This window comes from Pristiophorus japonicus, chromosome 22 (genome assembly GCF_044704955.1).
Source record: "Pristiophorus japonicus isolate sPriJap1 chromosome 22, sPriJap1.hap1, whole genome shotgun sequence".
Taxonomy (NCBI): Eukaryota; Metazoa; Chordata; class Chondrichthyes; family Pristiophoridae; genus Pristiophorus; species Pristiophorus japonicus.
This window is the reverse complement of record NC_091998.1, coordinates 24253153-24482778: the sequence shown is the minus strand read 5'-3', so window position 1 is coordinate 24482778 and position 229626 is coordinate 24253153. Positions and strand designations below refer to the sequence as shown.

At 43.7% G+C, this 229626-nt stretch overlaps 3 protein-coding genes across 3 annotated transcripts; 1 reads left to right on the top strand and 2 right to left on the bottom strand.

Moving 5' to 3' along the window:
* Window positions 1-64785: 64785 nt before the first annotated feature.
* On the bottom strand, window positions 64786-189664 carry LOC139234901 (anthrax toxin receptor 1-like). Its single transcript, XM_070865762.1, has 18 exons — window positions 189332-189664; window positions 162102-162173; window positions 161942-162013; window positions 161643-161724; window positions 161474-161507; window positions 158803-158882; window positions 158648-158716; window positions 156666-156746; window positions 156407-156467; window positions 150722-150820; window positions 140606-140675; window positions 133409-133487; window positions 126863-126958; window positions 124396-124434; window positions 123429-123524; window positions 120389-120553; window positions 117559-117639; window positions 64786-67120 (listed from the first exon to the last, which is right to left on the bottom strand). The coding sequence occupies exons 1-18, from the start codon at window positions 189487-189489 to the stop codon at window positions 66884-66886; spliced, it is 1671 nt and encodes a 556-aa protein (XP_070721863.1). The 5' UTR covers window positions 189490-189664; the 3' UTR covers window positions 64786-66883.
* A 7407-nt stretch (window positions 189665-197071) lies between these two features.
* znf488 (zinc finger protein 488) lies at window positions 197072-201461 on the top strand. Its single transcript, XM_070866407.1, has 3 exons — window positions 197072-197287; window positions 198073-198304; window positions 200281-201461. Exons 1-3 carry the CDS (start codon window positions 197072-197074, stop codon window positions 201459-201461), a joined length of 1629 nt encoding a protein of 542 aa, XP_070722508.1.
* Window positions 201462-207673: 6212 nt separating this feature from the next.
* Window positions 207674-219022, bottom strand: irbpl (interphotoreceptor retinoid-binding protein like). Its single transcript, XM_070866406.1, has 4 exons — window positions 216086-219022; window positions 215768-215958; window positions 208088-208230; window positions 207674-207999 (listed from the first exon to the last, which is right to left on the bottom strand). The coding sequence occupies exons 1-4, from the start codon at window positions 219020-219022 to the stop codon at window positions 207674-207676; spliced, it is 3597 nt and encodes a 1198-aa protein (XP_070722507.1).
* Between the last annotated feature and the right edge of the window lie 10604 nt (window positions 219023-229626).

The following is a 229626-nucleotide window of genomic DNA, read 5'->3' as shown; positions in this document are numbered from 1 at the left end:
AATACGTGGCGGAAATTGAAACAAGAAGCCGTTACATTTAACGGGTCGTTGATGAAAACCCTGCTCTGGATAGAGGGCTTCACCCAGCTGTAGCTCGGGAATGGGGGTAGGGGAGGGGGGGGGGCATGTGCACCCCACCCCCGGCTGGGAAATTGTGAAGAGCACCTGCCCGAATTCCCCAATTCGTGCTCCCAGCAGTGAGGCTCCGGCCTGGAGAGCAGGTTGATAAAGTTGCCCCTGCTGTACTAGTCTTGCCCGACACTGGAGGAGGCTGAGGTTCCACACAAGCCCAGTTCCTTCAGATCCGTCACGTTTCGTTTTCAACGTGGTTCCCTGCCGTTCATCCCTCGCTTTCCTGTGGCTTTGAAAGTCCTTACTTTTCTGTCGGTTCGAGGTCGCTCCTGCTCCCGGCTCTCTGCACAGTGCAACGTGCGTGCTGCATTGTGCACCCCTTCCTTTTAGCAATTCACAGAGGGTTTATCAAAAAATGTTCTTGTGGTACTGCCACTGCCAAATGCAGCACGCGTCCTCAACTTTTAAGGCCCCCCCATTCCTCCCCCAATTGGGTTTTATATACTTCCATTCATCTCTTGCCCTGTTGCTGCCAAACATGGTCACTGCTTCCTCCCTCTAACTCTGTCACCTCCTTACTGAGATCAGAAAAATTATCATCTGGCCTGAATAATTGTGAATTAGTTTTAATTGATACACAGCAGGGTGACTGTTAAGTCACCTTGTTGCAGCCGGTTAGCAAGCCTCCTTGTTGTTCTGCGTGCTCAGAAATACAATTTGTGGGGTGCAGTGCCTGGGGAATGTCGGGCCGTGTAGCTAATGGTTGCCTCACCCCTCCGTGCCCCCCCCCAAGCTCCTTCCCCATTGCTACCTGTGCTGGGATGGAGTTCCCCACTGATCAGCGGCCCGGTGCTACCATTCTTCAGTGGGACGGCTATGGGCAGGGTATTCCATTGTGACTCCACAGTCGTGTCTTCATTCAGTATCCACGTGTACACTCTCACCCCAGGGTGATCAGGAGCTAGAACCTTCACTGGTGTTTTGTTTATTTCGCCTTCCAATGCCAATTGTAGCATCCCTTACAGTCGGTAATTTAAAAACATTAGTGCTTGTAACCTACCACCCACACAGTGCTGACAGTATAACTGGGACGCAGTGCTCCTTCCATTGACTGATATTTACACACTCCTCGACACTATCCAGGGCAAAGCACCCCATCCACTGGCTTAAACATCCATTCCCACCACCACCGGCACACCGTGGCTGCAGTGTGTACTATCCACAGGATGCACTGCAGCAACTCGCCGAAGCTTCTTCGATAGAACCTCCCAAACCCACGACCTCCGCCACTTGGAAGGACCAGGGCAGCAGGCCCATGGGAGCACCACCACCTCCACGTTCCCCTCCAAGTCACACACCAGCCTGACTTGGAAATATATCGTCGTTCCTTTATCGTCGCTGGGTCAAACTCCTGGAACTCCCTCCCTAACAGCACTGTGGGAGAACCTTCACCACACGGACTGCAGCGGTTCAAGAAGGTGGCTCACCACCACCTTCTCAAGGGCGATTAGGGATGGGCAATAAATGCTGACCTTGCCAGCGACGCCCACGACCCGAGAATGAATTTATCTTTTTTTTTTACAAAAAAAACAATGGGGCAGGTCTTTCAAGTGTTCTCTTCACCATCTTGCGATCTTTCCTTTTTGCTCTTCACTGCCTTCCAACTCCCACACATAGGGACCTCGCTGCCACCCTGTGTGGGAGACTCTCATTGGCTCTTCAAGTAATGCTGTCAAACCAAGGTCAAATCCTCCTGCAGATGTATCTCGGGTTTCCAACAAGTATCTATTCAATGTTACAGCCTCAACCTCGCACCACCAAATCCAATCACATTTTCACAGCACGATACCCTGGATTACACGGTGATTGCAATTTGCATGGGAAGAAAAACACACAAATAAAAACGGTCGACATAGAAACCATTTCAGGGATATATAACCCCGCACTCACACGCACATTGGAACGTTATAGGGCTAATTTGGATATTTAATTACAATAGTTTTTGGTCAATTTGTTGAACTACCTCCAGTGTGCATTAAGTACATGAAGTGTACGTGTAGCACATCTTTACAATAAGCAGGAAATAGTGGGGGGTTTTCCGCTGCCTGTTGTGGCTTGGCCCAGAGAATGGAAGAGTCTGACTTTTCCACAGGCCATCACTCTTCATCCACCTGGCAGCCGAGACGTACATTTCAAAGTTGGGACTCTTGCCTTTTTGAGCTTTGAAACTTACCCGCTTGGGAATAACTGAGACGGGAGATAGTTTGCTGGCCTACAGTACGGGGAGAACAAGTCTGAAATACGTAGCTGTGTCTGATGCCTGCAAACAAAACCAGGGAGTAGCATCAGGCTTTGAGTATCGTGGGAGTGTGGCACGGGGCCTGTGTGGGGGGTAGGCTGTGGGAGTGTGGGGGAGTGGGGGGACCTGTGAGGGAGTGTGTGTGGGGGAAGAGGGGCCTGTGAGGGGAGTGTGTGGGGAGGGGGGGGGCCTGTAAGGGAGTGTGTGGGGCAGAGGGGGGGGGCCTGTGAGGGAGTGTGTGGGGAGGGAGGAGGAGGGGGGCGGAGGGGGGCCTGTGAGGGAGTGTGGGGGGGGGGGAGTGCTGTGGGAGTGTTACGGGGGGGGGGTGCTGTGGGAGTGTGTGGGGGGGCCCTATGAGGGAGTGTGGGGAGGTGGGGGGCAGCTGTGGGGGAGGGGTTCTGTGGGAGTGGGGAGGGTGCTGTGGGAGTGTTGGGGGGGGGGCCCTGTGAGCGAGTGTGGGGAGGGGGGGAGGAGCTGTGAGGGAGTGTTGGGGGGTGGGGGCTGTGAGGGAGTGTGGGGAGGTGGGGGGCAGCTGTGAGGGAGTGTGGGGGAGGGGTTCTGTGGGAGTGTGGGGAGGGTGCTGTGGGAGTGTTGGGGGGGGCCCTGTGAGGGAGGGGGGGGAGGAGCTGTGAGGGAGTGTTGGGGGATGGGGGCTGTGAGGTAGTGTGTGGGGGGGAGGGTGCGTGAGGGAGTGGGGTTGGCTGCGAGGGAGGGGGTGGCTCTGTGTGAGGGAGTGCGGGGGTGCTGTGAGTATGGGGGGAGCGGGGAGGGGGAGGCCTGTGTGGGGAGTGAACCACAAGCCACTGCTTCTCCCAGGAACGTATCCGACACACTGCATTTGTATTTTAAATTGATCTTTAAGAAGGGCTCACGATTCTCCAAAAGACACTCTGGGGTATAAGAAGGGCAGACTCTCCCCTTTATTAAGCCATTGTTTGGCTCCTTTTGGCCGGATTCAATTTTTTCTATTCGGGACGAGGTTAGTCTCATTTCATTTGATTTAAATTTGCCTTGCTCCACACGGTTGAGGGTATGAGGTACACAGGATATCTTGCAACGCAATGTTCCAAGTACAAGTCTCTCCTTGGGGTATGTTGCATATACAGATGTAGACTGAACTGTAAAGGAAGTGGGTATGTAAGACTCAACCATCTGGTTGACTTTGTAAACTCAATGAAAATAAAAGTTCTGAATCAACATACACTGAGTGTTTTAAGTTTTCTTTTGAAATGGTTGTACATCATCTGAAGCTGGAAGGCACACCATAGAAAACCCTGGATGGACATAGCAAAGAAAAATCACATTATTAAAATAGCTCGAATGATTGAATTTATGATGCGTAATAGAAATTTGATTCCATGACCATGTGAGTGATTTAGAGATTCAAACAAATTCACTTTGGAAACACATTTTGTGTACTATCGACAGGATGCACTGCAGCAACTCGCCAAGGCTTCTTCAACACCACCTCCCAAACCTGTGACCTCCACCATTGACAAGGACAAGGGCAGCAAGTGCATGGGAATACCATCACCTCCAAGTCACACACCATCCCGACTTGGACACTTATTGCGGTTCCTTCATCGTCGCTGGGTCAAAATCCTAGAACTCCCTCCCTAGCAGCACTGTGGGAGTTCCTACACCACACGGACTGCAGCGGTTCAAAGAGAAGGCCCACCACCACCTTCTCAAGGGCAATTAGGGATGGCCAATAAATGCCGGTCTTTCCAGTGACGCCCACATCCCGAGAATGAATTTTTAAAAACTTCTCCCCATTAGTTATTTGATGAAACCAAATCAGCTCTTCCCCCTAACTGTGCATGGACGTTCCTGTCGGGGTCACTGGACGGCAGACGGGGTGAGGACCGGGACTGATTTCCCCCACCTACAGTGTCCCGGGTGTTGAGAACAATCGTCAAGCCCTGCCACTGACCCAGAACAGGCTCGCCGCTGGCCCGGGGTCGAAGGGTAACCATTCTTGCTTGTTTCTTGTGTTCCGTGAACATTCTAGTTGGCAATGGAAGTGTTTGAAACCCAGAGTCAATGGTTTCAAAAATACCTAAAGTCTCTTTCAATTTCAGTTAGTCCGTCAGCTGCTGGAAGGAGATGGTTTGACCCTTGGAGTAGCTTGTCGATGTTGGTGCTGGCCTTCTAATACTATGGACTGTAGTCACTTGTGACGAGAGCCATGGGTCAGTCACTGTTGCACCATTTTAGGACAGGGCTGATGGGCCTTGGGTACTTACAGTGCTGTGCATACTCCCCTCGAAGTTGTCAGACTGAAGGATACTATGGTGTGTTTCTTGGTTCTGGCTGGCCTCTGCTGGCTATCCGCCAAGGGAAGGATGTGCGGCCAGTTTGGTTTAGGCAGCGTTTGCCTCAATTCCCAGCCAGAGGATTTGGGAGGAGGCTCTGTTCCCAGCAATGATTCCCTGTGGAGCAGAGGAAGCTCAGCTCTGCCTGCTCTCTCTCTCTCTCTCTCTCTCTCTCTCTCTCTCTCTCTCAAAGAGCGTCAAACATCACAGGAGGTATCCTTGACTGCCTCCCTCCCCATGGGTAGCGGGGGAAATGCTCACCGTGGTCACGGAACTGCTGTGCTAAAATTCAGGTGGGCAACATCTGGAATAAGTAGAGAATGTCGAGGAACTTGGAAAGCTCGAACAGGCTCGGGCTCTTTTCTCCGGTAAAGAGGTGACATGATCGAGGTTTTTAGAATTATCAAAGATTTCAATAAGGTCGTCGTAAAGAAGATGTTTCCACTTGGGCCGAGTCCATTACTAGTCACTAATAAATCCAATAAGAGATTCAGGAGAAATCTCTTTACTCAGAGAGTGGGGAGAATGTGAAACTTGCTATCACATGGTCAATAGCATAGATGAATTTAAGGAGAAGCTAGATAAATACATGAGGGAGAAATGAATAGAGGGATATGTTGATAGAGTGAGGTGAAGAGGGGCTGGAAGGAGGCCAGTGTGGAACACAAACACCGGCACGGACCTGTTGGGCCGAATGGCCTGTTTCTGTGCTGTAAAATCTATGTTTATCTTTGTAGTGTTGGGTCTTCTCGTAGTCGAAAATGTCTCTTCTGTGACAACAACATAGCAGCACATATATCAGGCGTGTGCTAACTTGTATACAGTAATGAGCTGAGTGGGTGTGACATGACGTGATGTGACACCACCGTACTACACGAGGTGAGTGGTATCCTGGATACAGTAATTAGGGGAGAGGCGGTTTGCTGGGAGAGACATTCTGATTAGCGGTTGTGGCCATTCAGAATGGTTTATATATTTTCACATGGAATGGAAATCAAATCAGAACAAAAGTGAGAGCGAGCAGCAAATAAATAAGTAACTTGTATTTATATAACAGCTAGTATTTATATAGATCCTCTAATCTAGAAGATTGCTCCCAGGTCCTTTTCAGAGACATATGGCGGGGCATTTATAATAGCGCCTTTCACAACCACAAGACGTCCCAATGTGCTTTACAGCCAAGAAGTACTTATTGAAGTGTAGACACTGTAGTAATGTAGGAAACGCAGCAGCTAATTTGTGCACAGTAGGCTCCCACAAGCAGCAATAATGACCAGATAATCAGTTTTAGTGATGTGATTGAGGGGTAACTCCCCTGCTCTTCTTTGAAATAGTGCCCTGGGATCACTTAGATCCACCTGAGAGAGCAGAAGGTGCCTTGCTTTAATGTCTTATCCAAAACATGGCAGCTCCCTCAGCACTGCACTGGAATATCAGCCTAGATTTTTGTGCTCGAGTCACTGGAGTGGGACTTGAACCCACAACCTTCTGACTCAGAGGCAAGAGTGCTGCCCACTGAGCCACGGCTGAAATGTGGAAATGGATGCTGAGCCAAGGAAGAAGATATTAGAAGGGCTGACCAAATGCTTGGTCAGAAGTGGGTTTTAAAAAAGGTCTTAAAGAGGAGAGGATGAGGCGGAGAGTATTCTGGAGCGAGAAACCTAGTTGACTGACAGCACAATTGCCATCTGGGGAAAAGGGAGGGAGTTGGGGCACAAGAGGCAGAGTCAGAGGAACAGAGAGTTCTGGGGAGGATGTAGTGTTGGGGGAGGTTACAGAGCAAAGCCATAGAATTATTTAAACATGGGGATAAGAATTTTAACTTTGAGCCGCTGTCGGTCAGCAGGGACAGTGGTGATAGAGAGGCATAATTTAGTGCGCGATAGGATACGGGCAATAGAGTTTCGGATGAGCTAAGTTTTACAGGGGTTGGGGTTGGGAGCTTGGCCGGGAGAGCATTGGAATAATCAAGTCTGGAGGTGGCAGATGGATTGAGGTTGGGGCGATGTTCTGAAGCTGGGAGCAGGGGTTCTTTGTGATGGAGAGGGTATGGGGTTAAAAACTCGGCTTGGGGTCAAATAGGATGCCAAGGTTGCAAACAGTCTGGTGCAGCTGGAGACAGTGGTCAAGCCCCAGGAAATTGCTTTCCCCACAGAAATGATAATGAAAGAAAATACCAGCTCCCCAGTGCTCAGATGTTTACAAATTCCCCAAAGGGATTGGTAGAAGCAATATCTAGGAATAAGATCAGGTAAAGTACATAATTGTGCATGTATTTGCCAAAAATAACCTTCCCAGAAATATTCACAATAATTGCCATAGCAACTTTAATCAGCTCACTGCAAAGTTGTATAGATTTATTTAAAAGGGAATGTCTGCCTTTCTTTTCTCTCCAGCCTACCTCCTCGAGCTCGAGGTCAGGCCTGTGCCTCAGTTTGCACTCTCCACCCTTCTCAACGTGAGCTTCCTTTCCCCTGCCTCACTATCAGTGGCAGAGTCTTCAACGTAGCCCGCCAGGACTCTGTCCCTGAACCTTCCCACATCTCTCCCTGCCTTTCAAAAGCCCCCTTAAAAATCTACCTCCTTACCTCCGCCCTTGTTGGACTCGGCTAGCCCTCTCCTCTCCCACTCCCTGCCCGTTAATCCCTTCTGTGCGAACGCTGTGAGATATACTCATCAAAGGTGGGGTGTAAATTTAAGTTGTACAAACGGAGAGAATCGGAGGCAAACCGGAAAAAAAAATGAGACATGAGAGCAAAAGGAGGACACGGTGGAAACTGTAAACAATAGAGGAAGATGGTAATAATTCGAGAGTGACAGAGCGACCACTACAAGAGGCCTTTTTAACCCGTCTGCGCAAGAAATACCCTGGGAGACCATCTAGTGGTTGCAAAATGACCCTTTTGTTTGCGTTCTCTTCTTCGCACAGCCTCCTTTAGTTATCCCAAGGTGTATTGTTAACGCTGTGATAAGAGTGAAAGTCTGCAGTCAAGGAAGGGAAGTCCTGTCATTTTGCAGAAAATCTCTTCATAGTTTTTGAAAATTTATTTTCCTTTTTTAATCTTCATTATCCCGCTGCCATTGCTGAGCTGCAGTGAGGTCTTTAACAGGCCCAATGCACAAACTCACAAACTAAAATCAAGGACACAACTGCTAGTGTCCCAATGATGACTAACCATGAGCCTGCAGAGTTACAACATCATATTTTATGTCTCTGATGGATTTAAATCCGAGAAATGAGCTGTGGTCCAACTCTCAGTTAAGGCTGAGATGATGCACAACTCTTATAAAGGAACTTGATCAATAGCTGGGAACAGGATAGGTCATCACAGAACAAGTCTGGGGCAAGGTGATCAAATACTCCATGTTGACTGAATGTTCTTGTTCTGCTGGGGGTTGGGGATTGTCCGCAAGGCACGCGTGTAAAGTATTTGCTTCATGGGTTCTTTGCTTAAGGGGGAAGTGATGTCATGGATCAAGAATTCATAGCGACACATTGCTATTAAGAACTAGTTGGTTTATTAGCAAAGATTTAACAATCGCACTACACATTACCAGTTCATCCACCAGGCTCACAACCTCCTGCCTCATTGCGGATCCCCCGAACACAACTGGCTAGGGTTTTAATGAGTCTTGTGAATATCATGTGTTGAGCTAAGCCACTCCCAACGCCCTGGCTAAAAGGGGGGGGACTAAAAACCAGCAAATTAAACAAATTAACCTTGAGACATTGAAATCAAATTAAAATTTGGTTGCCAGGGGTGATGATGCACTCCAGTCTCTCCGGCGCCCACCTCTCGCGGAAGGCTGCGAATGTACCGGTGGACACCGCGTGCTCCATCTCGAGGGACACATTAAATCCGACATTAAATCAAGTGCCCCCTTATTAAAGGGGGGGTGGGGGGAGGGACACTCCAAACAGTTTACAAGTGCCTTTTTTTTGTGTTTTTTTTTGTGTTATTTTTGGCACTAAAATCACAAATTATACAAGTGCCCCCTATAAAAGGGGAGGGGACACTAAAACCCAGCAATAAAACAAATTAAACTTTAAAACATATAAAATCAAATTAAAATTTGGTTGCCGGGGGTGATGATGCACTCCAGTCCCTCCGGCGCCCACCTCTCGCGGAAGGCCGCGAGCGTACCGGTGGACACCGCGTGCTCCATCTCTAGGGACACCCTGGCTCGGATGTAACCGCGGAAGAGAGGCAGGCAGTCGGGCTGAATGACCCCCTCGACCGCCCGCTGCCTGGACCGGCTGATGGCACCCTTGGCAATGCCCAGGAGCAGTCCTATGAGGAGGCCTTCCGACCTGCCCGCTCTCCTCCGCACAGGGTACCCAAAGATCAGGAGTGTGGGACTGAAGTGCAACCAGAATTTGAGGAGCAGCCCCTTCAGATATTGGAACAGGGGCTGCAACCTCGTATATTCAATAAAAACATGGAACATGGACTCTTCCAGACCGCAGAAATTACAGGCAGCCTGGGAGCCCTTGAGCTGACTTAAAAACGTATTGCACGGGACTGCTCCGTGCACCACCCTCCAGGCCAAGTCCCTGATAAATAAAGGGAGGACTCCTGCGTAGAGTGCCCTCCATCGGGGACCCCCGCCTCCTCCGGATGGCAAGATGGTGCGCCATGGCGTGTCCGGACGGCTGACCAGGATGGCAAGGTGGAGAATGTGCAAGAGCAGCCCGTACAGGAATCCCCTTCAACAGCTCTACAACTCTTTTGAGAGAGAACAATAAATAAACATTAAATCAAGTGCCCCCTTATTAAAGGGGGGGTGGGGGGAGGGACACTCCAAACAGTTTACAAGTGCCTTTTTTTTGGTGTTTTTTTTGGCACTAAAACCACAAGTGCTCCCTATAAAAGGGGAGGGGACACTAAAACCCGGCAATAAAACAAATTAAACTTTAAAACATATAAAATCAAATTAAAATTTGGTTGCCGGGGGAGATGATGCACTCCAGTCCCTCCGGCGCCCACCTCTCGCGGAAGGCCGCGAGCGTACCGGTGGACACCGCGTGCTCCATCTCCAGGGACACCCTGGCCCGGATGTAAGCACAGAAGAGAGGCAGGCAGTCGGGCTGAATGACCCCCTCGACCGCCCACTGCCTGGACCGGCTGATGACACCCTTGGCCGTGTCCAGGAGCAGTCCTACAAGGAGGCCTTCCAACCTGCCCGCTCCCCTCTGCACAGGGTGTCCAAAGATCAGGAGTGTGGGACTGAAGTGCAAACAGAATTTGAGGAGCAGCCCCTTTAAATAATGAAACGGGGGCTGCAAACTCGCACATTCTATAAAAACATGGAACACGGACTCTTCCAGACCGCAGAAATTGCAGGCAGTCTGGGAGCCTGTGAACCGACTTAAAAATTTGTTGCATGGGACTGCTCCATTCACCACCTCCAGACGACAAGATGGTGGGAGGACTCCCGCATAGAGTGCACTCCATCGGGGACCTCCGCCTCCTCCAGACGGCAAGATGGTGCGCCATGGCGTGTCCGGACGGCAGACCAGGATGGGAATGTGGAGAGTGTGCAAGAGCAGCTCGTACTGGAAACCCTTTCAACAGCTCTACAAACCTGTGAACATACTCACAGGTGCATACATTACACACTGGAGGGTGAAGATGGATGAATATTCTACAGTTTTGTGTGATGACCCTGCAGAACTTTCCCATCAAGACGTTTAAATGAGTGAGGTGGAGTCCATAGTTGGGTAGATTGTACAAGGACTGTGGCAGGAACTGGATGATGGGCAGAATTGCATTGCTGGTCCATGGGTTTACATCTATGGGTTTTCAGAGGCCCAGGCCAATCTCCTGCAAACACCTCTTTGTTTTTCACCAAAAGATCCAAATATTTATTTTCTTAAGCTGTGATCTTAAACATTTTGAGCTTGCAGCAGGAAGCGATTTGTAAATCATCTCTGGCTGTAATTGTTTTATCACAACCTACGATCTGTCTGATGAACATGATCAAAAATAACTTACTGTACCACAGTTATTCACTTTGTTTCCAAAACAAAGCATTGCATTGTTTAATGCTGCCATAACTGAGGCAGTTCTTTCTCACAATCTACTGTGCCTCAATGCCCAGTTTTGCTAGTGTTTTCCATATTCTGCAACATTCAGGTCCTGTATACTGGCAACTGATAGAAGTGAGCCTGATCTGCATCAACACTGTCAGTGGGTAGGAATGGTGCTTGGGTGTAACCAGACAAAAAATCCAGTATATTATGATTCAGGAAATTGATTGTTGACTAAGTGTATGTGAATTTACCATTAGACAGTAGGACAAAATCAACATCAACTACATAATACCAGAAAGTGAGGGGTGGGACTGGGAGGAAGGGGGGGGGGAGGAAGATGGAGAATAAGTTCCTTAAAATATTTAAGAAGTTACGCCTTGTGCACTGGTATCTCTCTCCCGCGTGCCTAATCTTCACGCGTGAACCTCGGTCGTGTCGACCACGGGGTACATTACAGCTGTCCTGTGCTTGCCCAGGATTTTCACCAAGGTCTTTACTGACCTTGCCCACGACCGACCTATGCACACTTTTAAACTGAGCGACTGAATAGTAATGAGGAGCAAGGGATCCTGGCTGAATTTTCCCATGGGTGTTCAGACAATTGTGCTTTCCCTAACTTCATTCTGGCCGAAATAAAAACAGGAAATGCTGGAAACATTCAGCAGGTCAGGTGAAAAGAGAAACAGAGTTAACGTTTCAACTTGACGAGCTTTTGTCAGAACTGGATTTCTCGAGACGGTAAGAGGCCAGAGGGTGGGATCCAGGGGTAACGAGAATTCAGAAGATGGGAGAAAGGGTGTGCTGTGTGGGGGGTGGCCAAAGGTGTGGGCTCGGAGGTGAAGGCGATGGGAGAAAAGCTCGGCGTAGTGCCGAGCTCGAAATCCATTGCGGTAAGGGGATGAAGCTGAGGCTTTTGCTGAGGACTGATGGTTTGGGGTCAGAGAGGGGAAGGTCAGAGAGCGATAGTGAAAACACCGCAAGAGGTGCGATTGGAAGAAGGGATGGGGGTCAGAGAAAAGTGAAGGGGAAGAAGTTTCCGGAGGGGCGTTGGAATCCCCAAGAGTTGTTGAAGCTTGTGATCCTTGACTCCTGGAAGGAAGAAAGAAAAGATTTTGTTAAAGCGCCGGATGAGGCGAAGGATGAAATGGAACTGCGGACCAGGACAGCTTTGAGACAGAGTGGTCATTTCAGTGCGGCCATTTCAGAGGGCAGTTAAGAGTCAACCACATTGCCTGTGGATCTGGAGTCACATATAGGCCAGACTGAGTAAGGACAGCAGATTCCCTTCCCTAAAGGGCATTAGCGAACCCGATGGGTTTATCCCGACAATCTTCAAATGTTGCTGAAGAGAGAGGACGAGAGTGTGCATGTGGTAGCACGTGGCTGTGATCGGCTGTGATGTTCTTGGTCTCTGTGACTCAGGATCACGTTAGATGGTGCATATTCGTAACTCAGTCATCATGGGAGACATCTGGTAGATTGAAATTGTTATGTCCAGAATAAAGTAATGTGATTGAGTACTGTAAACATGAGTAAGTGTGACCTTAGTCACTTTATTCTAACTTCAGAGTGTTGGTACAGCATGGGAGGCCTGCTTATATACAGTGCTCCCAAGGGATGCTGGGACCCCTTTCGACTCCAACAGATACGCCCTCTGGTGGTGGTAGAATGCTGGTTACATAGGGTTGCATACATAACAGAAATCTCTGCATTTCTGGATTGCTATGGATAATATGCATTACTTTTCAGACTTTTTTTAAACTCTTGTTTTCCTGCTAAAAGCTGCTTTATCCGTCAAGTAACTGACACGACGATAGCTTGGTTTTAGGTGAACAGTTTCTAAATAGCAAAGTTAGGTTGCTTTGTATTGGCTTTTTAGTCTAGGCCAGGTTCACTGATGTTGCAAATGGATGGTTTATGTGAGAACTGAATGAGTGTGTTATAATTAGACTGTTTCAGCAAATAGATTTGTGTCTAGACAGTGTGGTACAACAGAGCAAACTTTAACTAAAGGCTTGAGAGTCATTTCAAATTAAAAGTTACAAAAGGAAATATTTTCAATTAATTGGGCTCCTTATTAATATTTTGAGTCAGCTTACAATTAGAATAAAGACGTTTCTGCCCTGCCCCAGATAAAGATATCGCTTAATTAATATTCTTAACAGGTACACTATCCGGAGGTTAAATAGCTATTTTGTGGTAGAAAGCGAGACGGTATTGGTAGCATAGTGGTTATGTTACTGGATTCCAGAGGCCTGAACTAATGATCCTGGGATGTGAGTTCAAATTCCACCATGGCAGCTGGGGAATTTAAATTAAATTAAGCAAATCTGGTGTCAGTAATGGACATGAAACATCCATAGAAACGCAGAAACCCACAGTGCAGAAGGAGGCCATTTCGGCCCATTGTCCATGCCAGCTGACAAAGAACCGCACAGCCTGAACGTTACATATAAACCAATGAACGATGACGGAAAGGTAAAGAGCACCCAGACCAACCAGTCTGCCTTACACAACTGTGACACCTCTTATACTGAAACATTTTACACTCCATCCCAACCGGAGCCATGTGATCTCCTGGGAGAGGCAAAAATCAGATAAAAACCCAGGCCAATTTGGGGAGTAAAAATCTGGGAGAATTCCTCTCCGGCCCATTCATTTGACAACGATTGTCAGGAAAAGTCCATCTGGTTCACTAATGCCCTTTACGGAAGGAAATTGGCCGTTCTAACCCGGTCTGGCCTATATGTTACTCCAGTCCCACAACAATGTGCTTCACTCTTAACTGCCCCTCTGAAGTAGTGTAGCTGAAACCAAACCACTGCGACAAAGTCAGCACTGTAGGAGCACCTTCACCACACGGACTGCAGCGGTTCAAGAACGTGGCTCACCACCACCTTCTCAAGGGCGATTAGGAATGGCCAATAAATGCCAGCTTTGCCAGTGATGCCAACATCCCATGAATGAATTTTTTAAATCAGCATAGGAGCAGGAGGAGGCCATTCAGCCCTTCTTCGAGCCTGTTCCGCCATTCAATTAGATCATAGCTGATCTGTATCTTAACTCTTTATCCGCCTTAGTTCCATAACCTTTAATACCCTTGCCTATCAATCTCAGTTTTGAAATTTTCAATTGACCATCACAGGCTTTTTGGGGGGGAGAGTTCTAGATTTCCACTACCCTTTGTGCGAAGTTGTGCTTCCTGACATCACCTATTTTAAGGTTATGACCCCATGTTCTGGTCTCCCCCATCAGAGGAAATAGTTTTTCCCGATTTACCCCATCAAATCCTTTAATCATCTTAAACACCTCAATTGCATCATCTCTATACCTTCTATACTCAAGGAAATACAAGCATAGTCTATCCAATCTTTCTTCATAATTTAACCCTTTGAGCCATGATATCATTCTGGCAAATTCAACAGAGAGTTACTTAAGAGGGGGATGAGAATTGTCATGGTCCCAGATAGTGAGCCCGGCAAGATGGATCCCAATAATCAATAATACAGTAGACACCAGGGTTGTGAACATTGAACCTTGTGTTTCTCTGTAAAAATCAGAACTATTGCCACAGGATGTATATTTGATTTAGATACCTTTGTAAACGATTGATCTAAATATTTAATTGTTAATCCACTCTTCAAATGCTTAGAAATATCAGTTAACAGGAGCTATCATGCAACATTAATAAACATTCTCATATATTTTTATTCTTGTTTTCTGTGTGCTACATATAAAACTCAGTGTGGTGCATTTGACGAATTCTGGATGCTTAGGAGCAGCAAGGCTGTATTTTATAGGTGCACTGCATTCATGTAAGTTTTTTTTTACAAATATTCCTTTGCTTGTTCACAAAACTTTTTTGAAAATCCATTATGTGTAATTTGCATGACAGCATTGCAACAAAACTCTCCCCCACTTCTCCTCCCCCCGCCCCCACCCCTCCTCTCCAGGCAACCAAACATGTACCAGACTTTTCCCTTACGATGATCCCTCTGTAAAGGTAGGAGGTCCAGGCATGTAACATAGAAACATAGAAACATAGAAAATAGGTGCAGGAGCAGGCCATTCAGCCCTTCTAGCCTGCACCGCCATTCAATGAGTTCATGGCTGAACATGAAACTTCAGTACCCCCTTCCTGCTTTCACGCCATACCCCTTGATCCCCCGAGTAGTAAGGACTTCATCTAACTCCCTTTTGAATATATTTAGTGAATTGGCCTCAACTACTTTCTGTGGTAGAGAATTCCACAGGTTCACCACTCTCTGGGTGAAGAAGTTTCTCCTCATCTCGGTCCTAAATGGCTTACCCCTTATCCTTAGACTGTGACTCCTGGTTCTGGACTTCCCCAACATTGGGAACATTCTTCCTGCATCCAACCTGTCCAAACCCGTCAGAATTTTAAACGTTTCTATGAGGTCCCCTCTCACTCTTCTGAACTCCAGTGAATACAAGCCCAGTTGATCCAGTCTTTCTTGATAGGTCAGTCCCACCATCCCGGGAATCAGTCTGGTGAATCTTCGCTGCACTCCCTCAATAGCAAGAATGTCCTTCCTCAAGTTAGGAGACCAAAACTGTACACAATACTCCAGGTGTGGCCTCACCAAGGCCCTGTACAACTGTAGCAACACCTCGCTGCCCCTGTACTCAAATCCCCTCGCTATGAAGGCCAACATGCCATTTGCTTTCTTAACTGCCTGCTGTACCTGCATGCCAACCTTCAATGACTGATGTACCATGACACCCAGGTCTCGTTGCACCTTCGCTTTTCCGAATCTGTCACCATTCAGATAATAGTCTGCCTCTCTGTTTTTACCACCAAAGTGGATAACCTCACATTTATCCACATTATACTTCATCTGCCACGCATTTGCCCACTCACCTAACCTATCCAAGTCACTCTGCAACCTCATAGCATCCTCCTCGCAGCTCACACTGCCACCCAACTTAGTGTCATCCGCAAATTTGGAGATACTACATTTAATCCCCTCGTCTAAATCATTAATGTACAATGTAAACAGCTGGGGCCCCAGCACAGAACCCTGCGGTACCCCACTAGTCACTGCCTGCCATTCCGAAAAGTACCCATTTACTCCTACTCTTTGCTTCCTGTCTGACAACCAGTTCTCAATCCACGTCAGCACACTACCCTCAATCCCATGTGCTTTAACTTTGCACATTAATCTCCTGTGTGGGACCTTGTCGAAAGCCTTCTGAAAGTCCAAATATACCACATCAACTGGTACTCCTTTGTCCACTTTATTGGAAACATCCTCAAAAAATTCCAGAAGATTTGTCAAGCATGATCTCCCTTTCACAAATCCATGCTGACTTGGACCTATCATGTCACCATTTTCCAAATGCGCTGCTATGACATCCTTAATAATTGATTCCATCATTTTACCCACCACTGAGGTCAGGCTGACCGGTCTATAATTCCCTGCTTTCTCTCTCCCTCCTTTTTTAAAAAGAGGGGTTACATTGGCTACCCTCCACTCGATAGGAACTGATCCAGAGTCAATGGAATGTTGGAAAATGACTGTCAATGCATCCGCTATTTCCAAGGCCACCTCCTTAAGTACTCTGGGATGCAGTCCATCAGGCCCTGGGGATTTATCGGCCTTCAATCCCATCAATTTCCCCAACACAATTTCCCGACTAATAAAGATTTCCCTCAGTTCCTCCTCCTTAATAGACCCTCTGACCACTTTTATATCCGGAAGGTTGTTTGTGTCCTCCTTAGTGAATACTGAACCAAAGTACTTGTTCAATTGGTCTGCCATTTCTTTGTTCCCCGTTATGACTTCCCCTGATTCTGACTGCAGGGGACCTACGTTTGTCTTTACTAACCTTTTTCTCTTTACATACCTATAGAAACTTTTGCAATCCGCCTTAATGTTCCCTGCAAGCTTCTTCTCGTACTCCATTTTCCCTGCCCTAATCAAACCCTTTGTCCTCCTCTGCTGAGTTTTAAATTTCTCCCAGTCCCCAGGTTCGCTGCTATTTCTGGCCAATTTGTATGCCATTTCCTTGGCTTTAATACTATCCCTGATTTCCCTAGATAGCCACGGTTGAGCCACCTTCCCTTTTTTATTTTTACGCCAGACAGGAATGTACAATTGTTGTAATTCATCCATGCGGTCTCTAAATGTCTGCCATTGCCCATCCACAGTCAACCCCTTAAGTATCATTAGCCAATCTATCTTAGCCAATTCATGCCTCATACCTTCAAAGTTACCCTTCTTTAAGTTCTGGACCATGGTCTCTGAATTAACTGTTTCATTCTCCATCCTAATGCAGAATTCCACCATATTATGGTCACTCTTCCCCAAGGGGCCTCGCACAATGAGATTGCTAATTAATCCTCTCTCATTACACAACACCCAGTCTAAGATGGCCTCCCCCCTAGTTGGTTCCTCGACATATTGGTCTAGAAAACCATCCCTTATGCATTCCAGGAAATCCTCCTCCACCATATTGCTTCCAGTTTGGCTAGCCCAATCTATGTGCATATTAAAGTCACCCATTATAACTGCTGCACCTTTATTGCATGCACTCCTAATTTCCTGTTTGATGCCCTCCCCAACATCACTACTACTGTTTGGAGGTCTGTACACAACTCCCACTAACGATTTTTGCCCTTTAGTGTTCTGCAGCTCTACCCATATAGATTCCACATCATCCAAGCTAATGTCTTTCCTAACTATTGCATTAATCTCCTCTTTAACCAGTAATGCTACCCCACCTCCTTTTCCTTTTATTCTATCCTTCCTGAATGTTGAATACCCCTGGATGTTGAGTTCCCAGCCCTGATCATCCTGGAGCCACGTCTCCGTAATCCCAATCACATCATATTTGTTAACATCTATTTGCACAGTTAATTCATCCACCTTATTGCGGATACTCCTTGCATTAAGACACAAAGCCTTCAGGCTTGCTTTTTTAACACCCTTTGTCCTTTTAGAATTTTGCTGTACAGTGGCCCTTTTTGTTCTTTGCCTTGGGTTTCTCTGCCCTCCACTTTTCCTCATCTCCTTTCTGTCTTTTGCTTTTGCCTCCTTTTTGTTTCCCTCTGTCTCCCTGCATTGGTTCCCATCCCCCTGCCATATTAGTTTAAATCCTCCCCAACAGCACTAGCAAACACTCCCCCTAGGACATTGTTTCCGGTCCTGCCCAGGTGCAGACCGTCCGGTTTGTACTGGTCCCACCTCCCCCAGAACCGGTCCCAATGCCCCAGGAATTTGAATCCCTCCCTGCTGCACCACTGCTCAAGCCACGTATTCATCTGCGCTATCCTGCGATTCCTACTCTGACTATCACGTGGCACTGGTAGCAATCTCGAGATTACTACTTTTGAGGTCCTACTTTTTAATTTAGCTCCTAGCTCCTTAAATTTGTTTCGTAGGACCTCATCCCTTTTTTTACCTGTGTCGTTGGTACCAATGTGCACCACGACAACTGGCTGATCTCCCTCTCTTTTTAGAATGTCCTGCACCCGCTCCGAGACATCCTTGACCCTTGCACCAGGGAGGCAACATACCATCCTGGAGTCTCGGTTGCGTCCGCAGAAACGCCTATCTATTCCCCTCACCATTGAATCCCTATCACTATCGCGCTCCCAATCTTTTTCCTGCCCTCCTTTGCAGCAGAGCCACCTACGGTGCCATGAACTTGGCTGCTGCTGCCCTCCCCTGATGAGTCATCCCCCTCAACAGTACTCAAAGCAGTGTATCTGTTTTGCAGGGGGATGACCACAGGGGACCCCTGCACTAACTTTCTTGCACTGCTCTTCCTGCTGGTCTTCCATTCCCTATCTGGCTGTGGACCCTTCTCCTGCGGTAAGACCAACTCACTACACGTGATACTCACGTCATTCTCAGCATCGTGGATGCTCCAGAGTGAATCCACCCTCAGCTCCAATTCCGCAACGCGGACCGTCAGGAGCTGGAGGCAGATACACTTCCCACACACGTAGCGCCCAGGGACACCGGAAGTGTCCCCGAGTTCCCACATGGTACAGGAGGAGCATATCACGTGACCGAGCTCTCCTGCCATGTCTTAACCTTAGATACCCTTAAATTGGTAATAACAATGTTACAGTTCACTTACTGATATAAAAAATAAAAGAAAAGCTACTCACCAATCACCAGCCAATCACTTACCCCATTGGCTGTGACGTCACTTTTTGATTACTTTCTACTTCTATTTTGCTTTCTCTCCCACTGTAGCTGCACCGGTATGCTTTTGATAGGTCGCTCCCCTCTCACCAACTGCCGCTGGCTCTCGATCTCCCGCTGGGCTTTTGATAGGTCTGGTAAACAATGGTCTGGATTTCGTATTGAGAGTAACGGAGAGGCTGTCAGTGCTCACCATTATTATGGAGTAAATCGGACAGCAACTTCCAGAGTATGCACATGCAGAGTTGAATGCGGAAATCTGGAAGATGTGGTCGGAGTTACCCTGCTCTTCCATGGGCTGCGCTATAATAGCACCTCACCAATAGACTCAGCATTGAAATCAATGTAAGGGCATGAGGCTGCAGTAGTTACCCAATAAACACACCAGAAAAAGTTAGGTTTGGTGCATTCAAGTGTAAGTGAATTTTTAATGGCGTGATCAGTCATAATTTTTGCCAAACAACCTCTCTGGCACTGAACATTTAATTTTACAAGTGTAGAGTCTCATTCCCTTAGAATTTAATTAGTGTTGGAGATTTAAAAAAAGATAAAAATATAAATAATTTTAAAAAACTTTTTCTCTGTCTCTTTTATCTCTCCCTCCTCATCGCATCATTCTTTCCCAAACTTTATTTGATTTCTGTACATGATTTAAATCTAATTTATACTTCCTGGTTTATACTTCGCGTGGCTCAGTGAGGATTCTTCAATCTGATTGGTTGAAGAGCCATGCTGTTGCTTGACCTACTCACACATGCCACAGATCCCCTGTAGAGGGAGCTGCACTGGATCAGACTAAATCTGGTGTCGGAGGGTGAATGATCTAGTGGTGAAGGGTGAGTGAATAATCTGATGCCAGAGGGTGAGTGGGTGATCTGGTGCCAGAAGGTGAGTGATCTGGTGCCAGAGGGTGAGTGGGTGACCTGGTGCCAGAGGGTGAGTGATCTGGTGCCTGATGGTGAGTGAGTGATCCGGTACTGAAGTGTGAGAGAGTGATCTGATACTGGAGGATGAGCGATCTGATACTGGAGGGTGAGTGATCTGGTACCAGAGGATGAGTGATCTGGTAGCGGCGGGTGAGTGAGTGATCTGATTCCAGAGGGTGAGTGAGTGATCTGGTACTGAAGGGTGAGAGAGTAATCTGGTACTGAAGGGTGCGAGAGTGATCTGGTACTGGAGGATGAGTGATCTGGTACTAGAGGATGGGTGATCTGGTAGCGGAGGGTGAGAGAATGATCTGGTAGCGGAGGGTGAAAGAGTGATCTGGTACCGGAGGGTGAGAGAATGATCTGGCACTGAAGGGTGAGAGAGTGATCTGGTACTGGAGGATGAGTGAACTGGTACTGGAGGGTGAGTGATCTGGTACTGGAGAGTGAGTGATCTGGTACTGGAGAGTGAATGATCTGGTACTGGAGGATGAGAGAATGATCTGGCACCGAAGGTTGAGAGAGTGATCTGTACTTGAGCGTGATAGAGTAATCTGGTGCTGAAGGGTGAGAGAGTGATCTGGTACCGGAGGATGAGTGATCTGGTACTGGAGGATGAGTGATCTGGTACCGAAGGGCGAGAGAGTGATCTGGTACTGGAGGATGAGTGATCTGGTAGCGGAGGGTGAGAGAATGATCTGGCACCAGAGGGTGAGAGAGTGATCTGGTACTGGAGGGTGAGAGAGTGATCTGGCACCAGAGGGTGAGAGAGTGATCTGGTAGCGGAGGGTGAGAGAATGATCTGGCACCAGAGGGTGAGAGAGTGATCTGGTAGCGGAGGGTGAGAGAATGATCTGGCACCAGAGGGTGAGAGAGTGATCTGGTACTGGAGGGTGAGAGAGTGATCTGGCACCAGAGGGTGAGAGAGTGATCTGGTGCCATGTCTCCACGAAGAATATAATTTTCCCCTCTCTGCCTGGCTGCTCCCTACAACTACGCCGCCAGTATTGGCCCTCAATTATGCTGTCAACTGCCGTGACCTGGGGTTTCGACAATCCATCCATCTCTCTCACTTTCAATGTTTACACCATAACACCGTGATATATGAAATAGCATCTAATCCAGGGTGTAGATTTATGAGTCTGTAGTTTCCTTTCAGACGATCGTAGTATCGGGTGAAATTCCGGATGGCATGCTCTGCTATATTTCTTGAGTAATGGTAAATTAACCTGACTGTAATCCACTCAAGTAGCAATCATGCTTATGCAACACACTGCAACCAACGTCTAAATACATGGGTGGCTGACTAACAGAAACATATTGTGGTGAAAATTCAATGTTTGTAAAGAGATATTATGATAAATCCAAATACTTTAACAGGAATGTTTTGCACAAATGAAGTTTTAGTGGAAGGATAAGGCTAAAATTGTAATAACCGTGCAAAGGATCAGTACTGTGACTGAAAAATCATTAGTCTGCGTTTAGTTCATACTGCTTTATTGGCTTGAAAATATTTTTCTCATGAGCGCAGCTGCTAAAGCTCTGGCATGACTCAGAAGCAAAGAAAACAAGTGCCCGACTCGCAAACATTACTACACCACAGACAAGGCGGGACACAGACCATGCTGTGTTGCCTCATAGCTCCAAGTCTGCAACCCTGTGTAGCCAACAGTTGCACTAATGTCTTGTGTGTTCTGATCAGCAAAGTATGAGCCGTTCAGTACAGCGCCCCTAATGTCTTGGTGGGTAACTGCGCCCCTTGGTGTAGTATTTCACTATACAGCCCAGGTTCAATCCTCAGAGCTGAGCTTTTAAGCCCCACATCCCAACCATCAACAAAGCACCTTGCTTCTCATCATCGTAGGCAGTCCCTCGAATCGAGGATGACAAAAAGTTCACAGGTGTTTCAATGATGGACCTCAAATTCCAAGTCCCAAACTGAGTCTTGAAGGGTGGACGATGCCTGTCCGCGGATTTTTTTAACGTGTGGTGACCGTTACACATCAGCCACCACACGGGCTTGACAGAGCTAGGTCTTGGTCCAGTAGCAAGGATTAACCAAGACGGCTGGAGACCTGCTCTGCTGCACGGACCTAGTGCGCACACATATCACAGTGTGGGCTGGTCCGTGCTGCCCCTGGGCACTCGCCTCTTCTGGGCCCCGAACTCGTGCCTCTCCTGGGCCCCGATCACATCCCTCTACAATCTCTCGCCGCTCCTGCGCCCGGACCTCACCGCCCCTGCTGTACCTGCCCGCACTCCAATCAGCGAACTGGATCGTGGTGACGTCCATTTTCACTGCCATTGCTCTCCTGCTCTGGAACGTGCTGCTCCCTGGAGTGGTATGTCGCCACACTGCTCCTTCTGCTCCCCAGCCTGCTCCGATGGTGCTCGCAGGCCAGGGGCCGCTCTTCGACCTCCGCAGCATTAACCGCTTCCGTCCCTGCCTCACCCCCACTGCCACTGAAACTCTTTTGTAACCTGCAGATTTGATTTATCTGGTGTTCTTGCTACCCTCCACCCTTTGCAAAGTCCCAACTTAGCTGCCCGAGTCCTATTCTGCTCACCCATCACTCCTTTCTTCATTGACCTACTTTGGCTCAATTTCACCCACTGCATTCAGTGTAAGATCCTTATCCTTGTCTTCAAACCCTTCCAAGGCCTCATCCCTGCTATCTCCTCCAGAGTCTTACTTTCACTCCTGCCCCCTTCAGTCCTCTGGCGACCCTTTTTGTCCTACCATTGGAATCAGGGCCGTGGGCTATCTTGTCCCTTCTCTCTGGAATGAGCTCCTTGAATTCCTCCACCTCTCTACTTCTCTGACCACCTTTAATACCTTTTCAATGCCCCTCTTTCAGACATCACTCCTGTAATGTATGCACCTGTGAGTAAGCTCACAGGTTTGTGGAGCTGTTGCATTGTGAGTGGCTTAGCTAGTCAGGTGATCTTCACAAGACTCAATAAAACCCAGTCAGTTGGGTCTAGGTTATCCACGATGAGGTATGTAGTTGTGAGCCTAGTGGATGAACTAGTAATGTGCAGTGTGATTGTTAAACCTTTGATAATAAACCAACTAGTTCTTAATAGCAATGTGTTGCTATGAATTTTTAAACAAAGAACCCATGAAGCAAATACATTACAGCGACCGATTTCTGTAGGATGGCTTGGCGTCCACTCCTTCAGTCCTTTTTTCGTTCTTTATTTCTCTCCGCCCCCCACCCCCCCTCCCAACCCCCCCTCCCAACCCCCCCATCTCCCATCAGCAAAATGATTTGGGATATGTTCTACATTAAAAGTGTTATATAAATGATTGCTGCTGTTCGCTGCTTCTAGCTCGGTTAGCTGTCGGGGAGGTTCAATTAGATTCAGTGTGTCTGGCTTCTGGAGAGGAAAAGTTAGCAGGGTTCCTGCTTCTGAACACTATCCAATGGTCCCTGTTGGATAGCATAAGTTTGAAGACAGAATCGGATTTTGTAGTGCTGTGTTCTATGCCTACATCTGATGGACATTTGGTGAGGCACCTTTGGGTTGCACTTGTCCATGCAGACCCTGTCATGAGTCAGTGCATTCAGGAGTGGAGACCAAAAGGAAAATAGTCCCCTACTATATGTCCTTTTTTTATAGTCAGTACCTTACTGAACTTTATTGTGATATGTTAAGTGATTCCAGACTAAATATTCTAGGTGACGAGTGTTAAAAGAAAGGCTGACCTCTGATGGGCTTCTCAGACCTCGGGTGCATGACATGGAGCAGCCAACACTATGTGAACGATTAAAGTTTCTACCGTGTTGAGAAAGGGGCAGGAGGGTTGGGAGAGGTGACCTCATCATGAACTGGAAACCGACAGATTCATTCTTCAAATCTGCGTTGGTATCAATCCAGGGCCACCTCACTTTTGACACTTCCTTTTTAAAAATGTTTTGTTAAAGGTGGACTAAAGGGAGAACTTTACTTTATTGCTTTAGATACACTTGAATGCTAGTGTTAGATACAACTTAAATACAAGTGAACAAATCCAATGATAAAGTGCAGTGGCAATTAAGTTAAAGAGACAAGAATGATCTTCGTGCTGTATGAAACATATGTACCATCGCAACATTTGTGTGCATGTTAATTAGCCCAGTTATGATTCCTTAGGGAGCTAGGCTTGCGGGTTACGTCAACATGTAAACCTCTTATTACTATATGGACATATAATTTTACATGCTAAAAATAAGACCTTGCATAATATTTGGAATTAACATTCCGGATGAAATTTCAAAGCATCACAATTATTCATAAGTCACCAATTGGAATGAATGGACTGAAGTTTTACTCTGCTGAATAAAAAGAAGCTTCGTGCAGGAAGCAGTGAGGCGGTGAATGGGCTTTGCAGAGTTAATGTGATGTTCCTTTCAGCTTCCTGCGATTTTATTATAGTGCATGACCTATCATTACATTAGTGTGGACTGTTCAACCATTCTCAAACCAAGCTCAGCTACACACTCCTTAAAGGGAACAGTTTGCCAGAAGATGTTAGGAGTGACTGCAGCTAGAAGCTGTTCAGTGCTGCTGTCAAGGTCATGGAGAGCTTTTCCTCTTTAAGCTGTGTATTTGGAGAAAGGAGATGCTTGCCGAAGGAAGAATTACCGACCTTGTTTGCGCTACTGAGCCACTTGCACCGGAAGTGATAGGTTGCTTGTTTTTTGAGGCATTATTTAGAGATCAACAACAACACTGGGGCAGCTGCTCACATCAGTAACTCTAAAATAACTTTACGATTCTAGATGTACTGTAAGAAATAGGAGCAGGAGTAGGCCATTTGGTCCTTCGAGCCTGCTCCCCCATTCAACAAGATCATGACTGATGATCTTCTTCTTCAACTCCACCTTCCCGCACTATCCCCATATCCTTTCATTCCCTTAGTTCCCAAAAATGTATCGACCTCTGTCTTGAATATACTCAACGACTCAGCATCCATAGCTCTCTGGGATAGAGAATTGCAAAGATTCACAACCCTCTGAGTGAAGAAATTTCTCCTCCTCTCAGTCCTAAATGGCCGACCCCTTATTCTGAGACTGTGACCCCATGTTCTAGATTCCGTAGCCAAGGGAAACATTTTCTCAGTATTAACCCTGTCAAGCCCCTTAAGAATTTTATATGTTTCAATTAGATCACCCCTCTTTCTACTAAGCTCCAGGGAATATAGGCCTAGTCAACACAATCTCTCATGGAATCATAGAAATTTACAGCACGGAAGGAGGCCATTTCAGCCCATCATGCCCGTGCCGGCCAACAAAGAGCTATCCAGCCTAATCCCACTTTCCAGCACTTGGTCCGTGTGACATGATGTTGGCCAGAAGAAGATACAGTGCCTGTTTGTATATCCAGTGGCACTTTGCCTCGACACTTAATATAAATAGGATGTGAATCTAACCAGCTTTTGTTTCGCTTGGTGCAGAAAGGCTCCTACTGTGCTCCAAGGCCAACTGAGTCTTCTTTTGCAATGTCTTCTACTCTGCTGATTTCACCCAGACTATGCAATTGTTGTCTCATCTGCTACTGGCTGTGTTAATGCTGAGCCCAGTCCTTGTCATCATAGGGAGGAGCTGATTGATCTAAGTTAACTTGACACCCTTGAACCCAATAGGAAATTCATTAGCAAATAACAATAATAACAAAGACTCTGTGGTGAAACATCGGATGAAACTAAAGAACGGCTGTCCTTGACCTAGCATTGATAGTCACCTACATGACCACACCATTAAGTAAAGTGTATTAGTTATTTGATACTCTTTACTTAGGTTATTAAAGTACTGACAATGAAGCTTGGGACCATACAGGTCACTTGGAGGGGTAAATAACTAGCGGTGTTTAGAAGTGGCATCAATATTATATGTCAGCTGTGGCTCAGTTGGTAGCACTCTTGGCTCTGCGTCAGAGGGTTGTGGGGTCAAGTCCCACTCCAGGGACTGAAACACAAAAATATAGGCTGACACTCCTATACAGAGGTAGTGCTGCATTGTCGGAGGTGCTGTCTTTTGGATGAGACATTTAAACCGAGGCTCCGCCTGGCTTCTAAGGTGGATGTAAAAGATCCCATGGCACTATTTCAAAGAAAAGTGGGGGAGTTATCCCCGGTGTCCTGGCCAATATTTATCCCTCAATCAAAATCATTGAAACAGATTATCTGGTTATTATCACATTGCTGTTTATGGGAGCTTGCTGTGCACAAATTACATTACAACAGCAACTGCACTCCAAAAGTACTTCATTGGCTGTAAAGCGCTTTGAGATGTCCAGTGGTTGGAAACGGCGGTATATAAGTCCTTCATGTGAAACAATCATGCCCAAGTGTTATTGTTAAGTACACAAAAGGTGTTTGACAAATATAGTCTTTAGTCAACTTTTGATGGAAAGATTCCTTCATTTCCTTCTCTCCCACTTTCTGGTGCTATGCCAAACTCGTCGTTCCTCATGTAAGAATCTAGATGGCGAGTGGCAGTGAACAATTCATTCAGTTATTTGGGGTAACACAGCCGGAATGGGTGAATCCTGGCAAAATTCTTCCCCTCTAAGCTGACACTCCAGTGCAGTGCTGAGGGAGTGCTGCACTGTCGGAGGTACCGTGTTATGGACGAGACATTAAACCCCTGCTTCCTCAGGTGGACGTAAAAGATCCCGTGGCACTATTTCAAAGAAGAGCAGGGGAGTTATCCCCGGTGTCCTGGGGCCAATATTTATCCCTCAATCAACATCACTAAAACAGATTATCTAGTCATTACCACTTTGCTGTTTGTGGGAGCTTACTGTGCGCAAATTGGCTGCCACGTTTCCTACATTACAACAGTGACAACACTCCAAAAGTACTTCATTGGCTGTAAAGCGTTTTGAGACAACCGGTGATCATGAAAGGCGCTATATAAATGCAAGTTCGGGACATTGGTGAGGCCTACAAAGGCCAGCAGCAGTCGAGAGGCCTACTGGTGCAGCTGCAGCAGGGAAAGAAGGCAAAAAAAAGTAGAAAGAAATCGAAAGGTGACGTCACAGCCAAGGGGGTAAGTGATTGGCTGGTGATTGGTAAGTAGCTTTTCTTTTTTCTTTATCAGTAAGTAACATTTAGCATTGTTGTTGCCAAATTAAGTTTATCTAAAGGTTAAGTCATAGCAGGACAGCTCGGACATGTGTTATGCTCCTCCTGTACTATGTGGGAAGTCAGGGACGCTTCCGGTGTCCCTGATGACTACGTGTGCGGGAAGTGCATCCGCGTCCAGCTCCTGACAGACCGCATTGCGGCCCTGGAGCTGTGGGTGGATTCACTCTGGAGCATCCACGATGCTGAGAATGACGTGAATAGCACATTTAGCGAGTCAGTCTTACCGCAGGTAAAGGATACACAGCCAGATAGTAAATGGGTGACCAACAGGAAGAGCAGTGCAAGGAAGGTAGTGCAGGGGTCCCCTGCGGCCATCCCCCTGCAAACCAGATACACCGCTTTAGGTACTGTTGAGGGGGATGATTCATCAGGGGGGAGCAGCAGCAGCCAAGTTCATGGCACCATGGGTGACTCTGCTGCACAGAAAGGCAGGAAAAAGAGTGGGAGAGCTATAGTGATAGGGGATTCGATTATAAGGGGAATAGATAGGTGTTTCTGCGGCCGCAACCGAGACTCCAGGATGGTATGTTGCCTCCCTGGTGCAAGGGTCAAGGATGTCTCAGAGCAGGTGCAGGACATTCTGAAAAGGGAGGGTGAACAGCCAGTTGTCGTGGTGCATATAGGTACCAACGATATAGGTAAAAAACGGGATGAGGACCTACAAGACGAATTTAGGGAGCTAGGAGCTAAATTAAAAAGTAGGACCTCAAAAGTAGTAATCTCAGGATTGCTACCAGTGCCACATGCTAGTCAGAGTAGGAATCGCAGGATAGCTCAGATGAATACGTGGCTTGAGCAGTGGTGCAGCAGGGAGGGATTCAAATTCTTGGGGCATTGGAACCGGTTCTTGGGGGAGGTGGGACCAGTACAAACCGGACGTCTGCACCTGGGCAGGACCGGAACCAATGTCCTAGGGGGAGTGGTTACTAGTGCTGTTGGGGAGGAGTTAAACTAACATGGCAGGGGGATGGGAACCTATGCAGGGAGACAGAGGGAAATAAAATGGAGGCAGAAGCAAAAGATAAAAAGGAGAATAGTAAAAGTGGAGGGCAGAGAAACCCAAGGCAAAAAACAAAAAGGGCCACATTACAGCAAAATTTTAAAGGGGCAAAGTGTGTTAAAAAGACAAGCCTGAAGGCTCTGTGCCTCAATGCGAGGAGTATTCGGAATAAGGTGGACGAATTAACTACGCAGACAGCAGTTAACGGATATGATGTAAGTGGCATCACAGAGACGTGGCTCCAGGGTGACCAAGGCTGGGAACTCAACATTCAGGGGTATTCAACATTTAGGAAGGATAGACAAAGAGGAAAAGGAGGTGGGGTGGCATTGCTGGTTAAAGAGGAAATTAATGCAATACTAAGGAGTGACATTAGCCTGGATGATGTGGAATCGGTATGGGTGGAGCTGCTGAATACCAAAGGACAGAAAATGCTAGTGGGAGTTGTGTACAGACCAGCAAACAGTAGTAGTGAGGTTGGGGACAGCATCAAACAAGAAAGAAGGGATGTGTGCAATAAAGGTACAGCAGTTATCATGGGCGACTTTAATCTACATATTGGTTGGGCGAACCAAACTGGTAGCAATGTGGTGGAGGAGGATTTCCTGGAGTGTATTAGGGATGGTTTCCTAGACCAATATGTTGAGGATCCAACTAGAGAGCTGGCCATCCTAGACTGGGTGATGTGTAATGAGAAGGGACTAATTAGCAATCTTGTTGTGCGAGGTCCCTTGGGGAAGAGGGACCATAATATGGTAGAATTCTTTTTAAGATGGAGATTGACACTGTTAATTCGGAAACTAGGTTCCTGAACTTAAGGAAAGGTAACTTCGATGGTATGAGGCGTGAATTGGCTAGAATAGACTGGCAAAGGATACTTAAAGGGTTGACGGTTGATAAGCAATGGCAAACATTTAAAAATCACATGGATGAACGTCAGCAATTGTACATCCCTGTCTGGAGTAAAAATAAAACGAGGAAGATGGCTCAACCTTGGCTAACAAGGGAAATTAAGGACAGTATTAAAACCAAGGAAGAGGCATATAAATTGGCTAGAAAAAGCAACAAACCTGAGGACTGGGAGAAATTTAGAATTCAACAGAGGAGGACTAAGGGTTTAATTAAGAGGGGGAAAATAGAATACGAGAGGAAGCTTGCAGGGAACAAAAAAACTAACTGCAAAAGTTTCTATAAATGTGTGAAGCAAAAGAGATTAGTGAAGACAAACGTAGGTCCCTTGCATTCGGATTCAGGTGAATTTATGATGGGGAACAAAGAAATGGCAGACCAACAAATAACCTTCTGAATGTACTAGGGGACAGTGGGTCTAGTGAGAAGGAGGAACTGAAGGATATCCTTATTAGGCGGGAAATTGTGTTGGGGGAATTAATGGGATTGAAGGCCGATAAATCCCTGGGGCCTAATAGTCTGCATCCCAGAGTACTTAAGGAAGTGGCCGTAGAAATAGTGGATGCATTGGTGATCATTTTCCAACAGTCTATCAACTCTGGATCAGTTCCTATGGACTGGAGGGTAGCTAATGTAACACCACTTTTTTAAAAAAGGAGGGAGAGAGAAAATGGGTAATTATAGACCGGTTAGCCTGACATCAGTAATGGGGAAAATGATGGAATAAATCATTAAGGATGAAATAGCAGCGCATTTGGAAAGCAGTGACAGGATCGGTCGAAATCAGCATGGATTTATGAAAGGGAAATCATGCTTGATGAATCTTCTGGAATTTTTTGAGGATGTAACTAGCAGAGTGGACAAGGGAGAACTAGTGGATGTGGTGTATTTGGACTTTCAAAAGGCTTTTGACAAGGTTCCGCACAAGAGATTGGTGTGCAAAATCAAAGCGCATGGTAATGGGGTTAATGTACTGACGTGGATAGAGAACTCGTTGGCAGACAGGAAACAGAGAGTCGGGATAAATGGGTCCTTTTCAGAATGGCAGGCAGTGACTAGTGGAGTGCCGGAGGGCTCAGTGCTGGGACCCTAGCTCTTTACAATATACATTCTTGATTTGGATGAAGGAATTGAGTGTAATGTCTCCAAGTTTGCAGATGACACTAAACTGGGTGGCGGTGTGAGCTGTGAGGAGGACGCTAAGAGGCTGCAGGGTGACTTGGACAGGTTAGGTGAGTGGGCAAATGCATGGCAGATGCAGTATAATGTGGATAAATGTGAGGTTATCCATTTTGGGGGCAAAAACACAAAGGCAGAATATTATCTGAATGGCGGCAGATTAGGAAAAGGGGAGGTGCGACTGTCATGTATCTCACACTACTGTACATAACTGTATCTTACCATGCTATACATGACTGTAACTAGAGATGACCTGTATTCACAAGCTTACCTTACCACCAGGGGTGCACTTGCAGGAGACACTGGATACCTGTCCCAGACAGGTATATAAGGACAGGTCTCAGGCAAGTGTGGCATTCGAGAGCTGTTTAATAAAGGTGCAGGTCCTGAGTGACCTTGACTTCAGCATGTGCCTCGTGTGAGTCTGTACTGACAGGACTTTACAGCGACGAGACCTGGGTGTCATGGTTGATCAGTCATTGAAAGTTGGCATGCAGGTACAGCAGGTGGTGAAGAAGGCAAATGGTATGTTGGCCTTCATAGCTAAGGGATTTGAGTATAGGAGCAGGGAGGTCTTACTACAATTGTACAGGGCCTTAGTGAGGCATCACCTGAAATATTGTGTTCAGTTTTGGTCTCCTAATCTGAGCAAGGACGTTCTTGCTATTGAGGGAGTGCAGCGAAGGTTCACCAGACTGATTCCAGGGATGGCTGGACTGTCATATGAGGAGAGACTGGATCAACTGGGCCTTTATACACTGGAGTTTAGAAGGATGAGAGGGGATCTCATAGAAACGTATAAGATTCTGACGGGATTAGACAGGTTAGATGTGGGAAGAATGTTTCCGATGTTGGGGAAGTCCAGAACCAGGGGACATAGTCTTAGGATAAGGGGTAGGCCATTTAGGACTGAGATGAGAAGCAACTTCTTCACTCAGAGAGTTGTTAACCTGTGGAATTCCCTACGCAGAGAGTTGTTGATGCCAGTTCATTGGATATATTCAAGAGGGAGTTAGATATGCCTCTTACGGCTAAGGGGATCAAGGGGTATGGAGAGAAAGCAGGAAAGGGGTACTGAAGGAATGATCAGCCATGATCTTATTGAATGGTGGTGCAGGCTCAAAGGGCCGAATGGCCTACTCCTGCACCTATTTTCTATGTTTCTATGTTTCGCAGTCTATCTTTCTTTCTTTCCTTCCTAGTCTGTGGATGATGCGGCTCAGTGTAACGCCCCTACTCCCAGTTAGTACAGGTTCTGAATTGATGCTGGAAAATGTACAGCAAGTGGCAGAGCAAAACACTTTAAAAATTCTGTCTCTGCAGTTGAAAAATGTTTCCTTGCAGAACTCCTTCACTAAGATTTGATTCAAAACACTGATCATCAAATTCCAGCAAGTGAGCACATATCTTTAGATAGATTTCTAGTTCTATCTTATTGGCTGTACTGTTTGAGTAAAGAAATTGATGTTTTGTTACACAAGAAGTGTAAATTTAACATTTTTATGAAATATCTGCAAATTGAATATTCATCGTCAGTAAGCATACATTTTCAGCAAGAACGGCAATCACAGACAAAGATGTACGGCATGTCTAGACGAGACAGCAGGTGGATACTCTGTGCATAGGTCATGTAGCCTTTACTTCCTGAAGGGATGAGCTGCTCAACTTGATGTTTGCTGTCAAATCATGCCTTGATGATTATGTAGAACCTGCTCAGGCTGAACCAAGGATAGAGATGCAACTCCGAGATATTCAAAGAAAGAACGTGCATTTGGATAGCACCTTTCAGGAATGCGACATGTCTGTTCACAGTCAGTGAATTACTTTTTTTTTGAAGTGTAGTCGCTGTTGTAATGTAGGGAAATGCTGCAGCAAATTTGCACACGGCAAGCTCCCACAAGCAGCAATGAGATAATGACCAGATAACCTGTGCTCGTGATGTTGGTTGAGGACTAACTGTTGGCTAGAACACCGGGAGAATTCCCCTGCTCTTCTTCAACTAGTGCCATGGGATATTTTACATCCACCTGAAAGGGCAGATGAGGCCTCGATTTATAAGAACATAAGAATTAGGAGCAGGAGTTGGCCATTCGGCCCCTCGAGCCTGCTCCACCGTTCAATAAGATCATGGCTGATCTTGTACCTCAACATCACTTCCCTGCACTATCTCCATATCCCTTTATTCCCTTAATATGCAAAAATCTAATGATCTCTGTCTTGAATATACTCAAAGAGTGAGCATCCACAGCCCTCTGGGGTAGAGAATTCCAAAGATTCATCGCCCTCTGAGTGAAGAAGTTCCTCCTCATCTCAGTCCTAAATGGCCGACCCCTTATTCTGAGATTGTGACCCCTGGTTCGACACTCCCCAGCCAGGGGAAACATCCTCCCTGCATCTACCCTGTCTCGTCCTGTAAGAATTTTGTATGTTTCAATGAGATCACCTCTCATTCTTCTAAACTCTAGAGAATATAGGCCTAGTCTGCTCAATCTCTCCTCATAGGACAATGCCCCCATCCCAGGAACCAGTCCGATGAACCTTCGTTGCACTCCCTCTAAGGTTAAACGTCTCATCTGAAAGATGGCACCTCCAACAGTGCAGCGTTCCCACAGTACCGCGCTGAAGTGTGAACCTCGATAAGGTGCTCAAGCCTCTGGTGTGGGAAGTGAACCCACAGTCTTCATTTACAGAACGCAAAATGTTACCACTGAGCCAAGACTTATACTAGGGGCTGGAGACGCACCTCTGGAGTACACCTCCGACCCACGAAACAATCGCGAACCTGTCTGCTGGCAGCAAGGCTGCAAAGACCTATGGTCTCAGGCCTCGGGGCGGGGGTCAGCATAATGGCCCACGGATCCCAGGGATGCAGGTGGTACGGAGGCGTTCCTGAGATCACGTGGGTCTGGACCTCCAAAGACAAAGCAGAATTCCATTTTAATCATTTACGAAGGGAATCCCCTAATGAGGTGCAAGGTAATCCCCAAATGTAATCATTATACTATGTACAGAATTGGAATTTTCTTCAGAATGACCTTCATTCCACCAACTTTGCTAAAAACTCAATTTATTGATCATTTTGTACATCGTTAAAACTGTAATCCGGGCCAATATTTGCATAACCTCACTTTATACAGTGTATGTGCATAATTTAGATTCTGAAAATGATTAATTAACGCCTTAGATATCCCCGTACGCTGATGCAAACAGGCTCTGCGCCTGCTTGCATCAACCATAAGACTCACACGGGCAGTTGCTGGGTAGTCGCTAGGCAATTGCTTTCTGGTGGTCCGCGTGGATAGCCCGTCAATGCGTACGTCGGCAGACCGCAAGTTCCCGTATTTCGTGCATGCGTAAGCGTGTGTGGGAATCCCGAGCTTGCGGTGGATTTCAAGGGGAATACGATGGCATACACACTGCCATTTCGGGGTCATTCAGATCAACAGCAGTAACACTGAGCACCTTTTGGTTACACTTGTGATTAGGGGCAGCTCAGCATCACTGAATTGCAATTAGTGATTGGGCATTGAAAAGCAAGTGGCAGCAGTTTGCCAGTGTTATGCCCTGTTTTGACTGCACTAGCCAACAAGGTCTTTTAAGAGAGTTGATAATAAATGGAATTAATGGTTGGCTTCTTACCTGGCTTCAGGGATGGGAGACAAACTATCTTGGTTCTTTTTGGTGTCATTTGTTGAAGTGGAATTAAAAATGATCATATTCACAGCATCACTACGATCCAAGACGTTATCCCAAGTCAACGTAACAAAGGCACCATTTCCGCACAACGTAACCATGAACTGGTGGCTTTATATCAGCACCAAGAACTTCTATTCGGTGCCAGCGAGTGCCAGCTGCTGATGGCAGCAGAGTTCTGAACGCCCCAGCTGCTTATCTCCCAGAGATGTTCATAAAGAACAAGCTGGCAGAGGGCAAAACCCATCGCTGTCTTGGGAATTGCTTGTTGACCAGAATTGGCCGTGGCAGGTGTCCTTCTTTGCCATTGATCACAGCTAGATGTCCAGTAACAATCCGGTTGATCGGGGGCACGAGCCAACTGCATCAGCCTTTTTGAAATGCAGATGAATCGTGGCATCCCTGTGCATACTCGGTTGAATAATATTGGCACAGTGCCAGTACCTCCAACTGAACTTCCTTTAGCCTGAAGATATTTGGCACGTCATCACATCAAGCAACAATGGCTCATAGATCTCAGCCGAAAGAGAGATGCTCATGAACGGTTCATCACACAAGCTCCCTCCTTATGTAGGTGGCGGCAGTAATGCTCCCTTAGAGCAATTTTATTACTACAAATCATCCGGAAGCTTATCTTCACGCTCATTGTACGATCCTTCAGCGCTTCTTACAAAGCAACATTAGTATTTCATATTTTATCACCTGGATTATAATATCATTTATTTAAATAATAATCTGGCAACATCGCCAGGCTGGAATACCTCAGCTTTTACATATTAATGTAAAAGCGTAGAGTTAATTTGTTTCCATATGCAAGTCTTATTCTAATGCTAGATCTTCCTTTAAACATAGTATCAATCTGGCAGCATTTTAGTTATTTTAATGGAAGGAAGAAGATATTTCCGCAGTAAATTGTGAGCAAGGTCATTTTAAAGCTAAACTAGAAATCTTTCTCGTATTTCTGTATGGTGGCAAAAGAGTGGATTTCTGATCTGATTTCAGCCTTTGATGATTTTATGGCAACTTCATTTTAAGAGCTCCTCTGCTTTAAACTTTAAAAACAAGACTTTGGCAGTTGTTAATCACAAAGCCTTTGCCCAAAGTGGCGTTAAATATCCCAGGGCGTGGAGGGTGCCTGTCGTTGCGAATTGTCTCAAATCTCTCTGGGGTTTTATAGGCACTGGCAGTAGTTTCAAAGAGCTGGCATACCAGTGAAACAAAGAGCAGTTCTGTTACACAGGTGTGCCAGAGTCTTGTCTGACTGCAGCACAATACATTTCAGAATAATCAGCTACAAATACTGCAAGGCGATTTTAATAACATATTACCGTGATTGTTCGAACTTGCTGCTGAACCTTTCAGCTATTCAATGCCTATATGTTTTAATCATATTAATATGTGGTCTCCGACAAGCCTGGGAAACAGTTTGATGTTTTTATTTTGGTATAAACAGCCCCCCCACCTCCGTGTGGGTCTGACAGGACTAACCAAGCTAATTAGCTGAAACGTATGCCTTAACCACATCAAAACATAACCTCGTGTTGAAACATCCAAGGCATTAAACTAAAACAGCGCCGCACTTTAGCTTGCATTAAATGTTTTTGAGAAAAAAATGTTCATGAAACACCTAAACTGCAGGCTGCGCATATTGAGCCCATAACAGGGAAAGGAAAAATAACTCAGGACCTGCTGGGGAAAAGGACAGAACAATATAAAGTATGGGCCTAAAACGCAATGCATGCCTTCGACAGCCTGACCATCTCAGTTCTGAGCACTGATCCCTTGAGCACAGATACCATGGTCCCCCTCCACCTCTGTCCCTCTCTCTCCTCCTGTTTGTACATATACAGTACTGGAATATCACTGCTCCCCACCACCACTATCATCTCCTGTGGCTTACCATAAACCCAATAGATGTGAACAGCTGGTAGATACTTGAGCTGCAATGGAATCCATTCCAGTAGCCAACCTTATAAAAACTGACCCTGAATTAACAAGACAACTGCCAATTTGAGAAAGCAATAAAGAGAATGTCAGGCTTAAAACAGGATTTTCTTTTCCACATTTCTGTAACAATGTATTCTTTGCATGAATAGTCGATCAGCTACATCATTTTGATCGCAGTATAAAATCTGGCCCTCTTTTCTTTAATAAGGAAGTGCAGTAAATATCAGAGGGATATGACAGCAGAAATCCCAAGTACTTTTTTATTTTTACAAAGCAAAATGGCTAGCAGTCTTAGATGCCAAATGCAATATTTTGTTTCTTATCTCCATAGCTGTGACTCATGTAAATGCCCAGAGTTAAATTTATGCTTTGTCCATTCACCCTGTAGGGAGACTGTCCGAGGGATAATGGCTGAGTCCGTAACTGCGGAATGATCAGCATTGCTTTAAGCTAGTGAAAGCTGCCTGCTCAACTGTAAGTAATGCTGGAATATGTTGTGGAACCTGATTTAGTTGCAAGGGCTCCTGCAGTGTTCCTGCTTCATGCAGACACATGATATTTGATGCAGATAAAGCAGGATGCATTAGTATTACCATGACCATATTTGGATAACGAAATGCATATAATTACCCTTGAAACCATTTTCTGTTAGAGTCGATTAAAACACCGATCAGTCCCGCTTTTTAAAATAAAAATAATGCATTGTGACAGTCTTTTTTTTTACTTATTCATTGCGCTTTTCAAAGTGAGGAATTAAATTGCTTAGAAAATTCATCTGATGTTTTTTGCGGAATGTCAACCATTTTTAAAGCTGAGAAAAGACCATTCAACCCACTGAAGTTCAAATAGGCCGCTGTGTTATGGCTACACAACATTGACAACATATCCGAAATAATTCATTGGTTGCGAAGCACCTTCAGACGTCCTGGTCAACGTTCCCTTTAGTTTTTTTTCCTGGATGCGCGGCCCCTTTAAGGGGCTGTGTGGCCTATTCCAAATACCGCGCATGCACGGCTTTTCCTATTGAAAGCCGGTGAGCCGGCTGCGCGGGAGCTGCAGAGAGCAGTGCAGCCGCGCAGCTTAAAGGGAACATTGGTCCTGAGGATGTGAAATGCGCTATATAAATGCAAGTTCTCCCTTTATTATACAAACATGAGTAAAGATTTGTTTTATTATATATATATATCTGTTTTAACTCTTCACTAATAATGTTATGGCCTGATCTAACTTACGTTGAATTAATATTCTGATTTTACCTCAGCTGTACCATTTAATACTTTGCATACCTCAATGAGATTCCTCCTCCAAATCCTCTTGCTATTCTCGTAAATATATTCAATCCTTCCTCATATCTAATCCCCTTTATGATGTTGGTATGATTCTTCTGTTTTTCTCCACACTCTCTGCGTTGCAGGTAAAAAGAAAGAACTTGCATTTATATAGCGCCTTTCATGACCTCATGATGTCCTAAAGCGCTTTACAGCCAATGAAGTACTTTTAGGAGTGTAGTCACTGTTGTTATGTGGGAAATGCGGCAGCCAATTTGCACACAGCAAGCTCCCACAAACAGCAATGTGATAATGACCAGATAATCTGTTTTAGGAATAATAAAAATAGAATATGTTGGAAATCTCAGCGGGTCAGGCAGTATCTGTGGAGAGAAACAGAGTTAATGTTTCAGGTCGATGACCCTTTGCCATCATTGCACTGATCATTCTGCAGTTCTGACTGAGCCATTATCCCTCAGACAGTCTCTCTACGGGGTGAATGGACTGAGATTTTCAGCATTTTCTGTTTTAATTTCAGATTCCAGCAAACGCAGTATTTTGCTTTTGTATCTGTGTTAGTGATGTTGATTGAGGGATAAATATTGGCCGCAGGACACCAGGGGTACCTTGCCTAGTCGTCTTCGAAATAGTGTCACGGAATATTTTATGTCCACCAAAGAGAGCAGACGGGGCCTCGGTTTAATGTCTCATCTGAAAGACGGCACCTCCAACAGTGCAGCACTCCCTCAGCACTGCACTGGAGTGTCAGGCTAGATTTTTGTGCTCAAGTCTCGGGATTGACAATTGAAGCCAAAACCTTCTGACTCAGAGGCAAATATCATGTGAGTAAACCAATTTTAAATGACATGCCTATTGGTGTCTTTGCACCCAATAGAATCTAGTTAATTTTCAGAATCCCCTCAAAGGCCAACAAATGAATGCAATTAGCGGAAACTGACAATGCTGATTAATTTCTTCTCTTAGGCAGTCCCTCAGAGTCAAGGATGACTTGCTTTCACACTAAAAATGAGTTTGCAGGTGACTGAAGAGCCCAATGCAGGAATTACAGTCTCTGTCACAGGTGGGGCAAACGGTGGTTGAATGAATGGGTGGGTGGGGGGCCTGGGTTGCCATGCCCTCCTTCCGCCATCAACGCTTGGCTTCAGCTTGCTCTCGGCGAAGAGATTCAAGGTGTTCAGCATCTTCCCAGATGCTTTTTCTCCACTTTGAGCGGTCTTGTGCCAGGGATTCTCAGGTGTCAGAGGGTATGTTGCACTTTTTCAAGGAGGCTTTGAGGGTGTCCTTGAAACGCGTCCTCTGCCCACCTGGGGCTCGCTTGCCGTGTTGAAGCTCCAAGTAGAGCGCTTGTTTTGGGAGTCTTGTGTCAGGCATGTGGACAATGTGACCCGTCCAGTGGAGCTGATCGAGCGTGGTCAGTGCTTCGATGCTGGGGATGTTGTTCTGAGTGGGAACACTAACTTTCATGCGCCTATCCTGCCAATGGATTTGCAGGATCTTGCGGAGGCAGCGTTGCTGGTATTTCTCCAGTGTCTTGAGGTGTCTGCTGAACATAGTCCCTGTCTCTGAGCCATATAGGAGGGCGGGTATCACCACTGCTCTGTAGACCATGAGTTTGATGCTGGGTTTGAGGTCCTGATCTTCAAACATTCTGTTCCTCAGGCGACCTGCGAATTTACCCTGGGGGCATGGCCAGTTTTGTGGGTGGGGCTTATTTCCAGCATGATGTTTTGAAACTAGCCCAAATGATCGCAGAAACTCGAGCTGCATTGAATGTAATTTGTGATTTACTTCCGTGATCTCTTGCACAGATTATGCAATTTTGGGTGAATTGCGCCAAAAAAAACAGTGCAGCGGAGTGGAAGTCCTAATATGGCTGGACCCGGGTATTATTTGGTCCCCTTTACATAAGAACATAAGAAATAGGAGCAGGAATAGGCCATAAGGCCCCTCGAGCTTGCTCTGCCATTTAATACGATCATGGCTGATCCGATCATGGAGTCAGCTCCACTTCCTCGCCCGCTCCCCATAACCCCTTATCCCCTTAACATTTAAGAAACTGTCTATTTCTGTCAAATTTATTCAATGTCCCAGCTTCCACAGCACTGAGGCAGTGAATTCCACAGATCCACAACCCTCTGAGAGAAGAAATTTCTCCTCATCTCAATTTTAAATTGGTGGCCCCTTATTCTAAGATTATGCCCCCTAGTTCTAGTCTCCCCTATCAGTGGAAACATCCTCTCTGCATCCACCTTGTCAAGCCCCCTCATAATCTTATACATTTCGATAAGATCACCTCTCATTCTTCTGAATTCCAATGAGTAGAGGCCAAACCTACTCAACCTTTCCTCATAAGTCAACCCCCTCATCCCCGGAATCAACCTAGTGAACCTTCTCTGAACTGCCTCCAAAGCAAGTATATCCTTTTGTAAATATGGAAACCAAAACTGCATGCAGTATTCCAGGTGTGGCCTCACCAATACCCTGTATAACTGTAGCAAGACTTCCCTGCTTTTAGACTCCATCCCCTTTGCAATGAAGGCCAAGATTCCATTGGCCTTCCTGATCACTTGCCGTACCTGCATACTATCCTTTTATGTTTCATGCACAAGTACCCCCAGGTCCCGCTGTACTGCGGCACTTTGCAATCTTTCTCCATTTAAATAATAACTTGCTCTTTGATTTTTTTCTGCCAAAGTGTATGACCTCACACTTTCCAACATTATACTCCATCTGCCAAATTTTTGCCCACTCACTGAGCCTGTCTATGTCCTTTTGCAGATTTTTTGAGTTCTCCTCACACATTGCTTTTCCTCCCGTCTTTGTATCGTCAGCAAACTTGGCTACGTTACACTCAGTCTCTTCTTCCAAGTCGTTACTCGTTACATTGACTTCAAACTTCTTTCTTCGGTCAGCCTGATGATTGCATTTATATAGCACCTTTGCCAACCTTAGGGGACATCCCAAAGCACTTTATAGCCAATGAAGTACTTTTTGAAGTGCAGTGACCTTTGTAATGTGGGAAACACAGCAGCCATTTTTGCGCACAGCAAGGTCCCACAATCAGCAATATGATAATCTGTTTTTAGTGATGTTGATTGAGGGATAAATATTGGCCCCAGGACACCGGGGAGAACTCCACTGCTCTTCTTCAATAGTGCCATGGGGTCTTTTACATCCATCCAAGAGACAGTTTAACATCTCATCTGAAAGACGGCAGATTCCGACAATGCAGCACTCTGTCAGCACTGCACTGGAGCGTCAGCCTAGATTTTGTGCTCAAGTCCCTGGAGTGGGACTTGAACCCACAACCTTCTGACCTGGAGGCAAGTAGTACTACCCACTGAGCCACAGCTGACAGTAAGCAAAAGACTACTCTATCCTCTCCCCCCCCAAGTTGAAGCTTGAATTATGATGACAAGCGGCAGGAGTGGGAGTGAGAGTTAATGGGGTAGACTGTGAGGAAAAAGAATCGATTCAACAAAAAAATGAGAATGTATCCCTTTTGAACAAACACACGATGATCATTTCAATCTTTATAAACAATAATTATTGTGATGCACATCTGTTTATGATTGTTTCTAGTGATGTCATTGGCTGCAGATAATCAAACTGATTGGTTTGCATTTGACTGCTATTGCTCTCAATCATTCAGCGGGGGTGGGGATTTAGCCAGCCTCCATTGGTCCCTGTCCCTCGTAGCCATGTGGTCATTGCCGTGGTAACTGCTGCTTATTTTTTTCGGACTACTGTTGTAGGTCCATGTAAGCATCTCATCTGTCATTGGTCCATGATAATCACATGACCTTAACAAGGCATATTGTAACGACACTGTGAGATAATGGAGTCATTTCCACTGGTTTTTCACGGGTTAAAAATAAGTTACTAAATAGAACATAAATTAATCTAATGAAAAAAGCCTCAATTTTTCAAGAGCAAGAAAAGCCTGTAACAATACTTTCTAGACAAATGAAAAATTGCCTTTTAATCGTTACTATCTTCTCCCACAAGCCATGTGCAATTTTATCTTTCAAGTATAAAGCAGTGTTCTGAAACATCGATAGCAGTTGGTACTGATTTAAAGAACTGTCCACCTTCAACTGCTGATTGAATAACTTCTGCTTAACCTCACCTCTGCTGAGGCAGCTGGTTTGAGAACATGTCCCTGCATGACAACTATCTGGCTATCAAATTCCAGTCAACTCTATATACAGAAACAATGTCCAGGTGTCTGCATGCAATTCCTGGTCTACTTAGGAACCCCGGCAATTTATAGGCTTTAGGTACACTGGCCATTTTATGCCATTTCTCTTAGGAACTAGGCAACGTTTGCTAAATAACATAAAAAGATGCTTCGAGTGCTCAAAGTCATTCATGCGCGAATATTTCGATTTCAGTTCCCTCTTCATGATTAATAAATGTGTTCCAAGTCTGGTCTGGACATAGAATTGAGATAGAAAGGGAAAGTAGCCTTTGGCAAAAATAAAAGAGCTGGATAAAGGACCCTTCTGCTTTTGAAAATAAGGAAGAGTGCTCTCTGATGAAGCGTTTGCGAGTAATGTGCAGCAGGATTAACATGTAGTAAGAATACGTAGTTAGGATCACCCACTTCATTGGGACAAAGCCAAAATGCTGGCAAAGTGGATCCATAACGGTTCATAAAACCAAATCAAGGTGCATTGTGCAATCAGGCTGCCGGAGGTTGCTCATTCAGCGTAATTTATTGACTGATGCAACTGAAGCACGAAAGTGTGAGCAACTATACAGAGCTCCTTTACTTCTCTCCCGACTGTCCAAATGCTGGGATTTCCAGACGAAGCAAAGAAGGGAAGTTCCTTACTTCCCTCTTCAAACAAGTTGGACTTAAAAATAGTCAAGTTGGTCCCGCCACTCTCTTGCCCGAAATTAGATAGCTTCTCTAAGCAATCCTTGCAAGGAGCTCTGAATTTTTATTTAAAGGAGTTGACCTTCCAATCCGTCTTTCAGATGAGACGTTAAACCAAGGCCCTGTCTGCCCCCTCAGGTGGATGTAAAAGGTCCCAAGGCATTATTTCGAAGAAGAGCAGGGGAGTTATCCCCGGTGTCCTCGCCAATATTTATCCCTCAACCAACATCACAAAAACAGATTATCTGGTCATTATCACATTGCTGTTTGTGGGAGCTTGCTGTGCACAAATTGGCTGCTGCATTTCCCACATTACAACAGTGACCACGCTCCAAAAGTACTTCATTGGCTGTAAAGCGCTTGGAGACGTCCGGTGGTCATAAAAGATGCTATATAAATGCAAGTCTTTCTTTCTTTTCTTCCAATGCTGCAATCCAGCCTGCCCACAACTGGAATATCTGTCTTATCTACCAAATGTTTCATTTTAAAGTGGTAAATGAACCAAACCTGACCTCCCTCAAGAAAAGTTGGAAGCACGTGCATGAAAGCTCCCTTTCACATGGTATGGAGGAATCCCTATACAATACATAACTGCCTCAATATTTGTGAGAGCTTCCTGTTCTTATCTGAGGCCATTAAATCCATTTCTTGTTAATTCAGCTGATAACTTATACACAGGAAAACATCCTGCCAACTAACCCAGTTTAATTTGAGTGCTGGGTACATAATGGTCACAATGAGCCAACACCTCATCACTGAGCCAACAGTAGAGGTTCCTGGATTCGACCTCCCTCGAAGACAGTGGACAGCGCTCACAACCGAATCCGCAGAGTGCACGGACGATGCGGCCGCAAGTGGAAGACGAGGGACGGCCCGAAGTGCGACTGTGGCCCTGAGTCCCGGACCATGGAACATACCGCATCAACCTGTCCTCTGAGATCTGCTGCGGCAGGCACCTCATCCACTCAGAGGATGGTGAATCTTTCGACTTCTCTACCCCAGAGGGCTGTGGAGGCTCAGAGGGCTAGAATTTTCTATTAGCCCGCCAGCGTCCGATCGCCACCCAAAAGACCACTAAGAGTATAGGAGCAGGGAGGTCTTACTACAGTTGTACAGGGCCTTGGTGAGGCCACACCTGGAATATTGTGCACTGTTTTGGTCTCCTAATCTGAGGAAGGACATTCTTGCTATTGAGCGAGTGCAATGAAGGTTCACCAGATTGATTCCCGGGATGGCAGGACTGACATATGAAGAAAGGCTGGATCGACTAGGCTTATATTCATTGGAATTTAGAAGAATGAGAGGCGATCTCAAAGAAACATAAAATTCTGACGGGATTGGAGACAGGTTAGATGCAGGAAGAATGTTCCCGATGTTGGGGAAGTCCAGAACCAGGGGTCATAGTCTAAGGATAAGGGGTAAGCCATTTAGGACTGAGATGAGGAGAAACTTCTTCACTCAGAGAATTGTGAACCTGTGGAATTCTCTACCACAGAAAGTTGTTGAGGCCAGTTTGTTAAATATATTCAAAGGGGAGTTAGATGTGGCCCTTACAGCTAAAGGGATCAAGGGGTATGGAGAGAAAGCAGGAATGGGGTACTGAAGTTGCATGATCAGCCAGGCTCGAAGGGCCGAATGGCCTACTCCTGCACCTATTTTCTATGTTTCTATGTTTCTATGTAAGATTGGGAAGATTATTGCCAGCGGAAACTTCCTCCCAAAAGATAAAAAAATCCACCGAGCGAAAACATGGGCCTTGCACCCCCATTCTGGGCGAAAAAGTGAAATTTAGAGTCGATTGGGCTTTTCGTAAATAAAATGGGCGAAAAATTAAAAAATCAATAAAAATTTACCTCGAGGCTGTGGGTTGGGCCTAACACGCCGAAAAACAATAAAAATAATTTTTCAAAAAACATCAACTAAAAAAATTTCAACAACATTCCCAAGCCACTTTAAAACAAAATCACCACAACACATTTTTAAAATAATGAGTAAAAAGACCAATCACTAACCTTTTTCCTGCAGAGCTATTCACCTACCGCCCAACTCCGCTGATCCTCGTGGGCGTTTTTAAAAAACTTACTTACGGGTCGATCTGAGGATGGTGCACGCCGGTTGACCGCTCCCCAGTGGTACTTCGAAACCGCCGGCGTTACTCTGGTAAGGACATTTTCGCTCACCTAATTACCGCCCACAATGGCCAATACTGCCCAGAAACCGGGCGGTAAGCCATTGGAAATTCCAGCCCTCCTCAGTCTTTGAGTATATTCAAGACAGAGATTGATAGATTTTTGGATATTAAGGGAATCAATGGATATGGAGATATTGCGGGAAGGTGGGGTAAGAACATACGAAATAGGAACAGGAGTAGGCCATACGGCCCCTCGAGCCTGCTCCGCCATTCAATAAGATCATGGCTGACCTGATCATGGACTCAGTTCCACTTCCCCGCCCGCTCCCCATAACTCCTTGTTCCCTTATTGTTTAAGAAACTGTCTATTTCTGTCTTAAATTTATTCAATGTCCCAGCTTCCACAGCTCTCTGAGGCAACGAATTCCCACAGCCCCACAATCCTTTGAGAGAAGAAATTTCTTCTCATCTCAGTTTTAAATGGGCGGCCCCTTATTCTAAGATTATACCCTCTAGTTCTAGTCTCCCCCATCAGTGGAAACATCCTCTCTGCAGCCACCTTGTCAAGCCCCCTCATAATCTTATATGTTTCGATAAGATCACCTCTCATTCTTCTGAATTCCTATGAATAGAGGCCCAACCTACTCAACCTTTCCTCATAAGTCAACCCTCTCATCTCTGGAATCAACGTAGTGAACCTTCTCTGAACTGCCCCCAAAGCAAGGATATCCTTTCGTAAATATGGAAACCAAAACCGCACGCAGTATTCCAGGTGTGGCCTCACCAATATCCTGTACTACGTTAGCAAGACTTCCCTGCTTTTATACTCCACCCGCTTTGCAATAAAGGCCAAAATTCCATTTGCCTTCTTGATCACTTGCTGTACATGCATACTAACTGTTGTGTATCTGTAAGGCATGTACTCCCATGTTCCTCCATCAGGGAGCGCATTCCCTGAAGTCCCAAGGGATCCCAGCATCCCTTGGGAGAACTGTATATAAGCCGGCCCCTAAGGCCTGTTACTCACTCTGGAGTGTCTTAATAAAGACTGAGGTCACTGTTACTTTAACCTCCCTGTGTGCAGTCTCATCTGTGTTAGGAACACAACAACTGGCGACGAGTACACGAATCCAACACAAAGATGCAGCAAACTGTGGGCATCCTGGAGAAGTTCTCGGAGGGTGAGGACTGGGAAGCCTATGTCGAATGGCTAGACCAGTACTTTGTAGCCATCGAGCTGGATGGAGAAGGAAGTGCTGCAAAAAGGAGAGCGGTCCTCCTCACGGTCTGCGGGGCACCGACCTACAGCCTCATGAAGAATCTTCTGGCTCCGGTGAAACCGTATGAGGAGCTGTGTACACTGGTTTGGGAGCATCTTAACCCGAGGGAGAGTGTGCTGATGGCGAGGTATCGGTTCTACACGTGCCAGCGATCTGAAGGTCAGGAAGTGGCGAGCTACGTCGCCGAGCTAAGGCGACTTGCAGGACAGTGTGAGTTTGATGGCTACCTGGAGCAAATGCTCAGAGACTTTTTTGTACTGAGCATTGGCCACGAGACCATCCTAAGAAAACTTTTGACTGTAGAGACACCAACCCTCAGTAAGGCCATTGCGATAGTACAGGTGTTTATGTCCACCAGTGATAACACCAAACAAATCTCTCAGCACACAAGTGCTAGCAATGTTCATAAATTAACTGGAACTTTGTTTGTGAGCAGAAATGTACAGGGCAGAAAGCACAAGTTTCCAACTGCCAGCAGGCCTCAGGTGACCTAGATGATTCAGAGTCCGCAACAAAGGATGAATGCAAAGCAATTCACACCTTGATGGCGTTGTGGAGGCTTCCATTCAGCCGATTCATGCCGCTTCAAAGGGTATGTTTGCAAGAGCTGTGGAACAATGTGGCACCTCCAACGAGCTTGCAGACGAGCTGCAAGCTCTGCAAAACCTGCTAACCACCATGTGGCAGAGGAAGATTGGTCCATGGTGGATCAAAGAAATTTCGAGCCTCAGAGACAGGAGGCAGATGCTGAAGTACACGGGGTGCACACATTTTCGACGAAATGTCCATCTATAATGCTAAAAGTAAAATTGAATGGCTTACCCGCAGCCATGAACTGGACACTGGCGCTAGCCACTCCATCATGAGTAAAAAGATGTTTGAGAGACTGTGGTGCAACAAGGCACTCAGACCAGCCCTGAGCCCCATCCACATGAAACTGAGAACGTACACCAAAGAGTTTATCACTGTCCTGGGCAGCGCCATGGCCAAGTCATCTACGAGGGCATGATGCATGAACTGCCACTCTTGATTTCCCTAGGCGATGGCCCCACCCTGCTTGGAAGGAGCTGGCTGGGCAAAATCTGCTGGAACTGGGATTACATCCGAGCGCTATCACATGTCGATGAGGCCTCATGTATCCAGATTCTCAACAAATTTCCTTCCCTTTTTGAGACAGGCATAGGAAACTTTTCCGGGGCGAAGGTGCGGATCCACTTGGTCCCAGAGGTAAGACCCATTCACCACAAGGCACGTGCGGTACCTCACATGGTGAGGGAGAGAGTGGAAATCGAACTGGACAGGCTGCAATGCGAGAGCATCATCTCCCCAGTGGAATTCAGCGAGTGTGCCAGCCCAATTGTTCCAGTATTCAAAAGTGATGGCACGGTCAGGATTTGCGACGACTATAAAGTAACTATTAGTCGTTTCTCACTACAGGACCAATACCCGCTACCTAAGGCAGATGACCTATTTGCTAAACTGGCAGGAGGCAAGACGTTCACCAAGCTCGACCTGACTTCGGCCTACATGACACAGGAGCTGGAGGAGTCTTCGGAGGGCCTCACCTGCATCAACACGCACAAGGGACTGTTCGTCTACAACAGATGCCCATTTGGAATTCGGTCGGCTGCAGCGATCTTCCAGAGTATCATGGAGAGCCTACTCAAGTCGGTACCACGCACGGTGGTTTTTCAGGACGACATATTGGTCACGGGTCGGGACACTGTCGAGCACCTACAAAACGTGGAGGAGGTCCTCCAGCGACTGGATCGCTGCAGCTGAAGAGGTCAAAATGCGTCTTCATGGCAACAGAAGTGGAGTTTTTGCGGAGAAAGATCACGGCGGACGGCATTCGGCCCACAGACGCCAAGACAGAGGCTATCAGGAACGCGCCCAGGCCACAGAACGTCACGGAGTTGCGGTCGTTCCTGGGACTCCTCAACTATTTTGGTAACTTTCTACAGAGGTTAAGCACCCTCTTAGAGCCCCTACATGTGTTATTGCGTAAAGGTGAGAATTGGGTATGGGGAAAAAACCAAGTAATTGCTTTCGAGAAAGCCAGAAACATTTTATGCTCCAACAAGCTGCTTGTATTGTATAACCCGTGTAAAAGACTTGTGCTCGCATGTGATGCATCGTTTCACGGAGTCGGGTGTGTATTACAACAAGCTAATGTTGCGGGGAAGTTGCAACCTGTCGCCTATGCTTCCAGGAGCTTGTCTAAGGCCGAGAGGGCCTACAGCATGATTGAGAAAGAGGCATTAGCGTGTGTGCCCCTCATATCCCTGTTCGCTGAAAACAAGGGGTTAAATACTAATGACTCAGCCCGCATACAAAGGTGGGCACTCGCGCTATCAGCGTATAACTATACCATCTGCCACAGGCCAGGCACCGAGAACTGTGCGGATGCTCTCAGTCGGCTACCATTGCCCACCACAGGGGTGGAAAAGGCGCAGCCTGCAAACTTGTTGATGATGTCGCAGCCCGCAGACTTGTTGATGGTCATGGAAGCGTTTGAAAATGATAAATCACCTGTCACGGCCCGCCAGATTAGGACTTGGACCAGCCAAGATCCTCTGCTGTCCCTGGTAAAAAATTGTGTACTGCATGATAGCTGGGCCAGCATCCCCGTTGAAATGCAAGAGCTAATCAAGCCGTTCCAGCGGCGAAAGGACAAGCTGTCCATTCAGGCAGACTGCCTGTTGTGGGGTAACCGCGTAGACAAGTCCCCTGGTCCTGATGAAATGCATGCCAGGGTATTAAAAGAGATGGCGGAAGTTATAGCAGATGCATTCTTTATAATTTACCAAAATTCTCTGGACTCTGGGCAGGTACCATCGGATTGGAAAGCAGCTAATGTAACGCCTCTGTTTAAAAAAGGGGGCAGACAAAAGGCAGGTAAGTATAGGCCGGTTAATTTAACATCTGTAGTGGGGAAAATGCTTGAAACTATCATTAAGGAAGAAATAGCGGGACATCTAGATAGGAATAGTGAAATCAAGCAGGTGCAACATGGATTCATGAAGCGGAAATCATGTTTAACTAATTTACTGGAATTCTTTGAGGATATAACGAGCATGGTGGATAGAGGTGTACCGATGGATGTGGTGTATTTAGATTTCCAAAAGGCATTCAATAAGGTGCCAGACAAAAGGTTACTGCAGAAGATAAAGGTACGCGGAGTCAGAGGAAATGTATTAGCATGGATAGAGAATTGGCTGGCTAACAGAAAGCAGAGAGTCGGGATAAATGGGTCCTTTTCGGGTTGGAAATCAGTGGTTAGTGGTGTGCCACAGGGACCACAACTGTTTACAATATACATAGATGACCTGGAAGAGGGGACAGAGTGTAGTGTAACAAAATTTGCAGATGACACAAAGATTAGTGGGAAAGTGGGTTGTGTAGAGGACACAGAGAGGCTGCAAAGAGATTTAGATAGGTTAAGCGAATGGGCTAAGGTTTGGCAGATGGAATACAATGTCGGAAAATGTGAGGTCATCCACCTTGGAAAAAAAACAGTAAAAGGGAATATTATTTGAATGGGGAGAAATTACAACATGCTGTGGTGCAGAGGGACCTGGGGGTCCTTGTGCATGAATCCCAAAGGGTTAGTTTGCAGGCGCAGCAGGTAATCAGGAAGGCTAATGGAATGTTGGCCTTCATTGCGAGAGGGATGGAGTACAAAAGCAGCGAGGTCCTGCTGCAACTGTACAGGGTATTGGTGAGGCCGCACCTGGAGTACTGCGTGCAGTTTTGGTCACCTTACTTAAGGAAGGATATATACTAGCTTTGGAGGGGGTGCAGAGATGATTCACTAGGCTGATTCTGGAGATGAGGGGGTTACCTTATGATGATAGATTGAGTAGACTGGGTCTTTACTCGTTGAAGTTCAGAAGGATGAGGGGTGATCTTATAGAAACATTTAAAATAATGAAAGGGATAGAGGCAGAGAGGTTGTTTCCACTGGTCGGGGAGACTAGAACTAGGAGGCACAGTCTCAAAATATGGGGGAGCTAATTTAAAACAGAGTTGAGAAGGAATATCTTCTCCCAGAAGGTTGTGAATCTGTGGAATTCTCTGCCCAAGGAAGCAGTTGAGGCTAGCTCATTGAATGTATTCAAATCACAGATAGATAGACTTTTAACCAATAAGGGGATTAAGGGTTATGGGGAGCGGGCAGGTAAGTGGAGCTGAGTCCACGGCCATATCAGCCATGATCTTGTTGAATGGCGGAGCAGGCTCGAGGGGCTAGATGGCCTACTCCTGTTTCTAATTCTTATGTTCTTATCTTCTTATGTAGTGCTACCCAAAAAGGGCAGGGAGACGTTCATCTCGGAAATCCACAGCACACCTCCGGATATAGTAATGATGAAAGCGATAGCCAGTTCCCATGTGTGGTGACCCGGTATCGACTCTGACTTAGGGTCCTGTGTACGGCAATGCAGCGTCTGTGCTCAGTTGAGCAACCCGCCCAGAGAGGCACCACTAAATTTGTAGTCCTGGCCCTCCAGACCATGGTCAAGGACCCATGTCGACTATGCGGGCCCGTTTCTCGGTAAAATGTTCCTGGTGGTGGTGGATGCTTTTTCAAAATGGATTGAATGTGCAATAATGTCGGGAAGCACTGCCACCGCCACCATTGAAAGCCTGAGGGCCATGTTTGCCACCCACGGCCTGCCTGACATACTGGTCAATGACAACGAGCCATGTTTCACTAGTGCACGGTGATAGCTAAAGAAGGGAGTCGGGTGTTTGTAGTCAAACTAGACAATGGACAAATTTGCAGAAAGCGCCTGGACCAAACGAGGCTGCGGTTCACAGACTGCCCTGAACAACCCCCAGCAGACACCACCTTTTTCGAGCTCACAACACATACCCAAAGGATCAATGACACCACGCTGGACCAGGAAATCGGACCCATCATGCCCAACAGCCCAGCAAGGCCAGGCTCACCCAGCAGCCCTGCAGGGCCAACAACACGCCAGCCCAGCGAGGGCACAGCCAACACACCAGAACAGACATTTATACCGAGGCGGTCCACCAGGGAAAGAAAGGCTCCCGACCGCCTCACCTTGTAAATAGTTTTCACTTTGACTTTGGGGGAGAGTGATGTTGTGTATCTGTAAAGCATGCACTCCCATGTTCTGCCACCAGGGAGTGCATCCACTGAAGTCCCAAGGGATCCCAGCATCCCTTGGGAGCACTGCATATAAGCCGGCCCCTAAGGCCTGTTCCTCACTCTGGAGTGTCTTAATAAAGACTGAGGTCACTGTTACTTTAACCTCCCTGTGTGCAGCCTCATCTGTGTTAGGTACATAATACCTGCAGCCTGATGATATCTTCCCCACCTTTGGTTTCCTGCGAAGGGATGGTAGATAAACAAAGCAGAGAAATTCTTTCCCACTTCCCCCAGTATAGCTATCTAATCTGTTCACTTCTGAGGATATTGGTCTCCAAAAACCTGATGAAAAGAGAGTTGATAAAGAGGTCAAAACATAGCATTCAATGGTGAGGTCATACTTGGAATGATCCTCCTGAGCATTCCTGATTATAGTCGCTCAGCGATCGGTGACCGTGCCTTCTGTTGCCTTGGCCCCAAGCTCTGGAACTCCCTGCCGAAACCTCTCTGCCTCTCTGCCTCTCTTTCCTCCTTCAAGACGCTCATTAAAACCTACCTCTTTGACCAAACCTTTGGTCACCTGCACTAATTTCTACTTATGCGACACCGTGTCCAATTTTTAAAATCTCATGATACTCCTGTGAAGCGCCTTGGGACGATTCACTAGGTTAAAGGCGCTATATAAATACAAGTTGTTGTTGTGATGAACTAGAAATGAATCATTGTTGAAGAGCAGGCATGCTTGCAATGGAGGGAAACACAGCAGTCAATTTGCACACAGCAAGGCCCCAGAAACAGCAGATGAATGAAGGAGGAATGTTGGCCACAACTCTTCTTCAAACAGCACCCTGTGATTTTTTTTTTACTTCCACCTAAGCAGGCAGGCATCTGATCTGGAAGATGACACTTCCAGCAATGCAGCACTCCCTCAGCACTGCACTAAATTGGCAGCCTAAATTCTGGATTGGGGGTTGAACTCACAATCTTCTTACCCAGAGCTGAGAATACTACCACTGAGCCAAGCTGACACTTAGGTATGAAAGTTATTTCTAGTGCATTTTGTTTTGTACCGTGATCCCTTTCGTGCTATCACAGGATTTACAGTTCTCACCCCTTTTCAACCTTTGGTTCTCTCTTCCTCTCTCCTGAAAGTGCTGTCTTCCTGGGTTCTGCTTCACAGGCGCCAGCAGACCTCTGGTAGCTCACTTAAGTGGTCATTCTTCATGTGAGACCTTTGACAGTGATTGTCAGTGGGTTATTCAACTGCAAGACGATCACAGCTAAGCTTGATGCTGTCTTCATCTGAAATTCACAGGCACTCTACATCAGGTGGATGGAGAACACGCAAATTAGGAATTATAATGTATGCACCTGTGAGTATGCTCACAGGTTTGTAGAGCTGTTGAAAGGGGCTGCTCCTCAAATTCTGGTTGCACTTCAGTCCCACACTCCTGATCTTTGGGCACCCTGTGCGGAGGGGAGCGGGTAGGTCCGAGGGCCTCCTCGTAGAACTGCCACTGGGCATGGCCAAAGGTGCCATCAGCCGGTCCAGGCAGCGGGCGGTCGAGGGGGTCGTTCAGCCTGACTGCCTGCCTCTCTTCCGTGCTTACATCCAAGCCAGGGTGCCCCTGGAGATGGAGCACGCGGTGTCCACCGGTACGCTCGTGGCCTTCCGTTAAAGTTGGGCACCGGAGGGACTGGAGTGCATCATCACCCCCGGCAACCAAATTTTAATCTGATTTTATATGTTTTAAAGTTTAATTTGTTTTAATTGCCGGGGTTTTGTGTCCCCTCCCCTTTTATAGGGGGCACTTGTATATATTTATGCTTTTAGTGTCCCAAAAAAAACTCCAGCAAAAACACAAAAAAAAAAGGGCATTGATAAGTGATTGGAGTGTCCCCCAGATTAGGAGGCACTTGATTTAATTAATTATGTTTTTCTCCAAAAGAACTGTAGAGCTATTGAAAGTGGCTTCTCCTCAATTTCTGGCTGCACTTCAGTCCCACACTCCTGATCTTTGGGCACCCTGTGCGGAGGGGAGCGGGTAGGTCCGAAGGCCTCCTCGTAGGACTGCTCCTGGGCATGGCCAAGGGTGTCATCAGCCGGTCCAGGCAGCGGGCGGTCGAGGGGGTCGTTCAGCCTGACTGCCTGCCTCTCTTCCGTGCTTACATCCGAGCCAGGGTGTCCCTGGAGATGGAGCACGCGGTGTTCACTGGTACGCTCGTGGCCTTCCGTTAAAGTTGGGCACCGGAGGGACTGGAGTGCATCATCACCCCCGGCAACCAAATTTTAATCTGATTTTATATGTTTTAAAGTTTAATTTGTTTTAATTGCCGGGGTTTAGTGTCCCCTCCCCTTTTATAGGGGGCACTCGTATATATTTATGCTTTTAGTGTCCCAAAAAAAACTCCAGCAAAAACACAAAAAAAAAAGGGCATTGATAAGTCGTTGGAGTGTCCCCCAGATTAGGAGGCACTTGATTTAATTAATTATGTTTTTCTCCAAAAGAACTGTAGAGCTATTGAAAGTGGCTTCTCCTCAATTTCTGGCTGCACTTCAGTCCCACACTCCTGATCTTTGGGCACCCTGTGCGGAGGGGAGCGGGTAGGTCCGAAGGCCTCCTCGTAGGACTGCTCCTGGGCATGGCCAAGGGTGTCATCAGCCGGTCCAGGCAGCGGGCGGTCGAGGGGGTCGTTCAGCCTGACTGCCTGCCTCTCTTCCGTGCTTACATCCGAGCCAGGGTGTCCCTGGAGATGGAGCACGCGGTGTCCACTGGTACGCTCGTGGCCTTCCGTTAAAGTTGGGCACCGGAGGGACTGGAGTGCATCATCACCCCCGGCAACCAAATTTTAATCTGATTTTATATGTTTTAAAGTTTAATTTGTTTTAATTGCCGGGGTTTAGTGTCCCCTCCCCTTTTATAGGGGGCACTTGTATATATTTATGCTTTTAGTGTCCCAAAAAAAACTCCAGCAAAAACACAAAAAAAAAAGGGCATTGATAGGTGGTTGGAGTGTCCCCCAGATTAGGAGGCACTTGATTTAATTAATTATGTTTTTCTCCAAAAGAACTGTAGAGCTATTGAAAGTGGCTTCTCCTCAATTTCTGGCTGCACTTCAGTCCCACACTCCTGATCTTTGGGCACCCTGTGCGGAGGGGAGCGGGTAGGTCCGAAGGCCTCCTCGTAGGACTGCTCCTGGGCATGGCCAAGGATGTCATCAGCCGGTCCAGGCAGCGGGCGGTCGAGGGGGTCGTTCAGCCTGACTGCCTGCCTCTCTTCCGCGCGTACATCCGCGCCAGGGTGTCCCTGGAGATGGAGCACGCGGTGTCCACCGGTACGCTCGCGGCCTTCCGCGAGAGCTGGGCGCCAGAGGGATTGGAGTGCATCATCACCCCCGGCAACCAAATTTTAATTTGATTTTATATGTTGAAAGTTTAATTTGTTTATTGTGCCGGGTTTTAGTGTCCCCCCCCCTTTTAGCCAGGGGGCACTTGTATAATTTGTGCTTTTACTGCCCTGAAAAACCCCACAAAAAAAAAAGGGGCACTTGAAAAATGTTTGGGATGTCCTCCTCTTTTCATCAGGGGGCACTTGATTTAATGATTATTTTGTTTACAACCAAAAAGAGTTGTAGAGCTGTTGAAAGGGGCTGCTCCTCAAATTCTGGTTGTACTTCAGTCCCACACTTCTGATCTTTGGGTATCCTGTGCGGAAGGGAGCGGGTAGGTCTGAGGGCCTCCTCGTAGGACTGCTCCTGGGCATGGCCAAGGTGGCCATCAGCCGGTCCAGGCAGCGGGCGGTTGAGGGGGTCGTTCAGCCCGACTGCCTGCCTGTCTTCCGCGGTTACATCCGAGCCAGGGTGTCCCTGGAAATGGAGCACGTGGTGTCCACCGGTACGCTCGCGGCCTTCCGCGAGAGGTGGGCGTCAGAGGGATTAGAGTGCATCATCACCCCCGGCAACCAAATTTTAATTTGATGTCTTTTGTCTAAAGTTTAATTTGTTTATTGTGCCGGTTTTAATGCCCACCCCCTACCTTTTAGCCAGGGGGCACTTTTATAACTTGTGTTTTTAGTGCCCTCAAAAAAAAAACAAGGGGGCACTTGAAAAGTTTTTGGAGTGTGCCCCCCCCCCATCCCTTTAATCAGGGGGCACACTTGATTACTGATACAACTAAAATAGTTGTAGAGCTGTTGAGTTGTGAGTGGCTTAGCCAGTCACGTGATGTTCGCAAGACTCAATAAAACCCCAGCCAGTTGGGTTCAGGGGATCCACGATGAGGCAGGTGGTTGTGAGCCTGGTGGATGAACTGGTGATGTGTCGTGGTGTGATTGTTAAACCTTTGCTAAGAAACCAATTAGTTCTTAACAGCAATGTGTTGCTGTGAATTATTAAGCAAAGAACCCTTGAAGCAAATACATTACAGGAACCGTGACAGAGTTTCTTCTGGTCAGTCCCAGGGGCATTGAGGCCAGTTGTAGCCACTCCTACTAATCTAGCCTGACAATTCAGTGCAGTACTGGAGTACTTTATGCAGTTTTGGTCTCCGTATTTAAGGAAGGGTATACTTGCATTGGAGGCTGTTCAGAGAAGGTTCACTCAGTTGATTCCAGAGATGAAGATAGGTTGAGTAGGTTGGGACTTTACTCATTGGAGTTCAGAAGAATGAGAGGTGATCTTATTGAAACCTATAAGATAGTCTCAGAATAAGGGATCACCCATTTAAAACTTAGATGAGGAGGAATTTCTTCTTTCAGAGGGTTGTAAATCAGTGGAATTCTCTGCCCCAGAGACCTGTGGAGGCTGGGTCATTGAATATATTTAAGGTGGAGATAGACAGAGTTTTGAGCTATAAGGGAATAAAGGGTTATGGGGAGCAGGCAGGGAAATGGAACGGAGTCCATAATCAGATCAGCCATGATCTTATGAAATGGCGGAGTAGGCTCGAGGGGCCAAATGGCCTACTCCTGCTCCTATTTCTTATGTTCTTGTGTACTGTGGGAGTGCTGCATTGTGAGACCTGCTGACCTTTGAGTGAGATGTTATAAACAAAGTTCTGCCCACCTATTCAAGTGGAAATTTATAAAGTCTTAATGGTAAGGTGGTAGGATTGGTAATCTGGCAGAAATATCTCTAATCCAAAATTGAATTTCAAAATTGCTTTACATTTTGGAACCCTGGCTGAGTTCCACCAACACTACAGGCTGGAGATTTGTATGGCTCAGTTTCAAATTTATCCATAATGCAATTTTAAATTGATTTTGAACAGATACTTAAGTGTAAATTTATTGTGTACTGCTTTTTTAACCAGTGTCATTAGTGGCTTGTAGCAGGGCCTCAGATGCCGTGGGTTGGAAAATTGAGTGTCCGACCTCAAGCACCTAATTGACCGGGAGCTCGGATTTCCAATGGCTGATTTTGGGCCTGAATGATCAGGCTGCACTAACCGCATGTGCCGCTTCATTTTAAAGTATCAGTCCTAGTGTAACGGTGTAAGCCTTGAATTCTAGGACTTTAGCCAAAAGTATGCTTGTAACGCAATTGGGCACAATGGAGTCGGGAGATATGCCTGCTGAGCTAGGCCTCTTAAAGGGAGAATGTAATTTTTTTTTAATTGATTTATTATGGGGGAGGGTTATGTTTTCTGTACCTTTGGCTGCATTTTACTGCATGCATTAGTTGGTTTTGTTGGGTAGTTCTCCACTTTTGCAGTTCTTCCCTCCCCGCCCCGATTAAATACCTTCATTATTCTTGATTATTACTAGCTTTGATGTAGTGCCTTACAGAGGTGAGAATGGGTATTCCTTTGGGTTCTGAACATATTGCTATATGGGTAGAGCTGCAGAACACGAAAGGGCAAAAAACGTTAGTGGGAGTTGTGTACAGACCTCCAAACAGTAGTAGTGATGTTGGGGAGGGCATCAAACAGGAAATTAGGGGTGCGTGCAATAAAGGTGCAGCAGTTATAATGGGTGACTTTAATATGCACATAGATTGGGCTAACCAAACTGGAAGCAATACGGTGGAGGAGGATTTTCTGGAGTGCATAAGGGATGGTTTTTTAGACCAATATGTCGAGGAACCAACTAGGGGGGAGGCCATCTTAGACTGGGTGTTATGTAATGAGAAAGGATTAATTAGCAATCTCGTTGTGCGAGGCCCCTTGGGGAAGAGTGACCATAATATGGTGGAATTCTGCATTAGGATGGAGAATGAAACAGTTAATTCAGAGACCATGGTCCAGAACTTAAAGAAGGCTAACTTTGAAGGTATGAGGCGTGAATTGGCTGAGATGGATTGGCGAATGATACTTAAGGGGTTGACTGTGGATGGGCAATGGCAGACATTTAGAGACCGCATGGATGAACTACAACAATTGTACATTCCTGTCTGGCATAGAAATAAAAAAGGGAAGGTGGCTCAACCGTGGCTATCAAGGGAAATCAGGGATAGTATTAAAGCCAAGGAAGTGGCATACAAATTGGCCAGAAATAGCAGCGAACCTGGGGACTGGGAGAAATTTAGAACTCAGCAGAGGAGGACAAAGGGTTTGATTAGGGCAGGGAAAATGGAGTATGAGAAGAAGCTTGCAGGGAACATTAAGACGGATTGCAAAAGTTTCTATAGATATGTAAAGAGAAAAAGGTTAGTAAAGACAAATGTAGGTCCCCTGCAGTCAGAATCAGGGGAAGTCATAACGGGGAACAAAGAAATGGCGGACCAATTGAACAAGTACTTTGGTTCGGTATTCACGAAGGAGGACACGAACAACCTTCCGGTTATAAAAGGGGTCGGGGGGTCTAGTAAGGAGGAGGAACTGAGGGAAATCCTTATTAGCCGGGAAATTGTGTTGGGGAAATTGATGGGATTGAAGGCCGATAAATCCCCAGGGCCTGATGGACTGCATCCCAGAGTACTTAAGGAGGTGGCCTTGGAAATAGTGGATGCGTTGACAGTCATTTTCCAACATTCCATTGACTCTGGATCAGTTCCTATGGAGTGGAGGGTAGCCAATGTAACCCCACTTTTTAAAAAAGGAGGGAGAGAGAAAACAGGGAATTATAGACCGGTCAGCCTGACATCGGTAGTGGGTAAAATGATGGAATCAATTATTAAGGATGTCATAGCAGTGCATTTGGAAAGAGGTGACATGATAGGTCCAAGTCAGCATGGATTTGTGAAAGGGAAATCATGCTTGACAAATCTTCTGGAATTTTTTGAGGATGTTTCCAGTAGAGTGGATAAGGGAGAACCAGTTGATGTGGTATATTTGGACTTTCAGAAGGCGTTCGACAAGGTCCCACACAAGAGATTGATGTGCAAAGTTAGAGCACATGGGATTGGGGGTAGTGTACTGACATGGATTGAGAACTGGTTGTCAGACAGGAAGCAAAGAGTAGGAGTAAATGGGTACTTTTCAGAATGGCAGGCAGTGACTAGTGGGGTACCGCAAGGTTCTGTGCTGGGGCCCCAGCTGTTTACACTGTACATTAATGATTTAGATGAGGGGATTAAATGTAGTATCTCCAAATTTGCGGATGACACTAAGTTGGGTGGCAGTGTGAGCTGCGAGGAGGATGCTGTGAGGCTGCAGAGCGACTTGGATAGGTTAGGTGAGTGGGCAAATGCATGGCAGATGAAGTATAATGTGGATAAATGTGAGGTTATCCACTTTGGTGGTAAAAACAGAGAGACAGACTATTATCTGAATGGTGACAGATTAGGAAAAGGGGAGGTGCAAAGAGACCTGGGTGTCATGGTACATCAGTCATTGAAGGTTGGCATGCAGGTGCAGCAGGCGGTTAAGAAAGCAAATGGCATGTTGGCCTTCATAGCAAGGGGATTTGAGTACAGGGGCAGGGAGGTGTTGCTACAGTTGTACAGGGCATTGGTGAGGCCACACCTGGAGTATTGTGTACAGTTTTGGTCTCCTAACCTGAGGAAGGACATTCTTGCTATTGAGGGAGTGCAGCGAAGGTTCACCAGACTGATTCCCGGGATGGAGGGACTGACCTATCAAGAAAGACTGGATCAACTGGGCTTGTATTCACTGGAGTTCAGAAGAATGAGAGGGGACCTCATAGAAACATATAAAATTCTGACGGGGTTAGACAGGTTAGATGCAGGAAGAATGTTCCCAATGTTGGGGAAGTCCAGAACCAGGGGTCACAGTCTAAGGATAAGGGGTAAGCCATTTAGGACCGAGATGCGGAGGAACTTCTTCACCCAGAGAGTGGTGAACCTGTGGAATTCTCTACCACAGAAAGTTGTTGAGGCCAATTCACTAAATATATTCAAAAAGGAGTTAGATGAGGTCCTTACTGCTAGGGGGATCAAGGGGTATGGCGAGAAAGCAGGAATGGGGTACTGAAGTTGAATGTTCAGCCATGAACTCATTGAATGGCGGTGCAGGCTAGAAGGGCCGAATGGCCTACTCCTGCACCTATTTTCTATGTTTCTATGTTTCTAATTGACGTGAGGAAGCGAGGTTCCTCAAGGACTAACAAATAGATGCACAAACAATCTTTGAGGTATTTTAGCCGCATCTGTCAATATCCCAGGAGATATATCTGGACATGCCTTCACCCCAAGTGTCCGAGCCAGATAGGCCCTGGTATAGGCCCTGGTACTCTGAGGGAAGCCACAATGGGCTGTGCTAAATTGGATGACGCATTTAAGTGGAAGCTAGCTAAGTACATGAGGGAGAAAGGAATAGAAAGATCTGGTGATAGGATGAGATGAAGTAAGGTATGAGTAGGCTCATAAACAGCAGCATTGATCTGTTGGGCCGAATGGCCTGCTTCTGTGCTGTAAAATTCTATGCAATTCTATGCCAGAGGAGACCTGGTGTTGTTGAGTCCGCTTCACAAGACAGGCTGCCAAATAGTAGTGCCAATGATCAGCGCACTACATCTGGATCATGTAAGGCTCTTCCTGGACAAGTCGTTATCACAGCATGAAGCTTTCATGCTACTACATGCGTCCAAGCCAGCAGGAGACATCTGCTACATCAAGGAGTCTGCAATATGCACATGTATCAGGCATGTGCCAACCACTATGTTTGCAAGGGGCAACACTTTTGCCTCTTTCCCTGTTGAACGAGGCATCAGATGAACAGGATGGGAGGCTTTCAATAGGTGGCAGGGATTCCTTCGGTGGAAAGAGTCACACATAGGCAGGCTATCATTATAACCTATGGTCTTCATGAAGAGGAAGGGTTTATACTTAATGTTCAGGGTGGTATGTTACCACAGAAACATCATCATGCAAATCAATGGCCATTATCCCGGAAACAACACAATGTCTTCATTCTGTGGAATTCCATGATGCCTGTATCATTTAAAGGAGAAGAAACACTGCTTGGATGACTCTTAGGAGAACAGGGCTATTCACTGTATCCATGGTTACTGACCACACTATAAAAACCCCCAATAGCAGACAAGCACTTTGGCCTGGACACCCTCAGCATCTATTTGCCATTTCTCAGCTGCCATTTGCACCTTCAAAAAAAGTGTGCTATGCAAACATGGGGAAAATGAAAGAGCATGTGCAAAAGGGCAATGATTGTACATAATGTTTCAAATGGTACCTTCCAATGTGTGTTTAATGTGCATTTCTTTCGGATGAGACATTAAACCGAGGTAAATGTAAACGATCCCATGGCACTATTTCTAAGAAGAGCTGGGAAGTTCTCCCTGATGTCCTGGCCAATATTTATCCCTCAACCAACATCGTTAAAAGAGAATACCTGGTCATTATCTCATTGCTGTTTATGGGAGCTTGCTGTGCGCAAATTGGAGGCCATGTTTCCTACATTACAATAGTGAATACACTTCAAAACTATTTCATTGGCTGTAAAGCACTTTGGAACATCCTGAGATCATGAAAGGCATTATATAATTGCAAGTCTTTCTTTAGTCTTTAAGAGCGAGGAGTACAGTTGCCTTCACCTTGTTGTTGATACGAGCACACTTCTTCCTCTTTGGCAGTCAGATACAAGGGAGCTGGGTGACTGTATTGACTTGGTCCATACAACTCCATACAACTGGCACCTCTGCTTTAGCCCCAAATAGGGCCACTGTCATTTGGTGCACCTAGCACATCAGGACCTCCAACTCTGTAGCATCAAGGGGACCAGTGTTGCTCACATGCCTCAGTTATGATTGTGAACAAGTAGACAAGTGGTCCACTTTTCTGTCATCATGGCAACTTTCTCTTTTAAGGTGATCTGCAGCCCTTTAAGAGCTGTTTCTGTACTGGACTTTATGCTTCCTGGACTGTAGCCTTCTCAAGTTAGAAGGTGGGCATTGTAACACAATATTTGGCATAACCCCCCCAACCGCCCCCCCCCCCCCCTCCAACTATGGGCATGGGTGCACTTTTGTATTGGGTTAGCTCAACCCCATTTATACCTGCTGGCAAAGTGGAGGCTGAGATATATATTAGCAGAAGATGTTGATATTCTTTGTAGCAAAGCCATGCAGTGGATTTGGAAGAAAGGCCCATGGTGATTGTTTCATCAGCCATGCTCCAAGAAACATTACAGGCCTTTATTTTAATTGGAAGTTGGATGTCATTTGTTCTCTTATGGAATAGATGTCACTTTGGCTGGTTCCTAAGGTAGCCTAAAGCTTAGTAATGTTTTTAAAGAAGAGAACGAGAACAAGGCAAGGATAGTTAAACAGTATTTCAAGATATTAAGGAACATTAACTTCTTTCTGTCTCTGAGGAAGCAAAAGAGTTGGCAGTACATTATCTTTAATAATGCACCAGTTTTTAATCTTATTCTCCAAGGTGGTTTTCAGGTACATTAGAGAAGAGAGAAAATTAGTTCAAGCAATAAACACTTGCATTCATACAGCACCTTTAACTTAGAATTTTAAAGGGAGAGGGTAAGGTGGAAAGGTTTAGATAAGGAATTCCAGAGAGTGGTGCCTTTCAGTACTGATGAGTTCTTTAACTATAGAGTTTTCCCACTATAAATTTTTTCCATAGGATTTCTCATTATACATATTTAGATTAGAAGGTTAATTCTAAATGTAAACATAAAACATGCTGCAGAAAGTAACATTTGTGCATAGGCAATGCACACCTGGCCAAGATTTTTAATAGTGTAGAAAATAAAGTTACAGCACTCCTAGGCAACTTTTTTTGAATAGATATTCTACGTTCCAGATGTTTTTCTGGTTGTGCGCTTTCTCGTTTAAGTTTGCATCTTGTATTACTTCTCCGCTTTTCCTTCTGTGATGTTTTGATCCAAAGTCACTTCATGTAACAGGAAGAGTCTGTTTTAATTGTAAATAAAATGTGTGACGTCATAAATTGCAAGGATTACTTTAGTGAAAAAGAAAAAGTTGTGTTTTAATGGGACAATCATGGAGACTCAATACTACACCATTTCAATGACATGTAATTGGGCTCGTGTTAACCCTTAGCATGCAGTTCCTTCCTGCATTTTTATGAATGAAACACATCAGGGACAAGTCAGCCATTACTGCTTAGGCTTCGGTTGGCTATAAAATAGCCGGCAGTGCTAGTTTTAGTTAATTAACCCCACTTTTAACATGTTCCAAAATGGAATAACTAAGAGGAAGACAAAAATAAGACATGCATGGTGTTTTAAAAGTTATTTTTATAAATATACATAAAAGGTAGATTAGGTAGAAAGAGAAATGATAGAATGGAGAAATTTTGGCCATGACTTGCTCCAATTTTTTTTGGAGTAAGTTAAAAAACGTCATTTTTCCCAAGAAACTTGCTCCAGAGTAACTCAGTTAGTTACGATTTTTTTTAGTTGAGTTTTTTTTTTTCAAAAGGCCACTTACGCCAGTTTTGACCATTTATGCCACTTTGGCCAGCTAAAACTTACTCCAAATCGACTTAGGTCAGCGTATGTGGCCAGCTCTGAAAAACATTGCGGGCATTTAAGAATGCGGCACAGGTTAGTACATTTAAAGCACCAAGACTTACAAAGCACTAAACAAAGCACAAAAATAAGCATTCAATAACAAATAAAAAATACAAGGAAGCTGAGAGGACCTGCACCAAGACTTACAAAGCACTAAACAAACCACAAAAAGTAATAAGCAATCAAAAGTAATAAGCAGGAGCTGGCCGTGGGAGGAGCCTTATTCACGCAGCCCCAGTGAGGCCATTCAGCCAGGGCTAGGGGCTGCGTGCTTCGGGCCCCTTCCACACAGTTCGGCGCCTGGAGCTACTGCACTTGCGCGCCCACTGTAGCGCGCATGTGCAGAGGTCCCGGCACTGTTTTCAGCGCAGGGACCTGGCTCCGCCCCCCCACAGCTCGTGCTGGCTGCGCCGAGGGCCAGAGGACCTGCAAGTAGGTGGAGAATACCGAGGATTTTTTGTGGCGCGAAAAACGGGCGTCCAGGTCTGGACTGCGCCGTTCTAGGCGTGTGTGGAAACTTGGGCCCAAAATGTTTAAAATATTATTTTCAATATAATTATGCTCTTTTGTTAATTTTTGCAGCTTAGGGTTTATGTTGTAGGAATAAAGTTTTGTCCTTGACATTAACATAGCGTAATTACTGTAATAATACAAGACCATATGACTCAGGGAGACAATCATTTCCCCAAACCTGCAGTCTATGGGTTCATTGCATCTCTTTTATCAACAAAAAAAGTTAGTAAGTAATTTTATGTAAAAGAATTGCAGTTTATTAGTGATATTAACATTACAGACAAAAGGGAAAAGTACATAGTTATCATCACAGATGCAGAGTTATAACAGTTTGATGCCAATGCTCATGAAAACATATTGAAAAGAAATCTTACTGTAAAACATAATTTTGGCATTTTAGTATTAAAAGATTTCTTTTGTACAATTCCAAAATGCATATTCTGTAGATGTAACAGATACATAGTTTATTGATGAGGATCCTCACATGTATTGTAAATTTGTGATTGTTCTGATACATTTGCAATTACATGTTCTAAGCACCTCACAGTGTTCTGTACCAGCTATGTGACCAAACTAACACATTGCTGGAATGAATTTCAGCACTGAAATTCCTCTCACGATGTTGCCTGACCTGCTAAATATTTCTAGCATTTTCTCTCTTGAACAGAATGAATCACACTGTTGAATTTTAATGCAATGCGATTCAAAAAAAAAACCCAGATAATGCTGGAAATACACAGGTCAGCATCCAAAAGGTTCCACCCAAAATATTTACATGTCTTTCCTTTCTGTGCTGACTGACCTGCTGTGTATTTCCAACACTCCTGTTTAGTTCTGATTTCCAATTGTTTTATCTCAATTTGTTTCAGGAAACTTATACAATGTTGTTTAAAAATAATAAAAGTACAGATTACTGTGGTGATACATGATATGGGCAGTTTAGCTCTTTCAAGTCCTGATTCCAAAGTGGCAATTTTATCAACATTAAGAAGACAATCAGTCAATAAAAAACATTAGGAAACAAAACTAAAAAATGGAAAAGATTTTGTTTGTCAAAAAATTACGGCATATAGCTTCTATAAGAAGTTCTAATGAAATAAAACCACACAACAGTTGAACAGCTCAGACCGAAGTTAGTGTTTGTTCCACGTTGTCCGTAGTGAGGTCTTTCTTTTGAAGCAATTGGTGATAGTTTACTTACTAAATTGACAGAAAACTGGGCTTTAATGAAAGAAAATAAACTATTAGGCAATATCATTTAAAATTTTTGTTAACCGTTTTGCCAAGGCAAGCCCCCAGTGGTGCAGGCTGCCACTGCCCATTAGACAACATCATCTTTCAAGAGTCCTGTGCATCCTTGCACAATGTTGCTGTAGGGTAATGTGGATCACTTGAATTTCTTTTGTGAGTTTAAATCGAATCTAACTAATGGCCTTCACCGCAACACAAAAACAGTGTTGAGGTTATTTTAATCCCTTTGGTCTATGTTTTGAAAACTGCATAAATCTAGGGGTTAAGATAGAGATTAGCCAAATTAATAGTGAATCCCTATTTTCATCGTGATGATTCTATTAAGTTGTGCAACTGTGCCACTGAAACGTTGATGCATTTCTCTTTGCCTTTCTAGAGCTGTAACTCAATTTATGATTGCACAGCTTGTTCACTTACTCACCAAATTGTTCTGCCAGTCCATCCATCAGATAACCAATGTCAAACAAAATTACAAGTCATTAATGGTTAGTTTATAAGAGGGAGGCAAGTAACATTTTTATGTATTAAATGTTAATAAAGCAAAATATCCATATACTGCTCAAGCACAATGATGCTTGCTCCACTATTTACTACTGCATGCATCTAGCATCTTGAGGATTTAGTGGCCACCTTTACTCAGATTCAAGTACCTACACCTAGACCACAGTTTAGTAAATTAATATTTAACTGTCCTGCAGTAAAATTTGATTCCCCTCCCCCCCCCCCCAATATCACAAAACCATACAATATTTTCTTTACCAGTATGGGACTGATGTATCTCATCTGTTTATAAAACACTACAGTAGACATTGTCATGTGTCACCAAAATGTACCTCTGCCCTGAAGCAAATACAGGTAGTACAATCTAATTTGTAAGGAATAAAGTAGATAACCAGAATTGTATAATTTGATGTGGTCTGGAAAAGGATCTGGCCTCTTAATATTTACACTGAAATAACTATAAAGTGCTTAACATCCAGCGGACAAGCATTTCCAAAACCAGATTAAACTCTTAAATGTTTTCTATGAGCTATTATCTGCAGTTTAAATTGTTATGCAGATCTTGGCACAAAGAACAATCCTGCTGTTTGGAAGCTAGCTAATAAATTCTATAAGAAGAGCAAGTTCAACTATACATGTTTGAAGAACAGAATAACTTGGGTCACAACCTGCACACAATTCAACAAAGTCCCTCTGCAACATTTTAAAATTCAAGGCTAGCAAGAACGTTGCCTAGATTAGGACTATTGTTTAGGTAGAGTACAGTTTAGGGTCACTAACCATATACAAAAGAACTCAAGTATAACTGAAATCACCGCTCAAAGTCCTGTGAATTAATCAATTACGAGGTTAATCATTGTCAAATAGCATCAACCAGCAACTTTAAAAAGTTGTCCCACAGGTCAACTAGCCTTTGGCTTTAACCACATTAATTATCTACGAGAACCCCTTCCCTAGCTATGGCTTCACTTTGTTAGAACATCTATCTTTAACTATAAAAAATAAACAAGAACCTAGTTACCTTGGAGCTGATGGTCAATTACTATGATCTTGCACTCTTAAGTATATGGCGAATGTGAAGAATGCTTAACAGTATCACCTAATTAAATCTGTAATAATAGTACTCTGAAATTGAAATCCTGCCCTTGAATTTCCTGCGTACTTGTGCATGTCTTTGGGCGCAATCGGGGTGGCAAAGCAAATATGCAGCCTAAAAGATTGTGAAATTTGAAGCGTAAGTGAGTTGTGTGCGCAAGTAGAATACGCCCAAAACTCCTCCATCTATCACAATCATTTATTGATCCCTCTGCCCAAATGCATCTCTGCCCATAATGGTCTCGCCCCCAAGTTACAGAACCTCGTATGCGAGTTTCTATAGTTGTGCTTGCTCAGAGGCACTCTTCAAAATACGACCAGATTTTCAGACACAGCAGGAATGTCATTTTTCTGGTGTTTTATTACAATTTTTTGAGTGTATGTTTTATAAATTTATTCTCACCGCGACCTTCTCTGTAATTTCTGCTTCTTTGAATGCATTTTTATTGCATCAGTATAAGTGACAATAAAAAATGAAAAGCTTCTCTGACTGCGGATTCTTAAAACATGCTGCGCCTTTTCTGCATGAACGATGGTTAAGTGAGTTGAAACATTAATTTAAAGAATATATGGTATGGGTTCAGCGCTTGCCATGGGCTCCAATTGTTTATGCTGATTTACGCCAATTTTTACTTTCGATGAATTGAGATTGGCAGGAAATCTAAGCGTAATTTGGCATTGGCAAAACAGTGCGGGAATAGGCGTAATTTCGGATGCAACTTCTGGGTGGCGCCTCCGCAGGAAATTCAAGGCCCATGACATTTGCAGCAGATGGTCAAAATGATCACTATCAGCATCAACACGTATTTGAGCATCAGATTCATAAAGTAGTTGTTAGTGATTTTTTTAATATAGATCTTTAAACAATATTTTTTAACTTTCAAAAACAATGCAAATTCTGTCCTGTGCATTAAATTTTCAAAAGATAAAAATGTAGGGTTTATTATAATCTGAAATCAATCTTATAAACATGCAGAATTCTGCTGGTTCAAACATACCAATAGTACATTAGGTGGACACAATATCATCTTTAACTCTAGAGCGAGGTTTTACTGATTAGGGTTCTCCAGATGGAAATTTGCTGCACAGCAACAGATTTTACCCTCTCAAGGAAACCCATAAATTGAATAAATATTTGGTTTGAAGTCCAGTAGTATTTCTCCATTTATCCTGGTCTTTTCTTTCTTCTTCACGGACTTTCTTTTTAACAACATAAATCCTGGTGAGGTCAGGTTCTTACCGCAGGGCGAGGAGGAGGTCGTGAAGGAGGGGGGGCACGAGATGGTGGTGGTCCAGGAGGTGGACTCCTCACAGCTGACCTGGTTGATGAAGCAGGAGGACTGGGAGGTTCAAGGGTTAAAGGAATATATTCAATGTGAGGTGGGGGCGTGTGAGCAGCAGCAATATTGCATGGAGGAGATGGAGTTTCATTTTCTTTTACTCTGGTGAAGTTTATGCAGCGACCCTGATTGGAAAAGAGAAATAACAAAATTACGATCTGCACGTGTTTGTTCCTGCACTGTAGATGAAGGTGCCCCAGGGAACAATGGAGCATAGCAGTGGAATCTGTATTTTCTTTCACAACACTATTATTTGCAACTACTGCTTAAAAGAATCGTCAGCATTTTTTCCAATCAGCAAAATTAAGGTTCAATTTGCATTTCCTTTTATTTCTATTTAAGCTTCTTGCATGATCAATTGTGTTTATGTGTAAGCTCACTCTCAGCACAAATTTGCTTTTAGTTAATTTGTTGTTCTGGATGCTTCTTTGGTTTAGTTATGTTTTTGACTATTTTTTTCTACATACCAATGTATGTGTATACAATATCTACATATAAGAGAGATATAATGCATAGCTATGAGTGATTACAATCCAGTAATATAAATTGAGCAACAAATCACAAAAGCAAACCTGGAGTAGTTTATAACCATCGTCTAAACTTGGAGGTTAATTTAAAGTCTTCAAGTTGCACTCAGATCCCTGCCCTTAATGAATAGGTTTCAATTTTGTGTGAGGGCTTTTTTTCCAGTTTTTTACCACATTTTGTTCCTTCAATACAAACACAAACTGCTAGTCTGCTCCGTGAGCTAAATAAATTATATTCGTACAAAAAGGACTAATAATTATGATAGCATGATTGAAGAATTATTCAATCTACTATTTATTACAGAGAATTAATATTTTATTTTAAAAACTTGTAATACTGCAGTATCTGTTGTGATCCCATTATCCATCAGACTCAGTAGTGTGGATTTTTCACTACCAATCGCCCTTTGTTGCAGCATAAATTGGGTGGCTAGTAGTATGAAATGGATGAACGATGCATTCCTCTCATAACTTTGTCCAATTTTCACCACAGAGTATGTTTTTGGGGGAGGGTGGCGGGGGGTGGGTGAGTGATTACCAGTGGTACAGTAAGAGTCAACCTCAAACAGGCTGATGCTTCCTTTAAATATTCGTTCTGGAGCAGAGACATCTTGCTTGCCATGTCCTAAAGTTCACGGATGTTGGATGTATTTCTAAAGGATGCCCATGTGACAATTGTTGGCTTTTGGTGATTCCAACACCATTACTGGCACCTGCCTGAGCTGTTTGGAAGAGGAGGAGGACCTATGGAAGGATGTCAGGCAAGTTAGGCTCTTTCATGAGACTGCGTATATTTAGATCTGTTCAGCTTCCCGAAAAGGTTTCAAGCTTTGAAATAAATGGTGTAGACTTTAATTCTGGCAAGCCATTTTAGAGTTAACCAAGTATTTTAATTACAAGAAACCTCTGGGTACTCTGTGCCCACCAATTGAGAACTTCACCCAATCTTAACCTTAATACTCACATCCACATCTGTTGACAGAAATGGCTAGACCTTGCTTTGGCAGATAATTAGTGCACTCAGAGGCTCCTCTTCCCAAAGGAAGCTGGCACAGCAGAGCTGATGGCACCACTGAGTTCAGTGAACATCTGACTAACCGTGTGCTTCCTCAGAAGTGCCGCCAATCACCAGATATCATGCTTGCAGAGGCACTGCGTGAAAGACGATATGCCAAGGTGATCAACACAAAAGTGCAAAATCACCCCCATAATTCCTTCCCGATAGTTCCCGATAATAATGCACTTTGTAGTTTGGTATGGAGCATTAAGTCCAGGAAGATCTCAGCATCTCTGATCTAACTCGAGCTAACTAATTTCAGCCAGTGCACTGTAATCAACCTCACCATCTGCAAGTATAGACAGATTAACTTTTCTGTGCAAAATGTTCAAATATGCTTCTGCTTTTGGAAGATAATTTTCCAGGCAGAAGCAGTGTACTAAAGTCTGAATTAAACTGCATCAGGAAAGTATGCTTTTTATTGGCAAAATACAACTTGGGTATGAAGTTTGTTGAATTTTACTAAAAACCAAAAGACAGTTGTAACCTACATGTTGGTCAGTAGACATATGACTAAAATGAACATCTAACATAGATAGGTGTTCAGTAATGCCTGTGGTGTGTGTACATGCAATGTTGTGTTCAGGGATCAGGGATATTGAGCTATTTACAGTAAATGATCTATGTTCTTTTTCACCAAACCTATACCAATGATTCCCAGATATGTAGAGAGAAAAGTGAATACCAACACAGGAGTTAACACCTTGGATACTCTGACATTCAATTTGAAAATATCTCTTATATCTGTTTACATTTAATGAATAAAGTGAGAAATACAATGTGGCTGATTATTGTACGGCTCCAATATATGGCAAGTACTGAAACACCATTGGACTGTTTCATTATCAACAACAGTAAACATTGACTTAAAAATTACAAACGTACACACAGGAGACAAACTTGTCCAAACAAGTTGTCCAAACACTGCAGAAAAGGACTAGCAAAAAAAAATTATTTCAATCTGCTTTGAAGATCTGATTCCGCTCCCCGAAGTCTTTGTCACCTTGCACAACAGATTCATGAGCTGCCTGTTTACATATTTCCCATGCAAATAAAATATTTGGCAGCAAACACCATACTTCAAAGTTAAATACATTCCATTCCTCTCACTGACAGATTCATTTGGGAGTTTTATTTGCAACAACCTGATATTTGTCTACCACTTTTTCAGACGTCTTATTCAGTCTGATAACTGTGTCCTTGGTTCAACCAGCATTAACCTAACAGTCTTTTATTTCTTTTAGGTTTTGATCTGCTAGGAAATCATTACATTGCAATCAACAGGGGCAACTTGCGATGCAATATCAAAACACTGCTGATTTAAACTGTGCATATGGGTGTGTAATTTGGGCTTGTTAGTTGATATTAACTGTTACTTATATTAATATAGCGTGAACTAAAAATGGAAAATGTTGAAACTAGCAGGTCCGTCAGCATTTGTAAAAAAAAAGGCAGGTTATGATGTTTCCGATGTCTACCCTTCATCAGATGCTGACTGACCTGCTGTGTATTTCCAGAATATTCCGTTTTTTTAATTTCAGATTTGCAGCATTCATTTTTTTTCTCCATTTTATGTCAGTGTGGTATGTACTATGTGAGAACTTTAGCACATAACTGGAATCTTTTCATAATATGTCTGTAAAAGAAAACGTGAATGCTTGACATGGAGCCGACTTTATGAACAAGTTTTTTCTGATATGGGAATATGACATCATGTGCATTAACTTTATTAGCTGGAAACACAAGATTATACTAATACTAAGGGACATACAAAACATTTCAGCACACATTCCCAAATAAAGCTGACTATAATTTGACCTCTTCTAATCAGAATGGATGTGCAACCGTGTAAGGATTTACATACGGGTACATATGTAGCTCAGAGTCACTCAGCAAGAGTTTAATTTCAAATAACTGCACCTCACAATGTTTATATTTTAATTAAAACAGCAATTAAAAATAACTGTGTAACACGTTAAATGTTCCTTTGGGCAATCCACTGATTAAAGAATATAACCACAATTCCAAAGTGTCTGTGCTCATTTCATGCCATGTTAATCAAACACAAAAATACTCAGTCGTAAAAAAAATCATAGCTAACCCATCACTGGTACACAATCAAGTAAGAAACCATGAATCTGTTCAAATTACTCTCACTCCAGTTAAAGTGAGAAGGGCCGTCAAAGTGCTGCCAGTTACTGCCACGCGCTTTGATTACTTGTCAGGCAAACAGATGGAGAGTTTAAAGGCCACGAGCCATATTGTGACAGAAAAGATTCCCTTCTTTGTTTGGCACACTCTTAGGTCTTTGCAAATGAGGGAAAGGAATGCCCTTCTATTTTAAATGCAAGCAACAGTTTTGCTGCCTCTATACTAAGCAAGTTACATCATGTCTATGCATGGTCTTCTCAATCAGTGAAATATTTCAACAGACTACAATGCAACTAAAATAGGATTAATTTTATTTGTGTGTAAACATGGCTAACATCAATCCAAGATACACTTATTTGATCCACATTAGACGGTGTATAGTACACTTTCTACTTAGTTAAACTGTTTTAAGCTAGATCATTGTAATCACCAGATGTGTTGTGCTTCGATAGATATATTGCACATTTCTTCCACATTTGCTTTTGCAAAATCGGGCCTGAATGTTTCCACGGTGTACAATAGGTTTGAGTTATTGTTATCAATCATTAAAAACTGTAGTAGTAACTCATTTTTAAATCTTTTAAAATGTTCAAATTTTTGTTTAAGCAAATACAGCTTCTCTACTTTATTTGATAAATTCTCTTTAATCTGGAAGGCACACTATTGTGTGACTGCCAATAATTTAAGAGATCACCAGATTGCAGTTTCTTTGTAATTTTCAAATTTGATGGGCTGAATGGATGCATGTAAATGAATTCTATGATGGCTTTGTCAGCACGAGGTCTGCTTTGTGTTGCTCAACAATGTGTTGTAATGCAGTACAATAAACATATACATTTGGGCATGAGATAGAATACATCAGAGAATACTTCAGAGTAATCTATACTCAAGAGGACAATGCAGACTACAATCCTTTCGATAAATGTACCATAAACAGATCTTTCCTGGTGCAACACGATGAAGTTGATTTTTTAATATCAGATTTCCACTTATGCAAGATGTTTCGAACAAAAATATGTAATGATTACAAGTCTACAAAAATTCTCTTCAAGTCTAAACGTTCGTGTTTTTCAATCGACTTTGAGGCTATCATCATTAATATTGCACAGATAGAAATCTTAATCTAACAAATGTTGATATAAAAACAGAAATTATTTCCAGGACAATCATTTGGTGCAACATTTTTTTTTTAAGTATTTCTATCGACATAGGCCCAATGGACCAAATGGCCTCTTTCTGTGCTGCAATTACTCAATTCTAACTTGAACATGTTACGCTAAATGCGATGAGCTAAACTGCACAAAGGACAGGATAATGCAATTTGTGAATCCTAGCAGGAATAGATTTTAAATAATTACCATGACTCACAACCAAACTAGCTAATGAGAAATCATGACATCATATTACATGCACAGTACTGAAGGACAATATTTTAAAAATCACAACTGTTTGTTAGAAATGTTTCCAGGGGTTTTCAGATGAAGATGTATTCATTTATATTTCTGTTTTGTGGTTACTTTCTCCATGTATAATTTCAATGACAATCGAATCAGCCAAATGATCACCCCCTCCCCCACTATGATTTCGTAAACAGATTAATGAGGTATGACGGATAATAATTACTCTAATGCAATACCCCTGGCATATTGTTCCCTTGCAGTCTGGTATGCATTAAATCTTTAAACCAAGGTGTCAGGGATGCATTGTTGGAGACTGGACTAATGATCCTAACCGTGACAGCTGTCCATTTCCCAGTTTGCATTTAGTAGCTCAGCCTGTCGCCCCTAAGAAGCAGCTTATCAGTCTGCTTACATTCTGCTCTTCGTGTTTCCATCATTAGTTCTGACAGTAAATCTCTCTGCTGTCTTGAACTGAAGCTTGTTGCCATTCATGACCAACTGAAGACCAGTAAGGCACCATATGGAACGACTCCCTTACCTCCACTCACATCTGTGCAGTATTCATGCTGCACCATTCTGTTCTTTCCCATATGTTCATCCTTGTGTTTGGCTGTTGGCCGTACTGCTCACCAAATTGCCTTTTCTCTGCCCAAGTGCTGAGTCAGCAGGCGTTGCCCTCACCCTGACTTAAGCCCAATCAATCACAGCAATTTGTTTAGTCCTTTCCTAAGGACATCACGCCTGAATGCCAGCCCCTGATTATCATCTTGTGAATGGCTTCATGTCCTTTTTAGGTCTAGCTATTGAAGTATTCATTTCATTAGACCACCTAGATGCTGACTTGTATTGTAAATTACCTTTATCTGCGTCACAAAGCAACTTCTGGTAACAATACAGGAAGCCATTTCGTTCAGCAGTTCTAAGGACTCTGTAATCCATGCTTAATGCTCACTTCCATGACAACCTCTGTGTTCTTTGACACAGTGTTATTTTGCTTTGCTGTTGTAGTTAAAGTGACATTCCACAATTAAACGTTCCAGCAGAGATATACTGACTGAAACACGTCAATGTGTTGTTTGTAGATCAAAATGTTGAGCAATGATTTGTGTTGAGATATATAAATTACACCTTCATTTTGTTGATAACTGATTAGTCACAATTGTGTTTAGTTTATGCATCATTCTTTTTTTTTTGTATTTGCCCCAAACCAAACTGCCAGCATTGCAAGATGCGATTCTTAATTAATAGATGCCTATCATCAGCCAGAGCAAGTATAGTGAGGCTTTCAAAGGAAATATTCTCAATCACAAAATCATAAAATAATTTCAAATGAGAAATGATATTTGACCCATCTTAGTTCATCCATCCAGACTGATCCTAAATGCTACCCATTGCAACCTCTAATTGGTTCTCATTTCCATTACTCTATTCAAGAGTTTGTTCCAAGTACTTGGCACTCTGTGGGGCCGAAATTGGTCGTCCGCCCATTTTTCGGCGGTATGCCGGTGCTATGTCGTTTCATACCGCCGGGGTGGAGTGTGTGCTTTCATCAGTTTTTTCTCGGCGGTATGCCGAGTGGAGTGCAGTTGGCGATGTGCGAGTGGTGAGTCCTTTTCACTCGGAATCTTCGGGTCCTGGGTTGTGCGCACACGCATGCTGCTGCGAAGCTCCGACCCCCGAGAGACACAGACCAGAATCGACAGAGACTGCCGGCCTGAGAGCGATGTGCAGGTAAGTTGGGGGGAGGGGAGGGGTGGAGAGATTGCTTCTTGGTGGGAGATTGCTTCTTGGAGGGGGGGGGAGATTGCTATTTGTGGGGGAGATCGCTACTTGTGGGGGGCGGGGGGAGATTGCTTTGGTTGGGGGGGGGGGAGAAAGAGACTGGGGGAGGGGGGTGACAGGTGAAAACATTTTCACAGGTGAAGATGCATACCGCCGACTGAAGATCAATTAAAACCACCTTTTCCAGGGCAGTCTGCAGGGTCGGCGGTATGCTGGTGGTAAGTCAACAATTTGGCAATTTTGGGCGGTATGTCGGCAGTGTGCATAGGCGGACGGTCTGCATACTGCCCGGCGGTATGTCGCTGATGAATTTCCCGCTGGGTGGTATGTGGGCGGTATGTTGGTATTTTTTCGATCAATTTCGCGATTTTGGGTGGTATCTCACTGGTATGTCCACCAATTTCGGGTCCTATGTGACAAGCTTTCTGATTTGCCTTTTATTAGTTTGAACCTGTTCTTATTCATAGCAATTATACGGATGTAGCTTTTCCATACAATTTACTGTTTTATTAGATTACCTCTCAGACATCTTCCTTCAAGGATAAAAAGTCTATGTGTTTCCTTTCTTTCCTCATAACTCAGACCTCTAACACTAGTGTTGTGGCTCTTCATTGGATGGTTCCCTTGATTTTCGGTAATCAGAACTGGATAGAGTACGCAAGGGGAGGTCTAACCACACCACTATACAGTTTGATTATGATTTTCTCACTTTTACTCTATAGTTTTGGCTATATAGTTCAACATTCTATTGGCTTTGTGGATTGCTGTACTGAATTGGTTGGGCATGTTGAGTATTGAGTCTACTCAATCTGCTAGGGTTTCTTACAACTTCATCAATATCATTCATGGAGTAAGCGTACTGCCTGTTTTCTTTTCCAATGCTCAGTACTTTTTGCTTGTCTATATTAAATTCCATCTGCCACTGTACTGCCCACTTACAAATTTGTTTAGCTCATTCTGTAAGTTTTGTGCTGCCTCATCCAGTTCGTTTTCCCCTCCTATTTTTAGTAACATCTGCAAATTTGACCAATTTGCATTGGATTTCTGAATCCAGGACACTGATGTAAATTAGAAATAGTGATCCAACACCAATCACGTGGGCACCCCACTCAGCAATCCCCCCATCCTGATATAACTCTTCGCACAAGTACCGATTGTTTTGTACCCTTCAGCCAATTTTTTATCCGTCGCCAAAATTTACCTTGAATACCAACAGCTTTGAGCTTAACTAAAAGCCTTTTGTGTGGAACTTTGTCAAATGCATTCTGGAAGTCTAGGCACAAGATACCATAAGGCTTACCACAGTCCCTTGGGATGTCACTTCCTTAGAGGAGTCAAGAAGGTTGTAGGACAGTATTTTCTCCTTTGAAATCCATGTTCACTGTCATTTACTAGATTATTATTGTACAGATTATCAGGTGTAAACTAAAAGATGATCCATTCCATCATTTTACATAAGATGGAAGTAAGACTCATGGGCCTCATCCATGCCTTACTTCTAGATTTGACTATTCCAATGCATTCCTGGCTGGCCTCCCATGTTCTACCCTCTGTAAACTTGATGTCATTCAAAACTCTGCTGCCCGTGTCCTAACTCGCACCAAGTCCAGTTCACCCATCACCCCAGTGCTCAATGACCTGCATTGGCTCCCGGTTAAGCAATGCCTCGATTTCAAAATTCTCATCCTTGTTTTCAAATCGCTCCATGGCCTCGCCCCTCCTTATCTCTGTAATCTCCTCCAGTCTGAACCCCACCCAGAGATGTCTGTGCTCCCCAAATTCTGCCCTCTTGAGCATCTCTGATTATAATTGCTCAACCATTGGTGGCTGTGCCTTCTGTTGCCTAGGCCCCAAGCTCTGGAATTCCCTCCCTAAACCTCTCTGCCTCTTTTTCCTCCTTTAAGACATTACTTAATACCTATTTCTTCATCTGCCCTAATATCGCCTTATGTGCTTGGTGGGAGGTCAGTCAGGTATGCATTGGAATAGTCAAGTCAATCACTGGCAGTTCAAGTGAGATTTAACTACAGGTCCCAGCAAGCATCTGTGCCTACAATTTCCAACATGCAGGTACACTTTAGAGAAAACTCCCAGCAGGCAGAAATCTGAACTAACAGGCAGAGCCCAAGGAAAGACTTATAACAGTAATTATGAGTTTACTTTCCTAAAAACCTCAAAACCAGATCAATTTTTTGAGGTAAGTTTTGACAGGCAAGATTTCCATAGTTTGTTTATTCACTGACAAAAAGAGAGAGATTGAAAGAGATAAAGACAAGGGAGAGCTCAGCTGGACGGAGATGGAGATTTTAATTATTCGTTCACGTGATGTGGGTGTCGCTGGCAAGGCCAGCATTTATTGCCCATCCCTAATTGTCTTTGAGAAGGTAGTGGTGAGCTGCATTCTTGAACCTCTGCAGTCCGTACAGTGAAGGTACTCCAACAGTGCTGTTAGGTAGAGAAAGACAGAGAGATAGAAGTGAGGGAGAGAGACAGACTGAGGGGCGGATACACACACAAAGAGAGAATGAATGGGAAAGAGAGAGAGAGAGAGAGAGAGAGAGAGAGCGAGAGAGAGAGAAGTTATTGCCTATGTTTGTCTCTGAGCATTGTACATTCAATGAATGCTTTGGTTACTGTAATCCACACTTTAATATAAAACAGTACCTGTCAAGTGATACAATAATGAACTGTAATTCTCCTTCAATGTTAGGGGGGGTTGAAAAGGGCAGAACACATATTTTAAAACATGCTGCTGATAAAAATCAAGCTGCTGCTGAGAGGAAAGTTTGACACGATCCAAAGGAAAAATATCTGCCACAACTATCTGAATATTTTAGCCATTTTTCCAGCAACTGCCTCATGATTTTCAGCACGTTTTGAAGTCCCAAAGCAGTTGCCCAAATTGTGGTTTATCTGTACCCTCATTGGTGGGTCCCTCACCCTCAACATTGTGGGGGTTTCCATTGACCAGAAGCTGAACTGTACCAGCTATATCAACTCCGTGGCTATAAGAACTGGGCAGGGGCTGGGCACTTGATGACATGTGGCTCACCTCCTGGATCCCTCACCTACAAGGCTCAAGTCACAAGTAAGGAGGAATACTCACCACTCGCCTGGGTAGGTGTAGCCGCATTCTTTTCCACTGGAGGCGGTGTTGAATCTCCGCATCAATGTCGGCTTTTGTTGAGAAGAGGCTCCTGAGGTATGGGAAATAGTCCACGTTGTCGAGGGCCGCACCGTGGATCTTGATGACTGGGGGGAAGTGCTGTGCGGGGAGATCAGACTGGTGGAGGACCTTTGTCTTACGGATGTTTAGCGTAAGGCCCATGCTTTCGTTTGCCTCGGTAAATACGTTGACTATATCCTGGAGTTCAGCCTGAGGGAAAGAGTGTTCAACGACCAGGACCTCAAATCTACTACCAAGCACATGGTCTGCAGGGCTGTAGTAATACCCGCCCTCCTGCATGGCTCAGAGGCATGGACGATGTACAGAAGACACGTCAAGTCGCTGGAGATAGATCACCAATGATGTCTCTGCAAGATCCTACAAATTCCCTGGGAGGACAGGCGCATCAATATCAGTGTCCTCGTCCAGGCTAACACCCCCAGCATTGAAGCACTGACCACACTCGATCAGCTTCGCTGGGCAGGCCACATAGTTCGCATGCAAGACATGAGACTCCCAAAGCAAGTGCTCTACGTGGAGTTCCTTCACGGCAAACGAGCCAAAGGTGGGTAGAGGAAACGATTCAAGGACACCCGCAAAGCCTCCCTGATAAAGTTCAACATCACGACTGACACCTGGGAGTCCCTGGCTTAAGGCCGCCCTAAGTGGAGAAAGTGCATCCGGGAGGGCGCTGAGCACCTCGAGTCTCATCGCCGAGAGCATGCAGAAATCAAGCACAAGCAGCGGAAAGAGCGTGCGGCAAACCAGTCCCATCCACCCCTTCCCTCAACAACTAGCTGTCCCACCTGTGACAGGGACTATGGCTCTCGTATTGGACTGTTCAGCCACCAAAGAACTCACTTCAGGAGTGGAAGCAAGTCTTCCTTGATTCCGAGGGACTGCCTATGATGATGATGATGATGATGTAGTTGCAATAACACTTAGGATGCTTGATATCATCCAGGATAACACAGCCCACTTGATTGGCAACCCTGACACTAGACTCAGTACTCACTTCTTCCATCACCAGTGCAATGTGGCTGCAATATGTACTATTTATAGGATGCACTACAGCAACTCACTAAGTTTACTTTGGCACTACCTCATGGCCCCACAATCTTCATCATTGAGAAAGACAAGAGCAGCAATATCACGAGAACATCACCACAAGTTCCCCTCCAAGTCACACACCAGCTTGATTTGGACATATATCACTATTCCTTCATCATTGTTGGGTCACTATTCTTGAATTCCCTACCTAATACCATTGTAGGAGAACAATCACCACAAGGACTACATCGGTTCAAGAAGTTTTATCACCACCTTCTCAGAGCAACTAGTGATGAGCATTAAATGTGGCCTTGTCAGCATTGCCCAAGTCCCATGAACAATCTTAAGAGACTCGGAAATCCCGCTCCATATCTACCAGCCATTCGAAGAATGGCAAGATTGTTTGATCAAGCCACACAAATTTACAGTTAAGATTTGACTTTGTAGCTCAGAGATTAGAAAGTTCAATACTCAGCTGATAAGTCTGTTTACACACATAATTTTATTGAAACTGGACAACAGATTTTATCATTAAATCAATTAAATATACTAAGGGCTGGATTTTCGGGTCTTCTGCGCTCAGTCTTTCTCCCGGAATGGCAGCAATAAGGTATTTTAGCCAGCAGTCAACCTCCAGCACCCCGTGGGGATCCTCGGGTCCGGTTTGGCCGGAAGAGCTGCGCCCAGTGCAACTTTTGAACTTGAGCCCGACCCGTATGCGCTGACCACCTGGGAAATCAGGTGGTCCAATGATCCCGACAGCGAAGAGGTAAATAACGGACTCCTAAGGTAAATGTGATAGTTTTTTTCTTTTAATTTCTTTTAGCGATTTGTGTTGTTGTGGTGTGGGCTATGTTTTGGGAATGTATTTGTGGTATTTCTTTCAGGTTTCCACCCCCACCGCTCCTCCCAGGCGTCTCTCGGAGCGCTCCCAGTCTGGCTCTTTAGCTCAGGCGTTTCCCATGCTAACGCCCTAAGGGGCCGAAATTGCCCCTTCCAAAAAGGCCTCTGACTACCTGAAAGTGGCGGCTATGGGGCGGCGCTGAAAGGCTGTGGACTCTCCGTGGAAGGCCATTTTCAAAACTGCCCTCCTCAGGAGTGGAGCGGTATCCGGGACCGCTCCGCCGGTTTTCCCGCTGCCGCGTGCACGCGCTGACCCCTTACCATCTGGCGGGGACCCCATTTTCTGGAATTGCCCTGCTGCAGCGGAGCTGTCGCCGTCCGGTGCTCCGACAGCCTTTTCTGTAGGTGCAGTGTGTGTGAAATGTCGTCTTGGCCGCCCTTATTGTCGCGGCCGCCATGTTATTTTTTTTTGTAGGCCGATTACTAGGTCGGCCCGAAAATTATGCCCCCGGGTTGGGCCAGGCCGCCAGCCTGGCACTGGCCTGGCCGAAACCCTCCCTAGTGGCCCACTGGACCTAACTGAAATAAATGCAGAGTTTGCAGCGGCCCTCCCCTTTAACTGAAGGGAAGAGACATCGTGACGCACCAGTGCGATGATATAATCAGCCGGCTCTGATGACCGACAGCGGCGGCTATTCCGTCCCGCCCCCACTTTCGCCCCGCTAGTGACAGTCAATCTGCTCCCACTTAGAAACATAAAAATTTACAGCGCAAAAGAAGGCCATTCCGACCCATCGTGTCCACGCCGGCCGACAAAGAGCCACACGGCCCTTGGTCAGCAGTCCTAAAGGTTACATATAAACCTATGAACAATGACAGAAAGGCAAAGAGCACCCAGCCCAACCAAATCCGCCCCACCACAACTGCGACACCCCTTATACAGAAACATTCTACACTCCACCCCAACCGGAGCCATGTGATCTCCTGGGAAAGGCAAAAAACAGATAAAAATGATGACCCACTTCTGCCCCGCTGGGAAAAAAAACGACGAAGAGCTTAATTTTGCCGGATAGAGCGCCACATCCATTCCGGTGGCCAGAACACATCAAAAACGTTAGGTGCACCCTGTTTCTGACGGAGGGCAATTTCTGCCCCTAAGAGAGGTATACAATGCCTCCCTTAGCGCTGCAGCCCGTGACTCAGGACCCAGCTGTCCAAACTTACTTACTGAGGTACAAACTGTTCCTGGACGCTAACTTTCCCGCCCCACCATTATCACCCCAGAAACATCAAAGCCGAAAATCCAGCCCTATGACTTCCCAATTTAACAAAAACTGTTGCGTTTCCAGCTTGCTGGTCCTGGTTTTAAAATACTAATCACACACAGTTAGAATTTCTTCATAGATTGAAAACATATGCTAGCTGCTAATGCTAGTTAGTCAATATTTCATAAGAATTTTCTTCAGTGGAAAGTTGGTTAATTTAAAAAAAAAATTCCCATCAACAAAACAGAGAAGTTATCTATTTTTACATTCCCCCTGGAGAGGCTCAACAAGGATGTGTGAGAATAGGTTGCTTACTCTGCTAAAATACTAGCACAACCACATCAGAAGTTTACTATGTCATGGCTTCTGAATCACTTATTTCATGGAAGGAAGTTGGTCCATTACTAATCTTTGAGGATTTTTTTTGAATCACTGGCATCATGTATTATTTTAAGCACATATTGTGATACTGATTATTTGTTTCCCATTCTGTGTAAATATTGGTTGACTGCCATATCCCTGTTTTGAAGAAAATCAAAGCATATACATAATCCCGCAGCTGGGAGTCATGCAAAAGGACTTTTTTTTTATACCAACAACAGATATTCTACTTTCTGCAGTTTCCTGCCAGGCGCTTACAAGTTATTTTGATTTTTTTTTACATAATACACTATTCTTTACTATCTAAAAATGTTTCAGTTTAATTTAAACTGTTTTCCCTCAATGTTGGTTTTGTGAACCTTTAAGAAGGTTATGTCCAAACAGAAGCCCTAATGTACTCATTGTGAGATGCTGGCAAAAAAAGGAAGTGGGCTTATTAACTAGAATTTGTGCGTGAGACAGGATGTACGTTGCAGGATCCAGCTGGACGGTACAGCCTATTCAGAAAGCTCAATGGCTATACTTCCAAGAGGAAGGAGCAAATCCATACATTATGCAACAGCTGACTGAAATCAGAAGCCAATTTCTTTCACTGAAAATGAGTGACACCTTTCCCTGTCAGACATGTCCTGTGTGTAATCATTAGCAATGCACAGATTTTAGCTTCCTAGATTACAATTCACTGTAAAATTATTGGATAAAAGATTTGTGTTGCAAATAATTATAACAACTATTAACTCACAATGCATGGTTACTCCTGGCATAACACACAACTAGCCAGCCATTTGAGGATTTAACGAACAACAAAGTTATAGGACACTCATTGGTTTTAGCCAATGGGGCAGAAGCTTAGTTCTGACATTACACATTTAAAAGACAGTTCAGTGGACCAATTTTGTCTAACCAAAGAAAAATACCAAACATCCACTGTGCTTCACTTAAACAGCACTAGAGGAATCTAGTATTCCTATACTACAGTTTGAGCAAATGCAGTCACAAAATGAGAAACAAGAATTTATTTCAATCTATCCTTCATTCGCCTTTGTTTAATAGTGTTGGAATTGTCTGATCCTACCTCTAAAGGACTTTTGCCCTGACCCATTATGACTCAGTTTCCTGGGTTAGGGTCATTAGATATTCATAGCGGGCTCCCAGTGGTTGCCCACCAAAAGCTCCCAGGAAAATCACAACAGTGCTGCAGTAGGACTGCTGCTCTAGCACCCAGAGGTTGGAGGCAACATTAAAGGGACCTAAGACTAGATCAACAGATTGACTGAGTGCCTTGGCTAAGACTGTGGCCTTCAGTAGGTAAATAATCAGAAGGAGAAGAGGTCTATACTAGCCCCTCTCTCTCTATTTGCCACACATAGGGGAGTCAGTCCCACCACTACCCTGGGCCAACTGCTATGGTTCACCTAGTGGTCCCAGGGATTGTTGGAGAAAGGGCAGATGGGAGGGAAATGAGGTGGGAATCCAAGCCCTGCCGAACGGCATTTGCATTTGGTGAGCAGGGAAGAATCAGCTAGCAGAAGTGACAGCAAATTCAGTTTGGGGCAGAGCGGCAGAGATAGTCCTCATCGCCAAATTTTGCCTCTTTTCCACCATTATCCTACCTGATTTTGGGAAGGATAGCAGAGTAAAGTACACCCAATAGGGTCTTATAAAGTAATGTCAAATGAATGTCACAAGTTGACAGTGCATTTTACAGCACAACATATAGTATAATGTAAAGTTTAAAGAAGTTGAATTGATTCAGAGTTTTGCCACTGTGAATGAGTTTATTTGGCAGAAGTGATGAATTGGTAATGCACATTTCAAGTATTGTACATAACTGGAAAACATCTTTTGATGTTCAATGATCAACCTAACAATTGCAAAATGGAGCTCTACGCAATGAAAACAAATGTGATTGATTACTTCTGATACACATGCTATCTCATAAAACAACATTTTTGCAAAACTATAGCTTCTCAAAAGCATCATCAGTAAAGCTTCATTACCTTATGATAGTTATCATCTGTAGTTTATTAGGATCTTGCTACTAAATCTTAAATATTTGGCTATATATTGCCTGAAAGTAGCCATATAATTAAACTTTGATAAATGCCAGAAAATATACAAAGAGTTTATTATCATAAAGTTGTCTTTATAAGTTACATTATTAGAATGCTGCCAATTATTCTCATACCCTTGGGGCAACCTTGCTACAACTGAAAGACAACACCAATGTGATATCATCTGGAGGACAATAATCTCTTATTCTTTTACGCAGTTTTATCAGAACCTGAAAATGATAGGTCTTTCAGAAGAGCTGAACTTTAATCAAAGAAGAAAACTCACCAATGCTTTTAATAAACAACAAGCTGAAAATAATTATCTTTAACTATTGTTGGTTGACTTTTGTTTATTTCTGAGGAATTTTTCAATATTTTTGCATTCAAAGTGAATGCTGATGAAACTGAGGTGACCACCTTGGCAGAGTTACCGAGCACAACCGTGTGAGATATCTGCATTGCATGATACAGAGGTAACTCATTAACCTAGGATGCTGATCATGTCATTTTAACTCTACAGAGCCCAGCACTTCCTCTAGTAAATTTCCCCTGATTTTTCAGCAGAACTCACTACTTAAAAATAATGTATGCATCATTAAAGTTGTTTTTTTGCCAATTTAAAAGCTTGTTTTTTTTTCAGATTGTTTTTTTTGACAGAATATCAGAAAAAAGTAGACCCTAAAAGAACCCCTAAATTTGGGAAACAACTGTTTTTGTTTGGCATATTGCTAAATTTCAGCAAACAAAAAAGGCAGCAAATAAAAAGGTATAAAGTTAAACGACAACCACAATTATTTACACAGGCGTCTGTTTGGCTTTGATTATAATGGTGTAAAGCATGTAAAGTTTTATATCAAGTCATTTCCTATAATTATATTTGTTTGCCGAAGCAAGTTAAATGATCTAAATGTGTTTGCAATACTTGTTCACATGTTCGGACATGAACTCACCTCAGGACAATTCTTTGTTGCATATAGTGTGAATTGGGTCACAAGATGCATACATATTTCAGGACCCGATTTTCAGTGTGAAGAACAGGGAGGATTCATTTTTTTTCCCCAGAGTGACTATTTGTATTATCCTTTTTCTGTCCCTCTGCGCCTGCGTCCTCTGGACTCTGCTCCCGACGCCTCCTGCCTAATAGTCTGCATCCCAGAGTACTCAAGGAAGTGGCCCTCGAAATAGTGGATGCATTGGTGATCATTTTCCAACAGTCTATCGACTCTGGATCAGTTCCTATGGACTGGAGGGCAGCTAATGTGACACCACTTTTTAAAAAAGGAGGGAGAGAGAAAACGGGTAATTATAGACCGGTTAGCCTGACATCAGTAGTGTGGAAAATGTTGGAATCAATCATTAAGAATGAAATAGCAGCGCATTTGGAAAGCAGTGACAGGATCGGACCAAGTCAGCATGGATTTATGAAAGGGAAATCATGCTTGACGAAACTTCTGGAATTTTTTGAGGATGTAACTAGCAGAGTGGACAAGGGTGTCATGGTTCATCAGTCACTGAAAGTGGGCTCACTGGTACAGCAGGCGGTAAAGAAGGCAAATGGTACGTTGGCCTTCATAGCTAGGGGATTTGAATATAGAAGCAGGGAGTTCTTAATGCAGCTGTACAGGGCCTTAGTGAGGCCTCACCTGGAATATTGTGTTCAGTTTTGGTCTCCTAGTCTGAGGAAGGACATTCTTGCTATTGAGGGAGTGCAGCGAAGGTTCACCAGACTGATTCCAGGGATGGCTGGACTGTCATATAAGGAGAGACTGGATCAACTGGGCCTTTATTCACTGGCGTTTAGAAGGATGAGAGGGGATCACATAGAAACATAGAAGATTCTGACGGGACTGGACAGGATAGATGTGGGAAGAATGTTCCCGATGTTGGGGAAGTCCAGAACCAGGGGACATAGTCTTAGGATAAGGGATAGGCCATTTAGGACTGAGATGAGGAGAAACTTCTTCACTCAGAGTGTGTTAACCTGTGGAATTCCCTGCCGCAGAGAGTTGCTGATGCCAGTTCGCTGGATATATTCAAGAAGGAGTTAGATATGACCCTTACGGTTAAGGGGATCAAGGAGTATGGAGAGAAAGCAGGAAAGGGGTACTGAAGGAATGATCAGCCATGATCTTATTGAATGGCGGTGCAGGCTCGAAGGGCCGAATGGCCTACTCCTGCACCTTTTTTTCTATGTTTCTATGTTTCTAAAACTGGAACCAGAGTTGTGGCACCGAAACCGGAAGTGGGGCCCGGCAACTGACCACGTTGTTCCTCCGAGCCTGAGAAAGAGGCGGCAGGGAGAGAGGCAGCGGAGGGGGAGGGGAGAGAGAGGCAATGGGGAGAGATAGAGACACCAGGGTGGGGGGGGGGGGGTTGGGAGTGAGAGAGATGTGGGGGGGGGGCTTGGAGAGAGAGAGACAACGGGGCGGTGAAGAGAGAGATGGTGGGGGGGACGGGGGACAGGGAGAAGAGAGAGAGAGAGACTGGGGTGGAAAAAGAGAAATGGGTGTGGAAAAAGAGAGACGGGGTGGAAAAAGGGGGGGGGGAAGAGAGACGGTGGAGGGGATAAAGAGAGATGGGAAGGGGGGGGAAGAGAGGGGGGGAAAGAGAGAGAGAGAGAGAGACCGGGTTGGGGGGCAGGGAGAGAGAAAGACGGGGGTGGGGGGATAGGGGGAAAGAGAGACAGACAGACAGAAGAAGGAGGAGAGGGAGAGAGAGAGACACGGGGGTGGGGGAAAAGAGAGGGGAAGCGGGAAAGGGGAGAGAGGGAACTCAGGGAAGACGGATCACCTTCTTCCAACCCCCTCCCGATTTCTCGGAAAGCTCAGTGCGTGTGTTATAAGAGACATTGTTGGAGTGGATGAAATCCAGAAGTCACGACAGTGTCACTATTCACTTCATACCCAATAAACCTGGTAACAATCCGTGAACCACACACAATGCCCCATCTATGGCAGGGGGCGGTGGTTTGGGGTGGAGGTAGGTAATGCCATGCACTTGCGCTAGGGTAAGGGACTTCGGCTGGGGGAAGGCAGCACTTGCGTTGGGATAAGGGACTTCGGTTAGAACTTAGGAGGCTTTTACTGGGTTGGTGGAGATCTATCCTCTCTGGCTTCTGAAGTCAGAATGGATCGAGTTACACTTTGCAAAGTCAGTCAGAACTTGGGCTGGGCGGTTCAAGTTACACATTCCAGAGAAACTTCAGGGTGTGGCTTATCCTCCAAGGGGACCAATCAACAATAGGTCGTGTGATAATGGATAATGGACAATCAGAGACAATGCGGCCATTTTGGTAGTATAAATAAGTGTGTCCTTTTTTAAAAAGAAATTGGGAGAAAAGCAATTTCTACTGATCCACCAAAAATCCAGAATTTATGGAAAAATTGGCAAAAACTGACTTCAATGATTCTTCTAAATAATTAAAATTGCAACAGTACAAATAAATAAATAAAAACAAAAGAATATAAGAATTCTTTATATAATACTTAATGGCACTAGGAAAGGTGCAAACTCCCCTTTAATTGAAGTACAGCTCATCCTATAAGAAACAATGTTTAAATTTGCAAAACGTTGGTTCTCATGATGTGGGCATCATGGTCTGCACTTCTAAGGATTCAAGCCCAAGATCATGTCCCCTTGAGATAGCCATGAACAAGAGCTGTACAGCAATATAATAAAGAATGGGTCATCATGCTTTGGATGGATGTAGCCACAACAACATTCACGCAAGCTTGCTACCATCCAGGACATAGTAGTTTACTCTATTAGTACCTATGCCACTGGACCTAATATCTACCCTCTACACCACTGGTGCACTGTAGCTGCAGTAGGTTGATCTGCAGGATGCACAGCAGCAACTCACCAAGGTTACTTTGACAAAAGCTTCCCTTCCCTGTGACCACTGCCACTAAGGAGGACAAGAATAGCAATGTCATGGAAATTCCATCATCTCCAAGTTCCCCTCCAACTTCCACTACAAGTTATTCATCATTCTTCTGACTTTGACAGAAATATCACTGTTCCTTCATTGTTGAAAATGTACAAGATGCAAAAGCAGCAGAAGAATTTTCTCTGCAGTCTGCCAAGCAGAGTTACACCTACTTCATTTTTGGTGGAGACAGCCTCTACAGAGCATTGAACTTGTTGTTTGAGAAAAATATGTATCATATTTTGTTTAGGATTACCACTCCTTCCCTAGGCATTTGACACAGTATTCATTTTATTTAATTACTAAACCCAGAGGCTGCATTATTGTAAAATAATCCTTATAGCCTAGATAGATGGATAATATAATGGCAAATCTTTCTCCACATTACTGACTTTGTCTTGTTAGTATTGAAGACAGAGTACTATTTGGCAACTGACAAATTCTCTACATTTGCCAAATAATATAATATCGCTTTAGCTGTGAAATTATTCTACAGAGGATGTTGTCATTAGCAAGAAACTGTGCCATTTTTGTTGTCACCCACCAAGTCTTTGATGAACCCTGCATAACTGTTGAGCTAAGAAACTGAATAACCTAATAGCTGTATGCATATCCAGTTGACCAACTCATCATATATGTCACAAAATTTCAGTTTCTCAACAAGATTGTGGTGCTATAGCTTTTTAAAGACCACAGAAATATTGGGATACTGCTCGAACCTTGTGCTGGGCACAAAAAGAATTGCTCTAATTTTAAGAACATAAGAACATAAGAAATAGAACAGGAGTAGGCCATTTGGCCCCTCGAGCCTGCTCCGTCATTCAATAAGATCATGGCTGATCTGATCATGGATTCAGCTCCTCTTCCCCGCCCGCTCCCTGTAAACTTTTATTCCCTTATCGCTCAAAAATCTGTCTATCCCCACCTTAAATATATTCAATGATCCAGCCTCCACAGCTCTCTGGGGTAGAGAATTCCACAGATTTATAACCCTCAGAGAGAAGACATTCCTCCTCATCTTAGTTTTAAATGGGCGGCCCCTTATTTTAAGACTATGTCCCCTAGTTTTAGTTTCACCTATGAGTGCAAATATCTTCTCTGCATCCATCTTGTTGAGCCCCATCATTATCTTATAAGTTTCAATAAGATCACTTCTCATTCTTCTGAACTCCAATGTGTATAGGCCCAACCTACTCAATCTATCTTCATAAGTCAACCCCCTCATCTCCGGAATCAACCTAGTGAACCTTCTCTGAACAGCCTCCAATGCAAGTATATCCTTCCTTAAATACGGAGACCGAAACTGTACGCAGTACTCCAGGTGTGGCCTCACCAATACCCTGTAGTTTGTAGCAGGACTTCTCTGCTTTTTGGAGCATCATATGTCAGCATTTGGTCTTAAGCCAAATTGGCAACCAGATCATGGGCTCAATTTTCCCCGAGTGATTTGCGGCGGTTTTTTGGCGCAGGCCATTTTTTTTGGCCTAAGTTAAAATACCCAAGTTTCGCTGGTCAATTTGCATCCGTGTAACTCAGTTAATTACGATTTTTTAGGTACGTCTTGTTTTCAGCAAAAGGAGGCATAGCCTGCCACCCGTGCCAATTCTGGGTGCGCTGGGCCTGGGATAGGTGCGGGGGAGCGGACCGGGAAGAAGCCATTCGGCCTGGGATAGGTGTGGGGGAGCGGACCAGGAGGCCACTCGGCCAGGGCTAGGTGCGGGAACAGCAGGGAGTTGACCACTCAGTCAGAGCTAGGTGCGGGGGAGTGGATTAGGAGGCCCTTCGGCCTGGGATAGGAACGGGGATCGCCACCGGCATTGGGAGGGGGGCACTTTAATAATTTAATGAAGGTAAGTTGCTGTATTTGTGCTTGTGAAGTTGCTGCAATGTATTTTAATGTGCTTGTGGAGGTTGCAAGCTGGCTGTATGTTTCCCTTTCCATCCTCAGCCCGCATTGTGTCCCTGGTCACCGTGGCAACCCGATCTTTTTGGCGCAGATCAAGGCTCCACCCCAAAACTAAAGGTTAGGCTGCGCTAAAATGAAGAAATCAAACGGGGAAACTTGGAACATTTTTTTTTGCTGTACTTGGTCCCCCAATAATGGGCGTAACTCTTCAAATACGCCAAAAAAAAGCTTTGGAGAAAATTGAGCCCCATCTGGCCTCAATTTTGGCCAAGCCTGTTTTTCGGCGCACCTACTGGAGTTGCGCCCATTATCTATGTTCCGAGGTACGGCGAAAAATTCTGTTGCCTCTTTGGCCATTGTCTGGCCTCTTCACTGCAGTCGTGCAGCGTGGCCAGTCGAGTCGGGGGTGGAGCCAGCGTTCTGCGCTGAAAAATGTGCCAGGGCATCTGAACATGTGCAGTGGAGTCCGCTGGTGATGTCCACGCATGAGTAGCAGTGCTGCGAGTCTGCAACAACAGTAGGTCTCTCTCAGAGCATGGCGATGTTCTTCCTCCCTCTGTTGCTGGGCTCCTTCAGGTATGTAAAGTCCTGTCCCCTCAGTACAGATTCACACGAGGCATGTAGTGAAGTCAAGGTCACTCTGGACCTGCATCTTTATTTCACAGCTCTGGAATGCTGCACTTGCCTGAGACCTGTCCTTATATACCTGTCTCTTGCAAGTGCACCCCTGGTGGTAAGGTACGCTGGTGGTTACAGGTCATATCTTATTACAGTCATGTATAGCATGTTCGGATACAGTTATATATAATAATGTTAGATTCATGACATCACCCTCCCCCAAGGTCTTATTGTCTTTATAGGTTCAGTCTCTCAGGTGGAGCTCTCGCGTGGAGCGTCTGAGTTGTGGTTCAGTTGTTTGCCTTGGTGTCTGTTTTTCTTTGGGTGTGGTTGCTGGTATCTCGCCTGGGCTGTCTGTTGGGATTGCCCTTTCCTCAGGTTGTTCCCTCTGTCTGTCCACTAGGTGTGGTGCGAGTTCCATATTGTAGTCTGCCTCTGGTTCCGCAGTGTTGTTGGTAAATCTGCTTTTGACTTGGTCTACATGCCTTCGGCAGGTTTTTCCATTGTCCATTTGTACTACCAGTAGCCTGTTTCCTTCCTTGCCTGTTACTGTCCCTGCAAGCCATTTGGAACCCCTGCCATAGTTTAGTACAAACACTTTGACCCCTATCTCATTCCATCTCCCCCGCGAATTTCTGTCATGGTACTCAGTCAGCTTACGGCGCTTTGCCTCAATGATTTAGTGCATATCTGGGAGGATTAATGAGAGCCTTGTTTTTAAAGTCCTTTTCATCAACAGTTGCGTGGGGGGTATCCCACTCAATGAGTGCAGACGAGATCTGTATGCCAGCAGCAGTCGCGACAGGCGACCCTGCAGCGTGGGACCTTGGATTTTAAGCATGCCTTGTTTAATGATTTGCACTGCTCTCTCCACCTGGCCGTTGGAGGCCGGCTTGAACGGTGCTGTCTTGACGTGATTTATGCCGTGGTCAATTATAAAGTCTTGGAATTCTGCGCTGGTGAAGCACGGACCATTGTCACTGACCAATATGTCAGGGATTCCGTGCGTTGCAATCATGGTTGCGAGGCTCTCCACAGTGGTGGAGGTTGTGCTCGAGTTTAAAATGGTGCATTTGATCCACTTTGAAAATGCATCTACAACTACGAGGAACATTTTGCCCATGAATGGGCCCGCATAGTCTACGTGCACCCGCGACCACGGTTTGGTGGGCCAGGGCCAGGGGCTCAGTGGAGCCTCCCTGGGGGCATTGCTGAGTTGGGCACAAATGGTGCACCTTCGGACGCAGAGCTCCAAGTCCGCGTCAATACCAGGCCACCAGACGTGGGATCTGGCTATGACCTTCATGAGAACGATCCCTGGATGCTCGCGGTGGAGCTCCCGGACAAATGCCTCTCTGCCTTGCAAATCCTGCGAAAGGATTTTAATTCCTCGGGGCAGGCATCGCGAGCCTCTGCCTAGTCACCGGTTAGGACATATCTTTTTACTAAGGATAACATGCGGTCGCTGGCCGTCCAGGCTCTGATTTGGCGAACCGTCATGGGCGAACCTGTGGACTCAAAGGCATTGATTGCCATGACTATCTCACAGTCCTGTTCGTCAGACCCTTCCGTGGTTGCCAGGGATAGCCTGCTGAGCGCGTCAGCATAGTTGTCTGTGCCTGGTCTGTGCCTTATGGTATAGTCGTAGGACGCCAGCATGAGTGCCCACCGTTGAATTCGCACCGAGGCGTTGGCATTTATTGCTCTCGGATATGAGGGATGTGAGGGGCTTGTGGTTGGTTTCTGTTGGAGAGAAATTTCTTAACCTATAACCTTTGTAACTTTTATAATGTGTAACCAGCTCCGCTGTCTCTCTCTCTCTCTCTCTGATGAATTATGGGACAGGGAAAGTGGTCAAAGTAAGAAATGTTTGCTTAAGCGAAAAAAAACATATTCAGTCTCCAATGTCTGTTGACCCTGAGTCATGGAGATAGGGGAAGTGGGACAGTGGGAAGTTGGAGAGGCAGACAGATGTATATCGCTTGTACTATTAACAAGAAGGTAGTACTGCTGAGACGAGAACTTACCCCACTTGTATGTACGTATGCTGGTTAACCTTTGACTTACCACAATATAAAGCTAGATTGTCATTGCATTACCATATAGGGTAAGACGTTACAAAAATGTTAGATAATTGGACAATGGTGTAAGGGGGCGGGACCGCCCCCAATGGTATAATTGTAACTTGAATACTTCGCTCGGAGAGAAGGTGTGGCGAAGCTGCGGAGTTTCCCCACTTCTCCCAGAGCACTCTGTAAGAATAAACTGTGACGTTTTCCTTCACCGTACTCGGACTCCGGTGTGGAATTTATTTCCTTTACAGTTTCTAACGCGAACTTGGCCCCGAAAAGGTATTGGTGCATCTTTTTGACACCGTACATGCACGTGAGCGCCTCCTTCTCTACCATTCCGTACCCGCGCTCCGCCCGCGAAAGTGACCTGGTGGCATAAGCTATGGGTTGTAATTTGCCCGCACTATTGACATGTTGCAAAACGCACCCGACCCCATACGCTGACGCATCGCATGTGAGAACTAGCTTTTTACCTGGATCAAAGAAAGTCAAAACACTGTTGGAACACAGAAGTTTGCGTGCCTTATTGAAGGTGCGTTCCTGGGCGTCCCCCCAAAACCAATCGCACCCCTTCCTGAGTAGCACGTGGAGAGGTTCCAGCAGCGTGCTTAAGTTCTGCATGAAGTTCCCAAAGTAATTGAGTAGCCCGAGAAAGGCGCACAGTTCTGAGACATTCCGGGGCCTGGGTGCCAAGCGAATTGCTTCTGTTTTGGACTCTGTTGGGCGGATTCCATCAGCGGCAATCCTTCTGCCCAAAAATTCAACCTCGGGTGCGAGAAACAGGCACTTGGATTTCTTGACTCGTAGGCCTACCCGATCCAACCTCTTTAGTACTTCCTCCAAATTACAGAGATGGGAGTCGGTGTCCCTGCCCGTGATAAGTATGTCGTTTTGAAATACAACCATCCCCGGGATGGACTTGAGAAGACTCTCCATGTTGCGCTGGAATATGGCAGCTGCCGACCTGATGCCGAATGGGCATCGATTGTACATGAAAAGGCCTCAATGTGTGTTGATGGTGGTGAGTAGCTTGGATTCCTCGGTCAATTCTTGCGTCATATACGCAGATGTGAGGTCTAATTTTGAGAAAAGTTTACCTCCAACCAATGTGGCAAATAAGTCCTCCGCTCTGGACAGCGGGTACTGGTCCTGTAGGGAGACTCTGTTTATGATAGATTTGTAGTCCCCACAGATTCGTACGGATCCATCAGGCTTCATGACTGGGACGATGGGGCTTGCCCAGTCGCTAAATTCCACAGGTGATATAATGCCTTCCCGCAGAAGCCTGTCTAGTTCGTGTTCAATCTTTTCCCTCATCACATAGGTACAGCTCTGGCCTTATGATGGACTGGTCTAGCATCCTGTGTGATGTAGATTTTGACTTTGGCCCCTTTGAAACTGCCCACACCTGGCTGAAAGAGATGTTCAAATTGCTTTATAACTGTTGAGCAGGAGGTCCGTCCCTCTAATGACATGGCATGGACATCATCCCCTTTCCAGTTTAGTTTTGCCAGCCAACTTCTCCCCAGCAGTGCTGGGGGGTCTCCGGGGACAATCCACAGGGGAAGTCGGTTCACTGTCCCTTTGTGTATGACAGAGAGCACTGGTACGATTTCTTTGGTATAGGTCCTTAGTTTGGTGTCGACCTTGTGAGTTTTGGTCTGTCTCTTTTATGCGGCCACAGTTGTTCAAATTGTTGAGCGCCCATGAGAGATTGACTCGCTCCCGTATCCAGCTCCATGTTGACATATATCCCGTTGAGTAGGACCCTCATCATTATAGGAGGCATCCTGTTGTAGGAGCAGCGGCCATTGATCGTGTTGACCCGCTATACATCGGTGTCCCGGGTACTGTCCCCACCATCTTCTGGTCCGCTTTCCGACCCATCCGATTCGTATACCAGCCGAGCTGCCATTTTTTTGCACATGCGGGCTAAATGCCCTGTATATTCATAATTTCTGCAAACAACCTGCTGAAATCGACATCCCCTTGACGAGTGCCCACCCCCACACCTCCAGCACAGACCTGTTCTATTGTTCAAAGTGTTCCCAAAGAATGAGCTGCGTCTGGCTGATCTGTCTTGAGCTTCTCTCAGTTTGTAGGTGATTGCTCGCATTGTGGGTTGATGAGGTATGAACGGCCGTTCCTGTGGCCCTTGATAGCTTCTGCCTGCTGTCGAGAGCCTGTTCTCCCAGTTTTGTCTGTGTGTGGGGGTAGCAGCTTGTTTAGTGCTGTGAACTTCTTGTTCCGATATTTCGTTAGTTGTCGTACCTGCATTGTAAATCAACCTCGTTTCTTCTTCCCCTACCAAGAATGTCTGTGAAACCAGTGCTGCCTCTAAGGTCAGATTCTTGGTCTCTATGAGCTTTCGAAATATGCCTGCGTGGCCTATTCCTTCAATGAAAAAGTCTCTCAGCATTTCTCTCCTCAGTTCATTGGAGAACTCACATAAACTAGCCAACCTCCGAAGTTCTGCCACGAAGTCGGGTATGCTCTGGCCCACACAGCGTCTGTAGTTGTAGAACCTGTGTCTGGCCATGTGTAGGCTGCTCGCTGGCTTCAGGTGGTCTCTTACCAGTGTGCTCAATTCTTCAAACGACTTGCTTGCTGGTTTCTCGGGTGCCAACAGATCCTTCATTAAAGCGTATGTTTTCGAGCCACAGCTGGTCAAGAGATGGGCTCTTCTCTTGTCTGCCTTATCGTCGTCTAACCAGTCTTTGGTTACAAAGCTTTGCGGGAGCCTTTCTATAAAGTTCTCCCAATTGTCTCCTGCATTGTATTTTTCATCTGATCCGTTGTTCGCCATTCTGTGGATTCTGTAATCCCGTAACATGTTGCTACAATAAAGTCCTGTCCCCTCAGTACAGATTCACACGAGGCATGTAGTGAAGTCAAGGTCACTCTGGACCTGCACCTTTATTTCACAGCTCTGGAATGCTGCACTTGCCTGAGACCTGTCCTTATATACCTGTCTCTTGCAAGTGCACCCCTGGTGGTAAGGTATGCTGGTGGTTACAGGTCATATCTTATTACAGTCATGTATAGCATGTTCGGATACAGTTATATCTAATAATGTAAGATACATGACAAGGTACAGTTCTCTGCATTTATTTTGCCTCCTTTTTTGGGCTAGGAGCAGGCAGAGAAGAGTTATGAGGTTGATCTTTAGTGTCAGGGGTCTGAGTTGTGAGGAAACACTTGAGAAACAGACTTTTCAACTTGGTGGTGATCTTAGTGAGACATACAAGATTATACATAATAGAAAATGTAAATCCAGAATATTACTTCAAAATAAATTGGAAACATAAGACGAGGGGACATCGGTTCAAACTAGTAAAAGATAACTTTTTGGCTGCAATCAAAGTTCTTCACACAGTGCATGATCAACACTTGGAATTGGACTCCCAGGCATAGTGGTGGAGATGAAAAGTCTGGGTGGCAGGCAGGAACATTATCAGTTCTCCTGTCCGCCCCTAGCCCTGGTCGAGTGGTCTCCCGGTGCGATCGATCTCTTAGTGCTTCCGCCTGCCGGTGATTTCTAAAAGATCAATCGCACCGGGAGGCCACTTGGCCAGGGCTAATGGTGGGCAGGAGAACTAATAGAAATCACCGACAGGCAAGAGAACTATCAGTTCTCCTGCCCATCCCTAGCCCTGGCCGAGTGGCCTCATGCACCGGCTGGCCCGTTGCCTTCCCGGGCCGAGTTTGAAGATGAAGGTAGGGCATACTTCAATTTTTTATTTCTTATTGAATTCTTAGTACTTTTTTGTTTGCAAGGTTTGGTGGTTTGTAAGGCTTGGTGGTTTAGGTGCAGGCAGTTCCTCTCCGCTTCCTGCCTCTATCCCAGGCCGACTGGCCTCTGGTGTACCTAACTGCACCGATTTCTTTAACTCTCCGCAAGGGTTTTCTGAAGTGACCACATATGCTGGCCTAAGTATAAATGGAGTACCTATTAGCTGGCCAAAGTTGCTTAAATGGGCGGAACTGGCGTAGGTGGCTGGTAACGCCCCCTTCTGAGAAAGAAAAACTAAACTAAAAAAGTCATAACTAACTCAGTTACGTTGGTGCAAATTGATTGGGGAAAATGGGGATTTTTAAGTTACACCAGAAAAAACAAGGGCCCAAATTTGGCCCTTCGTTTAAAACTACGCACCTCCGAGCCCCCCGCCGACTTTGTACCTTAAAAGCTGTGCCGAAAAAACTTGCTGCAATCATGGCACAAGTCGTGCCATCTGTGGTGCTGGCGTGACGTGTACTGAAGAGAGGGGGCGAAGCTAGGTCCGTGCTGGCCACACAGAGCCGGCAGGGGGGCGGGGCCTAATCTGAGTGACTGTGTGAGTGCCGGCAGCACACGCATGCATATTGCAGCATTTGCGCATGCTCAGTGGGGCATTAACATTGGCAATTGGCCATTTTTAAAGGGAGAACCTCTCACTGAGTTTTGGATGCCTACTTATTGTCTTGAAAGCTATAGGAGTGCTGATTGGAGTACTCTGCAAGAAATCAGCTGCTAAACCTCCACAAGGAGTGCTGCATAGGTGAGAATAATTCATTGCTGCAAGCAAAATAAGGACTTCGTGTTTTTAAAAATCACTGAGTGTCAATTCAATAGAGCAATGCAACACCGTGCCCCAAGAATGAAGAATTTCACGCATCAAGAAGTGGAGGTACTAGTGAATATAGTCGAGGAAAGATGGCAGGAGCTGGATACGAGTAACAGAGCTCGCGTAAAAGTGCCACCCAAAGAAATGAATAAACGCTGGAACAAACTTGCAGAAGATTACTGCGCAGTGGGAAGGCAGTGTAAAAAGAAATGGCAGGACCTTAGTCAAGCAGTTAGTGTAAGTAATATATTCAGTTGCAATGGAATTGCATCTGTAAATGTGACCATCTGTATATGTCCCAACCAGCAGAAAGACACCCTCTCAAAAAAGTAGCATTTTCATCTTTGCAGAAGAAATTGTCCCACAACAAAAGGGAAAGAACTCGAACAGGAGGAGGCCCACCAAATCTGCACTCATTGACACCCTTGGTGATATATCCTTACTATACAGTATAAATGCACATGAGGCCTATATTTGAGAGAAGGTCACTCTGTGACCAGTTACCTTTATTACCAAGACCTCACGTGCAGACGGTGGGTGGAGCTTCCCCTTTTACACCGGAAAGTCCAGGATAGAAGTGTCTCCCACAAGTTCGCCCCTTGTGGTCAATGTTCTCAAGGTGTACAACTTAGGTCAGCTTATACATGGGTTACAATGATCGTTGAATACATGATATCACCTCCCCCCCAAAGTCTTATTGGGATCACAGGTTAAGTCTCTCTGTTGGTTTACGCTCCCTTGTAGAGCACCTGAGTTGGGGCTCCGGTTGTTGGGCGCTGGCCTGAGTGTCTGCTACTTGCAGTGCCTCAGGCCTGTCTGGACTGCCCACAGTGACTGGGCTCTCCTCCACTTGGTTCCGGTGGCGGAGTAAATTCTACGTCGTGTTCTTCCTCTGCTTCTTCTATGGGGTTGCTGAACCTCCTTTTAGTTTGACCCACGTGTTTGCGGCAGATTTGTCCATTGGTAAGTTTAACTACCAAAACCCTATTCCCCTCTTTGGCAATCACAGTGCCTGCAAGCCATTTGGGCCCGGCAGCGTAATTAAGGACAAAAACAGCGTCATTGACATCAATACATCGCGCCCTCGCATTCCTGTCATGGTAGTCACATTATGACTGACGCCTGCTCTCAACAATTACTTTCATGGTGGGGTTTATAAGGGATAACCTGGTTTGAGCATCCTTTTCATTAGCAGTTCTGCGGGTGGAACCCCTGTGTGCGAGTGTGGTCGGGATCTATTGGCCAACAGGAGGCGTGATAAGCGGCTTTGTAGGGAACCCCCTTGGATTCTGAGCATCCCCTCTTTGATTATCTGCACTGCTCGTTCCGCCTGGGCGTTTGAGGCCGGCTTGAACAGTGCCGTTCTGACATGGTTGATTCCATTGCCTGCCATGAAGTCCTGGAATTCAGTGCTTGTGAAGCACGGGCCATTGTCGCTGACTAAGATGTCTGGTAGACCATGGGCGGCGAACATTGCCCGTAGACTTTCTACCGTGGCAGAGGATGTGCTTGAATTTAAAATAGCACACTCAATCCATTTGGAGTCGGCGTCTACTTCAACCAAAAACATTTTTCGCATGAAAGGACCTGCGTAGTCCACATGGATGTGTGACCATGGCTTGGCGAGCCAGGACCAGGGGCTAAGGGGGTCTTCCCTGGATTCATTGCCCAGCTGAGAACACGTGTTGCACCTGTGAACACAAAGTTCAGGTCTGCATTTATCCCTGGCCACCAAACGTGTGACTTGGCAATTACCTTCATCATGACAATGCCCGGGTGCTCATTGCGAAGTTCTCTGATAAATACCTCTCTGACCTTCTGGGGCATGACTACTCGGTTTCCCCACAGTAGGCAATCAGCCTGAATCGAGAGTTCATCCTTGCGCCGATGAAACGGTTTAAACTCCTCAGGGCATGCCCCGTATGTGGCTGCCCAGTCCCCATTCAGGACACATTTCTTAACTAAAGACAGTAGCGGGTCTTTATTTGTCCAGACTTTAATCTGACCGGCTGTCACAGGTGAGCCGTCGCTTTCGAAAGCTTCAACAGCCATGACCATCTCAGCATCATGTTCAGTTGCCCCCTCAGTGGTGGCTAGTGGTAGCCTGCTGAGTGCATCGGCACAGTTTTCCGTGCCCGGTCTATGCCGAATTGTGTAGTCATAGGCGGCTAACATAAGTGCTCACCTATGTATGCGGGCCGATGCATTCGCATTTATGGCCTTGTTGTCAGCCAAAAGGGACGTTAGGGGTTTGTGATCTGCTCCAGCTCAAATTTCCTGCCAAACAGGTACTGGTGCATTTTTTTTAATGCACATACACATGCTACCGCTTCCTTTTCTTCCATCCCGTAGCCCTTTTCTGCCTGGGACAGACTTCTGGAGGCATAAGCTATCGGCTGTAACTGACCATTGGCATTCACGTGCTGCAATACACACCCGACCCCAAAGGACGACGCATCGAACGTTAAAACTAGTTTCTTACACAGGTCATATAACGTTAACAGTTTGTTGGAGCATAATATATTGCGTGCTCTATCAAAAGCCCTTTCCTAGCTGTCCCCCCAGACCCAATCGCGACCTTTGCATAGGAGCACGTGTAGCGGCTTTAACAGTGTGCTCAATTTGGGTAGAAAGTTACCAAAATAGTTCAGGAGCCCCAGGAACGAACGCAGCTCCGTCGTGTTACGGGGTCTGGGTGCTCTCTGGATCGCTTCCCTTTTGGACGCAGTAAGTCTGATCCCGTCTGCTGTTACCCTCCTCACCAGGAATTCTACCTCTGGAGCTAAGAAGACGCACTTCGCCTTTTTCAGTCGCAGCCCTACCCGGTCCAGTCTGCATAGCACCTCCTCCAGGTTGTGGAGGTGTTCTTCAGTATCGCGACCCGTGATGAGGGTGTCGTCTTGAAAAACCACCGTCCTTGGAATTGACTTGAGGAGGCTTTCCATATTTCGCCGAACGAATCCCGAACGGACATCGGTTATACTCAAACAACCCCTTGTGTATTGTGATGGTGGTCAGCTTCTTCGACTCACTCGCCAGCTCCTGGGTCATGTAAGCTGAGGTCAGGTCCAATTTTGAAAAAAGTTTGCCACTGGATAGCTTCGCAAAGAGGTCCTCTGCTCTCGGTAACGGGTACTGGTCTTGGAGTGACACCCGATTGATGGTGGCCTTGTAATCGCCACATATCCTGACAGACCCATCCGCCTTGAGCACTGGCACGATCGGGCTCGCCCAGTCACTGAATTCTACTGGCGAGATGATGCCTTCCCTCAGCAGGCGGTCCAATTCGCATTCTATCTTTTCCCGCATCACGTACAGCACCGCTCTGGCCTTGTGGTGTACTGGCCTGGCGTCCGGGTTTATGTGAATCACTACCTTGATCCCCATGAAAGTGCCGATGCCAGATTGAAATAATTAGTCAAATTTGTCCAGGACCAGTGAGCATGATACTTTGAAATTGCATTGACATCGCCCCATTTCCAGTTCATGACAGCAAGCCAACTCCTCCCCAGTAGTGCAGGACCGTCCCCCGGGACAATCCAGAGTGGCAACCTGTTCTCCGAATCTTTGTGGGTCACGACTACCGTGGCGCTGCCTAGCACCGGAATGATCTCCTTTGTATATGTCCGTAGCTGTGCGTGAATTGGCAATAATTTTGGCCTCCTGGCCTTGGACACCCACGACCTTTCGAACTGTTTGATACTCATCAGGGACTGGCTGGCCCCCATTTCTAGCTCCATTAATACTGGGATGCCATTGAGGAGCACTTTCATCATTATTGGTGGCGTCCTGGTATATGAACTATATATGTGCTCCACATGAACTCGCTGAACTTCAGCTTCCAGCGATTTCCCCCAGTATTCATTTGGCCTCGTAGGGCTTACATCGGGCCCGTCCTCCTCGTACATCAACCTGGCTGCAGGCTTCCTGCACATACGCGCCAAGTGACTGCTGACGTTGCAGTTTCTGCAGGTATATTGCTGATACCTGCAAGCTCTGGCTGGGTGTTTGCCTCCACACCTCCAGCATGAGCTAGAGGCCCCATTGTTGGAAATAAAAGGTCCATTATAAGTCGATCGTCCCTGACTGTCTCTGTAACTGTCCTTAAGCGTACCATTAACTGGTGTTGATGGCCCCATTACTGGCCGCATTTTCCATTGCGATGGCATGAATCGCCATTCAGCTAGCCATTGTCTCTGTTGAATTCCCCCTTTGGGTTCGACTACATGCTGGGGCATGTCCAATTGCCCTTGTCTGCCTAGAGAACTGTGTGCCGAGTTAACAATGTTGACTCCCTGGTCATTTACCGCATTTGAGCCAAGATTTTTGCCATAAATCATTCTGGTCTCTTCCTCCCCTGAGATAATTGTCTGGGCTATCAGAGCCGCCGCTTTCACGGTCAGGTCTTTGGTCTCAATCAGTTTCCTGAAAACCCCAGCGTGCCCGATGCCCTCAATAAAAAAGTCTTGCAGCATCTCCACTCTGCATGCATCTGGGAACTTACATAGGCTCGCCAGTCGCCGGAGATCTGCCACGAAGTCTGGAACGCTTTGCCCTTCTCGCCGCCGGTGTGTGTAAAACCGGTGTCTCGCCATGTGCATGAGGCTCGCCGGTTTAAGGTGTTCCCCGATCAACTTACTGAGCTCTTCGAATGTCTTGTCCGCCGGCTTCTCTGGTGCTAGAAGGTCTTTCATCAGGGAGTACGTTCTGGATCCACAAACCGTCAGGAGATGAGCCCTGCATTTGTCGGCCGAATCCTGTCCCAACCATTCCTCAGTGACAAAACTTTGCTGCAGTCTCTCAATAAAGTCGTCCCAATCATCACCAACACAGTACCTCTCTTCTGTGCTGCTAGTGGCCATGCTCGCATGGTTTAAATCCCAGTTTCTCGTCGCCAATGATATATCCTTACTATACAGTATAAATGCACACGAGGCCCATACTTAAGAGAAGGTCACTCTGTGACCAGTTACCTTTATTACCAAGGCCTCAAGTGCAGACGGTGGGTGGAGCTTCCCCTTTTATACCGGAAAGTCCAGGTTAGGAGTGTCTCTCACAAGTTCGCCCCTTGTGGTCAATGTTCTCAAGATGTACAACTTAGGTCAGCTTATACATGGGTTACAATGATAGTTGAATACATGACACTTGGAACAGAGGGTCGCTGCTTTGATGGGTCCTAGCTGGAGAAGAGCAATAAATCCTGCACAAGCTGAGCCCACACACTAGGGAGAGGGTAAGTACTGAAAATTACTCGTGGCCCTTCAAATCAACCTGCTGCCTGGCCTGCTACATGTGAGCTTACTCATGCCACTCATCCTGCCCCCTCCTCTGCTGCTAACCATTTGATTGTTCTGTTATATTTTGCAGAACCTGATGCCAATCCTGAAGATACAGAAGAAGATTCAGACACGGGCGAGCCAGACCAACTTTGTAGGAGGGAGGGGGTGGCCATGGAGAGGTATGAAGGGGAGAATCTTGAACTTGCGTTGCCAAGCACTTCCATGATTTCTGATTCGTCATTCCGTGGTTTGAGCGCGGCCCAGTCCCTGCATAGTGGTTTAGGGTCTGGTTCGACATTCTGTGGTTTCAACTCGTCCCAGTCTCTGCAAAGTGGTTTAAGGTTTGGTCCGACATTGGATGCTTTCGAAAGTGCAGAGGTTGCGGGTTCCAGTGCTGCTGGAATGCAGTATGTAACACCCAGGGGCCCACCATCCGAGGTTCTGGGTCCCACTCCTGCTGGAATGCAATCTGGAACACCCAGGGGCCCACCGTCCGAGGTTCTGGGTCCCACTCCTGCTGGAATATAGCATGGAACACCCAAGGACCCACTGTCCCAGCCTACGACTCCCAGTGCTGGTGGAATGCAGCCTGTAACACCCATGGCCACGCCTTCCCAACCTGCGCCTCACACTGGAGGGGTTCCGCTAGACAGACCCAGGGCGAGGCCAAGGAGAAATAGCATGAGCTGGAGGGTACAACAGATATGGCTCAGGTGATGGCATTGGGTATGGAGACCAATGAGCTTACCCGATCACTCGTGAACACCGTCAGTGGGGTGGGTGATGAGGTAATGACACTGACGGCAGAAATAGCAATAATGTCACAGGACATGAGGGAGGACATTTCAGAGGCAACAGGAACGATGGCACAGGCCATCAGGAAGGGAATTTCAGAGGCAGCGGGAACGACAGCACAGGCCATCAAGGAAGGAATGTCACAGGCAGCCGAAACCATGGCACAGGCCATCAGGGAGGTAGCTGCTGCAATAAGGGAACACAGCCAGGCCAATCCACTGCCACTTCCACGGCAATCCCCGCACTAGTCTCTGTAGAGACCCAAACTGTAACCCCCCCCCCGCCCCTCTAGCACCACCACCACCACCACCGATGAAGCAGTGCACATTCACTGAAATGTGGATCTGTGATGGGTGCAGCCTTTCTTTGCTACTGTTGTTTTTGTTGATGTTGTTGATTTTACTCTTGTAACTGTTTTCTAATGTAAATTGTTTTGTAAGTAATGTAACTTTGCAAGACTAAAGTGACCTTAAAGTTTTTAAGTGATCTTCCAGTGTAATTTTTTTCTAATGGAAATTGTTTTGTAAGTTTTGTAACTTTACAAGTTTATGTGATCTTAAAGATTTTTAGTGATCTTAAAGAGTCATATTAAAGTAGTTTGATAAAAAAATTAATTTTATTACACTAAAGTGTACATTCTAAAATTTTCAATAAAATATTTTTTACATTGAAACTGAATCATGTTCCATTAACACAACACACAGCCCAGCTCTTCTCACTCGCCAAAAAAGGTAAGAAACCCAAAGGTCTTTAGTTCTCTCCCCTCCCCCTTCAGTCATGTGACTTCTCTATCCCTCCTCATCAGCAACCCACCCCCACCTCAACAGATTTCAGAGTTCTGCATTCTCCCTCCCTCCCTCCTCTTCCCTCCCACAGTCTGCCACATTCTTTCTCACTCTCTACTCCCCCTCCCACAGCCTGGCGCGTTCTTTCTCACTCTCCACCCTCCCCCTCCCACAGCCTGCCGCGTTCTTTCTCACTCCCCATCCCCTCCCCCCTCACAGCCTGCCGCGTTTTCTCAGTTTCTCCCCCTCCCCCCACAGCCTGGCGCGTCCTTTCTCACTTCCCCCCACTCCCCCAACAGCCCGCCGCGTTTTCTCGGTTTCTCTCCCCCCCACAGCCTGCTGCGTTCTTTCTCATTCTTCCCCACCCCCTCTCTCATTTTCTCGGTTTCTCCCCCCGCCCCTCACAGCCTGCCGCGTTCTCCCGATTCTTGCCCTGGCCGAAGGGCTTGCTGGTGTCCCGCACCTTGCCCTAGCCGAACGGACTCCAGCACGGCCAGCCTTCAGTTTAAGGTAGGCTTTGATGCAGTACTTTAGTTTGTTACTTTAATTATTTACTTCACTTCTTTATTATTTATTGAATTGTTATTACTGCTTGTGCTTTCTTTGGTGCTTGGTGGTACTTGAAATGTTGTTTAGGTGCAGGGTTCCTTCTATTTTTTAATTTTTAATTTATTGATTGCTTATTACTTTGATCTTGGTGCTTTAGGTGCAGGGTTGCTTCTATTTTATTTGTTAATTAATTGCTTATTACTTTTTGTGCTTTGTTTGGTGCTTGGTGGTACTTGAAATGTAGTTACTTGCACTGATTCCTTAACTGTAAGTAAGGTCTTTCTGTGCAGTCAAAAGTGGACACATACGCTGCCCTAAGTTAGTTTAATACAACTTTTTTCTGGTCAAATTGGCATAAATGGTGTAAGTGGCTGGGAACGCCCCCCTTTTGCAAAAAAAAACTGACCTAACAAAAAACCTAACTAACTCACTTACACTGGCGCAAATTAAATGGCCATATTTGCAACTTTTAAGATACACCACAAAAATCAAGTTACACCAAAAAAAACGGTGCAACTCATGGGGAAATTTTGGCCCCAAGTTACTCCAAAAAAAACAGAGCAACTCCTGGCCAAAAGTGAACCCTCTGTATCCCGTTCACCTAAGAAAGAAAACCTGGCTTGCACATTTGTTTTATAGACGGCATTTTTTAAACATAGAAATACCATTATTATTGATATAAAACTAAACTAAGATATAATTTCGAATTTTCTGTGAATCAATAAATCTTGCATTTGGTGTGCAGTTCACCCTCAATCTCAGAACAACTTGCAATTATGTAATAGACAGTCCCAAGGCGCTTCACGAGCATAATCAGATGGCAATAGATGCCAAACAAAAGAACAGAACAGGTGACTAAAAGCTTGGTAAAAGAAGTAGGTTTTAAGGAGCATCTTAAAGGAGGAGAGCAAGGTAGAGAGATGGAGAGGTTTAGGGAGGGAATTCAAAAGGTTAAGGCCTAGACAGCTAAACATATGGCCGCCAATGGTGGGGCGAAGGAAGTGGGGATGCACAAGGGGCCAGATTTGGAGGATCGCAGAGTTCTTGGAGCATTGTTGGGCTGGAGATTACAGAGATAGGGAGGGGCAAGACCATGGTAGGATTTGAACATGAGGATGAAAATTTTAAAATTGAGTTGGTGGACAGCTCGATGGACCAGGTTACAATTGGCCCTATAGAATGCTCGACCTACAACATGGTTCATATTCAGCAAAATGTCAATGTCAAATTAATTTCACTGGAGAAAAGTGCTTTTTAAAATGTTCATCATTTTTGTATAAAGTTTAAAAAATATATTTTCTGTTGGTTTCTTGTGATTGCATTGCTACATGATTTAAATACCTGAAGTGCAACCAGATGCAAATTGGCTATTCTCATTTGTGGTTTACAAAAATTTAGATCCAAGTAAAATTCTGGTTCAAAGATAAAGGGGCGGGAATTGGCCCCCGGCCCATCCATGGGCGGTAACCTTCCGGGCCCGGGTCAGTTAACACCCGGGACGGCAGTCCCGCACCCGGCGTTCAATTGCCCTTTGCATCCCTCAAACGAGAAGGAGCACTGTCTCAGGCGCTCCACTTCATTGACGGGGTGCCCCCGAGGCGTCAGCGCCCCATAGAACAGGTCAGTGCTACGCGGCTGCTCGGCGTAGCGCTGAGGCGTCATAACGCCCCTCCCCTTCATTTAAAGGGACTCTGTTTGGCCCTTTGGTGACCACCACTGGGCCACCAGGGACAATCTCGAGAACGCAAAGAGAAGGCCCAGTTGAGACGGGGGCCACCATTGTCGGGCAGACGGAAAAGTCATCCGACAAACAAAATTGGACTGCATCAGCCTCGTGGCTCATGGGGCAATTTCCCCCACGGGGCGCAAAGGGGTTGGTGTGTATGGCGATGACATCATCGCCGGGTGTGCGCCGGCTCAGAGCGCAAATCGCAGGGGTGCGACGCAAAATCCAAATCGCCCCCAAAATCTCGGGCGCAATTTCGTCCCAGGCCCCACTGCCGCCCGCCTCTGGGCTAAAAGGCAATTGTGCCCCATTAGCGCCTACCGGCAGCACTAACAAAGGACGAGAAAGGGGCAATTTCAGGCCCAAAGTTCTCTGTATGTGCTTAATGGATGTAGGAAATCAGTACTGCAGCTTTAGTTCTATATCATGCCACCACCTTGCTCCCGAAGGATAACTACACATGTTGAAAGATAGTAAAAAGTCCGAACTGATTTATGCCCCCCTTCCCATACTTTTCCATTTGATTTTTATTCTGACCAGAATGCAAAGATTTTAGGAGGTAATTTGAAATGCAAATAATATTGCAATAATGGACTGGAAATAGCTTGTACTGACAGTAAAATGTTAACATTTTATTTGATTATGATTTTAACAAATACTTTTTTATTAAGCAGGTTATTTATTTGTGATCGACTAATGCACTATATATATAAATCATTGTGAAAAATTGATGGGAAAACAAGTTCCGTGGAATTACTAACTCCAAAGTAGCTCAAGGAGCTTTTTTAACATACAGAATTGACATAGCACAATCACTAAAGCTTCCTGGGTTAATAACTGTATCTCTGCTATTAAAATATGATTATTTTACAGTGATGGGGTTAGTAATTCTTTCAATCCAGTTTCCCTAATTATATCAAATAATAATCAGAAAAAATAGATTAATATAAATTAAAGTTAGTCAAAATTCCTTGTAGCTGTTTGAGTTTTAATAATACAATTGATCATAGAATGATAGAACCTTTACAGCACAGAAGGAGGCCATTCGGACTGTCACGTCTGCACTGACTCTTTGAAAGGGCAGTCGTGCTCAGTCCCACATCCCCGCTTTTTGTCCATAACCCTGGAAGTTCTTCATCCTCAAGTACCTGTCCAACTCCCTTTTAAGATGATTTATGGAATCAGCTTCCACCGCCTTTTCAGGTGGAGCGTTCCACATCCCGACAACTCTCCGAGTGAAAACATTTCTCCTCATCTCCCCTCCAGATCTTTTGCCAATGATTTAAAATCTATGACCTATAGTTATTGACCCACTCACCAGAGGAATTTCTTTCCCCCTATTAACTCTATCAAAACCTCTCATCATCTTCAAAACCTCTATAAGGTCACCTCTTCACCTTCCCTGTTCCAAGGAGAGCAGTCCTACCTTTTCCAACCTCTCCTCATAAATGTAATCCCTCATCACTGATAACATTCTGGTGAACCTCCTCTGTATCCTTTCTAAGGCTTTGACATCTTTCCTGAAGTGTGGTGCCCAGAATTGTTCACAATACTCCCCTTAATTCCCTGGGCTTTTTAATAAGTCTCCTGTGTGATACTTTATCAAATGCTTCTGAAAGTCCATATATACACTATCCATTGCATTACCTTGATCAACCTTCTCTGCTACCTCAAAGAATTTAATCAAGTTAGTCAAATGATTTGCCTTTAAGAAATCCACGCTGGCTCTCCTTGATTAACCTATGCCTTTTCAAATGAGTTGATTTTGTCCCTGATTGATGATGACCGTCCTTTGTTAACTAAATAACATAACTACATGAACAATAATCATACTATTTTTAAGATTTCTTGGAAAATGGAAATAATTACAGTGATGTTCAAGAAGTCTATTTGACAAAGGAAATGTTTAAGCTTTTTTATCCTTTCGTATTTTTTACTGGCAGAATTGGTGTAGTTAACTCAATTAGCTGTGTTTTTTTTAAAGCGGTCCAAATTACACAGAATAGGAAGGTTCTGCATGCCTATAAAAGCAACATTCTGGTTGTGAATGTAATCTAGAATAAATGTTCCTTTTTGTTTATTGAAGTATTATCAGCTTTTAATGTTTTTTAAAATTAGGCTGCATTTGATGCCATGTTCATTGACTAAATCCTGCTTAACATAGTCATAAAAATAATATGCTACCAAGTGCACTTTCCTAAATTCTGACAAATGGTTAAGAAAACAGAAAAATAAGCCTATGTTTACTTCAATATCTTCAGATTACCACAGGAAATGTAATAGTCTATTGGGACCACATGGTACCATCCGGCATGAAGACATTTTTATTTTTCTAGAGAAATCTGACAATAAATATATTTAAGTTATGAATGTGTAAGGATAAAAAGGTTTGGAGTACAACTTTTGCACAGTTCAGTTGAGCCAAGCTTTGGGATGCATTGGAATGTTTAATTTTGTTTTACCCAATCAGTAGCACGTTTACTGGAAAGCTCTCACAACTGGAATTAGATTGTAGCCAATGTAATTTTATATTTGAAATTTGCTTTTGTGGATGCAGCAATGCCGCAACAGGGAAGAGAAAGGGCAAGGTGCTTCTCCGAGTCAGCATTAGAGATCCTGGTGTACAGAAGAAAACAGGTCCTCTACCTGCAAGGTGGGGGGGGGGGGGGGGGTGCGCGGGTGGGGCACGAGGCCTTCCAGATGGAAAGTCAGAAGGCAGTGGGAGGAGATAGCCCAAGCCGTTAGTGCCACGAATGTTGCCCCCAGGATCTGGATTCAGTGCCGCAAGAAGTTTAATGACCTTACACGAGTGGTCAAGGTGAGTGAATGCATCTTCAAATGCCATATCCCACTAACTGCACCACTAACCTCACACACTGCTCAATGCACCACACCCCCAACACTCACCTACCAACAATCTCTAGCAATCACCACTCATACCTCACAATCATAGCTTCACTTCACCCTCGCAATTACCACTACTGCAAGTTTCATACTCACATCTTGCATACAAGTCAGCTATTCAACCATGACAGGCACATCACCCAAACACACTGCACTAAAACACTTCCCTTTCTGTTGCAGGTCAAGGTGGCTCACAACAGCCGTGAGCAGCAATCATTTATAAATTATGTTTGGAATGTTTGTTTTGTGGTGGCTCTCATTTCAGCTTTGTGACCAAGAGGATGCTGTGATTTTGCATGTCAATGAGGATGGTAAGATGGGCAAATGCTGAGCAACGGGTATCATTCATTGCAACTGGAGTCCGACGAGACGCTCACCGACAGCCCATCTGGAACGGGGGCCTGCTGCCTGCCTTCTCCCTTCTTCTTCCTCCTCCTGAGGTGATCACGGAATCGGTGGCCGCGCCCTCATGGTGGCCAAGTTGAGGAGGATGCAGCAGACCACCACGAAAAGGGACACCCGCTCCATTGTGTACTGAAGGGCTCCTCCCGAGCGATCAAGGCAGCGGAACCGTTGCTTTAGCATCCCGATGGTTTGCTCAATAAGGTTCCGCGTGGCAGCTTGGGGCTGTCATTATATGACTGCTGGCCATGAGTGGTGGGGTTGCGGAGTGAAGTATTCAGCCAGGTGTAAAGCGGATAACCCTTGTCACCAAGCAGCCGCCCTCTGATTCGACGTGGTGGCTAGAAGATTGCTGGCACAACGGATTGACGCAAGGTGAAGGCATCGTGACTGCTGCCAGGATAGTGGGCATTCACCATCATGATGTGCTGGTTGTAGTCGCATACCAACTCATCATCATCATAGGCAGTCTCTCGGAATCGAGGAAGACTTGCTTCCACTCCTGATGTGAGTTCTTTGGTGGCTGAACAGTCCAATACGAGAGCCACAGACTCTGTCATAGGTGGGACAGATAGTTGTTGAGGGAAGGGGTGGGTGGGACTGGTTTGTGCTTGATTTCTGCATGCTCTCGGTGTTGAGACTCAAGGTGCTCAGTGCCCTCTCGGATGTACTCCCTCCACTTACGGCGGTCTTGGGCCAGGGACTCCCAGGTGTCAGTGGGGATGTTGCACTTTATCGGGGAGGCTTTGAGGGCGTCCTTGTAGCGTTTCCGCTGCCCACCTTTGGCTCGTTTCCTGTGAAGGAGCTCCGAGTAGAGCACTTGCTTTGGGAGTCTCGTGTCTGGCATGCGGATTATGTGGCCTGCCCAGCAGAGCTGATCGAGTGTGGTCAGTGCTTCAATGCTGGGGATGTTAGCCTGAATGAGGACGCTGATGTTGGTGTGCCTGTCCTCCCAGAGGATTTGTAGGATCTTGCGGAGTCATCATTGGTGATATTTCTCCAGCAACTTGAGATGTCTACTGTACATTGTCCATGTCTCTGAGCCATACAGGAGGGCAAGTATTACTACAGCCCTGAAGACCATGAGCTTTTGAGGGCCTGGTCTTCAAACACTCTTTTCTTCAGTTGACTGACGGCTGCACTGGCGTACTGGAGGCAGTGTTGGATCTCGTTATCGATGCCTGCTCTTGTTGATAGGAGGCTCCCGAGATATGGGAAGTGGTCCACAGTGTCCAGGGCTGCACCATGGAACTTGATGACTGGGGGGCAGTGCTGTGCGGTGAGGACAGGCTGGTGGAGGACCTTTGTCTTATGGATGTTTAGCGTAAGGCCCCATGCTTTCGTACGCCTCAGTAAATACGTCGACTATGTCTTGTAGTGCAGCCTCTGTATGTGCACAGACACAGGCATCGTCTGCGTACTGTAGCTCGATGACAGAGATTGGGGTGATCTTGGATCTGGCCTGGAGATGGTGCAGGTTGAACAGGTTCCCACTAGTTCTGTAGTTTAGTTCCACTCCAGCAGGGAACTTGTTGACTGTGAGGTGGAGCATGGCGGCGAGAAAGATTGAGAAGAGGTTTGGGGCAATGACACAGCCCTGTTTGACCCCGGTCCGGATGTGGATTGGGTCTGTGATGGATCCGTTGGTAAGGATCACAGTCTGCATGTCATTGTGGAGCAGGCGGAGGATTGTGACGAACTTTTGGGGGCATCCGAAACGGAGGAGGACACGCCATAGACTCTCATGGTTGACAGTGTCAAAGGCCTTTATAAGGTCGAAGAAGTCTGTTCCCTGCGTTTTTCTGTAGCTGTCGCTCTGCAAAAATCATGTACATTGTGCCCTGTAGGGGACTAAATCCGCGCTGTGACTCCAGGAGGAGCTCCTCGGCCACGGGAAGAAGAAGGTTGAGGAGGACTCTAGTAGTGATGACTTTCCCAGTGGCTGATAGCAGGGAGATTCCTCTGTAGTTGCCGCAGTCAGACTTGTCCCCTTTTTTAAAGATGGTCACGATTACTGCATGCTCTCCTCCCTCCAATGAGGGAGATGAGGTCGTGTATTCGCACCAGCAGTGCTTCTCCGCCATACTTCAATGCCTCAGCAGGGATTCCATCTGCACCCATAGCCTTGTTGTTTTTGCACATTAAGTGAGTGGTAGCCTTTATGGTTGCGGAACATCTCAGATTTGATATGCGGCGCCAACAAAGCCACTTATGTGCAGTCGATGGCACCCTGCACCATGGGGAAGCCCAATATCCTGGCAAAGCCACATGCGTGCTCCTCCTTATCTCTGTTCAGAGAGAAAACAATGAAGTCCCTTCTCTTGGAGTACAGAGCCTTTGTGACCTCCCGGATGCAGCGATGGACAGCGAACTGGGAGATGTTAATTATGTCTCCTGTTCCAGACCGGAAGGATCCGGTGGCATTGACAGTGCCATCATCACTCTGCTCTGATGCTGTAGATCTGGTTGCAGAAGGTGGCAAAGATCTGTGACCATCTCCTTGTTGAAGCGGAGCCTCCGAATACACTGCTCCTGGCTTAAGTGCAGATAGGAGAAATGCTCTCAGAAGACCCTAGGTGGGTAAGCCCTCCTGCTGAGAGCCCTCCTGCCCCTCTTCCTCCTCCCTCTCCGAGCAGCTTTTGCTCTTCTTTGCTGCCTCTGCTCCATCTCCCGGTCATGCTGCAGCGTGAGGGGGACTGTGAATAGAGCTCCTATGACTGGAAGCAAGTGGTCCAAGCAGAACCCTTGAATTCAGAAGCAAAGCCTTCTCCACTGTTACCTCACCAACTTTAAATAACTGTCAAAAACTCTAAACAGTTGCACAAACTTACACCGAGCCAGTAGAAATCAAAAAGCAAGTAATTTGAAAGTTGTTGATGATCCCTTTAAATACCATTGGTGGGGGGGGGCCCTTATATCAGCTGTGCGTGCTTTGGAGAGGGCATGCAGTCGAGCGGCGACATTCAAAATAGCAGGTCGTGCGTCAAATTATTGGTGCACGCTGATTGACGTCATGATCCGCCCCTCTGGCAAACGCAGGCATCAGCTGTGCTATCGACCTAGGAATCGCAGGATAGCGCAGATGAATACATGGCTTGAGCAGTGGTGCAGCAGGGAGGGATTCAAATTCTTGGGGCATTGGAACCGGTTCTGGGGGAGGTGGGACCAGTACAAACCGGACGGTCTGCACCTGGGCAGGTCCGGAACCAATGTCCTAGGGGGAGTGTTTGCTAGTGCTGTTGGGGAGGAGTTAAACTAATATTGCAGGGGGATGGGAACCTATGCAGGGAGACAGAGGGAGACAAAAATGAGGCAAAAGCAAAAGACAGAAAGGAGATGAGGAAAAGTGGAGGGCAGAGAAACCCAAGGCAAAGAACAAAAAGGGCCACTGTACAGCAAAATTCTAGAAGGACAAAGGGTGTTAAAAAAGCAAGCCTGAAGGCTTTGTGTCTTAATGCAAGGAGTATCCGCAATAAGGTGGATGAATTAACTGTGCAAATAGATGTTAACAAATATGATGTGATTGGGATTACGGAGACGTGGCTCCAGGATGATCAGGGCTGGGAACTCAACATCCAGGGGTATTCAACATTCAGGAAGGATAGAATAAAAGGAAAAGGAGGTGGGGTAGCATTGCTGGTTAAAGAGGAGATTAATGCAATAGTTAGGAAAGACATTAGCTTGGATGATGTGGAATCTATATGGGTAGAGCTGCAGAACACTAAAGGGCAAAAATCGTTAGTGGGAGTTGTGTACAGACCTCCAAACAGTAGTAGTGATGTTGGGGAGGGCATCAAACAGGAAATTAGGAGTGCATGCAATAAAGGTGCAGCAGTTATAATGGGTGACTTTAATATGCACATAGATTGGGCTAGCCAAACTGGAAGCAATACGGTGGAGGAGGATTTCCTGGAATGCATAAGGGATGGTTTTCTAGACCAATATGTCGAGGAACCAACTAGGGGGGAGGCCATCTTAGACTGGGTGTTGTGTAATGAGAGAGGATTAATTAGCAATCTCATTGTGCGAGGCCCCTTGGGGAAGAGTGACCATAATATGGTGGAATTCTGCATTAGGATGGAGAATGAAACAGTTAATTCAGAGACCATGGTCCAGAACTTAAAGAAGGGTAACTTTGAAGGTATGAGGCATGAATTGGCTAAGATAGATTGGCTAATGATACTTAAGCGGTTGACTGTGGATGGGCAATGGCAGACATTTAGAGACCGCATGGATGAATTACAACAATTGTACATTCCTGTCTGGCGTAAAAATAAAAAAGGGAAGGTGGCTCAACCGTGGCTATCTAGGGAAATCAGGGATAGTATTAAAGCCAAGGAAATGGCATACAAATTGGCCAGAAATAGCAGCGAACCTGGGGACTGGGAGAAATTTAGAACTCAGCAGAGGAGGACAAAGGGTTTGATTAGGGCAGGGAAAATGGAGTACGAGAAGAAGCTTGCAGGGAACATTAAGGCGGATTGCAAAAGTTTCTATAGGTATGTAAAGAGAAAAAGGTTAGTAAAGACAAACGTAGGTCCCCTGCAGTCAGAATCAGGGGAAGTCATAACGGGGAACAAAGAAATGGCAGACCAATTGAACAAGTACTTTGGTTCAGTATTCACTAAGGAGGACACAAACAACCTTCCGGATATAAAAGTGGTCAGAGGGTCTATTAAGGAGGAGGAACTGAGGGAAATCTTTATTAGTCGGGAAATTGTGTTGGGGAAATTGATGGGATTGAAAGCCGATAAATCCCCAGGGCCTGATGGACTGCATCCCAGAGTACTTAAGGAGGTGGCCTTGGAAATAGCGGATGCATTGACAGTCATTTTCCAACATTCCATTGACTCTGGATCAGTTCCTATCGAGTGGAGGGTAGCCAATGTAACCCCACTTTTTAAAAAAGGAGGGAGAGAGAAAGCAGGGAATTATAGACCGGTCAGCCTGACCTCAGTGGTGGGTAAAATGATGGAATCAATTATTAAGGATGTCATAGCAGCGCATTTGGAAAATGGTGACATGATAGGTCCAAGTCAGCATGGATTTGTGAAAGGGAGATCATGCTTGACAAATCTTCTGGAATTTTTTGAGGATGTTTCCAATAAAGTGGACAAAGGAGTACCAGTTGATGTGGTATATTTGGACTTTCAGAAGGCTTTCGACAAGGTCCCACACAGGAGATTAATGTGCAAAGTTAAAGCACATGGGATTGGGGGTAGTGTGCTGACGTGGATTGAGAACTGGTTGTCAGACAGGAAGCAAAGAGTAGGAGTAAATGGGTACTTTTCGGAATGGCAGGCAGTGACTAGTGGGGTACCGCAGGGTTCTGTGCTGGGGCCCCAGCTGTTTACATTGTACATTAATGATTTAGACGAGGGGATTAAATGTAGTATCTCCAAATTTGCGGATGACACTAAGTTGAGTGGCAGTGTGAGCTGCGAGGAGGATGCTATGAGGCTACAGAGTGACTTGATTAGGTTAGGTGAGTGGGCAAATGCATGGCAGATGAAGTATAATGTGGATAAATGTGAGGTTATCCACTTTGGTGGTAAAAACAGAGAGACAGACTATTATCTGAATGGTGACAGATTAGGAAAAGGGAAGGTGCAACGAGACCTGGGTGTCATGGTACATCAGTCATTGAAGGTTGGCATGCAGGTACAGCAGGCGGTTAAGAAAGCAAATGGCATGTTGGCCTTCATAGCGAGGGGATTTGAGTACAGGGGCAGGGAGGTGTTGCTACAGTTGTACAGGGCCTTGGTGAGGCCACACCTGGAGTATTGTGTACAGTTTTGGTCTCCTAACTTGAGGAAGGACATTCTTGCTATTGAGGGAGTGCAGCGAAGATTCACCAGACTGATTCCCGGGATGGTGGGACTGACCTATCAAGAAAGACTGGATCAACTGGGCTTGTATTCACTGGAGTTCAGAAGAGTGAGACGTTTAAAATTCTGACGGGTTTGGACAGGTTGGATGCAGGAAGAATGTTCCCAATGTTGGGGAAGTCCAGAACCAGGGGTCACAGTCTAAGTATAAGGGGTAAGCCATTTAGGACCGAGATAAGGAGAAACTTCTTCACCCAGAGAGTGGTGAACCTGTGGAATTCTCTACCACAGGAAGTAGTTGAGGCCAATTCACTAAATATATTCAAAAGGGAGTTAGATGAAGTCCTTACTACTCGGGGGATCAAGGGGTATGGCGTGAAAGCAGGAAGTGGGTACTGAAGTTTCATGTTCAGCCATGAACTCATTGAATGGCGGTGCAGGCTAGAAGGGCTGAATGGTCTGCTCCTGCACCTATTTTCTATGTTTCTATGACCTGTTCAAAATGGCAACTGCCGCGGCCCACACCGGAAGTGGCTGGAAACGAGGTGGCTTCCATTTTTTTGTCAAAAGCGGCCTTAAATGTCAGTGCTAAGAGGGGGAATTTTGCGGCCGTCCGGGCGGAACTTTCGGCTATTGGTTTGCGCCAGCGCAAAAAGTTACCGCCCCACCCTCTGTTTTTAGCGTGATGATGTCATGCAACGCTGCGCTAGCGTCCCAGATGGACCATTCGGCCTTAACGCCTCATTTAATGCCTGCCCCAGGAAACGCCTGAAAAAAACCAGGTGGTCCCAGGGTGCAGCAGGCGGTATTGGCAGAATTTTTAAATGGAGAGATGAGGATCCTACATCGCAGGTCATATTGATTACAATGGTTGCACACATAATGCTGTGTGAAACTTCAACTTGCAAACTTCACTTTTATCTGCTATCACAGTGCCCTTACAACTTCAGTAAGAACATTTAATTGGGGCATTATTAGTTCACCAGCGTATCATGCTCCATGCTATTGCCAGGCGGTGTCAAGTTAGAGGAAGGACTCTTGGCCATGTCAGCCCACAGATGATGAGAGGCCGAAGATGTATGGGGAGAAGGACTTACCCTCCACGGGTTTACAGGCACCAACCCTCAGACCTCCAGCTCTCTGAGGAGCAGTGTGTGAGAAGGCTGCGCTTCTGAAAGGAAATGCTGACAGAGATATGCCATCTCCTACAGGCAGATCGATGCCTGCAGTGCTCTGGAAGCAGCCTTCAATATTCCCCTCAACAGGTATCCAAATTCATTGTGGTGTGCTGCATGTTGCTCGGCTTGGCCATCATGAGGGGCCAGGCATTGCCAGTGGGGATTACCTGCCCACCTCAGGAGGAGGAGGACGATGAAGAGGAGCCTGGCGAGGCCCCCATTGGATAGCCACCCTATCCATGGGGGAGGCAGCGTCACAAACTCATAATGGACTGGCTCTCCTAAATGGAGGAAACACGAGGATGGAGCTAATACTCGACACGTTCTGTGCCCCCATAAAGGCACATCTCCGGTGAATGTTGGATAATGCACAAGACACCAATGGCAAATGATGAGTCAATAAATTTTACTGCAACAAAGTCACAAAAACACCCCCCACCAAAATAAAACCATACAATATACAACGTTATTCTGCAGGGCACTAAACAACAATGAAACTTCTTTACCACCGCAAGTTTCGGCTCGGGCGCACAAAGTCCATTGTGTAACGCCTGACTTAACGCCAAAGCTCCTCCAACATGCATTTTCGACGAAACTTGCAGTCGGAGGTGCAAACTATTTTCAGGCGCTAACTTTAATGCACTGCCACAACACGAAATCCAAAAAGCCCAAAATCCAGCCCCTACTCTTTACAGAACATCACAAACAATTTTCAAAAATTGATCTAATCTACAATGTTGCAATTTATTGTCGCTGAATTTGTCCACATCTTTTCATTCTAGTGTGACAGGTTCTTTCAGTAAACAATATGAGGAATCTAAAGATGTAAACTCCTTTCCTTCTTCACAGAGAACCAGGACATGAAATAACTCAATCCCATATTCAACAGAAGAGTGACCCAAAATGACAAAACTATTTTTCAAATGAAAGCATTAATACAAAGATTAATGAAAGGTCAAGATTTTAAAAACAAAAGAAAATTATTAACTGTACCTCTTTTAATATGGAATCAATAATAATTAAGCTAAATTTTACACAATGTTACTTACATTGAAAGAAGAATTTGCCTTTGATAAATGTGATTAAAGTATAACGTCACCATTGCAGTAAGAGTCCAGATTGCATAGCAATACTCTTTTTTAAACAAACTGGGTGGAGTTGGATTATATTGAAACCGAGCCTGACTTGAATCTAATTGGTGTCTTGGCCTGAACACAGATACTGCACTGTTGGGATTTTGTGTATGTGCTTTGTCCACATCTACACTATACATGCTTACACTCTGTCTGCAGTCAGACGTTAAAAAAAATGTTAATTGCAAACTCCTTTTTTATGACTGAATACTTTGTCCAAGAGTCAGCTGCAGGGTAAAATTTAAAGCCATTCAAAGCTGCATTATACACCTTTGCCACACACTGTTAGTTTACTATTAAAAAATCCACCATCTAAAAAATATTTTTTTAATGGGATGAAGGAATGTAACCATTCTTAGGGGGCAAAATTGTCCCTTTTTATAGTTCCCTTTGCACCGACTGTTTTCAGGGGAGGGGTGTGCTACCGCCTTTCGGGAAATTGCTCAGGAGGTTGCGGAGGTGCTGGCATGGCAACGCACACCTGTGGTTAGCGCCCCGGGCTGCTGCGCAACTGGCGATGACATCATTGCCGTGTTCGGGTGCGCCTCATTGCCCCACGCTGATCCCATAATGCCCCGCAGGGGAAATTGCCACACAGGCCCCGAAGCTTGTGCGGGTGGATGTCAATGCCTGCTTCATGGGTCGCGAAGCTGGTGGATGCTCTTGGGGCGGTGATTAAAGGGGAGGGCGCCAGCGCATCGGGCCACTCTCTTTTTTTATCGGCCGACTCTCAGGTCGGCTCGACCATGGTGGCTGTAGCGTGTTCCGGGCTGCCATCATGCAGTCCGGCATTCCGTCTTGGGTACCAGGTTGCTGGCTCGGTTGCACAATGGTGGCCATCAGAGGCCATGCAGAGTGCTCAGCGGCCCTCCCCTTTAATCGAAGCGGTAAGAGCAATTCTGCGTCGGGGGTGGGAGTTCCGTGTCGGCGCTAAAAGTCCCAGCCCCAGAAGGTTACTGCCCACAATTGGGGCGTGGGGCACTTACGCCCCCTTCAGGTGTTAATTATTTAATCTGCATATATCTTCAGAAACTAAGACTTCAAAATTGGCAACACAGTACTTCTAATAATTTGATTGGGATGGACTGTACAAAGAGTCATACATACGGAAATCAGAAGGAAAACTAATGCCTCACTCTGTGCAGTAACGGTATTTAGATATGTTTACAACTGATCTTACCTTGTCACCAGGCTGTGGCCTCATCAGAGATACTTGATCATAGCCTCTGCGAAAAAGAGCCCACAGGGCATCCAATTTTCCCTAGATAAATTATCATAACAATATTAGGTGACAAAATTTACTATTCCTTACCAAAAGGTTATCCTATTGCACATTAGAAACGATAAACACTGGGAGTAATTTTCAACTTCAGCGAGGGCAGAAAACTGGCGGTAGCAAGTTGGCTATCCGTTATACACCCCACCCAATTTTCCTTTCCATTGACGTCAGGCAGAACTGAAGTCAGGAAAATTGGATGGCCTACATAGTGGGTGGCTGATCCGTAACTGCCAGCTTTCCGCCTGCACCCAAAGTGAAAATTATCCCCAACTCAAAAACCTAGTCCCCATTAATCTTATATGGTACCGATCATTGTTATATTTAGCACTGCACAGTTCTAGTAGTGGCTTGTGACTGGTGGTTCATGCATCTCACATACACTGCAGGAACCCAGTATCATTTTATGGGCCTGAAATTCCGGTCGGAGGCTTCCTTTGGACGAATGCCTCTGACCCGAGAATTTTTTAAGGAATTTACCTGGTGGTCCCGGAGGCGCCTGCAGTTCCGATGAAGAGGCCTTTGCTTTCTGTGCTTCAGAGCGTGCTTCCAGACTGCACAACCAATCAGGTAAAGTATTCTCATTAATAGCAATGAGAACTCCGTATCTATGAGTTCTTATTGCTTTTAATAAGGAAAAAAAAAACACACACACTAAACACAACATAAAAAATAAAAAACACATTTGGGAGCTGAGGGGGGATTGTGGGGGGGGTGAAAGCAAGTGAGAGAGAGATGGGGGCGGGGGGGAGAGAGAGAGTGAGTCGGGGGGAGAGAGAGAGAGAGAGAGAGAGAGAGAGAGAGACCGGGGGGGGGGGGCGGGTGGGGAGAGAGCGGGGGGTGGGGGGTGAGAGAGAGAGCACGGGGAGCGGGGGGGAGAGAGAGAGAGAGAGAGAGAGGCTGGGGGGGGGTGGGTGGGGAGAGAGCGGGGGGTGGCGGGTGAGAGAGAGAGCATGGGGGGCGGGGAGGGAGAGAGACACAGGTTGGGGGGATCAGAGAGGAGAGAGGGAACTCAAGGAAGACAGATCACTTTCTTCCAAACCCTGGTGTGTGCAAGCTCGGTCTGTGTGCTACAAGGGACATCGTTGGAGTGGATGAAATCCAGAAGTCACGACACTGTCATTATTCACTTCATACCCAATAAACCTGTTAACAATCTGCACATAATACCCCATGGTGGGGGAGGGGGGGAGGGGAGAGGGGCAGGAGTTGGGGGGGGGGGGAAGGGGGGCGTGTAAGGTCATGTACTTGCGCTGGGGCAAGGAACTTCGGCTGTGGGAGGCAGCACATGTGCTGTGGTAAGGGTCTTCAGCTGGCAGAGGCAGCACTTACGCTGGTGTAAGGGACTTCGACTGGAACTTGGTGGCTTTTGGGAAGATCTATTCTCTGTGGCTTCTGAAGTCAAAATGGATCGAATTGCAAATTGGAAAGTCAATCAGAACTTGGGATGGGCGATTCCAGTTACACATTCCAGAGGAACTTCAGGGTGTGGCTTATCCTCCAAGGGGATTAATTAGCAATAGATCATGTGATAATGGAGAGCCAATCAGAGAAACGGCTGCCTTTCAGTTAGTACAAATAAATGCATCCCCCAAAAAACGGGCGTAACTCTTCAAGTACGTCAAAAAACAGCTTTGGGGAAAATTGAGCCCAATAAATGTGTTAGAAAAAAAAAGTATTTTTAAAGTTTTGTAATTAGGGTTTAAAATAAACTTACCTTAGTGGGCAGGGTTTTTAACATGAAAATGTGTTTTTACATTTTATTTTTATATGTTTTTTATATGTTTTAAAACTCTTACGCTGGTAAAAGTAGGCTATGCGCCTGCTTTTACCAGGCGCAAGAGTTTTAAGGACATTTGCTGCGCAAGAGATGGGCAAACAGCGCAATTGCCCATGCGAATGTCCTTCTCCCCAAGATGCGTTGGATCTGTCAAGCCAGAACTTGACAGATCGGAAAAGCCATTTTTTGGCGCATGCGCCTTGCGCACTGAAAACTGGCTTTTGTGATGCCTCCCCGGGTCCGTACACACTCCGTATGGACCCAGGGAGGCCGGAATTTCAGGCCCTATATATTGTGATCAAACAAAATAAATGGAAACTGATATTACAAAAATTTAGTGATTATATTTTGAATGTTACTCAAATATATTTTATCAAATACATACATTTATCAGAGACGTTGTTTCATGTTACATGTAGGCTACTTTCAAAGTGCAACAGATCGGGGAGCACACTATAACTAGATTTTATGTCAGAAATACTGATTTAAAAAAAAATTCTGAATGAATTATTACTGAATTGTTGTATATCTGTGGGATCTAATGTGTCTCACCAGCTTTTTACACATGTTCAAGCTTCTTTGTGACACAACTAGTGACATCTGCTTTGGTCAATGGCCAGACACTAATTGACAGCTCGATGTTCTCAGTAGTCATGACCGCTTCCCACTCGATCATCAAAGAAGACCCATCTGCACCATTGCATCCTGTTATACCATTGCAAGTTCATTCAAAATTTGTTTATTTATTTTCTCATGTGCCAAATATTGACATGTACAGTATTATCATTTCTATATAGAATCCACAACAGTCTGTGATGTGGTCAGCATAATCCATGTGTCTGCACTATTTGGGTGATTATGTGGCACAATATTTCTTGATACTTCACTTTACTTTTTTCATAATCAGCCCCTATTGTAGTCCCTATACTATAACCAATAGGAGAAATAAATTACCTTAACTGGTGTATACCATTTTCTCTGGTCTGGTGGGGTTCTTCGAGGTCTGTAGGGCCTAGGGTCCAGTGGTTCAAACTCTTGATCTGGCATTTTGATGACTGCATTTTTGGGTTTTTCTAATTTTGCACCCTCTTCAGTTGAACCCTTGTCACCCCAGCGTACCTGACCAAAAATAAAGTCATTCAACACGTTGAAATACAGTAAGAAATTAATTAATAAATCTTGTAAAAGAGGCCAATATTCAGCAGCCACAATTTCTTTCAAAAAGATGAGCGAATTCCTGCTTTTCTCCATAGGTGTTAACGCGCTAATGAAATCACAGGAATAGGCAGCTTTGAAACACGAGTTCTGAGAATGCAATTTTGTTAAAGAGTCATCAATAAAAAAGAAACGCAACCATTCACTCATTTTTTTGTTTAAAAGGAAAAATTTCACCCACTTAGAACCTTCACTAAAAGCGAAGTTGCAGGCAAGTTTGAATTTTTATTAAGGTAGACGTTAAGTGCTGATGATGTCATATGTGTTCCAAAGGTTTCTTAGGAAATGTAGTGTATGTCTGAAAACTGTGAAAATGAATTTAGGAAATCCGAGTGTTTGTAGGAAATATCTGCAATTTAGAAATCAGATAAGACTAACCTTATAACTTGTTTTTTTCAAATGTTATTGTATGCAAATTACTGCATTCGAACAATATTACAACCGAATTACTGGAATAATTAAAAAATGTTAACAGCAGCTAACATAATTTTACAATATTTTGCTATACTCTGTTGTTAATTTGTAAAGCTAATGGCCCTGGTCTTGGGGTGGTAATGATGGCGAGACTGTCTGCGTTCGTCGTCATTACCCCTCTGAAACTGACCGTAACTTCAGGATTTAGTGCATGTGAAGCCTTTTTGGAATAGGTGGCACTGGGGTTTTATTGGCGTCTTGATTGCTGACAACCATTCTGGCCTTGAAAAATTAATTTTATATCTGATAAATGTCAAATTTCTCCATTAAGATAGAAAATTATTCGATATTTAAAATAATATATATTTTTTAAGTTTGTTTGTGATATTTCAGCTTTTACCTTAACCCCATGTGTAAGTCCCAATATTTATTTCACTCCCTGTAAAAAAAATTTTTAAGTGAATTGAATCAGTACTTTTTATTTCCTGGTTTTTTATCTGTGAGAATTCTTTAATGTGATTGGCTGCTTAGACAGCTTGATGACATCAGTGCTGCTCTCAGCTGGAGATCCTCTTTTGACAGCGCTACAATCAATTTCACCTCGAGAAAGCCACAGAGATTGCGAGATCTTTGTGGGCAACTTTCTTTGAAGTCAGTGACAATCGCTGTCGCTTCGTCGCTGACCACAAATTCCGGGCCAATGTTTTCAGTATCACCTCTACAATTATTAAATGTGCTTCAAATTTGTCAAACATGTTCAAATATCACTAAAAGCATCTGTGTAGTAGGTCAGAAGATTTGTTTCCAATTACTGAAGCAGAAAAAGAGAAGGCAAAATATGTGGACTAGTACTTAAAAAAGAATGCAAGATTTGTGACTTTTTGAAATACTTTTAAAAAGCTTAAACTTACTGCTATATTTTATGTACTGTGTAAGTAACAAGATGGAAATGTATTCAAATCATCTTTTAAAAGCAATATTTGCAGCCATTTTTATATCAGACCAGGAATGGACCTAAGTTAGATGCATTGGAGGAGCTTGATTTGGTCGACTTGACTCAGCACATCCAGTTGACGTCCTCCAATGCTGCATTGCCATTTGCATCAGACTCAGAATGGCAACGCAATAGGGAATTTAAAAGTTAAATGAGTAAATTAATTTTAGTCAGTTTTGGCTGTGTCCTGAAATACATAATTGGTTGATCTCAAAGTGATTGGAGGAGGGGAAGAGGGCAAAATCATAACCCCAACACACCATTATCCACCACTGCATCACACATATTGTTGTAGGCTCTGTGGAGTTGAGACAGCCAGATCACATGGAGTGGAGATAGACAATCGGGGGTGGGGGTCTGTGGAGGGACCGGCAGTAGGTGGGTGATTTTTGTGGGTCCTCCTAACCATTTTAAAAACTCACTTTTAATGTTTTCGGTGCAGCCTCCAGTGGTTCCTTTAAGAACTGCCATTTAGACACTGCCTATTGGAAAACCAAATTTGGACCACGACACAAGTCCATGCTCCTAAATACGTCATACGACCCCAATTTAAATATATTTATAAGGCTCTTGCCTGTTTTGGGTGGGAGCACTGGACGCCTATTTCAAGGCCTGGTCCAAAGCTGCAACGGCTGCAAAGGCAATGTGAAATATGGTGGTTCTTTTGTGATTTTCATCTCAGTCACCACCAAAAAACAGGGTGGTAACCAGACAGAAATTGGCCCCAGAAATTTCCAGAAAGCTATTACTCACAGTTAGAGATGCAACTAATATTGACCAGTGCAAAGGCCATTACAGTATAATTTCAGAGCTGAATTTAGAAACTGCAGTACAAATCTGTGGCTTCAATTCACCAATTTGAGGACATCATGCAGGTTGGTAAGGAGATAGTCTCACACTGCTTGGGTTTCACATAGTTACTAACTAAACCATTGTGAAGCCATTTAATTTAACTTTAAATTTCAGATTTAAAAGAACCGTTACCTTTTATAATGTTAGTGAAGACCAACTGATGGTTGGCTCATTATCATTCTGACATTGCAAAATAGAGCTTGACTTTGCTTAAGTACAAAATGGTTTGGAGCCATCAGTATAACTCAGTGCCTGCAGTGTTCTAAAGCAGGTACTAAAACCAAACCTATACCTGCAGCACAATAGGACTACAAGTCAGTCAGGAATGTGATTGTGGCACAGATGTTTCACATTTCAAATTTAATAAATCATAATTAATATCTTATTCAAAAAAGCAAGAATTTTAGGACTGTTCATATCTAGCAAGGAAGAAAATCAAAGTTTTCCTGAACTGTTCGTAATCTTTCCAAAAACAATAGCGTGAGTGTTTCAAATTTCAAAAAGAAGCAACATAAAAACCTCCATCCTTTTAATGCCACCAACTCCTCTTCCTCCATAGTACGATGCATCAACTGTTGGCCATTTTTTCTTTGCCATGGATTCATCGTCGGAATCCTGCAAGGAGATGAACAAAAGACAGTTGTCAGGTGGTGGAAAATCTCACTGGACTTTCTGCCAAACTCTGAATCAGTTTAAGCAAATCTCAAACAGCAAGTGTTTTTCAATCTACAATCCAAGTTGTCACAAGCCTTAACTAAAAACCAATTGGATGTTCACACTGAAGTTAAAATAAAGGATTCCTGTGTCCTGTTCGAAACTCCGTATCTCGGGAAAAAGCCAGAAAAAGCTAACACTTGGCATTTGGGATCAGCATTGATTCATGTTCTATTCACATACAAATACAGAACAACAAATTCTGATAATTCATGCCAAAAAGGGTCATTATGTGGGGACAAATGCTATATTCTGTCTCCCATATCTCTGTATAATAGTCACTGAAACACAGACCTCCCTGTAACTGTTGGAAGTTTCACTCCAAGATCTTTTCAGGACTATACAGAAGTACACTTCAGTAACACAGTGTGACAAAGATCTTTTGCAAAACACTGCTAAAATCTTTGACCCTTTGACTTTTCATAACCCAGTTAGCACAAGGAGACGATTCTTCTGTCTGACTTAAACTCTTACTATTTCAGCTTTCCTGAAACTAAGGCATATTATTTTGCTGGGCTTAAGGGATTTAATTAAATAATACTAACCAAATTGAAGTCCAATAGCAGTTATTATGACTGTGGGCAACATATACACCGCTTTTATCAAAAACATCCTCGTATGTAGTTAGTATTCAGAACAGAATTTGCACATAAGTAAATTCAGGTGCTAGCAGTTGACACTATAATCAATTTTTTCACAAATGTAAATATAGAATCACTGTTATTAAATCAGTTAACAAAGGAAATAGCTAAGTGAAGATCATATCACTTACCTCCTCATAGATTGGTGGAGGAGGTGGCTCTTTAATCACCTATTAGGAAAGAAATACAATTTACTAAATCAAATGCCTTTGTTCATTTAGTATACCTAGTGAAATTGAATGGCAATTGTTTTAGTTGGGCACACTTTTTCTCCGAAACACTATTATTTTTCAAATTAGGCATGATTGCTGCTACCTCTACTTTCACACAACCTATATATACAAACTATAATCCCAAATCTACCTCTTGGTGGTTGAGGTTGCTGGGAAGCTGTTGCCTGACTAGCCTGTAGATCAGTTCTCACAACTTGAGCACCAGCCCCCAGATGTTGGTAAGGAGGATTTTGCAAGCTCAATTGAACTGAGATTACCTTGCTGTTATCCTGATATGGCCTAGGTTGTTGCTGATAGGTACATCTGATTTTATTCTTATTATTGGACTTTGTAGTGATTGTTTACAAAAAGAGTGATTTGCTGGATCACTTCAGAAGGCAAGAATCAACCATCTGGTGTGGAACTGGAGACACATGCAAGACAGATTGCGCAGGTACCCTTCCCTGAACCAGTTGGGTTTTCTGGTGTTTAAATCACCGGATTCATTCAATTCAATTTCATAACTTGCCATAGTGGGATTTGAATCTCTGGTTGTGACAATAATCAATAGGCTACCATATCCATCGTTTTTGCTTTTATCCCCAGTATTATATGTATGCTTAATTGGGTGAAAAATAACAGGTTCAGATCTGATAATAGGATGACAGGTAACTTTTTAATGATGCTTATCAGGATGGGAAATGTCTGTGCTGATGAATAAAACTCTTCCCATTTCAGGAGCATCCTGTGTCAGCATAAAGCACTCCCAGGCCAGATCAGATACAACACATCCACATGCAGAGTAAAGTGCCTTCTACTCTTGCCCAACCAAAACCTTAACCTTGACCTTAGACAAGTACTCACTGCGACCCCTGTGTGACATTTTTTCCCATTTCTCACATCTGTGACCTCTCTGGTTAACTTTGCTCATTCGTGTTGAATTATGGATAGTTTTGTGCTGGATAAATATTGCCCAGACTTGTTTCATATAGAGCCATTACAGCCAGCAGAAATGGAGAGCTGGATAGGGCTGGATTTTAACCCAGGTCTCCGAGGTAAAAGTCCAGTGTCCAACCATGCAGTTACCCCAGTTAACATTTATTTTATCCTGCAATTGTTATGGCTAATCTTTCATTTAGGTGCAAAGTTGCAATGATGGTTCAGTAATTGTGATTTTATAACAGTTAGAATAGTGTATCTACATTAATCTGGCAGTTACCACTTGAATGCAGGTGGTTATTGTGTTTACTAATATTACTAATGATTGCAAAATGATCCCAGGTGACTCCAAATGACTCAGTAGTAAAGAAAAATCAAACAAGCTTTGACTCTCATAGCAGTTCAAGTTGTAATGGATAACTTTATAATCACCTGCTACCATTGCCCAACCTTCTCTAAGTGTCTCCCTCCAGAACCTCAGCTTCCTTAAACACTTCTCCTGCTCTACGCCAGGTAGAACATACTGACCCTTGGATGTGGTCTTCCTCAGAAAATTTTCTTGTGTGTTTGAACTTCCCAATTATTGATGTTCCTATTTCTCCCTCAATAGAATGATGGCCACCATAATAAGAGCAAATGCTATTTTGCTTTCCTTTTCCTGGGTTTTACATAAATTGGCCCAGAATTTGCTGAAGTAGGGCATCTCACGGCATGCCCCATTAGTTAGACTTTTTCCCTCATACATCATCTTGAAAAAATCTGGCATTGCTAGTTGCTGAAAGTGCGAGGTGGTAACGGCATGGCGAGAGCACTGAGGATCTGGGACCTTGATGGGACCAACTGTCTATTTCCTTAATTAATGAGATTTAAGGGTTGAGAAAGAAACAGAGGAACGATAGAGAAGGAAATATGGTGAATTAGAGTCAAATCAGGTACAGAAAGAGAAATAAGGAGGGAAAAAAAGGTTGAGCAAATTCTGGCCCATTAGTATACACTTATTAGTATACACTACTTGATGTACACTTCTTGCATGTCTTTATTGGATACTCAGCATTTGTGTTTACAAAGGAGGGGTGGGTGGCTTGTTTCTAAGTAACAACTACTATCTTTCAGGGGAGAATTACCAGAAAAGTGTGTGGGAGTGCTCCAGAAAAGACATCCCACCCAATTTCCCTTCCTCCATCGCCAATGGGAGACATTTGGCTTGGGCTTACCACCTGCCTTGAGTGGTACTGCTGAGGTCAGGTGTTTAAGGTTGTGGAGGTTAATTATTCCATGGTGCAATATGCTGATGCTCCAGCATGCTGTGCCAAATACTAAGCAGTATTTATGGCAGGATAGACCAACTTTTTAATGCAAATAATCAGAATTATGGGAGATATTTCTAATATTCAAAATCATTTGCAAATATTGATTAAATATCATTAAGACGTGATTGGGAGCTTACCACAGTACAGCATAATGGCCAAAACCACCACAGCAAGATCAATGCCAACAGCAGGAACAAAACTAATAGTGCAATTAAAAGGATCGTTCCATCAGACTGAAAATAAGAAAACAAAATTAAGCATATATTTGGCAGAAAGCATTATATGAGGGCAAATGTAATATTAATCGCAATGTTAACAATCTTGTAAAACAATCATTTATAGGACTTATTGTGTTGAGAAAAAAATGGTAAAAATGTTTGTGATTCAGATTGCAATAGTAAACCGCTGCATGTAGCCAGGAAGAGATAAACTTACTCTATAAAAGGGATATAAACCAGAGAGGAAAGAGTTGAAGATGCCTCAGAGAAGAGCAAATAGTTCTGTAAGATGAGTAAGGAAGTCTTCCAGCTAAAAAGATTAAACAGAGCGACATGCAGAAATAAGACCAAAAGAGAAAAAGACGCCCGTCTAAAAAACCCAGAAATAAATTAATTGGTAAGTAATACAGGACAGTAACTGAAAGCAGAGGTAAATTACCTTTCTTAAATTATATTTCTATGCATTTCAATTATTCACAATTTTATTGACAATTTCCAATAGTTGCACCTTGCTTTTATTCCTGTCAAGATCTTTATGGGGAAGACAACAGCTATCAAAAATGATTTGATTCCAAAAAATTCCAGCAGCAGCTCTGTTACTCAAACTTTTGTTCAGGGCTTTATTATCTTAAAGCTTGATTTCCCCAATGCTCTCCATGCTGACCTTCCCACCTTCACCTTCTACAAACTACAATTCATCCAAAATTCCATGGCCATGTTCTCACCCAAAAGTCCTGGAACCCCATTACTCCCAAATTCTATTGGGTCTCCATGCCTCATGGGCTAGACTTTCCAGCTGACATTGCTGGGCTACTGCCCATATATCACCCAAAAAGGCAGGCTATCGCCCATTTCGATTAAAAAGTGGAAAGTTGATCCGGAAAATTGCCAGCCCAACTTTCGTGCTACATCGTCGAGGTGACTGTCCACACATCGCCCAGCGCAACTTTCGGCACATCGCCGGGCTGATCGCTCGCCGAGAAAATCGCTGGACATCACTGGAAAAAAGCAGCTTTTACCTGGCGTTCCTCACAGAACTCGACACTACGGATGCCATTTTGAAAGTCGGAGGAAGAGAGGAGGCTGCTTAAAGAAGGGGCTTATAATTTGAGTTATTTAAGGGCCTTTAAGTTACTCATTGATCCACTCACAGTTATATTTATATTTATTTTAGTACAAAGGTCATTTATAGTTATAATCGAGCCTGTATCTTCTCTACCATTACTTGTAAATCATCATCATCATAAGCAGTCCCTTGAAACGAGGATGACTTGCTTCCACACCGAAAAGGGATGAGTTCACAGATGTTTCAATGGAGGACCTAATACTTCAAGTTCTGAACTACATCGTGAAGGGTGGAAGATGCCTGTGCATGGATTTTTTTTAATGTGTGGTGGCCGTTGCAAACCAGCCACCATATGGGCTTGACAGAGCTAGGTCTTGGTCCAGTGGCAAGGATTAACCAAGACGACTGAAGACCAGCTCTGCTGCACGGACTTAGTGCGCACACATATCGCCGTGTGGGCTGGCCCGTGCTGCTCCTGGGCCCTCGCCTCTTCTGGGCCTCGAACACTCACCTCTCCTGGGCCCTGATCACATCCCTCTACAAACTATTGCTGATCCTTCACCCCGACTTCGCCACTCCTGCTGTACCTGCCCGCACTGCAGTCAGCCATCGCCCTCCTGCAGCAGCACACGCTGCTCCCTGAAATGGCATGTCGTCGCCCACTGCTCCCTCTAATAGCCCCGGTCTGCTGATGGTCTTGCAGGCCGGGACCGCGCCGATTTCCGGGCCGGGCCGCTGCACGCTGCTCCCTCTAATGGCACCAGACTGCTGATGGTCTTGCACATGCTGGAGTGTGAAATTTGGTTTAGTGAAGAGTTCAGTGAAGGACCCAATCGAAGAGGTGGAAGACTAATGTGGAGGCGAAGGAGGAGAACGTACAGTCGATGAACTTATAGGGAAAAGCAATCTTACCTCAACCTGTCTAATAACACTTGCCTTAGGAGGCTGCACTTCCGAAAGGAGGTCATCGATGAGATATGCCAGCTCATCAAGGGGGATCTGCAGCCTTCCAGCACCATCAGGACCGCACTGCCCGTTGAGGTAAAGGTTCCTGCAGCACTATCCTTCTATACATCTGGATCCTTTCAGGCTTCAGTTGGCGACATTTGTGGTATCTCTCAGCACACCACACACTGCTCCATTCGACAGGTGACTGAAGCCCTTTATGCTCATGGATGGACTTTATAAATTACCCTATGACCAGGGAGGCACAGTCTGGGAGGGCTTTGGGTTTCTCGAGAATAGCAAACTTCCCCAAGGTACAGGGAGCAATAGACTGCATGCACATCGCCCTGAAAGCACCTTTACAGAATGCGAAGGTGTTTCATAACAGAAAGGGATTCCACTCCCTGAATGTGCAATTCGTTGTTGACCATAACTAAATAATCATGGCAGTTAATGCTAAATTTCCAAGCAGCATCCATGAAGCGCACATCTTGTATGAGAGCACTGTCTCTGACCTGTTTAAGATTCTGCCACAAGGTCATGGTTGTATGCTGGGGGATAAAGGATATGGCCTTGCCAGCCAGCTCATGACCCCCCTGCGTAATCCCCAGACGGAAGCTGAGAAGCATTACAACGAAAACTACACAGCTACACGCAATATCGTCAAAAAGACGATTGGAGTGCTGAAGCAGCACTTCAGATGCCTGGACCATTCTGGAGGCAATCTACAATACCACCCTGACCAGGTCGCTGAGTTTATTGTGGTGTGCTGCATGTTGCATAACCTAGCTATAAGGAGTGGAGAACAATTGCCAGATGGGGCTGCTGGTCCACCTCAGGAGTGAGTGGAGGCAGAAGAGGCAGACGAGGAGGAGGAGGCTAGTAAGGATCGCGGAGAGGACAATCAGCCTGACGATGAATTCATGGTCCCACACACCGCCACCCCTTCACCCCGCAAGACTGCAAAAACCCCGTGGGAGTTACGCGGCTTCAAAGCAGTTGCGCCAGCAGCTCATAAACGAACACTTTGCATGAACTTACATTGGGGATAGTCACAGTTACCGAAAGACAACAATTGCGTTTGCGTTGAGTTACGTTTCATCCTTGCCTGGTCTGGCCTGGTTTTACAACAGTTGATAGTTTTACCTTAACTTAAGTTATTAGAAGACACTGCACAACAATTGTAAAGTGAAATAATTTGTTAAAATTATAGTAACAAAATGTATTAATTATTTTAAAATAACACCCCCCCACCCACATCCCAACAGTGAAACAACAATAAAAACAACAATAAACAATGAACAATATCAACAATATAAAAAACATTTGCACCCCTCCTCCTCCCCACCTGCGGCCACGTTTCCCTCCAGGTCCTGTCCATCCCCTCAACCCCCCACCTTGTCTTAGCCCCACCCACCCGTTTTGGTCCCCGGGTGCCAAGACGAAACTGGCATGTAGCAGGCAACGACAAGACTTCCTGCCGTGGTGGGGGCGATGGTGGTGTGATTGGCTGTTTGGGGGGCGGGGGGAGGTTGCTGGATGGGAAGATGAAGCTGGGGAATCATCTTCCGAGTCAGAAGGAAGTGCTTCCTCCTGACTCGCTTGTGTGCTGGTGCTGGTGGTATGTCGGATGACGGCACCTTGGGGTTCCGTGCCGTGTCCCGCCACTATCGCATGCCGCAAGGCATTGATGGATGCGGTCATTGCACGCATCTCCCAGATCATCTGCTGCATATCCTCTGAATTGCGAGCACACGCCAGGGAGATGTCCCCCGTGAATTCCACAAACATCTGGAGATGTTCGCGACTAATCGCGACACTCTCCTCGCACAGTCTGGTCAAGCCCTCGATCCGATCGGCCAAAGGAGGCGTGTGTTGATCTCGCTGACCCGACCTCCGTGGGGTCAGCGTGAGCACTAAACGCCTTGGCGCGCCGGCTGCACGCCGCTTGGTCTTGCGTCGAAACCGACATTGTGGTCGCAGGTCCCACAAGTACATCAGGCATGGGGATGGTAGGGGCATCCTCCTCTGTTTCCACATATCCTTCCTCCTCATGGTCGGTGCTCTCTTCCTCCTCTCTTCCTGTGGTGAGGGCCACCTGCAGCTTGAGGGGGAGGGTTTCCGGTCGCGCCTCGTTGCGCATGGGTGTTGGTGGACCTGCAAAACACAATTGAGCTTGTTAGAACGGAAGGGTATACATTCTTGTGCTGCGTTGTGGTGGCATACGAAGGAGGAGCAGCACTACTACAATAAATGAGACTAAGAGACGTTACATAACAACGCATCACACGGTAAATCCAAGTTGAAATTCAGTGACCCAGAGAGCTCTGGAGGCTGGATCAGTCGGAGAAAGACAGAATGATAAGGGAGTGAATGTTTATGGTGAGCGGACAGAGAAGGGGACAGATGGCCAGATCGCCTGCTCCTGCTCTAGTCTCTTTCAACCTGAGAGTAGCACAGAGGCGGCATGGGAATCAGGATAGCTGCATACATGACATCATTCTTATATTATAATAAAATTACGTTAAATTACTTTAACTCTCCAACTCAGTCAGCGTTACCAGCTGTACAGGCCCTCCTCCGGTGCACCTACGCTCCGCACGATTCTTAGATATCTTCCTCTGCAAACGTGAAAAGCACATGGCATAAGCTCATTGACTAGGTACTATCATGGAAGGACAGCATTCGCACAGCTGGTAATGCTGACTGAGTTGGAGGAATGCGCTGCGGCACTGGTCGGAAACCACACTCAGTCGGCCACCCGTGGTGAAGCAGAGCCCTCACTTCTGCCACGTGAGTAATGCGTCAAGCAGTGGTAAAGTAATGTAACGTCATTTCATTATAATATAAGAATGATGACATGTTATGCATGCAGTTATATGCTAATAGGGTTTTAATCCACCATTGATGCACGGTTATAACAAAGATTGTGTTTAGGAGCTAATGCTTGACAGAAATATCTCTCTCGATTACAATCTCCATTGAATTCGGCAATGACAGGAACTAATGTCCCAAAGTGTCCCAGAGATAGTGAGCAAGGGCATCTCTCCCCCAGTCCATGCTGGGTCACTGTGTAAGTGACAGCAGCTCAGAAAGACTTAAAAAGGGTGCAGGTAAATAGCCCTGTCCAGATCTTAGAAGGGAATATATGTAATATATGTAAGAATAACACGCTTAAATTCAATCCAGGAGATTTATAATTATAATTACAATTTGCATCATTATAATATAAAATCTATACTTACTCTTGCCGAAGCAACCAGGCTGTTCCAGTGCTTCCAGCACTGGTCGGACTGCCTCGCCTCATGGGACACCAAGGAGATCATGTCCGCGATCTTGGCCCAGATTTTTCGATACGCCCATGGTGGGGGTTTCCCATGCCCACCCCGGGTTAATTGGGCCCACCTCGAGTTCACCTCGCTGACTAGAGTCTCATTCGCCTCATCTGAAAAGAGCTTAGCCCTTTTCCTCCCCTCCTCCATATCATGGTGACTTTCATCAGAGAATGACATTTTTTATATATATTTGTACGTACTTTTATCTATATAATTCTATCTCTACTCCAAACGTCTCTACTCTCCTTCCTTCCTTCCTCTCTCTCGCTCTCTCTCTCTCCCTTCCTTTGCGTTCTGCGCATGTGTGGATGACCCCTGACCTCCAGAAACGCAGGAAAACCTGTTTACCAAAAAAAAAATGCATGCGCAGAAGGCCGTTGCTTGGGAAGCTTTGCCTTCCACATCACTGAGGCCCATTTCGTGTTGCTGGGCCCATTTCACATCGCTGGGCTAACGCTGGGCCCATTTCACATCGCTGGGCTATCGCTGAGCCGAAAGTCGCAATCTCAAAAATGTGCGATGTTCCAGCGATCATGAAGGCTGACACATCGCCGAGGCTGGAACATCGCCCATTTTTTGGGCCCTAGCAATCTGAGTGGAAAGTCTAGCCCATTGATTCTAGATCCTTTTCACTGCCTTCAAATACTTTAAATGCAGCATACTACCATACCTCAACAATGCCCTCTAGCCATATGTCTCTCTGCTTATCCAACACTGGAATTTTATTTGTTCCCACTCTCTCCTTTCCAACATTAGAAGCAACCTTTTCATTCACTTAGCTCCACCCAGAACTCCCTTCCTCAGTCCCTCCATCCGTACCTTCAGAAGCCCTCTTAAGATCCTTCTCTTGGGCTATAATCCCACATTTACTCCTCTTTTTCCCTTCCCCATCTGCTTGGTTCTTTGTTCACCATTCAGCAAAATGTTCTGAGCTCTCTCTTTGTTCATGAGGAATGCAATAGAAATGCAAGTTGTTTTTGATTAGAAAAATATTTCTATAATGTATGAGGTGTACCACAAACTTCAACTTCATTTTCATTTGAGTAGATCTTTGTCTTCTCAAAATTACTTTGCTGACAATCCAAATAATGTCCTTTTTCCTTGCAACTGTATACTTACACAATGTGTACTGGTGATACTGACAGAGCTGGAGATGAATGTTAACCCCTGATTCATGCTTACTTGAAGGTAAACCACCCTAAAAGGAAAATATTAATATTAATTTGTATATCACTCCTTTAATACCTGCAAATTATATTTTATTTGTATTACACATCTGGTCTTAGACCAACAGAAGTAGTTACATACCTTTGTATTTAGGTGTCATAAGAAATATTGAAACATTCTGATGAACTTCTGGGGCATATTTACACCAGGTCTTGTGGCTTCAATGCTGTTCCCTTTTCCAATAAAACTGACAATTAAACTGATTCCTTTATTCCACAATCAGCCAGCCAACCCAAAGGTAGAAATAACTTTAATTTATACGGTACCTTTCATGTCCTCAGCGTATTCCAAACCACTTCTTTTTATTAAAGTGTAGGCAAACATGAGAACCAATTAAAGCATAGCCAGGTCCCGCCAACAGCAAATGAGATAAATGACCAATGAATCTGTTTTGGTGGTGTTAGATGGGGGATAAATGTTGGCTGGGGCACTGGGAGAACTCCCCTGCTCTTCTTCAAATAACATCAGGGAATTTTACACAGCCTCTTGAAGAAGTTTTATGCTTCATTTGAAATACAGCATCTCCGACAATGCAGTACTCCCTCAATACTTGCCTCAGTTTTAGCTTAGATTATATACTCAAGTTCTGGAGTAGGGCGTAAATTCACCACCATCTAACTTAACACCAAAAGGCAAGTTCAGGAGAAATTTTTTTATATGGAAGGTTGTGAGACTATGGAATTCCCCACTAGAAACCGCAGTGAAAGCGAATCCGTAATAGCTTTTAAAAGGGAAGTTGAAAAATATTTGAACAATAATTTTTCTAAAGGTTACAGTGAATGGGCATGGGAATGGGACTAATTGTATAATTCATTCAGTAAGCTGGCATTTCCAACATTGTCCTTTGGAGGTAACGTTGGATATATTACAAATAAAGGGAACAGAAAGAAATCTGCCAACATGTTTCCCGTCATTTGTGCCCAAGCAACGCTGGATGCCAGGGACGCCAGTGAATCCCTGGCATCCAGCATTGCTAAGGGTCTTTGGGAGGTTTCATATTTTAATAGGCTGGTTTGGGTAATGCAATTCACTGGGACCTAGCTGTAAAATTAAACTACAATTTAAAAAAAAACTTTACTGCTCCTTCAGGTTCATGAGTCCATTTAAGTTGCGGTAAAATACCTCAGAGAATGCCATTGCTTCAGCTGAGGCTCGCACTTCATCAGTACTGTAACTGGCATCAGTGCGCATCCAAAATATTTAAATACTGCTCATACGGGCCAGGGTCATGGTATAGGCAAGGGGTGGGCAGAAGGCTCTCCCTGTGAGAATTCCATCTTTCTGGCATCAGAGATGCATTATTTCTATTGATTGTTGTATGTGGTAATCAATAAAATTAGATAGGATAGTGTTAATATTTTAAGGAACTGATGATTCTAAAATGTTTTGCTATTTTGGAACAGAACCACACAAATCCTAGTTAAGCATGGTTACTATTAAACCTTTTGCTCTCAATTATTTTCTCACATAAGATATTTTGTCAGTACCTCTATACTGTAAACAAGAAAACTCGCTGGTTGCACCAGTGCTTTCAAATGGTTTAATATTTGTAACACTACAATGTACCATAAGCCTGGTAAGCAAATTATAAGCGAAGAAAGTACCAAATAGCATTGGAAAACAAATATAATTTCAAAACTCCTGATTGTAATATGGGTGGGTATATGAAACACTTTGAAATAAAGTTTTTTTTAAATTATGGAAATGTTAATTTATTGTATAAGTCTTAGTTAAATAATAGAAACGAAAACAAAACAAATGCTCTGGCATTTTCAGGGGATTTTATTTTGCATGAGTATTTAACATTTACTGTACCACACAAAGACAGCACATATTTCCAAGCCAGATCATCGAAGAATAATATGGCTGAATAAAGTTATTTAAAAGCATTTTTGGATTTATAAATGGAACATTTAAAAGCAGTCTTTGACTTCCTTAAAAAGGCAACCATTTACAAAATCAACAGATACAGTGAACATTTAGATGTGAAAACTATTCTCAGAATTCAGACTGTGCAACTCTGGGCTATATGAAAACAGTAAGTGTCTTTCTGCAGTTCTCCAAGCCTCCAGCTATCCATCAATCAATGACCACCGCAGATGAAGTAAGAATATTCTAATTTAAGAGCATCCAGACTGAGACAGCAGCAGGAACAGACTTCGATTTGAAATTTTCTAGCTATAAACATGACGGTTGCTCAATTATTACAAATAAAATTGGATAATGAGCATTTCTATGGAAGTCATTGCCTTTACTGCAGGTGCAGCAAAGGAAGCATTAAAATGCTTTGGGTTCAGATCCAGTCTCAACAAACAAAATCACAGGAAAACCATTATTTCATCCTGTCCGGAATTTCCAGTTATACAGCAACTTAGTTCTCTGGTTAACCAGAGATTGAACATGACAAAGCTGAGTTCATTTTTACAAAAAAATGTTTTCTCTGCAGTGATTAATTCCTACAAGCATTTTATCATAATTCAATTTTAGAATAATACCGTCAGATGGAGGTTCATATGGTTTTGATTAGTTAAAACTGTGTATGAATGAGAATTATTCTGCAATAGCAATAAGTACATAAGGCCAAACATTTCCTACTATTAACAATTTAAACTATAAAACATAGTAATTTATTGTATAGAAGGCGACCATATGGCCCTCGTGTCTATACCATTCTTTGCTAGGGCAATCGAAAAACAATCCTACTGCCCTGTTCTTTCCCCATAGTCCTGCATCCTCTTTTGTTTCAAATATTTATGTACTCTTCCCTTAATAGATGCAATGGTGTTTACCTCATCTATTCCCTGTGACAAAGCACTCCATGCTCCAGAAACTCTTTCTATAAAAACGTTTCGCTAAACTCTTTTCTCACTCTCTTGGTGACATTTTTAACTTGATGATCTTTTATCAGTGACACCCCAACCAGAGGAAACATTCTTTCCCTATTCACCCAATCAAAATTCTTCATGATTTAAAACATGTCTATTACATTTCTTTTTAGCATTACCTGCTCCAGTGAAAATAATTGCATATCTAACGTCTCTCCTCATAACTATCATTTCTCATCCTTGCTAACATCCTGCCGAATCTATACTGAGTATTCTCTACAGTTTTAATGCCCTTTCCATAATGAGGTGTCAGAAACTACACACTGTACTCTAACTAACTTATCCTTCTCATTGCTTGCTTACTTAATGTTCCATTTATAAATCCAAAAATACTGCTGGCTTATTTATGACTTTATCTACCTGCACTCACAATTTAATGACATGGAGGGCCCAAATTTCCCCATGAGTTGCACTGTTTTTTTTGGTGTAACTTGATTTTTCTGGTGTATCGTTTTAGTTGCAGATATGGTCACTTAATTTGCGCCAGTGTAAGTGAGTTAGTTAGGTTTTTTGTTAGGTCATTTTTTTTTTCAAAAGGGGGCGTTCCCAGCCATTTACACCATTTATGCCAATTTGGCCAGAAAAAAGTTGTACTAAGCTAACTTAGGACAGCGTATGTGTCCACTTTTGTCCGCACAGAAAGACCTTGCTTACAGTTAAGGAATTGGCACAAGTAACTACATTTAAAGCACCACCAAGCACCAAAAAAAGCACAAAAATGTAATAAGCAATTAATTAACAAATAAAATAGAAGGAATCCTGCACCTAAAGCACCAAGACCAAAGTAATAAGCAATCAATAAATAACAAATAAAAAAATAGAAGGAACTCTGTACCTAAAGCACCAAATCAATCAGTAAATAACAAATAAAAAATAGAACTCCTACCTTAGGCAAAGTAGCAGGCTGCCGATGAGGGAGCCCATTCGGCCAGGGATAGGGACGGTGTGCTTCGGCCCCTCCCACACAGCCTGCAGCGTGCGTTTGAAAAAACGGCCTGCCAGGAGCTACTGCACATGCGCGCAGACTCTAGTGCGCATGTGCAGAGGTCCCGGCACTGTTTTCAGCGCCGAAACCTAGTTCCGCCCCCATCTCTTTGTTCTGCGCCATGCCAGCTCCACAGATGGCCCGAGAATCAGCCATGATTGCAAGGATTTTTTTTGCCGCTGCTTCTGATGTAAAATGTCAGCAGGGATCTTGGAGGTGCGCCGAAAAAACCAGAGTGCCAAATTTGGGCCCTATATATTCGTACCTCTAGGTCTCTCTGTCCTTCAATCCCTTTAGCACCTTTCCATTCAGTTTATTCTTCCATTCCTGTTTTTTTCTGCCAACATTTAATATCTCACATATTTTTGAATTAATTTGCATCTGCCTGCCTATTCCATTAACATGTCAAAGACCTGTTGACATTATTTTATCATCTCCTTCATTGTTTGTCATTCACTCAAAGTTTTGTGTTGTTGGCAAATTTCAAAATATGTTCCCTATGCCAACTCCAAATCATTTACGTATATTCAAGAGCAAAAATGGACCCAGCACTGTCTCCTGGGGTAAGCCACTTCCAATCTTGCTCCAAATTGAGCAACTCTATTCACCCTAGCCTATTGTTTCATGTTGTCAAACAACTTTCAACCCATGCTGTTACGTTTTGTCTTATACTGTATACCTGAATTTGTTTAACAAGGACTCTTGTAAGACACCTTGGGGGCAGAATTCCCCTGTTGTGTGCCTCCCGTAAGCGCCTCCGGTGGCCCTGTTTTCTCCTGGGGGGGGTGGGGGAGACACTACCTGCTGCCGCAAAATTGTGCAGGAGTTAACAGAGGCACAAGCACAGTGACGCCCCAGGCCACCATACAACCGGCGATGATGTCATCATCATGCGTGGCGACCCCTTTGTGCCCCGCGGCGACGCTTTCATGCCCTGCGGCGGAAGTTGCCCAGCGCCCTACAAGGCTGCTGCGAGTGGTGTCAGCGCCAGACTTGTGGGTTGTGAACTGGGGCGACCTCTGCTCATGGCCGGAATTTAAAGGTGAGGTGCGCTGCTCTGCGTGCCGCCATTTTGTTGTTTTGGCCGACTCACTAGTCGGCCTGTCTTGATGGTCCGTAGTGTGATCCACGCTACCATCGTGCAGCCGGCACACCGTCTCGGTGCCGGGCTGCAGCCACGTCACCATGCCACCCTGGTGACCCAGTGGAGGCCATCAGAAGTCCTGCAGAGTGCGCAGCAACCCTCCCCTTTCTCAGAAGGGGAGGGCATTGAAACGCGTCAGCGCTTCGCAGAGAGGCCACGTAATGCTGCCGATCCCACACAAGTAGCGTCCTGGGTACCGCCCCAACAGGAAATGAAGCGCATAACATTGCGCTCCACTTCCTGTTAGGATTGGTAACCCCAATTACGCGACTGGGACAGCACTTCCGTGCTGGGCGCAGGAAGTCCCTCCCTGACTGGGTTACCGCCCCCATTTGGGGCACTGGGGAATTTCTCCCCCCCTGATCTAACACCTTTTGAAAATTATAAAAACTGACGCAAAATAATGATTTCATGACGATGTTCAACTTTGGCGGGGGCACAAAACGGACAGTAGCCGATCAGCCATCCATTATACACTACCCCCAATTTTGGAAAGAAAAATTGGGCGGGTTGTATAATGAGTGGCCATTCAATACAGATCATTTGCATCCGCACAGAAGTTGAATTTCACCGCAATATCTCTGCCAAAACTTTCATCCTCCACAACTAAATTCTCCCTTCACCCCAAGCAGTTCTCTCAACTAATTATTCTTTTACATTTTTCTATGCTTGTAAAAAACCTTTACTATTAATATTTATGTTATCCGATAGTCTTTTAAAAATCATTTTACCCTTTTAAACTCCTTTTATATTGCTCATGATTTTCTTTAGTCTTGTTATTACCCGTTTTATTATACATCTCTCTTTCAAGTTTTTGGTTAGTTTTAATCTCTCCATTTATTCACTGAACTCTGCACCTCTTTGTGCCTTATAGGAATACATCTATTTTATACTCCATCCATCTTGTATCTGAAGATTACCCACAGCTGTTCTCTCAGTCTGTTTGCTAACTTGTCTGCCTAGTTAATTTGGGCCAGATCTCTAATCTCACTGAACTTTGCCTTTCTTTGTTTAAACAATTACATCTTATAATTGCACACATTTCAGTCACAAAAAGTGCACAAAGAAATACAAATCTTAACAAAATAAAAAACACACAAGAACTAGTCCATTATAAGAACATAAGAAATAGGAGCAGGAATATTCCATTCAGCCCTTCGAGCCCACTGCACCATTCAATAAGATCATGGCTGATCTTCAAACTCGGCTCTATCTTCCCGCACTATCTCCATATCCCTTGATTCCCTTAATATCCAAAAATCTAGCCATCTCTGCCTTGAATATACTCAACAACTGATCATCCATAGCCCTCTGGGATAGAGAATTCCAAAGATTCACAACCCTTTGAGTGAAGAAATTCTACTCATCTCAGTCCTAAATAGCTGACCCCTTATGCTGTCTGTATGGTGAGATAAGAACATAGGTATAGGAGTAGGCCATTGTGCCCCTCAATCCTGTTCCTCCCTTTATAGACTGCTTACAGCACAGAAGGAAGCCATTTGATCCATCAAGCCCGTGACAGCTCTCTGCAAGGGCATTTCATCTAGTCCCACTCTTCCCCACCCTGTACCCGTAGCCTTGCAAATTTGTTTCCTTCAGATGCTTATCCAATTCTCTTTTGAAAGCCATGATTAAATCTGCCTCCACCATCCTCTCAGGCAGTTGCATTCCAGAAAAAATGTTTTTTCTCATGTCGTCTTTGGTTCTTCTGCCAATCACCTTAAATTTGTCCCCTCTGGTTCCCGACCCTTCTGCCAATGGAAACAGTTTATCTCTATGAGATCATAGCTGATCTGTGACCTAACCCCATATACCCACCTTTACCCATATTCCTTCATACAAAAATATAGTCCATTCAGATGTAGCCCATTCAAACCGATCAGTTGTGGTGAGCACTTACAATAAAGATTGGCCCTATAGGATAATCGTGACCAAATGTTAAGTGCTGAAGTGGAATCACTTTATTATTCTTAGTATGTTACAAAAATGTAATAGTCTTTGCTGCAGTAAGTATTACAGCTGTACACGTAATTTCAGGCATTCAACATGATACAAAAAGTCACTTGGTTACTTACATTCCAACTTCATCTATCACTGGAGCAGTGCAGAGTAAGTAATTGTCTTCCACCACAAGAGGCTTCTCGGCTAAAAGATGGAAATATTTGTTAGTGCTGGAACTTTGTGTTAAAAGTGAGTATTTAAAAGAGTAATCAAAAATGTAAGTATTCACAATAGTATAGTATACTCTGGTAATGTGTGTAAAATGTTGTTTGATAACGCTTCTGTGAATTGCCTTGGGATGTTTTACTATGGTAAAGGCACTATATAAATGTAACTTATTGATAAAAAATATTTAGGATGGGCATGCAAGGCAATGCAAAGTTTTCTCATCGCATCATTTTCTTCAGTGCCCTATAAGCAATTTAGATCTATCTTTAGTTGTTCACTGTGCTCTTGTTGTGTTATTTCATTTTAATCAAATTAATTTGCACATAATGCTTTTAGAGAGAAAAAATGAATGCCAATGAATCCATTTGTTTTTCAGAATCTAAAGAATTCTGTTCGTCATCCATGAGCATCTTATATATTTGTGACTGTTTTGCAATTCAAAAAAGGGAAAGGAATGATTTATTCTTTCAGAGGAATATTTGAGTCCATTCTACACCACTGTTGGGGGTGGGCTAACAGTCATTCATTCCTTTCGATGGCTGATTCTTGGGCATTGCTCAATCGGTTTCCATTGAGCATATACAAGGCTGTCACATAAAGCAATCCGCACACCTTTATTAAACATTGCTGCTTAGATTTAACAACATCACACAACACCTTTGACAGATTGATCCCAATAGCTAGTGTCATGATTCCAATGCAGGCTTTCCCCATCAAATCTGTCTGCTCGGTTTGCAGGAGTCATGGGGGTGTACAAGTGTTTCTAAATTCAGAGGAGAGAGGCATTGTTTGCAACCACATAATGTCATCCTACAAAGAGAGCAGCAGAGAAGCAGGAGCAAGAGGTGGCCAAGGCATGCAGTGCCAACTGAATTACTCCATGCATGGCAACAACTGCATGAAAAATGTAATGATTTTATAAGGTTTGGCAAGGTAAATGAAACCAGTCACACCTTCCAAGAATGTAATTAACTGAGCATGTCTGCAACATGCAATTACCTCCCTCTAAATCCAAGGCAAGGTTGCATTTAAGCCACAAGCATTTTGTGCAATGATCGAGTGGCAGCAGGCATTGTATTGCATGGGTAGTACAGCATAGAGTGTACTGTAAATAAATCAGTTAAATGAATAAAATGTATGATTGATTCATGTTGATAAGTATAATGTACTCCCGAAGAAAGATTGAACATTATGACCTGGAGTTTCACTAGGTTGTGCTGGCTTTTTCAGCACAATTCGCCCAAAATTTGCCAAACCAGCGCAAAAGATCGAAGAATTTCATTATCTGAGGAGTTGCAAATGGGCCTGAACATGTGCAATCATCAGCGAGCACCCCCACTCCTGACCTTATGATGGAGAGTAGGTGATTGACTGAAGAACTCCTACAGCGATGTCCTGGGGCTGAGGTGATTGAACCACAATAATCTCCAACAACCACAATCATCTTCCTTTGTGCTAGGTATGACACTAGCCAGAGGAGAAATTTCCCCCTGATTCCCATTGATTTAAATTTTACTAAGGCTCCTTGATGCCACACTTGGTCAAATGCTGTCAAGGCAACCTCACCTCACCTAACCTTTCCCTCGAGTTCGAGCGGAATTTTGAGCACCTGGATTGCCAATTGCGACCAAAGTGGAAACTCTACCCATATGTTTCAATCTGTGGTGATAAGAGGTTCAACTCAATGAGCAAAGAACATTTAGCTAAGAAAATACAAACTGGTGGAATGATGCAAATCCTGGACTTTAAACAATGTAGTAATCATCAGAGGCAGTCCCTCAAAACGAGGATGGCTTGCTTCTACACCAAAAAAGGATGAGTTCACAGGTGTTTCAATAAAGGACCTAATATTCCAGGTCCTGAACTACATCCTGAAGGGTGGAAGATGCCTGTCCGTGGATTTTTTTAACGTGTGGTGGCCATTGCACACCAGCCACCACACAGGCTTGACAGAGCTAGGTCTTGGTCCAGTGGCAAGGGTTATCCAAGACGACTGGAGACCTGCTCTGCTGCACGGGCCTAGTGCGCACACATATCACAGTGTGGGCTGGCCCGTGCTGCTCTTGGGCCCCTGGCCCCAAACTCACGCCTCTCCTGGTCCCCGATCACATCCCTCCACAATCTCTCGCCGCTCCGACCTGGATCTTGGTGATGTCACTCTTCGCTGCCCTCGCCTTCCTACACCAGCTCGCCCTGCTCCCTGAAGTGGCATGCCTCCAAACAGCTCCTGGACACTGCACCTCCGCTCGTTTTTTTTATGGCCCCGACCTGCCACTGGTGTTCTCCATAAGAATAGGAGATCATGTGCTATGCCACCTACCTACATCTTTACAACATTTTTAGGTACATGCACATCATGGGGTTTCCTCAAAACCTATCAAGTTACTGGAGGATGTAGAACAAATAAAATTGAAATTCTTAAAGGCTCAGGGCTAGAATTTCCCCAAAGCCCGCTAGTGTCCAATTGCCGCCCAAAAAAACGCTAAGGCTTGGAAGATTATCGGCAGCGAAAACTTCCCAAAAGAAAATTTAAAAATCTGTCCAGCAAAGAATATGGGCCTTGCACCACCAATTTGGGCGAAAAAGTGCAATTTCAGATAGAAACATAGAAAATAGGTGCAGGTGTAGGCCATTCGGTCCCTCGAGCCTGCACCGCCATTCAACAAGATCATGGCTGATCATTCCCTCAATACCCCTTTCCTGCTTTCTCTCCATACCCCTTGATCCCCTTAGCCATAAGGGCCATATCTAACTCCCTCTTGAATATATCCAATGAACTGGCATCAACAACTCTCTGTGGCAGGGAATTCCATAGGTTAACAACTCTCTGAGTGAAGAAGATTCTCCTCATCTCAGTCCTAAATGGCCTACCCCTTATCCTAAGACTATGTCCCCTGGTTCTGGACTTCCCCAACATCGGGAACATTCTTCCCACATCTAACTTGTCCAGTCCTGTCAGAATATTATACGTTTCTATGAGATCCCCTCTCATCCTTCTAAATTCCAGTGAATAAAGGTCCAGTTGACCCAGTCTCTCCTCATATGACAGTCCAGCCATCCCTGGAATCAGTCTGGTGTACCTTCGCTGCACTCCCTCAATAACAAGAACGTCCTTCCTCAGATTAGGAGACCAAAACTGAACACAATATTTCAGGTGAGGCCTCACCAAGGCCCTGTACAACTGCAGTAAGACCTCCCTGCTTCTATACTCAAATCCCCTAGCTATGGAGGCCAACATACCTTCTTCACCGCCTGCTGTACCTGCATCCTACTTTCAGTGACTGATGAACCATGACACCCAAATCTCGTTGCACCTCCCCTTTTCCTAATCTGCCGCCATCCAGATAATATTTGCCTTTGTGTTTTTGTCCCCAAAATGAATAACCTCAAATTTATCCACATTATACTGCATCTGCCATGTATTTGCCCACTCACCTAACCTGTCCAAGTCACCCTGTAGCCTCTTAGCGTCCCCATCACAACTCACACCGCCACCCAGTTTAATGTCATCCGCAAACTTGGAGAGATTACACTCAATTCCTTTATCTAAATCGTTCATGTATATTGTAAAGCCCTGCGGCACCCCACTAGTCACTGCCTGCCATTCTGAAAAGGTCCCGTTTATCCCGACTCTCTGCTTCCTGTCTGCCAACCAGTTCTCTATCCACGTCAGTACATTATCTCCAATACCATGCGCTTTGATTTTGCACACCAATCTCTTGTGCGGGACCTTGTCAAAAGCCTTTTGAAAGTCCAAGTACACCACATCCACTGGTTCTCCCTTCTCCACTCTGCTAGTTACATCCTCAAAAAATTCCAGAAGATTCGTCAAGCATGATTTCCCTTTCATAAATCCATGCTGACTTGGTCCGATCCTGTCACTGCTTTCCAAATGTGCTGCTATTTCATCCTTAATGATTGATTCCAACATTTTCCCCACTACTGATGTCAGGCTAAGCAATCTATAATTACCCGTTTTCTCTCTCCCTCTTTTTTTAAAAAGTGGTGTTACATTAGCTACCCTCCAGTCCATAGGAACTGATCCAGAGTCAATAGACTGTTGGAAAATGATCACCAATGCATCCAGTATTTCTAGGACCACTTCCTTAAGTACTCTGGGATGCAGACTATCAGGCCCTTGGGATTTATCGGCCTTCAATCCCATCAATTTCCCTAGGCTAGACTAGGCGATGCCTAAAGAAAATGGGCAATAAATTAAAAAATTTATAAAAATTTAGCCCGAGGCTGCGGGTTGGGCCTACCACGAGAAAAAAAAATTAAATAATTTTTTTTAAAAACCTAACTAAAAAAAAAAATCAAAAAAACATTCCCAACACACTTTAAATTAAATCACCCCAACAGATTTTGAAAATAAATAGTAAAAAACCAATCACTTACCATCACTGATGCTCATGGGCGTTTTGTTTTCATACTTACCTATGCGTCGCCGTTCAGCCAAAAATCGTGTGAGAGCGATCTGTGGACGGTGCACGCTGGCCGTTCGCTCCCGAGCGAGACTTTGAAACCGCCGGCGAGCCTCAGCTGGGTAATTTTTCGCGACCCGGTTCTCGCCCAAAATGGCCAATATCACCGAGAAACCGGGCAGTGAACCAATGCAAATTCTAGTCCTTAGATTTTGTTGTGGAACAAAATTATTATAAACATAAATATAAAAATTATTTTGTCCAAACTACCTATTAACAAGAAAGAACTTGCATTTATATCGTGCTTCGTCATGTCCTCAGGGCATTCCAATTAATTACTTTTAAAGTATAGACATTGTTATTATGCAAGAAAATGCAGCAGCTAATTTGCACGCATTAAAATCCCACATAAACAGCAAACGACATGACTGATCAGTTAAACGTTTTTTTGTGGTATTAGGCAGGAGGGTGGAATATTGGTTGGCACACAAGAAAACTCCCTGCTTTTCTTTGCATAGTACCAAGGAATGTTTATATCACCTGCTTAAGCAGATGGAGCCTTGGTTTAATGACTCATCTAAACAATGGGATCTCTAGGATCCCTCAGAACTGTACTTAAGTGTCAGTCTAATTCACTTTATAATAGGAACACATTTATATTCTTGCAGTGATGTCTTCCATCTCTTCTACTCGTTAAAAATTCAGTGTATTGTGGAATAAATATTGTTTTAACTTGTAGAATTGGGAAACCAGAAATAGACAAAAAGTTTTATGTGGGCAGCTGCAAGACTATGAAAATAAAAAAATCTGCATGAATCCACAGCTAGGAAATCATCATCATCATATGATAGCAGCAGATGTAGAGAGCACACAGAACAAATTTGTCACATATTTCATAGCTGAAGCTGATGGAATGTTTGCTCCCCCTCCACAGTGTGATTATTCTCCAAGCCTCCAAAAATTACATGGAAATCTAAAATTCATTAATAGCCCTGAATTTGCAGTCATAGACTTTCCGCGGGGAATTGCCTTTGGTCCATAAATAAAATGCCCACTTATCTGGTGGTCTGGGAGGTACGGGGATTCCTGGTCCTGGACCTCTCCAGGTACGTGCGGGTAGAAGCCCACTTATCACAGTTCGCAAGCGCCCCGGGATCATGTGGTCCAGCCCATGCTTATGGGGATTTCGTACATATGGAAATCCCATAAGCATGAATGGGAATACCCCCAAAAATACATCTACACATCAAATAAATATTTTAAAAATTACATATTAAAAATGAATTAAAATGTTATTTAATTAAATACTTAAAACAAAAATTTAATTTTTGGAAAAATAAAATTAAATGTTTTGAAGGGGCTAAAAATAAACTTACCTTATTGCATAGGTTTTTTAATGTATAAATGAATGAAAAAAATATATTTTTATGCTTTTTGAAATTCTTATGCTGGTTAAAATAGGCCTTACTCCTGCTTTTACCAGGTGTAAGAATTTCACAGGCATTCGCTGGGCAGCGTTTGGCTAAATAGCCCAACTCTCTGCCCATGAATGCCCCTTTCCCGGGGATGTGCTGGATCTTCTTGACAGATTGGAAGTTCCGAGTTTTCGTGCATATGCTTCGCACGCAAAAACTCGGAACTTGCGTGGCCCTTACGGATCAAAAAAGGGTGTAAAGATAAACCTAGCAACTATAGGCCGGTCAGTTTAACCTCGGTAGTGGGGAAGCTTTTAGAAACAATAACCAGGGACAAAATTAACACCTACTTGGACAAGTTGGATTAATTAAGGAAAGCCAGCACGGATTTGTTAAAGGCAAATCGTGTTGAACCAAGTTGATAGAACTGTTAGTTGAGGTAACAGAGAGGGTTGATGAGGGCAATGTGGTTGACGTAGCGTACATGGATTTCCAAAAGGCATTTGACAAAGTGCCACATAATAGGCTTGCCAGAAAAGTTGAAGCCCATGGAATAAAAGGGATAGTAGCAGCATGGGTTTGAAATTGGCTAAGTGACAGGAAACAGAAAGTAGTGGTGAACGGAAGTTTGGTCGGTTATAGGACCACTGCTTTTCTATATATATATTAATGACTTGGATGTGGGTGTACATGACACAATTTCAACATTTGCAGATGACACATTATTTGGAAGTATAGTGAACAGTGAGGAAGATAGTGATTAACTTCAAGAGGACATAGACAGGCTGGTGGAATGGGTGAACACATGGCAGATGAAATTCAACGCAGAAAAGTGTGAAGTGATACATTTTGGTAGAAAGAATGAGGAGAGGAAATATAAAATAAAGGGTACAACCTTAAAGGGGGTGCATGAACAGAGAAAGCGCGGGGGAGGGGGGACATTGGTATGTGCACAAAATGTTGAAGGTGGCAGGGCAGGTTGAGAAAGCAGTTACAAAAGCATACGGGATCTTCGGCTTCTCAAATAGAGGCATAGATTACACAAGCAAGGAAGTTATGTTGAATATTTATAAAACACTGGTTCGGCCTCAACTGGAGTATTGTGTCCAATTCTGGGTATCGAATGTTAGGGAGGATGCGAAGACTTAGAGAGGGTGCAGAAAAGATTTACGAGAATGATTCCCGGGATGAAGGACTTCAGTTATGTAGATAGACTGACGATGCTGAGGTTGTTCTCCTTAGAGCAGAGAAGTTTGAAAGGAGATTTGATAGAGGTGTTCAAATTCATGAGGGGTCTAGACAGAGTAGATAGAGAGAAACTGTTCTTGTTGAGAACCAGAGGACACAGATTTTAAGGTGATTGGCAAAAGAACTAAAGGCGACACAAGAAAAAGTTTTTTTTATGCAGCAAATGCACTGTCTGAGAGGGTTGTAGAGGCAGACTCAATCCCAGCTTTCAAAAGGGAGTTGGATAAGTACCCGAAAGAAATTTTTTTGCAGAGCTACAGGGAAAGGGCAGGGGAGTGGGTCTATTTGTAGTGCTCTTGCAGAGCGCCGGCACAGGCTTGACAGGCTGAATGGCTTTCTTCCATGCTGTACCCATTCTATGATTCTAATTCTTTTGCACAGGTCTCTGCCAAGTCAACTATAACTGGGTGGTAGGAGATGCACAAAAAAGATCAACCTGAAAAGATACATCCTATGATTTTCCTTCTTTCCCAGTAGGAAGGCATGTGGTAAATTACATGCTTAAACTATGCCCTATCACACAGTGGTACAAAATGTTGCTGCAGTACTGGATTGGGTTGCCAGCATAAACTAAAATTTTAATAAAAATCTTTTTTGGGTAAACAAATATTTCACACCTGATCAATAGCAAAATATGTTATATATAAAACCTTTGAAAATCACATCGTTTATAGCCCAATTTTGCTGCATGTACTAGTTTGACACTGGTATCTACTTTAGAGAGGTGTGAATGATCAGCAAAGATTTATAAACTGCTGGCTCTGCAATACTCTTTCAGACAAAGTGGAGCTCTAGACATATGCATGTAGGTGCGTATGGATATTGGGTCAACAGCCTCCAAATGGAGTTCAAATTTTTAATCTTAGCAAAGAGCTACTGGGATAGACTACTAATATTATAAAGTTTGAAAAGTTTGCTGCACACCAGTTGCAGTTCCACTGCACGCAGTGTGAAGCTGAAGTGGCATGAAATGAACCTCTGGAATTGATCTTATACTGCTTGCTGAATTCAGTGTGTTGTCCGACATCACTTTCTAGTCTTCCTGCCTTTCTGCTTGCATCAACACATTAAGCTGCAGTATAATTGGGCAATCAGAGTTTTAATGGCTACATTTTGATATATATTAATGAGGAGAGGCAATATAAACTAAATGGTATAATTTTTAAGAAGAACAGAGACCACCTGGGGGTGTATGTAAACAAATCTTTGAAGGTGGCAGGACAAGTTGAGAAGGCCATTAAAAAAGCATATGGGATCCTTGGTTTTATTAATAGAGGCATAGTGTACAAAAGCAAAAAGGTTATGCTAAACCTTTATAAAACACTGGTTAGGTCTCAGCTGGAGTACTGTGTGCAATTCTGGGCACCACACTTTAGGAAGGATGTCAAGGTCTTAGTGAAGGTCCAGAAGAGATTTACTAGAATGGTACCAGAGATGAGGGACTTCAGTTATGTAGAGAGACTGGAGAAGTTTGGATGGTTCTCCTTAGAACAGAGAAGGCTAAGAGGATCTTTAATAGATATTTTAAAAACCATGAATGTTTACTCTATCAAAACCTATGTGAAACTGTTTCCAGTGGCAAAAAGGTCAGTAACCAGAGGACACAGATTTAAGGTAATTGACAAAAGAACGAGAGGTGACGTGAGGGATTTTTTTTTACAGTGAGTTGTTGTGATCTGGAATGCATTGCCTGAAATGGTGGTGGAAGCAGATTTATTGGTAACTTACAAGAGGGAATTGGGTAAATACTTGAAAGGGAAAAAATTACAGGGCTATGGCTATGGGTACAAAACCGAGGAGTGGGACTAATTGGATAGCTCTTTCAAAGAGCTGGCACAGGTCTGATGGGCTGAATGGCCTCCTTCTGTGCTGTATTATCCTATGATTCTATCATTCGTTTTTTACGTTTATACAACTTCAAAACTATACCTTTAAGGCTTATGTAAATTAGATATTTTGTAATGCTTTGCAGCATATAAACCACTATCTGATGTAGCTTAAACATGTTTTTAAATAAATACTTAAAAAAAAATGAACAGTAAAGTTTGATAGCCCAGGCAGAAATACGAACTATGATATATGAATCCCATACAAATAGAAACATAAGCCCTTGCAAAGTTTCAAAAAATAATTGAAAATAGAATTTACAGAAAATATACACTTTTGAAAACTTTAATTTCCCCCGTTCTTCTCACTGGGAAGCAAGGGAAGGTTCAGCTCACCAATATTTCCATAGATTACATCAATGCTATTCTTTAGTTGACTTGCCAGGAGGTACACTTGAGTAGTACGGAAGGAAGCCCCTGGAGAGATTTCCCTCCTACCCCCAGATGACCCTGCCAAGACTAGCAAACTCGACTTCTAGAGGATTCCTTAGTGGAAATGTCAGTCAAAGCTGAGACTTGAACTAGGGCTTTCAAGTTGAAAGTCAATGCTTCAGTGTTGTAGCTATTAGGACAACAATATAAATAGTCTTCACTACATAATCAATTGCTTAAGATAATTTGAATGCTTGCTGCCATTGTAAATTGCATTCAGACTGGGGTTTATAAGTAGTCCAACTGTAGTCTGGGATTAGTCTGCACCAATTTAACAATATTCAGATGGACACTAAATGGAACTTACTGAACCCTGAATTTCATGGAAGAGTGCTAATGGAGAATTAACATAATTTTGTCCATGCATTCGATATTGCAATATCATGATGCATGCAAATAATCAATGTTAGCTTTTGTGAAGCAATGCCAAATGCTGTGTACTGCCATATTACAAAACTGCTATTTGTCATCCTGTCTGAATGGATTCAAGCAAGATGACTTGGGCCTGATTTCAGCACAGATCAGGTGTGAATCATCAGAGTAACTATAGCAATAGATGTTGCTTATGAAAATCTCAACATTGAAGATGGTAACTTACAAGTTCGATCTGTACTTACTTATTATCTCGGTGTCATTTATCTTGAAGCTGCAAAGAACTTGATCAGCACTCCGCGCACGAGAAAATCCATTGCCTCTTACCACAACCTGATACGATTCTGTAACAATAACAAAGTAACACACAAACATTACAAATGCCTCTCAACACTATAACAAATTGTATATTCTTCTTTTCTTATTCCTTAAATTTATAACATATGGAGAGTTGATTTGAGGCATGTTGCAGACTGCATCACATCTGAAGGGTAATGATGGAGTTAAAAATCACAAGGCCAAGCTTAAACTGTAATGCTTCAGTATGGGTTACAGAGCAATCTCTAGTGACTGCATTTTTGGATTTAACACAATCCCGACATCAAACATTGGCACCTTCTTGTATTGCTTTTTGAAATCATCAGCACCCTTTGATTGTGTAGCAAGCCGCAACACTCCCAACAGAACTGCAATTATGTACATTTCGTGTTTAAAGATGAACAGTTAGTGCAACCCAATCCTTATTTTGCATATAATATTCTTTCTTGTATTTCTCCTTGATATGAGAAAATCTTTTATGTAAGAATGCAATAGCAGTCTTCATCAATGATCACTGATTTCACTTCCCCACATTAAGTCCAAAAGCTTAATATGTTCCTTTATTTGAATTATAAATCCAGCACCAATTTTAATGAATTCTATCAGAAGTCATTATTACATTACTATAATTATGTTGTGTTTGTGGGAATTGAGACAACCAAAGCAGTCATTACCTTGGATCAAATGTAAGTTTAGCAACAAAAGGAATTTCATAACAAAAAAAAAGACTAGCATTTATACAGTGCCTTTTTACAACCTCAGAGACATCCCAAGGCACTTCACAGCCAATTAAGTACTTTTTGAAGTGTCATCACTGTTGCAATGTAGAAAATGCAGCAGCCAAATTGAGCACAATGCAGTCCCACAAATTGCAATGTGATCACGACCAAATAACCTGTTTTAGTGATATTGGTTGAGGGATAAGTATTGGCCAAGACACTGGGGAGAACTCCACTACAGTTCTTTGAAATAGAAGCCATGTGATCTTTAACGGCTGCCTGAGAGGGTTTTGTCTCGGTTTAACGTCTCATCTAAAAGACGGCACCTCCAACAGTGCAGCACTCCCTCCCTCAGTACTGCACTGTTACAACCTTCTGACTCAGAGGCGAGAGGGCTACCACTTAGCCACAGTTGAATTTATAGTTGAACTAAGTCAGGAACCCCTTTCCTCCTTTGAACAAAAATAGAAAAAATATATATTCATTAAAACACTGCCAGTAAAATACAATAGCCACCATACTGTGCATAAATAGTTGGGAAGCCAGACTGCTGTTATAACGGCCTCAGTTTGGTCTGTTAGTTCAGCTTGTTAGCTAGTGTTCTAGTGGCATTTTATGTGAAAGTAAGATAGGCAAAATTCCTACAGCCTGTTTCGCACAGTGCATGAATATGACAATACATTGAAATGTGCTTTAGCCACACTCCAATTATTTGCCAAATTGATTATTTGCCAGAATTTCTGTAGGGCAAACGTGCACAAGACATCGTCTCACTGCACTTCTTTTATTATTTGTATTTCATCTCTCTCGATGAATGAAACTACTTAATGTTTATTTTATTATCTGCATTATATTTGTCTTCATTTTGTGTTTAGTGTATTGTTATGCCATATATGTTTAAGATCTAACATTTGGGTACTTGGTTATCTACTAATTTCCATCACCCACCAAGGGGCCCCTATATTATGTTGAATAATGGTGATTCTGTTTTATTTTCTTTGGTGACTCATTACAGAGGATCATCTTGTGTCATTCTGTTGTGTGTTTAAATGGCATTTTGGTGTCTATCTACCATAATAGTTTCCTTTCAAGGGGAAACAAAACCATTTTCAAAAAATTGAGTTTGCCATAATGTAACATATTATGTAGCATTTATTCTAATTCTTCCCAAGACTGACCAATTGAATATTTTTTATTCCATAATTAAAACACAGGGTTGTCAGATATTAAGAGGTGATTATTATTCTATAACTATATCACAATTGATAGGATCATATTTACTTTCTTCCCACAATATTTAGGAATTATTGGTAATGAAGGATCTAAACAATGATATTGAGTACTGCAATTTAGACAAGCTCACAAAAAATGGCTGGCACAAGGCAAACAAAGCTGTGAATATAAAAACTGTGAACTGCCCTCTTGTTAATGTCACAGGGTTTAATCACGTCATTATAGCTTACATCTACTGCTCTTCTGATGTCCCACTTGCCATGTCAGCTGAGGTATAACGCAAAACCTCCATTCTATCAGCTAGCAACCAGCTCAAATCTCTAATAACATGTCAGCACAATAAAGGATTCCAGTTCAATTTTACATAAATTCTCTTCCGTGTTCAAAGTCGCAGACCAGTTTACGAATCAAATTCTTACTTGTGCCAGCTATACGTGATTAATATGAAAGCTGAATGCTGAAATGGCTAATTCTATTTAATTTCAGGTTCTGACTGTGACCGAGTCCTTTTCTTCCTTAGTTACTGTCAGATTGTACATTTGTCGATTTTGACAAGATAGCGAAGGGAAAAAGGTCAGCTCTGAAATAATCGGGCAGCGCTGGCAGCGAGATGGTGGGTTGAAGCTGGTGCGCGCTGGCTGTGCTGTCGGCTCTGCTTTTGTGACTCTGATGAGAAGCTGACTGTTTGCATCCACACCTGGTAGTTGACGTGGCCAGTAGGATGCCACATCCAGCAAAACCTTTCAATCATGTCTATGTACCATGAGCATAATCAAAGCAATGATGCTGTCAACTTATATACAATGCACCTCCAACTCCAAATTGATGGCCTGTTTACAGGCTGCACGTCCTGGTCATGTTAAATCAGCCTTATTACTAAGATAGCAGTGCGTTGCTCTATATCAGGATTTGCAGGATGCAAATTTTGTTCATGAATCCATCAGTATGCAGGCAGAAAGCATGAAGTGGCATGTTATAAAAGCAGTGATATCTTCACACATGTCTGTCACAATTCAGGAATGCCATTTTTTATTATTTTTCAACTCTCTCAGTGCACACTCTACATTGACAGGTTGGACTACATAAACAATTAGCTAATACTTTATAGCACAATATTAAGAAGATATGCAAGGTTTTCATTTCAAGATGTCCGTATATTTAAATAGGATTCACAAAAAAAGACAGATAATATTAAATAGAGGATTATTTATTCATAAAGTATTGCTGAATGGTTCTTGCAGCTTTCAAATGTACATGCATTCCAATTTATAACCTATGCAAAAAAATGTTTTTCTTTTTATTTTAATTGTCTTCATTTTGAATCCATTGAATGAATGAAAAGCGACAGTTTTCTATTTTTTATTTTAGTACAGCATTCCTACTGTAGTTTGTCAAAGTGTAAATATTACCGAATATAGTAAGTTAACACTGGATGATGTTAATTTAGGTGATTGGATTCACTTTAGTTTCATTGCTTTGAAAATAATACAGCCTACAATATATATTTCACAAACAAATAATATATATATATGCAACACATATTAGCGAACTCCACACCTGAAAAGTGTATTATTTTTATGGTAACAAAATGAACAAGCTTTTGTACAATCTTTAACTTTTGAAATGATTTATTACGTTATACATGCAATTAATCAAAGACTTACACATTTAGTATTGTATAGATTCTATGGAGGTAATTTTAACCTAACTAGGCGGGAAAACCCACAGGATCAGGTAGAAAGCCGATCGACTTCAATGGAGAGTAAAAAGGGTGGAGTGTAAAACCAATGTTACACCCGAACTTGTCAGTTTCCCAATGGGTGGGTTAGATTAAAATTATCCCCTATATAATTATCAAGGACATCATTAAAATATTTAGAGCACGCATATAAACTGCATTTTGCTTACTTATTTAATTTGATTTAATATGAATATTAATTGTAGGTTTTGAGTTATCAAGGCAACATTGTTCCAACTTGTAAATTACTTGGATATGAACAATTATTTTCCACAATACTGTTGCCCTCCCCCATTATTTGTTATTCAATTATTCTTAACTGGCTAATTCAACTATAATTTTCACCAGATACTAGTTATAGGATTATTCCCTGGCTATGGTTAGTGCGGCGTTGTTCCATTTATATAAATGGATAAACATCTTCTTAAGAATGGAACTGGAGGTTGTGAGGATAGAGGGAGAAGATTAAATGCTCTCTGGAATACAACAGCTTATGAATTGCGGTCTATCAAAATGTCATGTCGTGGAAAGCAATTACTTACATATTCTTAAGTTTTAGTTACTAACTTTGGAGAGATAAAAGGAAACATTGCTGAACTTTGTCTCAAATAGATTAGGTAGAACAGCTGAGGTAAAATTTCTCTTGGGCGGTAGTGCAAATTGGGCAATAGCGAATTGGCAGCCTGTTCTACACTGCACCTGATTCACTATCATCCATTTTATACCATCCCTCAAGACAAATCTTACCCCCACTGATTGGGGAAACTGGTCTTCAGAAGAAATGGGATTGATTGGCTAAATGGACTTTATGCAGTTTATACTTTATGTATTTAAAACTCTCATAACATTTTCACCCTTCTGGACTTCATATTATGTCCATTGTGATAACTGTCAAGGGCATCAGCTGCAGTATAAAACTTCCAACATGAAATGCGGCACAGTAGAAAATAGTTTTTAATTTGATTTCTGTGCATGTACAATTCAAGTTTACACTGCTGGCTACCTTACTGGATGCTGCAATGTAATGTTTGTGTTGGTACCTGAAGTAAATTATACTGGAACGGTTCCAGGTACCAGGACAACAAAGCATGTATTGTACTCAGATAAAACTCTTGGTTTTAGCCTGATCAGTCGGATCCATATTTTTTCTCTAAGTCAGCCTTCAAGCTGAGTCCCATATTTTGTAATCATGGTGTTGTACTTACTCATGGTATTTGTTTGTATTCATGTTAAGACTGAGGCAAAAAACAATTTTAAAACCTTTTGAAAGGTTACATAATCAGGAAGTACCAAACAAAAATTAATGCTTGCTACTAATAGCTAATTAGACATTTGTATCCTTTTTTAGTGGATAAGAGTGTAAACATGAACGCCAACCAGCTAGATATGCAGTAGGGAGGGTAAAACTTTTTTCATCTGAACCATTAGGTTGTGTCTCGAGACAAAAAGTTGGGGCCTTGCTATTATAAAATATACTATCCAGTTAGGCATCGTTGACATTCCTTGCAATCTACAGCTATGTGTTTGAGCGATCTGCCTAATCTCATGCAATCTGTGAATACGCCTCAAACACGAGCAAATTTATGTGCTTTGTGTTACAAATCTACAGCTGAAGGCTTTTAAGAGAACATCTACTATGAACTGGTAGCTGAAATGATCAGGAAATTGATATTCAATATTTAAGCATGGCTTAAGCATGATCTATAAAAACTGTAAAAGTGTTTGTATTACTTTGTTTCTTGTCAATGTTTCAATTAAGAATTCAATTAGTAAGTGTGACTAAATGAATGATGCAAAGTTGTTTAAAAAGTACATAATCTATGTTTCTCTAAAAGATATTTTAACCATTACAATAAAATTAACTTTTTAATTCTTTCATATCACCCATTTAATAATGCTTATATTGGAGATTGAATACCTACCTCCTGCACAGACACTTGATGGTTCAGCTGCTAGAATTTCAATGCAAGATTTCTTAAGAATCTGTTAAGACAGAGAGGACAAAGTACAACTCGGTGTCAAAGCATTCAACTACAAACATGTTTACAAAGTGGTCTTTCATGCTTTATATTCACTTTGAACTTTTCACTAAAATTAGACAATGCAGAAAAATATACTGCTTAAAAACTGCATATAAGCACCGCTGGACTAAAAGCCACTGTTATGCTGAGTTGGACTTACCGAATCAATTATGCTTCCTAATGCTTGAAATCCACCCGTTACTGGGAAAACATGATCTATGCTATCAGCAATCTTTGCCAACTAGAAAAGAAAGAAAATTCTTTGTTAAAAGGGCAGTGGCTGGAGAAGCATTGGCAATTCTTTTTCTGTTTGGTGAAATTTTCAACAGACACTCTCCCCTCATGTTTTCTGTAATTTAGAAGCAATTATCCCGAATTTGCTGGAAACTTGTACTGTAATAACGGCGCATCTACACTGTAAAGCCATATTCCAGCGTAAAGGTCCAAGGAAAATATGATGTACGTTTTCACACTACTCCATAATTTCCTGGGACTTTTGCACTGCTTTGCCAAGACCTCTGCCGAGATCCTTCATATCTCGTTAACATTCAAAAAAGTTGCGAGCACGAATTTCCTTGATTTACGCTAGTTTTCTTGTGGCATCCAGTGACGCCGAGAAATCTAGGTTCAGATGGCCCAAAGTTCACCAGCTGGCAGGATAATTTATGGCTCTCACATAAATCTCAGCCTGGGAGAACTATTCAAACTTTCTTCATCTCTGCAGTTTGGAATTAATTTACCTGGGTATTTATATTTGCTTGTCTCTTACTGACATCTTCAGTGTTCCTGACCAGAGCTGTGAGTGTCAGAAACCAATTTTAGGACCCTCACCCCTGTCAACATGTTCGAAAGGGCAAAGTTGCAGCAATTGCTATCGCACAGGGCATTCCCCTATTCATCATTATTATGGTTCGGGTCCTCCTCCAGAGACTTGGGTGCAGGATCTAGGTTGGCACTCCTGTGTGGTGCTGGGGGGGTGGCGCCTTTCATATGAGGCATTGAACCGAGACCCTGTCTGCCCGCTCATGGATCAAAGTGCCGATGGCATTATTTCAAAGAAGAAGAAGGAAGTTCTCCTCACTGTCCTGGTCAGTATTTATCCCTCAACCAACATACTAAAAAACAGATTATCTGGTCATTATTTCATTGTGGTCTATAGATTCTTGGACACCAAGCGATAAGAGAACAGTGCGGGAAGGTAGAGTTGGGGTAGAAGATTAGCCATGATCTTATTGAATGGTGGAAGGGTTTGAAGGGCCGAATGGCTTACTCCTGCTCCTATTTCTTATGTTATGTTCTTATTATTATGGAGGAGGTGCACAGGCACTATGGCAGGAGACAGCAGCCAGCAGCGAACTCAATGTTAACCCCCACCCCCCAATTTTTCCAGGTCTGCCATTGGCCTTGTCACTTCTGAAGTATGAGAAATTCGGTCATGCCACTGTTACGGCGTTAATCCTGGTGGAGTGGTACTTTTAACGCCTTGAAAAGCCCAGAAATTTGTCAGAATCAGTTGAAGAGATGACGGGCGATAAATCAGCCATTGCACACCAGAGCTGGGGGGGATAACGAAAGTGTGGTAGGTACATTTTGCATGTGTGGAAATCCAAATCAGATCCCGGGAACAGCCGAGTCTTAAAGGCGCGGCATAGTAATGCACCCATTAAAGTTTTCAAAATCTCTTGTTTTCAACCTGTACTGTTTTGTCTGTGTGCCGCTGCAAACTCTGAGGCTCACGCACCGTGCTGTGTGTAAACGTTGCACTGACTGTGACCTCTGAGGGAAGCGCTTCCTCATCCCTTTAAGTAGCCTCCAGTTAACAACTCTGCAAGCCTGTACCGACTGGTTTTCCAGACGTTGTTATTGATGGGTGCTCAATGAGGCGGCCGCACCGACTTTACTGACCGGGGCGCAAATGTGAGCATTGCACTAGGAATGCCTCATGATCGGAGTGATCATCAGCAGCTAGGTGAATTTTCCGTCGGGGTATTAAAAGCTGTGCGCCTGGTTGCTAAGTTTTAACGCTCGCATTAACCCCCCCCCATCAGCCGCTAACTGGAACATAGACAACTGGGGCTAAAATCCAGCACCATATAGATTTCATTTTTGTTAAATCAATTAGTAAAACAATGCAAGGTGTACCTGAGTTTCATTGAAATCTTTCACACCAACGCAATAAACTGTAGCTCCAAAACTTCTCGCTCTTTCGGCCTATATAAAGAAAACATGTTTGCCAAATTTGCTTTATGTTAAAAATAAATTGGAGACTTATTCCTCTATTGCTTGTTAATACTTACTTCTGCTTGTGCACGATCATATAAGTTATCAATTAATTCCCCATCCGTCAATGCAATGATGACACTGGCAGCTCGCATTCCTGTAATTGTAAAATCAAAATTAATATTTTCCTCAATATATTTCATTCTAATGCATGAGGGTATACGTGGGATAACTTACCCTTGTTCCTGCAGCGCTTAACACTTCAAAATAACTTTGCACAGAATTAATTTCAAGGCAAAGTAGCACTATTCTGTATGTGTTTCATGGACTAGTAATGAGACCACAGTGGAGAGGGAAGGTAACTACATCTTGCCGTTAGCAGGATAACTAAATACTGGACCAATGTATTAACTTCTTTGAAAAACTAACTACAATAGATATAAAATGGCTACTGTGAACTTCATAAATTACAAGGAATGAGTTTGAAAGCAACTTTAAAAAAATACTTGGATGTGTACTTAAAGTGCTACGGACCAAGAGCTGGAAAGTGGGAATAAGCTGGACAGCGCTTGGTCAGCCGGCACGGACACGATGGGCCGAAATGGCCTCCTTCTGTGCTGTAAATTTCTATGATTCTATGATCCATGGACATCTAAAACTATGGAAGGATCTCATTGTCCACAGTCTTTCTATCTTTGATCTGCCCGGTTCCAAAATTAGACTTTGCTCACTCCCATTTATACTTGCATGAAAGGTGACCCATGTATAAGATGTTTTTCCACCCCCATTACCAGCCCAAAGCTACCCAAAAATCTATAACCCACATACAAGTGTGGGTCAACATTACAACAGTACCATAGGTCCTACCACTCCAGTTCTCTGTCTGATGCTCCCCTCTCTCAGACTCCCAGTTTTATTCTTGACCTCTCTCAGACTGCCATTCTGCCACTCCCACCGCTCCAATATACAAGGATGTTTAAAATACTATCTAACTTTGCAACACTCCCCTTACTTATGAGTTACTTTGTTGGGAGAAAAGTTTCCATTCTATAAATTAACTAAACTAATTTCTGGTATTGGTTTTCTGCTCCCCGGTTGCATTAATGTGCAGTGGCAGCACCGTGTATAAAAGTCAACGCACATTAAAATCAAATTTCCCGCTCTCTGGGGAGCTGCAGTGACTTATGGGTGGTTTTCCAAAAAGCAGAAAATTTGATTTTAATGTGTACTGACTGATTGATGCGCTGCCACCCCTGCGCACTAACATAATCGTGTAGCGGGAGACTAGAAATTAAATTATTTTAATTAGTCTTTAGAATATAATTCAGAATATTTTCTTTAAACAAGCAAATTGTAAGTAAGGTTGATGACAGTAAGTTACACAGTATTTAAAACAAGTCCCTGTATTAGAAAGAGGAGAGCAACAGACTGGGATTAAGAGAGATTGCCAGAGAGTCAAAAATGTACATCTTCATTTGCAATACTGTGGCTGAAATGCAGTCTGTGTTTGACTATGGGTGCAGGTTGGGCATATTATATTTGACAACTGTAATTTCCAATGCTGTGGTTGAATATTGTGTTTCAAGTTAACAAATGCAGTACTGCTGCCAGAGCTGAACACAGAGTCACAAGCACAGTATCACAAGTGGAGATGTAAATTTTCTATTATCTGCTGGTCCTCTAGTGGTCTATCTCCAGCTAATGGAACATATTATTGTCCATACAGTCAGCAAGTACAGGCTTTTACCCAGAGCCAAACACTGGGCAAGTGCCAGCTGCAGCATCAACATTTCCTGTTGTATATGCTATAATCTGTTAATACAGACCAATCACTTTTCACCACTTCACTGAGTTCCCAATCTCAGCTGCACTGTGCAGGAAAGTGCCAAATGAAGGCCATCATCTCCTTGCAGAGGGGAGAGAAAATAAAAGAATGAGCTGTCACTGAACTATTTCCATGCCTTCTGGCAACTGCAGAATATAGGCAGAGGTCTGGGAACAGAACATTTGATTGCTTCATTGGCCACATCGGATGGTCTACTGAGACCAGGGAAAGGGGAGCTAGAAAATAACTTAAGAATATTAGAGCGTGTGTACCCTAAAATAAAAATAATTACTTTTTTGAAGACAAAATACAGAATGCAACCCTGATGGGAGGATATGTACGAAAGAAAGAAAAATAAAAAAGATTTTATTAACTTGCAGGTTGAGTTACTCTCAGAGTAACTGCAATTGTACTAACCACATAGAATTATTTTGTGTAATGTAGGCCGTGTTAAAATTATACTAAAGTTGGGTGGAGGTATTTTATATCTAACATGCCTTAACAAGTATAATAAAAGTAAAAGGTTGAAAACATCAACAACAGTAACAAGTTGCATTTATATAGCACCTTTAAAGCTGCATCACAGAGGTGTGAGGAAATAAAATATACACTGAGCTATAGAGGAGAACTTGTTAAAGAGGTGGGTTTTAAGAATGGTCTAAATGGAGGAGAGTGAAGCGAGAGACGGAGCGGTTTAGGAAAGGAATTACAGAGCTTTGGACCTAGGCAACTGAAGGCACTGTTGGCATTAATGGGCTGAAAGGAGGGAGGATGCACAAGAGGTTTAAGTCAGAACCAGAGAGTTTGGCGGGGGTGGTGGCTGGAGTTGTAGGAGTTATAGAGCTATTGGGGATGCTACAGAGATATTTAAACACAAGGATGCGGATCAAATATGGTCACTAAGAAAGACGGTTGATGCCTACCTGAATAGTTTTCATGATAAATCTGTTCAGTTGCCTGTAGTAAGTTTAAATGAAACAAAGTTACTAAATAAAACTAAGATGAACCTTAAACAATATGTCCTACTGACTGAATCAATGTAATTATTTAAAAAATAATTACAAACAACAGAACTTGTGCTGTAAATTGTACCTTTCTGAAGCCCTCGTGCATGAATGTATCCCCTCCAGGCACTTCATTTCGAAGAGTTTCAAGGCCTCTGCGTATGGTTTCCCTTTAATTTAAATACAATTACTTAAGTTCAAACGATAGCACAAAATCAATGAGTGTAAATTCCCCCCTGTTTTTATTATTCAGATGGCCTGTCATTTTACAATGAAAACATTTCAAGTTAATGAAAGTGGCCAGTCATAGCAAAAACATTCACAATCTATTCTGTTTAGCAACTTGAATGCTCTTTTCATATTTAAGTGCTCCACAATAAGACCTACCTATTTGCAGTTAGACTCATCAAGGTTGTACTTCTTGTAGAAAATACGATAAAAGACATTCGTAACTGAGGACTGAAAAATAGTTAATTATTAGTGCAGGATTTTGAATAAATTAACTATTATATTTGACAGCAATAATGTTATATAGTCTTGATGATACCTTAAAAATTTCTCAGCCAGAAGTTCAACAAAAGAATATATTTCAATCCAATGGTTTCTAACACTTCCAGATCTGAAAAAAAAATACAATCAACGTTATTTGTTAGTCTGCACTGCACAAGTACTGAGGAAGTGCTGCACTGCCAGAGGTGCTGTCTTTTGAATGAGACATTAAACCGTCTGCCCTCTCAGGCCAATGTAAAGGATCCCATGGCAGTTTATGAAGAATAGCAGGGGAGTTCTCTCACTGGTTTGGCCAATATTTATCCTTTAACCACCAGAAACACATTGTCTGGTCATTATCTCATTGCTGTTTATGGGACCTTGCTGTGCACAAATTGGCTGCTGTGTTTAATCTAATTACATCAGTGACTACACTTCACAAGTATTTCATTGACTGTGAAGTACTCTGGGAAGACCTGAGGTCATGAAGATACTATGTAATATATATTTCTTACTGCAATTTATGTAGTGGGAAACAATACGTGATACTATATATATATATATATATATATATATTGCAGTCTGAAAAATAAACTGACTAGTGCTTTCTAATACATTGGCTGGAACAGACCATACGCCAGCTACAATTAACTTTAAAGCAAGTTGAGATTATCTTTGTATAACATTGCTTAAATATTATAATGAGAACTTAATCTGAGTGTGATTATTTTGCAGTTCATGATTAAATACAAATACTATGAAATTATATACTGTCCACTAGACTGCAAACTGTCTTTTCATAAACTTACAGTAATTATGCCACAGTCATGCATCATGTGGTGTGAAGATCATCTCAAATTGACGTAGAGCGTAATGGCACTTTGGGGTATAGATTGACAGCTGCAGTTAGCAGAAAATAACTAAACCTGAATAGAATCACCCACAAATTATTAAAACCTTTAATACATGCAGATTAAGGATACCCAGGAGTCATTCTGAGGCAGAAATCTCATCAAAGATAACTGTTATCTGCACTAAAAGAGGAGATTATTGAAATCACTCCTACATATACATAATTTTAATAATATATTGTTAATTGCCTGTGGCATTATTCAGAGACAGCTAAAAAAATGTTTTTCTGTTCCCGCAGATGTCCTTCATTCTTCCTACACTAATTATTTCTCTCTGTCTTTCAGTTTGCCTTCCGTTCTATTTTTCTCTCTTTTGTCAAACACTCATTGCTCTATTTGTCTTTGACTTTTTCCTTCAATCTTTGTTTATATTCCTTTCATGTGTTGCCAGTCTCTTCCATATGCCTCTCAATTGCTTCATATTTGCTCTAATACATGTTGCATTGCCAATATACTAAATGTCTAGCATGACAATTCCCAGATTGGTTCAGTTGATAGCATGCTTGCTTCAAAGTCAGAATGCTGCAGCTTCAAGCCAAACCCCAGGACTTAAGCACATAACTTGTGGTGACACTCCAATGCACTATTGAGGGAGTTCTGCTTGGAGGAAACATTAAACCAAGATCCTTTGTGTCTCTAGCAGTGGTTCAGGTGGATGTTAAAGATCTCATTGTATGATTCATAACAAAATTCAGAGAAAAAAGGCCCTTCATCCCATCATACCTGCTCCATGCAGAGTCAATGATTATTTCAGTCCTACACCACCTGCTGATCACTTATAAGAAGACGAGCAAGTGTCCCCCAGATCGGGGGGTGGGGGGGGGCGCACTTGATTTAATGTTTATTTTGTTCCCCCCCCCAAAAAAAAAAGAGTTGTAGAGCTATTGGTCCCTCCTCTTTTATAGGAGCCTCTTATAAAATATATGGTTTTAATGCCCCCCAAAAAAATCACGAGCAGGAAATTCTCCCAGTGTTCTGGTCAATAGTCCTCCCTCAACCAACACCACCAAGAACAGATTAACTGGTCATTTATTGCATTGCTGTTTGTGGAATCTTTCAAAATGATGTTTGTGGAGTCTTGTGCAAAATAACTGCCACATTTGTCTACATAACAAGTTACTCGTTTCAAAGTAATTCATGATATATGAAGCACCTAGAGAGATTCATGGAGATGTGATAAACCACTATATAAATGCGTGTTTTTTTCTTAACTATCTGAAATACCATACAACAAAAGAAAATTTTAACATTTTGCACCACATTTGCAGCTGGACTGGCTCAAATATTATATTCAGAAATCAACAACAAAGGAGAAATAAACAAGCATGAAATATGCCAATAAATACATTGCAACCAAAAATAAAAACTACCAATCAGCAATTTCAAACGCTTACAATCAAATATCAACAGCTGTTACTAAAAGCAAAGAGTAGAAGCCAAACCAAACAAATTGCTGCAAATTATATTGAATATACATAATTTTACAGTCCAGAAACAGGCCATTCAGCACAACAGGTTTATGCCGCTGTTTTGCTCTACACGAGCCTCCTCCCAGCTTAATTTATCGCAACCTATCAACATATGCTTCTGTCCATTTCTCAACAATCCTTTAGACTACTATTGGACTGTCCACTAAGCTAAGCACTTCTAGAAATAAGACCTGTAAACTAATGGACATGAAAAGTATAAAAATTGATAGGAAAAGTAATAAACTTACCTATAGAGTCACATGTGAAATATGTTCAAGAACATCTTCCATCACAGGACCGGTGGAGGTTGGGTCAATGAATATATTTAAGGTGGAGATAGACAGATTTTTGAACGATAAGGGAGTCAAGGGTTATGGGGAGAGGGCAGGGAAGTGGAGCTGAGACCAAGATCAGATCAGTCATGATCGTATTGAATGGCGGAGCAGGCTTGAGGAGCCAGATGACCTACTCCTGCTCCTATTATTTATATTCTGGGTCTCTCCAAGCTTATAGTTCTAATCATATTCTTCCCAGAGTCATCACTAGCAGCTGAAGTGACAACAGCTACAACTCCGAGCAATCAACTTTGCCTAAAATTTCCAGTATTTCACAGTCTGAGCACATACATTGTGAAAATCCTTCCCTTCATGTAGCAGTATGCTTGAAGATGATTTGTGCTGTGCAACTTAAAGTGCAAGAACACAGAGGCTAGACCAATAATTGTGAGTCTGTCTTTCCTAAAGAATTGATAACAAGGTAAAACATGAACTTAGGATTCCTTTTGAAGAAAGTTTTGATAGGAAAATAATCTATGGCACAAAAATAGAAACTGAGAGGGAAAGGGATGCTAAATCAAGACTATATAGGGACAGGGGGAGAAAAAAAGAGAAAAAGACAGGATGAGAAAAAGTATGCCAAACTTTATATTTTGTATGCTAAGTAATTATTGTAAGAAGCCTAGCTCAACATCATGTGGCTTCCGAGAGTTATCAAAGTCAGCTGAAGAGTCTCAATATGGTAGCTCCCAGCATGTATCTGGATTGACAATTTCCAGAAATTATTTATTTGGCCATTCACAGCATGTACCAGGACTTGCTGTATTTGAGCTCTGCCCCCTCCTCTACTCCTATGTGTTGATTTAAAACTACAGGGAAACTATATTTAGGAGCAGGGTAAAACTGATTTAAAAAAAAAATGTTTATTGTGTTAGAATTATTATCGCTAACTGTATATTCTGACCTCAGTGAAGAAAGTAAATGGTGGTCAAAAACAATGTGAAGTAATTTGGTTGAAGGAAAGTAAGACTTGCATTTATATAGCGCCTTTCATGACCACCACAACATCTCAAAGTGCTTTACTGCCAATGAAATACTTTTGGAGTGTAGTCACTGTTGTAATGTAGGAAACGCTCCCTTATCTCGGGAGCCTATCAACAAGAGCAGGCATTGACGACGAGATCCAACACCGCCTCGGGTGTACCAGTGCAGCCTTCAGCCACCTGAGGAAAAGAGTGTTTGAAGACTAGACCCTCAAAACTGTCACCAAGCTCAAGGTCTACAGGGCTGTAGTAATACCTACCCTCCTGTATGGACCATGTACAGTAGACACCTCAAGTCGCTGGAGAAATACCACCAATGATGTCTCCGCAAGATCCTACAAATCCCCTGGGAGGACAGACGCACCAACATCATTGTCCTCATTCAGGCTAACATCCCCAACATTGAAGCACTGACCACACTTGATCAGCTCCGCTGGGCAGACCAGATAGTCCGCATGCCTGACACGAGACTCCCAAAGCAAGCGCTGTACTCGGAACTCCTTCAGGGCAAACGAGCCAAAGGTGGAGAGGGGGAGAAAGGGAAGGCACTGAGCTCAATGATTGGGTGGTTTGTGGTATTTCCTGATTTGTAAATGGTAGCTTTGAAAGAAATTGAGGGATTTGATTGTTCCATTTTTTGCTGCTTACTCATTCCTCATGTTCATTTCTGCTTTTTTTATTTGTTCACATTTAGTCAATCAGATATTTAACTGGCAACTTAAAGTTTTAGTGGATATTTGAGCCAAACACAATTATTTTGCCCTATCAATGTGGTACTTTACAAATGCGACACCCTGAGGTGATGAACTATGATGCTTCTGTGGTAACGCTTTCAGGTGTGATGCCTTTGAAAGGTGTTACGAGAAAGATGCATGTTAGATGCAAAACGAATGTACAGTAAAAATTATGACTTTTCTAAATCCGATACACCATTTTGGGTAGTGTTGGGGGAGATGACTCATCAGGGGAAGGCAGCAGCAGCCAAGTTCATGACACCATGGGTGGCTCTGCTGCACAGGAGGACAAGAAAAAGAGTGGGAGAGCTATAGTGATAGGGGATTCTATTGTAAGGGGAATAGATAGGCGTTTCTGCGGCCACAATCAAGACTCCAGGATGGTATTTTGCCTCCCTTGTGCAAGGGTCAAGGATGTCTCGGAGCGGCTGCAGCGCATTCTGGAGGGGGAGGGTAAACAGCCAGCTGTCGTGGTACATATAGGTACCAACGATAAAGGTAAAAAACGGCATGAGGTCCTACAAGCTGAGTTTAGGGAGCTAGAAGTTAAATTAAAAAGTAGGACCTCAAAGGTAGTAATCTCAGGATTGCTACCAGTGCCACATACTAGTCAGAGTAGGAATGGCAGAATAGCTAAGATGTATACGTGGCTTGACGAGTGGTGCAGGAGGGAGGGATTCTAATACCTGGGACATTGGAACCGATTCTGGGGGAGGTGGGACCAGTACAAACCGGACGGTCTGCACCTGGGCAGGACAGGAACCAATTTCCTAGGGGGAGTGTTTACTAGTGCTGTTGGGGAGGGGTTAAACTAATATGGTAGGGGGATTGGAATCTATGCAGGGAGACAGAGGGAAGTAAAATGGGGGCAGAAGCTAAAGATAGAAAGAAGAAAAGTAAAAGTGGAGGGCAGAGAAACCCAAGGCAAAAATCAAAAAGGGCCACATTGCAGCAAAATTCTAAAGGGACAAAGTATGTTAAAAAGTCAAGCCTGAAGGCTCTGTGCCTCAATGCGAGGAGTATTCGTAATAAGGTGGATGAATTAACTGCGCAGGCAGCTATAAATGAATATGATATATTGGGATTACGGAGACATGGCTCCAGGGTGACCATGACTGGGAACTCAACATCCAGGGGTAGTCAACATTCAGGAAGGATAGACAGAAAGGAAAAGGAGGTGCGGCAGCATTGCTGGTTAAAGAGGAAATTAACGCAATAGTAAGAAAGGACATTAGCTTGGATGATGCGGAATCTCTATGGGTGGAGCTGCGGAATACCAAAGGGCAGAAAACGCTAGTGGGAGTTGTGTACAGACCACCAAACAGTAGTAGTGAGGTTAGAGACAGTATCAAACAAGAAATTAGGGATGCGTGCAATAAAGGTACAGCAGTTATCATGGGCGACTTTAATCTACATATACATTGGGCTAACCAAACTAGTAGCAATATGGTGGAGGAGGATTTCCTGGAGTGTATTAGGGATGGTTTCCAGACCAATGAGTCGAGGAACCAACGAGAGGGCAGGCCATCCTAGACTTGGTGATGTGTAATGAGAAAGGACTAATTAGCAACCTTGTTGTGTGAGGCCCCTTGGGGAAGAGTGACCATAATATGGTAGAATTCTTTATTAAGATGGAGAATGAGTTAATTCAGAAACTAGGGTCCTGAACTTAAGGAAAGGTAACTTCGATGATATGAGATGTGAATTGGCTAGAATAGACTGGCAAATGATACGTAAAGGGTTGACGGTGGATAGGCAATGGCAAACATTTAAAGATCACATGGATGAACAACAACAATTGTACATGCCTGTCTGGAGTAAAAATAAAATGGGAAGGTGGCTCAACTGTGCCTAACAAGAAAAATTAAGGATAGTGTTAAATCCAAGGAAAAGTCATATAAATTGGCCAGAACAAGCAGTAAACCTGAGGACTGGGAGAAATTTAGAATTCAGCAGAGGAGGACAAAGGGTTTAATTCAGAGGGGGAATATAGAGTATGAGAGGATGCTTGCCAGGAACATAAAAACTGACTGCAAAAGCTTCTATAGATATGTGAAGAGAAAAAGATTAGTGAAGGCAAATGTAGGTCCCTTGCAGTCAGATTCAGGTGAATTTATGATGGGGAACAAAGAAATGGCAGACCAATTGAACAAATACTTTGGTTCTGTCTTCACAAAGGAAGACACATATAACCTTCCGGAAATACTAGGGGTCGAGGGTGTAGCGACAAGGAGGAACTGAAGGAAATCCTTATTAGTCAGGAAATTGTGTTAGGGAAATTGATGAGATTGAAGGCCAATAAATTTCCAGGACCTCATAGTCTGCATCCCAGAATACTTAAGGAAGTGGCCCTAGAAGTAGTGGATGCATTGGTGATCATTTTCCAACAGTCTATCGAATCTGAATCAGTCACTATGAACTGGAGGGTAGCTAATGTAACACCACTTTTTAAAAAAGGAGGGAGAGAGAAAACGGGGAATTATAGACTAGTTAGCCTGACATCAGTAGTGGGGAAAATGTTGGAATCAATTATTAAAGATGAAATAGCAGCGCATTTGGAAAGCAGTGACAGGATCGGTCCAAGTCAGCATGGATTTATGGAAGGGAAATCATGCTTGACAAATCTAGAATTTTTTGAGGATGTAACTAGTAGAGTGGACAAGGGAGAACCAGTGGATGTGCTGTATTTGGACTTTTAAAAGGCTTTTGACAAGGTCCCACACAAGAGATTGGTGTGCAAAATGAAAGCACATGGTATTTGGGGTAATGTATTGACGTGGATAGAGAACTAGTTGGCAGATAGGAAGCAGACAGTATGGATAAACAGATCCTTCTCAGAATGGCAGGCAGTGACTAGTGGGGTGCCGCAGTGCTCAGTGCTGGGACCACATTTATTTACAATATACATCAATGATTTAGATGAAGGAATTGAGTGTAATATCTCCAAGTTTGCAGATGACACTAAGCTGGGTGGCAGGTAAAGATTACACAGACAGATAGGGAATGGATGATCAACAGGAAGGGCAGTGGAAGGAAGGTAGTGCAGAGATTCCCTGCGGTCATCCCCCTCCAAAATTGATACACTGCTTTGGGTACTGTTTGGGGGTTGTCTCATCAGGGCAGGGCTGCAGCAGCCAAGTCCATGGCACTGTGGGTGGCTCTGCTGCACAGGACGGCAGAAAAAGAGTGGGAGAGCTATAGTGGTAGGGGATTCTATTGTAAGGGGAATAGATGACGTTTCTGCGGCACCAATTGAGACTCCAGGATGGTATGTTGCCTCCCTGGTGCAAGGGTCAAGGATGTCTCGGAGCGGTTGCAGGACATTTTGAAGGGGAAGGGTGAACAGCCAGTTGTTGTGGTGCATATAGGTAAAAAACGGGATGAGGACTATATGCTGGATTTAGGGAGATAGAGAGTTAAATTAAAAAGTAGGACCTCAAAGTTAGCAATCTCAGGATTTCTACCAGTGCCACGTGCTAGTCAGAGTAGAAATCGCAGGACAGCTCAGATGAATACGTGGCTTGAGAGTGGAGCAGAAGGGAGGGATTCAAATTCCTGGGACATTAGAACCAGTTCTGGCGGACGGTCTGCACCTGGGCAGAAACGGAACCAATGTCCTAGTGGGAGTGTTTCCTAGTGCTGTTGGGGAGGGGTTAAACTAATATGGCAGGGGGATGGGAACCAATGCAGGGAGACAGAGGGAAGTAGAATGGGTGCATAAGCAAAAGATAGAAAGAAAAAAAGTAAAAGTGGAGGGCAGAGAAACCCAAGGCAAAAATCAAAAAGGGCCACATTGCAGCAAAATTCTAAAAGGGCAAAGTATGTTAAAAAGACAAGCCTGAAGGCTCAGTGCCTCAATGCGACGACTATTTGTAATAAGCTGGGCGAATTAACTGCACAGGCAGCAATTAATGAATATGAAATAATTGGCATCACGGAGACATGGCTCCAGGGTGACCAAGGCTAGGAACGCAACAGCCAGGGGTATTAACATTCAGGAAGGATAGATAGAAAGGAAAAGGAGGTGGGGTTGCGTTGCTGGTTAAAGAGGGAATTAATGCAATAGTAAGGAAGGACATTAGCTTGGATGATTTGGAATCTGTATGGGTGGAGCTGCGGAATACCAAAGGGCAGAAAACGGTAGTGGGAGTTGTGTACAGACCACCAAACAGTAGTAGTGAAGTTGAGGACAGCATCAAACAAGAAATTAGGGATGCATGCAATAAAGGTACAGCAGTTATCATGGGCGACTTTAATCTACATATAGATTGGGCTAACCAAACTGGTAGCAATACGGTGGAGGAGGATTTCCTGGAGTGTATTACGGATGGTTTTCTGGACCCATATGTCGAGGAACCAACTAGAGGGCTGGCCATCCTAGACTGGGTGATGTGCAATGAGAAAGGACTAATTAGCAATCTTGTTGTGTGAGGCCCCTTGGGGAAGAGTGACCATAATATGGTATTAAGATGGAGATTGACACAGTTAATTCAGAAACTAGGGTCCTGAACTTAAGGAAAGGTAACTTAGATGATATGAGATGTGAATTGGCTAGAAAAGACTGGCAAATGATACTTAAAGGGTTGACGGTGGATAGACAATGGTAAACATTTAAAGATTACATGGATGAACTTCAACAATTGTACATCCCTGTCTGGAGTAAAACTAAAACGGGGAAGGTGGCTCAACCGTGCCTAACAAGAGAAATTAAGGATAGTGTTAAATCCAAGGAAGAGGCATATAAATTGGCCAGAAGAAGCAGCAAACCTGAGGACTGGGAGAAATTTAGAATTCAGCAGAGGACAAAGCGTTTAATTCGGAGCGGGAATATAGAGAATGAGAGAATGCTTGCCAGGAACATAAAAACTGACTGCAAAAGCTTCTATAGATATGTGAAGAGAAAAAGATTAGTGAAGGCAAATGTAGGTCCCTTGCAGTCAGATTCAGGTGAATTTATGATGGGGAACAAAGAAATGCCAGACCAATTGAACAAATACTTTGGTTCTGTCTTCACGAAGGAACACACAAATAACCTTCCGGAAGTACTAGGGGACCGAGGGTCTAGTGAGAAGGAGGAACTGAAGGATATCCTTATTAGGCGGGAAATTGTGTTGGAGAAATTGATGGGATTGAAGGCCGATAAATCCTGCATCCCAGAGTACTTAGGGAAGTGGCCCTAGAAATAGTGGATGCATTGGTGATCATTTTCCAACAGTCTATTGACTCTGGATTAGTTTCTATGGATTGGAGGGTAGCTAATGTAACACCACTTTTTAAAAAAGGAGGGAGAGAGAAAACGGGGAATTATAGACAAGATAGCCTGACATCAGTAGTGGGGAAAATGTTGGAATCAATTATTAAAGATGAAATAACAGTGCATTTGGAAAGCAGTGATGGGATCGGTCCAAGTCAGCATGGATTTATGAAAGGGGAATCATGCTTGACAAATCTTCTGGAATTTTTTGAGGATGTAACTAGTAGAGTGGACAAGGGAGAACCAGTGGATGTGCTGTATTTGGACTTTCAAAAGGCTTTTGACAAGGTCCCACCACAAGAGATTGGTGTGCAAAATGAAAGCACATGGTATTGGGGTAATGTACTGACGTGGATAGAGAACTAGTTGGCAGATAGGAAGCAGACAGTATGGATAAACAGATCCTTCTCAGAATGGCAGGCAGTGACTAGTGGGGTGCCGCAGGGCTCAGTGCTGGGACCACATTTATTTACAATATACATCAATGATTTAGATGAAGGAATTGAGTGTAATATCTCCAAGTTTGCAGATGACACTAAGCTGGGTGGCAGGTAAAGGTTACACAGACAGATAGGGAATGGATGATCAACAGGAAGGGCAGTGGAAGGAAGGTAGTGCAGAGGTTCCCTGCGGTCATCCCCCTCCAAAATTGATACATTGCTTTGGGTACTGTTTGGGGGGATGTCTCATCAAGGCAGGGCTGCAGCAGCCAAGTCCATGGCACTGTGGGTGGCTCTGCTGCACAGATGGCAGAAAAAGAGTGGGAGAGCTACAGTGGTAGGGGATTCTATTGTAAGGGGAATAGATAGACGTTTTTGCGGCCGCAATTGAGACTCCAGGATGGTATGTTGCCTCCCTGGTGCAAGGGTCAAGGATGTCTCGGAGCGGTTGCAGGACATTTTGAAGGGGAAGGGTGAACAGCCAGTTGTCGTGGTGCATATAGGTAAAAAACGGGATGAGGACTATATGCTGGATTTAGGGAGCTAGAGAGTTAAATTAAAAAGTAGGACCTCAAAGGTAGTAATCTCAGGATTTCTACCAGTGCCACGTGCTAGTCAGAGTAGAAATCGCAGGAGAGCTCAGATGAATACGTGGCTTGAGGAGTGGAGCAGAAGGGAGGGATTCAAATTCCTGGGACATTAGAACCAGTTCTGGTGGACAGTCTGCACCTGGGCAGAAACGGAACCAATGTCCTAGGGGGAGTGTTTCCTAGTGCTGTTGGGGAGGGGTTAAACTAATATGGCAGGGGGATGGGAACCTATGCAGGGAGACAGAGGGAAGTAGAATGGGTGCATAAGCAAAAGATAGAAAGAAGAAAAGTAAAAGTGGAGGGCAGAGAAACCCAAGGCAAAAATCAAAAAGGGCCACATTGCAGCAAAATTCTAAAAGGGCAAAGTATGTTAAAAAGACAAGCCTGAAGGCTCAGTGCCTCAATGCGACGAGTATTTGTAATAAGCTGGGCGAATTAACTGCACAGGCAGCAATTAATGAATATGAAATAATTGGCATCACGGAGACATGGCTCCTGGGTGACCAAGGCTAGGAACTCAACATCCAGGGGTATTAACATTCAGGAAGGATAGATAGAAAGGAAAAGGAGGTGGGGTAGCGTTGCTGGTTAAAGAGGGAATTAATGCAATAGTAAGGAAGGACATTAGCTTGGATGATTTGGAATCTGTATGGGTGGAGCTGCGGAATACCAAAGGGCAGAAAACGGTAGTGGGAGTTGTGTACAGACCACCAAACAGTAGTAGTGAAGTTGAGGACAGCATCAAACAAGAAATTAGGGATGCATGCAATAAAGGTACAGCAGTTATCATGGGCGACTTTAATCTACATATAGATTGGGCTAACCAAACTGGTAGCAATACAGTGGAGGAGGATTTCCTGGAGTGTATTACGGATGGTTTTCTGGACCCATATGTCGAGGAACCAACTAGAGGGCTGGCCATCCTAGACTGGGTAATGTGCAATGAGGAAGGACTAATTAGCAATCTTGTTGTGTGAGGCCCCTTGGGGAAGAGTGACCATAATATGGTATTAAGATGGAGATTGACACAGTTAATTCAGAAACTAGGGTCCTGAACTTAAGGAAAGGTAACTTCGATGATATGACGTGGATAGAGAACTGGTTGGCAGACAGGAAGCAGACAGTCGGGATAAACGGGTTCTTTTCAGAATGGCAGGCAGTGACTAATGGAGTGCTGCAGGGCTCAGTGCTGGGACCCCAGCCATTTACAATATACATTAGTGATCTGGGTGAGAGAATTGAGTGTAATATCTCCAAGTTGGAGATGGCACTAAACTGGGTGGCAGTGTGAGCTTTGAGGAGGACGCTTAGAGGCTGCAGAATGACAGGTTAGGTAAATGGGCAAATGCATGGCAGATGCAGTATAATGTGGATAAATGTGAGGCAAAAACTTGAAGGCAGAATATTATCTGAATCACGGCAGATTAGGAAAAGGGGAGGTGCAACGAGACCTGGGTGTCATGGTACATCAGTCATTGAAAGTTAGCATGCAGGTACAGCAGGTGGTGAAGAAGGTAAATGGCATGTTGGCCTTCATAGCTAGGGGATTTGAGTATAGGAGCAGGGAGGTCTTAATGCAGTTGTACAGGGCCTTAGTGAGGCCTCACTGGATTATAGTGTTCAGTTTTGGTCTCCTAATCTGAGGAAGGACGTTCTTGCTATTGAGGGAGTGCAGCAAAGGGTCACCAGACTGATTCTCTGGTTGGCAGGACTGACATATGAGGAGAGACTGGATTGACTGGGCCTGTATTCACTGGAGTTTAGAAGAATGAGAGGGGATCTCATAGAAACATATATAATTCTGACGGGACTGGACAGGTTAGATACAGGAAGAATGTTCCCGATGTTGGGGAAGTCCAGAACCAAGGGTCACAGTCTAAGGATAAAGGGTAAGCAATTTAGGACCGAGATGAGAAACTTCTTCACTCAGAGAGTTGTTAGCCTGTGGAATTCTCTACCGCAGAGAGTTGTTGATGCCAGATCGTTGGATATATTCAAGAGGGAGTTAGATATGGCCCTAACGGCTAAAGGAATCAAGGGGTATGGAGAGAAAGCAGGAAAGGGGTGACTGAGGTGAATGATCAGCCATGATCTTATTGAATGGTGGTACAGGCTCGAAGGGCCGAATGGCCTACTCCTGCACCTATTTTCTATGTTTCTATGTTTCTAAAACAAAAGCAGCAACTTCTTATTGGGGCAAATAGCACATTCATCAAAAAATAGCCAATCTCCAGATTCCATGTGCTACAGTTCCTTTTCCAAACCCCACTGACATTTTATCAGGCATAAATAGATAGATTTACTATAGAGTTGGTGAAAGAAGTTTGGCGTTGAATCTATTTTTTGCCAGTGGCATGGTGTACACAGTCAGCCAGATGATAGATGAAGTTAATGTACAGTGATAATTCTCAGTGATGGATTAACAACGTAGCTGTTACCACTACAAGTTCATTGAGTGATAATGTGAAGCTGGTTACCAGAAAACAACACGTTTAGTATGTATTATATCAATCAAATAATATTGTGCTTTCAATATATAAATCTAATGCCTGAATTCAAAAGGCTGGTATAAAGTATTTGAGGTTTATTTTTATAATTTGCAATCTCATCTGAACCGTTCAATTATATTACTGCCTTGAAATAATGTTTACATTTATATTCAGACTACCTCGGACCAAGAAAAAGATGCTGCGAAATGTGATCATTTTCAACACATTGTAGCCTTTTGAAATACAAAAAGAAATGCAACTTTTATTTTAGGTTTACTGGCATATGCATTTTTTTCTTTGTATCTCCACATTATAACTTTTTGATAGCAAACTTTAAAATGATTTACTACATCGAGAATTTGTTCTCTTTTTAGAAATAAGCTATATTTATTTCCTAGTGACTGGAGCTCACATACATTTCTATTGTATTAGGGCAGGCCAGGGCAAGTAAAATTACAAAGGAGTATTTAAATAGAAAACCACTTGAATTGCAAACAACAGTATTGTGTTAAGAAGACCACTTATTTATTCATTTAGGACTGAGATGAGGAGAAATTTATTTGTGAATCTTTGGAATTCTCTACCCCAGAGGGCTGTGGGTGCTCAGTTGTTAAGCATATTTAAGGCAAAGATGAATAGATTTTTGGATACTAAGGGAACCACGGGATATGGGAATAGTGCGTTAAGGCAGAGTTGAGGTAGAAGATCAGCCATGATCTTACTGAATGGCGGAGCATGCTCAAAGGGCCAAATGGCCTATTCCTGCTCCTATTTCTTATGTTCTTAATCTTGTAACCACTCAAACAAATGGATTGACATAATCTGAACTGGGATTTTAGATCATAATGTACTGAAACCTATGGTTTTAATATTGCAATGTACAGATACAACCTCCCAAATCCCGAGTTCCAAAAACCGGAATGTTCCAAAATCAGGACATTTTTTTAATAGGAAACAAAGTAACTCCCCACTGCCTCCAGTGTTCCTTCCTCGGTCGGGTCAGTGCGCTGTGTCCTGGGGCTGGCTGCTCCTCTTCTCCCCGCTGCCTCCAGTGTTCCTTCCGAGGTCGGATCAGCGCGTTGTGTCGTGGGGCTTGCTGCTCCTGTTCTCCCTGTTGCCTCTGGTGTTCCCTCCTTGGTCAGGTCGGCACGCTGTCGGAAAATACAGGTACACGAAAGTCGGCCCATGGGTTTCCGGATTTGGGACCGGATTTCTATTCCGAAATTCAGAAATACCCGAACCTCGGCCCAGGCATTTCCAGATTTGGATTTCTATTCCGACATCCGGAAATACCCGAAATCCGAAATGGCCTTGGTCCTGAGGTTTCCGGATTTGGGAGGTTGTACCTTTATTATGTTTTACTGTCACATGAGGTTTTGACAGATATATAATTTTATATAAATATAAAATATTGACAGGACATTGTCAAAGAAATACAATAAGCATTCACATAGCTAACCTTGTCCTTGTTTCTTTAATAAAGCATGTTTGCAATAACAAACTAAAATATTTATGATAAAGATTAATATGTACATTTTAGCCACATGAGATCTAAATTACTTTCATAATCAAAAATTATCTGTATGTTAGCAAAACAGGGAAATGTCATTCAGGCCTATTTCTAATTCCCGCTGTTAAGAAAAACACTACTGTGTATTATTTTCATAATCTTATTTATGCTAGATGAGTATTTGTTACATTTCTATGCTTATGCTACAATCTGTCTGTTTTTGAAATAAGTTCTGCTTCTTAATCATAACCAAATTTACATTAACATTTAGAATTCTGGTATTTGCCAAATGTTTGTCCCATCTGCTGAACCATTTTAATATACAATTCCCACTATTACTCTCATTTTCAAATTTTGAATTGTACAGCATCAGCATTTAGTTACTGGTTAAGGCAACAATATTTGTCTATTTTAAAGTATCTACACGGCAGTTTTGATACAGGATGGACGAGTCATAAAACCTGTGTTCATTATCAGCAATGGACAGATGAGCAAATAATTATTTTCTCAAATATCAACTGTACACACCAAAACTGAATGAAATATTGGACCAGAATTTACTATTGCCGCAATCAAATGGTTCCCATTTAATTTCCATGAGCTTTTGCATGGCAAATTGCTGTAAGTGGGAGATCAAAACAGAACGGCATCTGGGACCAGTTAAACAGGGCAAACAACTGTATATCTCCTTGACCAATCAGATTGAAGAATTGCTAATAACCAGTGCAGAGACTGAAGTGTATGTTAGAATAGTGAATTCAATGTCAAATCAGGTACAGAAAGCAAAATTAAGAGAGGGAAAGAAAGATTGGATTAAGAGAGAAAAAATAGATAGAAAATGTTTTAAAAAATTAATTACATTTTCTTTTAAATTTACAACAACAATTAAAGTTGAAGGAATGAGACTCCACACTTGTAAAAATTAATTTTCAGTGCCAGAGAGTTTGGCAGTAATTAAGACTTATCACACCATTACAGCCAAGTACTTAGACTGAAATGGACAAGCCCTAACTTTCTGTAGTGAGTTTAGTTCGTATCTACCATGCAAGTACAGGAACTTCATGCATTTAAATGAAGAGTCAGACAGATGATGCCGTTTTTGAGAAGCTAACAGCAGAGCGGCACATTTCGGACAGCAACTTCCAGATTTTTGCATTTAACGATGCATCTACTTTGCCTGAAGTTGCTGTGCGATTTGCGCATAAATGAAGGTGAGCACCGTTAGCCTCACCATTACTTTGACTGTAAAATTCTGGTCCATTATGAACATAACACTTCATTTTTAGTACTAAAATTCTCCAAAATAAAAGCTTATTCGTGGATACCATCAACTAATTCAAACAGACATGTTTGAAGGTTGACACTCTCCCCTTGGCACGTGTTGATTAACAAGCCATCACTAGATGTTATTTCACAATCTCCATCGGTTTCTCCTGTTTACATATACTGCTATTTTGCATGTTCATGCAAGGACTCAATGAACAATGCTTGTGTAAACCTTAGTGTCAAACCAGGTAAATAATAAATGTTCCTATCCTTAAAAAACTTTAGAATCAGCATAATGCACTGAGTAGCAATGAACTGTGCAGTCTTAAGGTGTAGTGAACCTGCATTCTCTACATGGACTGCATTATCTGAGAGAACATTTCTGTTTCCTTATTTCCTTTTCTGAAGGCTCAAGTATAGTTCTACAGCCAGCAGCAGCATTCTGGTACTTCATCCAATTGTCCATTCAACATGTGTAACCATAGACAATGAGTATGATAATGGACCATAAGGAACCATTGCACACAAGTCTGATCTTGTCCATGCCGGACATTCAGACAATATGGGGGTGAATTTCCTTGGAGCTTCCCTTGCTCTGCTGCTGTAACTTTGCAGAAATTCACTCCCTCTCACATTCTATCAGGAATTACTAGTTAGTGATCAGAAAAGGTAACTGTTATGTATGTAATAACTCGATAGACTGAATACTGTAAACTAACACAGGTACAAACCGGCTCTGCTTTATTAGGGCGCAAAGTGATGGCTTGCCTTTTATACCTGGGCCGCACACACATGCGTACAGCCCAATGACCTCCGACAGTGGCGCCACCTGGTGGCTAGTAACACCAAGCATACATACATGACAATATCCCCCTTTAAGATATTAGTAACAGTCTTTTTACAAACTGAGACGGTCCGGGGCTTTCCGCTCCCGAATTGATCATCTCAGTTCAACTCCAGCCTTGGAGTTATGACTGGGGGCTGGGTAGCCAATCTGATGGGAGTGGCAATGACTGTGTCAGGGATTGAAAGTCCAGATTCAATGATGACAGCGGAGTCCTCTGATGACTGAGGGTAGGGTTGGTTGGTCACAGATTGTGTCTTCCTCAGACTGTTCCGGTTCATCCGTGTGCCGCAGCTTTATCTGATCAAGATGTTTCCTGCATGTTTGCCCATTCTTGAGCTTGACAATAAACACTCTGTTACCCACCTTGGCTGTAACAGTACCGGCGATCCACTTGGGACCTTGACCATAATTTAGTACATATACAGGATCGTTAACAGAAAAGTCGTGTGACACAGCAGCGCGATCACAATACCACTGCTGACTTTGATGTCTGTATTCAACATGATCGTTCAAGTCAGGGTGGGCAAGAGAGAGCTTGGTCTTGAGACCTCTTTTCATCAATAGTTCAGCAGAGGGTACCCCGGTAAGCGTGTGGGGTCTTGTCCTGTAACGAAGCAATATGCATGACAAGCGAGTCTGCAATGAATCTTGAGTTACACGTTTCATACTCTGCTTGATAGTTTGGACAGCACACTCTGCTTGACCATTAGATGCGGGTTTTAATGATGTTGACCTCACATGTTCGATACCATTGAGTTTCATGTACTCTTGAAACTCCAGACTAGTGAAGCAAGGTCCGTTGTCGCTTACAATGATGTCGGGCAGACCATGAGTGGCAATCATGACACGAAGGCTCTCAATGGTAGCTGTGGATGTACTGGATGACATGATTATACACTCTATCCACTTGGAATATACATCTACCACAACTAAAAACATATTTTCCAGGAAGGGACCTGCAAAGTCGATGTGGATCCTGGACCATGGTTTAGATGGCCACGACCACAGACTCAGTGGCGATTCCGCTGGTGCTTTACTGATGCACACATGATTCCAGATCAGAGTCAATTCCAGGCCACCATACATGAGACCTGGCAATGGCTTTCATCATGACAATACCGGGATGAGTGCTATGTAGATCATGTACAAATTTCTCTCTGCCTTTCTTAGGCATAACAACACGATTACCCCACAGTAAACAATCTGATTGAATGGATAGTTCGTCTTTGCGACGGTTGTAAGGTTTGGTCTCATCACCCATTTGCTTGGGTATGGCAGACCAATCACCACTAAGGACACAATGTTTCACAACCGATAATATCGGGTCCTGGCTGGTCCAGGTCTCAACTTGTTGAGCCGTGACAGGGGTCCCTTCACTTTCAAAAGCATCCATAACTGACAGTAGGTCTGCAGGTTGTGGCATCTCCACCTCCGGTGTGGGCAACGGCAGACGGCTCAGTGCATCGGCACAATTCTCGGTGCCAGGTTCATGGCGAATAACATAATCATAGGTAGACTATGTCAGTGCCCATCTCTGGATGCGGGACGATGCATTGGTATTTATACCTTTGTTTTCCGAAAATGAAATGAGTGGCTTGTGATCTGTTTCCAGTTCAAACCGAAGACCAAACAGGTATTGATGCATCTGTTAAACCCCATATACACAGGATAATGCTTCTTTTTCTACCATGCTGCAGGCTCTTTCCGCCTTTGACAAACTTTTAGAAGCATATGCAACAGGTTGTAGTTTACCCGACTCATTAGCTTGTTGGAGCACGCAACCAATTCCATATGACGAAGCATCACAGGCCAATACTCGACGCTTACATGGATCATAATGTACCAGTAGCTTGTTAGAGCAAAGCAGATTAGTAGCTTTCTCAAAAGCTCTATCTTGAGATGCACCCCTAACACAGTTGTTGCCTTTTCTTCACAGCATGTGCAGTGGCTCTAATGAAGTGCTCAATCTAGGTAGGAAATTTCTGAGTAGATCAAGGAATGAAAGCAGCTCCGTCACATTCTGAGGCTTGGGTGCATTTTTGATGACCTTGGTTTTCGAGTCCGTAGACCTGATGCCGTCATCAGCAATTTTCCTCCCCAGGAATTCGACTTCTGGTGCCATGAAGATGCACTTCGAACGTTTCAGTCCGAGTCCCACTTTGTCCAGACAATGTAGAACCTCTTCCAGGTTGTTCAGACGTTCGGCGGTGTCACAATCTGTGACCAGAATGTCATCTTGGAACACGACAGTTCTAGGAACGGACTTCAGTAAACTCTCCATGTTCCTCTGAAATTTGGCTGCAGTCAAGCGAATTCCGAAAGGACACCTGTTGTAGATAAACAGTCCTTTATAAGTGTTGATGCACGTAAGTTTCTTCGATGTCTCGACCAGCTCCTGTGTCATGTAGGCCAACGTCAGATCCCGTTTAGTGGACGACTTCCCCCTGGCTAGCGTTGCAAACAGGTCATCAGCCTTCGGTAACGGGTATTGATCCTGTTTCGAAACTCGGTTGATTGTAACCTTGTAGTCTCCACAAATCCTGACAGTGCCATCACTCTTCAACACAGTAACAATGGGGCTGGCCCATTCGTTAAATTCGATCGGTAATATGACCCCTTCACGCTGGAGTCTGTCCAGTTCAATTTCGACCTTTTCCCTCATCATGTACGGAACCGCCCGAGCTTTATGATGGATGGGTCTTGTATCCGAGTCCACATGGATCTGCACCTTGGTTCCCGTAAAATTGCCGATGCCTGGTTCAAACAGCGAGGGGAACTTGCTCAGAACTTGAGCACATGGAGTATCATCCTCCGACAACAATGCTTTGAAAGCGTCCCAATTCCATTTGATTTTTTTCTAGCCAATTCCTGCCGACCAGCGTTGGACCATTGCCTGGAACAATCCATAACGGTAAATCATGAACCGCACCATCATACAACACCTTGACTCCTGCACTGCCAATCACTGTTATGAGTTTTTTAGTGTACGTATGAAATTTGCCATTGACTGGACTCAGTTTAGGCCTCATAGCCTTAGTATTGTCGAATGTCCTCTGGCTCATTATTGATTGACTCGCACCCGGTGTCCAATTCCATCGGTACCGGCACACCGTTAAGTTTCACATTAATCATTATCGGTTGGCTCTTTGTTAGGAATGAATACAGTCCATACACTTCCTCCTCTGGTATCTCAGATTGCATATCCGGATCTGCGCTATACTGGTCATCATCCTCCATGTGGTGTGTCGCAGCACGCTTGCTCAGTTGCAGACACATCGCTGGAGATGCCCCAGTCTCGAACAGCCTTTACAAATGTACTGTTAAAACCGACACTGATGAGGCTGATGATTGTCTCCACAATGCCAACATGGTGAAATTGGATTAATTCCCATGGCGGACTTTGGGCAGCCACAGATTTCGCATAAGCAGTCAAGTAGGTTCTGCCATATGCAGCTCTGCTAAATGACGATACAATCTTGTTTACAGTACTTGCTGAGTTCCAATTTTTCGATGATATCTGCTTTAAGTTTTTGTCCATCGTCATGCATGCCTGGGCAATCATGATGGTCTTGCTCAAATCCAGCGTCTCAACCGCCAGTAGCTTATGCAGGATCACCTTGTTGTTGATGCCGATTACAAAGAAGTCCTGCAGCATGTCACCCAACGCATTTTCAAACTTACATGGTCCAGCTAGATGTCTTAGGTCGGCAACGAATTCCGACACATCCTGACCCTCAGAACGTACGTGCTTGTAGAATCGATATCGTGAGATGATGATGCCTTCTTCTGGTTTGAGATGGTCATGTACCAGAGCACACAATTCCTCGTAGTCCTTGTCCGTTGGACTTGCAGGCGAGAGAAGATTCTTTATGAGTCCATAGATTTTCGGACCGCAAACTATGAAGAAGACCGCCCTGTGCCTACTGTGTCAGTGGGTTCCTCCATTTTGTTGGCCACGAAGTACTGGTCCAGGCGAGCTACAAAATCTGCCTAGTCCTCTCCCTCCACGAATCTCTCCAGAATTCCAATTGTGCTCATTTTTGCATGCAAAGGTTCTTAAGTTATCTCGTCGCTAAATGTTATGTATGTAATAATTCGATAGACTGAATACTGTAAACTAGGTACAAACCTGGCTCTGCTTTATTAGGGCCCAAAGTGATTACATTACATGATGGCTTGCCTTTTATACCTGGGCCGCACATACATGCGTACAGCCCAATGACCTCCGACAGTGGCGCCACCTGGTGGCTAGTAATCCCAATCATACATACATGACAGTAACCCTAGCAGATTTATTTGCACCCCTTATCAAAGGAGAAGTAAGGCCAATTACAGCACCTTGATCTTGGAATGCTCAATAACGGAACCTTGCATTTATATAGCATCTTTATAAAAAAATATCCTACGGCATTTTACAGAGATGTAAGGATAAATTGGACACCGAGGCAAAGAAAGCGATGTTGGGATATTGATCAGAATTGAGTTTTGAAGAGAATCTAAAGGGAGATGGAGGGTTTTATTCTGTAGGACTCGGTATCACACCATGTGGCACTCAAACCCATCAAGATATGAGATGATCTATTTCCTTTATCAAAAAATGCCCCTAAAGGGAAGCACAGTGCATTGAAGACTGATTGGAGGAATATGTATTGGAGCCCTACTCTGCTTAGCTCCCCAACTTTGCCACATTGTATGGAGCCACACTTCATTGAGTGGAGGCCACAGATTTCCTCTAAAGAGTGAGTGGAAATCATCTATAATATTCCCATCAAACTGCTTTTGTATACTGCTTACCAGCTGGTTAAAAGCAATATTCTCACTAGGAGAGGGAGAATCAAGGAAACCAGACCTTTTGAGTGGCAAACAATAGGGAACACTGTACAAACCATGTCCTCAACCCAGGGCATATTTCCCTCACACCCCTGTGCAAGGAGGCTGGTCTTGAAACCTTACATATTTTGGGCTAATTGCCTGGCCTGGAATCGACTACTGGGGCCCAAATCCGGCCATGTGGAGTCTGGTGTGCCTCACCTCCCTGAGCATACCATCCCAAGTCCCAAGTGAGCTACTGGAGCAGAGATCATAGCAAAGGGTGTCTCCATCCCTTGCTACATTTCCCAATGACATTTGCCTTCGAAATGTCAGGCAGAGATTCTGCCCCTTACAAGTCAGAAACGGCGGGGACCAGGTGTAACCGGGTCTTCGCTGTGTTCGAGGAGATTTCGTCAGTCTCCTTCTGGAGTTACAGCAGGAGACTGGTTGAACCCTAGAGAAATTTCAGCCCCATTTTCTATAAACAAATAAATATAAGCAATATAACACAATGCTTCAAAAATATGGGAATTTTGAACATTTTCTGACTAATTACTCAATTAATTAATAGTTTCGCTATTTTATAAATTTGAATGGCAAATTTTATGTACATTTAAAAGTAAAACAACTATTTTCTTGGATTTTAAACATAACTTTTGAAATTTGCTATCTATGCACCAGCTAAATAGGGTATTGCTAAACAAAATGTCTCAGGAGAGGAGAAAGGATGTGAGCTCAGTGAATCCTTTCTTTGTGCTGCTTGGCTTTATACACAGTTTCCAAGGAACACAAGCTGAAAATGTCCAGTTTCTCATACCCTGTTGATGAACTCAACTCACTTTCTCACAGGAACCATAAAGTCTGCCATATATGCACATAAAAAAACTTTTTAACAAGCTGAGGTTGATGCTGTATTCTCCTAAACCATCTGACACAAACAATAATAAAAACAAAAAATGCTGGAAATACACAGCAAGTTGGTCAGCCTCAGAAAGAAAAAGACAGATTAATGTTTCAGGAAAGAGATGTTAACCTGGTCAAATGCATTCCTGGAATTTCTGTTTGATTTCAGATTTCCAGGATTGGCACTTTTTTTTGTTTATAATCACATACTTCATCAACTGTCCTCTTTAAAATTGAGAAATGAGATGATTTTGTTATAAAGTATTTCTTAATTTTTAACAATTAACTTTGACATTCTGGTGACAAAGCAGGCTATTTCAGAGTGTGTTTTTGTCTAGTTTTAGTCCCTTATTCACTCAGTGCCGCTGACTATCTTACACAATGCCAGGATATATATCTGGCTCCCTCACTACCTTTGCTGTTCTCTTAGTCTCAAGGGTATCTATCTAAATTAATGCTAGTACCAGAGTGTCTCTCTCACACACTATCAGTACCTCTTTATTAATTCTACTGCCAGGTTAATTCTCTCTCACTCATTGCCACTGCCAGGATGTGTTGCTCTCTTGCACATTACCAGTTCCAGGGTCTATCTCATTACTGACTCTCGAGCCTCACTCTTTTGCACAGCCTCAGCCAATAGCCATGTCACCTCTGAGCCGCAATGTTGTGGGTCTGAATCTACTCTAGAATCTGACTATGTAATCTAGGCTGACATTCCAGGGCCATACTGAGGCATTGCTCATTGTCAGAGGTGCAGACCTGTGGAACAGACTTTAAGCCGAGGTCCAGTCCAGTGGATGTTAAAGTCGCTTGGTATGACTCAGAGAAGTGTAGGGAGTGTCTTGGATCTTCACCAACATTCCTCCCTCGACCAACAACACTAAAAACAGATGATCCGATAATTTATTTTATTGTCTTTTCTGCATTTGCTATCTAAGAACAGTCATTGCACTCCAAAATATAGTAATATGAGATGTTTTGGAGAGATGTGATAAGATGCTATTCCAATAAAAGTATTTTTCTTTTCCGTGCCAGTGCCTCTCTTGCTCGGTGCCAGTGTTTCTTTCACTTAAGCAGGATCTCTCTTCCCCATTGCCAATATCTCCCACACTCAGCGACAATGCGTCTCCCATTCAGTGCCAGGGAATTTCACTCAGTTCAGCGCCAGGATCTTTCAATCAGTGCCCATTCCTCTTATTCAGCGCTTCTCTCATTCAGTAATAGGGTTTTTCTCAGTCAGTGCCAATGTGCCTCTCATCCAGTGCCTCTCACTCAGATTCAGGGCCAAGCTCTCTTGCTCACATAAAGGGTTTCTTGTTCATTTTCGTGCCTGGGCCACTCACTTACTGACAGTATCTTTCTCAATCAGCACAAGGGTCACTCAATATTAGTGCCTCTCTTGCTCAGACATTACACAAATTAGGGTTGTATTCCCTTGAATTTAGAAGGTTAAGGGTAATTTGATCTAAGTTTTCAAGATATTAAGGGGAATTGATAGGGTAGATAGAGAGAAACTATTTCCGCTGGTTGGTGAGTCTAGGACTAGGGGGCATAGTCTAAAAATTAGAGCCGGACCTTTCAGGAGTGAAATTAGGAAACACTTCTACACAGAAAAAGGAAATTTGAAATGCTCTTCCACAAACAGCAATTGATGCTAGATCAATTGTTAATCTTAAATCTGAGACTGATAGATTTTTCTTAACCAAAGATATTAGGCAGGTATGTAGTTAGGTCACAGATCAGCCAAGATCTCATTCAATGGCAGAACAGGCTGGAGGGGTAAATGGCCTACTCCTGTTCCTATGTGCTAGTGCCAATGTCTCTCACTCGGTGCTAATGCCAGAGTTACTTATTCAGTAGCAGTGTCAAGGGGCCCCGCAAGTTCCGAGTTCAGGCATGCACTGCACATGCGCTGAAACCCGGAACTTACGATCTGTCAAGAATCCTCTTGACAGATCGTACAAATCTGAAAGAAAAGGGCATTCACAGGCAGAGAGTTGGGCTATTTGCCCAATGGCTATTTAAAAAAATAAAACAATAAAAATGTTATCACTCATTTATACATTAAAAACCCTGTCCAATAAGGCAAGTTTATTTTTTAGCCCAGTTAAAACGTATTTTTTTAATTTTAAAAATTAAATTTTTATTTAAAATATTGAATTAAATGGCATTTTAATTTATTTTAAATATGTATTTTTATTTATTTCATGTGTTCGTGTATTTTTTAAGTGATCCTGATTCATACTTATGGGGGGGGGGGTTCCGAAACAGATCTCCACAAAAGTATGAATGGGGATTCCCTTCTTTTATTGGTTGGGAACGCCCACATGATCTCCTAGGCACTTGCGAACCACATGCACCCCTGGGATACGTAGGCCTCTGTGCAAGCGCAAGTCACCAAACTTCCTGGACCACCAGGTAAGTTCGTAGATTTTTTGCAGGTCAGAGGCATCCACTCGCGAGAAGCCTCCGACTGCAAATTTTGGGCCAAGGATTCTTACACAGCACCACTGCATCTCTCACTCAGTGGTAGGATGTGCCAGCCACTTCCAGTACCATTGTTTCTCTGACTCAGTGCCAGGGTATCCCACTGCATAGCATTGCCTCTTTCACCAAAATCCAGGGTCTTTCACTCAGTGCCAGGATTTCTCTCGCCTCATGCCAATGTGTTTCTCACTCAGTACCAGGGTCTCTTACCTAATGATAGTGGCAATCACCATTCCCGTGCAGATGCCCCTCATCCAGTGCCAGTGTCATTGTCTTTCTCACTCAATGTGAGGACTCATCTTCAGTGGCAGGATGTCTCCTACTAAGTGCTAGTGCCTCTCACATCCATTGCCAATGCTTCTCTCAAGTTCCAGGGTCTCATACACAATACCTGGGTCTCTCACACAGTGGCAGTCTCTTGCCCAAGTACCAGTGCTTCTCTTATCAAGTGTAGATTTCTCATAATTCCAGTGTATATCTTAATCAATGCAAAAAAGTCACACTCAATGTCAGCGTATCTCACCCCAGTACGATGTCTCTCATGCAGTGCCAATTTTCAGCCCAGTAACACTGCAGCTCTTACCCAATTCCAGTTTATCTCTCACTCAGTGACAGTATCTCTCATTCTGGTGCCAGTATCTCACACACTGGGTGGTGATTCTCACCCAGTGCCATTCTCTCCCACCTAGAGCCATTCTCTCTCGCCCAGGTCCATTCTCTCTCGCCTAGTGCCATTCTCTCTCGCCCAGGTCCATTCTCTCTCGCCTAGTGCCATTCTCTCTCGCCCAGGTCCATTCTCTCTCGCCTAGTGCCATTCTCTCTCGCCCAGGTCCATTCTCTCTCGCCTAGTGCCATTCTCTCTCGCCCAGGTCCATTCTCTCTCGCCTAGTGCCATTCTCTCTCGCCCAGGTCCATTCTCTCTCGCCTAGTGCCATTCTCTCTCGGCCAGTGTCAATATCACTGACTCAGTGCAATTCCCTCTCACCCAGTGCCAGTCTCTCTCGCCCATTGCCAGAATCTCACTTAGTGCTAGTATCTCCTGCCCATTGGGTGCCAGTAACTCATTCTAGTGCCAGTATCTCTCGTCCAGTGCCAGTATCTCCCGCCCACTGGGTGCTGTACCTCCTGCCCACTGGGTGCCGTATCCCTTGCCCACTGGGTGCCGCACCTCTCGCCCAATGGGTGCTGTACCTCCCACCCACTGGGTGCCGTACCTCTCGCCCACTGGGTGCCGCATCCCTCGCCCACTGGGTGCCGCACCTCTCGCCCACTGATTGTCGTAACTCTCGCCCACTGGCTGTCGTATCCCTCGCCCACTGGTGCCGCACCTATCGCGCACTGGGTGCCGTATCCCTCGCCCACTGGCTGCCATATGCTCGCCCACTGGCTGCCATATCCCTCACCCACTGGGTGTCTTATCCCTCACCCACTGGGTGCCGTACCTCTCACCTGACGCTTTCAGGCGCGCGCGAGCTCCAGGTGCGTGGGTCCCGCGCGCGGGTGCGGCGCCAATCAGCGGCAGCCGGCCTGGGGCGCGAGCCGTAGTATTGGAGTGGGGGAGACGAAGTGACCAGGGCAACGCGGCGCGAGCCCGACTCCACTCCCGCCCACCCCACACAGTCCCCCAACGGCTCATGCGCGCGCGAGTCTCCCCCTCACCAACATCCATTCACAACGGTTCCAGCGCGAGCCCCCCGCCCCACTGCCCATGCGCGAATCTCCCCAACGGTTCCAGCACGAGCCCCCCCCCCCCCACCGCCCCACTGCCCATGCGCGAATCTCCTCAACGTTTCCAGCGCGAGCCGGCTTTGCAACGAGTCCGCTCGCGAGCCCCGCGCCCATCAGCCTTCGCTGCAGCGAACAAAAGAGAGCCGAGGCAGCAGCGCCTCCCGCCCAGTGTGTGTGTGCCTGAGGGGCCGCCACATTCAGCACCAATCTGCACATTTCGTGCAGAAGAAAAGGGGGGGGGGGGGGTGAAACTTGCAAAAACACCTTTTATTCCTATATATATATATTTTTTGTTTTGATTGCAGCTTTCACCCCCCCCCACACACACGCGCAAGTAAACATTGCATGCAATAAAGAAAAATAAAGCAGCCTTTTGTGCTAAATTTGTTGTGTTACTTTTTTTTGGCTTGCCCCCCCTTACTCTCTTTCAAAATTCGCATCTCAAAGCAAAAAGTCCCACAGAGAAGTTGAGTCAAGAGTTTAAAATATATAGATAAAGTGCTCCGCTAAAACAAAGGCTTTCCACTTACTTATCCAGAATAAAGTACAGGTCGAAGGCTCCGTGGCAGGATGTCTTATCCTCGTCTTTGTCCTCTTCCACTTGGCCAAAAGTCAACGAACAGAAGACGGCGAGTAGCAACAAGGCGCCCAGCGCCGCTCTGCAAAGGTTGCTCTCAAAGCTCGCCATTTTTCCGGGGGGGCATTAAATCAGAAAGAAAGAGAGTCATTCGATCTTCAGCAATCAGCTGGAGCCCCCCGGAGAGATTTTTTTTTTATGTTGTTGTTTTTTAAAAAAAGATGAGAAACTTTGCTATTGCTTTCCACGAGAGGGGGAGAAAAAATCCTTTCAAATTTGGCGTTGCTGAGCAGCACGCCAACATGTCCTTTTGCAGTTGCAGACTCTGACGTTTCTCTCAGCCCTGCCACACCAGCAGTGCGGAGGCTGGGACTGTAAACTTCACCAGCCTTCCCATTTCCTCGCCTCCTAGACCTAGCACTGCTAACCAAATTGCAACACACACACTCACACACACACACACATAAAGGGGGGTTGTCATGTAGTATTCGGTGCAATACTTCTCCAGAAGCAGCGACAATATATAACATGTTCCTACACATATATTCTCCTTAATATAGTTATTAAGGAGACATTGGCAGGAGGGTGGGTCAGCAGAGGACACAGGTTTAAGATGATTGGCAAAAGAATCAGGGGGAGATAAGAATTGTTTTTACTCAGCGAGTTACGACCTGCAAAATGCACTGCCTGAAAGGGGTCCTGGAAGCAATTCCTGAATTCAATAATAACTCAAAAGGGAATTGAACAGGATTTTCTTTTTACAAAGCTGTGGGTTGTGGGTTCAATTGGATAGCTCTTTCAGAAGAGCCTGCACCAGGCACGACGGGCTGAATAGCCCCCCCCCCCCCCCTTTCTGTGCTGTATCATTCTATACTCAATCCATAAAGTGCCATCAATTGCTATACTTAAGCATACCCCACACACTGACTTGATTGTTTTAGTCTTCTGTCACTCTTGGCCAATTTTAGTCTTGCACCCCCCCCCCCCCCAACCTCCCCACACCACTTCTTAATCTTAAATTAATAATTATACACAATTGTCATGCATCACTTTATGTTGTTTCAATGGATGGCACAATTATATTTATTATCTGAAAAACGTGCAGAGGTTGTAATAGTTAAATTGATCAAAAACTTTTTTTTAAATCACAAAATTATGATAATTATTTAATCTGCGCATTCAATTAAACGGGTGGCATGTGCAGCTGTTTCACAAATACAGAACTCTTAGGTTTGGCGGGTTAATGATGAGGCAGTTTGCCTGATCTCAGGACGAGAGGGTGGTCCAAAAATATCATGCAGTACACGCTCTTTAGTAAGAGGGCGCTTGCGAGATAAAATAGAAATGATATAGTACTTTATCATAGAATAACATTATTCTATTCAATAAAGACAGTTATTTTTGCATCGAACTGTATAGAATGATTTGCCCGCATTCAGATGTAACAAAACATTGCTTTCCGCTGGCTATGAGTCCCAATGTTCAATCAATGTTTACATTTGACCTCAAGTGCTGAGCAGATTTGACTTGCTGAATGTTAACAGCGGACCAGCCACTTCCCAGGGCATATTAAGATACCTCCTTCAATCGGAATTATACAAACTACTATCAATACTGTATAGCTACAGAAGCTTATAAATAAAGTGACACTTTTGAACAATTTGGTACCGACCACACCAACTTTGGAACACAACCGTATCAAAGAGCAAGTGCAACTTTAAAAGAGATGGTTATTTCAACACAAATTAACTCGGCAGTTTATTTTATGCATTCAATCTGTTGCCTCGATTTGCACCGAGTATACTTAAAAAAAAAATTATTCTCCAAACCTTGAATCAAATTTAAGTATTTTAAACCGTAGCTAAGTGTGAACATTATTTTGCATAACAGGTACATCAAAAGGTCGAGGATTGTTTAAACGCGTGCTTGCCTTCATTTTAATTTAGAAGGCTTCGATCCGAATTGATGTGTTTAATTGATTAATCATATAACTTAATTTATTATCCCTTTCTCGGTACGGAGATTGTCTATAGTGCTAGTTTAAAATGCAACATGCACATTTTGTGATTACATTTTAAAATGTTAAAAATGTCAAAAATAATTTGCAACTATTCGCGATAGTAACAAGCTCAAAAGAAAGATCAATGCACAGCAGAGAGCTTTTGGCAATGAGCAAGGTAATTATAAAATTCATACATAACGTCACACTGTCAAACTGTATTTGAAAATTGTATCGTGAATTGAAAGGCTGAACGTAAAATCGATGCATTTTGTAAGCAACCCTGCTATTTTCTAATGATATTCAACATATAATCAGTGCACTGAAATTTGGTTTCTCTGGGGATTTGATTTGCTTTGCTGTTGCCACATAGTGTTAACTTTCAGTTACATTGATGCATTGAATATATCTCCGCATTATAGATATTCTATTAAAATGCAACAAAAAAATCATAAGCATTAGATTTTGGTTAAAATAGCAGGCGTTCTTGCACCGATCAAGTGGTTCTTCGTTCAGGCTCCGGCCACTAAAACTACATCGACATTAATCAAAAGGGTTGGCTATTTCAGATGTCAAGATGCTCAGAGGAATTTTCTGTCAGGCGTTGACACGCCTTTATTTGGAACGACATCTTTCAAAAGTGATGTTGCTATTTTTATGTTAAGCATTATTTGATTGTGACAAGATATTTGACCATTGCACAAGGTTTTTTAGATAAGCTATCACGGACGACCTTTGTGTGTCGAACGAGTTAGACAATCGACCAAGAGCTGTCTGTCGTTGGATAGTTATTTCGATTATTTAAATTGAATAGGTTTAGTTTCGCTTGCAATAATTAACAAGTAGTTCTCGGAAATAAATAATTTAGAATGCATTATTTTTTCTTAATTATAAACTGCAATAAAACCATCTGATTATATATATATATAAATATTACGCATTTAAGATTTCAACGAATGTTAAAAGTTACCCACGGAGATTCGTTTATCCTGTGAGGAAAAAAGCACACAGTTGTGTTTTCAGGTGAGTTGCAAAATATTTGACCGGATTTGGCAGATGGTTTGGAAAGGGCGAGGTGACACTTCACGGTGTGTAATGGCATGTTTTGTATTGGGCAGACAATGTGGTTCCTTTCATTCATTTCGCAGACATTTGGCAGCTTCCCGGAGTTCGGTGCCTTTTTCCGGCAAGGATGACATGAAAATATTTCCCGCTCGATAACATTTGCATAGTCCAACACGAAGTATTAATCCTAAAAAAAAATGGTTGCAGATATAACCCCCAATGGTAAATTCAGAGAATTCCACTCGCGCTAGGCCTATTTGTATGAGAATTGTGGCAATTATATTGAACTTACTTAATGAAAACATTGCAATTTGTTTATAAAACATATAGATCAATCAGTCCCCACCCCACCCCCGCCCCTAACAAGTGGCACGGAGCACTTTTCGAATGAAATTAACGCGCGGGCTCTTGTTCGACAAACGTTTTTTTTTCTAATCTCCTGAATTGAAAATATATTTTTGTGACTAACATTCCCAACACTGTTGAGCGATAAATATATTATGTGCATTAAGTGAATAAGATGAGGGTTTTCTACCTGGTGGTATTCTTTATAAACAATGTAGCATCCCTGCTGTTCCTTACGTGTTAATAAACAAGGCATGATTTCGATGTTTCGGAATCAACCCATCAACATCGTGTGTCACTGTCTTGTTTAATCTGTACAGCGGACTCCAAAACTGCTCATTTCTTTATACTGTGCAGTATAGAATTGAGTTCAACTTTGTCCAATATAAACACTTAACACTGAAGAGGGTGAATTCTAATGATTTGAACTGACACTGTTTCAGTGCAGTGATGCACATGTTTTTCTTGCTAACTTCAGTTTTCAGTGAGTTTTTAAAAGATCTGTGATTGATAGATTTAAGATTAAGAAATCTGCCGAGGAGGAAAGCGTACGACAGCATCTTCACGTTCAGAAAGCACCGAGCGATGAAGTCTGCAGGACGTGGATTATATATTGGCACGGATATATATATATATATTATTTTAAATCGATTTCAAATATTATATTTTAACACTCTTTATGCGACAACACCTAACTACGGCTTCAGGTGCCGCTTTCTATATTTATTTGCCTTTCTCTCTCAAATGTGTCAAAAATATTATTCAATCGCTACCCTTCACTTGGTAAACGCCACCACCATATAGGGGCTTTATAAAATTCACTGCATTCAACCTAAGGTGCGGATTTGTCATATATGTATAATATTTTACTTCTGATTTTAGATCAGGTGCAGTAAGCGACCTAAATAGACATTGCCATTTCTAGACATTTGAAAGTATAACAGGTACTTTTCTTGTTTAAGACATTTAAACTGTATATGTATAGCAAATAGTGTGCATTAAGCTAGTAAATGTTGCTTTAAATGCCCTGCAATTGTTGGTCTGCATGCGTTCATTATTAGGGTTGCTCCATATAAAGCACCAATGAAAGTGCCAATTGAGGGTGCATGCAAGCGGAAGAGCCCTGGGATTGCTTGTCACGCTTCACTGAGCAAATGATCTTGCAAAGGAAAGTGTCTTTTACAGCGGGACAAACTGCCATTTCCACCCAGAGCTCGCCAGCGTCACTCTCACTTTCAGGATCAATAGAAATCGCGGTGGCCGAAGAAGCTGATACCTGAAGGGGGAACATTGAAGAAATCGATTCCAAGAAGCCATCGCCTGACATTGGTAAATGAAAGCTGGGTTTTTGTTGTGTGTAGATGCGTACTGTGTGTGTGAGTGTGTGTGGATATCTTATACGAGGCGGAGTTATAGATTTCATGTCCTAATCCTTCTTTCGGTCCTGATCATAAGGTTAGATTCTGATAGCGTTCCAAATGATTTTCATGATAATAGGAAAATATAGTTTAAAAAAAAAGAATCGCTCTAGATACTACTATCAGAACCCTTTGGACGGGGGCTTGTTTGTTTAATCAAATATCTTTAACATCAATCACCGATATGATAAAACAATTATTCTTTCTTATAATGCTGTGTACGATATAATCAAGTCGCGATTATTCAGCCACGGTTAAAAACTGCATTCAGCTTGATTATAATTTCAATAATACAGCAACTGTTAGGTCTGGATTTTTATTTTATTATAAAACAATCCGAACAGTCAACTAATGGCGGCCGTTGATTAAGGGCAAAAAAAATGGTTCTTTTAAACATGATATTATCAGTGATGGTCGAAAAAAAGGCCGGAACTAACAGGCAGACAGATGGACAGACAATGGGGGATCAGCCGCAGTGAACTGATATGCATCAAATGAACAATCCCCTGACTTTCCCCTCATACACAATGGAAGAGAGAGAGAGAGAGACGCATTCACCCACATCGCATATACTTTGGTGAGCGTTTAGACCAGTCGGTATGCCAGTTGCTATCAGATCACTGCGAATGGGCGCCGAACAGTGTAGTCGGCCATCTAGTTCACATGTTTGAAGCGAAGACATTGCAACTTGGCAGTAAGTTCTGGATTTCTACAGTTGTCTTTTCAAACAGCGGCTATTCAGCGGGGGGGGGGGGGGGGGGGGGGAATATTTCTATTTAGATTGCTTCCAACAGTCTGCAGCATTCTCTGTAGTATAACTGAAGGTAATTATGCTGATCTTGGCGTCTTCATGTCAAATTGATTTTGCACGCGTGTCACTTGGTATTGTGAAATAATAGACAGCTTCGAGTTAGCTGCAAGGAGAGGAGGGGGAATGAATGAACAGTAAATACGGTACCATGCTTCCAAGTGTCACTGGACTCAAAGTGAGGCCTAGATAAGTTATTTCACATTGAGGCGAGAGAGCAGAGGTGCGAAACGGTTTGAATTGACCTGCTTTGCACTGTTGGGAGTCAGAAATAGAGAAACCTTCATGCCACAATCAGCCAACTTCTAAGCCAACAGAAGACCAAGGGATCAAAACGTGAATTAAATGTCAAACCTATCAACAGAGTTATCGGCAACTGTTAAAATACCTTCTTTAATCTTTGTGATTTATTAAAAACAATATCCTTACTAATCCATGCCACCAGCCTCGTCGCCGTTGAATGTCTTGGACATGGTCATCAAACACCAGCTCTCAGATCATTAGTTTTCGCATCAATTAATTTTAGGTATCAGCTCTGTACAATGCCCATGATAAAAAATCTTTGGAAAGCGCTTCAGATAACAAGGGGTCGGTCAGAATTGTCACAAATTATCAACATTGCTTCGCCCGATGAGCACAATAACATCAATTTCAAGGAAGATTAGATAACATCATAGAGACTACAATTACAGTAACAAGAATGAAAAATGGTTGATAATGTTGTTACACCAGCGCTGGACGGATGGACCATATCCCCGGTACATTCTTCAGGAGCACACAGTGCCAACCAATCCCAGCAAAATATTTTTTTTACGGATTTGTAAGGTGTTTAACATTCAAGCAGTTATGCAATCAAATGCATTTATTTTGTAATTTATTGTAATATTTTCTTGTAATTAATATTTATCATACTCAAGTTCTTCATTAAAATAACCAATTATATCTCCCATTGATAAGTCTCCCGTATGATTCATCCTAATGCCTGAAATTAAATCGTTTTTAAAACCACATTCAGAATGGCGAATAGGCTGAAGTTAACGAGACGCATCAAACATTCATATCACTAATAATCTTTAATTCCATTACGTATGTGTATGTATTGATTTTATGATTTTCCTCCATCATAAATATATGAAACATGTTGCATGAAAATCCATTTGATGATTATTTTTCTGTATTTCCACAACGTGAACCTAATTTTATTTTCTAATACTATTTTGCACCAACAATGCAGGCATGTTTAACTTTCTGAGTTAATGATTACTGGACGTTATGAAGTAGAATCAATGATGACAGGCCGAGGTAGAATATGTGCCGATGCGACACACATTATTTTTACAAGACGCACTGTTAAGTAGTTTTAGAAAAGCTCAGATTTCACTCTACAGAGCTTGAGTGCTCGCCAAAACTTGTATCCGGGTCACCAATAAAATATGTACCATACTGCTCTTTTGCATGGCAGGGGCTCGGCATTTTACACTAATCAGTTATGACAGTGGCTCAGTGGGTAGCACTCTCGTCTCCGAGTCAGAAGGTTGTAGGTGCAAGCCCCACGCCAAAGGACTTGAGCACAAAAATCTAAGCTGCCACTACTCCAATGCAATACTGAGGGAGTGCTGCACTGTCCCTCAATCGACATAACAAAAACAGATTTTTCCGGTCATTATCACATTGCTGTTTGTGAGAGTTTGCTGTGCGCAAACTAGCTGCCTTGTTTCCTGCCGTACAATAGTGACTACACTTCAAAAAGTACTTTATTGGCTGAAAAGTGTTTGGGGGCATCCAGTAGTCGTGAAAGGCGCCATAGAAATGCAAATCTTTCTTTTAAAAGAAAGTTACAGATTCAAAGTTTCAGGCAGATATTCTTTGTGATAAAGTTGCTTAATACAGAACAAGGTGAAGCTGTCGCTAGTCGTGCACTGTGATCAATGCCTCGTTTCCACCCAGCCTGAAGATCTGAGGTGATTGTTGGACTGTAGACAATGTACAGCTATGCTACACTCGCACCACAAACCCCGAGGAATTAAACTGTTCTACCTTGTGTGTCGCAGGTGAATGATGGAACTTACCCCTTTCTCTAAGGGACTATGGGCAGGCGACAACAAATTTCTACATCATCACTTCACTGACATTTTAACCAGTGTGCACATTACCCGGGAGATCCCTGAGGACGCGATCTTCGGTCCCTGCATCCTGCAGAACACCTTTTACGACACAATTGCTTTCATTGCTTTGAAATCTTCAGACCGGAGAAGCGTCCCTTACGTGTTCAGGGTAAGAGATCTTTCGAACCCAACACAGCACTAGTCTTAGAAGTGTCACACAAGGAGTTATATGCCAATGACCCCTGAGAAAACATCAAACCAGACCCTGACTCGATGAATTCACAGTTTACATAAGAACATAAGGAATAGGAGCAGGAATAGGCCATTTGGCCCCTAGAGCCTGCTCCGCCATTCAATAAGATCATGTCTGATCTGATCATGGATTCAGCTCCACTTCCCTGCCTGCTCCCCATGACCTTTCACTCCCTTCGGTCAAAAATCTGTCTATCTCTGCCTTAAATATATTCAATGACCCAGCCTCCACAGCTCTCTGGGGCAGAGAATTCCACAGATTTACGACCCACTGAGAAGAAATTCCTCCTCACCTCAGTTCTAAATGGGCGACCCCTCATTCTGAAACTATGCCCCCTAGTTCTAGATTCCCTCCATCTACCTTGTCGAGCCCCCTCAGTATATTATATGTTTCAATAAGATCACCTTATCGTTTATCTAAAGTTACGCTTAAGAGGAAGATAAATTGTCTTTTCAGGGATGGAATTCTATGTGAAGTCGATAAGAACTAAACCTTTTTTTAAATTGCAAAGAAGATGACGGGCAATTTCCATTCAATAGTAAGGTTCCATTGCAGAAGTGATTGAGATGAATTTTGCATTAAATTCGCACGACTTTATCAAAGCTAATGGCTAATACATGTATTTTTAAAATCTACCTAAAATATTTATGGGATTGGAATAAATTATTTAAGCGTTCCATTAAAAGTTTTCTCCCATCCAGGTGGATGCGACTGCGATGAATAGCTCTTCCGATGGACTGTCCTGGTTGAGACTAGTGCAAGCGGCGAACAACATCAAGGAACAGAATCTGGAGGCGTATCTGAAGAGCGGGCAACTGTACTACCGCTCCACGCGGCGGATCGGCAAAGACGAGGAGCTCTTCGTGTGGTACGACAGGGAGCTATCCACTCTCCTGGGCTTCACTGACATCAAAACTCGAGCCGGCTCCAATAGTGAGTAACCATGGCGCCAATCAAAATGTTAGGACAGCAGAAGTCAAACTGGAAAAGAGTAGCACATTTTACCCCTCAACCGAGGTATAGTTTCAGTTCGTTTTGAGTTCTGCACACAGCTAATCCCGATGGACGCTTACATAAGCGTGCTGGTGTTTTCTGTGTGCCGTGTAGTAGTTACTTAAAATGAGCAAGGCAAGTAGATTAATGTCCGGTTGACGTCCCATCACAGGCCAATAAATGGACGATATGTCCTTAATGAATGAGATATATATTGAAGCATATATATTTTTTAATCAAACAGAATTTGCACAATGTACCTTTAGTAACACACGTTGCTTTTGGAAGGGTCAACTTAAACAAATGTATGTGTCATAACAAACTGAGAAAGGGGACTAAGACTTAGACTCGCAAACGTATACCGAGCTGTTAAGAGTAACGTAGAAGATGCGATGTGACAGTCTCAGATCAGATCTCACTGGACAGGAGATCTTGGTACAAAATCAAACCCGCCGAATTTAGCACTAATTGGCATTGATTGGGCAGCGCAAGCCCACGGGGGAAGGAATATATCACACTTACCAGTATTAGGTGCTCTTCTGACATCTGGGTTTCAAGTGCATGGTTAGGAAATGTAGAAAGCTTTGCACGACTGCCAGTCTCTACCAGACCCTACCTTGCAGATGTCACTGGGTTAAATAGGTACAACATATCGCAATCTCCAGTACTGCCATCCTCAAGGGCACAAGTAACAACTGCTTTCGCCCATTTCAGATTTGTTTGACCAACTCTGGAGAAAACCAGCCTTCAAGAATCCAATCGCTGAGAATTGTTCACTAAAACATATTTTTCAAAATATCAAAGTGAATGAAAGACCTAAAATGTAACATTGACCGTGTAAAATATGCACACTTAGTATTTCAAGATGTTATAACATCAATTTCCTTTTAGATTTAGTATCTTTTGTTAACACGATTCCTCTTTTATAAAATAGGATGTAGGGATAACATTGCTGTCAATTAAGATGATTTGCAGATAATAAGATCATCCTAGCCCATATTGATTTTTATTCTGTTAAATTGGATTGCTCTATAATACATTTTCTTCCAAATCGCAGAGAACCAGGCGATTCTGAGTAGCTCCACGTCTATGCAAAGCGACACCATTATTCATGGTCTACTTGAAAGGACCCAGAACACTACTGTCAATGCGTGTCTGTGTCCAGCAGTAGCAGGATCTGCACAGACCTTTCAGCTTAGGGTTAAAAAGTGCTTACATTTGTTAATTAGTACCGTCGACCGTTGTTTTTATTAACTGTCATTTGAATTAGCCAAGTCAATAGTAAATGGGCAAACAGTCATGTGTTGGCATCACATATAGATCTTAAATATCCCAGCTATACACAAGTTCAACGCTTTGTGACTGCCTCCGATTTTGATATTACTGCCTGCTAGATAATGAATAGTTGTCGGGACGCCACATATTTTATTGTTCTGTAACTAGGGCCACCGAATTTGCTGATCTTCTCACCCCTGAGTCAGAAGCTTGTGAGTTCAAGTACCACTCCAGAGACTTGAGCACACAAATCTAGGCTGACACTCCAGTGGAGCTGAGGGAGTGCTGCACTGTCGGAGGTTCCATCTGTTGGATGACACATTAAACTGGGTTAAAGATCCCATGGCACTATTTTGAAGAAGAGCAGTGGAGTTCTTCCTGATGTCCTGGACAATATTTGTCCATTAACCAATATCACTAACTCTAATTATTTGGTCGTTTTCTGGTTGCTGTGTGTGGGAGCTTGTTGTGTGCAGATTGGCTGCCGGGTTTTCTACATTACAACAGTGACTGCACTTCCAAAAGTACTTCATTGGCTGGAAAGCGCTTGGGGACACCTTGAGGCGATGAACGGCGCTACAAATATGAATACAATGGAATGCATGTAGAAATAAGTTGTTAATGACATGTTGTTTTGTTAGCCTTCAGGTGCGTGGACTGTGATCAGGAATTGAAATATGAAAATCCGTATTTGGCCCATGTTCGATTCTTGTGCGGCAAGAGGAAGGACTATCTGGCATGGAGAGATTTTCAAGCTCTTGGCTTCGGTCACAATGGTCTGTTTAAAGACCCACACAGGAGCGGGGAGATCAGAGACAAGGACAGAGTTACCAACTTCCACAGGATTGCCCACGACCTGGAGCACTCGAAGAAAAGGCCAGCCATGCAGGACGAGGGGCGACCATCGACCGAAAAACATGTTAGCAAGCGGAAGCAAGAAGGCGCAGAGGAAAACAGAATCAGGAAAACGGTTCTGTTAGAAAAAACCAATCATTTAGCCTGCGACCAGGGCGGCATTTCTAAAGAAGACCCAAGTGTGTGCCCGGCGCTTGCGGTTTCCGTCTGGAAACTTAATTCTGATAAGTATTTGTTGAAGAAAGATTCATCGGAACATAAAACAAGTGCGTTCACCGAGGTTCGGCGACCGCGAGATAAGGGCAAAGCTGATAAAACGGAGGGGACTGCTAAAGATGGTGTCCCTGATCTTGCGAGGAAGGTGGGTCTCAGAACAGATGTGATTCTTAGTTCCACCGGCAGCGCCTTCTCTTCAGTCCTGCCTTCAGGTATCAGAGAAGAGCAGAAAAGTGCGTTCTGTCAGCCAAACAGGCGAACGGCAGAAGGGCCCTCTATGCTTCTAGCCCATGCACTCCACGCGGAATGCGCCAGAGATTTACCCGATTCTATCGCTTCAAGCCATCTCCTGGGCCACACTAATCTGTTGGGGTCCAAATTCATCAGCACCGATCTTGGCAATTCTCATATATTGCACGCGAGTGTCACAACCAACAGCCCCTTTTTATACAGCACTGACATGTGGCCAAAGCCGGTTGGAGTACAGCTACAATCCACATCCTCACTGACACTTCTCCCACCGTCCTACACGTCTTTTGGCGTGTCCGCTCAGAACTGGTGCGCCAAATGCAACGCGTCCTTTCGAATGACTTCTGACCTGGTGTTTCACATGAGGTCCCACCACAAAAAAGAATTCGCAACCGACTACCTGAGCAAGAGGAGGAGGGAGGAGAAGCTGACATGTCCAATCTGTAATGAGTTCTTTCGGGAGCGCCATCATCTATCGCGACACATGACGTCTCACAACTGAGAGCTGGATTAACATTGAAAGACGTGAACTTCGAAGTGATTGGCCGGCGGCCGAACTACAAACTGGAACGGCGTCCGTTCAGCCTGTTGGGATGAGAGCGAACTGATCTTACTGGCCCAGAACAGCGTTAAAACTGGCCAGCGAGCCAATGGCAACGGAAGCATCCTAAAGATCAAAAACATTATATTGCAAACATCTGATTTATTCAGAACGAGCAATGGAAATTGGGGTTACAACGTGTTGCCAATGCAATCAAAGTTGTATTTTCAGAAAAATCACTTCGATTTGCCTATGAGTTAAATGCACTTAAGGACAAACATCGCATGGAACGACCACTTAAACATAGCAATGTATAGTAACACATTCCAGTTTATGAAACGCTGTTAATTTAGTGCAAGGACCATGGAATCTGTAGCAGATAAAGCGATCTTCAATTTACATTTCTTTTCGTTTGGATAATTACTTTTGAAAACGCAATATACATATCTGCAATTTACTTGTTACAATATATGTCTTCATTCTTGTATTCTAACTAGGTTAATGAATTACACACTTTGACATTGTGCAAGCGCAATATGGAGACGGTACAAGTCAATTGCCACAGCAGCGTTCTGAATTATGAAGTGTGCTGCTGATCATTTGTTCCAGCAGAGTCTCATGAGTGGTTTTAAATTGCCATATAAACACATGACTGATTACTCTTGAAAATTGGTCTAATTCATGCAGTACACTCCAGGCCACTGTGAAAGGGCTGTGAAAAGATCTGTGCAGCAAGGGCAATGGTGTTTAATGTATAGCATGAGGATAAGCCATTGTGCTTGAATAGAGAGTAAAGCAAAAATGATAATGGACGATAGACTAGTCCAGAAAAACCTATCCACACATTCATTAAAGGCAATACTGTTTATGTCAATCATCCAGACGTACCAAAGGGGCGAGGGTACAGAAGGTCTATTTATTGGGTGGTTGATAGATGAGGAGGCGTTTGCTCCAAAGGCTCTGTGTTTCAATAACTAAGTTAATGGTCATTCACTATGAGTGTTGCAGATGTTTGCATATCAGGCAAATTGAATTATTGAGATAACAAGTGAAATTCTGATAGTGCTCTCTTTCATTCACTATTGTTGTATATTTTGTGGATTTCAGTTAGGAGGAATCCCGATGAAATTAACATTTTTGCCTTAGTACAGTGTGAATGTTAACACTTTTGTCAATGGGTTTGAACGTGTTACAGTACTAGTGTTGCCGCGGATATTTGAAAGGAATATATTTGCCTAGAATGTAGAAATTGTTTCCATGTTTTAGGAGTTCCCTTGTGATCGGCCATTCAGCTGGCCACAGGTGGCAAGGCTATGTCGGATTCTGTGCAGCAATTTGAATCGAAATTCAGGCGATGATTATTGAGAGATTTATCAACTCCCAATTACAAGGTCATCCTTTTCGTGTTCATGCTGGCCAAAATGCAACGGAACAGAAATGGTGGTGCTTCTTTCATTTCAACATTGAAATGCATGGCTATGTGGATACCGTGCAAATATTCCCAGTATCACAAGGGTGCAAATGATATCACACGCTGACCAGGAATCCTGACTGGCGCCTAAGAATAACCACCTTTAGTTTCGAGATCGACCAATCAGCAAGTTTGGAGAAAAATTCTAATGCTTGTTGCACCTAAGCACAATATATTGCGAATAGATAACCACAATAATGGCTGGAGCCATTACAAGAAAAGACTTGCATTTATATAGCGCCTTTCACATCCCAAAGCGCTTTCCAGCCCAATTGAGCACTTTCTGAAGTGGAGTCACGGTTGTAATGCAGGAAAGTTAACGAGTAGCAGATCATCTCACGAGGAAGGAACAATATCAAGGGAATGTGGTAGCTCACTGTGTTCACTGGTTTCCTAAACCAGAATTTGTTTGTTTCCAGGTGTGAGTGAAAACACTGGTCACAATTGTCTCGGCCGCTCCCAGTCGCCATTTCAGAAACACATCGGCGTTGCCAGTAATTTTTTTCGGATTCTCTCTGACATTGTGAAAGTCTGCCGAGATCTTCCACACTTCAAGGCGGTCAGTCACTTGATTGTGGCTATCGTTTACTCATATCTAGAAGAGCTAACCCGGAGGCTGATGTGACCCAATAATATTTACCAGTAAAATATGAAATGCGACATGGCCATCACTATTAACAAACAGAAAGTGGGAGGGGAAAATAAAACTTGCATTTATACAGCACCAATCACGACCCCCGGACGTCCCAAAGCGCTTTACAGCCAATGAAGTACTTTTGAAGTGTGGTCACTGTTGTAATGTAAGGATGAGCATAAACACTGCCTGCAGTGGATTTACATAAGACCTTAAAAACTGAGAGCAGGAGTAGGCCGTATGGTCCCTTAGCCTGCTCCGCCATTCAATAAGATTATGGCTGATCTTCGCCTCAACTCCACTTTCCTGCCCGATCACCATATCCCTGGATTTCCCTCGATTCCAAAAATCTCAGTCTTGAATATACTCAATGACTCGGCATTCACCGTCTTTTGGGGTAGCGAATTCCAAAGTTTCCCCACCCTCTGAGTGAAGAAATTCCTCCTCATCTCAGTTTTAAATGGCCGAACCTTCATCCTGAGACTAGTTCTAGACACTCCAGCCAGGGAAAACAACCTCTCTGCACCTACCCTGTCAATCCCCCTCAGAATCTTAATTGTTTCAGAGATCACCTCGCATTCTTCTAAACTCCAGAAAGTATAGGCCTATGCATGTAGAATCATACATTAGCTGCATTGATACAACGTAGGACCAAAGGGGGAGAAACAGTTATCAGTCATACTGAATGTGTTTTGAAATGGGACTCTACATTTTTCCTGAATTGAGCTTTTTTTATTGGTTCATGGGATGTGGGCGTTGCTGGCAAGGCCGGCATTTATTGCCCATCCCTAATTGCCCTTGGGAAGGTGGTGGTGAGCCACCTTCTTGAACTGCTGCAGTCCGTGTGGTGAAGGTACTCCCACAGTGTTGTTAGGGAGGGAGTTCCAGGATTTTGACCCAGCGGCGATGAAGGAACGCCGATATATTTCCAAGTGTGTGACTTGGAGATGTTCCCATGCGCCTTGTTCTTCCAGATAATAGAGGCCACGGGTTTGGGAGGTGCTGCCGAAGAAGCCTTGGCGAGTTGCTGCAGTGCATCTTGCAGTGAGCTGTGTAATTTTATTACCTAGTGGAGCTAGCAGGTGAAGGTGGAGATAGGGCCCAAGGCGCTGTGCCCCCGCCCAAAACTGTTTGGACTGCCTAAGACATAAGGGGCTGAAGCAGGGAGGGAGCAAATCCCTGGATTACTGAGCAATGACCCAGAGTAAGCGAAGCAGAGCTGGAACACAGTCAATGCAGAGACGGGCTATCGATGTCCAGGCATCTCCCCATTGACGTACAGTTGGAGGTAATCTCTATTTTATTCCGAAGAACAGAAATCAATCCACAATCTTTAAAGCAGCACTTGTTAAAAGCTAAAGAAGTTGCTGGAAATCAGAAATTAAAACAGAAAACGCTGGAAACGCTCAGCGGGCAGGTAGCAAGGTTCGCCCTGAAACGCTAACTGTGTATGTGTCGCTCTCCACTTGTTAAAAGCTTCCCGGCTCTCACCTTGGGCGAGGACGTCCGTGGAGATTGCAATCTGATTGGTCAACATTTACTGCAATATGATTGGGCTGAACATTTATGGAGAATGTTTATGTACAATATGATTGGTGAATAGCAAGAGCAGAAAATAACGACTTCGAAAGGAGAAAAATACATTTAACCGAAGCGAAAGAGCGTTGCCTTTCCAATTAAGCCCGACATGTTTACAGTGGACAATATATTCACAAAGTTGACAACAAGTACATAACATTCTATTATCTAGATAGACTGCTTAAGTACTTTAGAATGGTATTTACTTTGTGCCTGAATGTTAAACGGGTCTGCATTGGAAAATGTAGCTACAAATGCCAATTATATGATTGATTCCAGCTTCCAGCGCTATCTTTTCTCTTGTATATTACAAAATACTATTTAGTTACACTTAGTTTCTAAAATTTCTGTTCACTGGGGAAGTTAATCGTTTATTTTTTTTTTAGCAGTTTCGCTTCTAGTTATTCCTGATCTTCTTCGAAAACAATGGAACATTGTTGATTTTATTTTAGTTTTGCCCCTGGAAGATGCATTGATTGCAGTTTAAGAATAAGAATATCAAAGTGATGGGCGCCGTGATGCTCACTGACACGGAAGTTGCGGTATTCACTTTGCGCTCTGACTCCCGGACACGCTGAAGTCATGAGGTGTGACTTTCCCCCCCAGAAGCCTGTCACAGACCACTCTGAGTTGGTACTAGACGCAGTATAATTCCAGGCCACATTTTAAAAGTGTGCAAATCGCCTTGAAAACAAGTTAGGACCATCTGGCCGTTTTACTTTTACCAACCCAGCTTATTAAAGCATGCACGGCCAAAATGTTTATACCAAAATGTTTCCAAACTTTCAATTTCAGGGCCTTAATGCGATTATTTTGTTGCACGCCTGTCCAGTTATCTGTAATGGTCATAGAATCATAGAAATTTACGGCACAGAAAGAGGCCATTCGGCCCATCGTGCCTGTGTCAGCCGAAAAAGAGCTATCCAGCCTGATACCACTTTCCAGCACTGGGTCCGTAGTCTTGTAGGTTACAGCACTTCAAGTGCACATCCAAGCACTTTTTAAAATGTGATGAACGTTTCCCACTCGACCACCTTTTCAGGTTAAGGATCTTTTCCTTACATTTTGATCCAACGTGTTTCTCCAGAGCCAATGGCCGCAGTTAGTTACTTAGATTCTACAATTGGATTTCACATTGATACTAAAGTAATAAAGCTATAGATACCATTTTAAGGATAATTGAGTTTGTATTATCAAAAAGACTTGCATTTCTATAGCGCTTTTCATGACCATCAGATGTATCAAAGCGCTTTACAGCCAATGGAATGCTTTTGGAGTGTAGTCACTGTTGTAATGTGGGAAAGATGGCAGCCAACTTGCACACAGCAAGCTCCCACAAACAGCAATGTGATATTGATCAGATAATCTGTTTTTGTTATGTTGATAGAGTTATAAATATTGGCCCAGGATACCAGGGATAACTCCCCTGCACTTTAGAAGTGCAAGTCTTTCTTTGCATTATCAGGAATAATATAAATTAGATGTTCTTAAACCCAGACATTGATTAACAAACCAGAGCAGATTGATACGTTTTGGCAAACAACCTCCACATTTTTTAAAAATTTTACAATGTTTATTGTATTAATCCTTGCCGATTCACACAAAGTGCCCTCGCAATTATAGTGATGTTTCCCCTGCTGAAACATTACACGATATTCGTTGACGTGAAGAAAATGAAGGCAATGGAACAATCATCGAAACTATCAAAAAGCAAATGCTAAACTAAAAACAGTTACATCAAATACAATAAAATTAATATTCTCAGCCAAGTACCAACAAGGCAGACAAGATGAGGGTAGTCAACTGTGCCACACAGTTCTGGAACTACATTCGAAGTCGGGAAACACTCTGCTTAGTAACACACATTAAACAGACATTTTTATTAAACATATTCAAACATGTGGAGAACAGTAATGAAGGGATAGTGATGTTTCATTTCACCATGGGTGCTATAAGCTGAGAGTTGGGCCTATACTCATTGGAGTTTAGAAGAGTGAGAGGTGATTGTATTGAAATGTATATGATTCTGTGGCAGCTTGACAGGGTATATGCAGGGAGGATGTTTCCCCTCATGGGGGAATCTAAAACTAGGGGGCATAGTTTCAGAATAAGGGGTTGCCCATTTGGAAAGGAGATTCGGAGGAATTTCTTCTCTCAGATGGTTGTGAATCTTTGGAACTTTCTATCCCAGAGAGCTGCGAATGCTGGGTCATTGAATATATTTAAGGTGGAGATAGACAATATTTTGAATGATAGGGGAGTCAAGGATTATAGGGAGTGGGCAGGGAAGTGGAGTTGAGGCCAGGATCAGATCAGCCATGATATTATTGAATGGCGAAGCAGGATCGAGGGGACAAATGGCTGACTCCTGCCTATTTCTTATGTTCTTATGTATATCCAACATGTGCCCATAGACCCTTTGGTCCTATTTGAATGACACAATCAACTATTTGTACTTCACTATATGTGCTGAAGCTATGGGGGAGCAGATTAGGAACTTCCATGCAGGTGACTTCTCAAAATGTCCTTGGCTTTCTCCAGCGCTATTCCAGCAGGTACCGCTAGGTGGGGTGCAACTCCAGCTCCTTCCCAGGAGGCTCCCTCCAGGCTGGAAGACCTGACAGTCGGGATGGTCAGGTAAAGATTGGTATCGTCCACATGATAGGTTTGTGGAGGGTGGCATCCGCCGCTCGTCACCTCGCCAACAACCAGAGCCCTTCCCGACTTCTTCATTACAAAGACGAATTCCTCCGCCGCCCCTGAAGTGAGGTTGCTGGTGAGGAGAATTACCTCTCTTTTAGAGCCATATCGCTCCCCTTATATAAAAAAAATCAGAGCATCAATTACAAGGGGTTCTGGTAAAAGCGAGCAAGGGCAAACATTTTGAAACCATTTATCTGTTACCTGCTACTCGTGGAATGGTCCATATCTCCGAGATTGAATCAGAAGATCTGTTGTAAATGGTATCTAGAAGCACCGGGTTCCCATCGTCAAAGAAATAGGAACACAGGGCTGGGATCGAAGATGTAGGTCCTCCAATGTTGTACCTACGCCACAAAGGATGCAATTGAATTAGTTTAAATTGACAAAGAAAAGTATTAGAGTTTTTGGAGCATATTAAACAGCAATCAGAATAATTTAAAGATGGGGAGTGAAGAACTGAAAGATATCTGACACTAGTGTACTGCTGTTCACTTGATTTACTTAAAAGTCAAGGCTACTTTTACACCATAACTCAATGAAACATCCGAATGATCCTTCCCTAACGTGGTTTGTGTTTCGTAGTGCATTGAATGATTAACTTCAAACTGGATAGAGTCTGTACCTCGGCGCACAATCTATTGCTTCAACCATGTACTGAGTTAAGCTTTCCTTTCAGCAACACAACATACTGACCATCTAACAATGCCTCCCTCTCAATGTTTTTGATGGATGGGAAATGACAATCATGGAGTTAGTTGAACTTTGCATACTTGTTCCAAATGATTATCATCAGAAAATACAAGTGCGTCTTTTTAAATGTAACCTAAGCCCCTTTGTGCTGTATGTTGTAATTATTTGATGCTTTTTATTTATCTGTTATCAACTTCCTCAAAATAGATATTTTAAAGAGTTTTGATGCAAAAATATGTCTATATAAAGAAATACCTAAGATTGAATTTAATTCTGATTAAGCCAGCTGGCATGTTTCCAAGTTGTGAAATGAAATTGGATTATACACAGATAGATTTGCCTTTTGTCACACTGCACCGTAATGTAATTTCCTAATGCAACAGCAGGAAACAAAAAAATCAAGTGACACGATAGAAAAACTTATATCTGCTCATCCTGTCATGTGATGCAACAACCATCAAACCATCAGTGTTAAATAATCAACATCAAAATGACATTCACTATAGTTGCATAACATAACTGCATCTCACTCAAACATTTTAGTACAGTAGCACTTGTAACCATGTGACATTCTATTACTATTTATATTGCCACATTAGGATATAGTTATCTCCACACTGCCTGGTGAATGCATTTGATAAAATGTATTTGATAACATTAACTAACACATCATGATTAGAGATCTATTACTGCAACATGAGGACAGTGATTTATGATTTTCAGGGTTAAATGGATGGAATTGTTGAATTTAATTCTCAAAACATCAGTAAAATTCTCAGATTCCCAAATATTAAAAACAAAATCTTAGTTTTTTGGTAACATGACCTTTTTTTTATTCATTCACGGGATGTGGATGTCACTGGTAAGGCCAGCATTTATTGGCCATCCCGAATTGCCCTTGAGAAGGTGGTAGTGAGCTGCCATTTCAGAGGGCAGTTAAAAGTCAACCACAAGAGTCAGGAATCACATGTGGGCCAGACCAGGTAAAGACAGCAAATTTCCTTCCCTAAAGTACATTAGTGAACCAGATGGATTTTTACAACAACCATGGTGACCATTACTGATACCAGATTTTTTTAACATTTCAGATTTATTTAGTTAACTGAATTTAAATTCTGCAGCTGTCTATGGCGGGATTTGAACTCATGTCTCCAGATCTTAGCTCAGGCCTATTGAATTACTCATCCAGTACCATAAGCATTACACCAGCAGACAGAGATGTGTTTGATCCAATCCGTTTGGGTTGGATTTGAGCTAAGATCCCCAGAATTGAAAGACCAATGTCTAACTCACTATATTATCCAGTATTTTGATTCAGCTTGCTCAGCCATTATAATATATCAATTGTCATATTTGTTTATCACCCTTTATTTCCTGATAATTATTGGAAGCTGGATGTCAGAACGTCTTGAAAATGTTCCTATAATTTAGCATTCCTGATATCAGTTAGCCATTGTTAATATTATCCCTTTTGATGCTGGGAAGACACACTTGTCATTATGAATAATGCACTTGCCTGCATGCCCAACTAACTAGCGTTAAAATACATAATTTTTCAGCAGTGCAGTTAAGTGGAAAAAACTTATGTATATGATATAATGAATGGCCAAGGTACATTACAGATCAGCCACACATTTGTGGCTTATATTGTATATTATTTAAGTATTAGCTAGACCCATGTCAACTGTAGACAGCACATATAAGGTGGGCAGAGGAAACGTTACAAGGATATCCTCAAAGCCTCTCTGATAAAGTGCAGCATCCCCACTGACACCTGGGAGTCCCTGGCCAAAGACCGCCCGAAGTGGAGGAAGTGCATACGGGAGGGCGCTGAGCACCTCGAGTCTCATTGCCGAGAGCATGCAGAACTCCAGCGCAAGCAGTGGAAAGAGCGTGTCGCAAATCAGTCCCACCCACCTCTTCCCTCAACGACTATCTGACCCACCTGTGACAGAGACTGTGGTTCTCATATTAGACTGTTCAGCCACCTAAGAACTCATTTTAAGAGTGGAAGGAAGTCTTCCTCGATTCCAAGGGACTGCTAAGATGATGATGATGATATCCATAAATACTCTCCATTTATTCCCTAGGGACAAATATGATTTACAGTGCATTTCTGCATTGTAATCACTGTGCAACCTGTTGGCAAATATTTTGGAAATACTGTACTGTATTATCAGAGAATTAGACTCATTATTTATTTTGCTTTATCTGTGTTACTGCACATGGCATTAATAATGATTGCACCCAGGTGAGTACCACTATTTTTACATGTACAGGACATTCTTTTGTTTGCTCTTCCATACTTTAAATTGCTAAAAACTACAGCCGTTTAGCAAGATTAGTGAAACATGTCTCGTTGACATAGGACCATAGGAAAAGGAGTAGGCCATTTAGCCCCTCGAGCCCCTCGATCATAGCTGATCTGTGGTCTAACTCCATATACCCGCCTTTGCCCCATATCCTTTAATACCTTTGGTTAACAAAAATCTATCAATCTTAGCATTAAAATTAACAATTGAGCTAGAAACAATTGCTTTTTGCGGAAGAGAGCTCCAAACTTCTACATCATCATAGGCAGTCCCTCCGAATCGAGGAAGACTTGCTTCCACTCCTGAAGTGAGTTCTTTGGTGGCTGAACAGTCCAATACGAGAGTCACAGACTCTGTCACAGACAGTCATTGAGGGAAGGGGTGGGTGGGACTGGTTTGTCGCACGCTCTTTCCATTGCCTGTGCTTGATTTCTGCACGCTCTCGGCGTTGAGACTCGAAGTGCTCAATGCCCTCCCGGATGCACTTTCTCCATTTCGGGTGGTCTTTAGTCAGGGACTCCCAGGTGTCAGTGGTGATGTCGCACCTTATCATGAAGGCTTTGAGGGTGTCTTTGTAACGTTTCCGCTGACCACCTTTGACTCATTTGATATGAAGGAGCTCTGCATAGAGCACTTGCTTTGGGAGTCTCGTGTCTGGCATGCGAACTATGTGGCCTGCCCAGCGAAGCTGATCGAGTGTGGTCAGTGCTTCAATGCTGAGGATGTTAGCCTGGATGAGGACACTGATGTTGGTGCGCCTGTCCTCCCAGGGGATTTGTAGGATCTTGCGGAGACATCGTTGGTGATATATCTCCAACGACTTGAGGTGTTTTCTGTACATCGTCTCTACCCCCATTTTCTGACAGGCCTGGCTCTAATGTTTAGACTATGCCCCCTAGTTCTAGACTTGCCAACCAGCAGAAATAGTTTCTCTCTATCTACCCTATCAGTTCTCCTTAATATCTTGAAAACTTCGATCAAATCATCCCTTAACTTTCTAAACTCGGGGGAATACAACCCTAGTTTGTGCAATCTCTCCTCTTAATTTAATTCTCGGAGTCCAGGTATAATTATGATAAATCTACACTGCACTCCCTCCAAGGCCATTATATCCTTCCTAAGCTGTGGTGCTTTTGTTGCCTCTAAACCTGACTATTCCAATGCATTCCTGCCTGGCCTCCCACCTTCTACCATGCATAAACTTGATGTCATCCAAAACTCGGCTGCCCGTGTCCTAACTCACACCAAGTCTCGTTCACCCAACACCCCTGCGCTCGCTGACCTACATTGGTTCCCGGTTAAGCAATGCCTCAATTTTAAAAGATTCAACCTTGTTTTCAAATCCCTCCATGGCCTAGCCCCTCCCTATCTCTGTAATTTCCTCCAGCTGCACAAACCCCCCCTCTCCACCCCCCTCGCCTCGCCCCCAGATGTCTGCGCTCTAATTCTGGCCTCTTGGGAATTCCTGATTTTAATCACTCAGCCATTGTCGGTTATGCCTTCAGCTGCCTCAGCCCTGAAGGCCCAAGCTCTAGAATTCCCTCCTTAAACCTCTCCGCCTCCCTATCTCTCTTTCCTCCTTTAAGACGCGCCTTAAAACCGACCTCTTTAACCAAGCTTTTAAATATCTTCCCTCATTTCTCCTTATGTGGCTTGCTGTCAAATTTTGCTCTAACACTTTTAGAGATGCAAAAATCTGGGCATGCTATTGAGGGATGGGCCTTTCGCAACTTCACTCATGATGGGGAAAAAAACTTTAAATTAGTGCTCCGTGCCAAGGGGGTGGGGGGGGGGGGGGCGGGTGGTGAGGGGGATGGTGATTGGTAAAAAGCTTGGAGAAGTGAGGAAGTAGAGGAAATAGAAGAGAATTGAAGGGGGAACAGTTCATCTTTGGTGGTGCAGGAGCAGTGGAACAGGTAGGATCAGGGAAAAAGTATGAGTGGGAGGAGCAAATATTGAATAAACACCATTTTATGTATTCATTATTATTGCTTTTCTAGGATTTCTTTCACATTATAACTGTAAGGCCAATGGAAGGGAGGTTGCAATTGCAGTCTACACAAAGCCTGAATTTGGTATCAGAGCCCAAACTGTTAAAAGCTGGGAGAGATTTCTTGCGGGAGGCGGTCTCACTTTGGTTAATTTCAATGTTCCTTTGGGCCTTCATACCCAGTTTACACAACACAAGTTTAGCCTGGATAGTGAAACATGTAACAGCTTCACATAGACCCTAAACTTGTAGTGTAATTGCACTGTCTATCGGAAAGTTTGCCTCTGCTGTCTGTGTCACATAAGAACATAAGAACATAAGAACATAAGAATTAGGAACAGGAGTAGGCCATCTAGCCCCTCGAGCCTGCTCCGCCATTCAACAAGAACATGGCTGATCTGGCTGTGGACTCAGCTCCACTTACCCGCCCGCTCCCCGAAACCCTTAATTCCCTTATTGGTTAAAAATCTATCTATCTGTGATTTGAATACATTCAATGAGCTAGCCTCAACTGCTTTCTTGGGCAGAGAATTCTACAGATTCACAACCCTCTGGGAGAAGAAATTCCTTCTCAACTCGGTTTTAAATTGGCTCCCCCGTATTTTGAGGCTGTGCCCCCTAGTTCTCGTCTCCCCGACCAGTGGAAACAACCTCTCTGCCTCTATCTTGTCTATCCCTTTCATTATTTTAAATGTTTCTATAAGATCACCCCTCATCCTTCTGAACTCCAACGAGTAAAGACCCAGTCTACTCAATCTATCATCATAAGGTAACCCTCTCATCTCCGGAATCAGCCTAGTGAATCGTCTCTGTACCCCTTCCAAAGCTAGTATATCCTTCCTTAAGTAAGGTGACCAAAACTGCACGCAGTACTCCAGGTGCGGCCTCACCAATACCCTATACAGTTGTAGCAGGACCTCCCTGCTTCTGTACTCCATCCCTCTCGCAATGAAGGCCAACATTCCATTCGCCTTCCTGATTACCTGCTGCACCTGCAAATTAACTTTTTGGAATTCATGCACAAGGACCCCCAGGTCCCTTTTCACCGCAGCATGTTGTAATTTCTCCCCATTCAAATAATATTCCCTTTTACTGTTTTTTTTTCCAAGGTAGATGACCTCACATTTTCCGACATTGTATTCCATCTGCCAAACCTTAGCCCATTCGCTTAACCTATCTAAATCTCTTTGTAGCCTCTCTGTGTCCTCTACACAACCTGCTTTCCCACTAATCTTTGTGTCATCTGCAAATTTTGTTGCACTACACTCTGTCCCCTCTTCCAGGTCATCTATGTATATTGTAAACAATTGTGGTCCCAGCACCGATCCCTGTGGCACACCACCGATTTCCAACCCGAAAAGGACCCATTTATCCCGACTCTCTGCTTTCTGTTAGCCAGCCAATTCTCGATCCATGCTAATAGATTTCCTCTGACTCCGCGTACCTTCATCTTCTGCAGTAACCTTTTGTGTGGCACCTTATCGAATGCCTTTTGGAAATCTAAATACACCACATCCATCGGTACACCTCTATCCACCATGCTCGTTATATCCTCAAAGAATTCCACCTAACAGTTCATATACTGGAGTTTTCCAAGCATGGCATAGCTGCGAATCTGGCATTTGTGATTATGGAAAAGAAAACAAATGTCAGGTCTTCAATTTTAACCCAGATAGCGCATGCACCTTTAATCCATGCCACAAGAGGAGATCCTATACTTACCTGATAAATAGTCATAGAGAATCACAGAATCATATAGCACAGAGGGAGGCCATTCCGCCCATCGTGCCTGCTCTGGCTTTTTGAAAGAGCGATCCAATTAACCCCAATCATAATCTGACCTGGTCTGCTTGGGATAAACCAAGATTGATTAACAAGATGTCTTTGTGTGACTACAGCTTAGCAGCAGGACTTTTGATTGGTTTGGAGTATCATTGACCCTTTTGCATCTGATTAGTCCATGGATTGTTAATTGCGCTGCAGAGGAGACTCAAACACCTTTGGGAACAAATTCATTATAGCCCAGGAATGGGTGGTAACTTTGGAAACGTTTGAGATTTAGCCACAGGCTCAAATGAATCACGTTGCATGCAAAATTAAGTCTTATTCCTCAAAGAAAGGATTGGAGCGCTAAATCAAGTGCTAATGGCCTAGCTCAGTGGCGTTAGACTCAAAGTGCTGGGCAATATCAGGTGTAGTCTAATCGCAAGTCATCATTGCCACGGGCTCTTTCCATTTCTTAAAGGGGAGGTTCATTGATGCTGCAGAACCTCATTCTAGTGTAGCACTTTGATATGTTGTGATAATAAAAATGTCACAACGTTTTTGTAGCCACAGCACAGTGAAGACTTAGTAGCCACAGCACACTGGAGACTAACCAACATTTAAATAACTGAATTCCACTGTTACACAATGTGAAACTGGCATGGAATCAGTGAAACAGCACTAACCTAACGCTGGGACTCATGATCCCTTTAAGTAGCGTCGCACACTCACTGACATCACGATCTGCCTGGTGTTGAAGTCCGCGGCGCTAACTCGTAGCGGCGGCGCTATGGAGGGGGCGGGATTTGGTGTAAATCGCTGGATTTGCCTCGCCGCTGCACGACTGTCACGGCGCCCCGTTAGCGCCCCGCCACTATGGTAACGAATGTTTCTCCTACGAGCCAAGGGTTAGCTACATGGCATACTTAACATTGTAAGATCATTCGTACGCCCAGGTAACTCCAATACAAGCGCCATTGGATGTTGGCAGTGGACAACACGCAGCAGAAGGAACGGTGCAATTTTGGGCAATTTTGACACCTTTTCGGCAATCAAGAGGATTTTGGAATAAATACAACACGGCACTTTACCAACATTAACGGTCAGCGTTACAGCGTACTTTACCTAAGATCCACAATCAGCGCAATGGTGTTTGCAATTTTATTCCATACATGCTCCACCATTAGATCGGACACTTGGGTAATCAGTTCAATGTCGCCGAACATGTCGAATCGGAGGTAGCCGACAGTATTCTCAAACACCCGCGTTTGGAAAGAAAATTTAATTAAGTCCTCAAACATCTCAGGGGGTGGAATCTAGAACAAAGGACATAAATATAAGACTGTAATTAATATGCACACATGCCGAGTAGCTTGCTTGACTAATTATCTTAAATTGAGGCCTGTTTTATTTCGGACTAGAAGGTTTCTGGAGTAAACCTACCGGCATCGGGACTATTCCGGGAATATGGTCCTTTGAGTTTTCAGGGATATGCGCCACCTTGAGATGTCTGTCGCCCGACAGTTTCTGGAGGTCTTCTGATAACTTCTGAGCCAGTTCAACCTCAGAATTAATGATATGGTACTTCCCCTCATTGACGAGTTCAGCGATCCGCCCAGCGACCTCCGCACCGGTTTCAGCAAAGGCATAGTTATCAGCCACCAGCTCTCCGGCTGTGCGCACAATCCATGGCATTTTGGCACGGAGCTCGATGATGCCGAGTGCAACGTCCATAGCTTCGTTGGCTTGGACCGCAACGTGAGGTTCCACTCCAGAAACGCTCCATACCTTTCCAGTGACGGCGCTCAGGACAACTTGATTTGGAATGGATACATAGAGATTGCTATGTTCTATCCTGTATGTGCCCACAGACAAGGCGCCTCCTATAGTTTGCTCCCCGATAACTGTTGCCCTATCCATGTCTTTCATTGCTCTTGTGAATGCCTCTGCGGCAGAACCGGTAATGTGACTGGTTAAGATGTAGATATCTTTATGAGGGGCGTATCTTTGGCCCAGTACCTTAGACATTGTCCATATTTCCGAACTGGTCAAGGAAGAACGGTCAAACACTGTGTAAAGATGACGGACAGGTTCTGGGCCAAAGAAGTAAGAGCATAAAATTGGAATGGCTGTTGAATATCCACCAACGTTGTATCTCATGTCAATAATCAGAGTGTCCGTATTGACCAGTTTATTCCACACTTGGTCCAATAATTGTGGCCCAATAACCTTGATGATTTCTGCGTCGGCCATCATGTCAAATCGCAAGTAGCCTACATTGTTGGGTAGCACTTCAACTTTGAACAGTGCTTGAATGATGTAGCTGAGCTCCTCGTGCGAGGGGATTTTGTCAGCCTGGTCTTCCAGGACATTGGGTTCGGTGTCGCTGTAGAGAACGTGGAGCCGGTGATCACCAGAAGTCTCCTTGAGGTCCGACGTCAACTGAAAAGCCAAGGACTCATAATCTACAACGGGACGATACAGACCTTCCAAGCACTTTGAACTGAGCACCGTGCTGACCACGGCGGCCACCTCGGGGATGGCATAGTGGACCTTGAGAAGATGCCCTGCCTGTTCCACCAGCTCACACACTTCAGCATGGAAGATGATAATCTCCTTCGTCTTGTCCAGCGCCTCCTCAGATAATACTATCGCGTCGGGCACCACGCCGCCGCCTAACCAATAGTCCCCATTGTTGTCCAAGAAGTTTATGAAGGGGATAGTAATGACTAAATTGGTGTGTTCTATTTGGAAAGATCCAGAGTGAAGCAGGTTGCCCGATGTGATCTCCCCAATCACTGTGGCTCTGCTTAGTGACTGCATTAAGTAGGCGAGTTCTTCCGCTGCGGTGGCAGTGCGGTGACTGGTCAGCACATAGACACCTTTCTTTGACCCATAAGAGTTTCCTTCCAAATTAGGAAGGGTGGAGTAGTCTTCAGTGGTGTTGCTCAGCCTGTTATATACAGTGAAAAAGCGAACGGGTGGCGTATGATCGTGGAAATGCGAGAGCAACACAGGCAGAGCGTCCGAATTGCCACCTATGTTATACCTGAGATCGATAATTAAATTGTCAGTGTCCTCAATCGGTTGCCACACTTGCTTTACTATGTAGGGAGTTAGTTTGATCAGCACAGATTCATCCGGAAACTCGTCGAATCTCAAGTAGCCTATGTTGTCTGGTAAAATCTGAACTTGGAACACGGTGTCCACCAGATGTTGGAGGAGAGCGGCATCGTTTAGTAACTCCACGGCGGGGTCATGCTCGATGGCGACAGGCGGTTCTGATCTCACGCCAATCACCAGTCGCGGATCCGCACAGATAGCCTGGAGCTCGTAGTTCAGCTTGGCTGCCAGGTCCTGCTCCGAAATCACCGCCGAGTGGGCAACTTTCGCAACCTGGCGGGCCAGGGCAGGTACCTGGTCCACGAAGGAGTAATACCTATCCAACAGCTCAACCACCCTGTGGAGGACAGCGGGCGTGGCCTTCCTCACGGCCAGAATAGAGGTGGCTTTCTCTAGTGCCAGGTCTGCATTCACCTGCACGCACGGAAAGACCCCATTGACCTCCCAGCTCTGGCCGGTGATGGGACTGATGGACCTGGAGAGGGGGACAGTGATGAAGAAGTCGGAGGAGCCAATGCGGAACTTCTGGATGTTGAGCGAGCCACCCGCCGTGCGCTCGCCCACCAGAAGGCCGCGGTCCAAGTGCTTCAGAATGTACGCCACATCTTCAGCCACCCCCTGGGTCTTCTTGCTGACCAGCACCAGCAGATCTTTGTCCTTGCCGTATCGCTCGCCCAGGAGCCCGGGCAGCGTCCAGATCTCCTTGGTGGAGTTGGTGGGACGGTCGTAAATGGAGTCGATGTGAATTTCAGGCGTCGGGTCGCAAAAGTAAGAGATGACAAAGGGAATCCCAGAGACCTTCCCGCTGGCACTGGACCGGAGATCCAGGATCAAGGCGTCCGTGTTGAGGATGTATTTCCAGACCGTGTCTACAAGAGTTGGGCCAACTACCTTGACGATGTCCTCCTCAAGAATGTGGTCAATTCTTAAGTAGCCCACATTGTTTTCGAGAATATCGAATTTGATTGAGTGCTGGACCAGGGCCATAAGCATCGCGGGGCTTGGGGGCGGGAGAGTCACAGGCTTGGAGTATGAGGTCCCGGGTTCGTAGGAGACCAGCAGCCGAGGGTCGTTCAAAGCCCCCTGGACCCCGGCGGTCAACATTTCGGCTAAAGTTTGGAGATCGGTCACGTGCAGTATCTCCCCGTTCTGGTTGGCTTGTCCGATGGCCTCTTTCATCCCGACCAAGTTTTCTGGGAAGCAGTACATGTCCAGCAGGACTTGGGCCATGTCCAGCATCAGGGTTGACTGGAACATCTCGGCAGCGGGCACATAGCTGCACACTAGCACGGTCAGCCAAAAGCACGCGTTTCTGGCCATCTTCCTCCAGCAAAAAAAAACCCAGTATATCGGCGATAAGGGACTCCGAGGTAACTCTCCTCACCTTGCAGGCTGAAATGAAGGCAGACTGTCAGCCAGCCTTAAATCCTGAGACACCGGATGAGCCAGATTACAGCCATTCAGTTTCCTTGAACGTTTAATCTCATTAGGATGGAGTTCATCAGCGGAGCGCCGCAGACCATTGCTTATAAAGACAATGCGATGTTAAAACAGATGCAAACAGTGACGCAGGTATACGATTTCTGAGCGTGTAATATGGAACTCTAGCTATGAATGTCAAGTCAATAGAAGACCAGAAAGGAATCGCATCTGAACCAGTAGAATCTGTGTCCTGGTCAATGGTGTATACTCAAGACTTTAGAGTAAACTTTATTGATTCTTCAAACTTTAAGAAAACCAGTGCAGACTCAGTATGCAAATGAAGGTGCAATAAATAGCTTATTTGCTATTCTGATATTAATTCTCTTTCGGTTCTAACTGCTATTTTGAAGAGATTACATTTGCCCCTCTAAAATTGCCTAAAATGTAACGAGTTCACAGAATGTAATGATGTTTGTGACTTATTAAAGAGGCGTTGGAAACCCATCGTGACATAACATAGGCAAGCTGAGCAAATGTAACCTTTTAAATATATCCCCGGAACTAATAATGCATCAACAGAACGCGTCTGGCGATATACCAGCCTCGCCTCTTTGGGATAAGGCTGGCTCATTTTGGTTTAAAAGACTTGATGTGTCACATCTTGACAAAGGAAGTTCATTTCCATCTGAATCTCACTCCTACGACCTCTATCAGCTCTGCAGTGTGCGTTTGCAAGGCCCGCTTAACTGATAAATATTGTTTTAAATCTTTTTGGGTCATAAATATAAAGAAAGGAATCGTTTTAACGTTTTTAAAATTTGAAAGACATTTTCAACAAGTTTTTTTCTGACAGCCAGTGTGTCACTCACGGAGCTTAGAAACTCTCGGACCTGCTTCTCTGTAAGGATTCACTTGCATATCAAAACATTGGATAAAGCCTCTAAATCTTTATTGCATTTAAATATAGAAGCATAATTGGCTGTGTGGGTGCAGGCAACGATAGGTATTGCTTTGCCACATAGTCAATTTTTTTTGTCTTACACTCCTGTGACGTTTTACTACGTTAAAGGCGCTATATAAATACAGATTGTTGTTGCTTATTATAATTGAATTTCTCCCCTGGATTACATTGTATAATGTGAAGTTTATCGAGCAGCAACCTTATTGCTTTTCTGGCCGTGGTACTTCTGATAAGTCCAGAATAAAACTGCCCAACTTTTCCCACTGCACGAGGTAAGTGAAATCTGTTGTGACTGTAATCCCCGCACAAGATGTGATTAACTTTTTAACACCGCCGAGCAACATATGGCGGTGTCTTACCACCCGGCCCAGCCAATGAGAGACGCTTGTTTTCTGGGGCCGCTGGCAGCGAGACTGCTTATCGCTTTAGCAGCCATCAGCTCGGGTCAGTGTGATCAAGGAGAGAGGTGGGCAATTTGACAATACGATACCTAGCGTCGCCTGCACCCACACAGCCAATTATACTTCCATATTTAAATGCAATGAAGATTTAGAAGTATTATCCAATATTTTGATATGCAAGTCAATCTCTAGAGGGAAACAGGCCAGAGAGTTACTGAGCTCCGTGAGTTACACCCTCCCTCACTGGCTGTCAGACAAAAGTTGCTGAAAATGTAATTCAAATTTTAAAAACCTTTGCGTCACGTAAAAATATATATTTCTTTATATATATATATATATGGCATAAATCAAGATTATAATAATGTTTATCAGTTAAACGGGCCTTGCAAACACACACTATAGAGCTGAAATAAATATTGGGAGTGAGATTCAGATGAAAATGAATGCAGTCCATTTCCTTTATCCAGATGAGACTCCTCAAGATTTTTAAACCAAAATGAGCCAGCCTTATCCCAAATAGCCGAGGCTGGTATATCGCCAGACGCTTCCTATGCATGCAGTATGGTTGCAGATGCTAAGCTCGCCTATGTTATGTCACGAAGGGTTGCCAACGCGTTTTTAATAAGTCACGAGCGTCATTATATTCTGTGAACTCAATCTTACTCAATATTACTAGACACAGACCCTCGTGCAGAGGGGGAAAACATCCCAATTCAGTCGAGAGCAAAAATTCAGTCATGCACTCTGGGTTTGGTCTGAGGTGGGTTCACGATATAGAATTGTTTCTAACTTTTTTTTTAAAGGAGGGCGTTAATTAATCGCCATTGATTTAACCTGAAAATCACCTTCTAATCCTTCGAACTGTTGGAAAAGTTTGGAAGTTGTTATAGCTGAAGGGTAACGGATTTTGCAATTAATTACCTCCAATGGCATTTAGTCCAATTTCAGGTTATATACCTTTCCACTTAAGATATGAACAGCCTGATTTTAAAAAAGATCCCTTAAAACGTTTTGGCTCTCTGACACTTTGCATATTCAATTTTACAGTAAGGCAACATGGTAATCTCCTTCAATACAAGTGCAAGCGCAATACATGTCATTGGAGAAGTTTTCAAACTAGTGTCCATCTCTTTAACACATTATATATTTCATACTTTTTAATGAAAACATATCATTTCAATATCTTATATGTACTGCTTATCGTGACCATTTACTGTCTATTGAAAAACAACACATCATTTGTAATTAATAACTACATCAAGATGGGTAGTGATGTTCTACAAGGATCAGTGCTAGGACCACTGTTGTTCACAATTTATATGAATGATTTAGACTGTGGAATCAAAAGCACAATTTCTAAATTTGTGGATGACACCAAATTGGGAGTGATAATCAATTCTGAGGGGGAATGCAAGAAATTATAGGAGGACTTTAATAAACTTGCAATATGGGCATATAATTGGAAATTGAAGTTCAACACAGATAAATGTGAGATATTTCATTTTGTTAGGAAGAATAGGGAGGTAACTTATTACTTGGAGGGTGCGAATCTGGGTGGGGTAGAGGAACAAAGGGATCTCATAGTATAAATACACAAATCACTAAAAGTTACAACACAGGTTAGCAAGGCCATAAAAAAAAACAAGCACTAGGGTTTATTTCTGGAGGTATAGAATTGAAAAGTAGGGAAGTTATGCTAAACCTGTATTGAACCTTGGCTAGACCACATTTAGAGGATTGCGTACAGTTCTAGTCGCCATATTATAACAAGAATATAGAGGCACTGGAGAGAGTGCAAAGAAATTTTACAAGGATGATACTAGACATGCGAGGGTATACATATCAGGAAAGGATGAACTTGTATACATAGAACACCATGTACTGAAAAACATCTGTGTTGTGCCATGTATAATGAAAGTCTCTGCACTGTTATTAACTTGTAAAGAAATGTAAATGTATTCTCAACTGTTCCGTGTACTGCTTTCATCTGCATAGTGCTACACTTAACGTGATTCATGATCGGTATTGAAATGTATCCTGGAATGTAATGTAAACCTGTTCTTATCTGCCCCATGTTTTTGCACATTACTACATGTAACGTGATTTACAGATTGTACTAAACTGTACCTTGAAATGAAATGCACGCTAGTGCATTGTATGGAACTGCTGTCAGCATCTAAACGAATTGTATGGAATTGCTGACCGCAAGGTACTGAACTATTTTCCAATGTGTTGTGAAAATTTGTATGAATAAAGTATATTTTTGAAAAAAAAATGAACAGGCTGTGTCTCTTTTCTCTTGAACAAAGAAGGCTGAAGGGTGACCTAATACAGGTCTTTAAAATCATGAAAAGTTTTGATAGGGTGGATACAGAGAGAATGTTTCCACTTGTGGGGAAGAGCATAACTAGAGGTCATCAATATAAGGTAGTCAGCATGAAATCCAATAGGGAATTCAGAAATAAAATTCTTTACCCAAAGAGTGGTGAGAATGTGGAACTCACTACCACAGGGATTGGTGGAAGCGAATAATATAGATGTATTTAAGGCGGGGCTGGACAAGCATATGAGGGAGAAGGGAATAGAGGGTTATGCGGATAGATTTAGATGAGGAAAGACGGGAGGAGGCTCAATGAAGTATGGACTGGTTGGGCTGAATGGCCTGTTTCTGGGCCGTATATCCTATGTAACCCTGTGCAATGTATTTGTTTATTACCTTGGCAATGTATTATTTTGAAAGAACTACGATTATCTCTTAAAAGCAACCTACACGAACACAATTCATTCCTTTCCCAACTTTTAAATATTTAATTAAACACAGATTTCCAATTCGACTGAATTTGATGTCTATTTCGGTTCGTCATCGATCCTGGTTTTAACCGTGTTCACAAGAACAATCGATTGTTGCTATATAAATATGTTTTATTTGAAATATGATTATAGTGAGGAATATTTCCACTTGTCTCGTTCGCACCTCTCGCAGATCACCACAGGATGGCGCTGGCGCCGCTGTCTTTAACTTCTTCGAATTTGGTCTTGCTGGGCCCATTTCTCCATTCACATTATAGAGCGTCAGAAATAAAGAGTTTTATTTGGAAATATTCTTCATTTACTGTATTGTGTAATGCACTATAGTAAGTTAAATGATCCTAAAATTGCAAGCGCTATTGAATAATGTAAATATTACAAGGATTGTATATACAGGTGCAGACAATGTGACACACCTCGAATTTAGCCATTTTATATTAAATTCACAAATGTCAAGATGAAATAATAAAAAATATCACTTTTACATACTTGCTGCTGAAAACATATTTGAAGGTGTAATTACAATAATTTTCACGTATTTTCCACATAACTTCACTTGATATTTCCCTTCTTTGCTGTTTTAATGAACTCATTTTACCTGGAACTGGGATTGTTTCAGTTGGCGTTGCTCAACCTCTCTTAGGGAAAACAGTTAGCCGGTAATTCAAGTCGCATCAGGCCGCCCCAACCCCCGCCTCACTAAGTTTGAGTAAAACACACTTTGACGTTTACCAGTGCAGACAGAAACTGAACGACAACAAATCGCCCGTGTGCATTTCTGGCGGAGAGATTACCTGAGAGCACTTTATATTTTAGCATTTGTAATTGCAGGACCAAAGCGATTTTAAAAATCCGCTAACTCGTCTTTAAAACTGGTCAGAGGCTAGATTTATAACTGATAATATTTATGCTAACGGTTTTTAGTGAGCATATATCTTTTATGTGGCGGTGGGGTTGATAAAAACGAGAACATCCTTCAGGGTTTTCGTAAATAGTCATTTACATAGTGCCACGTTCGAAGTGAACAGTTCTGACGACAGTCAAAGTTTGTTTCGGTCATAGATGGCTCGAGTTCCATGATTTCAAAATGAATGCAAACACTCGTGCAAACTTAACAGGGCATGTTCAGTGTCATTTAATTGCATTTCTTTACACTCACTCAATATGCAAGTCATGTTGCTAACCTTGGGCAGACCACGCTTTTAGCACTGTGCTCACTCCTGGTCTCCATGGCACAAAAAAAAGGATATGGAGGCACCGGAGAAGGTGCAAAAAAGATTAACAAGGAAGATACTAGAACTGAAGGGTTGGTTGTACCTATGAGGAAATACTCAACAGGCAGCGAGGGACTCTTTTCTCTCGCAAACAGAAGGTTGAGAGGTGACCTGATAGAATTATGAACGGATTCTATTGAGTAAAGGAGATGGTTCCACTTGTGGGAGGAGTCCAACACTGGGGGCCACAGATAAAAGATACTCACTAATAAATCCAACAGGGAATTTAGGGGAAACGTATTTGCCCAGAGTGTGGTCAGAATGTGGAACTTGCTACCACATGGAGTACTTGAGGCGATTAGCAGAGATGCATTTAATCAGAAGCTGGCGGAACACGAGGGAGAAATGAATGCAAAAGCAAAATACTGCGGATGCTGGTATCTGAAATAAAAATGGAAATCTCAGCAGGTCAGGCAGCATCTGTGGAGCAAACAGAGTTAATGTTTCAGGTCTGCGACCCTTGGTCATAATGAATAGAAGGAGATGCAGATAGGAGGAGATGAAATAAGGTGAGAGACTCGTGTGAAGCATAAACATAACCATGGAACGGTTGGGCCGAATTGTATGTGTCTGTGCTGTCAATAGTATGTCATTCTATGCACATGTTGTAGGTTCTCAGGCAGGGGAATGCAAATTTCTTGCAGTTACTGAACTGTCAGCAAGGGCACGGCGAATCTTGCCTGCTCACTCCAGCCCGGCGGAATTTCCGCTAGGGGGAGCTCTAAGCACAGTGTACGTGACATGAATATTCTGCTCGCTGCAGAGCGCAAGTCACAACCTCTGTCGCCATGTTCCAAGGCCCCACACGAGGGGACATCTCCAGTGCCCTCCCTGCAAACTTTGCACATAATTGAACTCGGAACCGAAGTCTTAAAGTAAATGCATCGCCCAGCAGCATAGGGCCTCCGAGTGTTTTTGCAATTTATCTTAATTTGTAAAGGTAAAATGAATACACCTTCATAATATACAGTATCGTTGTACTCGATCAGCTTCGCTGGGCAGGCCACATAGTTCGCATGCCAGGCATGAGACTCCCTAAGCAAATGCTCTATGCGGAGCTCCTTCACGACAAACGAGCCAAAGGTGGGCAGCGGAAACGTTACAAGGACACCCTCAAAGCCTCCCTGATAAAGTGCAACATCCCCACTGACACCTGGGAGCCCCTGGCTGAAGATCGCCCTAGGTGGAGAAAGTGTATCCGGGAGGGTGTTGAGCTCTTCGAATTTCAACGCCGAGAGCGTGAAGAGGTCAAGCACAGGCAGCGGAAGGAGCGTGCAGAAAACCAGTCCCACCCACCCCTTCTCTCAACGACTATCTGCCCCACCTGTGACAGAGTCTGTGGATCTCATATTGGACTGTTCAGCCACCAAAGAACTCAGTTCAGGAGTGGAAGCAAGTCTTCCTCGATTCTGAGGGACTGCCTATGATGATGATGACGCAAACAATATGCACTGGAAATGGGTTCAAATAATATCTTTTGAATAAATAAATTAAGAAGATTGCCAAAGGGGAGACTGTCTTATTTTCTAACACATGGAATAATAAAATCATTAGGAGTTCTTCCTTGCACAGGCTCATAATGATTGCAACACTCATGTACCATCTCCAAGATGCACTGCAGCAACTTGACAAGACTTCTTCGGCAGCACCTCACAAACCCGCAACCTCTACCACCTAGAAGGACAAGGGCAGCAGGCGCTTAGGAACACCACCACCTCCACGTTCCCCTCCAAGTTACACACCAGTCTGACTTGGAAGTATATCGCCGTTCCTTCATCGTCACTGCGTCAAAATCCAGGAACTCCCTCCCCAACAGTACTGTGGGAGCACCTTCACCACACGGACTGCAGCAGTTCAAGAAGGCGACTCACCACCACATTTTCAAGGGCGATTAGGGATGGGCAATAAATGCTGATCTTTCCAGCGATGCCCACATCACATGAACGAATTAAAAATAAATGCTTTTAACACATTAACCAGACACCTCAGAGTCCTGAATGTGGAGTTAGATCTATCACTGGGCTGCTACCCACCTTGCCTCTTGCATCCCATGCAGTAGCCAATTTTGATCTAATTTTAACCTGAGTTTCACGTCCGGGTTGGTATAAATTGGGCAGTATGTGCCATTGTTAGCAATGTTATACCATAGCATTGTAGGCATGGTCTGATCCTATACTTCCCCACATCATGAATCCCTCATTTCGACTGTGTCACTGCTCTATTCTAACAGCGAGTCCAGTTGCACCCCGAGGGATGTCTAACCGTATATTTTAAAGTTTAAAAAAGGTTTGCATTGAACCGATTGCCGTTTATATTGCAGCCAAGAGATGTCAGTCGAAGGCGGTCTTACACCCAACCCATGCAGTTTGGCTGCAGTTGTTGAATTCATTTTTGGGAAATGCAAGGCCAGCATTTTATTGACCATCCCTCATGCACCTTGAGAAGGTGGGGGTGAGCTTTGTTCTTGAACCGCTGCAGTCCGTGTGGTGAAGGCGCTCCCACACTGCTGTTAGAGAAGGAGGTCCAGGATTTTGACCCAGCAATGATGAAGGAACGGCCGGTATATTTCCAAGTCAGGATGGCGTGTGACTGGGAGAGAAACTTGGAGGTGGTGGTGTTCCCATGTGCCTGCTACCCTTGTCCTTCTAGTTGCCAATTGGGTTTGTGAGGTGCTGCCGAAGAAGACTTGGCGAGTTGCTGCAGTGCGTCCTGTGGGAAGTACACACTGCAGCCACACTAGGTGGTGGGAATGGATGCTTAAGCATGAGGATGGGCTGCCAATCAAGTGGGTTGCTTTGTCGTGCATGGAGTCGTGCATGAGTGTTGTTGCAACTGCATCCATCCAGGCAAGTGGAGAATATTCCATCACACAAACAATTGTGGAAATCTGGAACTCGCACCCCAAAAAGCTGTTAAGGCTAGCTCAATTGAAAATTTTAAAACAAATTGATATATGTTTTTAGACAAGGAAATTAAGGGATATGGAACCAAGGCAGCTAGATGGAGTTAAGATTCAGATCAGCCATGATTGATTTGAATGGGGGAACAGGCTTGAGGGGCTGAATGGCCTCCTCCTGTTCCTATGTACCATCACACTCCTGAATTGTGCCTTGTATTTCCGCCTATATCAGATTTTTAGATGCAATAGACCATTCCATAATGGTACGTTTGGAAGCTGAATAAAAGTAGTAGTGTACTGAGGTGTATCATGTTACCAGATTGTTTGATATAGTTTCTCTTAGGGAGTCAGCCAAGAACAGGTATTTTGACTTGGTAAAGGGCAGTCGCACTGTCCTAATAAGATTTGCCTTTTTAAAGGGATACAATAAACCAAACTAACCTAGTAAAAATAATGATTAGCAGATTGTAAAATAATGAATTAAATAAAAGTGGTAAAAATTCAGCTTGAGGGATGAGTGACACACCCTCGCGGACTGACAATGGGAATAGGAAAAAGTGAGGGAAAAACTTGGGAAAAGAAGTCAGCCAAGTTTGGGAAAAGTTTGCTGAGATTGGAAGTGAGCCAGTATCCCTATAGGGACATTAATTAGTGAAAAGTTTCCACACATTTACAGTAAAATGTCCTAAAATTTACAGCCAATAGAAGCAGTGCAGTACACTCATTCACTTGGTAAACCATTCAGTTCTTATACTTGGTTTTGAAAGTACAGTTTTTTTTCCTGCAGGTGATGCATTACCTCTCCATGTGAATCTCATCAGCATGGCCAGGTATCAGGCAATATACAGCACACCGATGTTCCCTGTAAGCAGTGCGGCTGCATGGTCAAGTGACGTTCGACACGTCCTGTGCAGCTGGTGAGCCGGCCTTTAAATAGTAAAACCACCAAAGGCAGAAATTTGAATGGCTTGTGCAGCCCATTAAAAGGGCCACGCGGGCCAAAAAAAAATAGGAGGGAACATTTCACCACACCAACATACTTTTTGCAGATATATGACATGCCTAACCTCCGCAGTGAGATACACATTTTATAACAAAGTGTTATTCTTGTACTTTATATTAAATGTACAAGACAACAATACTGCGAAGATGCTGCAAAATGTTTATGGATATGAAATAATGTATATTTATAATGATAATAATGAATAATAATATTCATATTGCACTATCAAAATAGAAGTGTCTAAGGGCCATGACACGAGACTTGTTTATAAACAAGCAAAGGTCTTGAGTCCAGGTTAGCAACAATTTATCGACGCTCAGTTCAACTTAGTCAATCTTTATCGTGTAGCAATTCCTGGTTGGATATGCGCAACACTTGAATTTTCCGGATACAGTACTTCCATTAATTCTTAAATTCTGCTGGGCCTACTCTTGTTCTGTTCAGTGAATCTCTATATTCATACAGGACATTCTAATATGTTAGGACTATTAATATGGGAAAGGTAGCATAGTGGTTATGTTACTGGGCTAGTAATCCAGAGGCCTGGTCTAATGATCTGGAGACTTCAGTTCAAATCCCACCATGGCAGCTGGGAAATTTAAATTCAGTTAATTAAATAAATCTGGATTTTAAAAAGCTAGTATAAATAATTGTGATTACTGGATTGTCATAAAAAACCCATCTGGTTCACTAATGCCCTTTAGGGAAGGAAATATGCTGCCCTGACCTGGGTCTGGCCTATATGTGACTCCAGTCCCACAGCAATCTGATTGGCTCTTAACTGCCCTTATGAAATGGCCTAGCAAGTCACTGAGTACACCACCACCTTCTCAAGGGCAACTAGGGATGGCCAATAAATACTGGTCTTGCCAGCGACACCCACATCCAATAAATAAAAAAAATGCTTATTTGTCTGCAGTGAAGATGATATTAAGAAATGGCGTACGAGTTCAATGTTATCAGTTAGGAGTCGATTGATCCTTGGGCACTTAATGCAGCAGGAATCTGCATGAGACACTGCATGGTTAGATACATAGTTAAGAATGGGCTAGACTTTCCACTTCACATGGACCTCTATTGCCCATCTATGGCA

Bases quoted from the DNA above. Each gene is read 5' to 3' on its own strand.
- znf488 (XM_070866407.1), top strand. From the start codon at position 197,072: ATGGAACTTACCCCTTTCTCTAAGGGACTATGGGCAGGCGACAACAAA. The intron at 197,288-198,072 runs GTAAGAGATCTT...TCTCCCATCCAG, and splicing joins GCGTCCCTTACGTGTTCAGG to GTGGATGCGACTGCGATGAA. The intron at 198,305-200,280 runs GTGAGTAACCAT...TTGTTTTGTTAG, and splicing joins AACTCGAGCCGGCTCCAATA to CCTTCAGGTGCGTGGACTGT.
- irbpl (XM_070866406.1), bottom strand. From the start codon at position 219,022: ATGTTCCAGTCAACCCTGATGCTGGACATGGCCCAAGTCCTGCTGGAC. The intron at 215,959-216,085 runs GTAGGTTTACTC...CCTTTGTTCTAG, and splicing joins CCGGAATAGTCCCGATGCCG to ATTCCACCCCCTGAGATGTT. The intron at 208,000-208,087 runs GTAACAGATAAA...TTTTTATATAAG, and splicing joins GACCATTCCACGAGTAGCAG to GGGAGCGATATGGCTCTAAA.
- LOC139234901 (XM_070865762.1), bottom strand. From the start codon at position 189,489: ATGGCGAGCTTTGAGAGCAACCTTTGCAGAGCGGCGCTGGGCGCCTTG. The intron at 150,821-156,406 runs GTAGGTATTCAA...TTATTGTTACAG, and splicing joins ATCAAGTGTCTGTGCAGGAG to AATCGTATCAGGTTGTGGTA. The intron at 117,640-120,388 runs GTAATTTATTTC...TAATTTATCTAG, and splicing joins AATGGTATACACCAGTTAAG to GGAAAATTGGATGCCCTGTG.